General features: G+C 40.5%; 9 protein-coding genes and 1 long non-coding RNA gene across 19 annotated transcripts in view; 3 read left to right on the forward strand and 7 right to left on the reverse strand.

Annotated features, from left to right (window-relative positions):
* Positions 1 to 20,986: 20,986 nt before the first annotated feature.
* On the forward strand, positions 20,987 to 46,046 carry LOC119004797 (zinc finger protein 638-like). Its single transcript, XM_037072054.1, has 24 exons — positions 20,987 to 21,141; positions 26,335 to 28,069; positions 30,392 to 30,453; positions 31,821 to 31,850; positions 32,145 to 32,335; positions 33,538 to 33,716; positions 34,175 to 34,390; positions 35,074 to 35,172; positions 35,382 to 35,419; positions 35,534 to 35,580; positions 35,835 to 35,866; positions 37,747 to 37,866; positions 38,202 to 38,333; positions 38,558 to 38,599; positions 40,365 to 40,502; positions 40,675 to 40,839; positions 40,974 to 41,414; positions 41,556 to 41,774; positions 42,158 to 42,334; positions 42,433 to 42,664; positions 43,215 to 43,493; positions 44,786 to 44,902; positions 45,017 to 45,138; positions 45,903 to 46,046. Exons 2-24 carry the CDS (start codon positions 26,708 to 26,710, stop codon positions 46,044 to 46,046), a joined length of 4,584 nt encoding a protein of 1,527 aa, XP_036927949.1. The 5' UTR covers positions 20,987 to 21,141; positions 26,335 to 26,707.
* Positions 46,047 to 55,431: 9,385 nt separating this feature from the next.
* On the forward strand, positions 55,432 to 68,105 carry LOC119020748 (E3 ubiquitin-protein ligase TRIM7-like). 5 transcript variants are annotated; one of them, XM_037100543.1, is made up of 11 exons: positions 55,432 to 56,720; positions 59,592 to 59,778; positions 61,207 to 61,251; positions 61,342 to 61,437; positions 62,030 to 62,119; positions 63,952 to 64,095; positions 64,811 to 64,958; positions 65,286 to 65,330; positions 65,463 to 65,489; positions 65,579 to 65,754; positions 67,255 to 68,105. In XM_037100543.1, exons 1-11 carry the CDS (start codon positions 56,143 to 56,145, stop codon positions 67,618 to 67,620), a joined length of 1,902 nt encoding a protein of 633 aa, XP_036956438.1. In that variant the 5' UTR covers positions 55,432 to 56,142; the 3' UTR covers positions 67,621 to 68,105. The 5 variants fall into 5 exon arrangements, with proteins under 5 accessions (XP_036956438.1, XP_036956262.1, XP_036956524.1 ...); XM_037100367.1 differs by having other exon boundaries at positions 61,207 to 61,437; XM_037100629.1 differs by lacking the exon at positions 61,207 to 61,251.
* A 3,955-nt stretch (positions 68,106 to 72,060) lies between these two features.
* Positions 72,061 to 94,330, reverse strand: LOC119027834 (sterile alpha motif domain-containing protein 9-like). Of its 4 annotated transcripts, none has more exons than XM_037113329.1 (4): positions 94,208 to 94,330; positions 90,183 to 90,339; positions 81,521 to 81,575; positions 72,061 to 79,584 (listed from the first exon to the last, which is right to left on the reverse strand). In XM_037113329.1, exons 2-4 carry the CDS (start codon positions 90,281 to 90,283, stop codon positions 74,758 to 74,760), a joined length of 4,983 nt encoding a protein of 1,660 aa, XP_036969224.1. In that variant the 5' UTR covers positions 90,284 to 90,339; positions 94,208 to 94,330; the 3' UTR covers positions 72,061 to 74,757. The 4 variants fall into 4 exon arrangements, with proteins under 4 accessions (XP_036969224.1, XP_036969217.1, XP_036969208.1 ...); XM_037113322.1 differs by lacking the exon at positions 94,208 to 94,330 and adding an exon at positions 93,065 to 93,196; XM_037113313.1 differs by lacking the exons at positions 90,183 to 90,339; positions 94,208 to 94,330 and adding an exon at positions 81,806 to 82,223.
* A 1,411-nt stretch (positions 94,331 to 95,741) lies between these two features.
* On the reverse strand, positions 95,742 to 105,335 carry LOC119019531 (UPF0687 protein C20orf27 homolog). 2 transcript variants are annotated; one of them, XM_037098273.1, is made up of 6 exons: positions 105,208 to 105,335; positions 103,044 to 103,109; positions 101,116 to 101,252; positions 99,408 to 99,561; positions 98,961 to 99,083; positions 95,742 to 98,366 (listed from the first exon to the last, which is right to left on the reverse strand). In XM_037098273.1, the coding sequence occupies exons 2-6, from the start codon at positions 103,060 to 103,062 to the stop codon at positions 98,266 to 98,268; spliced, it is 534 nt and encodes a 177-aa protein (XP_036954168.1). In that variant the 5' UTR covers positions 103,063 to 103,109; positions 105,208 to 105,335; the 3' UTR covers positions 95,742 to 98,265. The 2 variants fall into 2 exon arrangements, with proteins under 2 accessions (XP_036954168.1, XP_036954241.1); XM_037098346.1 differs by lacking the exon at positions 105,208 to 105,335 and adding an exon at positions 103,229 to 103,509.
* Positions 105,336 to 113,573: 8,238 nt separating this feature from the next.
* On the reverse strand, positions 113,574 to 117,446 carry LOC119027352 (GTPase IMAP family member 9-like). Its single transcript, XM_037112489.1, has 2 exons — positions 117,336 to 117,446; positions 113,574 to 114,774 (listed from the first exon to the last, which is right to left on the reverse strand). The coding sequence occupies exons 1-2, from the start codon at positions 117,352 to 117,354 to the stop codon at positions 113,762 to 113,764; spliced, it is 1,032 nt and encodes a 343-aa protein (XP_036968384.1). The 5' UTR covers positions 117,355 to 117,446; the 3' UTR covers positions 113,574 to 113,761.
* A 3,974-nt stretch (positions 117,447 to 121,420) lies between these two features.
* LOC119027345 (dual specificity testis-specific protein kinase 2-like) lies at positions 121,421 to 141,989 on the reverse strand. The gene is made up of 12 exons (XM_037112476.1): positions 141,730 to 141,989; positions 140,959 to 141,233; positions 140,381 to 140,718; positions 132,632 to 132,753; positions 132,284 to 132,332; positions 131,247 to 131,393; positions 130,522 to 130,604; positions 130,215 to 130,302; positions 128,261 to 128,344; positions 127,161 to 127,247; positions 126,844 to 126,937; positions 121,421 to 124,206 (listed from the first exon to the last, which is right to left on the reverse strand). Exons 3-12 carry the CDS (start codon positions 140,576 to 140,578, stop codon positions 122,978 to 122,980), a joined length of 2,181 nt encoding a protein of 726 aa, XP_036968371.1. The 5' UTR covers positions 140,579 to 140,718; positions 140,959 to 141,233; positions 141,730 to 141,989; the 3' UTR covers positions 121,421 to 122,977.
* Positions 141,990 to 144,533: 2,544 nt separating this feature from the next.
* LOC119019784 lies at positions 144,534 to 145,062 on the reverse strand. Its single transcript, XR_005075159.1, has 3 exons — positions 144,951 to 145,062; positions 144,755 to 144,846; positions 144,534 to 144,659 (listed from the first exon to the last, which is right to left on the reverse strand). It is a non-coding gene; the product is annotated as an uncharacterized LOC119019784 (long non-coding RNA).
* A 2,400-nt stretch (positions 145,063 to 147,462) lies between these two features.
* Positions 147,463 to 158,664, forward strand: tmx2b (thioredoxin-related transmembrane protein 2b). Its single transcript, XM_037109030.1, has 8 exons — positions 147,463 to 147,651; positions 148,855 to 148,915; positions 149,366 to 149,479; positions 154,905 to 154,981; positions 155,085 to 155,191; positions 155,277 to 155,342; positions 155,481 to 155,610; positions 157,328 to 158,664. Exons 1-8 carry the CDS (start codon positions 147,463 to 147,465, stop codon positions 157,505 to 157,507), a joined length of 924 nt encoding a protein of 307 aa, XP_036964925.1. The 3' UTR covers positions 157,508 to 158,664.
* A 4,869-nt stretch (positions 158,665 to 163,533) lies between these two features.
* On the reverse strand, positions 163,534 to 199,691 carry zdhhc5a (zinc finger DHHC-type palmitoyltransferase 5a). Of its 2 annotated transcripts, none has more exons than XM_037088543.1 (13): positions 199,187 to 199,691; positions 191,785 to 192,821; positions 190,711 to 190,916; positions 186,515 to 186,636; positions 185,947 to 186,104; positions 178,392 to 178,564; positions 177,393 to 177,495; positions 177,003 to 177,094; positions 175,533 to 175,659; positions 174,265 to 174,373; positions 173,487 to 173,596; positions 170,337 to 171,475; positions 163,534 to 167,123 (listed from the first exon to the last, which is right to left on the reverse strand). In XM_037088543.1, exons 3-13 carry the CDS (start codon positions 190,872 to 190,874, stop codon positions 166,889 to 166,891), a joined length of 2,532 nt encoding a protein of 843 aa, XP_036944438.1. In that variant the 5' UTR covers positions 190,875 to 190,916; positions 191,785 to 192,821; positions 199,187 to 199,691; the 3' UTR covers positions 163,534 to 166,888. The 2 variants fall into 2 exon arrangements, with proteins under 2 accessions (XP_036944438.1, XP_036944350.1); XM_037088455.1 differs by having other exon boundaries at positions 191,193 to 192,821.
* A 3,030-nt stretch (positions 199,692 to 202,721) lies between these two features.
* Positions 202,722 to 214,986, reverse strand: part of slc43a1b (solute carrier family 43 member 1b) — a 27,818-nt gene continuing 15,553 nt past the window's right edge. The window contains exons 6-15 of the mRNA XM_037110624.1: positions 214,689 to 214,781; positions 214,272 to 214,405; positions 213,691 to 213,833; positions 210,994 to 211,140; positions 210,725 to 210,760; positions 210,078 to 210,210; positions 209,792 to 209,921; positions 209,586 to 209,659; positions 206,803 to 206,926; positions 202,722 to 206,704 (exon numbers count right to left, since the gene is read on the reverse strand). Of these exons, the coding sequence (XP_036966519.1) occupies positions 206,474 to 206,704; positions 206,803 to 206,926; positions 209,586 to 209,659; positions 209,792 to 209,921; positions 210,078 to 210,210; positions 210,725 to 210,760; positions 210,994 to 211,140; positions 213,691 to 213,833; positions 214,272 to 214,405; positions 214,689 to 214,781 (1,245 nt within the window). The 3' untranslated portion in view covers positions 202,722 to 206,473. The remainder of the gene's footprint in view (positions 206,705 to 206,802; positions 206,927 to 209,585; positions 209,660 to 209,791; positions 209,922 to 210,077; positions 210,211 to 210,724; positions 210,761 to 210,993; positions 211,141 to 213,690; positions 213,834 to 214,271; positions 214,406 to 214,688; positions 214,782 to 214,986) is intronic.

A 214,986-nucleotide genomic window follows, 5' to 3' on the forward strand; every position in this document is an offset into this window, starting at 1 on the left:
ACAGTCTATAAGTTTAACAGATCATTTGAAGTAGTTTGCCTTTTAATCCAGCAGGGGGCACTCTAAATCAGCTTGACCTATTGCACGCCCTATTAACCCTTGTTTGCTATGAAAATGGAGGACATTAGCGAGCAAAGTCGTCCACAAAAGCATCTGAGAAGTAGTGTATGGAAGTATTTAGGGTTCTACACCATGATGGAAAAGTAACTAACAAAGCTGTTTGTCGACTTTGTACAAAGCAGCTGTCTTACTCTACAAAAACAGCAAACGTGTACAACCTCGCCTGACTGCCAACTACTCGGCACACTCAGCTTCAGGAGGCCCCTTGCCAGCAGCTCATCGGCAAGATAGCAAGATTTATATGCAAGGACATGCAGCCCATTGGTATCATCATTTCAGGAGAAGGGTTTTGGGATCTCATGATGGAATTGGAGCTTAATGTTGTGTGGTGTTCATTTCACATTTGTTCAAACCTGATTTTTTTTTTAAAATGACAGCCCTAGAAGGAGGAGACTTTAATTTCTGTTTAGATGCTGTGCTAGATAGATCTTTTGATAGACCCTATCTACTCTCCAAATCAGCCAAAATCGCAATTTCTTTCATGAGAGACTTAAACTTAAATGATGTCTGGAGGCAGATGCATCCACAGGATAGAGACTATTCATTTTATTTACATCCTCACAATTCTCATACCTGTATAGATCATTTTTTGATTTCTAGTCAGATATTTCATAGAGTGATAGACATTGAATATCTTCCGAGACTGCTTAGTGATCACTCCCCTTTGCTGTCTGTATCCATTCCCGAAAAGGTAACTGAAATGTACAGATGGAGGCTTAACCCTACACTTGTAAAACAACCCAAATTCTGTACTTTCATCAGAGAACAGGTTTACCTTTTTACTTTAACAAATAGATCACCTGCTCCTAATATTTTCATTTTTTGGGACACATTAAAAGCCTTTCTGAGGGGCCAAATTATATCCTACACAAAAGGGTTAAAGAAGAAACACAGCACTGAGCTTAATACTCTGGAACTACAAATTCAAACACATGAGAAAATATACAAACATGCTCCAACTAAGGACTGGTAAATCTGAAATTAAAATACAACACCGTAAATACATATCAAGCAGAGAGGGCAAAAACTAGATCAAAACAACAATTCTATGGACTTGGGGCGAACTTGGGGGGGGGGGGGGGGGGCAAAATAAAAACCCACCAAAATTATAAATTATAAACCTACAGAAATTAATGAGGCCTTTAAAAAGTATTATATGGACCTTTATATGTCACAATGGCATGGAGAATTATCTAAAATTGAGTCTTGATTGGCACTGATACACACACGATTTCACTTTTTGCTGATGATATCATTTTATTTTTTTGACCAACCCTGAACACTCTCTTTCTTACCGTAAGGAATTACTGGGTACACACAGCTCATTTTCTGGATACAAGGTTAATCTTGACAAAAGTGAAATTTTGCCACTGTCTGTATTTGATTTCAGCCGAGTTAAGCATTAGTTTCCTTTTAAATGGTCTCCTTTGGGTTTTAAATATCTAGGTATGTTTGTTGACAGTAACTTTAAAAGTCTCTACAAACTCAATTTAGTTGATTTACTCCAGATTCCAATTCATGTTCCAATAGCATACTTTTCCTCTCTTAAAAAATGAATCAGACAGTTTATTTGGCATGGTAAAACGCCAAGACTCAGCATGGTAAATTAACTCTGGATTATGAAGATGGAGGTCTGAAACTCCCTAATTTCCAGATGTACTATTATGCAGATCAGTCCAGGTTCTTGGCACAGATGTTTGACACAGGCCCTCCTCCGTCATGGCTCAATATTGGGAATAAGACCCTGCAGTTAACTGAAATGATTTTTTGGTAATTTATCTTTGGCTACTGTTCATAGACGTTGATCGGGATGTAGTCTGTTCATTCCTGGATAATTCTAGTTGTTGGAGCTCTTCATGTGACATAGGCACAAGTCTTTCCTTTTTTGTCATTTGGTTCTTCTCATCCTCTTCCAACCATTCATCCAAACTGAGATCGCCAAATAAATCAAAATTGACAACAAACCGATCCATTTTGTAGCCTATTTTTCCGCCATTTCCTACTCCAGCCCTTACAGTTACAATGTTGCCATGGAGATGAATACAATGTTGCCACAGACTTGGCGGAGTAATATTTTGAGTAATGAGTCAGGCGTGCTGTCATGCTGATTTGAGCACATTCTAAATTTCTTTGTTGACCAGTCAGATTGCTTGTTCAGAACTACTTGTATAATCCACATTATAGTAGAGCAATATATACCTCACACCTTATATTTATTGTTACTTGTTAAAAGAAATGTCCCCTGAGATGTCATGAGCACATATTTCATGTACTATATTACTGTTATCACTTACATGCCTTCTGCTTAATGATCTAATGCTAATAGGGTAGTTTGTCAAGGTCTTAGCAGTGTCTATGAAATGTGCCATATAAACTCATGCATGTCCAAATGGACAACATATTACTGTGGCCACACCCAACCTGTCTCTTTGCAAAGATAATAACAAAAAAAAAGTTTTGGGTGGGGGGGGACACTTTTAAAGTATCCCACTTGTCCCACTCAGCTTGTATAATGCCCATGCTGTAATCTACAGAAGTATCATTGTCACCTACTAATAGATAGATAGATAGATAGATAGATAGATAGATAGATAGATAGATAGATAGATAGATAGATAGATAGATAGATAGATAGGTGACCTAAAAAACAAACACATCACCTCACACACACTGACACACAGTCATGGACACAGATGGAATTTCATGCTGCTCAGGGTTTTGCATTTTTTGCCTGGGCAGAAATGGAAGCATCATCACTCATATCAATCAGCACCTGTCAGTCTGATTTGCTTTGGACACACACAGGCCAGCTCACAGGCCGACATGGCTCATTTACATACATACAGGAATAATATCAATTTTTATCTATACACCTCTATTTGTAGAGTGTGTGTGTCTGTGTGTTAATTAACTGCTATATTTATCATCGTAGACTCTCCTCTGCTGTCTTTCTCAGCCTCCGATTAGCCACTATATAAAACACTTTTTCCATTACTTTGAAGTTAGACAGGTGGCAGGGTCTGCCACATAAAAATCAGTGTTCTGGGACCTCAGTGTTCTGGGAACAGCTTGTTTATTCACTAATGGAAAAAGTATGTACTATTACTGCATAAATATCATAAATTAATTTGAATTTCTTCTCCAAAACTACACAGTGCCCCTTTAAATTCTCCCAACTGCTTAGAAGCTCAATATTAAATCACTGTCGTAATGATATTTGTTTCCGACTGATGCACCAGCAGCATTAACCTATCCAAGATAATTTTAAGTTTCTATAAGTAAAGTTTCTGCTGTAGAAAAGCAGCCCAAAAAAGTTGGCCCATGACGTGTCAGAGCTACTTCGACAAATAATGCAACTGATTTTATGATATTGTTTGTCATTCAGATCCTCTTGAAGGGTTCCCTCCTCCCCTGCTGTCTTCCCCAGAAATACACATTACTCCTCTCTCTTCTCACGTGTTGCTCTATCCTCTTACATCATTCCAACTCGTCTTCCCTCTCACTGTCCCCCTGCGCTTCACCATTCCACCTCTGAATCAGCGGTCTGGTGTAACTGGACACTCTGGAGCTATGACTTGTGACCCAGTAATTCCTACCATCCTGTAAAAGAGGGCTAACCCTGGATGCTACAGCAGTGGCTGACTGAAATTAAATCTTATAAATAGCTAAATACAGTTTAAATTATATAGGAATTCCAATGGAGTACGGTCATTGTGGGAGACATGTTATACCATATTCCAGAGCAAATCCATATGATGCAGCATATACTGCAATAAGTCATGTTTGATTTGAAATGCTGCTGGTGTAGCTGGTTTGTAATTGGGGGCAATTCTTTTTTGAGGTCTGTATTCTGTCCATTACGTAGGGGCAATAAAGATTCCGTGCACTGGTTCAGTGTGTCTGTGTGATACAGGGGGAAGGGGCGAATGTTGTGTGTGCATGCGTGCGTCCGTGCACGTGTGCGTGCGTGGAATGCCAGAGAGGAAGAAGGGAAACAGAGGAAGCACTGTGAGAACACTTCCAGCTTGTCCTGTGTCGGCTGCACATGGAGCTGTGTCCAGAGCACAGAGTTCAAAGTTTACTTTCTTTGCAGTGGTTTTGTAGATGGTGGAGGCCGGCTGGGGGATTTCACATTTTTAAGTACTCCTCCACCCTTCATTCTTCTTTTCATTTTTGTCATTTCATCCTTCAGTCTCTGGATCTTTGAGGCAGGTGATCTGGGTTTTCAGTGTGGTCTGGAGATGCAGAAGACTAAGAAGAAGCGAGCTCAGAGGACCTGCAATAACCTCACAAAAGCAGCTCATCAGTGAGTAACAGGGTTTGGTGGGTCAAAAAAGGGGCAGAAGAGTCAGTTCACGTAGGAAAATAAAGTCAGTATCATGGACTAACCTCTTGCTTGTGTAAAATATTTGAGAACACACATTAAACTGTATGCACTTTTGTCCTGTTTTTCTCTTGCAAAGCAATTCAACAATGTGTTTGATTCTCCATATAGAGGATACATTTTTATTCACTTTTACACATTCGCATTATGGAAAAAGTTAACGAATGACTGAGAAATTGGACGTTGCATTTTTTTTAGCGTGTTAAAATGGTTATTTCTATAATGCTTTTTTAAAAAATTCCTTTTCACCTTCTAACCCACTACCACTTTTGGGTACGTTTGTTTGCATGCCACTTACCCCATCCTGTTCTGTCTCTGCTAGCTTAGCTGTAAGATGTGTTTGATCGGTGCATTACCCATGTTCCCCAAGGCTTTTTTTATCTAATAGGTTGACAAAATAAACTCACAAAACTCAAGGCACAATTGGCAAGTCTCTGGTTCTGTTACCTGGGGTCCACCCCTGCCTCAGCCTGTCAACCTTCCCCACCTGGCAGTCCAAAGCTCCTGTGCTCACACTGTAAAGCTCGGCACTCCCCTTGAACTCCAATTCTGAGGAGACTCTAGTCAGCTAATGGGACAGGTAACTGCAAGGCTAACTCAGCTCAACAAGCTGATTGATTTCAGTGCTGTATCATGACCTTTGTATCATGCATATCATACAGACTTGAGAGGTTGTCAAAGCTCTTGTGCTATTGGCCAACAGAGTAACTTGCATATTAAAGTTTACCAGTCAATCAAACAAACTTGACCGGGTGTGCAACAGGGCATGTGAGTGGAGCACGGAGTGTATGAAATACAGTTGGAGCGCCGAGCAGGTTTTAATCCAAAGGCCAGAGTGATGGTTCCGTTTCGCTCCAGTTCCATTCCGATACTGCTGGCAGTACAAGGCCATCCACTGGCTCAAACAGACAGAACACAGAAAGAGGACGAGGTGACAGCCCAAAACAATCTACTATTCTTTACAAACTGAAAAGGGTTTCAATCGACAGGCTCTCTCCAGCAACAAAGCCGCTGCACGTCAGTTTAGGCCACATCGGGCAGTGTGTCCCAGACTAATTCCGTGGAAACATCATTAATTGCTCTCTCTTTTAAATTTGAGCGAGCGTGGATTTTACCAGAGCTGAATGAAATTTTAGGTGAGCGGAGAGCGCTCTTTGAGCGGAGCTGTCTGGTATACCTTTGAGCGAAGGAGTGAACACCCATGTAAGCGGGAAGCGGAAATTGTCACCGCTCAGATCCGCTCACATGCTCTGGTGTGCAATTGTGGTGTCAAAATGCTTTGTGACCAGGGCCGTAATTTCTTTAAAGCGGGCACTATGGCCAAATATGAGCGGATGTGTGAATGTCTCTCTCAGTTGTCTATACAAGCCTGTGGAAGCAGTTTAATGCTGCTGAATTTTGTATTTCTTTGTGAAGGAGACGGACAGATTCTCCTGAACAGCCCAAGGGATGTGACTTTATGCATGCTCTCCAGTGCCTCGCCTCATGTCTCCCATGAGGGGTGAAATGAATAAATATAAAATGATAAAATGGAGGTTGATTGATAAATTATCAAGTGATTTGATTAATTTAGATTTGATTAAAAAAAAAGTGTGATATAAAAACTGAGCCATGTCTTATCATATGCTGTGTCTTACATTCATCATTCACAATACAACAATTGAATTTATCATTAAAGGCAGGCTGAAAGTAACACAAAATAAATAGTAAAAGTGATGAAAATGCTCACAAATCAATAATTAAAGTGATAGAAGTGTATCTGATGTGAACAGAAGAGTAATAAACAGTCAGCTTATTTGATAAAACTGATAAACATTTTATTGGAAATGGTTTTTAACTGATAATCAACCATTCATCATTCATAACACCCCGCTAACATTCATTGTTTACAGCAAGCAGGTTCCGTTTCGCTCCAGTTCCGTTCCGATACCTCTCTCCACGAGTCTAGGGCATGTACAAGTCCACAAGATTGGTGTGGTCGTGCCCACAGGTGAGGGTCTGCTCTTCGCAGTCCTCCTGTGTTCAGACACTCAGGAGCCCTGAGTCAGTCAGTATGTTTACATGCACAGTTTAGTCAGATTACAGCCATAGTTCGACTATGCTACTCAGTCAGACAACTGCAATTGTCCGATTATACATGCTGGTGAGAAAGCATGTCACACCCCGGTACGATAGGTGGCGCTGTATCCATTTCAACTAGTGGTAACAGAGCTACTTCCGGCTGACCTCTTTTACCTAACCCATCTGAGAAAGATGCCGTATGAAGACCGAGGAGAAGCCACGTCTTTGTACACTTCGTATATGGTGTACATGATAATTACACAAACTAGATGCACAATTGTGCTCTTTCTTATGGTTATTTCGGAGAAAAGATGCCACCGCCGTCCTTCTACTTCCGGTTCACGGCCCCGGGAAAAAAAACTCACACCTGCACAGAACATAAAATCCGATCCGATCCGATGGAACGTATACATGCAGGAGTAATGCGACTATCAATCGAATAATCTAGGTGTTTAATCAGACCATGAGAAATCCGATCCGGTCCGATTTTACTCAGACTAAGGTGTATACATGCATCTTAAAAATCCGATCATAGTCGGACTAACCCAGTAACTCGGTTTTCTTGAGTGTCTTGTAAATGCACTGAATGGGACATGATGAATTTAAGATCACGATCAGACCGCAAATGAGACATGGGTGTCTAGTGTTAATGAGATCCATCTTGCGTGTGGTTAGCTTGTAAATCAATCAGCCAGCAGCAGGACCGAGTTTCCACACCGACCTCTTCCACTGCCGTAGCTGTGTCTCTGGGTGAGGCAGAGCAGAGAAGTCACAGGGCTGCCCTTCAAAAAAACACAGAGCTTGATGAACAAGAGAAACATCCAAGTGGCAAAGAGATGCTGGTGGAGTGGAGCAGCTGGACAGCAGGCTGGCACCATTGTGAGGAGATTTGTGTATCACACAACAAAAATCTCTCGATGTAAACGGGTGTTGTGAATGATGAATGGTACCTTGTACTTTCCGCTCCGCTAACAGAAAGCAACAGTTGCTATTGTTAGTTTAAAAAATTGAGTCTGCTAACATAAGGTGATGACAGGCTTCAGTGGCGGTTCTAGACCAGTTTCAATAGGGGGCCAGGTTGGGGCCGGATATTTTGTTAGGGGGCACATACAACCCAGAAAAAAAGACAGATACCTCATTCAGACAAAACAGTGTTTACAATTTCAACAATCAAAATTGTTGCATGTATAATGTTAAAAGCATAGAATTTCCAGAAATGTAAATGTTGTCATCTTGAAATTTCACTGATAAAAAGAGCCACAGTGAGCCTTTAACTTAAATGAATGGAAATCAGCACTGTTGATAAAATATTTGCCATTACGGCAGTGATAGAAAAATTTTCACACGTATTTTTGCTATTGTTGATTTACACTCTTCAGTTTGTAGCAAAGTGCTGTGTATGGAAACCCTTGAGCAGTGGAACAAAAACATGACAGTTGTGTTGCATGAAGCAAAGAGAGTGTGTTTTCCACTGTATCATTTACATGTTTTTTCAGAGACGAATCATTTTTCATTTGGTGCAGACAGCTGTAATCCCATGAGCCTCTGCTTGTCAGCATGCTTTAACATTCTCTCTCTCTGTCTCTCTGTCTCTCTCTCTCTCTATCTGTCACAAACAAACACACACACACACAGATGCACACACTTCAATGCTGATTCTGAAGTAACATTTCAGCATTAAAATAACTAAAAACAACAAGACTTTGTTACATATTTACACATTAAGTTGTGTACTTACAAATGTACAAACCCAGAATTCAGTTCCTTTTGGTTGCCTGCCTATAACTTCCAAGTCAAAATTAGGAAAGAGGAGAATAAGTCTAAACAGACTTTAAAACATTACTTCATCAATGAACATTTATGCCAGAGTCAGATCAACTAAATTTTCCCCAACTATGGTGTGGTTTTAACACTGAAGATAAAAAGTTCTCCACCTCAGCCTCATTGTCTGGTTACTTTGTCAATTAAAACTGCAGTCGCAATAGTAATACACACTACACACTAAAGCTAAAAGCATCAGTCTTATATGTGTCGTTCCACTGGTCTGGGTTTTGTCAGCTTTAGCTGCACCATACCAAGCCTAGGTGTGAGTCTGTGGCTAAACTCATACATCTGTGCTGGAGACTAAAGAAAAGGCTCTGTCTCTGTTCGGCTCTGAGTAATAATGTAGCTTCTCCCTGACACATTTACACCTGCTTTTGTCATGAATGCAGTAATCTGTATCTGTATATGTTAACTGAACGATACTATCCAGTCCATAGGTATTTTTTTTTAAATGTCGTTCTGTTCTTAGTTGTGTCAGCTTTGTGATGTAACTTGAATGCACCAAGGGTCTAGGCAGGGCTGGTTAAGGGAGGCAATACCATGAATTCTTTGTATCCAAATCTCATTTTGGGAGGGAACACTTGATAGTTACAACTATTTGTATCATTGCCCAGGCTTTTTTAAGGAAGAGATGGCGTTACCACAGTAACCATTCAACTTATTGGGCTGATATTTGTCAGGAGACTTTGGTGGCACCTTTTCATTTCATTTACTCTTGCAGAGATCAGAGTACTGCGCGAGCCTGACACCCACCAAATGTGGTCTGGCTAATAATTAAAGCAATAATAATTACAATAATCAACAGTTTTTCTTCATTTATTTTATACATTCAGGGCATTTAGCAGATGCTTTTGTCCAAAGTGACACACAGTAATTCATACATGCATTCATACACTGATGGTGGTGCCTGCCATGCAAGGTGCCGACCGGGGAGGGGGAGGGGGGCATAATGATAATTTAATAGAGTTACAAATATGTAGCGCCCTCTCCCCCAACTCCCTCAAACACACCTTAAGTATCAGTCAGACTTGTGGGAAGCGCTGTACGTGATTCAACACCTTTTTTCCGGGCTCACTGTCATGAAACTGTCTAGTCTTGCACACTTCATACTTCATCGCTGCCATCATTTCTATTCTAGGATATAGCATGTGTGTTTGTGTGTGTGTGTGTCATCTTTTCTGCTATTTCTATTTGCAGACATGGAGATGGAGTTATTCATTTATGGTCGATACAGCTCTTTATATAGCCTCTTCCAGACATGAACCATTACACGATGGCATGTCGAACTTGTTTCTGTGGCACAGTGGCAACCTTTCTAGGGCAGGTAGGGATTTATTGCGGGAATGACTTGTGTCCAGTGACACATATGCAATTGATCTGTTCTTTACATTATTATTATCATTGTTATTATTATCATTATATTTATTATTGGACTATTGTATTGCAAATAAGATTTACACTTTCAGTATTTTATTTTTTATTTTAAAGAGCATATTATTGGATGGTATATATCTATTGTAAAGACATACGAGGCCTATGTATCTCTTAAACAATTGTAGAATCAGCAAAGAAATGCATTCAAATCAGACAAATTTTCTAAGTCACAAAATGATTCAATAACAGAAAATCAATAATAATTTTGAAACTTCTAATCGGCCCCTAACTCCCCCCAGCTTTTGGTTGCCAACCCAGGTAGGTCTAGGAGTTTCACATTTGGGCTGCATTTTAGGAGACAGTGAACCATTTTATCCCACCCATGGCTGAAACCCATAAAACATGTACATTTTCATAACAACTGAATTTTACGCAGATTCATTAGTTTTTGAACATGTGAAAGTCCTCAAAATAGGGATTTATTTCAGACGAAGAAAGACGGGATAATTCCTTGCCCTGTTCATGCTTGGACCCTCATAACAAATAGGCAACACCTACCTCGCATACATCTAAAAACTGCCCTGTGACTGTGCCGTGAGCTTGATCGCTCTGTGTGTGTGTGTGTGAGTGTGTGTGTGAGTGTTTGTGCATGTGTGTCTGTGTGTGTGCATTTATGTGTCAGAGACATACCTGTAACTCTGTTAAATGGGCTTGTTAACCAACAACAAACTCTAAAGTTGCTGAACCCTGCTAAAGGAGGGGGTATTTTGTGTCACCACAAAAATATTCATAGATTGCAGAAGAGTGTGGTGTTACCGGTCCAGAAGAGCAGAGAGGGATCAGCATGACCATACTGCAACAAATCATAGACAGCTTTATGAGGAGCACCCGCTCACGCCTGTCCTGCTCAGATGTTCTGGGATGACAGTCATGAGACAGAGAATATAGCAGGCGTCGCACCTGACACAGGGAGGGAGGGAGAGACAGAGTGCTCGAAGGTGACCCAGCATAGGATGGAAGGGCAGGAGACACACTGAAAAAGGTTATGGGCTAAAGAATTACTTCCACCTTTGGTTCCCATTTCCAGTTCCATTTAATAGATACATGTGTCATTGTGGTAACACTAACCTTAACACACATTTAAATACATTGACAAGCATAAACATCATATACACTGCTGCTGGTGATTTTGTTCTTACACGTGAAGGATTAGTCACTTCCTGTTTCAATGTGAACTCCCACCAATGTCCAACCTGCGTATGTCCTGACAAAAGAAAATAATCATCGGTGGCGCTATGGCAGGACATATGGGGAAGCTACGGGACAAAAAAAACCCTTTAACTTCAGTCAGGCAGATACATCACAACCCAACGTTGGCAAGTATGGTCTGGACCGAGGCCGGTGTTGGGAGGGAGGTGGCCGATGTTGGAGCTTGGAGGGCAGGAGGTGTGAGCCTGGTCGGCTGAAGTGCTGCTGCAGCTCTCAGCGTCGTCCAGCATGGGACCCTCGTTAAGATCCAGAGGGGTCTCATTAGAGGGGTCCAGTCAGTCATTTTTATTTTGACATCAAAAAAAAAAAAAGTCTAATGTCGCTGTCTATCAACTGTACCGGCCTGTCCACGCATTCATGCACTCTGTGCATGACTGAAGACTTCCACAAGGACAGGCAGATGTATTATAACGTAACATGCTAGCTTGATAGCCGTGAGTATTAACAATTGCCACGTTCAACACATGTGAGTGAGAAATGACGCATTGGTGACATACTGCTGTCCAGCAGTTAACGGCCTTTAGCATCATTTATTTATTCATTCATTAGCTATAGAAGATAAGAAAAGCTTGTGAGCTTGTTATGCTTATTCAATATGTGGAATGAATGAATGAAACAAGCTGCTTACACACATCTGCCCCCAGGCCAGTGACTACTTACTGTGAGGTTGTCAGTGCAGGGCGGCATGACTTGGCCGTATAGAGCAGGTCCATCATGGACATCAAAAGCCATACCACACCAGGCTTTTCACCCGATATGGTCAAGCAACACTTCATATAAACTGCTGGTACTGCAAACATGCACCAGCCTTTAAAGCTTCCAGGGAGATCTTTAAGTGATGTCAACACTTTGATATCACGATAACCTTCTCTGGATTACAGACAAACACCTTTGTTCCTCTTCTTGTCAGCACCTTCCACTGAACACCTAAACCCTTAAGAAAATGTTATCTTGAGTTTAACTCTAACACTGTCCAGCTTTCAAAACTAAACCAAACCATACAGAACTCCGATTCCAAGTATAGTAACCTCTTGACAAATTGAGGACAGATGTATGAGATAAGATTCCCATACCAACTTCTTAACTCCTCTTAATGTGTTGTTTGAACGACCCCATGGCTTTTGCCCTTCAGAGAAGTGGCAGCAGTAAAGTGGTACATAAATCTTCATGACACAAATACACTGTGTGCAGAACTATTAGGCAAGTTTTATTTTTGAGGATTATTTTTATCAATGAACAACTACAGTGCTCTGGGTTCATCCAAAACATGAATATTTAAGAAAGTAAAAGTGAGGTTTTGGCTTTCTGAGGAGAATATCTATATGTGCACAATTACTGGGCAACTATTAGTGTGCAGCATTATTAGGCAACTAGATTAAAAACACGCATTTCCCCCACACAGAATTATAATCTCCTCAAAACTTTCAAACATTTTTAAAAAATAAATAAATCAGTGACCAATATAGCCATCCTTGTTTTCAATAGCAGTGATAAGCCTTGATTGTGTCTTCTAAAACTGAAGTGTCTTCTAAAAACTGGCAGTCAGGTTGGGAGTTGATTTTGCATTGATCTTCAACCTGAAAAGATCCAACCAGCTCATCTTTAAGAAGACCAGCCCATACCAGTACCCCACCTCCACCTGGCTGGTGTCTGACTCAAAGTGGAGCTCTGTGCCCGTTACTGATCCAGCCAGGGGCCCATCCATCTGGTCCGTCAAGAGTCACTCTCATTTCAACAGTCCATAAAACCTTTGAAAAAATCTGTCTTCAGATATTTCTTGGCCCAGTCTAGATGCTTCAGCTTATGTGTCTTGTTCAGTGGTGGTCGGGTTTCAGCCTTCCTTACCTTGGTCATATCTCTGAACATCTTGTACTTCTGGGTATAGGTAGGTTGCAGTTATGGAATATGACAGAACTGAAAGATAATGGGTTCCTGGTAGATTCAAGCTTGATTCTTCTCAAATCTTTGGCATTTAATTTATGTCTTTTTTTCTCAGTGCTTTTCTTGCGACCCTGTTGACTATTTGCAACAAAACATTCTGTGTGGTTCTGTGATCACCCCTCAATATCTTAGCAATTTCAAGAGTGTGGAGTTAGAAAATATGCATAAAAATGATGATATGGTCAAAATACTCACTTGCCTAATAATTGTGCACACAGTGTAGACAACTGATGTTGGGTGTTTGACCCAGTGTGACCCTCAGAGGTGAATTAACATAATTTTGATGGTCATTGTTTTGGAATCTGGTGCTCATCTGTTTGAAGAAATTGTTCTGACAGACTCTTAAAATAGTTGTTCTAGGCTGTCACAGCACACCACCAGTCACCATAAAGTAAAGCCATGGAAGCTGCTACCTAGAGATCGACATCCACATTTAGAAAAAGGAAATGATTGGGAAGTACTGGTTCTTACGGGTTTAGTAAGAGCAATTTGGCTGCTAGTGAAGTTTAATCTGCTGATGTGTCTAATATACTTTCTTTGACATTGTTACATAATATATAGTGAGTCATTTTTTCACACCAACACACAGAACAGGCAAACACAAAGAGACATCAGGGAAACACAAAATCTCAGGAGATGACTCGACAATGACTGAACTAAAGACTGGACTTGGATACAAACTAAATAAATCAGGGGATAAGGTGCAGGTGGAGGGAGGAGGAGAAACAGAGTCGAGGGTAATGAATGTCTGATAGGCTGAAACGAAAAACTGGGAAGAGAGAAGAGCTAAAGAAGGCGATGTCGTGCAGGTGTGGACGGGAAGTAGACTGTTGCTGTGTCCCAATTCAGGGTCTGCACACTTCAAGTGCACATTTGTGCACACTTCAAAATGCTCTCCGAATGCACCCCACAAATGCGCCCTCCTTTTACCTGTTTTTGGAATGTGCACCGCCACTACCCTTCATGGTCTCACAAATCCCAAGATTCATCGTGCTCCTGAAGAGAAGATATAAATGAATAATGGCGAACTCAAGTGGCGCAGATCTCGCATTTAAATGTAAGTATTGGGTCTATACTCGGTTTTTACTCCTCTGAACATCGAACGCCAGATATGTTAAACTTCAAGGGACATTAAAACCTCAATGTCAGTTAAAATACGTTGGTAATCAGCTTGATGCCTTTGAAAGTAAAGCCTTAAAAGCCTTCACTTTCAAACTTTAGACATTCAGACTTATATCTTATTGTGACTGTGGAGGTATTATTGACTATTTTTACTTCATGTACATTAATGGACCAAAATGAACAGATTCAGCTCAGGCTGTGATCCCTGCTTTATTTCCAGACTGTAAACTATAAAGTCTACTTAAATGTTAGAATAAAGTTTATGATTATCCTTATGATGATTATATGTTTGCTGTATTAGAACTCTTTTGTCTGTTGACATAACACAAAACGTCTTTTACATTTCATTGTGTTTTAGGGATCAAACAGCGAGCTTCATCGCTGTCCGAGGTCAGAGCAACATTTGCTCTGATGTCAGAAATCTTTGCATCCCTGTGTTAATGTGATCTTGTGTTGACCTTTTCTCTTGCTTCTCTCTGTGTTCAGAGCAGTTCTGGAAACAATGGACCTGCAGGGGGGAAGGTTGAGCCCAGCAGGCCAGAAGCAAGTGGGTCCATTTAAAGAACCAGAACAAAGTAGCTGCAGGTTTGAATGATGATGTGGAAACTAAATGATATTTGTTTTACCCATGCAAGTTAATACATAATTTGCTGAAATTTGCTGACATGATTGATTGCCACTGCCTGAGGATTGCAGATATCCAGGTACAGCAAAGGGTCAGCGGGAGGCCCAGCACTGCTACTGGGTCCTGGTTTGTCCTCATATATGAGGTGTCAGGACAGAGGCCTTCCACTGCCCCCTCATCCTAACCGCCTCCATCCCTGAGGACACACCAGGGCCAAGTGACCAGGAGGAGGATGACGATGAGGAGGAGGAGGAGGAAAGCCAGGACCCAGAAGGAAGAGGAGGAGGGAGGATGGAGGAGTACATGAGGCTGCAGAGAGGATGGAGAGGCTCTTCTCTGCTCAGAGGACAATACTTACATTATATTGTTATTGTTATTTAGTTAATGTATGAGTTCTTTTAAATTATTTGTACACAATTGTTCATTTTATATAATTCATGAAATAAAATATTATTCTATTGTTACACGTTGTCTATTCTATTTAGTATTTACAACTTAAGTGCAATTTATAACAGCAAACAGCATCTAGTGCTACTTTTCAGGGACAACAAGGGATTGAATGTTTTCTTTTACTATTAATGTCTTAATATTTACAACTATTTACAAAATTACAGCATAGATAACTATTTACAGATTATTATTCACTATTAACAAAACCAATCATCATTAAAAACAATATTAAAACAGTTACAGATGATGTACAGTGACAGGCTGAGCAGGAGTCCCTGCAGTGCTGCTGGGCTGGTTGGTGTCAGTGGGACATCATCTGGGTCGGTACTCAGGGTGTTGGGGGGTCCAGTGTCCTCTGTCCACCACATCGTCCATCAACTGGGTCTGCAGTTCTGACTCGATCGACAGCTGCAATGTCACTAAGAATGTTTTAGGAAAGAGGCAAGAATTATAATTTCACAATATAATTATGATAATAAATTACAGCAAACAATCCTATATACCAAACATATATATATATATGTGTGTGTGTGTGTGTGTGGTGTATGTGGCGATCAACAGTTTATATGTCAGCATTAACGTAATGTATCGGTATGTTAATTACCCCAAACTGTTAGCTAGCTAATATTGATAATAATGATAACATTACTGTGGGTTCAATAACAGGTTTACCTCTACATGGTCCTCTCAGCCTGAGATAAACCAGATAAACCTCTTCTCCTCTTCCTCCACATGGCGGAGGATTAAAAAGGAAATCAGGAATTCCTGCAACTCAAACATATTTGACAGTCAAACTTTACTCTTCTTGCCAGTTTCATGGACCTGGGCTGCATAAATAGTGATGTACTACGTATATATGATACACATCTGGTGACGCAACCAGGAAATGCTCCGAAGGCTAGAGTGTCCCATTTAACAAAAGGTGACGAGGCCTGAAGGGCACACCGAAGCACACTCCTCCGGGGAGACCTCAAAGGGTGGGTCCTTGAAGTGTGCAGACCCTGAATTGAAGGCTGTGTAGGAAGGTAACAGGGCTGGGCTAATTAATCAGATACAAGACAGGTGTGGAGGGAAATCAGGCTTGATAGGAGCGCAAGAAACTGAAACAGAAAACAACAAACTGACCACTGGAAAAAGTGACAAAAACCTAGTAAACACACAAATTAACAAAATGACAGGACTAAGACAATATACACCTGACATGTTGATAATATTGGACATACAATTAAACTCCAGAGGTTTCAGGCCTTGTGATTTTTCGTTCTTAGCCACGTATAAAAGATCTTGCTGGAATTTTAATCAATTAGGGCTCCCACTCTCGCGTATTGTACTGTATAAATACTCACCTGAACTTGCCCAGACATTGTATTACTCATTTGCTACAACTCACATCTACAGGCCTCCACATGGTCAAATGAGTAGATTCAGCAACAGACTCATTCAACCCCGCTGCCTTAAAGAATGGAAATCATTCCTACCTGGTGCCATCAAACTGTATAATGCTTCACAACAACACCCACACAATTCACACAAATAATTTAGATTATGATGTTTATTATTTAAATCTATCTATCTATCTATCTATCTATCTATCTATCTATCTATCTATCTATCTATCTATCTATCTATGAAGACGACATTCATATGAGGGCTGGCAGTATGGCCAAATTGATATTTTGAAGTCTCAAAGGCTCATCATAAATGCTAGGAATGCAACAAAATAAAATAACTCAACAATTGACAGCCTCAACACAGCCTTTAAAACCAGGAAAAGACAACAGTCATCACACCTTTACAACATTACACAAATACTCTTTTAGATTGTCAGTCTCCAAACTGAGATTGCAGCAACTTCTTACAGGTTTTAACCACCTGTTCAGTTTTGAATTGACTTTAAAATCTCATCGGGGTCAGGCCCCAAGCTACATAGCAGAAATGTTGACCCCCCTCATATGAACCTGTTGGCAGTCTTGGATCCTTGTGTGGGCTTCTGGTTGTGCCAAATCTTAATGGTGACCATGAAGTTGTCATCAGGGTCCCTTAGCTTTTGACCACCCTACAGAGAAAGTGTTGTAGGGTATTTAACTTCTACTACTTTTTTTTTATTTGTGTATAGTTATATTGATTATTTCTTTTTGTTTTCATCCTTTGTCTTTTCATTTTGACTTTTGTCTTCTTGGCCTCACACATATAACTTCATGTACTGCCATTGTACATCCAGCCTTCTTTGCTCCTTTCACTCGATCCAACTTGTCCTCCTTTGCCTTCATGAGAGATACCTGAGTGGTATAAGGCAGAATGTTGATCCACTATCGAGGCTAACACTCGATCTAGATGATCTAATTAAGTTATTCATATGACTTAGTACAGGAATGTTGTCTGGGTGTAGAAACAAGTATCAAGTTGAGTTGGCTAATCCCATGAGGGCCAATACACAGCATGTGGTCTATCCTGAACATGACTAGATATGTCCAAGTATTCGCAATGTCAGTGGTTTAAGTCTGAAGCCCAAATTTACCAAGCATTGCAATGTCAGTCGAGGACATGACACTGGATTGCTGAGTGTGTGTGTGTGTGTGGGTGGGTGCGTGTGTGTGTGTACATGTGTGAGACATGTGTACAGAGAGAAACAGAGGCAAACCCTAACTGACATGAAGTTATTAACACAGCACAACAGTACATGGACAAAAGCTCTGTGTCTTGGTCTCTCTTACTTACATGTGTGTGGGGCACACGCGCACACACACACACACACACACACACACACACACACACATTGCAGTGGCTAGTTGCTAATAAAGTTCAACCTCTGACATTTAGGTTAAGAGGGGGCAGCAGTATTAAGTCATTACAGAAACAGATGACCACATTGGTCATTTGATTACATACATTCTGTTCTCTCCAGCTCCTCTTTCTGTCTTATGTAACATGTTCATCCTAATTTGGTATATTTAGTATTCAGTTATCATTTCTTAATGCTTAAATCTGGTCATACAACAAAGTGGCACAGCAAAATTCATGTGGATGTCTTGTGGGGATTATTTGCACGCCGTGTGACTGTTATGCATATGAAAATATCAAACGTATTATGCACGCTTACAAGAGATGAGAAGAACATTATGTGTTTATCTGTTTTCAAATGATGTCCATAGCAGATATGGTCTATTTTTTAGTTTGCCTCAGTCAGCCTTTCCTGCTCTTTCCATGTGTATGCCTTCTTGGCCATAAATACTGTAAGTCACATCATTTCTGCACCCCTCCACCTCATTTTGTCACCTTGTTTTCTCTTCAGCCTCACTGCCAGTTAATCAGTCTCCCCTTGCTGGCTTATCATAGTAATGACAAGCGACTAGCATTCACACCGACTCTTAGTATGTGTGTGTGTGTGTGTGTGTGTGTGTGTGTGTGTGTGTGTGTGTGTGTGTGTGTGCGCATAAGTAAGCACTGGGCGTGACATGCACTGCTGACATTCAATACTTTGGCATAATCTCTGGGATTTTTATTCAGCACCTAATGATTTTCGAATACTATTTATGCTAACATCCAAAGTTCTTGGCTGCATTAAAAAGAGACTTCAGGCATCTGTCACATTTAGGTGTGTTGACAAGCACTTGGTGCATCAACAGCCAACTGACAAACATGTCTATTAGAGGCAAGTCATTTTTAGACTTAAAACAGGAAATCCAGGTGTATTCTGCATAACCATCCACCACTATAACCATAACTAACTGAATGAATTGAGTTCGGAGAAACATTTAATATTTTTTGGAAAACATAAAAGGAAATTATTATTTTAACTTCTATTTAAATTGTTGTAGCCTCTTGACACGGCTTCATTAATCTAGCTAGCCCATCAAAGGCCGTATTCCTGTCTAAACAATATCAATACACAAAAGCCCTTTAATCTGAGAGACAAAGACTGGGGCCAAAAACACATTCACTGACAACATATTACTGTAATACTATAACCACATTTCATTCTCACTCAAGTCATTAAGGCTATCTTATGAGCAAACTACAGAGAATTAGCTCTATTACAATATGGACTTTTGTTGCTTTTTGTGTTTCTGTTGCACAGGTGTTGTGGCTAATAGAGAGCAAGAGTCACGCCCCTTCTGGTTTGCCCCATGGCACCTAAAATCAGATAAACTTTGCATAGTAGTAAACGGAAAGAGACAAATAATTTTTTGATCCTATTGATGTTTGTCAATCTAAAAGGTAATTATCTAAGTCGATGGTGGCCATGTTAGTGCTGGTGATGTATGACGCAGTTCACTGAGCGGTGAACACAAAACTAGATGATGTTTTACTTAAACTAGCACAAACTGACTTGACAAACATCATACGTGTGATTCAGGATACGAGTTTCAGCAGCACCAAAATCGTAAAGTGACCAATCGCATGTCACTTCAGAAGACTGGTATGCTACTGAAAGATGGTCGGATGAGTACAGCCACCTAATGAATATGCAAATATAATGCCAGAAGTACTGCCATAAAGCAGCAAATGGCAGTAACTGTGAGCCAACAAATACTTACTGCCAGGTTTACTTTATTAGGAGAATACAAAACACATTACTTTAAAAAAAAACAACAACTCTACATCGCCGAACATTAACCAGTGTCACATATTATGCATCATGTATACTTAACATACCCAACCCTAACCCTATATACTTTGAATGACCTGAATGAACCTATGTTTCATCAAAGTCACGCTATTCCACACTTGCATGTTGTTGAATATCACATGCCACTCTTGATTCAGCCAACACCACACCGTGATACAGCCACACCACTGTGAAGACAGGGGTATAATCCTGCAGACATCAACATACTTCTGCTAGTACAAAGTGTGTTTTTTATCCAGTGACCACCAACAATGGTGGTGATTTCAATGTTGACTGGCGATGCGGTTACAACATTAATGTGTCACAAAGCACAATTACATCTGGTTAATCATTTTGATAATTTATTCAGGCTGTGATGTTTTATTGGTAAGTTGCAGTCAGCGTGACCTTTCCTGAGCATTGTAACAGAATTCGATTTATACATTAATCTAAAACAACACGTGTATTTGTTGCTTTTTGTATTTTGTGTGCTCCTATTGCTGTGAAACAAATTGCCCCACTGGGGACAAATAAAGGTACTGATTGATTGATTGATTGATTGATTGATTGATTGATTGATTGACTGACTGACTGCATAATATGTCACACTGGTTTATGTTCAGTGACGTCCAGTTTTGTATGAAGGAATGTGTTTTTGTGTTCTCCTGATAAACTAAGCCTGTCAGTAAGTATTGGTTGGCTCAATGTTTCTTCTATCGATTTGCCAGATTGGCAACGCTGGCTAACAGAAATTCACGCATTCCTTTATTCAAGGCGACATATTAAGTTGGCACTGTTAATAATGACTTATTAAATATATAGTGTTTGTGGTAAAACCAGCCCAGTGGCATTACGTTTGTATATTCACCAGGGGTCTGAACTTTCCGTAGCATACTAGTCTCAAGCGACACATGCTGTCACGTCGGCGGATCGGTACATTCACCTGAACCAGGATTGACATACCATTGGCCACTCTTCGACCTCGGCGTTTCAATGAGGTCCTATGGGCCACCGCAATTGGTGTGACGTCATTTGGCCCGGAAACACTATGTTTCTGCACATATTAAGGAACCTTAAATATGTGACACAAACTGAGACTATAAGACCCTTACCCTTATTGGCGACATACTAATTTAATATCAAGAACATTAATCACTATTTGATGTATTTTGAAGTATAATTGTAATATTTTTATCAATAGTAAGACGATTTGTGGACATGACTGTTTTATTCTGAAACGTTTGGGGCGGAAGTGTATCTTGTTGCTGATAGCGGAACAGTGGTTTGTCCTGAGTTGAACGACAAAGGGCTGCAAAGGAATTGAGACCGGGTACAAAGGCGCTCCTCGTATCACTGTTAAAGGTAGATATTTAACTTATTATGGATTCGGAATTGGTAAAGGTGTCTATAAAATGTTACTTTCCTGTGATATGTTTTTGCTCGAAATAGCTGGCTAGATAGTGCAACCCAAAATGGCTGCTATTTGTGGGACTACGTACGATAGCCCTGCCTCTCCCGCTTCGATTTTTTCACAAGATGTGATTTGTAATAGTTTAAAAGCAAATATTTCTCCGACGTAGTAGCTATCTATAAGATTTGGCCTGGTATAGAAACACTGGGACGTCCCCAGAGCCGCCTCGTAGGCCATTGCGGATGCATTTCTACGCGCCATGCAGGGGCTGTCAAGCAGCAATAAACACAATACACCTTGGAGCTGTATGTGAAGATCGCTAAGGAAGTAAAGCTGCCTGAGTCGTTTCAAAATCCTTTTACAAATTTGATCAAATACACAGTGAAAAAGTGTTATACTCGCTGGGATTCCCGGCACAATTAAACATCATCCTCCAAGTCTTAGCTTCTTTATTGTTGTCTTTGTGTAGGTGTACTGATAGTGTCTCCATGTCTGTGGTTTAAGTTGATTCTCCACTTTGATATGTTGTATAGTGTGCATGTACTGTAATTACGTGTTGATATAATGGAAACATGTGCCAACCCTTCTACCATATGTGGCATCAGAAATCATATTTCCATTACTGCACCTGTCTGTCTGTCCGACTGACAAAATGCAGATGGATGCTTTTGATGTATTTGTTTGGCTAATTAAAAAGCACCGGGATGAGGCAACACAGTTTTCAGGTTTTCCACCAGTAAAGTTTGGAGATCGTAGCTGGTCCACCTTAACTCAACCCTGGGTGGAAGTGTTCAGAAGCTTTGTGACTCGCCCCCTTCACTTTAATCAGGTGGTGGCAAGCAAAACATGGGTGTTTTGAATCACAGCCATTCACTGACAAACAGCCTTAACTGTATACACACTGTACACTCGTTGACGTTGCACAAACAGTCCAGAGCTATTGCTTGTCAATGCTTGTATAATACATTTTGGTTTCAAGAACATCGCCAACATCAGTGCTTTCGCTGTATTAGCAGAAATCCTGGTTTTATAACAGAAAGGAGACCTCTCTTGGGTCCTTTCTCTTTTGGTTAATTTCCTGGCATATAATATCTCTCTACATTGGTGACATTTATGTGAAAGTATCTATAAAAGGCATTTTAACCAAACCACATTAACTCTTTTAAAGGACTGGTCATTTCGTTATTCCAAAAAGGTTAAAATCCTTGCATCATTTTTAATAACTTTCTCATTCAATTTTTTTGCATTGGAAATGGCTTGTCAAGCTGCATGTTTTCCTTAGTTAATTGCTGGGTTAATTAACTTGGACTGTTTTACCTATTAATGTCCTTAACCAATATCTGTTAAAAGGATTGACAGCAAAATCAGCCCTATCATGTCTGTAGTTATTTGGTTTTTTTAGCATACGATCTTGCCTTTTTCCCAAAAGCTTAAATGTGGTTGCTTGGTTTGGTCTGTTACAAGGCAGCAGAACATCACCAACTTGAATTTGGACTCTAACATACACTTATCGGACAAAATGTTAAAACCAATGACAGTTAAAGTAATAAATAGTTTCTTTATAATGCATTGTCCTGCTGGGAAACCTTTGGTCCTGGCATTCATGAGGATAGCACTTTGATGAGCCCTACCACTCAAACTCTAGCCACTTTCACACAGAGAAGCTGTATTATCGCCGCAGCGGCAGTTTGCTAATTCTCCACTGCTGGTCACTCACACAGAGCGAAGCATCTCCACTTTAAAGATGAAACACTGTGTAATTCACACAGAAAGCTGGCCCTGAGGCTCCTAAAGAGGCGTGAAGGTACACGTCATGATGATGTCTGTGCTTTTTTCAAAGTGTTTCCCTGGTGTCCTCTTGTCAGTCTAAACCTGTGGATAGTTTATAATCATATGGATGCTGTTATAGTGTGTTGTGATTGAGATCCTGACCCACTAAACATCCTGGAAAGTGTCAAAGTTATGTTTTTCACTCTAAATTATACAATAACATAATCGGCATTAGGGCTGGATATTCTTAAGAATCTCACGATTCGATTCAATTTCGATTCTTTAGGTTGCAGTTCGATTCAATATCAGTTTGATTCAATATTGATTTAAATGCTTTGATATTGATTCAGTAATAATTCATTAGAGGACCTGCTGATAATTTTTAAATTCAAAAAAGTAATCTTAAATTATGAGTCTTTTCTCTAGGAAGTTTTAGTTCGAAATGTAAACAAAGGCACACAATGTGTTAAGTAAAAAAATAGTGCAACCATAGTTATGCTGAGAAAGTGCCATTGTTTCTGGGACTGCATGGTACATTTTTGTCTGACATAAACATAGACATAACCGTGGTCCCTCCGCCCTCCGGCTGCACGTGAGGGAGTAAAACATTGACGCTGAACACCCCTCTCTCTCCCCGGAGGAGTGCTACCCGCGGGCGCACGGTGCAGTGGTCAGGGTGAGACTGGCTGCGCTGGGAGTTTACAGCCTCAGCAAGAGCAGTGTGTCAGACATCGGCTACCCGCCTCCGCATCTCCGACGGTGTTTCCATGGTGCATCACCCTCCGACCCTCGAGCGAGGTCACGAGTGAGGTCGTGAGCGAGGTGCTTTCAGCTGTTGGAGGCGGGGACTGAGAGGCATCCGGCAAAGGACAGCGATGGTCGGGGGCTGCTGCTTGCCTGAATCGATTGATGAATCGATATTTTTATCCACCTCTAATCGGCATCAGGAAACTGGACGCTGTCTGACTCCATTGCTCACGGGGCCGATGGCTGTTTTCTGGGGGAAAGTTCACTGAAGTCTCGGTCTGGAGGGCTGATCGTTGATTTTTTTTTTTTTTTGTTAAAACACAAACACTTGGTGGCAGACGCTGTTTTTTTCGAGCAGAAATGCAATGAAGTGATGGTTGGACAGGCGGGAAGACAGACACTTTTCCACAGTATATCTGTGGTAATTTTTTGCTCATATAAGTTGCCAAAGACAGTTACTACATTACTTTTGTTTGGTCATGTAACATTGCTTTATGTGACATTTCTCTTTATTTAGTTGAGTGAAGGACCTGTGTAGTTATCAGACTGTCTGATCAACACACTCTCGATATGCACAGTTGACCTATCAATTCACACTGGTTCAGTTCGTCAGTACTGCGCCTCTGATACTACCTCCAGAGGTGTATCAGAGCAAAATTTCACCGCACACCGCCGCTGAGATATTCTCACAGAGATGGAGGCGGTGAATTGGGGCAGGACCTCGACAGTGTAAATGGTGCTTCTGTTGCAAACCATGTACACTGCCTAATGGAAGTGGCCCAATGAGCAGAACAGTGGTTCCTGTGACAATGCAGACTGCCCAGGAATGGCCAGAGGAACATGACTAAAGGCTAAAGGCATAGATGTGGCAGCCATATTTCCATTATTTCAATCAGATTGAGGATCTGTAGTTTATGCTGGGACAAATCTTAACTATGGAAGCCCCACGGTGGGGAGGGAATTGGCTGTGGCCTGTTGAGGCATAGACATGGACTGTCTCTTGGTCAGTGTGTCCCAGCCACTTCCAGGGCTGTGTTCACTTTTCATCTTACGAAAACGAATCAAGTAAAACTATTTACAAGTCATTACATAACTGCAGTGGGAAACTGTGTTTTTAAACTAGGTTGAAAAGGATACGTGCATAGCATACTCAAAATAATCTTTGCTGCAACCTCAGTGGGGAGTGGGACAAGTCCACACAAATCATTGGCATGATGGCTCTCCTCAAATGTGTGCATAATTTTTAAATATTAAACATAATTTATCTAGTTTCAGTTTAGATACAACTAAATCTGCCCTGGAGGATATGGATGCCATAAAGGTATAAACCAGCTTCAAGACTACTGGAGACATTTGGAGAAGATGAGCATGTTGTTATAAATGCCAATGCAATCACTTAATTAGTTCAGGGTTTGTGTGTGTGTGTGTGTGTGTGTGTGTGTGTGTGTGTGTGTGTGTGTGTGTGTGTGTGTGTGTGTGTGTGTGACGGAGAGAGGGAACATTTTCCTTAAGAGTTCATATATTTACCTTTTATAAAATACAATGGCCTATTTCTTGCATATAGGAGTTTACAGGCAGTTGCATATTGCTGCTGATTTAAACTAAAGGACTGGTTGAAAAAAACAAACTGAGTGGCTAGTAGGTCCAGCACAACTCAGGTTTCCTAGCAGAACTTTGCATTTTGACAAGATGATCCATGTGATTTTCTTCACCTGTCTGGGTTTTTAATGGTGAGGTTGTTTGTTGTATGTTGTGTTGACTTAATATGTACTGCACAAATTTACTACTGGATTTTCATATGGGACATAGTGGCAGACCAGAAAGATATCCTGTCTTTTTTTGACATGATTTCACTTGGAAATTAATGCTGGAATAAAATATTTCTAAGGGCAGTTTGCTAGATTTTGTTAAAGGATAAACAACAATCCATTTAGCCTAAGTCGGGCTCAGGTAAAAGATATAGACAATATTTCAAAATGAGCTAAATGCTAACATTACATTAACTGTTATGATTGATGGCAGTCTATGACCAGAACTCTGCAAATAACAATATGGTTTTGCCTATCTACATTTGACAAGATGTGTGGTTTGCAATTTGTCATTGGTATGCTCTTATGCTACCTGCAAGGGAAACACTCCACATTGTGTATGCAGAATAGTTTATGCTGAATGGTAATGAGGCTTATACATAATTGTCCACTGTGTTGTAATGTCGATATGCTTTACAGGCTTGTAAGTGTTTCTTTAGAAGTGTTAACTATAATTTTTGGGTTTTTTTTGTCATGCCAGGAGTTTGTGTCTGGGTAGGGTTCTCATAGGTTAAATCTACATTTGCTTAATTTGAGGATTTTTTGTGTTTTTATTGAATCACTGTTGTTGCATAATGTTTGTTTTGCTTTCCTGCCCTAAGGAAAAAAACACGGTGGGCACACTTGCCTCCAGTTCTTGTAGCTGATGGCATTTCTTGATAATTTGACAAAATTTAAAGGAAAAGTGCACCAATAAAATGAAGAATGTGCCAACCTGTAATAAGAAATCGTGGGGAAAAGGACATCATCTGAAAGCTACTACTAAATTGGAAAGGCTTGTTCGTCTGTAATAGTATATCTCTGCTTTCCACCTCACAGCCTCGCTGTGCACACAGACAGTATTTCGCGCCCTGCTCCTATCCTTCAGTTGGAACCCAGTGCTACATTCTCCGTCACCAACGGCACCAGAGGGACCCATTTCATATTTGGACCTGTGGCTGGTGCTGCAACAGTGACAGCGCTCAGATTGGCTCAGATTGAGACCCAGGCGCAGATTGCCCTCCAGCAGCTTACTACTCTAGCAACTATTGTTGGCAACCAGTGTCACAACATCAACGGGTTTGCAGCAGCATTATCTCCTTACTTGGCCCTACTGAATCTTCTCAATAGACAACGGGGGTCAGCTGTTGGGTTTAACCGAGGCACCACCAGCAAAGGTTACAGAAACACACAAGTGTGTTTCTCTGCTGCAATGTACCACCACCACTCTCAACAACAGGGGCCACCTCATGGCCCCAGACCTCCTCATCATCAGCCGCCTCCAAACCAACATCAGAATCGCCCTGCACCTGATATGCTTTCGCAGGTGATGGGTTTCCAGTTTCCCCGTCCCACTCAGCTCCCCGATGAACTTGAGTCTGCCCTGGCCATACGTGGTGGTAGGGACATGGATCACCGCCTTGTTGACCACATGAACCGAGCAAACCAACATCAAAACCAAAGCTCAGATTCTGGGATTGGTCAACATGGAAGCTACAGCTCTAACCCAATGGCACTCACCACTGATAATCAGCCCAGCCAACAGCAAGGAGTAGACTGGTCTAGCTACCAACCTCCAACTAAACTGTTTGCCAGTCCTCCACCTAATACTAGCCACCAGCCCCAACGACACCAAGGGCCGCAACAACAGCCCCAGAGCAGCCACACTGGAACAGGCATGCAAAGCTGGACTCCCCCTGTAACTGAATTACCATCTTCGCAAGCCCGCCACCCCCACAGTGGTGGTGGGGATGGGCAGGGTTTGTACACACCGGAAAGTGCAGGAAGTATATTGGCTAGCTTTGGACTTTCAAATGAGGATTTAGAAGTCCTGAGTCACTACCCTGATGATCAGCTAACTCCAGATACTTTACCGTTCATACTCCGTGACATCCAAATCAATAAGTCAGGCAACCAGAAAAATGTGGCTTCCACTTCCACATCCTCGTTCTCACGCAACATTCATGATATGCCACTGCCTTCTTCCCGTTCTTCGCCTTTGGCACGTTCACGCTCTCCGGAAGTGCCCAGCCTTCTAACTGTTACACAGACAGCAGGTAAAGTCATTGACTATGGTCATGCCAGTCGGACAAAGGAAGAGAATACTACTAGAGAGACTTTCAAAAGAGAGCCGCTCTCCAGTGAAAGGACAGTTAAAATGTACCCATCTTCTTCGTCCACCTCATCAGCTCCAAAAGCTGATAAAGCTGAAAGGCGGCAGGTTCGCTTGGAACACACTGAATCAAGCAAGCATGGAGACCGGGACTATCGCAGGACAAGTAGCGACCATCGCAAGAGCAATCGGTCACCTGGCAGGGATTTTCCATCATCATCATCTAAATCTCGTAATCTAGACAGGGACTACAGACGTGATGGACCCAAACTTCGGCCCTCATCTGAAACCAGGAGTGAGGCTTCTTCAAGACGGTCTCTCTCCTCTTCATCTGGCTCTAAACCACACAGCAGCAGCAAGAAGTTACCTACCCCCACCATGATAAGTGATTTCTCAGCTGTGTCTCCAAAGGTGTATCCCCATACCTGCTCCTTGTGCAACATACAGTGTGATCAGGAAAAGGTGAGTGCCCACATGCTCCCGTACCAATGTCTGAAAGGAATACCTACACATGTTGAAATTTAGTCTTCATCCTTTCTTCTCCAGGCAGTTGTCAAGATGAGGGTGATTTTGATGTCATTCAAGCTGTGCACAAATACAAATTCCCATTAAGAAAGTCTAAAAACAACGTAGATAGCTTGATGCCAGCAAAACCCATTGTTTGAATAATGGCTGCTTACTGTTCAAGCATGCTCTAATAAAAAGCATTAAGCTAGGTATTAGCACCCCAGACTGATAGCTTTTTGTGGCCATAATCTTTGCTGAAGGCTATAGTCAGAGCTTACATGCCCAGTTTTATGCAGAAATGCCAATTGCTACCAAGAGAGCAGTTTCCAAAACACTTGCTTTCACATATTGTTCGTAGTGAGACGTCAGTGGAACATTGATTACATTGTTCATTTAAGGTGTGATGTATTTTGTATTTGGATGGCAGTTTCTAGGCCTAAAATCTTTGGAGATGGGGGGGTTTGACATGCAATCACCACAGCTGCACCTGACATCAGTAATTGATACAAATGGTGGACATGGCTTTGGAAAAGATGACTGTCTGGTGAAGTAAAGTAATACTTGAGTTTAAACTTAGAAGTTGCCCCAAAAGGCTGGAAGATTTTAAAAAAAAAAAAAAAAAACATCTTGTAGCAGTTGAAGCTAATTTTGACAGCATCCTACTATAAGAGACAGAACTTTGGAATTGCTTTGGAATTGCTTTGGAATTGCTTGTTCAAATACAGTTTGAATGCTAAAATTGTTTTCATGTTCCAAAGGTTCCCAGGAAATTAACATTGAAGAAACTAATTTGTACTACTCATAAACACCTTAGATGTAATGGATTCAAACAGTCCTAGTAGGTTTAAGGTTAAAAATTTCAACTACATCACTAATTTTTAAGCAGTCCTAGTCCTTCAGCTATTTTATCAAATAAACCTGTTGTTTTCTTCCTAACTATTCTATTGGTTTTTACTTACCCCTATATATAATATAAAGGTCAATATATAGTACAATCATGAGTATATTAAATTGGTATTGAGGGGTGTAAAATTCAAGACTTCAGGGTCATCTGTGGGGAGCTTAATTGAACAGTTTTGGTAAATATGAACACCAGATACAATAATGATCAGCTTACCTTGGACAAAGTACAATTTTAAAAATATTGTATAAACTGATCAGAGGAATTTTCAACGCTAGTGGAAACATTATCATAGTTTAACAGCAATTGCTGTTGAATGAACTCCTTTTGATCTTTGAGAATATCCAACGCTCCGGTCTCTAGTGTCAGAGTTGAGTTTCTCGTGCTTGAACGGTGTTGTGATTGAATATATGTAGGAATAACTTAGTTTTAAAATGGTTTGTATTTCACATCAGTGTCATTATATCAATATCAACTCACATTTGAGTGCAGTTGTCCTAATATCTCAGGTATGCCAAGTGTGGATTTTTTGAAGATCTGGTATATTCTGACAAAAGCATTTTGTCAATGGTCATTTCATTCGTCTAACATTTTCTCATTAAAAGGTTTACATTTGTCTCTTATAAAGGTTTCGCCAAATTCAAAAGTGTCATTAGTAAAATAAGGGTCATATGTCATGATGTAACAAAATATTAGATGGTCTTTGTCAAAATGACAATACTGTAAGGTTTTTAGATTTCCGTCTGCAAACCTGGCTTATCAGAATCATTGTTAACTTGTTGAACATAGGAGTTTTTCTTTTATTTGGAACTAATTGTCATATTGAATTCCATACAGCATAGACAACAAATCGATGGATGAGCAGATATTGGTGTAATAAATGATCAGTCTTCTTCGGGCCTATCTGGACAACATTTGGAACAAGAAGACTAAAAGCATTTCTTTTGTCTTTTTTTCTGCCAGTGGTGTAGAGTATTAATGATGAAGACTGATTGTCGCACTGAGTAACTGAAAGCAGAAATGCAGAACATTTTTAGCAACACAAATGATTCAGTGATCTAATGTTCAAAGTCAAGATCAAGTATAGTATTGTATTACTGTTAGCGGCAGTAACATAACTTGGAACAGAAATAAGAATCAAAGAACTGGGCCTCCACTTTCAGTTAAGGGTTTTTGAGCAATATTTAAAAAACACTAGGGAACAAACATTGACTTGAGCTTAAGTCTCTATACTTTCACTCTAGATAATGTGGTATCAGATTGCTTTTGCTGTTTATCTTATCATGTTTGAAATAAGGATGTAGTTTTTGTTTAGGATTGATTTCATTTGTCTCTGATTATGACATCTTTCTTTCCCATTTGTCGTTTTTCTTCAGGACTGGGTTGACCATATTAACACTGTTAACCACACTGCTGCCTGCAGAGACCTCCGCAACAAGTGAGACAATCTTTAATGTGCTGCTGAGATCTTGCATGTCCAGTATAGCAGAGTGTATCGTCATAGTCACTTCCCCCCTTTTAGATAGTAAAGGCAGCAATGTGCCAGCTTGTCTTTCTAAAAGGGAGGTGTAATATTCCTCCTTTTCCAAAAAACGCAACTTGGCCGCCACAAGGGTAGGTAAACATGTGACATGGCGTGAAGCACGAAGTTGGGCAGTGAACAGTGACAACGGATTTGTCTTCAAAATGAGAGCTTTATATTGCACCCCATTTGGAGTTTAGAACTGGGTTCTTAGTAGCGACTGTTTATAGCTTGCCGCTAAAACAACAAGCGGACAACAGAGTCAGCTATAGAGACCCAGGAGACGCCAGTATCTCCTGGATCTCAGCGGCTTTCCAGTTGCTGATCTTGACGTAAGTGGATGAAGTGACTGCTGTGATCAGCTGTTTTCTGGTTTTAAAATTCCCCGGCTGTGGGTTGCACAATAGTGCACGTCATCGACACCTCTGCCCATCTCACGCAATTGCCGGCACATTGACGTCTCGGATTTAGATAGCAATGGAGGCGGAAATACGTGTACCCTCCGAGGCCTCAAATTAGCGGACCAAAACAGACCCCCAATTTACCCCCTTTTGTCTAAATCCACGGACCTAGCCGCAAAAAGGATGGCCAATTGGCGGCTTACTACCCAGTATGAAGATGACTGCTGAGATATTTTGTGGGGGTTGTGAGGCTCAAGAAAAATTATGTAGTTTTACAGACACATCTTTCACAATGTTAGCTTGTTATCAGAAAGACCCCAGTGCATCGTGAGACTGCCACAAATAAATACATTTGTGGGAAACACTGAGGTAAATTGTTGATGCCAGAGCTGATGCTTGCTGTGTGATGAGGATGGTGTGGCAGGAGGGTGGATGGTCAGTGGGCACTATAGAATTACATTGTTGATTGGAAAAATCAAAGTGGAATTCAGATGATGATCTTCTGGGGACTTTGGCTTTGTGTTATTGGCTGTATTTGCTGGCCAGAATTTCACAGGCATCGATATATATATATATAGCCTATAATATACATTTCCCATGCACAAGTCTGAAGGCTATTTCTGCTGACCACACATGCTCGTTTTCTTTAATTTGATATTTTTTGATGAACAGAATCATGATACCCAATAGAAGTGGTGCACATAATGGGCAATGATCCAGACTGAAATATGCTTCTGCTTTGTTGTTCACATTGCTTTCTTAAATGTTTTAATCTGAGTTTTTCACTATTAATAGGAAATACTTAAGGAATTTCAAATACAATTTTAAGGGTTAGAAGATGTTGAACACCATGCTAACAGGTGTTTGTGTGTGTCTCTGAAGGTACCCTGATTGGAAACCGAATCTACCAAGGTCAGTTGGTTCTTATGTTTCTAATAACTGTTTTTAGTGTTGACCCACAGCCAGTGAGAGTCACTCTCATCAGTTTTCAAATAACTTGACCAGCCAATCCAACACAGATCTAACCGAGCAGTTTTGTGTTATCCATTTGAAAATAATTCTATATATTGTTTTTTAGATATCTTTCATAAAGTTAGACTCCATAGTCACATCTTCACTATCTCACTAATTAAACTCAGCATTGGTGTGATTGTGTTATGTAATTTCACTGGTTATATCTGTCAATGAATTTTATTTTTGAGCCAGTCGCAGTGGGCGATATGGCAGCCGGGCTCTGTGGGATCCCAGGGATGGCTCTCCATCGCATTCCATGTGCGGATCCCGTTCTTGTTCTCCTACCCCAAGTCCTCCTCACAGCAAAAATAGGGCGGGCCCCTATCTCCACAGGCCACACGGGAGGCCTTATTCACCCAACTATCGCCATCAACACTACACAGGTAAACTACATGCTTTCAAATTAAGGCACCATGTGTACAAAGTGCACTAGGGTGCAATAGGATTAGGGTTACTTTTAAAATGCTGACCCTCCAAGTTGGACAATATTATGTTCCTGCAGTAGAGGAGGCAATACACAAGGATGACTCTGGGGTCAGATTTAAGATATATATTGTGCACACACATCCAAAAACAATACGATAAAATAAACAATGCTACCCTACAATGTTTAATTGTTTTTAAGAGTACACTGCGCTTGATTATATAGGAAGTATCAATATTGCATTGGACTTGAGGCAGATGCTGTCCAGTAACTCGGGCATCTGCAGAACACGACATTAGTTCTTAACGGTACACAGTTGATATGTCTATGAATACATAAAAGTTTACAGGTAAGTACAAGTCATGGCATTCTTCTTGTAATACGCGTTGACTACTTCAAAGAATCTTTGGTTTGTACACATCTGGCATTTCACAGAATACTGCAATGGATGATGCTTTCTGAATAAATGCATCTGTGTGAGCATGTAGCCCGCAGACCATCTTTAAAGGCCTGTGACACGTCTCCTTCTTTCACCCCCTTGCTCATACCATGGCCATCTTGAAAAACTGGCCTTCATTTTGAGCTCAACAACACACCTTTAAAATTTAAAAATCTGTTCCAGACAGACACATACTCGAATACTGTATACTAAATCTGTGGTAATTCCAGCTACAGTGGATGTCTTTTAGACCACATTTTGTCATAATAACACACACATGGACTCGCAAGGTGAAAACATCACCAGCTGATACTGCAGTGTCTGGGCTCCAGACTAATCTCTTTTACAGTCACCCTGAAAAACTGTTTCATCTCCCTGATTCCACAAGGCAAGTCTGTTTTGGGTTCTGGCCGCAATGTGGCAGCCGGAACTGATTACGGCCATTGGAGCTGCACTTGTGATTCCAGCAAGTGCACCATGAGCTGCCTAGTCTGTTTTTGACAGTAGTGGACAAAACCCTGTAAAGCTGCACAGGCAGGAAGTCAGACACAGGAATTTAAGAAAGCAATTTTAAAAAATGGATATACTAGCAGTGTCTGTGAAAAGTGTTCCCATCACACTGGGACACTTGGTTTTATATTTTCAATCTAATTTTAATGTAATAAAAAAAAAAAAAAACTTATTTCTTGTTGCTTCTGTCCTCATCCCTCTGATTCACGCAGGGGGTTCCTCTCGCAGTGGTGTGAAACGTCCTCATGATAATTCTGCCAAGTTCCCCTCTGACTCCAGCAGACATCCATCCTTCTCCAAGGTGGGGTACAGCTCCAAACATGGACCACCACAGGCCTCCACCAAAACCTTTAAGAGCATGATGAGGCCTGGAACCAAGGCCACTAAGACGGCAAGTACCAAGGCCACTGACGCAGTGGTTGTTTTCCTCCATTGCTGTGTAAAGCCTGATAGACGAGACCACTTTGACCAAACAATTGTACAGCTTATTGTGTACAATTACATGAAGGGTAGATTAGTAGTAGACACAGATGTTTTGTGATGTGTGAGAGTCTGGAACTGTTTTCTTTATCCTGATGTAAGCAGGGCTATGTAGTAAGCAAGCTAACAACAGGAAATGTTAAATGCATTTCATCAACTGTGTTTATATAGTATCTCAGTGGCAGTTAAATGATTTTGATTTGATCTTGAATGTAGAATATCTTCAGATCCATTTCATCAAAATATATTAGGACATATTGGACAATTCCTCATATTGTTGAGTTTTCTTTTCAGAACAAAGTAGTAAAATCTTGCATTGCTTTGCCTTTGATTAACTTGAACAAAATTGTTCCGAAAACTTGTTTCTAGACTGCCAAGCCTCAACCAGCTAAGAAGAAGAAGAAGCTCGGGACTTTAGGCTCCCAGGACTCTTCTGTTGCAGATCGTCTGGTTTATCTGACAGGAATCCCAAAGGATGCCACAGAACAAGAAGTTACTGACTTGGTCGGGTCCTTTGGAAAGATCAACAATGTGATCCTCATGCCATGCTCTGAGGAAGAGAGTGAGAAGGGTGAAGGACAAAAGGTGCTATTGAAGTGCAACATAATGGTTATTGATGCATTTTGCAATAATAAACTTTTTAAATAGTGTGTTTTTTATTTTTTTTTATTTTTATGTTTTATATTAATTGGAGGATTGTTGATTAGGTGATTGCAGGAAAAATGTCAATTTTGCCTGTTAGGAGGCCAAATGAATACAAGTAAAGAATCCTCTGGTGGGTATGAAAGTGTCCAAAACATACAGCCTATAAACAGAAAGGAACAGCTGATCTAAAATGATCACAAGTTGCTTTGTACATTTATTAATTATCTGAAGAAAATTGGCTGACATTCAACAATAACGCCACAATCTGATTTTATGATATTGATTTGTTTTTTCTTGTTGCCGTTTGCTCAAATGATATTATAGGCAAGAAGAAAATCACGTTAAAATAATATCAAATTTGACCATTTTATAATTCTTTATTTTCTGCATTGTTGTAAAAAGATATGCTAAATCAACATTTACAATGTAAGTACATCTTTGAAGAAAGACTTACAAGTAATTGAGTTGGTCTCTCAAAACAGTCACTCCTGGGCCCTAAAATCATTAGTGGATATTTTGATCTTTGAAAATGGTTGTGTGATGCAAAATCCCATCATGGCTTTCGTCCTATATCATCACTTGATGTAGGACCACCTTACTTGAGCCTTCTTCCTCTGTTGCAGGCATCTGTCTGCATGGTGAAGGCAGAAGATGCTCAGGCTCTGGCTACCTCAACAGATCTCTCCATCAGAGACCAGCAAATCACTGCTTTAGTAGCCAAGGTACAGTGTCAAATGATATGCATGTAGTGTTGATGGTTTATCTTGTTTAAAGTTGATGCATTGAAAAACAAAACTTCCCACAAAAAAAAAAAGAATAGGTTTTTGTTTTGAGTGTAAAAATCAGTTGAGAAACCGTTTTGGACGATTTTTTGGACCGCATTTAAGTTATCTAATTTTTTAGTAAACACATTTGTTTTATTTTCCTTTAGAAATCGGAAACAGGCCCATCAAATGATGCCAACAGCAGGTCTGTCACAGTTATCTTAATTTTCTTTTTTACTGTTAAAATGCTGGAAACTCACTGTGCCAATTTCAAACATGCTCAGCCTGTACTCAACTATTAACAATTCTGTCTTCACAGCAAACCTGCTGCAGATGAGGACAAAGGTGCAGTTGAGGAAGACTCTGGTAGGGGAGCAAAAATAGCTCTTGCTGAGAGACTGCAATACCTACCAATGAAAAAGTCAATGCTCACATATCCAAATGTATCTTTTGGCAAAATAAATGCTCACTATAGAATTATATAACTATGTCTTAACTTTGTCAGTTATATTAAAAGCTGCCATTTCTGTAGTATGTCTGGCTGGTGTTGAAAATATACTGATTATGACTCTGTTTGCATTTTGGCCCCCATCTCCTCCTCTTCCATCTCCCCACTGCAGGAGGTGAGGCTGACCAGAAGACCTCTGATGAGGTAAATGATACATACCCAAACCTTGAGAAATATACAGTTGGTCCAAAGGAATTATACCTCTAGTCAAAATACTTGTTTTTTGCTTCTTTTCAAATAAAAATAATTTTGTTTCCAATACAAATGATATTGTCAGATTAACAGTTTCAGTGAAAAGTTGAATCTTTGAAAAGTGTCTGTGAATGTCAGAATATCTTAGCATGCACTTGAACTGACATGGACTGTACAAGTGTAAAACTTTAATATCATGTTATTCTAGCATGGTTATGGCATAGCAACAGTTTAACACAAAGCGTCTTGTGATGCCACAGAGTGCTCTTTCTCGGTCTTTGGAGTTGAATGGGACTGAAGTCAGATGACTGAAGAAGAAGGTTCATGACATGTCCTTGAAAGCTTTGAACAACACAAAGACTAATACATTCATGGCCATTTTTCAAAGATTCAACTTTTCACTTAAGTTGTTGAGTAGACATCATTTGTAAAGAAAATAGTACTACAGTGTTTCCTCTAGGATTTTTTTCAGCAGCGGGGGCAGGCTCTCTGTGGAGCCGTGGCGGCCTAAACAAATGACACTTGACTGCAGATTTTACTTTTACGCCAAGTTTAATCCCCCTTTTTTATTGAATGGCTGGCATGGAAAATGGCTTTTTAAAGGGTGAAGGGGGGCATAAATGTAGAGGAAACACTGTACTACATTTGGAACAAATGCAAAATAGAAGACTTTTGATGAATGTTTTGACTTTTTGACCCTACTGTATATTACAATATTGTGACAAGACTGGTGAATGTACTCATTAATTCTGCTTTATCGTGTCAGACTTATAATTCAGGGACATATTTCCAAATCGGAATTTTCTTTATTTGTCCCACAAACATTGAAATTTCTTCATCACAGCAGCAAAAGGACAGTGATAAAATTAAGAAATGTAATAGAATTGTCCAGTTATCTTTTGAGTTGGCATAGCGCACATGCTAGGTCTATTGGGAGCAGTGCTGGTTGTACAGTCTGACAGCAGCAGGAAGGAAGGACCTGTGATACCTCTCCTTCACACACTTGGGGTGTGTTAGCCTATCGCTGAAGGAGCTGCCCAGTGCTGTGATAGTGTCCTGCAGGGGGTGGGACTCCTCCACAAGCATCAGTGACAGCTTGTCCATCATCCTGCTCCATCCCACCACCTGCACTGGGTCAAGAGAGCTTCTCAAGATGGAGCTGGTTTCCTTTATAAGTTTATCCAGTCTCTTCCTACCTGCTGCTGAGATGCTGCTGCTCCAGCAGACTACTCCATAGAAAATGGCTGATGCCACCACAGAGTCATAGAAAGTTGTCAGGAGAGCCCCCTGCACTCCAAAGGACCTGAGCTTCCTCAGCAGATGGACTCTGCTCTGACCTCTCGTATACGTTGCTGCAGTGTGATCAGTCCAGTCCGGTTTATTGTTCAAGTGAGCTCCCAGGTACCTCTAAGATGTCACCATCTCAATGTCCGTTCCCAGGATGTCCACCTGTGTGCAGGGTTGTCTGTGCCTGTGGAAGTCCACCACCAGCTCTTTGGTCTTCCCAGCGATGAGTTGGAGGTGGTTCTGCTGGCACCGGTCCAGAAAGTCCTTAATGAGCTCTCTATAGGCTCTGTCGTCCCCGTCCCTGATGAGGCCGACAATAGCAGAGTCATCAGAAAACTTTTGTAGATGGCTGTGGAGGGGTTAGTGGGAGAAGTTTGCAGTGTATAGGGTGAACAGGAAAGGGGCCATGAGTGTTCACTGTGGGGCCCCTGTACTGCAGATGACTTATTATTAATATTTTTATTATTATTACTATTTGAAATTGGGCTCTATCACTGGTTATACTGGGTTTTTTTTTTACATCCCAATGTACTTCCTTCCTACAGAAAGGCGTTCTGTTGATCACAGGACTTCCTGAGAGCGGCTGGTCAGAGAGTGACATCATCAAGCTGGTTCACCCCTTTGGAACTCCCTCTGACATCATCCTGGCAACAAAAATTGGAAAGGTTGGTATGAACACATTTGCCATAACCTAATGGCACAATTATTTAATGAAGTTGAAGGGGGTAATCAAACAGCATTATAATGAAGTAGAGTAGTGCTGCAGGGATGAACTGGCCTAAAATGTGTTCAAAAACATTTTCCACATCATCATAATTTGAATGGTAATTCAGTGAATATTATAAAATGTCTGATGGGGAAAAAAATAATTCCTACTTATAGTTAATCATATCACAATCACAATGCCTATCAAATATATAATTTATATTTAATGTATAGTGCAGCCATAATTTTGAAACATATCGCACAAGATTAAGAAAACAACTTTTTTGTATGTTAGGCACTTGTGTCAGTTCCAGACATGGAGATTGCTCAAGAGATAGTGAAAGTCAACACCTTTATGCCTATGAAGATCAACAACTCTGAGCTGAAGATGATTCATCTCAAACAGTGCATCACTCTCACCACACCGGTAAGCCTATCATCATTTTCCTCTACCAGATATTGATCATCATTTCTCCTCTGTCATTGTCTGATTTCCTTTGTCAAGTATGTCACTTTTGTAAGGTTGATTCTTTCTTGTAATTGAAGTAGGGCAGAATTCAGTCACTATTTGCATGTGTTTCACTTTTTTGTTGAACAATGAATCATGAGCAATAATTGATAATTAATTCTAAAAAAAAACTTTTTACACAGGTGGCTCTGTACAATCTACTGATTGGATCAGTGGACCCATTAGTGAGTATTTCTACCATTATATGTGTCTGTTCTGGTCTATTTAAAGGGGATAGGACACATTAATAAGCACTGCTGTAAATGCACCAGGATTTGCTAAGAGGCTGTTTTTGATCTGTAGACAGTTGACAGTCGTTGAGTAATTGATCTGTCAAAATTGTGTTAATATGTGTAGTAATCCAAAAGGAGGTTTACACAAATGCTGCTCTGTCACCAAAATGAGTGGGTCTACACTCTATGCAGGTCAACCTGCAAAAAATTGCCTACTGACCCCATTCGCACTTTCCGCAGGCAAAGCAATGTCTGTGATTTATATCTTGTATCTTTGATCATCACAACTCTCACGAAATTACTCATTTGACTGTCATAATTTGAGCCACTCGGTCCAGTAACATTTGGAAAGCCTAGAAAAGCTGTACCGATTAAATAATTTCCATTCAAGATATTAGCCTCTAAACTTGGTTGGCAATCTAGTTATTAGCTATTAGTTGGTAAATCAAAGTTTTTAGGCTTCAGAACACCACCGAGCAGCTTTCAGAGGAATGAACGGGGCTCCGCCTCCAACACTGCGTCTAGTGATAAAATGTTCTTGGATAGATGCATCCCAAATTCCTTTATTTATGCACCACCACCAGATGTTGATAATGTGTCATTAGTTCAGGTGGTGTAATTTATCATTTTCATGCAGAGTTTATACATGCTTATTGATCTTAGTGCATTTAAGTGGTATTTTTGATCAGTGGGGTAAAAGTTCCTACTGCAGTAACCTACCTTGAATTAAGTTATATCACAGTTTCTGCATGACAACACATCCTGCAGCTGCTTCATAGAAGAAGCACTGTGTTACTGTGATTCAGTATGCTCAGTGTTTGTTCATTTTCTGTTTGTCACTTTGTCAACAATTGAAAGGAACCTTTGGCCAGGACACTAGAACATTCTAGATATAGTTAAGCAAGGAAAGTCCTGTAAAGTGAAGTGAGTGTTGTCAGATTAGTTTGACAATTTTTAACCCAATAATTTCTCAAAATCTGCATAGATTAACAAAAAAGAAAGTTGTAGGTAATAAACAATACAAATGATTTACTAGACAATGGCAATAGTGCTGTAGTTCATCACAGTTTTTTAATATGACAAAATAATGTAACAGCAATTCAAGTGCCAATTCATTCTGCCCTCTGTCACAATGAAGAAAAAAGAAACTCAGATAATGAAAGGATGGAGTTTATCTGACTTAGTTAACTTCAGCAGGGTTCTCTGTGGCCAAAGTGTCCACACATACACAAATGCACATATTGTGGCTTAGGGGTTGAGCCAGCATCTTGTCAATTGAAGGTTGCTAGTTCAGTTCCCATGATCTGCATGTCGAAGTGTCCTTGGGCAAGATACTACACCCCAAAGTGCTCCTGATGTGCTGGTCAGCACCTTGCATGGCAGCCACCGCCATCAGTGTATGAATGTATGTATGAATTATTGTAAGTCACTTAAGACAAAAGTACTGCTAAATGCCCTGAATGTAAATGACACATTGTGAAATGCAATCCCATGCTACCAAGTATCCAGTTTTGCAAAAACACTTCTGCTTGCCAAGTTGCCAGTGGTTGGTAATGAGGGTCTGTCATACCTTTTCTTACCTGAACAAATGAAAATGAGGCCATATCACAGTTGTGCCAGGCTGTTCACGTAACTAATGCATATCAATTATGAATGTATTTTTGATAATATTGTAGTTTTTAATTGGTAAATGGCAAACCTCCTTTGTATCCTGCAGGAGAGTCCTGTTCCAGTAGGTTGGAGCAGCCTGTTGGTGATCAGAAATGTTCCCAACACACCAGCTGGCTCCTCTGAGGTCCAGAAACTGGTGCGACGTTTTGGTACCGTCATCAAGACCCTAGAGCTCAGCAGTATGGTGAGGATGTTTGTCTGTGTAACTCCAAACATGCTATTCCATTGTGTGCTATGAGTCCCAGCTATATCCTGGGTTAGAAATCCATTCCCTTGAAATCTTCCTGATCCCACCTTTTCTTGTCAAGCATAGAAATCTCACGTGCTGATGACTGTTTGTGTCTTTCCCTGCTCAGGTAATTTGTGAGATGGCAACTGCAGCCATGGCCCTTTCTGTTTACAAACGCTTTCAGGCGTTCCCATGCATCATCCAGAACAATCCTCTGTTCTTTTCCCGCAAGCCTGACCCCAAAGCCAACACGCAGACCAAAGTCATCACTGCATACCTTGATTCATCTGAGGTTGGTAACTTTGATCATGAATGGTTGTCAAGAGTTAAGGGATATCCAGGGATATTTTTCACCTACTAGTGGCACGAGTTATTACAGCTTTAACTGCAGGTGCTTGATGTGACAGTCCTTGTCTCTCGTCATAGGATACACCAGCAAATGGCAAAGGCAGCCAAAAAGCAGCAGCTGCAGAAGAGGAGATGGCACATAAAGAGGACTCTGAATGTCCATTGGAGGGCATGGAAAAAGACAGTGATGGGAAGGATGAGAAAATGAAGAGCGAGAAGAGAATTGGTGAAGATGAGGATTTGAGAGACAATGGGAGCAAAGACACAGAGATCATTAAAGACGAGCTTACTAATACTGTTTCTGACTCCTTCACTGCACCAGACGCCAAACCAAAAGCAGACTTGGAGACAAAAGAAAAATCAGCTGTTGAAATTGTCATGGAGGCAGCAGAGGAAACAAAAAGTGTAGATGAATCCAAAGTAGGAGATGGTGACACTCAGGCTGGTGAAGACACAAAAACACCTAGCTCTGATGCCAAAGCAGTTCCTCAAGAGATGGCCATGCCACAGCTCCCCAAGGTAAAGTAACAAAAACATGCTAGTGTGTTTCTGTTGGTGAACACAGACTGTTCTCCTGTGTTGAAAGGGTCAAGAACCTCCAGCATATTAATTTTTTTTTTAACAAATTATGACATCTCTTTTTGGTCCATGTTTCAACAGGTGACGCAAGAGATGGTTAATGCACTGCTTGTGGAGTGCCGAACAAGGACAGCCAGCCATCCCAACAGCATGGCATTTCCCACCAATGGGAATCACAGTGAAACACAAATGGAGACAGACCAGCATGAAAAAGCAGCAGAGGAAACAAAAGAGCCAGCCAAGATCGTCACAGAGGAGGAGCAGTCAAAGAAGCAGGAGAGGGAGCGAAAAGAGAGGGAGGCAAAAAGAGAGAAGGAGACGAGGGAGAGAGAGAGGAAGGAGAGGGAGAGGAGGGAGAAGGAAAAGGAGGGGACAAGACGGGCGAGGGAGAGGGATGAACGCTTTAGGAGGGAGAGGAAGGAGGATGAAAGAAGGGAGTGGGAGAAGAGAGATGAGGAAAGAAGGGAGTGGGAGAGGAAGGAAAGAGTGAGAAGGGAGAGGAAGAGAGCATACGGTGACGGTGTGTCAGGAATGAGGTCATACAAACAGAGCTCCCGGAGGGATGAAGAGTATGACAACTCCCGAGAGACCAAAATGGTGAGAAGATGCCGTCATGTCATGGAATTTTCCACTCTCTCCTAGATATTTTTGAGTTAATTCTTTTTATCCTGTCTTCTAATCAGTTGGAGGAGGAGTTGGATGCGTTCCCATTCAACATGAGTGACTTTGTAACACTAGATGAAGTAGGAGATGTGACCGACCTTCCTCACTCTCCTTCTCCCACTGTTCCCATGCAAGACAATAAAAACGCAGAGGGAGGGGAGGACGATCCCACATCTGTCCCAAAGGATGCCCCAGAGGTTCATGTTAGCTTCTACATATCATATTGAAGAGTTTCTCTACATTGTTATCTGGCTGACTGAGACATCATGACCTTCTTTGTCTTTTCTGCCTCTAGGATGTTACCACAGAAATAAAAATGTTGGACACCACAGTGACCCTGATTGAGTCTGATCAGCTTGTGTCAGGGTCTGACCCTGTGACTGTGCTGACTGGTGGTTTGGTGTCATCAGATCTGACAGCTGGTGTTATCCCAACAACTGAAGCGTCACATGCACTTGCTTCACAGTCTGATTCTTCCCAAACCCAAACACAGGTGGCAGCATGTGAACCAGAAGCACTTAAGACAGGTACAACTATAATGATTTGTCCACTTTTATGAAGGAAAGAAACCCTATCTTTCTTAATACTGATGCCTTTTATGACCTACAATAGCAAACCAGCATCAATGAAAGACTCACTTTTTATTGCAAGGTACTGAGGATGAATTAAAGAGTCACACAGTCTGAGTAAAGAAGTTGCTCTGTAGTCTGGTGGTGCAGCAAACAACTGTCTTTTAATGTTGATGTTGGACCTGCTACCAGGATGCATTACATTACTCTGCAAAGTATATAACCAATTTTCCTAAGTAACCAAATCTGTGTGGGCTCACATGCAGACTTTGTGTATAGACACAGGAACATGCATACTGAAACAACCTCATCATTGTCATATCACAGATAATAATCTAGCATGACCACAAACCTAATATTGCCAGAACAAGATCTTCATGACAGGAAGCGTGGTGGTCATACCACTTCTTTCTACAGGAGTGGCCAGAATTAACTAAATATGAAAGTTTCTTACAGCTGCTTTAAGTTTAAATGTGTATTTTTTTCCCTGAAATCTGTCATTGTTTAGAGACCACACAGACAGCCACTTTGGACTCCATCTCAGAGGTTGGACCCTGTGTGACACCTGCCCCTGCAGCTTCAACTGCCCCAGCTGACTCCTGTTCAAACAGCCCTGCAGCAGAGGCAGCGACTGCAGAGAGTGAGGAAGATGAGAAAGAGAACAGTGCTCTCAATCAAACCAAGGCTAAGGGGGAGGAGATTGTGGTGGTCACTGATAGGACAGTGGAACACGAGAAGATGCAGGATGGAACGGACAAAGAGACGGGAGCTCCTGCTGCAGATCTGAGTATGACTGATTTGATTCGATTTTCAGCAGTACTTGAGTATATGTGATCGCATATCAGGCTTGTGACCACAACATCTTCATTTAAAGCCTTGAATTGGCTGGGGGCAATGTTTAAAATCAGCTGAACAGTATGGTTGCTATGGGAAGCTCCCAGCTTGAGATGTTCTTCTACTGTTAGCCAGCGATTGGTCTCCGTATCTGTATTTAAATGTCCAAGCAGGGTTAAGTTAGTCTTAAAACCAGGTCCATGCTTGTGATAAGAGCATCATAAAAGCAACCCTTTAGAGAGGGTGTTTGTGCTCTATTCGCCCAAATACAGTTATGCAAGTACAGAACTATGACTTTGGAGGCCAGGATGGGGTAGACATTGTCTTTCTTGATTTTGCCTCTTTATGATACCCCTTTTCCACTAGTAAAAAAAAAACCTGTTTGAACAAGGTGAGTTTGAGTTCTTTCTGTGACACTCAACATCTATTTCATTAAATGGAGTGTTAAGGATGAGTTCAGGGTCTCAAAGCCTGAGGACTGAAGCTGCTCTGTAGTCTGTGGTAGTATAGTGTCTTAGGGCTCTGTGATGGTCTGTAGATGGTACCGGTGATGTTTGGCTACCCATCCAAAAGTTTCCTGCTGTTCATTACAAATCCAGCAGGGGCTGGTATGATATGTCTTTAGGAAGGCTCTCCTCCTCCAGCTCCCCTCATGCATTCACATGTAGTGCTTACCGCTGTGTATTAAAAAGCCTGCTTATATTACAACAGTGTGATGAGAGTAGAGAACAATTAACTTCTGCAGTCTTGGACATGGATGTTCAGGGAGATAAGCGATGAAAGTCTTGTGCTTTATATCCCTGTAGAGTCCCTTAACCTGCTATGTTTTTGCCCCTTTCTCTGATAAACCAAAGTCTGAAGACATTTCGGCAGTTGACGATCATTATTCATGGGGATGCTGGTGGATGTGGCTTGGTGTGGATACATTTTTATTAAATCGTCAATAAACACTTCATTGTAGGTGGTAACGTGTTACTGGACAAAGTAACTGTAAAGATATTAGTGAAATCCTATTAGAAATGTGTTATTTTACTTGGTTATATTACTGTAACATGTAACTTCTGTAGCACCTTGCCACATCACTGAGAGGGATACAGGTGTTTAGTGATGAAGACACCTGGATCCCATTTGAAAAAGCATGTTTACTGAATTATCTGGATAAGCTTGTTGAGTAAAACCAGTACCAAACCAGCTCTTTAACATTAGTCCCTGTTTCAGATTTAAAAGAATTTCTGTCTCTCACAGGAAAGCTGGAGAGGTCTGAAACAAACACTGAAGAGAGTGAGAAGGAGAAATTGAAGACAGAAACTCAGACAAGAACAGACAACTCCCTCCCTCCCTTTGACCCTAGCAAACCAGTCGGTGAGACACTTGTCTTTATTTGTTCATCTTATCTGCATTGTGTTTTCACTCTTACATTAATTTCTGGAGATTTAAGTGGTCAACAGCTGCTAGCTTGCATGTCCGTGTCCACAGGTATGGAGTTCTTGCTCCCAAAGACAGGTTTCTTCTGTAAGGTGTGTAATAGGTTCTTCACTGGAGCCAAAGAGGCAGAAATCAACCACTGCAAAACCCTCAAACACTACGATAACCTACAGGTAAGCCTAACACACACACAGTAGTTTGTGTGGATATACCCTAAAGATGGAATTTATTGTAGTTCCTATATATCCCTGATGTTCCACTTCTTGTACTAAGGTCATTATCTCCAAATATTTGTTTGCTCCCAATGAAGCCATAATGTCTAATTCAGTTTCTTTGTTCATTTTCTTGCAGAAATTCTTGCAGACCACTAGGAATGCGAATGTGACTACCAAACCTGTCTCCAGCTGAATTTGGCCATGGAACTCATAACTGAAAGTCCACCCCTTTCCTTTTGTATTATATTGTCAGTTGTCACTAAGGGTCCACATTTTCACAGTAGTGTAGATTAGTCTCATGTCCTGTCTCAGTTTCAATGTGTATTGATTTTACATGTACAATTTGAAAAGAAACGAGTGGAAACTGCACACTGAATAAAATGTTTTAACTAAATTGTCTGATATCCCTCTTTCACTATTTGATAAGTCTGCCTGTTGCACAGTTTTTTTTTTGGCAGATTTTGAGAATAGGTGACAACAAAAACTGTTTCCTTCACAGTAGAACAAAAAATAGAATATTACACCACTACAATATTTGAGGAAGTCTATCAGTCACACTTGACCACCCTGTGCACCAGCTGTTGCTGTCTGGTTTGTAGAAGCAGGACATGTGGACCGCTTCGGCTTTTTTTTTTTCCCCCGTACATCTTTCAAATTGCCACTAAGATGATTATAGCTAGCCAAGTTCTTTTCAGTTACAAATGGATGAAATCTCTCCTCAGCTGTCAGCTGAACATCGACCTGAGCAACAGCTGTTCCCCACCAACTTCCCAGCACATCCCAATTCCAATGTCCACACTGCCCATTCCTGGAAGGCCCGCAATAGCTTGGTGCTGTCCCACTGTCAAATCATCAAGGGCATGTGATCTCTCTCAAACATTTTGAGCCCTTAGTAGAAACTTCACTTTTTAAGTCAGCAGTTCTGCAAACTGCCTGAGATATTTACCCACAGTTCAGAATGTTGTGATGTTAAACACTGGGACATAACTTAAACATAGAGAGAAAACAACGTTCCAGATGATGGCGCTCTTGATTATCTGACATTTCTTAAATCACTACCTAAGATCTCACTTTATCTCCTACATCTGATTTTCTACCAAGATCCCTCATCTTAGTTCATTCAACAACAAACAATAAGCTTTCAAAACAAAACTAATATAGGAGTTGTTTTGGGGGGAATTTTTTTCACTTTTTTTCACAGTCCTCAACTCGCAAGTAAACCTGATGTGTTATAAAGTCTTATATCTGATTCCTCTATACCACTCTGGGCCCTTGCAGCATCTCTCCTCCTCCAGCTCCCCTCATGCATTCACATGTAGTGCTTACCGCTGTGTATTAAAAAGCCTGCTTATATTACAACAGTGTGATGAGAGTAGAGAACAATTAAGCGATGAAAGTCTTGTGCTTTATATCCCTGTAGAGTCCCTTAACCTGCTATGTTTTTGCCCCTTTCTCTGATAAACCAAAGTCTGAAGACATTTAGGCAGTTGACGATCATTATTCATGGGGATGCTGGTGGATGTGGCTTGGTGTGGATACATTTTTATTAAATCGTCAATAAACACTTCATTGTAGGTGGTAACGTGTTACTGGACAAAGTAACTGTAAAGATATTAGTGAAATCCTATTAGAAATGTGTTATTTTACTTGGTTATATTACTGTAACATGTAACTTCTGTAGCACCTTGCCACATCACTGAGAGGGATACAGGTGTTTAGTGAGGAAGACACCTGGATCCCATTTGAAAAAGCATGTTTACTGAATTATCTGGATAAGCTTGTTGAGTGTGAGAAGGAGAAATGAAGGACAGAAACTCTGTGTTATAAAGTCTTATATCTGATTCCTCTATACCACACAGCATCTCTGACCAGGTGACTTCAGCACAGTGTTTTAGGGTTCAGTGTTTAACACCTTCATTGGGATCTGCTCTGTGTACCTGTGTACCACCTATCTGGTGTTCCACCTGAGCACTGTCATTTTGGGAAATACATGTTAATGAGAGGAGAAAGATCTTCATTGGCTGATTTTCTTCATTTCTTTCTGCTTAAACAAACTAAATAATCAAACTGTCTTTGTTTTCATGACTGAATAAATTGAGCTAAAAGGACAACACAGTTCATACTGTTTTACTTTGTTCATATGTGGTGGACCCTGCCATCTTTCTAGCTTCACACAGTGTTCTGGGATCTTATTTTCCTCTGAGAACAGGTTGTCAATTCAAATAAATGAGAAATAAATATTCCTGAGTTTGTATTATTACCTCATTAATATGTTATTATTAAAATTCACTGCAAGCTAGGAGCATTGCAGTAGGCTGCCATGTCAAGGGGGGTTTGGTGTCCTGCGCCAGGATACCTAATTTGTTTGTTTCTGGATTTCTGCACCTGTAATTAAGAATTTGTGAATGTGTAAGTGTTATGTTGTATTTGTGGAGAGAAAAATCTACAGTCTACAAGAACACAACTCATAGACTATGTGACCTCAAATTTACTCTCTGATACACATACACAATCACAGTACACATTACAAATTCCATTGTTACAGGTGCTCAAACCTTTTGCTTCTTTCACAGTGTTGAAATTGTTTTCTGTTGTGTCTGAGTATCTTCTAAAGCAATGGCTGCGATGGGAAAAGCATGTTCCAGTGCCATGTCTGTGTCAAAGGCTACTTGGCAGTCTGCCCCTCCCGTGGTTACCATCAGGGACACTAAAAGTTGACAACCAGACTGGGAACAGCATCAACATCACTGAAAGTTAATAGATAGAGCTGCCTGTGGAATGTGGATGTTGTTACAAAAATTGAATCTATCTCTGAACACCCCCTTGATGTATAACCACCATACTCTCTGACCTATCATTTAATGAACTAATGGTGGGTCAGCAGAAGAATCTCAGCAGATATTACTTTGCAGGTTAATGACACTTGAGTGTGCACAAATTGCAAGTAACTGTAAGACAATGATGAAGAGATGTTGCATTTCAGCAGTGCACACTCAGCACGATGCACTGCTTCAATTAAGGCGGCACGAAAAATTATTAATTCATTGGCAATTGAGCCAGTTACATGAGCTGATTCAGAATTAAACAAGAACAATTCATTAAATTATCAAAAACAAAACAAATTTTAACTGCTAACATTCAGTGATTTGGTGTGTTTTTTTAAGTTTTGTATCTTGCAAATGTATCAGCCGTATTGCCCATAATTTTATTTGCATTCATTCAACATTTAAAACATTCAATAAAAGAATGTATAACATGGAAAAAAATAAAAAATGTCTAGACAATAGATTTACAAGATTTTGTTTGGGTCGAAAATATTCAAATGTTATTGTAAACAGTGTGTGTAAACCCTCTTTTAGTTCTTGGAAACTAGGGAATCACACAAGATTTACAAATCAAAGACTCATAACTTCTGTTGTGATTATTAAATGATTTACAATATTTACAAATTATATACACATAAAGTTGCAAGGTGAACTGTGCGTGGTTTGATAAGCATGTCTAATAAAATGATTCTAGATTAGATTAGATACAACTGTATTGTTACTGCACAGACTGCAGGTAGACAGACAACTAAATACAGTTTAGTATCTAACCAGGAGTGCAAACAGCAGCAAATTGCAAAGACAGATATGTATATATTATGAAAAGCACTGGCCGTATACAGTGTGAAATTAATTTAGTACACTACAGTATGAGTAGTGAGACAAGATACACAGAATAAACAGCTGAGGGTTTGTTATCAACACAGTGTATCCGCTAGATCAGATATATGCTGCATTGTGTATGACATCATAATAGGTCAGATGTACAGTACTGACAGCAGTATAAATATGTATGTGAAAGCTTACAGGTATGTGGCCAGGAGTGTGGCAGTAGTCAGTACAGACGAACATCATTCTTCTAAAAGAGATTCTCCCATGTGGTGTTTTGGTGCTGGCCTGCTCGTCAAGCTGAATGTCGCATTCCATTGTCTTCTTGAACTAACATCTAAAAACTATCCTCCAACATAGTGCTGGGCGGTCTATCGGTTAACTCTGAATACCTGTGTATGTTTTCGTTATGATATGAATTTTTAATATACCCCTATTCTGGTGTATTTGATTAAACAGTGTTCGGAACGCTAGGCTACCTTATGCCGCGTGAGGCGACACTGTTTCAGACCGGACCCTTTTCAATGTTGCACTTCTAAACAGGCATGGTGTGACTGCGAGGAATGGTGAGGGTAAACAGTAGTGTTCTGGTGTCACGTTACGGTGAAGATGGCCAGAACAGACATTGCAGTTCATGATTTCATCCATGGATGTCAAGATGAGCAACTGGAAAGCCGCTGAGATGCGGGACATGCTAGCATCTCCTCAGTCTCTGTAGCTGTCAGCTTGTTGTTATGGTGGCAAGCTACTAACGGTCGCTACTTTCAAATTAAAAGCCCCCTGCTAGGAACCCAGTTCTAAACTCCAGTGGGGTGCAATGTGAAGCTCTTATTTTGAAGACAAATTCGACCTGCTTCCTGTTAGCTGTAACGCGAGCCGCTCCGCTGCTTCCTTTAATAGCGGGAGTTTAACATCAGTGTGTGTTTGATTGAGGAGGTGAGAATATGGGCCATGGGTCTATGATTAAGTACATCTGTCAAATGTTGCCACATTTCTTCCCATGCATATGTTGTACGTAACTGTTCACGCCCAACTTCCTGCTCCACGTCACATGTTTATGCCTACCCCAGTGGAGGCTTTTTGGGAAAGAAGGAATATTAAACCTCTCTTTTAGATAGACAGGGCGGCAGAGTGCAGCCTTTACCTCGCAGCAAATGTGACGCCTTTTCTATCTAAAAGGAGCTAGTAATTCCTCTCTCAACTAGCAGAAAATGCTGTGAACACCTGAATATGCATGAAAAAAAAAATACCGTCATATACCGTGAAACCGAATTATGAAATATACTGTGATATACATTTTCGGTCATACTACCCAGCACTACTCCAAAATGAAAAGTCAAAATCAGAATCCCAAGCCTGACTTCACGACATAGCAGTTGTAGTTACAATTTCCACTTGTGTTCAGTTGATTGCTGTCATAGAAGTCTTTGCCACCATGCAGTCGGAGCCATCTCTCCTCCTCAGCTCCTTATACCTTAGGCCAGGAATTTATCAAGCATCCCTCGTGCATATGTCTGATGAATGAGCATCAAGGTCATCAAATGTTCAGGGTTGACAACCATTTCCCTATTTGCTGATGTCTTTCCAACAAGTGTCACTGTAGTCACTATTCCTATTGTGTAATGCAGTGCACCTGGATGAAAACTTCTGCATTCATTATGTTCCCCACATAAATAATGGGGATTAAGATGTAATATGTCATCCATCTCTGTACTTCTTCCTGTTGACGGCCAGTGCAAACCTGGAGTCTGATCCCACTGTGGATATACTGGATCCACAGTAGATTTCGGTCCTTCTGCTCATTGCTGCAGACACACTGAGAGCAAGAGTGAAGATTAAGCCACTTTTCAACTCAAAAGGTTTGACAAACTAATTCTGTTTTTAACCAATAACCAATGTCTGAGAGAGAGAGAGAGAGAGAGAGAGAGAGAGAGAGAGAGAGAGAGAGAAAGAGAGAGAGAGACAGAGATTTTTGTCATACCTGCACAGCTGCACCTGTCGAACAGGTTGGATTGGATAAACTTGGTGAGGGGTGAGGAGGGTGGGGTTAACAGCACAGTGACATAAGAAAAGGAAGGAAAAGGAGACAACTGACAAGCCATCACAAGGACTGATAGCAGAGAAAAGACAAGGGAGAGAGAGAGTCTCATATAATATATGTTTATCACCGAGGAAGTCGCCTGTCTGACAATACTCCAGTCCTCCCAACAGGTAAGGCATGTTTACTTAGGGTTTAAACACACTGGAACTTTATTTCATTCAGTAGCTATCTAATTGTCTGTATCTAAATATTTGATAGTTTATGTTATACGTTTCTGGATAGTAACTTCTCCATTTTAATTCTCAGCAGTCTACTGAGCATTTACCACATCTACTTTGTTTTCTGTTATTTAACACTGCGTGGGGAAAGAGTCGATAGTGAGTACAGTTAAGGGCTGGTAGTTACAATCCAGATCCTTCAAAATCAGATGAAAGGTCCATGTACAATGTGTTCTTGTGAGTGCTCACAGATATGTGTCCAGTTAACAGCCCTCCTGAGTGTGAGGTTAGTGTTTCCTTGTTCATTTCATGTGATTGTGTGCAGTGTGTGAAAGAATGTGAAAAGCCATTCAATGTGGAGATATCTTTCAATGAAAGGGTGGAAATCACATGTGACACCCATTACAAGCCTATCTCTGGTTCCTCTAGAGGTTGAATGAACTTGCTTTGAACACAAGCATTTGATTAATGACTGTAATATGAATGTATTGACAGAGAATGGCAGATAACACAGGACTAAGCACCAGGCACTGTGTTTAAACGTTATCTTTAGTCCATTATTTTAGAGGCCAGTTGTAGTTTCACCATGCAGGTACTGTTGACAGGTGGTATAGAGCTGTGTTCTAAAACCCAAAACTACACCTTAGACATGCAAACAAAGAGAAAAAAAGTCCAAATATGTGTCTCAGTCCCTGATGTGATGATAAAGTTTAAACCTTTATGTTGAGTAAACCCTGCACTTGTGTCAACACATCCTCATACCTAAACAATTCAGTAGTTTGGTTTGTCAGTGACTCCCAAAACAACATCTATCACCGCCTCCAAGACATCGTGGCTGTTGCAGGCATACTGGACCTTTGTACTTTCATCAGGTTTAGACAATGACACTGTTGTGATTGAGATCCTGGCCCACCACTCATTGTGGAAAGTGAAGAATTAAATGTTGCTCTTAACGACATCACATAATTCCCATCAGTAAGTAGCAGACCCTGTCTGATTGTTTTCTGGAGGGAAGTTCACTCAAGGACTGACCGCTGCGATGACTTTTCCTCATAAAATGTTGTGATTTTATTCTGTATAAGTTGTCGGAGACAGTAACCACAACAACATAATAGTGGAAGGGGACAAAGGCATGGCGAGTTAAAGTTGGTTGCTTTAGATCACATCACACAATCTGCCTGGCTGCCTCTGCCGGGTACAGACGCAGTGTTTGTGTGTTCTCTGTAACCAGTGTTATGAATTATCCTGATTGCTCTTTTTTGAAGAATTGCAGGGGTTGTAGTGTATATTTATAAGTATTGCCCCAAAGCTCTGCACAGTAACTCAAATACGGCAACATCAGCGAATTGTAAAGAATGTGGAGTGATTTGTGGTCCAGAAAGTGTTTTGCCTGACTTAGTACTGAGATGCTCCATGACAGTTTGTTTCGAATATGATTTATGTGAGGTTTCCATGTTACACCCAGAAATGTATTTTCATATACCCTTGCAAAGTCAACACCATCTATCTGTATTATTGCTTGAGTGTTCAATTTCCAGTTCCCAAATAACATGAATTTGGTTTTGTTTAAATTCAAAGATAATTTCTTTCTATCAAACCTCTTTAATTTACACATTTCTAGTAGTAAACATTACACATCAGTGATACACCCCAGAAGCTCCTGGAAATTCTTCCCTGAGCGAAGCATGTTTGTGTCGTCTGCAAATAGCACCAATTTCAATATAGTACAGACGTTACGTATATCATTTATATATAGAATAAACAGTTTGGGACCCAGCACTGACCCCTGGGGGATGCCACAGGCAATGTCCAATCAGGATGAGCTATAGTCTCCCAACATCACAAATTGACTCCGGCCCTTTAAATAACTCTCAACCCAGTGCAAAGCTATCCCCCGATTCTGTACCTTTCCAGTTTATTGATTAATATTTCTTGATTGATTGTGTCAAAAGCTTTCTTAAGATCAATGAATATTCCAATTGCATATTGTTTATTTTCTATAGCGTTAATGATTACTTCTATCGATTCCATTAGTGCCAGTGATGTTGAACTGGTTTGTCTGAATCCATACTGACTGTCAGTGAGTAATTTATGTTTGACTATGATTTTGTCTAATTGATTATTGAATACTTTTTCTAGAATTTTTGAAAATAGTGGTAGTAATGACACGGGTCTGTAATTTGTGAATTGGTGTCTATCTCCAGATTTACACAGCGGTACAACTTTAGCTATTTTCATTTTAATTGGAAATTTGCCAGTTTGATGAAAGATGAAAGTTAGCGGTTGTGAAATCCCCACAATGACCTTTTTCACAATTTTCATATCAATGTTGTTGCCATCAGTAGATGTTTTATCTTTACATGTATTTACAATATCAATTTTTCTTTCTTTTCCGCTGATGTGACGAACATTGAGTTAGTGTTTCTATCAATAAGATTATCATTCCAATCCTGTGAAGACAGGGGATCGGGAATTTTTTCAGCCAGGTTTGGTCCAACACTCACAAAGAACTGGTTAAAGCTATTCACCATATCATCCATGTTTTCATTTGTGATATCATTAACTATGAAATACTGAGGGTAGCATTGTCTAGAGCCATTTTTGATAATGCTGTGTAGTATATCTTATATTCCTTTAATATTTTTTTATTTTTATTTAGTATCTCATGATAGTGTTCCTTTTTACTTTCCTTATAATGCTGATTAATTTATTTTTATATTTTTTGTATTTATTTTATTTACTTTATTCTTTCTTTTATAAATTCTCTTTATAGTGTATTTTTCTTTTTACAGGCATTTAACCCCTTAGTGATTCATGGTTGATCTGAGTATCTATGTTTCCTACTATATTGTTTAATAGGACAGTTTTTATTATATAATGATGTAAATATGCTTAAAAATGTGTTGTATGCCTTATCAATATCACTTTCCTTATACATAGCATCACACTTCAGTGCCTCCATAGTTTCATCTGTCCTCAGCCGTCTATATGTTGTCTTTTCATCTGTCTGATTTCCTTTAAATTCACCATCGTAAACTGTGAAGACTGGCAAGTGGTCACTGATGTCAATGATCAGTAATCCGCTGACCGTGTTGTCTTCAGTATCATTGGTGAAGATGTTGTTGATTGATGTGGAACAGTGAGGTGTGATTCTGCTGGGTCTGGTGATCATTCTAAAGAACCTGATACTGTTCACCTGCTCCACCTCAGCTCCACTGATGTAGACAGGGTTGTGTGTCTTTGCCTTCTTTTTCTAAAACCAACAATCAGCTCTAACACTTCCGTCTCATATCCTGAAATCTTTGTTTATTAAAGACTAAATATATATTAACTATCTAATTAAGGGAGGCACTGCAGTAATTAAATATGTTAAAGGACTAAGAATTTAAAAGAACGTTTAAAAGTGAACCAGCAAAACCTGACTTTTTTGACAACATTTTCTGTAATGCTACACAATTAGGGTTTTGTTTAGAGACTCCCTTTCGTGAAAAACAGATCCCTCAATCATGTATCTCATCTGCCAGACAGGCTCTCGGTAAATAATTGTAGTCTCCAAACCCAAACTAAGATAAGCCTGGTGACATCGCTGTGACATCAGCGAGGTTATTTTCTTGATGAAGCTCCTCCACAGATGCAGGTGACATCAATCAGCTGGTTTCTGTGCAGTTCTCAACATAATGAGCCAATCTATCTTCACTTGTAAGTTCAGGATTAAGAGCTAATTCAACTTTTTTCCTCGGACACTAGCATGAGGTTGAAGCACAGTAACAACTGAAACCAGCTGCCCTGTAGCTATGAAACACTGATGATGACACCACATGAGGGCCTAGTGCTCATCTGAGACAGATTTACAGAACACCCTCTTGCCAATCAGAATCACTTATTATCTGTGCTTGTGGTGGAGCACTGTTTTACTTTTGAATTGTATCATATTATCTGAAAGACATAGGGTGAGGCCCTCTAATGAATACATCTGGAGTACATCTGGTAGAGGAAAACTGCCGAATGGATTAATAAGTAGGCAGGTTTTGTTACTGAACACAAATGAACAGGGACAGACTTCAACACAGGAGCTCTCCCCAACAAGTGAATGCCCGTCCGTTCACTCTTGTACCTCGGTTTCTATCACTCTTTTTTTCCATACATCTCATACATCCACCGTTACTTTATAGCAACCGAGGAAACCAGTTCAGAACAAATGCACAAAGAAAGACAGTAACCTCCCTAAACTCACAAACCTCAAAGTCACTCTAGCTTTTAACACACATTACTTAAACAGAAGAAAATTGTGCATATTTTGGGGACTATTTCTAGCAGTGGATTGATTAATATTTTGTGCTCTGGTGAGTGTTTCTGGCAGCAGAACAGTGAATGCGGAAACAGAGATAAATGACTTCCGAGTTTTAAGCATATTGTTATTTAACCATAATAATAACCTTGGTTACAGACGCAAGATAAATATTCCAACCAAGCCTGAATTTCCTGATCTTGCGAAACTACTCACTTGTGTTGTTAGAGTGATTGCTTTGAAGTGGGTGAGTTTAGGTGCAGGAGGCACACACTACAGAATAGTACAGAATTTATCTACAAGCATCACGGCATCTTACCTGCACACTGAAAGGAGTAAAACGCTTCTAAGAATGTTGCTAAGTGTGTTCTGGGGGCCCCTACAACAGATAATGAGTGACAGTGCTGCAGCCTTGGTATCCAAATACATGCAGAATATGAGTAAATGCAAGGCCTTTCTATGTGTGTAAATCTGGCCCTACAGTAAAACCTCAACACACTCAAACTGTTTTGAGCTTTTTGCTACGATGCCTGCAAGCTGCAACAGAAAAAAAAAAAAAAGAAAGAAAAAAAAAAAAGCTTTTATGCAACAGGTTTAATACAGAATGATATTTTCCACAACCAAAACACAAACATTAGCAAATTGGACACTGGATCAGACATCCAGAGTATAGTAGTGCACTGCAGTGCTATATATTGTGTTATATATTCGGAACTGCATATTTCTTTCACTATCTCTCATACAGCATCATATTGGATTGTCATGGCGCTGGCAGCTGCCCTGCTGTCTGAGGACCAGTTTACCTGCTCCATCTGTCTGGAGATATTCAACAATCCAGTCTCAACACCATGTGGCCACAGCTTCTGCCAGGTCTGCATCTCCTCCTACTGGGACAGAGGAAGAGGAGGAGGAGGAGGAGGAGGAGAAGGAGGGGGTGCCAAAATCTATCAATGTCCCCTCTGTAAGGAGTCCTTCCGCAAGCGACCAGAGCTCCAAATCAACCGAAGCCTGAAGGAAATCACTGAACGATTCAAGATTATAGCCAACACTGAAATTCCAATCAATGTCAGAGGTGGAGTGGAGGATCCCAACTCACATCCCGGCCATCATCATCACCCAGCCCTTCCTCTGCCCCAGAGGCCGGGCGAGATGCCAGAGTGTGTATTTGCTGAGATGATGACTCGTTTTCATCAGCTGACTCCTGGGGAGCCTAACACAACCCTCCCTCTTCCCAGTAACCCTCAACCACAAAGTCCAAATCCAGTTGATGCTCACCTGTCTCTTCAGACACAGAACAATGAGTACCAGGACCCACCTCCACCCTACTCACCTCCTTGCAGGTACCAAACTACACTCATTAGACTACATTAAAACGGATTCAATTCAATTTTAGCAGTTACAGCCAGATTAAATGGCACAATCATGGCACAACACATCTGCTATAGCTTGCGTCCATTATAATAAGTTGCTAAATTGATACGCCTTACCATTTCAATCCACTAATCGGGCTTTTTGTGCAATGGGAATGGGCAAACTCTGCAGTTACACCAGGGTCAACTCACTCTGCAGTAGAACTATGTTTTTAATCACCTCGGCTCAGATCAGCTTTTCATCTGAATTTAAGATCTGGATGAACACGCTAAATTTCATCCCACAAAGTGATGGTGCCTTAACATCCGGTGGTGGTGTATAAATAAAGAAGGAATTTGGGATGCATCTGTCTATGTATGTTTTATAACTGGACACAGTGTTGGAGGTGGAGCCCCATTCATTCCTATGAAAGCTCAACTTCAGAGCTATGAAAACACCCGGATCACAGACGGGGCCTTCCATTTTAGCATCCAGCGAACTTGAATGAAGATAAATTGATTTAATTGTGCAGCTCTTCTAGACTTTCCAACTGTTACTGGACCAAATGACTGGAATTATGACAGTGGGGGACATATCATAGAGTGGAATGATGGGACATGTCACAGAGTGGAATAGTTTGTGGTCTCATGGACTGAAATGTTGGCACGTCTTACAAATGAGTGCTGGTATGTGTCATGGAATGGAATGTTGGGATGTGTCTTACAATGGAATGATGTGAGGTGTAATATATTCGAATGCTGATAAGTATCATGCAACAGAATGATGGAAAGTGTCAGGAAATGGAATGTTGGTGAGTGTACTTCAATAGAATGTTGGGCAGGGTCATGGAAAGGAAAGAGGGAGTATGGTAGAACAGGTTCCCCCGATCTCAAAGTGCTCACTGTTTTCTGCCGTTTTACCTACGCCGAGAGCTCCATGCACTGTCATGTCACATTTCACTGCCATGCTGCCTACATCTATCCCAATGCTAACATTAGCATTGTGTTGTTATGAGGTCCAAACTCTCCTTAAAAATCGGAACACCACCCTCTGGTCAGGAGACAAAGCACAGTATAGCACCACTAGAGCACACACACACTCCCACTGCAGGAGCAGGATATGAGGTATGTGCTGCAGGCAGTTAATTTGAGAAAGGCTGTGGGATATGTACCTTGATCGGTACACCATCATATCTCCCAACATCTCCCTGTCACAAACCATCATTCAAACAAACATCTTCAAACAAGTTACAATAGTAATGAGCACTATAGTTAGTAGTTATCACTAGTGCTGGGCAGTATGACCAGAAATGTATATCACGGTATTTTTCAAAATTCTAACGGTTTCACGGTATATGACGGTATTTTTTTTTTTTTTTCTTCATACATAATCAGGTGTTCACAGCATTTTCTACTAGTTGGGAGAGGAGTTACTAGCCCCTTTTATATAGAAAAGGCGTCACATTTGCTGCAATGTAAAGGAAGCAGGTCAAATTTATCTTCAAAATAAGAGCTTTATATTGCACCCCATTGGAGTTTAGAATGGGGTTCCTAGCAGGGGGCTTTTAATTTGAAAGTAGCGACCGTTAGTAGCTTACCATTATAACAACAAGCTGACAGCTACAGAGACAGAGGAGATGCTAGCATGTCCCGCATCACAGCGGCTTTCCAGTTGCTCATCTTGACATCCACGGATGAAGTCATGAGCTTCAATGTCTGTTCTGGCCATCTTCACCGTAACGTGACACCAGAGCACTACTGTTTACCCTCAACACGCCTTGCAGTCGCACCATGCCTGTTCAGAAGCGCAACATCGAAAAGTGTCCGGTCTGAAACAGCGTCGCGCAGCGTAGCATTCCGAACGCTGTCTAATCAAATACACCGGTATGAGGGTATATTAAAAATTCATATCATAATGAAAATATACACCAGTATTCAGTGTGAACTGGTATACTGCCCAGCACTAGTTAAAAGTAGTAACAGTAGTGATAACTAGTGCTTCAAGAAACTGGTGCTGCATCTCATCAGAGCCAGCCTGCCTCTCTCCTTCTAACCATATCAGTTTGCATACAGTGCTAAAAGATCGATTGAGGATGCAATCGCCATTGCAACTCACATAGTACTGCGACAGCTTGAACACCAGAAGAGCTACGAGAGGATGCTCTTCACAGACCTCAGCACAGCCTTCAGTACTATAATCCTAAAATTTTAGTCAGCAAGCTGCCCGACTTAGGCCTTTCCTCCCCCATTTGCACCAGGATGAAGAACTTCCTTACTCATCGCCCACAGTGTGTCAAATTTTATCCCCACATCTCCTCCTCCACCACACTGAACAATGGTGCACCTCAGGGCTGTGCGCCGAACTCACTTCTCTTCGCTACAGTACAGCCAAAACACACAAATCAAGATTCAGAGTCAGTTTCATTCCCAAACATCACCTGTATTCATACTAAACACAAAATAACACTGGGACTCTTTTGTCCCAAACATTCTGCTGTCTACTCACATGTTACACAACCATCATGTGCAACACTGATTCCTCACTTTTATATTTAGTTAGAATATCTATATTTCATATGTTATTCATTGTTTTTGTATTGCTTTTATTCTATATCCTGTGATGGTACACCAAATAGAGTTGCTGTATGTTGAGCCTGCAATGACAATGAAGGCACACTCATCCTATTTTCCTCCATTACTGCAACTGGCCACTGGGCAAAATTGGAAGCTAGGCTGAACAGCGCCACCATAACTTTCCAAGTGTCTTTGTAGTGATATCCTCATATTCAAGGCTGAAGCTATGATAGCTGCAAAACTGAGAGCAACTTCAGTGTCTATCATAACGGATTTTTACTGTTACAGCAGGTACACTGTGAGTGGTACGCCCAGTGACACTTCCCTTGGTCTGCCTCTGTGTCCCATCCACCTGAGAGGGCTGGAGTTCTTCTGTCGCACTGACAACACCTGCGTCTGCAGCGTCTGTTTGGAGAAAGCAGAGCACCGAGGACACAACGTCATCCCTGCTAAGAGAGAGTGGAACATCAAGAAGGTGTGTCTGTTAAAGATTTATAACCACATGAATCTCCTGTAAATATGTGATTTCAGGTCGGGGTAACAGCCACACAACAGATTGTGACTTTGTGAAATGTGGACTGATGAAGCTCTCTTTTTTAACAAATGTCCTGAAACAAGACAATGCTTATTCGCCATCTTATACTTACAACATTGTTTTGTGGCCATTGAGGGGTGCCACTACCTGATGTGAGTGGTGCAGTCACAAGTGCGTCCGCCGTCTTGCATAGCTAAATATGGGAACATGACTCGGACAAACCATGCACAGAACTGCAGTAAAAGAGGAAATTGAATATAGGTTTCTAATTGCATTTGTTAAAGTTTTTCTCATTTACTTCAGAAAATAGTGTCTAATATAGATAAATATGTATATTTCTATTTATACTACAGATTTATTGCACTATTTTTCCTTTTTTAATTTGATTCATGCATGTGTATGAGCTGTAAAATAACAACTGTTCACTGTGATCATTGATTTACCCTGTATATTTTGATTAATAATTAATATAACCCTGGAAAGTTAATAACTAGAGTTAAACAAATATTAATGTCAGTGCCTAGTTGCCTGTAGTAGAATAACAATTTTTGATTCAGCTTATGTCAAAGCAGCTTGCCAGAGCATAGATGTATATTTTCTTCAAATATTGGTTCAGTCCACAGTGACAGCAATATGAACATTAAAAATATACTATACTACCACAGGTAACCATGCATGCTGAAATATTCATTATTAGGAAGTGTTATCGTTATCTTAAACTTAACTAACATCTGCTTTTACTGCAGTCCTGTATGTGTTTTGTCTAAGTTGTGTTTCCCTACACAGCCATCCAAGATACTTTTGCATTCACCAGCAAGGCTCCAGGAAGAGCACCCTGCTTTGAAGCCAGTTTTTTGTAGTGTCCAATCCGTGTAATTACATCGTCATGTGATGCACTCAGCACATCAGACTTTTTCCCAAAAACTTATATTGTGAAAGAAGTCTGGATGTATTTTTTTGAGCATCACAACCTCTGTGGAATGACTTGTTTCACTGTCATAATTGGATTCAATAATATTTGGACAGTCTAGAAGAGCCGCATGATTAAACTATATTATCCTCATTCAAGTTTGCTGGGCACTGGACAAGATGTTAGCCGGCTTGGTCAGAAGTCTCTTGTGCATGCTCTGTGGCCTGCTCAACACGATATTTTCATACCCAGGATGTCAAGCTTATTTGGCTTCACAACACCACTTTCATAGGAATGAATGGGGCTCCAACTCCGATACTGTGTACATATGTAATATAGTGTCTTTTGTTCTGGAGGGTGCCACTCAGCCTTGCTTCCAACTATCCTGCACACATTCGATGGGCCACAACCAGGAAGTAAATGCTGAAGCCAGGAATTTCTTTTGCTGTATGTGACAGGCAAACAATTCTTATTGGTTTGAATGGGTGCCATCTTTCCATCAGGTATCTAGTTTTTCAAGGCTTTTAGTGGTGATCAGTTTCAGATATCATCAGGTTAAGCCTAAGAAAACGTGTGGTTTCTGTTGTCTCCAGTCCCAGTTAAATATTTCAGAGGTGGAGCTGAAGGATCTCATCTGTGAGAAGAAGAGGAAAGTGGAGGAAATACAAAACTCCTTACGAGAGATACAGGTGAGTTATAACTCTGTAACAAGTTAGATGTTAGTTTGTATTTAAAAAATCTTTAATTTATCTGTGAATACGAGAGGCCTCTGGCGGGTACAGATGCAGTCTGATCAGACTGATTAGAGCACTCTTGTCTTGTTAATATTGACTACCTGATTCCTACAGGAGGCTGATTACATGTGGTACTTGGTATGATCTCAAATTGTTATTAGAACAGTATTTACAGCAAGGCTGCTTTAAAGATAATAACAAGGTCCTTTTTTAGTTGTTTTTTTTTTTTAAACCTTTTGAAAGTGCTGAATGTGCATATTACCAGCCTTCAGACATGTCTTTAAGACCAAAGTACATGCAAAATTTTTTAACTAAAACCATTACTTTGTCCATTCTGGCATGTGCTGATTTAAGCTTCTTCTTCTTTTTTTTTTTTTTTTTTACTTGTTTGTTCTGCAAGATTTAGCCCTCTCTCAGTGGTTTGTCCCCGACTGATCCAGTAAATGTCCTCACACCTGCCATGGGCTCATCAAAGTAGCCCCCTTGACAAATTTGCAGTTGGTGCCGTCAGACAGCTCACATTGTTTGCCCTTTCTCTTTTATCCAGGCTGCTGCTGAAAGAGAGACAGAGGGAGCTGTTTGTGTTTTTTCCAAACTGATCTCAAGTGTTGAGCGCTGTCAAACTGAAGTCTTGGAGGTAAAAAACACTGATGCAGATTAAAAGCCGATGCTCTTTCTTTTTTTGTAGCGCAGCAAAACAGCTATTTAATTTACCTTGTTCATTCTATAGTATCAATATGCCCAGTCAAATTAATTTACTTTACTTTAAGTAATTTGTGATTTTTGCTTTTACAAGGTTCAAACACACTAATATACCAAATACGGAATGTACAAAATAGTATTTACCTAAATACCTATTTGCCGTGAATAAAGAACATGCATTTGTTTAAAGTCTTGTCCCCTTAAGAGAACCACAGAGACATCCTGTGTTTAGGCAGAAGGAAAACGGTCTCCTAACCTTTATGTTACAGGCTGTTAATTATGTAAAATAGTGATGAAATTCCCAAGAAAAAACAAAAGTAAAAACAGCACAATGACAAGTTGTAGTAGCGGAAGAGCTTGGAATTACAGTTAAGTACTGGGTAATTACAGAATAAAGCAGGATAAAGTGGGTTGTTGGGTAATTACATGGGAGTACAGTTTACCTAATTCTTCACTAGTTAAGTATTGAGCATTTAGCATTTGCACCCATTACTGCATCATAGGGCTGTCAAAATTGCTCGTTCGGACATTCGCTGTAAAACAAACACATAGATTCAAACCATTTGAATATCTTTACTTGCGCATTATGTCAATAACAGTATACAGAGCCCCAGACATGGCATGGTCAAAAAGTACTACTTCATGGCCAAGTAAGTAAGTATAACGTGAGCATGAAATACCAATTAGTGGCCGTGAAGTAGGTATGATGAGCGCACGAAACAATAATTAATAGTATTAATATCATTCATTCAGTAGTTCAGTCAGAGCAACAACAACCTGCACATCAATACAAACTAAATTCTGATCACTGAACGCTCACTCAACGCTGCGGCTCATATAGCCTATGTATTTCCTCAGCTGAGAGTCTGACACACATGATGCTACTTTCAAAGGAGATTGATATCACAATTTAATTCTGACCATGTCATATCCGGGGCTCCCTACAAAGAGCTTTGTGGCGGGCAGTGAAAAATAACAGTTGAGACGTGGCTGTTTAGTTGGAGATCAGACATCATGGCATGCTCATTTCGGTGCACATTTTCGAGATGTGCCCTCATGTTGCTAGTGGTGGAATGGTAAGCTAACTGTAGCTTACACAGCTTGCATACATATTTATCTCGAGGCTCCACATTTTTGCCGTCTACTGACCAAAATCCTAAGTATTTCCAAACGGGGCTTTTTAGGTTGCTTGGAGTCCAAACCACCCTCTCTGCTGCCGAGTTGGGCTCTGAACTTTCTGCCACGGTTTTTGTCGCGTCTCACTTTCAGCAGCAACTATGCAAATGCAACTCTTGTGACTTGTCCCTGACCCGTCATGCCGTGCATCCACATGCAAAGCAGCTGCTCATGTGTTTTTTTTCCACAGTCGAATATTAATTTTCATACTTGAGTCTTTTTTTTTGAGTGAGTACAACTTTTGACAGATCCTCAATCTTATGAGCTTAAATTATTGTTAACCAATAAAGGGTAGTTTAAAATTTAGATTGATACAGCGCTATCAAGTTTGATCTTGTGCTGTTGGCGGAGGTATTTGCTCTTCTGAGTGCTACCCATGTGTTTCAAAGAAACAGTGCTTTACAGGCTGTGGAAGGTAATTATGGGTTAATTATGGTGATGGTAAAAACACAAGGCCACTCAACTTTGTATTAGCATACCTGTTAACAGCCTGTATTTACGATGCATCAAGGGGTACAGATACTCAGTAACTATCGATGTTTTGTGTAAGATTTATTCCTGTATTTTTTCCATTGTTCCCATTGCTACCAGGTGATTGAGATGACTCAGCGAGCGGCTGAACATAGAGCTCAAAGCCTGCTGAGAGAGCTGGAGGAGGAGATATCTGTGCTAAACAGGAGAAGCACAGCACTGAGCCAGCTGGCTCTGTCTGAAGACTACATACACTTTCTCAGGGTAGGCTATGGATGAATGATGGGGTAAATATAATGTAACAGGAGCATACAAAAAATAAAGAAGTGATAAATATGCAGGTGCACACTATATTAGACTATTCTTGTTAGGAATAAGTCCAAGACAAGATCCTGCTCCTTAAAATTTGTGCCCAGTAAAAAGTGAAATGCTGAAATATTGGTATAGTGTTTATCAACCACACTTTTTCAAGTGCAGCAAATTACTCATTCTGTTCACCAGTAAATATTTTCACATTGGTCTGTGATGGTGTGACGTGTTCATGCCATGACACCTGGCATAACCATGAAGGAGTCTTTAAGAATGTTTATGCTTGCTGTCAATGAAGTGTCAATTGTCTGTTACGTCACTTATAAAAGTTGTTCAAAAAACTGTTTGACATGTCTGTCTTATGACAACTTGACATTAATTAAGACAACATAATTATCAAACCTAAAGAAACTGGCTAACGGCACTAGCTCCATGGCTAATTAGCTAATGGCAGCTAGCTACATTAGCAGGAGTTGCCGGTTAGCTTGCGTAAGCAAAACAGTTACCTCTCCATACATTGTCTTGGTTCTGTTCCCTGCTGTCCAAATTGTACCATTGTACCCTTACCCAATTCATAGACCAGCTACCTGGACAGTTTCCCTGACCAGCTGAAATTCCAGAACATGATCATATTCTATAGTGCATTATTGATATCCTTGTCCATGTCCAGACATTCCCCGCCCTGTCCACCCCTCCACAAACTAAGGACTGGTCAGGTGTCTCTGTGGTGTCCGAGCTGACATCAGGGGTGATCCTCAAGACTGTCAGTCACATGATGGAGCGTTTTCAGGAAGACATGCTGACACTGCCTGTAGTCTGTAAGTCCTGATTCACACCTGGCACCAAGCCAGAAGTCTGCAACTCCACCTTGACCTATGAGAGAGACAAAGTCAAGAGACAAAGATGGATATTTACATTTTGTGTAATAACAATCTCTTCGGCTAGGCACTCACAAACATATGCACCAACTGTAATATAGCAGTATCTCCACTCTTGTTACTGTAGCAAAGGACAAAAAATACCCTACGTGTTTATGTTCTGGAAGCTCTGATTTGTCTTGATTCAGAATTTTGATGGGTGTTCCCTGAGAAAGACCAAAGGCCAAAGTGTAGTCAAAAGTCATGTAAATGTGTCCTAATTTACAGGCCAGCAATCCTTACTGGACCAATCAGTGCCCAGACCTAACCCAAGTAAGATCCAGATCAGCTCACAGCACAAGATGTTGTTTATTGTGTTTTTATCAGTTTTTCTGATCCTGTTGAATTAAATGAATACTTTTTTTTATCTAATAAATAAAAAGTAAATATATTCTGTTGTTGCAGAGATCAGGAGGGTTCAAGAATATGCAGGTAAAGTTTAAAAAGAATCTGCCTTTATAATTGTTGGGATTTTCATCGGTTAATTGCTGGTGGAATCACTCTCTCTCTCAATCTGTCAGTCGACATCACTTTAGATCCCAGCACAGCCCACCCCCGTCTCATCATCTCAGCAGATGGGAAGCAGGTGCACTGTGGTGACCGCCATCAGCTGGTGCCAGATAACCCTGAGCGCTTTGATCGGGTGGTGTGTGTGCTGGCCCATCAGGGCCTCAGCTCAGGGCGCCATTACTGGGAGGTAAGAGGGAAACAGTTGCAGTGTCTCAGTGTAGGGGCTGCATCCTTCGAAGGACCCGGCCTTTGCGATCTTCGAAGGAGAGTCCCTCTGAGACTTTGTTAACTGCGTCAGCCGTTGTTAAATGGGACAGTCTTGCCTTTTCAGCATTTCCTGGTTGTGTCACCAGATGTTTTACCCTTATGTCACGATTTCTGCCGCCCAGGCCCACGACAGTGGCGATCGACGCCGCGTGATGTCTCCATTTTCTCTCTTTCATTCTTCTTTTTCGGGCGCGCAAAGAATCTTGAGTGAGGCCACGAAGGAAAGTAGCTATGCATCTTCCAAAAAGAGGGAAAAGAAGGAGCATCTGGAGGAGCAGTTCAGATTGGGACAGCCTTCGCGTGGCTAAGTGATGTAATTGGCCTTCAAATGCTCCAAAGGATGCAGACCCTGAATTGAGACACAGCAAATGTGAGCTGTGTGCAAGTCAACAACAATGTCTGCCATTAGAACAGAATAGTAGTAAAAGGTTGTAGAAGAAAGTGGCAATTAAAAAACATGATTCATGAGTGATATTCATCAGTGGAATACTCACACATTTGTATATCAGTACAGTTTTGGAAGTATTCAGGTTGTTTCAGCAAGTTTACAACAATTGCATTTTTATATTGATCGTATTGGTGCTCAGCAATCCCCAGCCACCACTGAGAGTAGCTATGCAAGTGTTAGAGTGATACAGCTATGATTCTTTGTGTTCAAGTACAGGCTTGTACGGATTTATGTCATGTGCAGGTTCAACATCTGCTATCAATATGATTTCAGGCTTAAAAAAACATCATACTAACATTTCCTACATTTTGCTATTTGTTTACACATTACTCATTTGTAACCAGCATGGGTTCATTAGTGCTTTCTACCTGATTTATCAGGAGAGGAGGCGCTGCAGCTGACCTGGGTAGTAGTTGTCAAAAGTGCACCATAATCTGTCAGACTGGGAACATACATATATGTAGTTAAAAATGATAAGAGAGTGAAACACAAACATATAGTATGTTTTCTACTGCTCCTTTAAAGGGACATTCCGGTGTAAGTTTAATCCAATCCAGTCAAAGCTAGCAGATGTTTGATGCCTCAAACTATGTGCTGGGACCCTATTTGTACTGTTGCTGATGTTTAGTGCTGTTCTGAGCATTATTTGTGGCTATGAGTGGCTTTTTGATGGCGGTCTCTTGGTTGGAGGCATAGACTGCAGTGTATCGTTATCGTGCGCTCTTCTCTGAGGTTGCTAAAACTACATAAGCTAGCGGTCGGAAAACTTGATCTCTCGCGGGGGGGGGGGGGGGGTCTTACTCAGTGTAACTGTGCATGGATTAAACTTATGCCGGAATATCTCTTTGATAAAATTATTATTGTTATTATTATTGTTGTTGTTGTTGTTATACATCAATTTATTGACATTACCTTAGGGTTACCCATAGGTGAAAGTCTGTATGTTTTGCAATAAACTGTACCTTTCTCCAGGTGAAGGTGGGAGGAAAGACTGACTGGGACCTGGGAGTGGCAAGCTGGTCTGTCAACCGGAAGGGCAAAATCACGGTAAGCCCTGCCCATGGCTACTGGTTCCTCAGCCTGCGGGATCGGACTGACTACGCCTTCCGAACAGAGCCCTCCACCAGCCTGACAGTGAATCTCAGACCATCCAGGATTGGTATCTATGTGGACTATGACAAGGGACTGGTGTCCTTCTACAACATGGAGGCCAGGGTGCTCATCCATACATTCACAGATACTTTTTCTGGAACCATCTATCCATTCTTTAGCCCTTGTACTAATAAATCAGGAAGGAATGAGGCTCCTCTAATCATCTGCCCTGTTGCAATGACATAATGACATGAGCTAGCAGTTTAAGAAAATCTTCACTAATAACTTCTGCATGCTTCTGTGTATGTCCATCCTTTCATTCCAGTAGAGTAGATAAAAGGCAGAGCATTTGTTGTCAAGGGTGTCAATGACTGTGACTCTCTTATGGGCTAATGTCAATGCATGCTCTGGATGAGCTGGTTCAAAGCATACAGTTTTAGATATATTTCTTGTGTTGAGTGTCACTATACCAAATCTGTCACATCACAAGTGTTGTGCCCTGATTGATTGTAGATTGATTGTAGGTCCATCCACTCCCAGCCAGTCTGCAGGTATATCCAGAATTTACTAAGACTTGCATAACCAGCTGTGTTTGTGATAGAGAAAGGTCTGTTGGTAGTGCTGATCAAATATGAATCAAGATTCTGTTTCTGCATTATCTGCATTATCTATGTCTAATTTCTGTAATATGTGTAATTTTTTAACTTGATCATACTATAAAAACAATTTAATCACCAATTGTATGTTTTATTGTCTGTTTTATTATTTTTTTGCTGTAGTTCAGTGGGTGGAGCAGGTCGACTAGTGATCGGAAGGTTGCTGGTTCAAATCCTGGCTCTGGGCAGGGCTGAGCTGCATGTCAAAGTGTCCTTGAGCGGGATACTGAACCCCACATTGCTCATCAGTGAGGGCCCTGCGATGAGCTGGCCACTTGTCCAGGGAGTAGAAATCTACTTATCAGCTGTGAGGGTGACATTAAAAGATACCCTGATATATCTTCCAGCTCACTGTCAAATTCAAAATTTTGTCATTATTTTAAGTCCAATATTCCTAAATGTTTCCTTCTAGCTGCTGTTTGTTCATCAATACTTGAGAAAAAAATCTGGAGAAGAAAGTCGAATATCCAGCACCTTAACCGTCTGAGTTGCACCCTGACTGTTACTGAATAAAGTATATATATCAAATAGGAACTTAAGCAGTCTCTCAATTCAAAAGGAGCACTAAAGCTGACTCAATACAGCAATTCAAAATGAATAGTAGAAGTATAAGGTTGTGAACCGTGACATAGAATTTGTCTTCAAAATAAGAGCTTTACATTGCACCCTATTTAGAACTGGGTTCTTAGCGGGGGGCTTTTAATTTGAAAGTAGCGACCATCCTCCTTAGCTTTCCGACACAACAACAAGCTAACACAACCAAACAGCTACAGAGACCGAGGAGACGCTGCATCTCCTGGATCTCTGCAGCTGTCCAGTTGTTCATCTTAATGTCCGTGGATGAAGTGATGGACTGACTGCTGTGATCAGCTGTTTCTTGGTTTTACAGTTTTTCTCGATTGTTTACACACATTTTCTGAAAGCATGCCTCATACTCTCAGAACTCTACACACAAATCAAAAATCACACACACAATGGGCAAAGCCCCTCAATTCTCCTGCAAAATGAAACTTTACATTCAAAACAATGTTATTTCTTCTCAAAATGGTATTTTGTTTTCAAATGGCACACACAAACCATCAAATGAATAGACATTTAGAAGAACCAGTTGAACACTGTCCTCAATGTAAAACACTATGATGAATGGACAACACTTCTTCTTCATTGATCATAATGACTTAGGCCTTTTTTTTGTTCAGTGTTACAGCTCATACATGACTGTGTTGTAAAATATTTGAGAATATTGTTTTTATACTCAGGACACACAAATACGCGGTAACAAATATATTTTATCCACCTTGTGTTGGTAATCTTTCAGTTCTGCAATACAAATAGTAAAATACTGTAAATACTGTGTAGGAATACAAAGTAGGAATACATTTCCCAAATACTTGAAACATACTTTATTTTTACAGTCAACAGAACAGTCCACAGGCAATACTGTACTACTGTACTCATTGAGTACTGTATTGATATGCAGTACTGCAAATTTCTAGTGAGAGTAGATTTCTTACCTATTCTCATTACTCTCACTCCTCTGGCTCTGCCTCTGTTTCCAATGTTGGCATCCATTGCTCCAAAGCAGAAGAGCTCACCTGTTGGCCTTTTATGCTAAAGCTCTGATTGCTAATTGTAAAACTGTGTGACAGGTGTTTGACCATGTGATGAGTCAGTGTGCATAGTAGGGCACTTGACTTTAGAATTTTGAATGACAGTGCGTTCCTTGTGAAAACAAGAGATTTTCTCCATGAAAACTGTGCCAAATGCAGAGAATTGTGCATAGTGTTTTGAAAAAAGTGTTTTAGAACTGCAATTTGAGTGTAAAGCAGGAATTGTGCTTGTAGTTTAGCAGAATTGGTTCAGGGGGTTGGTGCATGAGTTACATTTTTGTGTGTAAACAATCGAGAAAAACTGTAAAACTCCCCGGCTGTGGGTCGCACAACAGTGCAGGTGATTGACACCTCCGCCCACCTCATGCAGAGGCCGGCACATTTACGCCTCTTTTTTAGATAGCAGAATCTCAGAATTAATTGCGTTAATTTTCATAACGCGTTAATTTGCAGTGTAATTAATTTATCTAATTAATGCGTTAAACTGACAGCCCTACAAAATATACTACTGTATGAAGACATGATGAAGTCAAAATGTGTTTGATGTACTGTACGGTACAGTATTGAGGAAATGTGTTTGTCACCTAGTCATTTACATTACAAACACACTGTTTGGTAATATAATAAGTGTAGAAGGTGAAAAAAAAAATGGAGAAAAAAAAAAATTATATACATTGCTTGTCCTGTCTGCCCCAAATTCAAAACCAAAAGTGAAAGTGTCATCCAGAGGCATTTGCTGAATCATGCGGCAAATGCAGTGCATTTCAAGGGAATATTCATCAAGTATCTTTTTGAGATCATATGCTTTCACATGTAAATTTGAATGATACTTGTGTTTTTGCATGTCTAAGGGCATATTGTAGCCAGTGTTATACTGGGTTGCACTCTTCGAGGTCTGTGGATAAGTTTTAGCAGAGAAAGCAAGTTACTCTCAAAACTACTTATAGCAGTTAGTTGAGTTGTTTCACTTTTTGAAGTATACATAACTGTTTAAAGTAGGGAAAAATATATTTGTATGTACTGTATAGGATGTTAAGTAAGCATTTGTCTCCCAGGTACTGTATGATTTTTAAGACAAATTACTCTCCCTTTTTAGAAAAGATGCAATCTGCCCTGCAGAGATGGAGGCCATTTTCACTGTCCATTTTGTGGAACTACAATAATCCGGAAAGATACTATTATGCCCCATCTTATACAGTGCACAAATAAATGTGATATGGCTCAACTCACCTCGGCTCCACCTTCTCAACCGCACTCACCAGAGACCCACCCTACTGTTTTATTATCAATGAGTGTTTCATACACACTCCCACCTTCTGTGTCAGTCATCAAAATTGACCATTGCTACACACAAACAGCATCCCCGAAGACCCCAGATCTATCTCAGTCAACCCTAGCTCCAACCTCAGAGGACCCCACTGCTCTAGAGGAAGAAGTAACTGGGGATGTGCCACCAGCTCATGTGAGGTGGCCACACTGCCCAGTGGTTTTGTACAAGAGGAATTTGTTATTACATATCCAAAGAAGCATGGCCGAGTAAAAGACACAATCTCACTTACAAAGTATATCTGTTGACCAAAGTAACGGCCTCTATGCCGTCAGAAAAACTTCCAGAGGATTGAGTGTTCCAGTGCATGTGCAGCGCAAGACATGGGGACAGCAACGTGTGATGAGATGTGAGATGGAGGTTTGTTTTTCTACTTTGGAATATTTGGCGATGGAACACAATAAAATGTTTGTCACAAAAAAGTCCAAGTCAAGTTATTAATGTTGCTGGCGTGATGGTGTAAAGTTGCGTTTAACTGTATTCCAGAAATAAAATAGAATTAATAGAATACTGACAATCTGACAATAGGAAAGTCTAATTATTACAGTCATTTAATAGTTACATGTGAAAATGAACACTCCAGACCCAGGAACTTCCCGTTCTATTTCAGTCACACTTGTCTGTGGCCACTGTGTTGCTCATGATGCCCATCTCATCCCTGAAGATCCCTGGTAGGTGACGAAACGACCAGCAGGACTGATGTCTTTTAGCTAAGCTTCTCTACTATGCTTTTGAGCAAACATTTTATAATATCTGGGCAATACAGTCCTTACACTGTATTACCACCAATGATTTACAGTGTTGGCCTTATGATTTTTCAGTTCTAGCATGAATGATATGTGTAAGCAGCCCCCCACATACACACACACAAACATTGTATTCATGTTTGATAACTGTAATATTGATATTCACAATCATTATTAATTGTAAATCGATGAAACATTAATAAATTCATAAAAAAATCATACTTACCATATACTAATGTGATGGTAAGTATGACATTTGTTGTGACCGTTTTATTAATTCTATATTTAATTTGAGGATTCAGTTTATTCAATCTTAGTTATTCTTCAGTCCTGTTTGTGTGTGTGTGTGTGTGTGTGTGTGTGTGTGTGTGTGTGTGCGTGTGTGAAGCCCCCTACCACCACACAAACATAATATTCACATTTGTATTCATAATGAGACAATATGACATTAATGACATGGAAGCTAAATCCATGAAATGTAAATATTATAACTTAGTGATTATCATAGGCTTCTAACTAACTTGAGTAATGTCATGGCAAGACAATTAACTAATCAATTTTGCCGTTACGATAAACATATAAGTGTACAAAATACATAGAATTATGTTATGTGTAACCCATACAGTCTATGGTGTAAACGTACGTGTTTTTTAAGCTTTTATTTTGGTTTTATCTCGTTAATTAACTAACTTCCGCTTGAGACTTCCGGTATGGATTGGATACATGGCGGTGCCCTTGTCGGCCATCTTGACTGCAGATGAGTACTCTTGGGGTCTTTTTTTGGGGATATTAGAAAAATGAAGCAACTGGAGGGAGAAGGCGACGCGAGATCTTCCGCCCCTGAAATTAGAGCCTGCAGGCAAGTACCTTACATATGTGGCAGGCGGACATACCGTTGTTTCATTGTGTTGTTTAATAGTGGTGTCAGTGAGTCCCTGTTTTGTCATTTCCCAATGAACGTTAGGCACATTTGAGACACAGACAATAAGAGCACATGGGAAGACCCCCCTTTTTCAGAGGTGGGAACTCTGCCATGGCCGAGGGGTTTCAACTAGCTGTAACCTCGAAGCTCCTCAATGCACATGCGCTCAACCATTGAGGAACTGTGGATGTAGGTTAGCATCCAGCATGGACGAGTCCATTTCTGACCACCACCTGTGATGTGACTGTTTCTAACAGTGTTGTATGAATAACCAAAACCTGAAGCTGGAATAATGAGCAGACTAATTCTGCTGAGGAGACTCAGGTGGCCCTTTTTAGTGCAGTTGCGTAAACAATTTTGGAATTTTTTGGCTCTTATTCACATGGGCGTAGAATTGTGTATGGACCATATGGACGGATCCATACCAATCTTAAACACTGGCTGAAATGTCCACATCAGTTTTTTTTGGCTATGTCTCACTAATGTCAAAATCAAACCTACACCCTTGTCAAGAACCCATTCAGCATTTTAATGCAGGTTTGACAAAAAGAAATCATCTGTATTCAACAATACATAATATCATTTCAAATACATACCTCTAGAAATCTGATCTCTATACCAGAGAATTCCAGCTCTACGAATATTCAACAGTAAGAAAAAAGAAATCTAACAATATTCCAAAATAAATGTAATGCATTTTAAAAATTAAACATAATAAACAGAACATCATAATTTGAATGAGTACCATCCTCATGTAGTTCCTCACTGAGAAAAAAGGACAAATCCTCACATTTTTTCAGCAGAAGGGCTTGAGGCTGTGAAGAACAATGTTTGCCAATATAAAGTTGACTGTATCAGACACACATTCATTTCCATCCTGCATTTATCATTCAAACCCTGCAGGAGACCAGAAACAAGTCTGCTCATTGTATTTCCAGATAGCAATTTAGGTCCACTAACTCTTGACAGAGAATGAGATTGGAGTTGCTGGTTATACTATAATACAACAAAGGATGCTCAACAACCCATTCACTTTTTCAAATATATAAAGACTTGACAAAAAGATGGATTAACTTAATATCACAGCATTTCATTGCTGTAAGTCATTAATTAATGGAAAAAGATTTTTAAAAAAAAAAAATCCAACATTTTCTTTAAAATAAACATAAAACATACTGAATAAAAAGTGACTGAGCATAGACTTAAATGATATAGTCATTAAAAGACCTCAGATTCTCTCTTAGTAAAAGGCACTTGTCCATTATTGAGGTCTATGTGAGGAAATTTTTGATTTAAATACACAGATTTCAAATGAAACTTTGAAGTTCTCTTAGGAGAAAACCATGAACTGTATGCTATCATTATGTACAGTTTAAGCAAATGAAACAGCACACCTGAAATCTTAGGTTCGATTGCCTCAAGGCCTGCTGTTTTGTGTTCAGATCTACTGTTGGGAAAACCAAACACAGGCTTTACAAGAAACTCTTACAAGTACACATGTTGATTGTAGTATAGTAATAGTAATAACACATAATTAGCCAAACTTTGCGTCAAATTAGACAAAAACTGAAAATATGATTTTAACTCAACTCTAAACCAGATAGGCTATCCTCATCATGTATTACACAGTATTTGTCAAAAGCATGCAATTAGCAATCAATCACAAAGCCGTATCAGATCCAAAATGTATTAAATAGATGTTATATTATCCCTACAAAATGACATATTATTATTCCTAGTTTTGTCTAATTTGATACACAGCACTACATCTTCTTGGTGTGCTCCAAAATAAAGTGTGAGGGCAGGTAGCCAAGGAAACTAAAGGTGAACTCTCAGTGTTGAGAGCTTGTGTTGAATTGCTTGTGATCAATTTCAATGATGGACAACATGCCACTATTTTGCTACCAAAGCAAGACAAAGCACCCCATACACTGTCCTAATTGGTTTGGAGAACATAACACAGCTTTTTCTTTTATCAGAAAATAAATAAACATTTGGTCCAGAGGGTTGTGAAAGTGGGTGTTTCAATTGCAAGATCCAATATTTCTGTCCTATTTGCCCACCCTCTTTATTTAAGTGTTTGCATGTAAACTCCTGTTCAAATTTGCAATTTAATTGCATATTACTCATTTTCATACTTAATGTTGTAGGCCACAGGCCCTTCCATGGTGAATCCAAGGTAGAATGATACGTCCTCCCGGCTGTATCCACTTCGAATATCACCCAGGTAAACCGGACGCACTGGGATTTTTAGGTTGCCATGATAGTAAACATATATTTCACCATTTTGAGACTTTCCTTTAATCCTCAACAGCTTCTTCTGGATCTCTGGCTCATTCCAGGCTGCACCACTCTGCCACAGATGGTGCAGATTTTGTGGCTGACTTTGGCCACTGAAAGAGGCTTGCTGCCCTGAAACATTGATCAGGATTTGATCAAGCTTCATCTTGGAAACTACTCGGCTGAGTCCACTTGATTGCCCAAGTAAGAAATGAGCAACTGGAGCCCGTGCTGGAAACATGTGAGAGAAGCGTCGATGAAAAGATTTTTTGGCTGATGTGACATACATGCTGATATTTTTGTATGTTGCCGACCTTTCAAGCCTTTGGTCCTGAGCAGGCCACAAAAGCAACATGGAGAGGTAATACAGCTCTGTCAAATTTGAATGAGTGCCCTCTTCTTGCAGTGCCTCATTGAGAAGACGGACCAGCTCCTCATATTTTTTCAGGAGTTTGCAGGAGGGCTTGAGGCTGTGAAGAACAATGTTTGCCAAGATGAAGCTGACTGTATCTGACACGCATCGACGGGGTGAGTTGTCAGATATAAATTGCCATTTTTGGAGAATGTGCTCCATTTCACCCGGGGCTTTGTCATACAAGCACTGCAGAAGTCCGGCAAACGAGTCTGCTCGTTTCATTTCCAGATAGCACTTCTGGTCCATTAACTCCTGATGGAGACTGAGTTTGGGGTTGCTGGCTTTTTCAGATGCTTTTTCTTCCTCTGAAATCCTAAAGATTTCTATGTATTTTTTGAAGTACTCAGAAATCTTTCGTTTGTTTCTCTCATCAACTGTCTCCCTTTCTTGTGACCTAGGTTTTAGGTATGTGAAGTAGTTCTCAAAGAAGTTGAAGATTTTCTTAAGCCTTGGCTTCAAAGAGACCAAAAATCGCTCATTGTCTGCCATGACAGCAACAAACTGGTTAATGAATGAGTTGCTTGAATCATTTAAACTGCTCACTGGTCCACCTTTGAGGAATTGCAGCATTTTGTCCCTCTTGTGTCTGTCTCTGAAAACAGGTAGCTTTGTAATGACATCAATGAGGCTCATCATGACTTCTGTCTCACCAACATAGCCTGATGTGTTGTAGGACTTCTGCCTTTTTTTGTGGTGTATATCAAATACATCTAATGGATCATCCTTTCTGGCAAGCTCCTGTGAATCCCGGAATGCAGTTACAGCTCTGGACGCTAATTGTATGCATTTCTCAAGTGTTTCTGGAGTGATGTCCTCAGAATCTTCAATTTCCTTTTTGAGGTGGCTCTTGTACACTTGCCCGACTGTATCTGCAATGTAAGAATTAGACATTTTCTCCCGTGCATCCAAAGCCCATTTGAGGGCAGAGTCGAATTCTTTCTCTTTCAAGCAGTAATATCTGGCCAATGCTTGTGGCAGTGTTGCACTTTTGTCAAACCTCAATGTGGCCATTTCTAAGACTTCTTTGATTTTGTCAGGTCCTTCCTCTTCATGTATGGCTTCAATCAGTGGAGAAAACAATGTGTCTTTGTCATCCCCTTGTTGTTTTCGGTGACGTGTGATGAGCATGCTAAGAATGTTTTGGACCAGGAAATCCTTTCCCATGCATGATTTGTAGAGTCTGTCACAGTGCAAAATGTTTGCAGTTATCTCTGCCCGAGAAAGGTTGTGTTTCTGGGTAAGAACTTCAAGACACTTACTAGCAATCATTTGGTGTAAGAATCGTACTGTTTGATAGGTACCATGCTCTTCAACAGTGAAAGTGATCATCAATGTTGAATAGGGATTCATCTCATCGGCAAGAGTTTCTTGCTTCCGCAGAGCATTCCTTATCCCAACTAACTCTTCACACAGAGAAAGTGACATATAGGATCCATTGACATAGGTGTTCAGCAAAGCTAGGAAGGAGAAAAGCCTACCCTTTTGGGAAGTTGCATCAAGATCTTTGACAATGTTGCTCACAATATTTGAGATGTAGTCCTCACTGAAATTTTTTGTCATGATCATGAAGGCATAGAAGGTTTCTGGCTTTTCATGGTTATTCTTGAGTTGCTCAAATTTTTCAGAAAACAAACTCTGTTCTCTTTTTGACAACTTGTTGGTGATGGACACATTTGCAATGCAGCTATTTCTAGTGCTCTCATCAGGGAAACTGGTTCTCTCACAGTTGAGTATGATTGCCATGAGATGTCGCTTCCTATCACTGGCAGCATTAAGGATGCACTGCTTTAGGTCCTCTACATCATCCCAGTTGTCCACCAAAAGGAGAACAGGTATAAAGGCCGATTGCTCTTGTTTGCCATATGTCAGCAGGCTTTTGACTTGAGTTGCAATCTCACTATTTGTTGCCATGTTGTTTTTAACAACAGCACATCTGAATTTGCTTCTCAGGTTCCAAAGCACATGCATTGCCAGAGTTGTCCCCCCACATCCAGGGTGATGAAATAGATTAATGATAACACATGGAGTATTGTAGCTTTCAGTAGGAGTTATCAGGTCATATAGCTCGTTGTACTTGTCTCGTTTGATGAATGGCAGGCTGCCTTTCATCTCAGAAAGGTAAAAGTTCCACCATGAAACTTGTCCCCCCCTGTAAAAACCTGCTTCTGTTTTCTTCTTGAACTCCTGAAAGGAATCCTTTGTTTCAATTTCTGTGTTCTCACATTCATTTTCACACAAGATGTCCAAAACAGTCATCAACTCTTCATCCTTTGTTTCCAGCAGAATGGAGCTTGAGCCTGTGGATGGCAAGAACCTCCTGGAAGACTGCGTTTGAGGCTCTTTAAGCTTTTTAATGGTGCTCGATATTTCATTCAGATTCAGCTCATAGATGCATTTACTGGTGATGTCCTCCTTACATCGACACTCTATCAGCTGCCTCCATTTTCCAAATACGGTGCAGTCTTTGCATATGCAAACCATATTGTCGACCCCTTCCAGTGTGCGATAGATTGCGCAGAAAGTCTCCAAAATGGGGCTTGAGATGTCTGTTACTTCTGAGTGAAGAAGGAATATCACCAAGAGTCTGTCTTTGGAAAGCAAATCTGGGTTGCAAAGCAATGAAATCATGTTGTTGATCTCACCAGAGCGTTTTTTAAGCCATTCACTAGGTCCTAGTGGTTTGTCTGTCTCACTGTCTTCATTCACTCTCCCATTGCAGAAAACCCAACTTGTTTGTTTGAACAAGTTCAGCTTTTGCATGACTGCAGTTATACTGTCTTGAGTGGTGTACATGCATGGGTAGTGCAGATTAGCTATGTGTACTGTTTTGTAAAAGCTGCATGTTCCATTCACATCAGACTCTGGGTCAAAGTCAAGTACTGCAAACAACTTCATCTCTCTCAGAAAATCCAAGTGCTCCAGTTGGCTTGAGTGGCATTTGTCCGTAACTACAATGACTTGAAGGGAATTCTCAAATGCATCTTTTCCACGAGTTATCAGCTGTTTGAGCCTTTGGCCCTGGTTGCCTAGGGAGGGATATTTTTCATCCTTTTCCTCGGCCCTCTTTCGTGCTGAGGCCCAGAGCTTGACTTTATCATTTAAACTTTTGATCTTCTCTTGGACTACCCGAGGATTAGTATCCGCTAAAATATTTATTGACCTCGCACCCTCCCGGACAAAGAGACATTCAGTTTTGCTTTGTTGCTTTTCTTCTGCTGATCTAATACTCAGTAAAGTATAGATTATATTCTCTTGCATCTCTAAATAACTTGGAATAACATCAACTTCAATCACCCATTTGTCAGAAGTGGTTCCATCTTGGTGGTGAACTTGTATATAACTAGGAGGCCTGATGCACATTCTGGCAGCATTTATGTGCTTTTCTTCAAAATATTCACCCAGACATGACTCAAATGCCTCACCATATCTACTGAAAGAGGTAATTTTGTGCCCAACTACCTCACCATGTCCCTGTCCTGGCTGGTTCCTCACTCCAAAATGAATAGTGCCATTGGTTCGTGAATTCATGCAGCTGGCAGCAAAGCAACATACTTCTTTTGTGAATTCATATAGGATCTCTTTTTCACTGGCTTCATTTGCACTAGGCAGTAGCTGGTACTCATGGACAGGTTCCAAAAGATTACTTGGACCAGCTGCAGGAGGAAGAATGTCATTTTCTATGTAGAAAACGGAAGGGTTGCTTCTGTCAAAGGGCCGGATCTGGCACATTGGTCTCTTTAATTGTAGAAATGTTGCATTGTCAGTTATTTCGGTATGGAAGTGTGAGCCACTTGATGTCTTCTGATCTATTACAGACCAAATTTTGGTCCTTACTTCCTGCAATATTTGCAATGTGGAGCTTTGACTTTGAATTCCTGAATCAGATGACACTGTTTCAGTTTCTAAAGATTCATCCACATTTCCTGACACAAACTGCATCTCTGTACTTTTCCACCCTTCACCTTCTTTTGGTTCATAATAACTCCTTGATATTCTCACATTTGGTTCAGAAGTCTCTGTATGCCTTCTGAACTTCTCAACATGTCGTATGATTTGTATTGCTGGTGCTAGTGGAACACCCAGTTCCAACAAGTCTTGTTTTTCATAGCAGAGCAAGCAAGCTCCTGACAACTCTTGGTCATAGAGCTTCTGTGCAATTTTATGTGGTACCCGAAGTTTAAAGATCAGCCAGTCTTTCACATGTTCTTTGTCCCAGTCCTGGATCAGTGATGGGAGTGCAGGTTCATGTTCCACCTGTACATCGAGACATTAAAATAAGAGAAAAATAATACTGGATATTCTGACAGCAAGTTCTTAAACATAAACTACTATAGCACAAAAAGTAAGGAAATTTGTGTTTGGCAGATTATTTCTTTGGTATAACTCTGGTTCTTGGCAATAAATCTTGTACAATTGGAGAGCCTGTTTATTTCCCTTTTAAATGGTGCCACATTTGTAAGGAACATGTATTTGTGGGACGAGCAGCAGAATTGAGTATGTGGATTGCCCCAGTGAAAAATTTGCCAAATCTTCTCTGCCAATCAGCTTATTCTGCTATTGACTCTTGTTTGGTGGATTGGAAGATTGAATTCTGAAGAAACAAGACATATTGGCAATTTAACAATTTATCAATTTAACAAACAGGAGCCTAAGGAGCATGTGGGAGATCCATACACAGCCACAACAGTCTGGCACATTCACCTCATGCTGGTCACCTTTTGCTGGTCACCACTGCTATTGACTTGTCATCACTGGAGGCAATCTCAGTGCAGAGAGATATTGAGATGAGATTCTGCAGCCAGTGGCAATCCCATGTCTCTACAGTCTGGGACCTAACTCTATCCTCCAAGATGACAACGCTCATCCCCACAGGAGGGTGTTTCTCAGAATTTGGGAGTGGAGAGGATGGAATGGCCTGCCAGCAGACCTGACCCCATTGAACACTTGTGGGATCAGCTTAGGCATGCTGTTCATGCTAGAGTGACCAACACAACCACATTGGCTGACTTGCGACAAATGCTTGAATACCATCCCATGGCAGTATGTGACCAGGCTGGTGACCAGCATGAGGTGAAGGTGCCAGACTGTTGTGGCAGTGTATGGTTCTTCCACTACCTACTGAGGCTCCTGTTTGTTACTATTGAACTATTGAATTGTTAAATTGCCAATATGTCTCTTTCTCAGACTTTAATCATCCAATCCACTGAAAAAGAGTCAACAGCAGAATAAGCTGTTTGGCAGAGAAGATTTGGCAAATCTTTCATGGACGCAACCCACATACTCAATTCTGCTCCTCATCCCACAAATGCACGTACCTTACAAATGTGCAGTATTGGGCACATTACTTTTAAATAAAGTAAGTGGTTATAGTTACTAGTTACTTCTTCCAAAAAGTAACTGAGTTAGTCATGGAATTACTCCACAATAACAGTAACTAGTTACCAGGGAAATTAACTAATGCATTACTTTTAATTATTCCCCATTTTGAGCTCAGCATTCATTTTAGTGTACTCGGCATCTATGTAAAATGTATTTCTTGCATGGCGGACCGGCACCTGCTCTCCCCGGTATTTTACAAATGAGAGCTCTGAAGGAGTCTGAGTCACCTGTTGACAACAGCAGCATGTTCTCAACAACACACCTGCCTATCGCTGCATTCAATTCAGTCTGTGTCACAACTTTTTGGGAAGCTGATGCAGAAAAATCCAGGTGTAGCTGTTCGGACAGCTCGGTGTCCTTCTTTGTTAGCAGAGCTCACGTTAGCCACACCTGGCCTGCTGTCATCACCAACAGTGTCAACAACGGTGTCTACCTTAGAGAGCCAATCACCATCACTTATGTGGTTGTCCCGCCCCTCCCTCCTCCCTTTGCAGCCCTGGTGGCTGAGAGCCACAATGAGCAGCTTCAGTTTGTAACGGGCCACATTTAACAGTCGGTAACGGTAACAGCGTTGTAACGATGGAAATAGTTAGATTACCCGTTACTGACAGAAAGTAACGCTGTTAGTAACGCCGTTTATTGTAACACCATTATGCCCAACACTGCAAATGTAGCACCATTTAAAAGGGAAATAAACAGGATTTCCAACAGTATAAAATTACTGCCATGAAGCATTGTTGCAACAAAAAAATAATCTACCACACACACACAATTCCTTACTTTTCATGCTATGTTTATAGCCTCAACATACCATTTTTGCCTGTGGTCCACCAACAGAGAATTGTGCTGTAACTGATGTTACATTCCTGTGAAAACATTGAGAAAAACATTAATTATAGCAAAATGCCTTGTATAATTTCAACTGTTTATCATGCAAGATTGTTAACTGACTTTTACTTGGCCGAGAGCAAATACAGTGAAGGGCATTATGTTCACTTTGTGTCTACGTCAGACTAAGATTTTGTTCAACTAGTAACCAATCAATGTACATGCATGTATGTAGAATCTGTGCACACACAAGCGCACACAGTCTTGCCTCTCATCTGTGTCTTCAGAGACAAAATATGGCGGTGGGGTCCTCGACCTATCACTCAGACACAGAGGAGTCGGTGATGTAGGTCTTGTCTCATAGTTTGCATCCATTCTGTCCATTCTGTGCATAGGGCCCCCGCACCACTAGGGGCCCCCCTCAAGTTGCAAGTCCAGTCTCAATATCTGAGGAGTGACCCCACGGAAAAGGTCTGAAAAGTACCCGGCATCTGGCTTGCTGATCAGATTTGGTGTATTGTATTGCATCAGATGAAGCAGTCCTTTGAATTTTAGTAGTGTCTACTTGATTTGTATCAAGTATTTGTATTAATATGACAGGTATTTTTTGTTTTTTGGAATTAAGAAATATTGACAGTCAATTTGAAACCCAGAAATATACAGTTGCATATTTGCTTTCAGGATGGGATTTTTCCTAACAGGGGTTCCTGTTTTTCTGACCTTATACTTACCTCAAGTTGCCTTTGAGACATACATATCATGCTTGCCTGGGGAGAGAAGTTTATTTCAGCCTCATATAAAATCAACAATAATGATGATAATAATATCAAAGCAAACAGAGCTCTGGTATCGGAATAGTATCAGTAGATATCCAAATTCAGGTATCAGGATCGGATGTGAAAAAATGTGGATTACATACTAGATAGATAGATATAGCGCAGTACAACTGGCACCGCAAGACAGAGGAGTTCCCGCTATTTTGTTGTTCTGGTGCGTGACTTCCTGTCTGCTCTGTGCTAAATTCAGCTCACTTGACTGCCGGAGCTGGGACAGAGCAGATACACAGCGCAGCGGACCTGGTGGAAATTAACAAATAGACTACAGTGAAACCTATGAGATCCGCTGGCGTGGCGGGGCCATAACGCAGCGGACACGTATCTGGTGGTATTGCAAGGTTCCATTCCCCATTCCCTGCCCCTCTCACACACACTGGCTGCATCCAGAATTCCATACTAACATGCTGTTGAGCATGCTAAAACAGTATATGAGATTTATTAGTATGTCCGAAACCTTAGTATGAACCCAATTGTACGTGAGGTGCATACTATTTCTGGTAAACACTCGACACTACAGTATAAATGTCGGCATAAATGTCCCACAATGCAATGCAGCGGTGGCGACAACAACAACACAATGGACAGTGACGGACGGTGACCAGTGCGGCTCTGTAACATCTACAACTCTTCAGTTTAAGTGTAAGTATAAGGTTTGACTTATGATGACATATAAGTACAAGGTTTCACTTATGATGACCCACTGTTGTGGTTATAATGTTAACGAAGGAACTAACGTTAATTAAACGGCTACCGTTAGAAACGTTAGTAATGTTAACTTATTTATTTGATTGATTCCCCAGGGACAGATGAGCTGACCGAAAAATTCATCTGCTGGCGAGCAGCCAACGACAGCCTGTTTACAAGCAAAAGAAGTGCAGCTATAAAAGGTTTTGAGTAACTTGACCTTTATATGCATTAAAAGGACATAAATTGCAGTGTCATAAAAGGTCTTAAATTTGACTTGATATACCCTAAATGCACCCTGCTCTTTAATGTGTATTCTTGATTAAACACCATAAAACATCTGCATCTGAAAAACTCTGCTGTATTAATTGTGAACATAATTGTGTTTGCTTTAGAGCTTTCATTAAAGAAACTGGCCTACAATGGAGTGCTGAACCCTGCCTGCATAAAAAAGAAGTGGGAAAATTTAAAGTAAAAATATAAAGTAAGTTGGTCACAGTAGTGGTCACAGTGGTCACAACAGTAAGTTCTAGAAAAGCTTATTTTAATGGTTGATATTTTTGCTATTATGTTTTGTAGGACTTGAAATGTTCCCAGTCAGGGGTTAGTACTGAGAGTGGTGAGACTACAGCAGCATCATGGAAGTGGTATGATGCCATGGATGAAGCAACAGGCGGCAGGCCGTCCATTAGACCTCCTGTCGTTATTGCCTCAGGCAGCCCAGATGCTGCTGTAGCCTCACCACCCTCCAACACCGAGAGCAGGCAGGAGGAATACACGTCAATGAGGAAAAGAGTTAGAGCAGATGTCCTCCAGTACTTGAGGGAGGTTGAGGAGAGACAGGAAGAGCGAGAAAGAGAGGCACAAGAGAGACAAGTGAGACAGCTGAGAGAGGTGGAAGAAATAGAAGGAAGACGAGAGATGGAGAAAATTGAGAGAGAGGAAAGAAGAGAGAGGGAGAGAAATGAGAGGGAGGGAAGAAGAGAGGGGGAGAGAAATGAGAGAGAGGAAAGAAGAGAGAGGGAGAGAAATGAGAGGGAGGGAAGAAGAGAGGGGGAGAGAAATGAGAGAGAGGAAAGAAGAGAGAGGGAGAGAAATGAGAGGGAGGGAAAAAGAGAGGGGGAGAGAAATGAGAGAGAAGAAAGAAGAGAGAGGGAGAGCATTGAGAGAAAGTAAAGAAGGGAGAGGAGACGAAGGAGAGAGAGGAGCATTTTCTCAAATTAATGGAACTTTTGATTAGTAAATAGATAACAAATAATAATATATAATAATAATAGAATAGTTGAATCAGTTAAATAGTTCAAAAAAATATTTAAGGTAGCATTTAGATTATAGTTTTTGTTATATATTTGTGTATTTGTATTTGTGTATAACGTAGATATTTATTAAGGATGGTTTGAAATTCACCAATAATCTTGAACTTAATTACTTACACCTTCTTACCTTAGTGAATAACTGCTTGTAATTAATACATTTCCTTTTTCCTTTTAGGCTATTTAGGTACAATATTTGGCATGTAGTGGATCTTGTATTTGACCATATATTTATGTTCTCTCCTCTGTAGTAACGTACTTCTTTTGATTGAATGGTCTTTTAGGTTAAACTGCAAATTAAGAATACGGAGTATGTGTAAAGAGAAATATCTTCTACACAACAACAATTACAAGTAACCAGTAAAGTTTAATAAATATAATAGTAGTAGTAATAATAACAATATAATACAGTAGTAAAGTAGTAATTAATATAATAATAAATAAATTTAATATATATATATATATATATATATATATATATATATATATATATATATATACACATAATCTCTATGATTATCTATAATCTATAATCTCATAGCCGCTAAAGGTACCCCAATAAAATTCAAATTCTAGGACATTACATAATAGTAGAAGAAGAAGAAGATTTGATATCCACATTTTTTTTGGTGAAGTGCGTTTCATAAATGAAATTTAAAAGAAAATGGTCAAGAACATCCCAGCAAACCAATTAGGCCAGGTGCATTATTCAAAAATGCAATACACTTAAATAAATAAAATTCAGAAATAGTCTGAGTCTAAAATAGGCACTTAAGCAGAAACTAAATTCAAAATGAGCACTAAAGCTGACTCAATACAGCAATTCAAAATGAATAGTAGAAGTATGAGGCTGTCAATAGTGACACAGAATTAGTCTTCAAAATAAGAGCTTTACATTGCACCCCATTTAGAATTGGGTTCTTAGCGGGGGGCTTTTAATTTGAAAGTAGCAACCGTCCTTAGCTTCCTGACACAACAACAAGCTAACACAACCAAACAGTTACAGAGACCGAGGAGACGCTGCATTTCCTGGATCTCTGCGGCTGTCCAGTTGTTCATCTTAATGTCCGCAGATGATGGACTGACTGCTGTGATCAGCTGTTTCTTGGTTTTAAAACTCCCCGGCTGCGGCTCGCACAGCAGTGCAGGTCATTGAAATCTCCGCCCACCTCACGCAGAGGCCGGCACATTTCCGCCTCCTTTTTAGATAGCAGACGAGGTGGAAATAAGTTTACCCTCCGAGGCGGAAAATCGGCGGACCAAAACAGACCCCCAATTTGCCGCCCTCTGTCTAAAACCACGGATCACCTAAAGGACGGGCAAATTGGCGGCTTGGTGCTCTGTCTAAAAACGGCTCATGTCTGTTGTCACTAGTGATGGGAACGGCAGTTCTTTTTACTGAACTGAATCTCTAGAATCCGTTCAGTAAAATGATTCGTTCAAAAGATTCGTTCACTGAATCGTTCAGTGCTCTCCAACTCCTTGAACTGATAAGCAGCCAAACGATCCGTCATTCAGTTAATAATTCAGCCCTGAGGTTCACGTTCACTTACTGAGGGACGGTGTGCAATCATTCGCGGGAGACGCAGCGCTGCTCTGAGTGGTATACATGCACTAAAATTATTACACGGTGAAAGTGTCCTCTGTGCACAGTAAAATCACTTAAGATGATGCTACACAGATGTTAGCAACACAGCGCTAATTTTAGCAGTACCGTTATTGAATGTGTATCATCTCCTCTGCCCTGGCTGAGTGAGAGACACAGCACAGTGCGTGAACGAGGATCACGTCCTCAGCGTCAGTTCTCTGCCTGCAGTAGGTTCGCGAATCATTAATGAATCACAGCGCAGACGTGATTCAAGTCCTGGCGTCCGTCGCTCGCGAACGACCTGCTGAGGACGTAAATCATGTTCGCGCTGTCACTGAATCAGCGTGAACGTGAATCACGTTCGCAAACTTGAGTGATGGCAGCTGCTGAGAATCACGTTCGCAAACGTGAGTGACTTTTACTGTGCAGTAAAATCACTTAAGATGATGCTACACGGATGTTAGCAACACAGCACTAATTTTAGCAGTACCGTTGCTGAATGTGAATCATCTCCTCTGCCCTGGGTGAGTGACACTTCCTCACGTCCTCAGCGTCAGTTCTCTGCCTGCAGTAGGTTTGTGAATCATGAACGAATCACAGCGCAAATGAGAATCACGTCCTCACAGTTCTCTGAGTGAGTCGCGGCAGTTCCACTCTTGGCCGGCATGATCGCAGCTGAGCTCAACTGAACTGAGAAAGGAACGAATCAGTCCATGAAGTGATGCTGTTCACTTTGTTCACTGAAAAGATCCGTTTGTTCGAACAACACGTTCATGACCGACACAACACTAGTTGTCACCCTGCTTTGACTAGCGACGCAGGTGGGAAGTGATGAAGACGTCCGGACAAGTTCCTCGGTGCTGATGCTACCATAGACATAATATACATAGACACCTCATAGCGTGCTAGAACATAATCCCGCGTTGCCGCCATCTTACTTGGCTCCCCTCACTGTGGTCTAGCATCAGAGTCAATTGGAATCAACAGAGAGTGAGCAACTATGACCGTATTTTGTGCAGTTTATGGTTGCAATAACCATTTTTTTATATATATTTTTTGTGACAGCGCCCTGTATCATAACTAAATCTCTGCCATTTGTAACCGTGTGAAAATCCGGTAAAAATTTGGAAGGATTATTGTAGTTGGGGATACACCTTCCTCAGTAGAAATAAATGCAGGGGGGTCACATTGGAGACCTATCCAAGATGGCGGCTGCACTGATATGTTAGCTCCAATAGGCAGTGTCAGTCTATGAGGCGTCTACGTATATATTATGTCTATGGCTAGTTCTACCGTGACGTACCACTGCCAAGTAGCCTATGGGTCATTCACTGGGCCAAATTTAAATGCTCACGCACTGAATTGCCACTCAGAATCTCAGAATTAATAGCGTTAATTTTTATAATGCGTTAAACTGACAGCCCTAATATATAGTGGCCACTTTATGAGGTACACCTGAACAATCTAATGCAATCTAATACAGCTGCTCTGCTGTAAAGTCTACTTTTATGATGCCTTGATATTAATTGTTTGTTAATTGTCAGAGCTGTTAAATAATATGTTTTAGCACTGAGGTCATAGTTAGCGATATTGTTGTACTGGACTGCATTATATTAACATTATATCATATTATTATAGAGGACCAGTACGACAGCGCCTTTAACTGTGACCTCAGTAATCAACATATAACTGACAATGTCACCAAAACCTGAACATTATAAACCTCATAGAGTTTATGGCAGAATTATTGTATCAAATTGAATTAGATTGTAACGTGAAACAGTTAATATTACCTAATAAAGTGGCCACTGACTGTATATAACTTACAGTATATAACGTTACGTTACGGTACATATTAAGTTTGTGTATTTATACACACACACACAGTATACTGTATACTGTATATATTATATAAACTTAACCATTCAATTACACATAAACTTGCTTTTAACAGTTAAGGTTAAAATCTGTTGGAGTAACATTAATATTAGTTGCTCACCTTTCCCAGAAATTTGATGATTATCTGGCGACAAAGATGCTTGTGAGTTACAGAACGAGTTCACCTATGGTTCGCATTTATTATTTTGTGGCGATGTATTATTAGATGTATTAAAAGAGTATTATTGCAGATTGCCGGTAGAGGTAAGGTTGGCACGGCATCTCCAATCCAACTGGCAAGAGGCTCTCAGGAAGTGCGTCACTTCCGCACTGTTATTACTGTTAATAATACAACACCAGCAACAAATTCAGAGGTTGCACATGCCCGACGAAATGTAAATTTTGTCACACTGTCTCAGATTTTGGTCTCAGTCTGGAGCCCTGGGCTACAGACAAGATTTTTTGCTCCCTTTCAGAAGCCACATGTTAAATTTTTACTAACAAAGACAAACATTCACCATTTTCTCTGCATTTTTTCTCACACGTCACCCCTCCATCCTCTCCTTGAAGCTTCGGGCTGACTACACACACTTCTTAAAACTAATTTTCCTCTTTCCAAAAAGTAAACCTTCAGGTGTTCCACCTCCATAGAGTTACCAGGCATCACTGGACTGCCCACAGAGAAAATACAGCACATAAAAAACTTTTGCTCATATAAAACTATCTCCGAGCAGATAAGTGCACTAAACTCCAGCTAACCAGCCTTTCTTGGCCAAGTCAGTTATGACATGCATATAAATATAATAAACATTCCTGTCCAATCTTAGGCTGTTCAACCATTCCCTTTTTCATTGACCTCACCATCACATACAAATGTCTTGGGAAGGGGATGGCAAGCTAAAAGTTAATTATTTAATTGGCTTCAAATCAGGGTTTACATACAACAATTTCTTACTCAACAAGATATACTCCAGCATTTGGGCAATAGAAACCATGTTAGCCACTTTATCAAACACTAAGGTGAAGAGGTACACTTGCACAATAAACGGTGAAGCAAAATGTAGGAGACAATGACAAAACTTGGTGGTTCAGAAAGAGAGACAAACGGAGGACCCAAATCCAGGAGACAGCAAATCGGGGGACCGTGACAATATCTATACCAACCTATAACATTTTTTTTCTTTTTTCTGAAGTTCATGGATATAAGGGAAATACATATGTTTAAATGCATTCTCCTGTCACCTTGTTATTGTACTTGTCTGAACAGCAGAGGGCGCAGTCATGCTGCTCAAGAACAGACCCACCTTACTCCTCTGATTGACTTGCTTTGTTGATTTTGTTCTCAATACTTGGCTTAAACTGTCACATAGACAGGTTAGGGTTAGGGTGGTGTCTTACAGGTAGTTTTTGCTTTCAGCTGTGTTTGAGCTGTTGAAGCTGACTTCTTCACTCATTCTCCGGACCTGCATTTCATTGCAAGGGGGTCTGCTTCACCTAACAAGCCCAAAGACATTGCAGCTGGGACAGCCAGCGGGGAACCTACAGCTCCCAATCCACTGCATCACAATCTACTGCTGGCTCTTTTTACAGGCCAACCACAAGAAAAACACCATTACCTCTGACAAGCACTGAACATGCAGTTAAGGAATAATAATGTGTCAGACAGAGAGTTTTGTTGCCCTGTGTGCTCACCATAATTTTTTGGGCATATATTGTTAAACAGATGAACAGCGTGACCACGGATGTGATCTAAAATGGTTTAAAAGACATTTTCTTTCAGCTTGACTTTAACATTAATTCTCTTTTAATTAACCCCTTAATTCTTCAACACAATGCTGATTATGATTCCATCTGCACTGTTTTGTTGTTTCTGTGGTTGGCTGTTACAGATCTGTTGAGCTTAAATTGTAATAAGCAGTAATGAGTGGATAAAATTTAGAGAAATTCAGGGCTATCCAGTTTGATATTGGATTCAGTCTTTTGAATCAAAAGAGACAGTTGGGCCTTGGCAGAGGTAAATGACCAGCAAAAGTAAATAATTTACTAAATCGGCACTCAGTAGAGTTACTGAGTGCCGATTTAGTAAATTATTTTAGTAAATAATTTACTAAATTGGCACTCAGTAGAGTTACTGAGTGCCGATTTAGTAAATTATTTACTTTTGCTCCCTCATTTGTTTCCCTAGTTTAAAATTCAGATTGTTACCACCCTAATCCCCTGGCCTATTCAGGGGACAAATTTTTCCCTCATGTGGTTTCTCTCAGGCCTGATCTCATCCACAACGCTATACCTGGTTTAATGCAGGATAGCACAGAAGAGATACAATGACATTACTCCTAAACGCACCTTTTTTCATTGCTAAAATCTGGAGGCCCCTCTTTTGAGCTGTCACTCTTCACAGAGAGACAGCTTGAGGAACTGGCTTGCTTCTTCTTCTCTGCATCCATCTTTGCTCTGTCATTTAGGTGTGGACTGGCCTCGCTGACATGCTTTTCATATGCTCCTGCAATGCAGAGGGACAAGTCTGTCAGTGTTGATGACATGATGAGACAGACAACAATCTAATAGAAATGTGGGAAGAAAAACCATGAAGTACTTTCAGTCGGCATATGTAAACCAGTTCTTTAGGTTTGACCTCATTGTTTGGGAATTGTTTGTTGGGGAGTGGCATTACTTAGCAACAGCAGATCATGGAAGGATTAAGTAGGACGAACACAGCCATATCTTGTGTGTTGTGTTTTAACTTGTGATATCCTTGTTCACCAGATGAAATTTCTGTTCTGGAGGAAAAAAAGATTTATTCAAATTCAAAATCCTAATTGCTTGGACTGTATTTAACTGCATCATCTTAACAAGAACTGTGATTTTGTAGCTGACAATTCATTTTGTTTTACATTTACACCAGTGTCTTTTCAGAATCATAATGTCAGGGCCGGTGAGGCCGGGAAATATTGCGGACCCAGAAGCAGCTGAATTCTTGTGTCCAGTAGGTGGTGCTATGGATAAGACACAGTATTGATGCATGGAGGTATTCAGGGTGACATTGTATACCTGTGTGATGAATTTGGTGTACATCGGAACTTGTAGGGACTTGATGCATTGTGGCGAAGCATGAAAATGGATCGCACCATGACACCCACCATGTTTGACGTAGGCGAAAGCTTTTGATAACTTTTCATGTTCAAGGTTTGAGGATGATACTGAGTGAATTGGAAGTGTGTGCAGTTGAATCTGTAGGAGGAGCCTCAGGTGATGATACATATGCATACCGATTGTCATTCATGAATGTGCATGTAGGAGGCAGAGCTTGGACTTTTAATATTCCAGGAGGCACGATAGAGTCGCCTGGTAAAGTCTTTTGTCAGCTATCGTCAGGAGGGCACTGGCAATAATTATACCAAGTTTAGTGTTAATCCCACCTACCAAAAGGACATATAAAAACTTAAATTTAAAGAATACCACCAAGTGGTAATCAGCCAAAATTTTGCACAGAGCCTCAGGGGCTCATGGGGAAGTAGTAACCTGAGTTTGATGTCAGTTGGACACACCAAAGTGGAGATATGCAACACTTCCTGTTTGGAAATCTACAGGAAGTTGTAATTTAATAACTTGAGTATTGTTTGAAATATCACGATTCTTTTAATTATCTTTTGTCAGGAGGGTCTACAGATGCTGTCTGCAAAATTTCGTGCAAATCGGTGAAATCATCCGGGAGGAGTTTTAAAAAGTAGGTTTGCGACATTTTGCGAATTTGTGGGGGAAAAAAAGAAAAAAAACGGTAGGTGGAAATGGGCTTGACCTACATCAGGAGACTCAACACAATTCAGGGATAATTCGTGGATATAAGGATAATATAGGGATACAGCAATAAAGTATATGGGAGTTAACAGGCAAAATGCACTTTCCTCAATTATAGCGCCACCAAGTGGTGGAAATTCCCAATGACGATTTGATTTTTTGGCAGATGTGACCTATATTCCAAGTTTGGTGAGTTTTGGGGTATTTTCAGGCAAAAAACTCATCACTACAAAAACAGTAATATTAAAAAATATTAATTTTCTGCTTGATTGGACTCTCCCTCATTATGAAATGATATACAGAGGTGTAAGAAACATTCATTAACATCTCATCCATCCCGTCTTTTTTCAAGTGAACTACACAATTGTTCTTGAGTATTTACATTTTGTGCTGCCAATACTTCACAGTATAATGGTGTTTTAGACAAGTAAATCAGTTCTTAATGAATTCATCAAAAGGTATGAGGACTCTAAGTCAAGTTATTCAATAGTGATATTTTACTTCAATCCAATGGATTGACTAATAGCAGACATTGCTACCATTTGCATGAATAAATATTAATGATGTATAAAGACTAGTTCAATTGACATGTACTAATGAATGACCTGTTTGATTCCTTACTTGTAGTTGGTGTTAATCTGACCACCAGTGTGCTTTAGCAGTCTGTTGCAATTTGCCTCAAACAGCCAGTGTACCAACAGTATGCATATAGAAGCTAACTAACAGGTGTGTCTGTTCTTGACTGATCTCAAAACTCAGCAGCAGGTGAGGTTTTTTGCACCAGTTTATCTCCATTGTTTCCTTTGTACATTTGCGAATTGGTATCCAAACAATGACACATGGATACCCCATAACAGATGGTGCTGGTTTTGTTAACTTTATAAAACTGTTCAAAACATGTTTACAACATGTTAACTTGTTGCTACACGTAACAAACTCATGCGTGGAAACCAATGAACCTGCTCCCACACCAAGTCTGGAGAAATATGTTTTTAGCTTGTTTACTCGCTTTACTGTACTGAAGGCTCCTTTTTTATACATAACATTAAATAAGGGTCACATGTTAGATTAATTTATGGTCAATCAAGTAATTTTAGAGCATTTTCATATGAGCTCATATTGTTACGACACCCACACTGCTTTGTTTTTTTCTCTCACTAGCATTTCCTTTAGTTCACTTTAAAGTGCAACACACCTTAGTCTTTCTGCATTCCAGAGGACACAGCCACACTGCAGAGAGATCCATTTCGCCTTTAGGCTAATTTCCTTATGCATGTGTGTAGGAAACCACTCAACTCAACTCTCATAATCAGTAAAAGTTTTTCTTTTTTTTTTTAAATATTCAACAGGGTGAATGCAGTCAAACAGATGAGGTAACACATCAGATCCTCTCTGTAAAAGCAGTTCATCGATCGTGCTGGGTTTCTTACCTCTTGGTGTCCAGTTCCTTTGCAAAATATTAATATTTCCCAGGTTGTAACTCACAAATCATGCAATAAACCATCTCATTCCTTTATCTAAAATAGACAGGGTTTCATAAATCCAGTAATACCCAGTTTCAGATCTACTCTGAGGACACTAGCTGATCACTCCTATTTTTTATTGTGGGCTGGGTGATTTTTTTATAGGTGTGTCATACGTCAAAGGAAACAAAGCCAGAGAAAGAGCTGTAGGTTGAAGTACAAAAGTCAATCACTGCAGAGGAAGCACAATGCAAATTAGACAGTATTATTACAGTGAAAGACAAGTAACCTCACTGACTGCTGGTGTATTATTAATACTAGTGCATTGCCCATAGGAAGCGTGTATTCCTATAAAAAACTGGGAGGTTAAGTAACTTTTTCATGGATGGCCAAATGAGGTTGTGTTTGAAGGTGGGACATCAGGGATATAATTGGCTGTTTTTCACTACTTTTGATTGTACCATTATATTTCACTTTAAAAATTATTTACCTTGTCATTATTTTCAGCACATCCTCACATGTGACTGTACAGTTATTTTTTCTTTTCATTTTGACATACTATATTAACACTATGGACCTAAAATCACAAAATAACATAAAATCAGAGTAGGAAAAAGTTAGATTTTTTACTGTGAAAGTTATAATGCAAATATAAATTGTTGTTTGCTAAATTTGTGCATAAGTTTTTGAAATTTACATAGTTATATGTAACTATTTACATTTAAATGCAGGCAATGCCTCAGGCTCAGGGCTCCTCAGCTCATTCCTGCCAGTTCCACATTTAGCAGTCTCCTCCTTGTTTTGACTCACAACACAAAAAAAACCGATTACACTACACACTAAACACACTACACTAAACACTATATAACATACTAACTATACACTCCAAACACGCTATATGTCACAAATCTCTCTACTCTCAAAACTCGCCATCTCTGTCGCTGTTTGTATCACCGCCGGTGTCCCTCACACAACTTCCTGTTCCTCAACAACCTAACTTGCTGCTTGGAGACACTTTGGTGACAAAAGTTTTTACCATTTCTTCCTGCACCAGACACAAAGCAAACGCTACTGCAATGTTCGCGAATAAGCATGGCAGACATTATGTACCCTAAGTCCGGTTTTGGACGTGCCGGTGCGTTCAGTCCGTCGACTCAGGAGGTGGGCCGTGTGGGTTATAGACATATAAAGATATCTTTATGTCTATGGTGTGGGTGGTCTGGCAGCTAGCTGCACACGAACATCCAAAAATTCCGATTCCACTTTGTTTTCCTCGTGTATCTGGAACAGACTCTGTCCAGACTCGTTTAGTCTCATTAATCCACAACAGTCAGTTTAGATGCACAGAACGGGACCGAACCGCCGGCAAAATCTCGGTCCAGCTCGCGCCACTGCAGGTGTAAAACCTGCTTGTTTCTTAAGGTGTGTTGTGGGCTTGAGCACTGCAGTGATTGGCGCTGGTGCGCACGTGACGGTGGCTATGGTTGACAGTGCTAGTGAAAATCTCAGGTCAGTCTGATCCTGATCTGCAGAGATATTTGAGACACACATACATAGACACACAGACAGACAGACACACAGAGATTCATTGATTTTATAGAGAGATATTTATCTGTGAGGTTTGTAAGCCCTTTCTTGCATATGAGCAGGTTTTCATTATTCAAATTGCTGGTTGTTGTACAGATTTTCATATTTGGTTGCAAAAATTAAACAATTTTTCAGTGTCACACTGGTTTTTAGTTTCTGTTACTGGTGTGGCAGTCCTGCTGGAACAAGTTCTTACGTTAGCGAATGTCAGCTAACATAGCTCACATCAGGGTCTCTGTGAAAAAAAACAGACTTAAAGAGCAGCACTAAATTTAAAGCAGTATTTTATTTTAATTTTTTTTTTTTTACACATAAATCCGGTCCAAACATTCACAGGGAGGATCAGAGATGCATGAAACACATGTAGTATGAATTCAAATAAACAGGGAAGTGCATTGCCTTGTACAGCATATATGGGAGATAAAACAAATTATACAACAAGTAGTTCCGACCAAGCAATCTGATTGGTCAACAAGAAATTTAGACCGTGCTCAAATCAGCATGACAGTGACAGCACACCTGACTCATTACTCAAAATATTACTCCGCCAAGTCTGTGGCGACATTGTATTTATCTCCATGGTAACACTGTAACTGTCAGAGCTGGAAACGCCGAAAAATAAGCTTCAAAATGGATCGGTTTGTTGTTCATTTTGATTTATTTGTTTCAGCGTCTGTCCGAGGAGGACAGCAACAGGACCAGGGGCCGTATTCACAAAGACATTTATCTTAACGTTAGGAGTACTCCGCCTAAATCGGACTAATAGTTTTTATGTAGGAGTTGTTTTTAAGTAATTCACAAAGCCGCTGAGACCTACTTTTAGTCATAAAAACAGTGAACTCCTAAACTAGAAAGAATAGACATAGAATAGACATAATAGATGAGGAATTTCAAAATAAAAACCCACTTGATAGTCAAATATTTTCAATATTTCCCTCAAATTCGGATCCACATTAAGAGGAAACTGACGGTTTCCACAGACTCATTTGACTTCAGACTGATAGAACACAACTTCAGAGACTCACTCAGATAATTCCAGGAGGATCTGATTTGGATTTTCCAAATTAAAGCCCTCTAAAATGTGACTTTTGATATTTTCCTTTGAGTTCAGATTTACTTAAAAAGAAAACTGCCTGTTTCCACAGACTCATTTCACATCAGACTGATAGAACTCACCCTCGGAGTTGCACTGAGATAGTTTCAGCAAGTTCTGCTGTGATATTTCTGATATTATGGTAATATGAATTCAGTAAATAATCAATGAATTAATTCCTGAAATGCTCAATTAAGTAATTAACTAATCGTTTAAATAATTCATCAATCAATTAACAGACTGGCTGATTGATTGTATTTGTGTGAAATTGCAGACTGCCTTCATAAGTGTCTGCTTTTATTTTGAATTCTGTTCTGGCACTGCATTACCGTAATATCGACTATATACAGGCACTGCAAATTAACTGGTGGCTAGGTTGACTGGGGATTTCGAAGTGGAGGGTGGCTTGACTGCAGTGGATAACGTCAGTAAATTCGAGTTAAAACATCCGATCTCATAATATGAAAAAACAGGCCTTTTTTGTTTCTGATTTGTAGTTATTTTTTTTTTGTTATATGAAATAGAAAATGAAAATTGAATCATTTTTTTTAAATTTTCACTCATCCCCTTTTGACCATGAAAAAGAAAAACGCCTTGTTTTTCAATTTTGATTTTTGTATTTTAAAACGAAAATCACAAATAATACGCTGACCAGAGATAAGTTCGTCACACAACACCACATCAGAAGAACCCGACTATCACTTCAATGTAAACAACAAAGGGTTTGCATGGAGCTGATAATCTACCAAGAATACCCTGATTATCTTAGTTCAAGTCAGACAATTTACCAAAACCTTGTTAATCCTAAAATAAGGAGCTGTAACAAGTGTGGCTGTAGCTTCCTTTTACTGAAGTCACCAGTCAGTCATTTGGTTATACTTCATCAGATACTGTATCAATTATGCAAATAGAAAACAAAAACATCCCAATCTCTTTTTCTGTTTCAGCATAACCAGAACATTTACAGCAATTCATTCTGGAAATGATGTATCATTTGCCAATGTAAAGTGTCATAATACACATGGGGAATGTTTAAGGCAGATTTATATTTTTTCCAAAACAGACAATGACACATACTCCTTTGTTATAATAGGTTTTGCAGAGAAGTGATTCATAATAACATAGATAATAGTAATAATAATAGTAATTATTACCATTATGACAATTGATAATAACAACGTTTGTTGTCCAATCAAAGATGGGTTTTTTTTCAGTTCAGATTGTGTTCTGAAACAAACAAACAAACAAACAAACAGTAAAAAAAAAAAAAAAAAAAAAGCAGAATTCCAGTATCTTTAATCCCGGGCCCTATATTTACAGGATTTTGGTGTGTAAAATGAGTCATTCTTCCCAAAAGTATGACATTAGTCCAGTAGATTGTCTCAGCTGGCAGAGATGAACATAATCCTTTGAATGTTTTTGGGACTGATTCCAAAACTTTTGGTCAGTATGAATGATTTAGACACCAGAACATGTGAATATAGGGCCCAAGTTTAAAAATACCAGAATTTTGCACTAAGGATGTGCTGCACAATACATTTTGTTTTTGAGGGTGCCAACATATTGAAACATATTCTAATAGTATCCTGCTATGTGATATTTTGCATCGCAATGCAGTTTTTAATTGCTGGATGCAGTTAAAATACAACAGTGTGGTTGTATGGGAAATCCTCATGATGTCATCCTTTTATATTTATGGCTACAGGAAATCCAGGAATAATCTATCTCCTACAGTGAAGTGTGCTGCTTCCAAAAGCTGGTGAGCAGTTAATTGGCTCTTATTACCAACAGTGTCAATGCTGCCAAAGTAAAACTACAAGGGCAGCAGTAAATGTGTGTAATCCTGCACAAATCCTAATCAGTTTATCCAATTAAATACTAAGATTTTACTTATTCTATATTTCAAATTACTGCCCACATGCAGTCAATTTAAGAGAGGAGCTAAAACATGTGAGCAACCCCAGCTGGTTCTGTTTTTGATGCCTTTCAAGTTATCAGGGGAATGACTTGTTTTGACCAGAAACCCTCATTAAAGTATCATTACATTGTGTGTGTGTGTGTGTGTGTGTGTGTGTGTGTGTGTGTGTGTGTGTGTGTGTGTGTGTGTGTGTGTGTGTGTGTGTGTGTGTGTTTTAAGTGCTGGTTTACTATACTCAATCAACGAAGGCTTTGTGGCTATCTGAATTTAGCAGCAGTTGCCATTAGCAACTGCAAACTAGTGGTTTTGAAGCTGTCTTGTTAATGAGACTCACTGTCAAGCAGCTATTTTTTCATGGCTCTTGATATTTGACTCTTGTGGAAAAGCATCCACTGTTTTCACCTGTAACTTTCCAACTTACATTTCTGAGAATATAACATCTCCAGCAAACCATAGTATCACCAATACCAATCAAATGAAGCAGTTTTGGATGAGGGAAATACAATCTGGTGTTTTCATACTACCACTCTGACCAAGTCAATGAACAGCACTGTTGTGCAGATCTTTCTATCATATCCTCTTACGGTCGCTGCTGTGCTTTGTGTGGGCATCTTTCTGAGCACCCAGGCATCTCACCCCCTCAAGCAGCATGGGCGTCCCGTGATGTGGGTCTGGGCAGATGGAGAGAGGGGGACGAGTGTAAGGGGGATAGAGACAGACAGACAGGCAGATAAGTGTTCATATAATCAGTTTGCTGTTCACTCCTGGCATTACACTTGTCAGTTGTCAGGCTCAGGCCTTGTTCACACAGAACCATCCATTACGATGTGAATTTTGTGACCAAATGTGAGTCTGAGTTATCGTTCATCTGTATTGACAAATTAGAAAATAACAATAACAATAAAATAGCAACCATGATGTGCCCTGCGACTGACCCGTTCTCTCATGCCACTCATCAGCTGGTCTTACCTTCACTGAACAAGGATTTTAATTAAGCATTCCAGTCTTACAGTGATTTTCAGCATTGACAGAAGTAAAAAGTGTTTTGTGTGATCTCATCACATGATTGTCTCTAGTTGATTTTTCTGAGATCTCATTAGAACTGTTTTACTCTGAATTGTGGCTGGTGGTGAAACAGCTTCACAAAGATCTCAGAAAATAAAAATCACAAACATATCTTTGGATAAAACAGTATTGTGAGGTTAGTGTGGCAGTGGCATTCTGTGTGTGTGTGTGTGTGTGTGTGTGTGTGTGTTAGCACATACCAATGACCCTGGCCTGGAGTCTGATCTTGAGACTACTGTCCTTCCTACCTCTGGTTATCAGAGTGATCGCCTCCTGTAGCACCCCCTCCTGGTGAGTCCTGTACTCACACATTACTTTCACTCCTTAAGAGGGGGAGGGACAGGGTTGCATTAAGGAGTCTTATCAAGTCAGTCACGTTGTTTTGATGTTGAGGCAGAGGAGCAAGGGAAGCACACTATAATACACACAATGTCTACAATTCAAAGGGTGCAAGTGTGTATAGGTCCAAGTCCATATTGCTTGTTAAATGCAAGATATTAGTCCATTCTCAGAGCAAGTGCATTTGCTTTTTACACAATGTGGGACATGAAAATGACAACTGTGTCAGTCTGTTTCAATAATGAAGTAAGGGACTAATAGTTCTAGTTATGGAAATGCACTTGTTTGTTTGCACTGTTTGAACTTGCCTTCCATTGTGGAGTTAATACGATGGACCCGGAGGCTGGAGGACCTCCTGGTTGGAGAAGAGGAAGGAAGACAGGAGAGTTCTTTGCCCACTGTGGGGACATCAGGGACAGTGAAGACAATTTCATAGCAGTGGTGACTCTTCAGGAAACCAGCCTGAAGAGAGGAATCATAGAATAGAGACAAAAAGTAACGGATAGTCAGGAAAACAATGAGGTGTTGCTGTTGTTACATTTTCATGGTTGTCTAGTGAATAATAATAATAATAATAATAATAATAATAATAATAACCTTAATTATAAGTAACTTTACAACTTTATTAAATAATTAAAATAAAATAATGTATATTATATATACGATTCTCAAACTGGCTTCTTCTTCTTTTAGCATTTAAATATTTTTTTATGCCAATACTTTAGTACTTTTATCCAAATGATTTTTAATGCTTGTTACAGAGTATTTCAACACTGTCATGTTGCTATTTCTATTTTGGTAAAATATCTTAGGGCTCCTTCCATCAGTGCTGATACCAATGCAGAGAAGTGACACAGTGGCTAAAGGTGAAGGGCTAGGTCTATTTAATCTGTGTTTCCTGCAGATGCCTGGTTAGGCCAGCTATCCTGATGGTGTTGACTCTGTCTCCAGGGTAACCAAGGCCAATAGATATGATGCACTCGCCTTCAGACTCTTACAGAATGTCTCCTGGTAGATTGTATTAAATGTGACCTGAAGATCACACAATGATTTAGGATGAAGATGAGGTAGGTAAACATAGTTTCTTGTCTAGATTCAAATAACAAATAGAATCATTTTGTATGTATAGATGAGGTAATATGAGTGATCATATTGGACACTTCGTATGTCTCATGTGTCTGGCAAGGGTTAAATACTTCCAGTTCAGGAAGTGGCCTGGCACTACACAGCATTCTCACTTGTGAAGCTCATGCCCATTCTCTGCAATCAAGCTTCAATCAATGTTTCAGTGTTCGACACAGTGTCCTGAACATTTTTCAGTAATGAGATGACAAGTTCACACATATTACAAAATACTTTTGATGAGCTTTCCTTCATTCATTTTCTGTTTTCACATTGTGAATGAGAATAGTGCTGAGCAAAACTCTTTATACAAAAGCTAAAAAAAAAAAATGAGGGGGGAGAGCACTGACAACTTTGTCACCCTACAAACTGAAATTTGAAACTCATTCTAACTCGAGGAACTACAGACCACTGTGACCCATTTCACATGTCAATCCAGTCATTGTTATTAATACATAAATAACAATGAGTATGGATAGATAGATAGATAGATAGATAGATAGATAGATAGATAGATAGATAGATAGATAGATAGATAGATAGATAGATAGATAGATAGATAGATAGATAGATAGATAGATAGATAGATAGATAGATAGATAGATAGATAGATAGAATAGCAGCTTTTAATGTTTCAATATTGGCTGAGCTGTTTGTCCACCACTGTGGTCAACACCAGTACATTTACCATCTACAGGTCGGGGTGCCGTGAGATTTTCTGTGAATATTTACCATTCTTGCTGATCCCTGATCATTTCTTGTGATCCCTCTGGCCTGTCATTGGGTGAATAGTTGGTACAAACGTGTCTAATTAATTCATCCACAAGTGAGGACATACACTTGACATGCCATGAAATGGCCCCTTGGGTTCTTTATCCATCCACAAGCACACACCTTGACCAAGTAGCTGCCATCTTTTTCTAGGATAGCTTTGAGAGTAGAGCTGTTTGAATCATCGTCTCTCCGTGTTGGGGAGCCAGGGGGCTCATCATCGTCAGGGAAACGCACCCCACCTGCCTTGGAGGTGGAGCCTGGTAACAGACAAACACAGGTTTTAAATCATCAAGCAATCAAGGCAGTAACAATCATGGAAATAAAGTGAATTATGATGGTTAAATGTAAAAATGTGTGTGTATGACCAAAGCTGCAACAAAGCAAAATCAGAACAGAATGTGTGTTTTAATACAAGCTATGCAAAAGAGAGTCGGTAATTAGTAAAGTAGTCTGACCCTTTCCCTGCTGGAAAAACCAGCATAGACCAGCACCAAAAGAATAAAAAAAATTTTAAAAAGTATTCCAAAAGAATAGACCAGCACCAGCACACAACATATGATGGTCTTGCTGGTCACCAGCATATGTTTTGTTTTGGTGCTTGTCTATTCTGGCTTTTCCAGCAGGGCCAACACACTCAGGAGTGGTTAACAATCACAACTGATCCTGTGTGAAAACTTGTGCAGACATGCATGGCTGGAGGTGAACACACTAATAAACAATCACACTTTCTGATTTGTAATCACGTTAAGTGAAGTCTTTAAAGGCACTGTTACCTTGAGTAAACTGGTGGATTCTCTGGTCCTGCTGTTTCTGTGACACAGTTAGGTCCTATTCTGTTGTGGGATTTTGTTTTGTTGTGACCTTGCGTGGTGCTTTGCTCTCCTTAAAAGGACTCCAGCTCCCCCTAATAGCGTATATCTGTTGTGCAGTTTTTGATAACCGATAATTAGTTAACTGTGATTTTGCCAGAACAGACGCAGAAGCAGGGCATCTTGCCCAAAAAGTCCATGTGGCAAGAATGAACAGTTTAATGGGAGTACTGTCCTTTATTTTTCTTATGCTTAAACATTGTTAGACAAATATGGAATGACGTAAGTACACAACTACATATAGATACATATACAGTCCTTAGTTGTGTTTTTAAGAGTTTCATGTAGAAATATATTATACATTATATTATATTATCTTGAATTTATTCCCGAAGCAAGAAAAACTGAAGATCCAAACAAAGATTGGAAAGATCCGATGTGAGTCAGCAGAAAACTCTTGACAAACTGGCACTATGTCTTTTGCACAATACAACTGTAACATGTCTAATGCAACAAACATCTAAAATGGTTGCAACGGAGTGAGACATGTAATGTGGTGATGAAGGCAGATGAGTTGGAAATTAAAAACAGATTCCATGGTTTTGTTAGGAGACATGCATCTCTGAATTTTCACTGGTATCTGCTGAATTTCTAAACGTGAGCTGAGAATGTTTTGTAAGACAGCAGTAATATTGGGAGGGTTACAGTTACTAAGAGTTTTTGAGTTTTTACAGCAGGTGTTGCCCAGTGGTGAAAGTCCAATATAGAGGGAGTGCTACCTCATCAAATGCACAGTGCTCTGAGGCCAAAGTACAATGCGCCTGCTGACAAATTTGTGGTGTTATTCGTCAACACAAAGCCTCAAGTAATGACAAAGTTAAAACACAAATAATATCTGGGTCGTAAAACTAATTCATATCTCAAACAAATGATCACCGTCAGTATGTCTAAACTACAACAGAAGGGAGCTGTCAGAAAAAGTGTGAATATATTATGTGTTGATCTGCACTGTACTACTCTGGGTTTTGTCACTGACCCATTTTGGAAGCATTTTTCGTTTAGCACAGACTCCTGGACGTACACTGCCCCCTGGTGATGACACCTAGATATTACTGTATGAAGGCCAAACTAGAGCCTGTCAGCAGTAGCACACACATGCACACACACACACACACACACACACACACACACACACACACACACACACACACACACACACACATCAACTGCCAAACATACCTTTTCTTCCTGTTGCCATGGCAATGTGGTTAGGACCAAGTGAGTCTTGATGTCATCACTGTCCTCCTGAGGACAGACAATGACACAGAGGAAAACAGTCAGCACTGTGTTACATGTTCAGACTTGTTAGGTCTGACGATGTGTGCCTTGTTTTGCATAAATTGTTAAATAAAAACAGTCCTCACGTTTGAGACATTTCTTCTGTCCTGGGCTTTATAGGACATGAGGGTACAGAGCACACTGACAGTTTGAAACTGTACAGATCTCATGTTGTAGTGGCGCTCCGTTAGCTCTACTTTCTTTACTGCACCACTTCTAGAGTCAGTCGAAAAAACACTCTTTTTCCACGCGAGCAAGACATGACAACTTCCTGTGTCTTTTAAAATGTTTATAAAAAAGAAAAAACAACAAAGCAAATTACAAAGTCTGACGCACAGTCAAAAGCCTGTGTTGCTTCCAATATGCTCTGACTCTAAGAAGGAAACTTAAAGGTACATACAGTCAGTTACCATAGTTACCACTATATAGTGACATCACATCATAGAATTTAGAGCATAGAAACGTTTTTAACCTTTTACACATTAATACTTGTGTATTTTAAACTAACTACTACTCTAACTCCTCTAAGCCTTGCATTAATTATTATGAAACTGTCATCATTCGATTTTAACTGTTTTTTTTTAACTTAAATTACTATTGCTTAACTGGCCCTTATTGGCCCTTACACATTACACCTTTCTCTGTCCTACACTTGGCTGTCTAGGCTATTATATCCATAAAGCAAAAGACACAGAGGATCAGCTTTGCTAGAGAGGCCAGTTAGTAAATAGAATGTTGTCAATCTCCAGACAGACAGGATAAATCTTACTAAGGAAAGTAAAAAAGCAGCACTTGCCCGTCCATCACAAACACTCCCGATGAAAACACACAATTAACTAGAGCCGATAAATACTCAATTGCCGAAGACAGTACCTGCTACCACACTACTGTTGTTTGGTCTTGTAACTCTGCTTTGTGGGTTGACGTGTGGGAGTGTGGGACATATCCACATGTGTGTGTGTGTTATATACACACATATATAACCTTGGTTTGAAAATCCTATAGGGTTTTTCTGTTGCTGTTACTGAATGACGTTTTAGCAGGTGTCATTAGTAAATTGTGGTAAAGACTTAAAATAGAAAATATTAAACACTGTAATGTGCAGGAAAAAAAAGTTGCGTTCTAACACTTGAAAACCCCTTTTTGTCTCATACTGTGAGCATTTCACTCTTTCACCCTTCAGTGTATCCGCCCCGTGGCTAATGTCACATGGGAAGTGACTACACTGTAATAAGACAGACAAACTTCCTCTCATTTTGTAAATACCACGTGGGATGAAATGCCTTTGAGAGTCTGCATCTACACAGCTTGTCCTGGCTGAAAGCTGCAATCACACGTGTGCGACTAAATGAGTTGGCATCTACAAGGCATGTCTAACAGCTATGAGACTGGTGTGTCAGTGCAAACTGAATCACTGACGGGCAATGACCCTCTGCTTTTATTCGGCATAACAAGTCTCTTCATGATCAGATATTCAGGACTGTTTGTTTATGAATGCAGTTTTGCGAGATACCTGACAGAATCTCCAACAGGGACCCTGTCAGAAATACTCACATGCAAGATTTATACCGTATAGATGTCTGCGCTCTGTCAATACAGAGAAGAAAACAAAGACATGTTCCCCTGTTAACTGTGTTTTTTAAGACAATGATGACTACAACAGTTTAGATTGACTTCGGTTAAAGTAGGGGCCCGCAAACAGTTTATTCTTTTGAGTTAGGTGGGGATGACGCCTCAATTGTGATGTGAGCTGAGCGAGAGGCAACACCCCTGCCGTCCATGGATCAGCAGGCTGCCTGTCTCTCCACCGTGCGAACAGAGCCGGACCGACCACATTCACCTGTCTGCTGCACACATTACCTTCTGCCACGGCACTGAAGCCAGGAACTGTCACACCGGACAAACACAGACACACAGACGCCCATCTGTCCTGCCTCCCACATCTGTCCAGCCTCCCACATCTGTCCAGCCTCCCACATCTGTCCAGCCTCGCACAGCAGCCCTCCTGCCATGCATTATCCACCGGAGCCCATCAGCCGGTGAATCAGTCGCGCAGGCTACGTACCGCTCGTGTCGATGTGCTGGACGCTGTCAGGGTCTTTCTGCAGCGGACACCGGTGGCGACATGTCGTCCTTCACTCCTGCGCAGAAACACTTACATCCTTGGGAGGAGCTGCCAGGACGCTGTGACGCTGCACACACACACACACACACACACACACACACACACACACACACACACACACACACACACACGCCGTGGCTCCAACCAGCAGCTGTGTGTACTGTAACAAGTTAACTGTATGATGCATTAACAGGTTAACATGAGCACAGTCAGTAGTAGTGAACCCCCTAAAGCTATTGGAAATCAAAAGTTGATAGTTCGACAATCAAAAGTATTTTGTCCTTCCACCCTGTCCTCCCTACCTCATCTGTTAAAGGGGAATTCTGGGATTTTTAAGATAAAACAATGACTTGTCTTAATGGAACCATGATCTGTGAGAGGTGATTAAAGCTGTAGTGTGAAACTATTTTTTGGTTGTATTTGCTGAAATTGTCATTATGATCTGACAGTAGAATAAGATACAGGTCAGCTGTGTAAAAATCCACTGTCTGTGTCTCCACCCAGTGGCCCCAATTTGATTTGCAAGAATCCACCACTCCCGGTTCAGTACAACCAATCAGAGCTAAGGAGAGTGTCTGAGAAGTGTCAGTCAATCTCATGCATATGCTGCTATCAGCCCTCCTCCCTCACACAGCAGTGCCCCTAAAGGAGTTACTTTTCAAGTCCACTAATTAACTGTCGTACACTTTGCTTTAAATGTGGCAAGTAGAGGTGCATGTTACTCAGGAAATGTAGAGTATGATTAAGTGCCAACAATCATCCACAATGTGTGTCATTTAATCTATTTTTCTCATGTTTTTATCTATTTTATCTTTTTATCCTTCATAAAGAACAAACTTGTCTGGCCATAAAAGGACCTGGCAGCAAGTAAAAATTAAATACAAGAACGTTTTGCAGGCTGGTCAGTGACTTTTAAGTGAACAGTGAACAAATGAGGTGAATAGATGTCTGCTGACATGTTGAGTGTCTGTATGATTGTAGCAGTTTTTAAAAAAGCCCATAGAACTGGCACAGGGGGCGGCCCACCAAGCCAGGATATGACCCCAGCAGTGGAGCTGGCACTCCATTTAAATGAAGGGAGGCCAGTGACGGCACGGATCCAAGGAAGGACAGTAACAGACTCTGTCCCAGCCACAGAAACTGTTCGCTTCATACAAGGTACATAATGCAGTGCTACTGCACATGGAACACAATCAAATAAATATATTATACTGTCTGACTTTGGATTTCCTTGCAGTGGCTGGGAACATGCTTACACTTTTGAAGCCACGGGAAGATGATATCTTAATATAGTTCTTTCAATACATGTATGTATATGGCCTGTTTATTTAGTCCATAAAGGATATGAAGTCAGTGATGTGGTGCTAATAGAAAATATATGTGTAACAGGACCCAGATGCTCCACAGTCTCTAGGCAGCCTGGTAACATTGAGTATTAGCTAAAGTAAATCTACATTATGCACAAATCCTGCTGTGCTAATTGACATTTCTTGTACAGACTTCACAAACTGTCAGGACTATATGCAAAGCACCTGGAGAAACAGATAGAGCTGGCAGACGTTAAATTCAAACTCAAGCAGAGAAAAATCCAAGAAATGGAGCAGGATCTTGAGATTAAATGCCGGACACTCAGGAAACTGGACTTGGAAATCCAGAAACTAGAAAGAGAGGTGAGTATTTCAGTGCACACCGACACACTAACTGCAATAAAGTGTTTTAATTGTTGTTGCTTTTTCTCTCTATTCCAGGATCCAAGCAACCAAGACAAATGAGGACTGCCAAATGAAAAAAAAAAATACAATAAATTCAACTAGAAAGCATTGTGGTGTCCTCCCTTTTTTATGAATGTGAAGTAGAATTTAAAAGATAACCACCAATGCTAACAAAATACACACACACAGCAAAAAGGAACATTTAAGATCTTTTTCTAACTAAAGATAGGCTAAATCCAAAAATTAAGTGAAAAAACTTGCAATATATTGCTCCCTGACGAGTCTGCGATTAGTGTTGTCTGGGAAGACGGGAGCATTTTCCCAGACAACATCAACAGCCACTCGGGGGGGGGGGGGGCTCTCCTTTCTTAGGCCTGCAATGTTATGCAGTACTGGGCATGCAGCAATGACATCACAGGCCCTATATTACCCACACTACCACTTCAGTCAATATAAAAAGACTGTTGCAATTACAAACAGCCAACAAATTTAAATGAAATGAGAAATGACGATGTATATGTAATATTTTAATGCAGGATCATTACAGTTTTTTTCAATTGCTTAAGCACGATTTTGAATATAGGGCCCGGTTTTTCAAAACACGACACACAATTAGCACAACCATACACACAATTAGTAGAACACCTCACATCCTTTGCAAAATGAAACACTATTATAAAAACTATACAATACTTTATAAAAATGATATTTTGTTACCACATGAAAACACACACGTTTCATATGACTAAATTCTGTCTGAACCAGTTACACACTGCTGCACTTAACCTAAAACACTTTTAGCAATTCTACTCCTCAGTTATTTGAGTAATGTAAGTGAAGTACACAGAGAAAGTGCAAATATACAATACTAAAAATTATCAAATACAACACAAGACCAATGCTGAAGAGTGATTTATTTATCTAAATCAGTCAAAATTTCAACAAAAGATGTCCATGCTACAACAGTACTGTGCATAACATCAAAAAAAAAAAATACACACCCAATCAAAAGAAAATTAAAAAAAGTACTATAAAAAATATTGGGGGGGGGGGGGACTGACAAAAAAAGAAAAGAAAATCCAGCAGGGAAAATATTAGGGATTATCTCTTCGCCGAGCTGGATCAGGCCAGAGAATTTCGTTGTCATCATAAGCGACATCTTCATTAGCAAGACGACGAGGGAAGAACCGCCGTGAATTTCTCTGAGAGTTATTGCATTATTGGCCAGAACCATGTTTGTGATTGCTCTTTCTTGTTCTTGTGTGAAAATAGGCCCCCTCCCTCCTTGTCGCTCTCGAACCTGAATCCTATGTGGAAAGAAATACATAGGATCTCACAGGAACCAGTATGAACAATATGAAGATTTGTTTTTACCTGTTTTCTTGTCGAAATGTCCTGATCACAGATGCCACTGTATCTCTGCTAAGATTTGGCTGAACTCTCAGTCCAGCCTCCCTCAGCGTCAGTCTGTGGTTCACCACATGGTCAACTAATGTTGCCCGAACTTCATTTGATAAATTTGGTCCTCTCCTTCTCAGGGCATGTATTCCTGCTTCTGGTCTTCCTCTGCCTCGTCCTCGTCCTCTTCTCTACCTCCACCTTGACCTCTGGCATGGCCTCTGCCTTCACCTCCTTCTCCTTCTCTTTGAATTCCTCCTCTCATTCTTACTCTTCCTCATCTTACTCGTTCCATTGTGGTAGAAGACAGGTGAACTCGCCTTTTTGTAGTGCTTGAACCTGATTTGTGTGTCTACAATTAAGCAATCATGTGTTGGTGCACCTGAGTGTTGTGTTTAACCAATTAGATAATGAGTGTGGTCACTTGAAAGTCAGTGCTTTGGAATTTGCAAGGAAGTGTCATCATGATATGCATCTGTGTCTAATGTATACAAGTGTGTTTAGTGTTTTGCAAATTACTGTGTGCAGTCATTTGCAAAAAGTGTGAAGCCGACATTGTGCTTATAGTTGTGCTAATCTGGTCCGGAGTTTTGCTCCTTGAGTGTAAGGTTTTTATAGTTGTGTACGACTTTTGATTTTAGCGTTTATGCAATCCAAAAAAACTGTAAAATGATGCAACATACTTAGAAAGACCATGGACATGCTGTAAAACACTTAATTCCTGACTGGACTGATGGTGGAAATACAGGTGAATCTCTAGGACTAATCTTAGCCTGGCTGTTAGCCTGGACTGGAACAGGCTAGCTGCAGAGAATAGATCACCATAGTAACTTGGACAGGTTAAGTTCAACCTGCTTTCATGCAGCCGACTTGATGCTGAATTCAGCCAGGATAACCAACATATCCCGGCTTAATTCCTTATCTTGGTTTTGTGCAGTACCCCTCTGGTCTTGTGTTGTTGTTGTTGTTGTTATTTTGAATGTGCCATCTTGGTTATCTGGCACCTCTGTTACCGTGATTACAAGCCTGCTTGTGCACAGCAGGCTCCTCTGTGGGAGGGGCTTAGAAGGCAGGGCTGCAACACAGCAGAGAGGAAGAGGGAGGGGCCTGGAGCTGTATCATTCAAATATTCTGGCTAAGTCCACTTGTTTCTCAAAACTCCAGACTGCAGCTTTAACACTGAGCTTGTAAGAAGGTGCAGAATACCAGTACGCCTTTTCAGTACACACATCATTTTGATTGTGATGAATCATTTTAAAATGTTTGTCCTGCAGGTGCTTAATGGTTCTTCTGTTTATGTCTGTGTCAGAATTCTGACTATTGGATTTAGTGTCTAATAAGGTCATGTATTCCTGACAAATAAAAGTCGATTGTGTATTTCAACCCTTTTACACACCATGTGACAAAGCGCTGTTGAGCAATACCAGGATGAAGGCATAGTTATGGCACAGTGGTATATAGTGAAATTTTAGGGACTTTTTTCTCATCTGCAAAATTCTGACAAGAAAACTTCAACTGCCTGATTTGGTGCAGATGAGGGATTTGTAGGCTGGACACTGAGGCATAAAGTTGTAATCCAATTTTAGCCAGAGGGGGGCAGAAATGATTGGTTAATGATCTGGAGAGCCCCATTTCCAGTAACACATCTGCTTTAGCTGCCCACTAATCTTTACATTTTGGAGGACCCAGACAACCATCCAGAGTGGGCCTAGATATATGTTTTGTTGATAGTCTGTACCTTTTATCTCCAGAAACAAATTCTAAAATAATTGTGTAGCTTCTTAAATGATGCTGTGTAGCAGTGTGTCAATTCAGGATGAAGAGTAGGAACAATGCAGGGTTGAGAGAGAGGGGTGAGGCCACTCCAGGCCTCGTTCCAGGCAGTTTGTAAGAAAAAAGCTGCATTTTATTGATATTGTTGGGTTATCATTTCAAAATGTGAAATGAATAAGAGTGTTATCTACAACTACTCCAGTGTATGACTCCGGAGAGTTATAGTAGTTTAGTTTCCTATTTACTGATGCTGATTATGTAATTATGTAATTTAGCGTGAAAAACGTAACTTCGTCACTTTCCAGGATGTTTGGTGGGTCAGGATTTCAATCACTACACATTATAACAGCACCCATATGATTATAAACTGTTGTGGGTATAGACTGAAAGGGGGACGCCTGGGAAACACCAACGTCATCATCATGACATGTACCATTATGCCCCTTTAGGAGCTGCAGTGCCAGCTTTCTGTGTGAATTACACGGCGGTAATAGAGATGCTCCGGTCTGTGTGAATCACCATCAGTGGAGAAACGGCGAACCACCACTCGGGAGATAATGCAGAGACGATGTGTAAAAGGGGCTAATGTTTAATCAGTGTCCAAACTTTCCTCTGTCTACTGCAGTCTGAAAAACAGAACACATGGCCCGGGTCAATGAATAATAGAGACACACTGCACACTGAATATTAAAAGATGGCAGCTGGAAATACATCCATGGCTCCTCTTTCATTATCTCTATTATATGAAGCCGTATAAAAGACGTCAATATTCCAAATCAGTATATATTTGAAACTCTAAGCCCAGGGCTGGTCCTCCCATAATCCCCTGCCAGCTCCCTTCACACACTTTTCCCTGTTTCTTCTCTGTTACATCACCATCAAACTCAGCTTGTCAGAATGTCCTCGGAATTTGTCCTCAAAATCATCAAACGGTCACGTCAAAGACTGTGATAAAATACAAAGATGTGATCATGTCTGGGTGGCATTAATAAAATTAGATTAGATATTGTGACAATGTGGAACCTCACAGAACCCATTTTTTCATACTGATTTTCAGGGCACTCATCCAGTTTTATGCAGTTTTCATATTCTGGATAGTTAACTCATATATTTTAATGTAATCCGACAAGATAAAAGCCACACATGTTAACCATTTACTTGTCAATCGCATTTGCTTAAATGAGCAGGTAAGAGCCCATTTCTATATAATACAGACATGCCATTTTTGAAACATAAATATTTCCTTTGAGTGATAAAACTAAATGTTCGCTTAATGCATTCTCCACATACCTGTCCACATAACAGCCCTGTTTATCACAGTCACCTATAAATAATGCTAATGTGAGTTTGAGACCCGTGGATTAAAGGCCGTCAGAGATGTATTTTGAGGGATTTACAAACAGCTGTACTGTATGTATGGATGTATGGATGGATGGATTTACAAGTTTATTAGGTCAGTTTCTTTAACCAAGGCCCTGTTTTAAATCTAAACTTGGTGCCCAGGTACTGTGCAATGGCTGCTTATTGCTCCTCAGGGTGGGACATATGCAGAGAACCAGCACTATGATTTGTGACAGTGCTTAGACCAGAGTATTGGTGTGATGTGTTCAGTTTTCTGTGTCTGAGATAGAACTCAGAATAAGCTAAAGTTGCCTGAGAGATGCTTGTTGAAAATAGAAATGTTCCTGGACTTTAGACTGGACTGGCCTTTTATTGTGGTTTGCTTTTTGATGCGCCAATGCAAAGTTGTTTTGTGTTTTGTCCTAATGATTTTGCATTTTTTGTTGTTTTTATACACTGGTCATCAGCAAAACAGAATTTACATTGAGCAGTTTCAAGTTGGAATTAAAGAATCAAAGAACATCTCATGATAGGATACAATTTACAGCACACTACCCATGATAATGATAGTATCACAATATAAAGTCTGCAATAATCAACACATCTCAACACAACCATCCCAAGAGACGTCACAATATTTGTCCACTTGAAGAATACCAAATACTACACAGATGTTTTTTTACAGTTTTCTTTCCGATTGCTAAAACTCAATTTTGCAAACTAGTGTGGTTTTATTAAAATGCTTTACACAATTCACAAAACCACACACCCAAACTGCAAAATACCTCATATATCCTGCAAAGTGAAGCACTGCAACCAAAACTACATATAGCATTATCAAAATCAAACCGTTTCACCAGATGGCAAGCACTTCATTCATATTACAGATTCTTGTCTAATGAACTACACACTGTTGGGCATAATGAAAAGCACTCCTGTCTTTAGTATGCTTTGCTATAATACCAACATAGTTCAAACTGTAGAGAATTCTTCAGATTGTTCACATGCATAGAAATACTTGCAGATACACGCACATGCTGTTGAAACATTCATTTTTTTATTTTCTACCAAACAAGTCACTGCAACATATGCAAAGCCATTGACATTGGAGTGAACAAAAATATGCTCACAAAACTGTAAACTCAAAAATAAAATTGCAGAAAAGAAATGTGTTAATGGACAGAGAGTCCAGCCTCTCGCAGTGTCAGCCCATGGTTGATGACATGATCAACTAAGGTTGCTCTGTTTTCATTTGAAAGTTGTTGTCTTCTTTGGCCATGACCTCCTCTACCAGTTCTACCTCTCACTCTTCCTCCCCCTCTCATTCTCACCCTCCCTCCTCCTCTTCCTGTCACCTGTGGTCTTTTAGTGCTTACTTCCTGATTGAAGTAGTAACAATTACATTAACAATTGTTTGGCAGGTGACGCATATAGTGGCCAATGAGCTCATGTAGTGTTTTTTTAAATGGCAGCGTTTTGAAACAGCAAACATGTGACTTTATTTCAGATTGTTGTGTCTTATGCAGAGAACCGTGTTTAGTGCATTTAAAAAGTGCCATTTTTAATTGTAAAATGTGTGTAAAGCAGAAAATGTGTTTAAAGTTTTGGAGACTTGGGAAGAAGTTTTTCTCTCTGTGTGTCAGTTCAAATATCTGTGCTATGCATGTCATTTTAGTGTGTTAGTAACTGGAAAAAGCTTTAATTCACTGCATTGTGTGGTCAAATATGCAAATTTCGAAATGAACAGATATTTTATTAGTAAGGTCAATAACACAAATAGATTGATTGTTGTGGCGGCAACTATTCACGACAAATAAAAAATCATACAGTTCCTGGTGTAGCCAGTTTAATTTGCATATGAGAATTAGTCTGATACCAGGCTTTTCCTGGTAGAGAAACATCTCATATATTCTGCTTTTATAAGCAGCGAAGAAATAAGAAATATTATTTAATAATTTCATGTGTGCAGTTTAAGATTTAAGTGCACTTTTTTCCCCAAATTCTGTGGTCTGTGGCACCAAGTTTTAGATCACATTAAATTAGATTAGATTAGAAAGTACAGGACAAAGACTGAGACAAATATGCATTAGGATAAATTGTCATTTTAATATATGATATTTATTACAAAACTAGGTGAGTGGAAAGTGATTGTTCAGGTGGTGCTTGAGTTAAACAGTCTGATGGCTGTGGGGATGAATGATCTGCAGTAGCCCTCCTTCTTACACAGTGGGTTTGAACAGTGGCACACAAAGAAAGGTCAGAAAACCAAATCAGAGAATTGTACAGTCATCATCACTGTCAGCCTGTCGTGGTGTTTGCCTTCTCAATCTTTCTCTTTCCTCTTCTAGTTCTCTTTCACGCTGCTCCTCTAGACGTCTCCTCATATCTTCCATCATCATTTGTCTTTCCTCTTCCTCCCTCTTTCTTTCTGCTTCTCTGTCCTCACTCTCCCTTCTTCTTTCCAGCTCCCTCTCCCTCTCCCTCCTCATCCTTTCCCTCCTCATTTCCTCCTCTCTCAATCTCCCCTCTCTCTCTTTCTCAGCCTGGAGTTGCTCTGCATATTTCCTCAGCTGTTCTTGATGCTCTGTCTGAAGTTTCCTCTCCAGCTCCTCTTTTTCTCTCTGTATTTGTTCTTCTTTCTCTTTCAGGACGCGTTGTTTCTCCTCTTCGATTGCCCTCTCAGCCTCTTGGAACATCTCATTGGTGTAGTGGCTTCCTCCGTTCCTCTGGACTATATTTCTGATCTTTTGGAGCAGTTCACTGACCTGAGAGGGATCCTGTATCTTATTATTGAAGACATGGTACTGGCCATTACATCTGGACACAAGTCGCTGCAGGTCTGGGCTTTCATTCAAGAACGTCTCAATAGTGGTGTCATCCAGAAGGTCCCCACCAGTAAAGAGAACCATGCTGTATCTGTCTGCTGCCTGGCCAAAGATTTCTTGAATCCTTTGCACTGTTTCCTTTTCTTCATCAGTGTATCTGCCCAGCCTGATGACTACCAAGAATACATGGGGTCCAGGCACAGCATAAGTGATGCACTGGCATATATCTTTAGCAGTTTTGTCCATGCCAAATCTGGTGTCAAACAGGCCCGGGGTGTCGATCACAGCAACCTGCTGCCCATCCACTGTAGCTTTGCCCTTAGAGCAGTCCACAGTCATAGATGCTGCACTGAACTTGGATTCAAAGCACTGTCGTCCCAGGATGGTGTTTCCAGTGGCACTCTTCCCATTACCAGTCTTTCCCACCATCACCATCCTCAGCTCCACATTATTTCGTCCTGTATGGGAGAATAAATAACATTAGATAAGACTGGATTCTCTTAGTATTCAACAGCTGTGTGTATTACAGTCTGTGAGGAACTCTAGTCAACAATTTAGTTCCATAATTCAACATGGCGCTATAGTGAAATCTTTAACAAAACATCAACACAAGACAGAGGATGAGTCAGTAAGTGTAGAACTAATTTTGTCACAATGCATCACAGAATCAGGATAAAACATGGAGGCTTACTGAAATGCTCAAGGATAATGTCATTCTGATTAATAGGAGATGGGGTATGGGTGTTTATAATTAATCCTTAATGAGGAACATATATATATAACATAACCTGCAATGGACTCCAGCAGCAGAAACATTTAGTTCTTTACTCCAGAGCACCATCGCTGCTGTTTCCTCTGGAGAGTTTCCTCTGTACCATCCTGTTAACAACTACACATTTTATTTCTGCTGCCCTAAATTATTGCGACATCGACTTCATATCAAAGGCCCATCTTATTACTGCAAACACTTTCTACTGCTCCGAGACGTGCCAGCTAAGTACCTGATCTCACCTGATTTTAAGACCCTCGGTCTGAAACTAACAGCGACCCTTGTGCCGCGCTGTGTGCCACTTCAGCCGGCAAGACGATGTTCCCTGATGCTGGAGTTTGGCTGCAGGTTATGTTATTAATATGTTCCTCATTAAAGATGAAGTATTTCACCCAGCCACACCTCATCCCCTACTGATCAGAATGAAAGTTCTTATGACCTATCCTTTCTGAGAAGAGGACCACGGACCACATTAAGCACACAGTGACGCACCGCAGCTTTTGTCCTCCTCCAGTGAAACAGAGCATTTTGCTCATAAACAGTCAAACAGAGTTGTTTACACCAACTTTATTGATTATTAATCACTATCAAAGGCAAACTCCACATAGAAAGATAGGACTCAGTAGCTGTACTGGGTTGATTCCAGCAACTTTCTATCCATGGTGCCTCCAGCTGATCAATGAGAAGAGGGCAAAATCTTTGCACAAGGGTTACAAACGTTCCTTTGGTTTACAAATCCGCCCCCACAGATTTCCACATTCAGTTTTTCTGCTATAATAATGTAACTATCCCTGAGACATATGAATGCTAGTTTGAAGATATGGAATACAGTACAGATGTGATTTACAGAGGCTCTGACCAGGACTATGGCTCTGGTGGAGAAGATCATCAACATCAGCAGCAGCTGAAAACAGTGTGTGGAGCCAGAATATTTCCATCTATTACTCTGTAAACTGAGGATTCATTTGGACCAAATACGATTGTAGAAAGATAAATCAACACTGTTGTGGAGGCTTTGATTCAGTCTCTGTCCAGTTTGAATGGAATGTATATGAGAGAAACTTGAATTCGTACAAAATCTGGTTGTATTTTTCTGTTGAGAAAACGAAAATCTAGCTGGTTAGTCACAAAAATGATAAATAACTTGAGTTTCAAATAAGTCAGAGTAAGCTTGCTAGCTAGCTTCAGCTAATGTTTGTGTAGATATACAAAATCGTTGTGCCCATTTTTGTAGTGTCTGTGAGCATTTCTGCTCAACTTCATAAACTGGCCTCTCAGAAAAAGTGACACATCCTTGTGGTTCACTAACCACTAGTCCACTACAGCAACTGCTGTTAGAATTGGAACATCAACGTTAATTAATCTGAGCTTAGCAGACTAACTCAGATAAAAAATGGAAACATAAAACCAACAGTTGTACTACAGTTCAGTCACCAGCATAAAATGTTGACATTTAACCTTTCTGCAAATGACTGATATGTTTACCTTTGTGTCATATGTACCATACTGACATTTCCACAATATATGTCATAGCATAGCATGTTCACGTTATACATTTATGACCAGACTGTAATATCACAAGGTGATGGCGTTAAGCCAAGCAACAAGGCTGTCAAGCCAATGACGGTAGAGCAAGCGTGCACATCAACATTGGTAAGTGTGTGACCACCGGATATTTTCCAGGAGACAATCTGGACAATTTAGACCAAAATAGATATTTTAAGAAAAAACATGACATTTTCCAAACCTATATCAAATGTGTTCTGTTGCCTAACCCTAACCTGACTGGGCTCAGTGCGGTAACAGCATAAAATTTAAGGTTCAACATTATCATGAGTCTGCAGAAATGTACTGTGCCAACATTTATTCTAAAGATGAGGTTTACCTTGTGTGGCAGTAAGCATTAGGTTACATGTTGTTGGGTTCTTTCTTATCCATACTACTATATCCACTGACACTCTTCTAATGTTATCTTTACAACCTTCAAACTTTAACTTTAGCTTTCAAATAAAGGCTACCATATGCCTTCACTCCAGACTGACATAGTGGAAATAGTGCTGATTGAATGCCATAACAGAAATATGTTATGTTACTAGAAAATATTTTCAGCATTCACTATCATGCTGTGCCTGGCTTTATACAATTCATGAACAGTGTTAGCGGTGAGCTGAGAGGCTTTAGTGTTGCTGATACTATTTAAAACACATGAAAATGTAGCTAACTGCATGAGCACACAGTATCATGACTTACCGTAGTATTTGCTGGTCATGTTTGGATGACAGAGAGCAGATGCAGTTCACAGTTCAGAGCGTTTCTGCTGCTTGTCCTCTTCATCAGACATCTCCACTCAGCAGACCACACCTATAACTACTCAGACAGTGAAACTGAAACTAGACTGGTTCCGTTTAAGAGGGGTTTATTAGAGTCTAAATAGAAATGTGCTATGGGTAAATCAGAGTAAAACAAGGATTGCTATGAAATTGCTTTACCGTCATTTCAAAAGCACTGTACATCTTAAATGTCTACACAAATTCCAATAACAGAATGTATGACAGAAATGTATACATTGTTATGGAAGACACTATGGGGCATTAACATTTCAAGAAAGACAGAAAAAAAATATTTTTGAGGCAGAACTTGCCATAAAACTAGCCCACTGACATCTAAATGAGCTTTTTGTTTTGTTGTTGTTGTCTTTGTTGCTGAAACAAGTTTTTCCAATGGCATGAATACATTCATCAGTATTGGAGAAGAAAGCCTGAGTTTTGGATTCAGAGCTGCAGACTTTGAAACGATCACTGCCCCACTGCATCTTTTGACCATCCAAACCTGAGCAGCCAGAGTCGGAGTAAGAGTCATCTTATCCAGCTTGTTTTAGTCGTAAGACACTTTAATTTATCACAATTTAAAATGACTTCCTCCTCATTTCTTGGAAAGTGTCCTGTTAATAACTATATCATTTTGTGATTATTATAAGGAAAATAGCAATCCACTTCAAAGTACAGCTCCATTTAAATATACCCAAATATGAATGATTTTATTATTATAATGGACCACTTTATTTTTCATACATATGTTCAGCTGTGTACTGAACTCTTGTTCAGGCGACAGTTAATATTCAGGTCCCTCTGATCCCTCCACACTGCTGCTGCTGCTGCTGCTGCTGCTCACCCCTCCCTCCACCATTTCCAAGAAATGGCAGCAGTTCTTTATAACTGCTCCCTCCACAGGGTGAAAGTGAAACTACATATGTTGGAAATGTTCTGTGGTACTATAAATGGAACACACTGACCAAATTTACTGTTACATGCATTATTCACCTTATTGCATTATCTTACATATTATGAAACCTTTGAACATGTGTGAGGTATGATCTGACTGAGCTGAACTCATTTAAGTTATAATCTGACATGGGGTGAGCAGAGACCTCGGTTAATTAACGAGAACTGTGTGGGCCGAGAATAAATCATATATATATATATATATATATATATATATATATATATATATATATATATATATATATATATATATATATATATATATATATATATATATACTGTATATGTATATGTATGTGTGTGTATACCAAACCCAGGGACAGAACTTGTGTTCCTGGCTTACACAAGAGGGTTAGGATCAGTATGAACAACCTGACCAGAACATAGCTAGTGTCTCCTTCTCTATGGTGGAGTAGTTGAGCTGGTGGCAATTAAAGTTAAAGTTAGCCGCTTCGAAAGCACATCGAAGATCCATCACTTATATGTTCACATCTCTATAAGGGGAAAAAATAATTTCCACCACAATTTCATTGCAGCATTTTTCTCTAAAGAGAAATAAGATCTTAATGTGTGCATCTGTCCCTTCAGCTGGAGTACCTGCAGGGACAGAACAGCAAAACACACAGAAAGGGAATCATACTCATACCTGCCTGCTGAGAGACAACAGCTTTAACCACTGCTCCACCATACCACCCATGATGAGTAATAGTTTTTTATTTCATAATTACAGTGCATTTGATCCCCATGCAGGAGAAATAGTTTTATATCATAAGCTCAATTATATTTCGTTCCCAGTAAATAATATACATTTAGATGTATCATTAGTTTTCCATTCATTTTTATAACATCCACCTCTCAAGCGCTATTGCATGCACAAATGCATTGCTTTTGATTTGAAAGCAAATGAAAGAACACACATTTTAAGCCTTTTTTTCTTTTTTAAACATAGTTGTTTACAGGATGCATGCTGACAACATAATGAATCTATTTGTGGCTTTGTAATTTTAATGTAAATTTATCATATCTGACAAAGTAAACAGGTTACAGGCTGTAACTGAAGTTACATAGTTTTCTTGTGATCATTGTGCTCTTAACACAGGATCAGGATGTAAAAGGAGGAGGGGAGAATGCTTTTTGCTTGAGGTGTCAGAAAACCACATGTGGAGCAATTATCCACATGGGGGGTTACAGGAAGGTAGATAAGATGATGTTGATGATAAGATACAGTCCTATCTCTCTATAAAATCAAGGAATCTCTCTGTGTGTGTGTGTGTGTGTGTGTGTGTGTGTGTGTGTGTGTGTGTGTGTGTGTGTGTGTGTATGTGTGTCTGTCCCTCAAATATCTCTGCAGATCAGGATCAGACTGATCTCAGACTTTCAACATGGCTGCTGTGTGGATCAAGGGTGTGCGACGTCGGATTTGTTTGGACTACAATGATACTGTTAATAAATTATTTCATAAATGCTTTACAGATTCCGCAAGCATTGTCCACCGGAGCCACCACAGTCACATTCGCACCAGAGCCAATCACTGCAGTGCACAAGCCCACGACATACCTTAAGAAACAAGCAGATTTATACCTGCAGCGGCGCGAGCTGGACCAGGATTTTGTCTGTGGTTCGGTCCCGTTCTGTGCATCTAAACTGACTGACTAATGAGACTAAATGCGTCCGGACTGAGTCAGTTCCGGTCTGAGGAGATCCCGAGGACAACAAACTGGAATCGGAATCTGTGGATGTTTGTGTGTAGCTAGCTGCTAGACCACCCCCACACGGCCCACCTCCCGAGTCGACAGACACAACGGCAGGTTCAAAACCGGACTTTGGGTAAATAACATCCGCCATGCTTTTTCGCAAATATTGCTGACACGGTTGCTTTGTGTCTGGTGCAGGAAGAAATGGTAAAAACAGGCTTTTGTCACGAAAGTGTCTGCAAGCAGCAAGTTTGGTTGCTGAGGAACAGGAAGTTGTGTGAGGTACGCCGGCGGTGATACAGACAGCGACAGAGATGGCGAGTTTTGAGAGTTGAGAGATTTGTGACATATAGCGTGTTTGGAGTGTATAGTTAGTGTGTTATATAGTGTGTTATATAGTGTGTTATATAGTGTGTAGTGTGTTTAGTGTTTCATGTATAGTGTAGTCATTTTTTTATGTTGTCAGTCAAAACAAGGAGGAGACTGCTGAATGTGGAACAGGCAGGAATGAGCTGAGGAGCCCTGAGCCTGAGGCATTGCCTGCATTTAAATGTAAATAGTTACATAGAACTTTGTACATTTCAAAAACTTATGCACAAATTTAGCAAACAACAATTTATATTTGCATTATAACTAATGCAAACATAAACATATTTGTGGTTTTCACAGTAAAAAATCTAACTTTTTCCTACTCTGATTTTATGTTATTTTGTGATTTTAGGTCCATAGTGTACAGTGACTTTTTTTCATTTTGACATACAAAATGAAAAAATAACTGTACAGTCACATATGTGAGGTTGCTGAAAATAATGACACCAAACAAGGCAAAGTAAATAGTTTTTAAAAAAATAATGGTATAATCAAAAGTAGTCAATAACAGCCAATTATATCCCTGAAGTCCCACCTTCAAACACAACCGCATTTGGCTATCCATGAAAAAGCTACTTAACCTCTCACTTTTCTATAGGAATACATACTTCATATGGGCACTGCACTACTATAAAACAAATGAAGGTAACCCCCTCTGTTTTGTATATAAGTCAGTAACATTTGGAGAGCTGGACCTTCCTTCCACACTGCGCTAAAATTCTTCAGAGACTTAGCAACTCATAACCTCAAGACTTTTTTCCACTGAAGCAGTTATAAACTCTTTGCATTACATTCAAATTATTATACAGATTAATCAGTGTTTAAGGTGGTTGATATTGTTGGAATTTTACTTTGCTTTATCTGCAGAATTAATCATTTTTAATTGTAATGTTTATAACTTTAAACTTGCTCATTTTCAATAAAAAGTTACCTTTTCACTTTCAGCTATTTACCCAATTAAAAAAGAGGTAATAAAAAAAACCACACAGGGTTATGCACAACCATGTTTTTTATTATCAGATTATTGCACGCAGGTTTCTAGCTGTATCGAAGAACAGAACAAAAAAAGAAATGATGCAAGAACCATGGTTTAACATGAGAAATAACAGGATAAAATGTATCCTGTAAGGATCCATCACACTACCTTTCGCAGCACATACTGTACACACACAGTGTGTGGAATGATCTGTACAATAAATATTCTTACCTGCTTCATATGACACTTTTTAAGTTACAACAACAGTGTAATCAAAATGTATATGTAAATACACAAGATACATGTGAGGGGGGGTAGATGTCAAAGGGTGAGAGCTCTGTAGTTTGTCTGGCCAAAAGCACACACACATGAACCACCAGTAGCACAGATTTAAATAAAGCACCATCTAGTAAAAGCCTGGTGTCTTACTGCAAGGTGCTCCAAACTGAAGTGCAAAAATAAAGAATTTACATGACGAGCGGAAGAAGTTTCTTCTTTATGTCTGTCTCTCTCACTCACTCACTCTCACACACACACACACACACACACACACAAACACACACATACTCTAAGGGCAACTGCGATAATGTAATGAAAAATGTAGGACGCAAATCCTCTTTATAAATATTCCCAGGGTTTAGCTACTGTTTATCTGTTAAACAGAATCAAAAACAGTGTTTTATATGTACCTGCAGCCACACCAGACTGGTTGTAGTAAACCTCATTCACATCCATAGTTTTCAATCCATACCTGGCCTGGCCTTAGCAGTACAATGCAGTGCCAGGGCTGCCATGCAAAACAAGAGAGCTGAAATTGAAGCAGGAAGTCTGTCTGTAAACTGTGATGGATGGTTACAATGGACAGACTGGGTCATTGTTTCATTGTCTTTCCTTCCATATCACTTTGACTTTCCTCAGAGTTTCTTAACACATCAGACTACTTTTGAATCATGTCTCCGTGTTTGCACATTCCAGCAATTAATCTGTTGAGTACAATGTTATTTTTATTGATAGAAATGATGGCCATAACAATGATAATAAATTCCAAGTATACTTAGCTTATTTAGTCAGCCACACACTTTTTATACCGAGCCTCCAGTCATGAAGGCAGCGCAGATGAGTGCAGACTGAGTTCAGTTTGACTTGGTTGAGTATGGATGGAGCATGCATCAGTGTAAGTTTGAGACTAGCTGCTCTGTGTGGATAAGCACCATTCCAGCGGCAGTAATGTGAGGGTGACCCTGACTGTTCAGTGTTAAGTTCATAGCCCAGCTCAGCCTGCTTTGTCTAAAGCCTGTCTGTTTTAGCTGTATTCTGCCTGCCCTACGTTAGACCACCACGTTCTTCACCGTCACTCTGATTTGTTGTAATTAATCCTCCAGCCCCGCAGGTGGCTCTTTAACTATCTACTACAGTTTGCGGTTTGCTGATTTAATAACACATCTCAGATGCTGGGGTCAGTATTGGGCTCTCAATATTAGCAAAGCAACATGTAGCGTTGCTGTGTTTGTCTGCTAACATTTAGTGCTGGTGGATATCACAAGTTCAAAACCAAATCCCCACTGAGCTGGTTTATGTCTGGGCCTCTGGCAGGGAGCGGCCAGGCTCACACATCACTGAGGGCCCAGCCACAACTTGTCCATTTGTATTGCGGCACAGTAGAGCTTTGGTTGCTGTGGCGGCTGTTGATGAGGAAGCGCTGCCACTAGTTATGGGACCGTTGAGGTTCCGGTAGGGTCGCTGCCGTGGTAACGATGCCCTTCGGAGTGGGGCAGTCACAGTAGCTGAACCACGGAGGCACACTGAGGGGAAACTCAGACCTACCAGGCAACAGCCTGGACAGGAAATGACCTCATCCTGTTCAGAGGTGCCATTAAGATCAGAGGACAGGACCTGGGCTCCGTTGTAACCATTAGACCGCCCTCCCAGACCCCACTGGACCTGTTGGCCAATCACAAGCGCTGAGCCGTTGTTGTTGTTCAGTCGTGGCAGAGGAGGCAAGGAGGGCGGTCCGTTGGAGATGGGAAGTCGCCATCCATTGGTCCGTAAGGATGAGGAAGTAGAGGTGAGCAGGGGTCTTACAGGTGTGGAGTCCAAGACTCTGTCTGCAGCCTCTGGAGACTTGGTGCAGTCCATGGGCTCTGTTAGACACACACTGTCCTCCTCCTCCTCCTCCAACCGCTCCAGAGAAACCATCTCCAACTCGACAGGAAAACCTGAATCCTCCCTCATCCCATCCTTCTCATTCAACAAGTCTGTCTTCTCAGTTACCTCCAAATGCTTGTCATGTAACCTTTCATCCACCTTTTCTAACACACCTGTTTTATTCCCCAGGTCATCCTCCATATCTTCCCCTCTCTCTCCCTTAACTGCTGACACTCTGATGTCCTCATCCTTCTCCTCCTCTTTCCTCTCCATGTCTCTGGACAAGGCCAAAGTCCTGCTGAGCTCTGGGGTACAGGGAAGCGACTGACATCTCCTTGGCAGTGCTCGCGTCCCCGGCATCCCTCTAAGAAGGTGGGGGGAGGCACATGGATCGCGAAGCGCTGGAAGGGTGAAGGTCAGGGAGATGACGGACTTGCTTGGTGTGTCTAAGAGTTTACACCGCCCACCATTCAAGTCCTGTCTGAGAGAGAAGGGGTTGACCCGTGCAGGGGTCCCAAGGAGAGGAGGGGTCAGCATTGCTGGCGGTAACATGTCTGATTGGCTCCTCGCCAAGCCTTGCCGTTGCTGGCTGTGGTCACTAAGGTGACAGGGAGAGCTGCGGCGCCGGTACGGGCTTACATCTACCGTCACTGGCTCTGAACAAACGAAGGAGGGAGAAAATGAATAAGTATTGCTGGTATTGTACAACATTCATCATTCATTAAATGGTCTGACAGGTAAAGTGAATAGCATTAATCATGTTAGTACAATGTCATGTTCTGCTAGGAAAACTTGGGTCCATACTAGAGTTGTTCCAATTCCAATAGCAGTGTCGGAACTGCCTCCAATACTGCTGAAAATGCTGGCGAGTACTGGAGTCTAGGCACCGATCCAATACCACGTAATTTATTATTTGATAAATACTGTACTATTAAAGATTTAAATGCCTTTATTTTAGTACATAATTTACATAATTTTCATAAAACATTTTTTAAAGGAATCATTTAAGTTGTTGTTGGTTCTATTTAAATGCCTTTTTTATTTTACAATATTGTGGCAGCACCTATTATTCCTAAATTTATTTAGTTAAGTTGCTGTTGCACTAATGTTTTATACTGTTCTATTTAAAAATAAATTCCATTTTTTTCCCAATAACACACTGGTATCGGTATCAGTACTCGGCATTGGCTGATATCCACAGCACAAGTATCGGAATCTGTATCAGGAGGGAAAAAATGGTATCGGAACATCTCTTGTCCATGCATACACAAAAACCGGAGGAAACATTTCTTGAAGCATCACAACTCCTGTGATCAGATTTGATCCATTCAGCCTGATAACTTTTGGTAAGTTTGGAAGAGCTGTATGATTAAATCATTCACAATGGCCAGGGGCAAAACTTTCCACTACCTCCAACACTGTATCCACTTCTCTTTCATCCACAGAACCAATATTGAGCCACTGACAATGTAACTTTAACTTCAATCTCTTTCAAGCTCAGCACCGACTGAGCGATGTTCAAGCAGTGCTTGAACATCCATGTTCAGACTATATGTTTTTAAAAGAATTTAAATGATTGGATCGTTTAATTCATGGTTAAAAATACCATTGGTCAATCGATCCTAATTAAGACTATAAAAACCCTGGGATGATCACGTGCATTCAGCACCAGATAGCTATGAGTACTGCTTATGGATTTGTGCAATAACCTGGAGCCTCAGTGAAGGAGAAGCACAAATCCTGTGCTTTTACAGCTCCACGTACTCAGTGCACTCAGAGTTTTGGCCACAGGATCATTATTTCAGAGAGAGATAGGAGACAGGTCAGGCTTTTCAGTCCTCTTTGAGCTGTGTGCTTCTGAGAGTACTGAAAGTGATTAATATAATCGTAGAGATCAAGAGCACTATTTTTGCTGTAGCGCCAAATATCATTGGTGCTGTATGTGGCACGCATATAGGGATCAAAGCACCCTCTCCAGATCCATTCCCATTCCTCAAGCAAAAGCTGTATCACTCCGTTAGTGTCCAAATAATATCAAATGCAAACCGCCACCCTCTGAATGTTGTGGCCCATTGGCCAGGGAGAGCACATAACTCCTGATGGAGGGTAGAACCATGGGAAAGCATCCGGCTGAAGGAGCTGCTGGAGATGGGTGGCTGATGAGTAGATGATTTGTGATTCTAAAACCCACCACCCTGTTAAAATTCTATAAAACTCAATTTTATAAAATATGTTACATAGGTGACCAATTTTCACTCCATGGCTGACGACCCCTTCAGCAAACCCCCAGACCAGACAGGAGCGCTCTTACAACCACTGGCATGAGCGCACCTGCTCCTTGGTCATTTGCCAGCACATCTGGGTTAGAGCTGATGTGGATGGTGAGAATGTTGGGTGCATCTGGAGTTGACTTCTCTTTTTTTTCTTTTGACAGAAAATATAAGAGACATTTAAGAGAATGTTGCTGCATGAAGCCAACTGATCCCAAACATACATTAAAACTAAATCAGTCCTGACTTGAACCCCATCGAGAACATGTTGACTGTGCTAAAGAAACCATTCTGTGCCAGGAAGCCTAGAAATTTAGCTGAACTTCACCGATTCTGTCAAGAGGAGTGGTTAAACATTCAGCCAGAGGACGACCAGAAGCTTGTGGCTGGCTATCAGAAGCACCTTACAGAGGTGAAAATGGTCAAGGGACATTCAACCAAATATGAGAATAAGGTTTATTTTTTATCCAGTAGATTTGGTCACATTTTCAGATGACCTATAATAAAATAATTATTGAACCAAACTTCATGAATGTTTTTGTGACAACGTAGTTTATGTTCCACTCATTCATCACAGAAAACAGAGCTGTAGAATCATTGCCATGATATACATGCTTTTTACAAGCTCATGTGAACTTTTGACTACGACTATGCGACATCTGCAGAGTCATTTGACGCAGGAGTGAATGCCGATTGTACCAATTTATATTGAAGTCAAAAAAGCAGATGACAGTCAGTGTTACTGGGTTTTTTGATCTGTGTGGGGCAATATGATTTCAACTGTGTGGTACTGTTAATGAGGTTTGGAGAAAGCGTTTTTGTTTCAGTATATGCACACATTTCTAACAGACATGCCAAAAATCCACGGTTCAGCCCTCAAGTGGGCTTGCAGGGGAAAACCTGAGCGGGAAAACCCATCTCTGACAGTTGTGGCAGTCATGTGACTTAATCTCTCCATGTGATGTTGAAGGCAAAAAGTGTGAGCACATGTATTAATAACAATCATTAATTTGATCCTTTTACCAAGTGCAATGGGCTTCTCTCCCTCTTCTTCTATATCCATACTCTCCAATGTGAAGACAATGTCAGAGAATGATGGACGCTTCTCTGCACTCATCTGAAAACAAGAAAGATAAAAAAAAACCACATACACACAATTATCTCATCAATACATCAGTATAACTCAGAGAGGTCCAACAGTCCATGATAGGGTGAGACATGAGTGAAAACAAAACTGAAAATATTTGTCAGTTCACAATCTTAATTATAGCTTATGAGAAATGGTACTGTGTGTGTGTGTGTGTGTGTGTGTGTGTGTGTGTGTGTGTGTGTGTACTTACATTACAGCAGGTGACAGCGAGGCTAAAGAATGAACGCGGACAATCCCCAACCATGTTTTCAAATGCATCCACGTCAAGACCAAAATCCTGCACACACACACACACAGACACACACACACACACGGGGACACAACTATTTCAGTCTTTTCATTTCAATAATTCTGTCTTGGTGATGCATTTACAACCCAGATTCCAAAAAAGCTTGGGTCTCATACAAAACACAAACCATATCGAAAATGTAATCACCTAAAAAAATGTTTTTAATGACAACAGCGTTACTAAGTGTTCCTAAGGACATCTAGTCTCTTTTATACAATCAGGTGTTTGACCGAGTGTTGAACCTAGTGTTGAACCTTGCTTGTGAATGAGTGAGCCCCTCAAGGACCCTCCATTCATACCCAATCATGATACTGTTTACATGTGTAATGTTCCATGTGTTTTTAGAGCATTCCACAACTTTCACAGTCTGTTGTTGCTCCAGTCTAAAAAATCTTTGAAAGCCATCAAATTCAGAATAAGGGCCTGTGTCTGCATAGAGTTTTTTTGAGTGTTCAGAAAAGGACTAGCAGTATGCTTGCAAGAGTGGGGATAAAGGCTTGTGCTCTGAGAGAAAAAACACTGCACACTGCAGACTTTGGCTCCTCATTAGAAACAACGTAACAAAGACGATACCACTCCGAAAACAGAACCACTATGTGGACACAAGCCCCAAGAATATATTTACAAAAAACACTTACGTTTATAAAGTCAAACATAAAATCCCATGTCTTTGTACTCTTTTCAATTGAGTGCAGGGTAAAGGGTTCAGGGTTATACATTATATTATATTCATATATATTATAATAAAAATCATTGCATATTAAGTATAAATAATCATGGAGGCCATTAAGGAATGTTGCATGAAACAGTATTATTACCATTATAATGACACCTTACTGACAAATACGTGCACAGGCACAATCCTCTTCAGTGTCCAGTGTTGAGCTATTCAGGTCCTCCCACTGCAGACTGAAGACTGGTTTAATCTGAATCGACAAACTGAGGCCAGTTCCCATGTCTCTCTATTTCAAAGTTTTTATTTCACACAAACACAGTCCTACCTCTGTCCTGGGTAAGAAGTCAGGATCAGCTTCAATGCGGGCGATGATCTCACACAAAATAATGCCGTAAGCAAACACATCCACCTAAGCAGAGGAAAGGAGAGAGTGTTCATGTCAGCTCTGTCCTTGGTGTTAGCTCTGATAATGCTCACACAGGTTAGGGCTCAAACTAGATCTCACACAGTAGTACACTGCAATCTCATGTTTAGCAGAGGATTGGTACCAGTACAAACAGTTTTATAGTGAGTGCACAACCAAACTTTGCCAAAGCTCACTTAAACTTTGAGACAAAGGGTAAGAGACCAGTGTGTAGGAATTAGTGTCTCTAAAGTCGATGTTTTGTCTACTCTGGGCCACTGTAGAAACGTGGTGGACTCCTTGGAAGAGAACCTGCTCTGTCTGTAGTTATAGTGGGCTCATTCTAAGGTAAAGAAAGCACTAAGGTAAAAAAGCAAAACAATCCCTTACACTAATTAAAACATATTAATTAATGTTATTTTCCATTTCTGCTCCTATATTGTACACACTGGACCTTTACGTGACTTAAAAATACAATGCTTTTGTCAACTTTTGAAGAGAAGCATGCAAACCATCCTGCTTCTGTCCCCAGACGCTTGAACGCAACATCAACACTCTACCATGAAAAGATTATTTTTGTGACTGTAGACAGACTGTAGACTGTATAATTTGTTTTTTGAGTGTGTTGATAAGACAGTTACAAACAGATATGTCATTATACAATCTTGTTCTGCATAATGATGATTTTGTGTCCGTAACTTCTTCTTATTTCTTTGGATGATAATAATTGCATCACCTTTCAAACCATTTTCTTGCATCAACCAGCAATAATATATGATTTTAAACGTAATTTAGAATTTGTGGGTAGAAGTGTTAAATAACTGACCTACTGTCCATTGCTAACACACCATGTATGTCAGACTGTGATTGTTTGTTTGCTGAAAAAATACAACTTTTTTTGTCTTTGTTTACCTCATCACTGAATACTTACTTCAGCCATGTATTGACTAGAAATTGAAATTATGTCAATTTAGTTGGAAAAATCTTTCAACATCTCCCAAAATTCACTTGAATCAGTTGCTTAGAGGGGCTCTGTGGAATTTCAGTGTTGGAAGCTGGAAGCTGCTCATTAGCCTGTTAGCAGACTAACCCTTCTCAACTAATGTCAGCTACTGTTGCTCTCTCACAGGCTTGTTTAGGCAACCTAGAGAGACACGAAGGTCTCATTTTTTACTTCATGTTACAATCCACTCATATATGGTCCATAAAAAAGTGTCTCATACATATCAGTTTTTACAAAATCTTTCATGGAGCCCATTTCAATGTCATGATCATTTGGCAGTCAAGGTCAAGGTCAAGGTAAACTTTATAATCCTACATGTAGGTAATTCATGTGGTCACCATGGCACATTCCATTGCTATATACTGTACAACATTACGAGAGAAAACAAGGACAATACAGACACAACAGTAAGAACATTGGGGAAACATGTCTAATTGCTGTAAGCACAAAAAACTTGTTGTACCTTGTGGTCCTAATTTTTCTCTGCAGGATTCTACCTGTTACTTTTAAAAAACGTCAGGTGAAGAGAGTGATGTCAGGTGCAGTGGGCGGTCAGAGTCATTTAAGATTTGATCTGTCTTTTTTAAACTGAGGTCATTGTACATTTGAGCTACAGATACCTGATCAACTCCAATAATCCAACTGGCTATTATGACTATTCGTTGTGGTTTCTTTTTATCCTGAATATACATGTTTCCAAAGCACAAATAAGACCAAAGGATAAGACACTCTGCAAGAGTGAATCATTCTACAGTTTAGCTCTTTTTTTGCCTTAAAGCTGTAGGAGGAAGTGTGTTAGTCCTGCTGTCAAAAGTTACATAGTGTTGCTTTATGTACTGTTCTCCATTAGAGTAGCAGATGAAGCAGGTTTACCTTCTCATCATACAGCTCCCCTCTCAGAACTTCAGGAGCCATCCAGTAGGGGGAGCCCACAATGGCCAGAGGCTGCTTCACACCATCACTGCAAAGAAACCAGGTTTCCCTTGAAGTCAGAGACACTACACTCAGCTGAATTTGTGAGCTGTGAGCTACTGCTAAAATTCAACCTTGAATATTCTTTACATTCCTTTGACTCTGTAGGGTTAGAATGACACAGTCTCCTGCTGGATACAATTCTTTTGTGAGGGACTTGTTATAAGATAACAGAAGAGGAAGAGATGTTGGATTTTACCCCACTGACCTGTAATCAGGGATCTTCTCTGCCAGGCCAAAGTCTCCCACCACAGCAGTGAACATGCCATTATCACAGCGCACCAGACAGTTCTGCACAGGTAAACAGTCAGGTCAGATCTACAACTACTGGAAATGTATAAACACACCATAGTGCAAAGAAGTACTTTCTCACTGAGCTCTCTAGCCATGCAGATAGTTCAGGTTGTAATCTATAACCCCTCTGTACTACGAATCTGCTCTAAACTGTTGTTCAGTAGACAGTGCATGATTCAACTTTTTTTGTGGAGCCCCCTGCCTTGGTACTACCACTGGGCTACTGGACTGAATGAATGAGGGGCTTTGTAAATAGTTTCTTTTTTTTTTTGCATTCTTTTTTTTTACTCCATTGATGGTAATATGTTGTGGCTCCTATCTTGTGACAAACTGTGACAATTATGACACTTATTACAAGTCGCTTTGGACAAATACGTCTGCTAAATGCCCTAAATGTAATAAATACCAATCAGTCAGTGTCCATTAATAGAGCATGGTACCAAAAAAAGTGTGAGGAGGCTGACAACCCAGACCAGCAGAGTACTGTCTTTGTTTTTGTCTTTACTCTAGCACACACAGACTGACTTGTTTTTGACATTTTCAATTCAATGTTCTCATACAAGCAACAGTAATATGTTTTGACATTTTTCCGTTACATTTTCTAATAAAAAGCTGTGATTTCTCCCACATTTGCTGTACCTTGGAAGTGAGGTCTCTGTGAAAAATGCCCTTGCTGTGCAGGTACTGCAGCCCTCGGGCGATATCCAGAGACAGACAGATCCTGACACCCCACGACAGGTACAGATCACTGTCCAACAACTGCTCCAGGTTACCTCCATTTATATACTGAAGAGAGGGACGACAAAAGACAGTGAAGATGCTAACATTGGAAATGAGTATAGTGGTGCTGAACAAGCAGTATAGCGGCGCTGCGCCACCATTCCATTGTCTGGGGACAACCGTGACTTCTGTGAACTGAATGATAGAAAAGTGAAGTTAACAATGTTCTTCTCTTATAATATAATATGATATGCTCAACAGTGGTTTTGCCTTGGTTTGTTTATTAATCTGGCCCATGATGTATTTTTTGTTGTATTCTTCTTGTAATGTGGCCATGTATATGGATATTACTGTCCTGTGATCCAGTGGTAAAATTACATTTACTTAAGTATTGTACTTTTTAGGTACTTGTACTTTTCTTTTCATGCTGCTCTTTCCTTCTACTCTACTCTACTCCTGTGTTCTATTGGTTGGATAAAACAAACATTGTGAAGGTATCCCTTTGGACCCTGGCTATTTGTGAGGCATTTCTTACTATTTTTAGAATTTCTACAAACACAACATTCCATAGATTAATGGAGAAAAATAGCAGAAGATTGAGATTGAGACTATTTCAGATCTCACTGGCTTATTGGTTATAAAAGAGAGATGAAACCATTCAGAACAGTCCTCTAGTGGCAAGGACTGGTATGTTCAGCCATGCCTCTGTGGAAGCCATGGAAACCACTGCACGCCATGTAACCATCATAACCTGCCTTATACACCATCATTTAAAGCAGAAACACACAGATGCAGTTGAGATGTTATTTTGCTGTGTGGTGTTTCAGTTATTTATCCATTACTGGCAGTGTAACCACAGTTGTACAATGAGGCATTCCAGTGTTGTTTGTATTCAATCATATGTACTGTATGTATGACTAAAATGAATGAGGAAAACATATGCAGGAGGGTTCTACCTCAGTCAGAGCGTGGAGTTGACCTTCATGCACACAAACACCAAGAAACCTGGGGAGAGGTGAAGAAATATGATTTAAATAATATTGAATGGACATCCTAAGGCGTCTGAGAATAAACCTCCATCATTCCACTGAATGACAGATGGTGAATTACAAATGTACTTTGACTTCCTGCAGACTGAGTGCTCTGATATCACAGGGCACAGCACTGTCTGATCCTAATCCAGTTGGTGTTATTAATACAAAGACATCATATTGATCTACAATAACACAGCAAGGGTCAGGTATCACATACAGTAGGCCAGCCTCTACAGTGGAGTGTGTTTTTATATATACATTATTACCAACCTGAGTATGTTGGGGTGGCAAAGCCTGTTCATGAGCTGTACTTCTCTAAGCATGTTAGCTTTGTTGCTAGCCAGCGTGTTCATTTTCAGTGCCATCACCTGCCCTGTGATCCGATGCTGCACCTGGAAAACAACCAGAGAAGGTTTACAGTTAGAAAGCAAGTCACACAATGGGAGACTGAGGTGTGGTGTTTCACCGCCATCACAGAACAGTGAGAGGATACAGTTAGCTTCTACTGCTACCGGACACAGCAAAGATATAAACAGTTCAACCAAGCCTGTCTGAACACACATACAAGACAGCAAGAAAAGTGTTCACAGATCATCTGCTCTCCCTGACTCCAGAATCTACAGAAAAAATGTATCTTGCAAAAGTAGGGTTTATTTAACAGAGATGCTCAACTGACTGTATTTATATAGCCCTTTTCTCATTTTATTAACCACATAAAGCGCTTCACAACACATGTCATCATTCACAAACACACATTCATGCACTGGTGGCAGTGGCTACCATGCATACAAGGCTCCACCAACTCATCGGCAATAAGAGCATCTGCAATAACCATTCACCCACACTCACACACTGATGTAAGAGCCACCAGGAGCAAACCGGGGTGATGTCAGTGTCCTGCCCAGGGACACCTCAACAACTAGACTATGGATCAAGCCACCAACCTTGTGATTGGTAGATGGCCACTCTAGCCCCTAAGCCACAGGACAAAGACTTAAAAATATGATTTACTCCTCCTGAAACACCAGATCACAAATTGCAATAGTCACAGCTTCATGTATAGCAAGTGGATCCCACAAAGTTAGCTGTCCAAATTTACAGTAATTTGTACATCTGATCCAGGTACAAGCTAAACACGGCAGCCATATGATGGTAGTGTTTGGCAGGTTACTCCCAAATGTATCAATGTTGTAGGTTGAAAAACATCTAGAAACACTTAATTCCAGATGATAACACGTAACTGGACATAGTAACTGTAATGATTGCACTGCACACCCTGTCAGAAATGTGTTGAATGATGTTACTGAAATATAATACTTTAACACATTACCCCGAACACTAAACTCTTCATACATAAATATTGTACCTCTAATGGTGCAGTCTGTAAGATATAGTCTGAATTTTAGTTTAAAACATAAAGACAACATTAGCAAATGACTGTGAATAACAGTGTGGATGTTATGTCAAAGATGACTGTGTACTGATTTGCAGCGATGCCTGCTGAAGTTAGCAGGTTCCAGCTAGCCCTAACCTGTACAATCTTGGTAAAGTGCTGGAGTCCAAATACATGGAAACTGGTTAGCATGTTAGCACATCCGGTTCCCTTGTCTCAAAGTCTGCGAGTTTTTCTGTATTCATTTAAATCTGTGAAATAAGGTGTGTGATTACCACAGGCTGAACATTGTTACGCGTTTTGTTCAACAACATAAAATACATCATTAAATTACCCACAGTTTAACTGTAAAGATCTTTTGTGTGTTCAAAGCAGTTAGCGTATGTGGTTAACGCAAGCTTTAGAGATGTTCAGTTCAGTCTTAAAAACAGTTAACGGTTGCAAACAAGGTCTAACTGAGACTACAGAGGTTGTCGGGGACATTAAAAGTCACCACAGTGTACACAGAGTCTACTCACTGGTCCATCTTTAAAGGTGCACTTTAGGTACACACTAATCTAACTCTAACTTTACAACATGTAAACTGATTAGCTGTTTGCGGTTGGATGCTAACTTCTGGGTTAGCCTGCAGAAAGACCCTGCTGGACTCTATACCACTTTGTATCACAAGAGGTGATGGTCCGAGAGCCCTCGTAGTTTCAGCTGGAAGATTTAGCTTGGTTTCAAGTCCTCTCTGAGCATTTATGTCTAATTAATAAACAAAATAAACACACAATGTCAAGAAAATAAAATTATTACAATGAAATCTGTGAAGTTGTAGGTCAGCTGTTGTTGATTTCTTTTGATTATTTGCCAAGTCTGGAGAGACCATGCTGGTTTCCACATGTGAAAAGGGTTTACACATTTATACAATAGAAAATGACAGTGTCACAGTTCATGAACATTTGAAGCTGCAGGCACAGTGGGTTTATGGTGATGCCTGACTGGATGGCCCATTGACTGGTCATTTGTACCTGCAAGTGCATGCATCTGTGTGTGTGTGCGCGTGTTCATGTGTGTGTGTCTGTGTCTGTGTCTGTGTGTGTGTGTGTGTGTGTGTGTGTGTGTCTGTGTGTGTGTGTGTGTGTCTGTGTGTGTGTGTGTGTGTGTGTGTGTGTGTAATAATAGCGTAGCACTAATAGGCTTTCTGGATTTCCCATCACTCCACCTGATCTGCACAAATCCACTGTGCCATTACTGAGGCCTCACCCAGGAGTGTGCAGAAGGGAACATACACACACGAAGGAACATTAACAGGAAATGAATCTGCTGAGTTTAATATAAATGACTGCAATTCAAAATACCCAATTACTACCGTCACTATTATCAGTCTGCAGAGCCAGACAACCCACCGCTGTGGATGTATACATGCTATATTATAATTACGTGTCTAAATCATTATCATTTCTGCTGGTAAGACAAAGTTGACAATTTTTTTTAATTCAAAATATCACTATGAAGTAAATGTTGATTGCACAATGTAATGGATATAGAGCAGCGACACCATAGGTGTTTTTGGTTCCCTGGAAGCCTTGCTATCACCATGCTATTCTTTCTGCCACCAGGCGATAAACACATCATCACAGCAATAAAAAAATTAAATGTTCGAATGCATCAAGGATGTTACATGCAAGCCAATGTTATAGCACATAGTGAATATGCTTTGGCTTATAAAACAGCCTATCATATCCCTTGATAATGGAGCATGTGATACAAGTGATACACAATCAGCCAATCATTTATCGTGTGTAGTCCGGTTGCACCAACATGTGTGACTGTTAACAGAAGAGCGTGTCAGAGGCCTAACTATGGTTCTCACAAAGCCCCGCTGGCAAACACACTGACCCCTTCAGCCTCTGTCCCTGCTTCTGCTGCTTCCTCTGGAGCCACTGTTCGCTGTTGGAGGTTCTACAGGCTGAGTTAAGTACAGCGAGGGGCTGGCTCTGGCTGCTGCTGCTCCACCACCCAGCCTTTCTGCTCTGCCTACAAGCCTAGAGACACTGCAGCTGCAACAGCCAGAGTGGCAACTATAGCTTACAATCTGCAGCACCAGCTCCGCCTCTGGCCAAGTGTTTTACAAACCAACTGCGAGAAAAAAAGCACAACCCAGCAGGGTGAGAAAATGAGTGCTGATGGAGGGGAAATATGACTCATGATTAGTGGGTATGATCATTTTTGCATTACAGTTTTCATTTTTGCCCAAAAAAAATATAGAAAATTAAGACTTGATTGTGTGGACAACTCTGCAATGCTGTGAGTCACCCAGTTCTCTTTTAGCAAAAAAAATGCAGCTTTTTTGCAATTTGCATATTGCATTTTGGCATATTGCAAATTTGATTATAATTTGATTAATTGTGCATTCGTTGAATTAACTCGTGTTTTGTCCTGTGTTGTCGGTAACCACAACTCTGAGGAAAACAGAAAGTGATTTGGTTGTCTTTGCAACAGTGACACCAACAATTATACCACTTGTGTCCGTGTCTCTTGTCTGTTTCCACTTTAAGTCAAATTTAGCGTGTAGACATACTGTATATAGGATTTGATCAATTCATCAGTGTGCATATATACAGGAGGACTGAGCCACTGTGTGCTTCTGTAATACCACTATTTAGTTTGCAAGATTTGACTTCACCTCTATATGTATTTTATGTTATATTTTGCACTGAGTAGTCAGCCCAGTGATGATACATAAGAAAGTTGTAAAATCAAACTAACACGATAAAATTAAGTTATTTTTTCAAGAGTGTTTACAGCTGATTTCTCAATACAGTGTCATGTGTTGTTTTTATATATATATATACTTTACATGGATACGTAATTTTGGATTTTATTGCTTCCTCTGCAACCTCTTCCCAGTTACGGTGACTCTAACCCTTTGACCAAAACTGAATATTAAATATTGTACTCCACCACTACTTGAAAATGTGCTTGTGTAACTTTTCCTACTTTATGCATCATTTTCCAGGTGACATACTCACAGTTTATCCTCATCTCGTGGCTTTACTAGTTTAGGGGGATTAATTGGCCGTTGAAATGGTTAAAACCGTACCACTATGTGAAGGAGCACTTTTTAGTTTTGGTGAAGAAATGTTAATGAGAAGAGAACGATCTTCATTGACTGATTTTCTATCTGCCTAAACAATGCAATTAATTTAGTTTAGTTTAGTTTAGTTTAGTTTAGTTAACAACTTAGTAATCAAGCACAACATAGAATTTCAATTAAGTGAACCCAAAAATTGTACAGCAGGAGAGAAGTCATTTGGGCCATGGCAAAATGTGTCTTCTTCTGTTTCTCTTGTACACATGACGGTATCAACATTTTTATTTGTTTCTTCCCTTCTACATTTAAAATAAACATCTGAAATAACCCGTACCTACTGAACAGCAATGAGATGCTATTGACAGAGGCCTCCCTTCATGCTAAATAAGTTATCAAAGAAGAAACATTGGGGCAAAGTTTCCCACACTCTGATGAGAAGATACTAGAGGAGTCTTTTCTCAGGCCAACTCTCTCATCCACAATATAAAAAAAAAAAATTACATGAGAACAATCACAGTGAGTAGTTGGGCTAGTCAGTTAGTGCAGTTTATGTGCCCACCCACACACTTGAAACTGACATTTTGAAGCACTTATTTGGTAGAACACCTTTCATGTTTTAACTCATATGAATACTTTTATATTATCTGAAGTATTCATACAATTCAAATGAGGTCATATGAGGTACTGAATAAACTTTAAAACACTTGAGATGTTCTTCAAGCCTATACAGTCATATTGTACATTCTCTCTCTGTCACTCACCTGTCTAACACGCACACACTCACACTCACACACACACACACACACACACACACACGAACAGAGCCCCTCTCCTCCGTGCACACCGAGTTTCTCTACATGAAAACGAGATCATCCCTAGAAGTAAAAGCATGGAAGCTGGATATTTGGCGCAGAAGACGTCTGGCGAAATTCACAAGTTCACAAAAGGTAGGTAAATCGTGAACACCTGTACACAATCACAAGCTCTGTATTTCAATTATTTTTGTTTTTGGATGCAATGACACCAGTACTCATTACATGTGTTTGACAACTGCAGGGATCACTACAAAAGATTTGTGTTTATCGGCCAATACATTGATATGAGTAATCTACTTAATCTGGATAGAAGGATCAGTCCTTCAATCAACCAGTCACCTCATGCACACATTAGAAGGCAACACACACACACTTTCATTACATTTATAACAAACTTGCCACAAATGCAACAGACAAATGTACCAGCACAGTATATATGCTGTATATGTCTACAGTTTGTAAACATACCAGTGCAATAAGCACTAGTATGATGCATTAAAAAGCTACAGGCAGGACCATCAGCAGTCAGTTCTTTATGCCATGCTGTAAAGGCCTGTGCATTAGGCATCACTGTTGCTCAGAGCTATGGGTAACGTCATCCGCCGTCATTATAATTGTGTTACCGACTCAGCCATCTACTAACACTTGTGTTAGATTGATTCTTCCAAGCAGATATTCACGGTTATTATTGACGTGATCGTTCTTGGTGTGGATGGCCCTTCACTCTCATTTTCAGCATCTTACATTTCAGTAAGAACATGCCAGTAACTAATGTTACCACTCATTGGAAAGAAAATATAACAAAAAACATTCATTTACACTACCAGTAAATATTCAGTGAGAAATGGTGACATCACTGTGTACTAAGATTTTGCTTTCTGTTCATTTTGGAATGTTTTTTTTTCAATGTTTGCGTCTGGAAGAAACAGCATGCGCCTGAACTTAATTTTATTCTGCTTTGGACATACACACCTGTAGCCACATGACATTCTCATAATTTTTACAGTGACAATGTTTCAACCAGCACCGATGATGACATATCTACAGGCACCGATACACCAGGCCAACTGACCGCCAACTGTTTCCATACAGTTGGCACTAGTCAGATTGAGCATGGAGAATTTTCAGTGAAGCCTGTTAGTGAAGGAAATCACTCTGATTGCTGTGCTAGCAATGACTTTACCCATTCAGTTTGTACTCAGCTTAATTTTTGCCTCCACCTCTTCGCCAGTGACATTTGCAACTTATTATTGGACATAAGAAGTGGTTATATTTCTAAGAGTAATATCAAAAAATGCCGCTTTATTATACTAATAGTTTGTGTATGCCCAGTTCTGAGTCTTAAGATATCCCTGTTTGAATGACGAATATGCCATCTGGTGGTACAGAGAGTTGTTTCCTCTCAGAATGTATGAGCAAGTAGGCCGTTAGCTGCAGTCTTTACGGTGTATCAACGTGCAGCTTTTCGGCCGAGACACAGGCAGTGTGAGGTTATGCAACACTCAGCCTCTGTTGCCAAAAGTTCTTTGATGTTGGTTTGGTGAGTCTGGGCCATAAACCTGAAGCATCCATCAGGCACACCATGACATTTCCATGACGTTTCTACTCACAGCAACGGACGCTTGTACCTGCACACGTGCCTCCCTGCAGCACTGATATTTCTGTGCACAAAAGTGATTTCTGTCCACACAGTAGTCTCTACCTGCACTGTTGTGTTTCCATCTGATGTTCTAATCATCCAGTGATGATGTTCCTCTCTCTATGATGATGACAATGATGACAATTTAGCTTACCATTTTTGAATCTTTATTTTATTTTAGTATTTTACCCAGCAGTCTGTAAAACCTACAACAACACTATTCTAATATAATTACTCCTGTATTGTGTTAAAGAGTCCCACATTGATCCACCTGCTGTTCTGGAGGCTTTACACTGCCAGCCATAACCTGGGGGCCAAAAACACACTCTGGCTCAGCCTTACTTTAGGGACAATAAGACAAGTCAACAAGCAGCAGCAATTACACTCAAATACAAAGCTCTACATTACACTGTAGCTTTACTTGATGGGATCTAGCTGCTCTATTCCAGAGGAAGTGATGCAGGTGGGGGGCATGAACTAGTATAGATATAGATTACCACCTTCCTGCTCACTGCAGTGTTAGATAGAAAATATTATATATATTATATATCATTTATGTGTGTATATATTTCATTTCCATTGTTGGATATCTCCTGGGACATTACATGTCTGCTGTTAAAGGCTGGTCAATATTTTGTGCTGTTAAGATGCTGGTGGGTAAACATGCTGGAACTTTTTGCTGTATATTACGATGTATGAATAATTCCATCAGAGATGAGCAGCGGCTCGTGCAAACAACTGGTCAGTCAGATCAGTGCATGTAGTTGGTCTAACAAGCAATTTGAAGACAACCATGCACTCAGGTAAGGCCTAACCCTAACCCTAACCCCAGAGCTCCCTATTCCCACTGCATGTCAACTAGCTTTCGGCAGTTCCTGAAAAATTAAACTTTGCCCCAGAGAACTTAATAATTTTATTAAAAAAAAAGTTTTCATGTGGTTTTCAGCACCAGCATATGTCCAAGCTCTAGTTACAGCACTTCTGGGATGAACAGTGCTATACCTAGATTGTTGTTGTTGATATTTTGAGCAGTCATCATCAAAAAGGTTTATTTCAACCACTTGTATCATAACCAGTAGACAAGGTCACATACCTTGAAGACCTCAGAGAAGAAGCCTGAACCAATCTTCTCACAGAAGAAGTCATCGATGCGGGCCAGACTGGACACAGCACTCCTCAGGGCTCGGTACGAGGACGGCCGGATCCGGTTGGGTGCGTGGATACTGTGGAGTGGTGGCTCATCTAAGCCGTCCTCAGGATCACAGAAACAGCACTCAGCGTGGTAGTCCATGGTGCTAGTGGACCACCACGCTATAGAAGCTCTGTTCTCTCCCACAGGGGAACCAGACAGTCTGTTAGACTGCTATAGTCCTGAGGCACACGGTGATGGTGGATCCCACCGTCATGGTGTCAGAATGATCGGAGCCTCAACTGTGGGTTTTATGGAACATAAAACTGTTTAACACAAAACTCTGACTGAATCTGCTTTCCAGGTTCCACCTGCGTGAATGCTGCAGTCAACCTCAGATTACTACAGAAAACATAAAATCTATCTTAGCCTGCTACTTTACTGAGCTGCCCTTGACATGAGATAAGCATCCTCTCATTAACTCATGTGATCCATAGAGTGCAGTGCATTCATTTATCCATGGTTCCAGAGACTCCTCCCACCTGCTAGAGGTTGTTTCTTTGTGGTTCACCCTGAGCTCTGACGTCCCAGGACAGATGGATAGGTCTCACTGATGAAAAGTGAAGTCACATCAAATTTCCAAGCCGCTGCCTCAGGGGTTGTAATAATTCCTGCAGCCCTTGAACGTCGCCTCACCGTGCCGGTACGTGAGGAGGCTCGGTTCCCTCCGTCATCCCCTTAATGCGATGGATGCTGCAGCTGCACGGCACCAGAAGCGTGTAGGAGGGCCCAGCAGTCAGCTGCTATGTACAGGTCCCTGTGGAAATATTCAGAGACTGCTATGGAGAACATACAGCAAACAGTGTGCTCATATAGCTCATTTTATACCACACTGTGTGATATAACGTGACACACATGCGCTGATTCTGTCGCATTTGCCGACTGTGAGGCTCCTCTGTAGGCAGCCCGGGCCCGTCTGCAGGCTGGGGACACTACGGTAGCCGAGGGGCTAGTACCCGCAGGGTATCACCGCTCGCAAAGCAATAAGCCGTAACGTCCACTGGATAACATCGACCTGCACAGCTCAACCGGACCGCTGGGTTTACAGATAATGACAGGCCCCATTCAACCGTATTTTATTTATTTTTTCACAACTGCGTAATGTAAAAATGAATCGAACCGACGCTAAATAAAGCTGAAAATGTGGCGTTTGGATATTCCATATTTCTCCTGGCCAGTACAGAAACGTAGCAACTGTTAATAACGAGAGCTGTCAATGACAGGCGGCAGGAGAGGAGACGACGACGGCTTACCTTCCGACTCCCGTCAGTCCGGATGGAAATGTCGGTGCTGTCCGAGTGTTGGAGATGAACTGGAGCCAGAAATATCGCGGTGCAGCCCGGCGGTGTCTGCGGCTGATAATCCTGTCTGGATTCCTGCTTCACGAGCCGCTCGTTCAGACGGGTACCATAATGAACCAGCCCGGAGTGAAGCTAGCGACAGGGACACACACGACTTCCTGTCACAATGTCAAAATAAATGTTGTCGACGTCAAGATGATCATAGTCCAAATCTAAATTAACAGTGTTTCCTTTTTTTATTGTTGGTCTCCTTGTTCCTCTGTGCTCTCCACATCATTGAAAATGAGGGCTTGCTTTCAGTGATCCCCTCGAGATTTAGATAAAGGTTTAACAAATAAATAAAATACATAAATAAATACATACATAAATTCAACTGTGTATTAATTGTAATATTATTATTATTTTTTTAATTTTATCATTTTATTTGCCAAATCGGATTGGAAATTTCAACTTGCAGCATATATAATGTCATTAGTTACAACTGTGGGTGTATTGTAATACATGGCATTAAATGATTAATTTAGTGCAAAGTTCAATTAACATTTTCATTGGGGGGATCATTCAAATTTTATTTTCACAATTTTATGTAGGGTATGTAAAAAGTCTGGTTCATTGTGTAAAGCAAGAGAAAAAAAAATCATCTACAGCTGTGCCACAATACACTTTTTATTATGAACAAATTTGTTATGACGTACGCTAATGTCAGTGAATTCTATCGTGCTGGGAAAAAGCACTTCAGACAAATATGGTATTGTTTATTCGTTTCAGATGATTCGGAGAGGCTGTTTTAGCATCGTTTTCATTTATCGGACACAAAGACTCTTATTTCGAAGATAAAGTCAAACTTCCTGTGTGTTCTTCTCTCACTCTGTGAAGTTTCATAGTTGGCACACATACACTAGGACCTACTGGGCGGCTCTGATTGGTGCATATGAAGAAGGCAGAGTCAATCCCTGACAGCTGATCTGGAATCAGCTTTTTCCGTCAAACTGCGGCGTTGACAGACAAGAGACTTACAACTAAAAACGATCCGAGACCCGCTGCCGAGCCGGAAGTCGAGCATTGACAATGACATACATTTTGATCCAAAAATACATTAATAACACAAGAATTCTATGAGATCATTGTGATAATAAAGCGCTGTTATCATAGCAATAAATATGTTTTTTAAAAAGGCAAAAGAAAATAGAGAGAGAAATGGGTATTCTTCCTCCTCCTACTCCTCTTCCTCCTTCCGCTGTGTGCTACTGACATGGTTTTCCTGTTCACGTTGGAGGAAGTGATGAGGGAACTCTGCACGGGCCCACAGGACCGCACTGCATGCACTGCAGCAACAGAAAGTCAGGGAGGCATGGATGAAGCCAAGCTTCCCTTTGAACAATGGAACAATGCTTCAGCACAATCAGCATTAATCTCATGAAGAGAATATGTAGAATATGAAATATATTGAATACGTTTGATATAGTGCAGTGATATCAGGGGGGAAAATACCACAAAACCTAAATAATCCCATTAAACAATTTTATTTTTTCTGACGAAATGGTTAAGGATTAAACATGAGGTCACCGTTGTTTGATTCAGACTGTGAGGATGATGTCATACTTTGGTTTCATCTGGAGGAGCAATACATTCCCATTTTTATGACCTCAACTTGTATATATGCCATAAAGCTGATCATGGTGAGAGCATCATGTAGTTACACTTTTGTGAGCATAATAACTTAGAAGTGACAGATGACTTAAAATGAGAAAGATCAGGATTAATGATAAAAAGGCACTTTTTGGAAAACACAGACCAACAAGAAAAATAGTTCATATTTATGTCAACTGACATTTATATAAACACAAACATGGAGAAGGATATAATTCATTCAACAGTGCAGACAGAAAAAAATCCAAAATCAATCAATCTGAAACGAAAAAAGTATTTACAGATGCTGTTTGAAACAAAACGATTTTATTCCTTTTACTGATAACTGTGTGTGTGTTTTTTTTAATTTCCCTCTTAAACACTTAAACATTTCACTCTCATACTATAATATCAGATTTAAAGACTTGTAGTGTATTTTTCCATGCTCAAATTCATGGAAAACAAAAACATCAACAACAACCAACCTTCTTTGTCAAAGCCATGAATGTACAGGTGATGAGTCCATTCATCCAAAATCAGCACAACATCCTGATGAATCACACAGGATGATGTCGCTCCAATGCAAATAGCAGAGATTTCTCCACTACATACAACTAGGTGGGAAACTCCAGCTGAAGTAAATTTCTTTAGTCACATTTCATGAATAATTTTGTTGCAATTATATGTAAAGACAAAATCTGTGCGCCCTTTCCAAAGACCTTGTGTGGCAGCCTTCTGTACCAAGAGGAATACAACTACAAACAAACAAAAATGAACAACAGTGACGTAGGTGATAAAGCTCATAATTTTGTTTTTTTTTTAAGTCAAAGATATAAAGATTAGACAGGCCTAATTCGACTTACTACACTGATATCTGACTTATTGTGTCATAATGTTGACTATGATTAAGTGAGTCATTTTAAGAGGAGAGGCAATTGGAATTGAGGAATTGTGACTGTTTCATAATATTGACTTAATGTATCAAAATTCATATAACGATTGACATATTATATCGGGAAGTTTTCTCTCCTTTCCTTTCTTACGTTTCTGTTGCTTGTTTGTTTTTTTCTTGGCAAAAATGCCCATAGGTCCTCCAGATTAAATGACAAGATATGTTATTTGACAATGACGGTTTAAATTATTCAGTGTAATGGAAGGAAGCAGGAGCCCATGGAAGTCCTCCATAGATTTGTGGCGTCTTGTTTGTCCGGGATGGAGGATTCTTGGAAGCACCAGTGCTCCATGATAGAGGCCTGAATGGTAAAAACAGATGATTGTTTTTTTTTTTTCAGGTTTCTGGCACATAATGTGACATATGTGAGGAATGATGCAGAGCAGCTAGATTTACCTGAGGTTAGAACGAATGTGAGGTCCCCTTCATCAGAGGATTCATTTTTGGTTTTGTGCAGTACATTACCGGATCAGTTTGACTGCCAGAGGCTGAAACAGACATACGACATTTAACAATAACTTTGATTGTTGCTGTGAAAACTGCCCAAAGAAAAACTTTTCCACACTCTTCAATGGATGTAAACAACACTGACCCCACGCCACTGCCATTGTGCAGGGGTGACAGTCGAAGCTTTATGAGTCAATATCTGAAAACTTTAGCAATAATAACTGAAGCGCTCCACATGGCTACACCCTAGGTTACTGAGAGAGAATGTTGTTTGTTAACTTACTCCCAGCTGGCTCTCAGTGTTTTTTAAAAAAAACAAAACAAAACAACAACAAAAAAAAATGACAGCAACAACAACAACAAAAACCGAATGATGTGAATAAACCACAGAGCAACAAAAACACAGGTTTCATCTTTATTCGTCCATGTTGGGGATGCTCAGAGTTTTGTCTCTGGATAGTTGCTACTCACACTTTGTTTACTGTCACACTGTGATGTGTCATTCCTGCCTTCCTCTTGTAGGAGGCAACACTAGTTACACAACATCATCACAGACAGGAAATCATTTCCTTAACTACATGGCATCCAAAGTCAATATGTTTCACAATCACATGTTCAGAGGAATGAACTGCTGTAGTTTATCTTAGTAGACTATAAAACATTTGACATACTTTTACCTTCGAACCTACAGCTTGTAAAGTCACAGTGAACCATGAAAAAAAATGGGCACAAAACTTTTCCTTCCCTCCTTGACCTTTTTACTGAAGACATTTTGAGATGGCTGAATTCCCTTTAGCAGCTTTAGTTTCAGAGTCCTAGGACACTTGGATTAAAGCGACACAACTAATATCATTTACACCTGAACTGTTCCTATGCTATATCTAGTCTGCTTTGAAAAAGGCTGCAATTTAACACAAATCACTCAGTATTCGCTCTGATGAGATGAATTCAAGCTGAGGTTGATAAAGATGGTGGAAACCAGCAAGAGCTTGTGGTGGAAATTTCTGTCAATCAAAGAGTAAAGTCAGATCTGTCTTTTCGGTAAGTTTAATCCAACCATCTGCAGATGGACTCACCACACAGTCAAATTCATGAGCTGAGTGAATGAGCCCCGAATAAAGGAGTGTTCACAATTTTATACACAGATATCAACAAGGTCAGGGGAAGAGACAAGCACTCTCGGTGCCAGCAGTGATTAAGCTACACACACACGTACATACGACTATCCCAATCAGACAGGCTTCTCATCGACACAAGACGTAAAGTTAAAACTTCATGACGCATGACCTGGGACACTGTGCAAAGCATAAAATTATCAGACATAAAACATAAGACAAGAAGACGACTTTCTATCTGAGTTTTGGCTGGTTCGTGACTCTGTTACAATCATATAGGGCAGAGGTTAGGTGTTCATGCATTTGCATAAGATATCAGTCACATGAAGCAAGTTAGATAAATGGTTTTAGAAATCATATTCAACAAAATAGTTCAAAATTCATCAACCCATAATGAAAAGGAATTTTTCCATCACAAGCTAAATATGCCAAGTATCCCACCGAAAAAAAAAAAAAAATCCCACCTCTTCCTTCAGCACTATTCCTCTGGAACACATAAACATGCACTGCCTAATGACATTGACACATTGTGCTAACGTTAGTTGCTTAAGACAAGTGTTGCTGCTGTAGCAGCTCATTGTTGGGCTCAGGGGCTGTGTGCTTTGTGCTACTGAGTTAGGCAGCTACTGAACAGCAGACTCAGTGGCTGTGTGCTGTGAATGAAGCACACTGTTGTAATTGCAAACCCTATCTAACTACTTCATGTCTCACTCACTTGTAATAAAACACATTATCATATGTCATAACGCCTCTTCTATTAACTTTCCATTCCTTGCTTAAGGTGTTTATCTGTAAGTTGCAGAGGTTGTTGTGCAGATGCTTGTGGTGGTGGTCGTGCTAAAGATTTTCCTTTTTATTAAAGCTCCCAAGGACCCTGGGTAAATGCTGGACCTGGAAGTACTGGTAGACAAATAAGTGAATAATGAATACATCCTAGCTTGCCAGCCATTGATGTAAATTAATAAATGCCCTTCCGGTTGGACAGGAATTCCATTTATTATGCTGGAATGAACCAATCATCAGTGCTCTCCGCCCTGACCAATCAGCGCCAGTTATAACTCGTTCGTCCTGGTTGACCTCCGCTTCTCTCTCCGCCCCTTTAAATTTCTTTACAATTTTGCCGACTGCAAACTGCAGAGCTGAATCAAGCTACCAAGAGTTAACCGCAGTTACACAGGAAGTTACGTCTAATACCTTCATATTTAAAGCAGGCACACTACGTGTTAATATTTATTAGGAAACGGCCCCATCGGTATTAAGACCACATAAACGATGAAACGATAAAAATCAAAAATATTTTTCTCACTTAATATGTATAATATACAATGTACAACTATTATTTTTCAGTACAGTTAGAGTTCGCGCCCTGAACATGTTATCATGAATGATTTTATTTTAACATCTCTACCGGAAGCTGTATTTCCGGATACGTTCGCGTCAGCATCGAGCGCTCGCATCAAGCTAACGACTCCATCACCGGGTACCTCGATCTTTTCGGGGTTTAATTCGCGTTTAACTCGGGGCAAGAAAATTAAATAGAAAATGGCTCTACTAACGCCGCTATTCGCTTTCCTGTACCACCTCCCGCAGGTGTACAAGTGGCTGTTGAAGCCTTACTATGTAGCTTCTCTTTTCATGTCCATAGCCTTCCTAGCTGTTCGCAAGACGCCTGGCATCTGCGACCATCTGGCCACACAGCGAGAGGACGGCAACTCCTGCGACTTTGACTGGGTCCGTGGAAAATGCTAGAATGTCACATATTGCTTTTCAAAAATGTGTGTTAGCCAGCGATAGATGGCTAGCTGGTCAGTGGAGGAGCACAGTGTTGACTGGACAGGCTTACAGCAAGGGCCAGGTGACTTTAGCTTGTCTTAGCTGTAGAGAAGAGGATGACAGGACAAATTGTGGTCAAAAACTGGAAATTCAAACAGTTTTACTTATTGAAATCACAACTTAATGGATAACCTACTACAAATATTTGAGCTATGATGTTATATATAGCTAGGATGGAATCTGTAAATCAACAGAATTGAAATGCAGTAACATCTTTTAGTCCGTAGCATAACGCCAGTAAGTGTATTGGTTTAGCTCGCTAGCTCGCTAACGTCCTTTAACGTCAATAACTTCAATCTTGCAGGAGTCAAGGGGCAGCCTATGCATGAGAGTATACGGGCCAAGGTCTTTATTGAGGTCTTTATTATCCTGTATTGAGTCAGGGCCGTTTCTCCATTCTCCATGGGGGGCCTATGTAAAACTGTGGGGAGGAGGGCTCTCTCATTTGAATGTAGAATATTCTTCTCAGTGCAGCAGCTTGATGTGCATATGACAATTTAGCAGCACTTCCAAATACAATTTGCATTTTTCAGATATACTGTGTCACAAAGTCCTGCGTTATTGCCTTCAAGTCAAGTCTCCCAGCATACACACATTCCTCATTTAGCTTGGTCTTATTATGTATTACTGCTAATTTTCAGGGACAGGATTTAGGATTTGCTTGTAGTACTCATAATTCAGGACTGTCAGCTCTACAGAATTCATATGCAAGAAGATTTTATGGACATCTTCACTTGAACCATTCTTGGTTTAACATGCCTTTATACCTTCTGTCTATTTATGATATTATGATTTATGATTTCACAGGATTTCCACAGGTCTGGGTTAATTGGACTTCCACATGCATCATATTTAAAATGACCAGATAGTCTGACGTCATAGTGTCCCACAGTGATCTAAATGCTCTGAAAGTTGTTTCTCCACTCTGTCCATATCCCAGCAGCTTGACACTGACCAGCTATCTTAAATGTTGTCTGTCAGCAACCCGGATCAAAACATGTTGGTACAAGTCTTGATGGATGAAACCAGCGCGAACAGACGGGGAAACTTGGCTTAAGACACACTTAACACAGTTAAGAAGTTTCATGTTTGTGTTCACAGAGAGAGGTGGAGATCCTCATGTTCCTCAGTGCCATCGTCATGATGAAGAACAGACGAGCAAGTAAGTAAATGTCTTTTTTCCTGTTTTTCCCTGAGCAAAATATAAAGACTCCATTATATGTCTGATGTATCGATGATGATTATATATATATATCCCCAAACCATGACCCACAAAAAGTTAGTTAGGAAATGTAAGGTTAAAAGTAAGATTAAACCAATGTACAGCAACCAAAGTTGCTTCTTTGTCTGTACATGTCATTCAGTGTCACATCATCTATTATAACACCAGGCTTTTAAGTGGAAATTCATATTGTTCGTGTTTTGTAGAAATGTATTACATGTGCTGAATTTCCTTCCTTTACTTTATGCATTATAATAGTACATTTTCCTGAATATCAGTTATTGTCATTCCGTCTCCTCTCAAATGCTTCGTGGTTGCAGCTTGGAGACAGCACTGCTCAGAAAATAACAATTGACTCCTGCTAATTTAAATCTCATGTGTTCATGTCAGTAACTGTGGAGCAGCATGTGGGCAACATCATCCTGTTCAGCAAAGTGGCCAATGTCATTCTGTTCTTCAGACTGGACATCAGGATGGGACTGCTCTACCTGACACTCTGCATAGGTCAGTCCAGCTTTACTATCACTCACACACACACACACACACACACTCACACACACACACACACACACACACACACACACACACACACACACACACACACACACACCATCGAGTGACTCTTCAGTTTCTTGTCTTATGAATCCAAAAGTCAAAAATTGTGTCTTGTTCGTCAGATTCGTCTTAAATGCTTAAATGCTGTCAACAAATCCTTTTTATAGAGAGAAAGGATTAGGTCAAAACTTTATCATAGCCAGTATCACAAAACATGCCTCAAAGGACTGTACAAATAATAAAAACAGCAAATAAGAAATATCTCTCTATAAAAGCAAGGAATCTCTGTCTGTCTGTCTGTCTGTCTGTCTGTCTGTCTGTCTGTCTGTCTGTCTATGTGTGCCTCAAATATCTCTGCAGATCAGGATCAGACTGATCTGAGAGTTTCAACATGGCTGCTTCGTGGTTCAGGGGTGTGCAACGTAGGATTTGTTTGGACTACAATGATAACCGTTAATAAATGATTTCATAAATGCTTTACCAATTCCCCTAGCATTGTCAACCATAGCCACCATAGTCATGTGCGCACTAAAGCCAGTCACTGCACATCTTAGCCACGTGTGCACCAGAGCCAATCACTGCAGAGCTCACCCTCACGACGCACCTTAAGAAACAAGCGGATTTATACCTGCAGCGGCGCGAGCTGTACCGGGATTTTGCTGGCAGTTTTGTTCTGTGCATCTAAACTGAGTGATTAATGAGACTAAACGAGTCCGGACCGAGTCAGTTCGGGTCTGAGGAGATCCGGATACGCAAGGACAACAAACTGGAATCAGAATCTGTGGATGTTTGTGTGTAACTAGCTGCTAGCCCACTCCCACGGCCCACCGCCTGAGTCGACGTACATGCCGGCGCGTCCAAAACCAGATTTACTATAAATAATATCTGCCATGCTTTTTTGCGAACATTGCTGTCATGTTTGCTTTTTGTCTGGTGCAGGAAGAAATGGTAAAATCTGGCTTTTGTCACAAAAACGTTTGCAAACAAGAAAACATGTTCCTATTGGTGGAAAAAGGCACCACACCAACCAATCACAAAATTATATAGCAAACCACGTGATTTGGTTGCTGGGAAAAGGGGAAGTTGTGGGAGGGACGGCAGCGGAAGATTGACAGCAGCAATGACGGTGATACAGACAGCGACAGAGATAGCAAGTTTTGAGAGTTGAGATTAGTGTGTTATGTAGTGTTTGGTGTAGTGTGTTTAGTGCGTAGTGGAGTTGTTTTTTTTGTTTAATGAGTCAAAACAATGAGGAGACTGCTGTATGTTGAGCAGGCAGGAATGAGCTGAGGAGATTTAAATGTAAATATTTACATATAACTTTGTAAATTTAAAAGCAAACAACAATTTATATCTGCATTATAAGTAATAAAAATGGTTCGTTGAATATATTGTGGTTTTCACAGAAAAAAATCTAACTTTTTCATACTCGGATTTTATGTTTTTTGTGATTTTTAGGTCCATTGTGTTAATACAGTATGTCAAAATGAAAAAATAACTGTACAGTCACATATGTGAGGTTGTGCTGAAAATAATGACACCAAACAAGGCAAGGTAACTAGTTTTAAAGTGAAATGGTAAAATCAAAAGTAATCAAAAACAGCCAATTATATCCCTGAAGTCCCACCTTCAAACACAGCCTCATTTGGCCATCCATGAAAAAGCTACTTAATCTCACAGTTTTCTATAGGAATACATTCTTCACACAACGATGTTTTTTTAAAAAAACATTAAAAACAGAATATTTGACAAGGAGCACTAACAAAATATACAAAAACATACAAAAATAAGACAGCGCTAATAAGAGATCACATGTACTGTATGCAAAAAAATAAGTGTGTCCACATAGACTCAGTTAAAGTTGAGCATAAGTTTAATACTGAGGGTAGAATGAGTGAGGTTGAAGGCTGACAAAAGATGTGTTTTGTATCCTGGTAAAAAAGTATATGTACCCTAGAGCTTCATATATCTTCTTCCTTTGTCAGAGAGCTGCATTATTGTCAATGTGAGCTCTGAATCAAATTGAACACCACGATTTCGATGCAGTGGGTTTTATGCTGACCGACAGAGGACCAAGGGCTTGCTGAAAGTGGCTGATATTGTTTGGGGGGCTGAACTGTATGGTTTCTGTTATTGAGCTGTTGGAAATTTTGAGCCATCCAACAGTTGATATCTTTAAGACAGTCCAAGACAGCAGCTAGGCTTCTTGGGTCACCGGGCCTCAGTGGGAGGTATCTTTGTATGTTGTCAGCATAGCAATGGAAGGAAACATTATGGTGTTCGACAACCTGGCCGAGTGGGAGAGCATATGAATAGAAAATAAAACTGGACCTAAAACAAAACCTTGCGGTACACCACAGGTAATGGGCAGAAGAGTAGTTACCTGTGGTGACGGAGAAGGTTCTGCCTGAAAGGTAAAACCAACTAGTATCCTTGATGCCAACCCAGGTTTTCAGATGGTCTAATAAAATGGCATGATCAACAGTGTCAAAAGCTGTACTTAAATCTAAAATAATTAAAATTGCGCTCTCTCGCCTGTTGGCTTCTAAAAGAAGGTCGCTGGTTACCCTGAAGAAGGCAGTTTCTGTCCTGTGTAAAGCTCTAAACCAGACTGGATCAATATAGATCGGAGGAAGTGTTGGCTGATTTTTATCGACAGATTGTCACACTCTACAGCCAATGGTATCGTTAACAGCGTGTGCGCGCCTGACCAATAACAGTGCAGTGACCCACATAGGGCGGGATCTAAACACGGAGCGGCACTAAAGTTTAGCTGCTTAGCTAGCAAGGACTTGTCGCGCTGCTACGTTATTAGTAAGCTATTGAGTTTAGTCAACACGTGAGAACTCGTCTGACACGGAGAGTCTCCTGTTGTGTGCTACTTGTGTGAAATAACAACTATAGTCTGAACTTTGTCTGGAGTGTATCTGTGTAAACGGCTTCATTCAGCGTCTCTCCCTCCCCTCTGGCACCGTGAGTTACCATGGTTACAGGTTAACGCCCTGAAACTTTATAATGATGATCAGTGAGAAGTTACTGGTTAATTTGACTGTACAAAATCATGAATGTAGCCTGATTGTAGCTCAATGCTGAAATCTTGTATTATAACATATAGAACAAATGTAAAGCCTCAGAGCTTCTTTGATTATTAACTGTATGTTAGTGATGACAGAAAGCTGATAATTCACCATCAGACTGACAAGGCTGCAAAAGTTGCTGTTTGTATGATGTATTTTTCTGTTAAATAATAAGAGGCTCACTTTAAGCAATGTTATTATTAATAATAACAATGATAATTAATGATAATGATGATGAGAAGAAGAATTAGAAAAATAGTTAAACAGTAGTAAAAATGGTTGACTATTTGAAAGAGTAAAACTTGAGAGAAGCTTGGCAAAAAAAGACACAGTTTGATTTCATAGATTGAGAATTACATTGAAAAGACAAAAAAAAAGCTGTTCAGATCATGTTTCTGTAAAACACTGTTGGTCAAATATTTAAACTTGATGTCTGCATTAGAGAACACGGTGTCGGGTGAGGCTGTAAATCTTATCTTATTTTTTTAGCACGTGTCAAGTAACGTGCCCTATAATATGTTTCACAAATTACAAATTGGGAATATGAGTTGGCTACAGCTCAATGAAACATTTCAGTCCAAAGATGTCTTTTTGCTTTAATCCATGAATTTGTCAAAGATGTTGTAAGACATAAAAGCTGAGACATAAAAGTGGAGTAGAAACTACTTTAAAACGGAAGCTTGGAGATTGGCCTAAAATTGTGAAGAACCAAGGGGTCAAGGTTTGGTTTCTTTAAAATAGGTTGGACCACAGCATGTTTAAAAGAGTGTGGAAAAATGGCACTTTTTAGGGAGCTTTTAATAATCAATAAAATACCATATTTTTCGGACTATAAGTCGCACTTTTTTTCATGGTTTGGCTGGTCCTGCGACCTATACTCAGGTGCGACTTATATATTAAAATATATAGGTAATTTCACATGTTCATGCTGACAGCTGCGAGGGGGCGCCCTAGGCTAGTGTGCCATTATCTGCTACGCCTATTACTCCTGTACCACAGAAAAATTAAAATATAAAACATAAACCTATAAAGACAAGTGAGAAAGATTGAACAGAAAAAGAAAGATGCCCCCAAAAAGAAAATCATACTCAGCAGATTACAAGCTGCAAGTTGTAAAATATGCAGCTGAAAACGGTAATCGAGCAGCTGAAAGAAATTTTGGAGTGAGCGAGAAACTTGTGAGGGACTGGCGAAAAGCGGAGGATACTCTAACGACAATGAAGAAAACCAAAAAAGCTAATCGCGGGCTAAAAGCTAGATGGCCACAGCTAGAGGAACAAGTTCACAGATGGGTGCTTGAACAACGTGCCGCTGGGAGAGGCTTGTCAACAGTTCAGTTACGCCTCCACGCCCAGGTAGTTGCCAAGGAGATGAACATCAGTGACTTTGTGGGAGGTCCTTCTTGGTGTTACCGCTTCATGCAGCGCAACCGCCTCTCTATCAGTGCACGGACATCGATGTCCCAAAAACTGCCAGCAGACTTCCAAGCCAAGATCGACAGCTTCCGTGAGTTTATTGAAAAGCAAGTAACTGAGCACAACGTGACAGGTCTCTGATTTTATGAAATAAATGTCCCCGAAAAAATGCGACTTATAGTCCAGTGCGACTTATATATGTTTTTTTCTTCTTCATTATGCATTTTTTGGCTGGTGCGACTTATACTCCGGAGCGACTTATAGTCCGAAAAATACGGTACTTGGTCCAACAGTGTTGATAACCTCTTCAAGAAACTTGGTGTGGATAAAATCAAGGCTGTAAGCGGCTGGTTTCATGTGTGATATGAGTTTAATTAAAAGGGGAGTATAAATTTGTGTAAAATTTGATGTGGGGGGGGATGATGTTTTGTAGTAATAGTAATAGTAATAATAGTAGCAAAAGTCCTCACACCTTTGTCGAGAGGCATCAATAAAAGGAGAGGAGGAGGGGCTGGTTACTGATTCTAAGACTTGAAATCAAATTCAGGGGTTGGAGTGATTTGGAGAAGAAGGGTGTTCTCGCTTCTTCCACTGCTTTTGGTAATTTAGCATGGTAGCTTTACAGGTCTCAAAATATGTGTAAGCCTGTCTTTTTCCTTTTCCTTTCATTTCTCTTTTTAATGATTGACATTGATTTATTTAGCAAGGGCTGCAGTGCTCAGTAAACAAAACAAAAGTCCAACCAGCAGTACTGTCAGAAGAAGGCCGTCTTGTAGTGTCTCAGTAGATAAATGACTAATAAAATAGAATTATAGAAGTTGTGCCCATTGACATTCTCTCAATCATCTCTTCTCACTGCTGTTGGTCGTTTGTGTGTTTCAGTGTTTCTGATGACCTGTAAGCCTCCTCTCTACATGGGACCAGAGTACATCAAATACTTCAGTGACAAAACCATTGATGTGAGTAAAAGTGGTAGAATGTATCATTAAGAGATTGTCCATTAATCAGTGGATCATTACAATCATTATTAATCTTAACTAAAACCTCTGTGTGTGTGGGCAGGATGAGCTGGACAGAGACAGCCGCGTGACGTGGATCGTTGAATTTTTCGCCAACTGGTCTCCAGAGTGCCAGTCATTCGCTTCTGTGTATGCTGATCTGTCTCTCAAGTAAGACTCCATCCACCCACTCAGTAATAGCATCAAGTGAACTCAGTGGCACTAACTGCAGCTACTCTTGTGTTTTGTGTTGCAGGTATAACTGTGCCGGCCTCAAGTTTGGTAAAGTGGACATAGGACGTTATGGAGAGGTTTCCAAAAGGTTAGATGTTTTATTTCTTTTGCTTTTTTTTTATTCTATTGTATCAAAAAAACTGTCTTCAACTGATGGACTTTTATTTTGTCAGGAAGAACTCACTAGAAATGTGAACATATTGTCTCATATGGCTTTGTTCTGTAGGTACAAGGTGTCTGCGTCTCCACTGTCCAAACAGCTTCCCTCCCTCGTCTTGTTTCAGGGAGGGAAGGAGGTGATGCGGCGCCCCCAGGTGGACAAGAAGGGTAGAGCTGTGTCCTGGAGCTTCACTGAGGTATGACTGGACAGTGCATGCTATGCCTGTGACTTAGCAGAGAATACATTGTTCATGTTGTTGAAAGTATGTGCTGGTGTTAGTCAAACACCCACCGCCACAGAAACATCTTTGCTTCCACAGGGCAAAAACAAATCATGAAATAATACAAAACATTCTGCTCTCAATCATTTAATCCACTTCCTCAATAGATGTGCAGTTGTTGATGCTGCACTACATGTTTGTTACGAGGCACACTCCATCCCAAGGAGAGGAAGAGGGACAGCCACGCAATACATGAGATCAATCCTGTGTGAGGTGGACCTATCAATTCAACCTGCATTATTCTTGCAGTTCTAATACTTGGCTGATAAACCAGAGGATTGTAGTGTAAGGGCACAGTCATGCATATGTGAATGCAGGCAATGGATGTGGGCAGTGCAGATGGGAGGCACACAGGTTTCAGGGTGCTGGGTTATATTCTGTTAGTGTCAGCACACACGTCTTTGCTATTGGCTGAGGCTGTTACTTCAGAAGTCAGAGTTGGCCAATGTTGAATTTCACGCAAAGCAAAGTAGTTTAGCCAGAATGGCAGTGAGCGAGAAACTACTGATTTCTACTCAGCTGTGATGCACTGTGCTACTGATGCCACCTGCCCTGCTGAGGTCCCATTTTGACAGTCTGCAGTGCATGGTTAAATGGTGGATAATCTTGGTGTGAAGTGCAGCGCACTGCACAAAGAGGCGGTATTTACACTCTGAATTAGTCGTGGGTGTGTTTTGGGTGAAACATAAATCAAATCAATCCCAGTATCATCTCCCATTCCCTTCAAGTGCCAGGAGCACCAGGACCTGGTATATATTATCCAGTGGCACTTGTCTTTACTGAGGGAAAGGGATGTGATGCTCAGCTACTGGATCCTCTGCCCCATCATTTCACAATGACAAGATTGATCATCAACTCTGTTTGACTGCATATGAAAAAATAACCTAATATTAAAGTGAGGAAGAGGAGGAAGAAACGCTGTTGCTGCAATCTGTCTGTTTGTGTGCTGATCTGTAATGGGTGGGATGAGAGGGGAGAAATACGTGTTTAATGAGGAAGTTTTTAATGACATTATATGTAGTGATCCTCCATGTAGTGATCCTGTGTATCACACTTTCACACAAGGAGCAGCTGATGAACTTCACAGATTATTTAAAACCCCTGACTCGTTTCCTTTGGAGAGTTTAGAACTACAGCTTTTAATTTAGCTGATTAGATGTGACATGATAGCTGTTACAGTGACGTGACTGTGAATGGAAATGTTTTATAATAACTGAAAGAAGCCTCTAAAATCATAAAATCTGAGCGTATGACCGGTGTGAACGGCTTGTGTAGATGCATCTAATGTATCTGTTAGATAGCAGGAAACAGACTTGTTTTAACTTCTGACCAGCTTATAATAAAACCTTATTATTGTTTTCTGCATCATACCGTCTAGAGAGCAACATGTTCACATGGGAACGTATGTACACTGATAATGATATGTCTGTGATAGACCCAGTTATTTGCCAATATAATGGGTCGACAGATACATACGTGCTCTGTTTTCTGCTTCAGTGAATGGAAAGTTGGGCAAAGTACAAAACTGCCACTGAAAGCTGACTTCAAGAATTATAGTCCACAGCAAATAATGAAAAGATTGAGATTTTTGTCAAATTCAATTCAACTCGTGGTCTCTATCACTCCCCCCCAGGAGAACATCATCCGAGAGTTCAACCTGAACGAACTCTACCAGAAATCCAAGAAGCTCAACAAGACCAAAGGAGACAAGATCAGCCAATCACAGTTCCCACCGGTCATCGAGGAGGAGGAGCTAGAGCAGCAGGGAGCTGATGAACAGGGGCCTGAGTCTGAATCCAAGAAGGACAAATAATTTGGTTGGTATCACTCAGCTGGGACTTCTGGACAGAACTTGTGGCTCTTCTTTTCTCTTCCCTTCAAAGTGTTCATCTGTTCGCTGGTGAATCAGAACAAGCAGGACTGGTGTTCAGTGTGGATCATGCTGTCTCCTCCCCAACCTTGCCTGCACCTGTTGTTTCTTTCTGAGAATTTAAGAAGAGAATTTAAGTTTCCAGAGTAATTCTGCCTTTCTCCATCACCATTTAATACTAAACTAAACCTCCTTTAAATCCAGTAGTTTGACAGAGGTGCAGCTAAAGTGACTTCAGTCTGTTTTCCCTTCATTAGAGAACAAATAGAATGAGTGTACACTTTAAAGAGGGAGCTAACCTGGATACAGTAAACCAGCTTTTAAGGGGGGTCGATATGTTAAGACCTGGTCCAGTATATGAGTTTGGGGCCTGGAAATGTGCTGTGCAGACCTGCCACTTTCACCAGGTTATGAAAGTCAACACAGCACATTTCTTATGGTTACAGCTGTGAAGCCTGCTGATTGATTGAGGAGAGGCACTTGAGTTCTTACTAATGAACAGTAAGGGAGCAGTGAATGTGATACTAGGGTTTTTTTTTGTTTTTTTAAATAATTCTACGACTAACTGTATATTCATGTAAACTAAGTTATAGCTGAGTGGTTGGCTGCTCTGACATACACTTCATCTGCAGTGTTAAACAGTACATTCAGGTTTGTGGTTTTGGTTGGAAGTGAGGGACACATCAACACGTCCCCTGATGTTCCTCAAGTTTAATAATGGTTGGACAGTGTCCCTGTTCTTCCTTATGAATTAGTGCTATTGTGAACAGACCACCCTCAACTCTGACATTCAAGCTTCTCTGACCCAACATTCCATTGATTTCAATTAATTTTATTTTTACAGATTGTAACTCTTTTTTATTGTATTGTTTTATTCTTAGTCTTTGCCTCACCAACAGAGATGAACCTGGCTGTCCTTAGCTTTCTTCTTACATGGCACGTTGTCTAGATTCACGCAACACTTTCATTGCTAACTTGCAAGACCTTTTTTACTTGGAATCACAATCAGGTTTTATACTGATTAGGCTGCATTTTTTGACCACCTTAATTCTTCTGTTATTCTCTTGTTCTCTCTGAAACAAGCAGTGCATGAGTTTCAGCATCCTCTGGTACTGTATTCTACAGTTTGTCAACCTGTTCTAGCCAGACAGCCACCCCAAATGTTCAGTATTCTATGAATTTAAAGATGGTGGCTTTTTTTTTCTGTTCTACAAACTGTAGACTATAACTACTCAATTCTATACTAGCCTATATACTTTGCAGAATAGTGTCACCTTAATGTTCAAAGTAACAAGTAGCAGCGTGTAGTCATGAAAGATGGTGCAGACAGTTGAACAGTCGGCACGGCCCCCTCAGACTTCGTTATACAACAACCCAACTGCAAGAAGTGATGTCTGATTCTAAAATTAGGCGAGGGCGTGAACTACAGGCTGAAGTTGAGTGCAGTGTATACAGTATCTGCCCGGCTTTATATGATCTCACAGTTTCAGATAGTTATTCCAAATAGTTTTATATTTGCTCCAGCATTGCTAGTTCCAACAGCTGCTGTAACTTTGGAGCCAAGCAGTTTCCTAGAAAAGCAATTCTGCAACAGTTAGTTTTGTTTATCTTTTGGAAATTCTTAGAAATATAGAAAAGGTCTATTGAATGGTGATATATAACAACAACAACAACAACATGTTATATAGCTACCAAACATTAGCATGATGTCATTGTCATTGTGAGCATTTTAGCACCCTAACGTTTAGTTTAAAATCTCTGCTTCACCCAAACTATTAGTATTGCTTTAATCTTTTTTCTTTTTTTATCATCACAGATGATATCAAATAAATTATCAAGTTAGAAATCAATGTTGATCCTGTTTTCATGCTAAGTGATTCAATACCAGGTCTGAGCTTGGGGTTGAGAAACTGTATAACAGAGCTGAACACACTGTAGGTTTACTGGATGTGGTTTGAATTTGATGAAACAACAGTGAAGTGTTGTCAGACCTCCTCAATGCTGACACATAGTTCTATGAAGAGACCGTAGCATGATAGTGGTACAGGGGACTGTCATTAACTGGAGCTGTGAGAATTGTACTGTGTGATCAAGGAACCTTAAAGGGATAGTTAGTGTTTTTTGAAGTGGGGTCATATAAAGTGTATATCTATAGTCTGTTCCCTACTGTAATCACTGATCAGTGCAGCCTCAGTTTGGAGAAGTAGAGAGCCGCTCTGGCCCAGATACTCAGCTTTACTGCAGTGAACAGGGTCCAGAGAAAAAGTGAAATAAACCACCTAAAACAAGGCTCACCTTAAAAAACAGTTCAAGTGTACGTTGTATAGGGAAAAATCACACTGCTTTACAGTACTGCTTTTGGCACTACATTTTTGTCAACCGTAGAACCTCCGTATCCCTACACAGTTGCGCTAATGCGTAGGGATATGGAGGTTCTACGGTTGAGAAAATGTGGCTCCAAAAGAAAGGCCGGTCTGACGGCGATGTAAAGTGGTATGAACTTTCCTCGTACAACGTACACTTGAACTGTTATAGATTTTTTAGGTGAGCCTTGTTTTAGGTGGTTTATTTCGCTTTTTCTCTGGACCCTGTTCACTGCAGTACACAGCTGAGTATCTGGGCCGGAGCGGCTCTCTGCTTCTCCAAACTGAGGCTGCGCTGATCGGTGATTACGGTAAAGAACAGATGGACTGTAGATATGTACTTTATATGAACCCACTTCAAAAAACACAAACTATCGCTTTAACACCAGTTTTGCAGTTCCACTCAGTTTTTGATGTTATGTCAACCAATGGAATGATGTCACCTGTCTTGCACATCGTTTTTGAATACTGGACAACCTTTATTTGACACGTGTCATTAGCATGATAATGAACTGAGAGCATGTTTTCTGCTTCAAACTGAGGTCTGGTCCTAATGAGATAACATCACATTCCATGATTGTCTGAGGCACATTAGTTATTTATGTATTTCTAATATTTGTTTAATACATTGCTGTTACATTAGTAGTGATTGGACAGGCTGTGTTTCCTGGTGAGCTGCTTCTTCTGGTCTTTTTGGATCAGATAAAACGAGTTTTGAGGCATTGACATTTCCAGCACAGTTTTCTTGCTTTATTCTGATTGTTGATAACATTCTTCATCAGTATTTTGAGTTTTTTTCCTATTACAATACACTGGTAAACATATGCACACAAACTGTACAGACTTGCTTTTTGAACACACTGTGAATTGTTTCTTAATCATGATTTTATGACTAAAACTGTTTTTGTTGTTTATTGTACACTTCTTTTGAGACTGATTTGACTTTTTGTCATGTTGCATTTCATTTGAGCTGCACTCCAAGGCTTGTATGTATATTTGCTGTGCATGAATGGAAAAGTCTGCTTAAAACATTGCAGAGACGTCCAGTCTGTTTTTGTTATTAATGCAATAAAACATCATCCTTATGAAGCATCTCAATATCGCCCTCTTCTTCAGACACATGGTTGTGTCTCTGCTGAGCTGCTCATCAGTTTTCCTCTGGCACTTCCAGTGCATCTATCAAGGTTCATTTTATTGTCATTCTACAACACAACATGCGAACTGTAGTACTTATATGTTACACAAGAAAAATAAAGTATTCATGCTGGAGTGTTGATAATGAGTTCAGGAGTCTCACAGCCTGAAGAAAGACAGCAATGAAAGCAGCAACAAATAAATTCAAGCTGATGGGGAATTGGAGCGCTAAGGGCTACTGGCTTTTACACTCATGGAGAGCTTGAGCAGTGTCCAATTTTCTTGAAACAGTCCTACTGTGACACTTTTCTATTATCTAGCCTGGGTTTTTAGGGACTTTCTACTGGTGTCATGTCTAGGCATGTCAACCTCTGGTATTGTTTAAACTTCTCAACTTCTCACAGAAGTACACATGAATACTAATAATGTCCCTTTACAGACATTAACATGATTTTTGTCAAAAAGGATTCACCAAAACCTGATCACACCAGATTAAACTGAGTTTTTTTAGCACTGTGAACACTCAGTATTGCAGAACAGAATTCCATAAATACTGCCCCATCTTAAGTGAAAAGAACAAATACATAAGACACAGAATCAGAATCAGAAATCTTTTATGTCCCTCAGATGGGGAAATGTGTTTGTCCCAGCAGCGACAGAATATTACAAGAACAAAAAACAATAGCAAAAATAAACAATATGATTACAAAGGAAAGAAATAGAATATATGTATATACATATTTACATGATATAGTGCAAAATTAACAGCAATTTTTAAATACAAATAATAAACATGGGTGTTAAGGAAATTGACCAGCGCAAAATAAGAGGTGAGATTTGTACAGACTCATTGCACAGTGCAGAGTACAGGGTGAGGTCTATATGGAGCATCGCTGGTTGTAAAGTCTGACAGCAGCAGGAAGGAAGGACCTGTGATACCTCTCCTTCACACACTCAGGGTGTTTCAATCTGTTGCTGAAGGAGCTGCCCAGTGCTGAAATAGTGACCTGCAGGGGGTGGGACTCCTGCACCAGCAGCAACAACAGCTTGTCCATCATCCTACACTCTCCCACCACTTGCACTGAGTCAAGAGGGCATCCCAGGATGGAGCTGGCTTCCTTTATAAGTTTATCCAGTCTCTTCCTACCTGCTGCTGAGATGCTGCTGCTCCAGCAAACTACTCCATAGAAAATGGCTGATGCTACCACAGAGTCATAGAAAGTTGTCAGGAGAGCCCCCTGCACTCCAAAGGACCTGAGCTTCCTCAGCAGATGGACTCTGCTCTGACCTCTCGTATACGTTGCTGCAGTGTGATCAGTCTAGCCCAGCTTATTGTTGAGGTGAGCTCCCAGGTACCTCTAAGATGTCACCATCTCAATGTCCATTCCCAGGATGGTTGTCTGTGCCTGTGGAAATCCACCACCGGCTCTTTGGTCTTCCTGGCATTGAGCTACAGGTGGTTCTGCTGGCGCCGGTCCAGAAAGTCCTTAATGAGTTCTCTATAGGCTCTGTCGTCCCCGTCCCTGATGAGGCCGACATAGCAGAGTCATCAGAGAACTTTTGTAGATGGCAGTGAGGATTCCACCGATTTGTTTGAAATTCGTTATCAACCCCCAGCCCAGCACCACATACATATATCACATACACACTCACACTTGCTCGCTCTCTCACACACACACTAAGCTGTACAGTACATACTTTTTTCAAGCCAGGAAAAACTGCGCTTGCTAATATACCCCTACAGCCTACAGCCCTCTGTCTTCATCTACCATCATCATCATTCCTCCCGCTCAACCAAAGACGTGGGCTCAAATAACAGCAATTAAAAAACAAAGCTAAAATGACACACACTTTTGTGATGTCATTGATCAGAAACAGAATTCACATCATACAGGATTCACTTCCTGTTCAGTTCCTCCATAGTGCTTTGTTTATGTTGCCATGACTGCTTGTAGCGTCACATTATGTGACCCAGACTGGTTTAAGACAATATGGACACTTATGGAAACCTAAATGGGACACTGCAGACTTGCTGATACTGATGTTAAGTCCTGCTTGTCGGTTAATTACAAAGCCATGACACAGTTACAAAGTACTGTCACCAACAGCTGTTTAATGCATGTCGTCCGTCTTAGATCTTACTGGGATACACGATTCAGTGTTTTAGCTCAGAGAGAAAATATCAATACCAAATATAGGTTAGATTTAGCAGACACTGCTCACTTACTGCACAGCTGAATCAAAGTTTAATTGATGCAACAAACCACAGCGACAGCCGACAGCCTTTTCAATGTCAAATCTTTGGCAAGGAAGACTTAGAGCGCTTTTTTCCGAGTGTCCACAACATCATCATGACTTTAGCAACTTCTGTCATTTTCTCAGACCAGGAGCCTCAACTTCAGACGGTTCATCTGTTGTGACGATCATTTCCCTTGGCACACTTTTTGAGTTTGATTAAAAAATGCAAAGATGTATGTTTGTGTAAGCTTCTTTTAATTGCATTTCAACCACCTTTATTCATTCACTCATTCATTCATGAAGTTAATTTTACATTAATTTGGAGACCAGGGGGAATTGCATCTGTCCAGTCTATAGTTTGAATAGTAGCACAGGGTTTTATGGCTAACATGATGGCAAAAAGTTTCAGAATACAGTTAGATGTGTAGCAGGGGGCTCCAAACTCTGAGACCACATTCAAAAATCTTTTAAATAGTCATTTAAACTGGAAATAATAGAACAGTTTGAGGATTAAGAAGGTAAATGAAGGTGTCAGAAGTCAAATTGTTATTATTCTAATCAAAAAGGGGCTTTCTCAGCATTAAATCATGGCAAGAATAAAGGGTTTCTAAGGGGGCAGTGCATGGAACTCTCCTTACAGACAGTGGATCAGTTGTATCGAAAGTGTGATCACACCATCAGAAGATCAGTACATCAAACTTAGTTCACTGACAGATAGAGACAGAAGAGCTACTTGATCACAGATACAGATTTTACTAAATAAACAATACAAGAGTCCAATCAGTGGTCATCCTGTCAGAAGAAGGCCGTTTTGCAGAGTCTCAGGAGAGAAACAAAGACAAACAATTGAGGTGGGCTAAAAAATACCAAAGTTTCACAGTTGATGATGAAAAAAGTCCAATTTACTGATGTGATAGATTTAGTGACAGTAACAGGAGGGTGTATGTTAGGAGACAAACAGGAGAGAGAACGATACCACAGTGTTTTAAAAGCCTGGACTCTGCTGTGGACTATCATAGACGTTCCTCACAGTCACCTGACCTCAACCCCATTCAACATTTTTGGGGCACTGAAGACTGAGAAAGCCAAACATTCTGTGATACCACAAGAAGCTTTGTGGAATGCTGTCAGATCATGCTGGGACAACATGAGTCAGCAGGTTTTACACAAACTTGTGGAGTCCATGCAGCTCAAGTGCATGCTGTCATTAAAGCAAAAGGTGGACGGACTGAGACATTCTGACATTCATGGACAAACTGTAAACCTGTGATGTTCATTCATTTGTAATGAAAAGAAAATGACTGCATTCAAAACAAAGGCAAAGAGTATTGTGACTCGTGGTCTCAGACTTTTGGACCCCACTGTAAATACAGAATATTTTTCAAGGAAAAATAACTGTATAGTATAAATGGGCAGCCAAGAAATGCTAAAACACGGACATGTAATTGAATCAACTCAGTCTGATTACATACATTTTGATGGCCAGACAGAACCTTTATCTATTAATACTTTGTTCTCATCATGAATTTTTCTGACTTGACCTTTCAAATATTAGCCATAAACTGTTGTCTTTATTTATGAATATGATTTTTGTTCACATAAATGTTTTGAGTAATTTGATGACCTTTTTTTTTTTTTTTTAAATTGTGACTTTATTCTCATAAAATTACACTTTTTCTCTACATATTACAAAATCTCTTCACTGTGGCCCTGCATCGTACTCAAGCTTTTAGAGCTAAATACTAAAGTCATTACTGAAGATGCAATCTGATCATCTTGTAAATAAGTTGTCTGGTTTGAGAGATTCCAGGCCTGTTTTTTTCATTACAGATGTGATCTTGGGAAAAAGGACATTTAGACGATTGCAACTCAGATTGTGTCAGAGGAAACAGCTTCAATCAAAACCAGTCAGAAGGGCTCTTTTTATCATGATTCTGAAACTGACAACACAACCTCTCATCTGAGTCAATATTAAAAACTCTTCATTTAGCAATAGCTATATTTCCATAGAAATTCATACAAAACAATTTTAAATTAAATAGATGACATAAAAAACACTTGAATTTTTCAAGGCAATTGCTCAAGTAATTAGTTTTCTATAAAAATCTACCTTGTCTTAAGGACCCCATTAACAACAAAAGGCCAAAACATAATTTCCTTGTTCACTTTAGTTTCCTCACTCCCTGTTTGTTCAAACAGACAACATGGTCTACAGCCAAAAACAGTGGCCTATAGTGGCGAGTAGTAATAGTAGTGCATGCTGCAGTCCAGTATGAACGCCACTTTAAAAAAAAAAAAAAAAAAATCCACATTTAAAATCACATCATCCTGTACAAACATGGAATCATATTCACATCTAGGAATAAATCAACAGATGAATCACACAAACGGGGAATCAGCATTTTGTTTGGTTTTTTTTTCCAACGTCACATTTTTCATTCCTACATCAAAAGGCAAGTCAATTCACATAGCAACATCGATCGGCAAGTTCATGGGTAACGTCCCTTCCAGCCACTAGCAGATTGTCAAAAGTTCTTAATTCATCCTACTAACTGCTTGATTATTGACCACCTGTCAGGTCTTGTTGTGCATTTCCATGACTGACTGGAAGGCTGTGACCCAGACGACGGCCTCGAGGAAAGTGACGATAGGTAACAGGGATTCTGCCTGGGCTGCATCGCTGAACACCACCTGTGTTCTTGGTCCATTGCAATCACACCACACTGCATTTGGTAAATGCTGTGACTAAACTTTAGGTTTCACTGACAACTGGGGCCTTGACTTGTATCAAGAAAGGTCTCCGACTACACCTGATATGACTTGTGTATGACTGATCACACATTTAGTTCACAATAAACAGGTTGTCTATGTGAAGCCCTTCACTGTGAATGGATTCTACTTTTTGATCAGGTTCATTATTACTATCATCGTTATTATCATCACCACCATTATCAAAGAGTTTGTATTCAGTGTGAGCATCATTGGTTAAACGTTAAAATATAACATTTATGCCAATTTTTACCTAAACGCAGTATCAGTCAGAAAGTGCTGAAATGAGCCTTCATTAACCTGCGGTGGCCAACCCTCATGCAGAGCTCACTGGTGGCCCCAGTAGGGATTAAACTCCACACCTTGGCAGTGGTAATGCCTTGCACTACTATACTTGTATGTTCCTTAACACCCAGACCTGACCATGCTAGTAACTTGTGCTACCTACTGAGCTACTGTGAGGATAAAACTCATCAAAAAGAGCCAAATCCTAGTTCCTGTTTGGTCGCATCAGATCCAAAGACATAGTCTTTCATCGGCCAGTTCCACCAACTGCTGGCTTACGTCAGTCCAGATCTTACTGTCACTTCACCAGTAGTTATAAAGGTGGGTATCTGAAGGCAGGACAGTTGAGTACAGTTCAGTGCTGCAGCCAACGAGGAGTGAGATTGTGACATAATAGTTAAGCTCATCCTCAGATGTCCCTGTCTACAGTGTGTCAGTAGTGTCTTGTTTTGTGAAAAATCAAAATCTCTCAATGGCAGAAAGAGACAGCTGGATCTCCTCTTTGTCTCATGGTCGTCAAGCTGGAGGTGTCCACTCAGACAGAAATCTCATAGGTGGTGCCCCCGACACCCGTAACCTTCTTCACCCCGCCACCCTGAGGCCTGTGAGCGGGACTCTGCATCAATGCCGAGCTGGGATAGGCCACTCCGGGCCGGGCAGACACACTGACTGGGTGAGAGGGAGAGGAAGGGGCGGAGCAGGAGGAGCTGGAGGCGTAGGGCTGGCCGCCATTGGTCCGACACAGAGGTTTCATCTGGATGACCTCATCCCTGGTTTTGGAAGAACACAAAGAAACAGTGAGTGTGATGGTTCAGGACGGGACGTCCAGAGTCCATTATGACACCAGAGAACATTAATAACACACATGAAGCATTTCAGTGCAGAATGACCTGCTGTCTGATGCTTCTTGGTTTGCTCTGCAAGAACTAAAAGGCAAAAGAGCACAATTTTTTATATTTTACATCAAACCAACTGAACTGACCTGCATGTGTGAAAGTTATATGTTCGTTGTAAGAGTGATTCTGTTGGAACCAAAGTGACGGTTAATGTCTCTGAGAAGTCCAACTCTTATTCAGATGAAATTAATCATCATTATTATTATCATTATTATTACATTATTATCATTATTATCATCATTATCATCATTATTATTGTTATTATTATTATAACACATAAAAATAATGATGAACAAGCAACATCAACAAAGTTCGATTCAAGATCTTTTCAAACCACATAGGATGCAACCCGTTTCACCATCATATCCAAAGCATGAAAGTGTAATGGAAAGGTATGATACGCACTAGGATTTCATTATCATAATTCATCATTTCTTTTAACATTAAATCATGTTTTTTTTCTGTACTTCTCTGGAATATATATATCAGTGTATGAAGATATAAATAATGACACATTTTCTTAAGTGCTGTAGGTATAGTGTTTGCTTTTACACCCCAAATGATTCGTCTTAACGCAGCTGTTCAGTGTGCACCAGAGGTCCATTGACATTTGCCCAAACAAACCAAACTAAATTGACAAAAAAACGTTCATTTTAACTGAACAAATCAACTTAGGTGTGAAAGCACCATTTGCAGTTGGTGTAACTGTCAGTCTACATGGAATCATAGGCTGTATAGTAGTGTGTAAAAGTTTACATCTACTTCTGAAGAACATGTTTATCATGGCAATATTCACTTCCAACGATCCTACAGTTCTCAGTTTTCTGTGATGAATGAGTGGAACACAAACTACTTTGTCACAGAAACATTCATGAAGTTTGGTTCAGTAATGAATTTATTATAGCTCTTCTGAAAATGTGACCACATCTGCTGGATCAAAAATATATATACAACTCATATAACTTAAATGACTTATTCTGGTGATTACAGAACCTTGTGTGAATCAAATCTCTGTTCTCTGTAGCGTCTCCGGAGTGATTCTGACAACAGCTGCTGGTTTTTCTGGGCCCATATTAATGGGGACATGTTTGATACACCCATTAGACTCAGCCATAAACACTACAATGGAAAAGTCTATGGAGCTCAGCATTGATCTAAAAGAGCACATTATTTGTTTGAACAAGTAAAGAAGATCACCAGGAGTCAGTCATAGGTCCCAAGATCAACTGAACAAACAGCTGTTTGTAAGTATAACGTGCATGGCACAGTTGTGTCACTGCCACACTCAGAAATAAAACACTAACTTTCACCTGCTGCTGAGAGAAAACTGGTCAGGATGGTCAAGAGTCAACGAAAAGCCACCAAAAAGCAAGTCTGCCCTGAATTAGAAGCTGCTGGAAGGCAGGTGTCAATGTCCACAGTCAAGTGTGTTTTACATCAACACGAGCTAAGAGGCTGTCCTGTTAGAAAGGCGTCCTTGATCCAGAAGCAGCACCTTAAAGCTCGACTGAAGTTTGCTGCTGATCACATGGACAAAGAAAAAACCTTCTGGAGGAAAACTCTGAGGTCACATGAAAAAAACACAGAGTTGTTTGACCGCAATGAGCAGCAATATGTTTGGAGGAGAGAAGGTGAGGTCTGGTAGTATTATGCTGTGGGGCTGTTTTACTGTCAGTTGATCTGCTGCTCTAAAGAAAGTCAATAGTATAATGAAGAGGGACCATTATTCTTCAGGAAAATCTGCAATCATCAGAAGAGGATTGGGTCTGGGGTGCTTTTGGATGTTCTAGAAATGTAGTTCAACTTCACTGATTCTGTCAAGGGGAGTGGTTAAACATTCAGCCAGAGGATGAAATGATTTATTGAACCAAACCTCATGAATGTTTTTGTGACCAAGTAGTTTGTGTTCCACTTATTCATCACAGAAAACTGAGAACTGTCGAATCATTGGAACTGAAGACTGCCATGATATACCTGTTCTTTACAGGTGGATAATCATCACTGTATGTGCATACACTCCACAGCTGTATTTGTGAATGTAATGGTGATATTACAACAATTACAGACTGTGGCTTCTGTGATAGTAGAAATGTGCAACACAGAAATGTTGTATGACAGAAACATAACAATGGAATGTCACAAACCCAAACATGGCTGCAGCAGTTATAAATCCTGGTTGCTGGTGTAAAAGCTTGCATCTCAGTATAAAGGTTGAAACATTCATATTAGACTAATAGTCAATCAGAAATGTTTGCTCTGCTGGAGAAATCAATTAATTTTCCTGTTATAGTTGGTTAAGCTGTGAACGCCGACACAATGGTGACAAACACACTCAGGTAAAACCCAAGGCAGAGAAACCTATGCAACCCATGCAGCTGTGGCATAACTGTATGTCACAGAAACAAAGAGCAGGATGGAAAAGCAAGAGATGTTGGACAGGATAGAAAAACACATCAACATGTCAGAGGATGCCAGAGTCTGTTTGTCAACATGCAAAAGTTTGTCCATGCTGCAGTATAGTGAGCTAAACTGATCCTAAACTACAACACAAAAATTTCGGCTCTGTTATAGTTGTTCATTTTTTCCCACGTCCCACTTGGGTCCCATGGGGCACCACAGAAGTGGCGGGACCCTGCCTCCCTCTGCTGCGACTTTTCAAGACCCACGCCAAGCTTCCATGCCTTGCTTCCATGCCTTGCCTGCCACCTGCTGGCTGCTAAACCTGACAACTTTTCTGGTGAAAACCTTATTATTTTTGTCCTCCGTGTGGGCCACATTTCATGTAGCGTGTAGGGAGGCAGATCTGTCTAAGAGAAGGTGGTTATAATGCAGAGGACAAAAAGAAACAGGCAGACAGAGACACAGACACAGCAAACAGTGAGAAATGTCACAGACAAATGAAAGACAAGCAAAGGGAAAAGAAGGAGGAACTCACAGGAAATCTGGCAGGAGGAAGAGGAGAGTGGGGAAGAGGAGGAGGAGCAGGAGGAGCAGTCAATCAGGTAGTCAGGTTTTCAGGCGGGCAGGTGGTTTTTCAGGGTTAGCAGCAAACCAATTGTCCTGACAAAAGGCGAAAGTCATACTCACTTCGGCGCTTGTATTCCTCCTCCTCCCATCCCTCCACCTCCTCCTCCTCCTCCTCCTACCCCCGCTGCATTCGCTCCGGCTGATGCTGAGGCCTTTCGGACCAGCCGGTACTGCATTTCAGCAGCAGCAGCACTCGAGTAAGACAGGGACTTGCCCAGAGGTGGAGGGTGTGGGGATCGGGGAGGGTGGGTTGTGGAGGTGGAGGAGGAGCCCAGAGGGGTGTCAGTAGAGCGGGTGCGGTAAGGATAAGCATGGTGGGGGGGTGCATGAGGGACAGCAAAGCGAGGAGGGCGGGAGGAAGATGAAGATGAGGAGGAGTGGTGGTGATGATGGGAGTGGTGGTGGTGGTGATGGTGGTGGTGGTGATGATGTGGGGGAGGAGGAGCAGAGGAAGAGGGGGGAGCTGTGGCCTGATTGGCAGGTGGGGGGTGAGAGCCGGGGTGGGGCTCGCTCAGCAGGCGCTCCTTCTCTGGAGGAGGAGGTGGGGAGGAGGACGTAGAGGAGGAGGAGCGATGGAGGAAGGGGTGGTGGTGGTGGTGGGAGGAGCGGTGGTGGTGATGGGGAGACTGGGAGGACTGGGAGTGGATCTCAGCAACTCTTTGTTGTGAAGACAGAAAGGGGGAGCTGTAGCCGCCTGCTGCCGGCGTGCAGGGTCTTCCTGAGGGAACCTCAGGGGCTGCTGAGTCCGCCACTACCCCTTTGTCAAAATCGTCACCACCTGCCAATAAGCTGTCATATGACAGGCTACCGTTACGGGATGGGTGGTGAGGCGGCGTTGTCTGATTGGCTAAGCTCTTGAAGCTGGCTGAGGTGGTGGTAGCCTCAGAGATGTGGGCAGCCCCTGCCGAGGTGTGTGTGGAGCTGGAAGATCGTGACGCCACTCCTGATAGGACGGTGGGGTCAGAGAAGGAGGGGTATGAGCGTCCACCGAGGGAGTAGCCAGGGATACCTCCTCCTCCCACCTCTCTTCCTCCCTCCCTCCTCTCCCCACCTCCTCCCCCTCCCACTCTCTCAGATGAAGTGTCCCTCCGGTCCAGGCTGGGCTGGGAGCGAAAACCAGGCTGTTGGCTGGCCTGGAGGAGGGAGGAGGTAGAGGAGGAGGAGTCCCTGGCACTGCCAACACTTTCCCCTCGACTTAACTGGATGGGGCAGAGGGAGGAGAGAGGGGAGAGCAGGTAAAAGAGAGAGGGGGCAGAAAGAGGGAAAAGAAACAAGAAGCTGAGCAAATAAGAGTCAAGAGTGACATTGGAGTTTAACCATGAACCTGCTGATGGCACTGTTTCTTTGACAGACAGGAACTAGTCCCTGTACACATCAGCACTGAGACTGTCAGTCTTTGCTTCATAGCCAGTTCTTTGGGATATTCAATACACTTATTTTGAGAACATTTCCACAAAATGCATCATTAAGTAAGGCCGAAAACCTCAAACATGGGGTGATGAAGGCTGTACCTACTTCGGTCAACTCAAATATTTAATGACAATGTCAAGCTTTTCTTCTAGGACTTCCTAAGAGCACCTTGTGACACATTTTATATGTGCATCTTCCTTTGTTGGATGCACCCCAAAACCTGACAACTACTGACAAGTACCGACCCCATCGTACGACAGAAAATATTTTGTGTCACATTTCAAAATACCTTCAAATGTGGCATAGTTCAACCGTTTAATTAATTAAATTATACTTCAACTCCATCCTCTCTACTCTGTGGACCCACCATCAAACTGCCTGATGTCCAGGCCATCTATTCCTCACTCTGACAGCAGCTTCCAGTTAAGTATCCACTTATCATTATGGATTTCACATTTCTTTTTCCGACTGTGTTCACACTGAGGTATGCTCATGCAAATATCATTAATTTTGTAAGACGGCCAAACTATCGAACCATAATAAGCTATTTGATGCCACTGTAAACTAAAGCCCCTCATCAAACATTTGCCGTGAGGAGGACACACTTGAACAAAAGGTTGACCTCATTTTCAAAAAAGTAAATGAGCCAAGTCTTCCTTTCTCCATATTAGATGTTCAATCTGTTCAAACTTCTGCAGCAGTCATTTTAGTAATTTAGTAATTTTACAATGGTGTTGTGAAGGCTAAAAAGTCACTATAGCAAGCAAAAGAACACAAAATGCAATAATGTATGAATAACAGTTGTATGTATGCATTGCTAACCATAAAAGTACAAACCAACTGCACAATAATAAATATAAAAAAAATCTTCTCTACAAGTAGATGCCAAGGTCACCCAAGTAATTCATTCAAATGAAGACATAATATTGCCATTAAATTAGACAAAATGTTCAAACATGAATTTAACAAAAATAATTAATATAATTCATTTTGTTAGAGCTTTTATAGGCAGTAATGACAAAAATATTTTGTTACTGAGATGAAGTCTTGATACACACTTCCTCCTTATGTCTCCAAAAGACCACAACACAGAAAAAGAGAGACACAAGTTGACCTCCCCAGTCAGCCTCCATCGTCCTCCTGAGGCATCAGGAAATTGTTTTTCTATATACGAGCAGCTCAGGTAAGAAAAGTAATAAACATCCAAATTAGAGATTCAAGAGTAATTGAAGGCAAAACTGAAAACATGAAAAGGAAGGAGTCATCAAGTTAAGTAATAAAGAGATTGAAGTTGGAATTTCAAACTAAAGATACGTGAGGGAGAATCAAAACAACAGTCATACAGAGGATGTGGGCTGACAGGTGGGAGGATATGGACCAGACATGGGTAGAAATACTGAGTAGAACCAACCATCAGTAGTCATGTAGTCAGGTACAATCATTTGATTTAAACTAAACAAACTATACTCCTGCATTACTCATTCTGTTAGAGAAGTAATGCAAACACAGATGAATCCAGTCACTAAGTATTTTAGATGAATTCAAATTGTATTTCACCCACGTCCAGAGCCAACAGAAAAGGGCAGGAAACAAAGTCACAGTGAAGAGAAGAGGGGAAAAAAAGCTTTCAGAAAAATCACTTACTGATACTGATCAACAGAAAGCCACTGAGAAACCAAACCAAGATGGCCCACAGGAAATTAAAAGAAAAAAACATGAGTGTACAACTGTTGTTTTTCTTGTGCGTTATTGTCCTTGTATATCACCTGGCTGTAACTCCTGTGTGTTTGTGTGCATTACCTGATTTGCATAAGCATGTGTGAGCGCTGTGTGGTTCTTGCCGGGGCTGTAGGTAGGCCTGTATTTGTACATGGTGGGAGTGGGAGGGGCTTTGTTCAGTAGACTGCACTCTGCAGGAGGGTGGGAATAGACCAAAAAAAACATTGCTGTGAACTCATAGTAGTACCAGATAATGTTGAGACACCACACAACAAGTTGAGACAGCGTTCTCATGTAGATGGTTGGTTGAATGTTTCTGAGCTGTGGCAGGGAAACAGGCAATAGTGATGTGCCGGTCGCAAATGAATCAGTTTGAAGGAATGACTCTTTAACGCGAATGAACTGAACTGATTCCCCGTTTCACTTCTCTCTCGTTCGGTGGTTCGTTTATTTGTTCTCACAGACCAGTTGCTGTGTTTCATTTCATTTCCTTTGTAGCTCATCGTTCTCGTTTGTTCACTGATTCCTCTCTTGTCATTCTCATTCAGTCAGTCACTTTTTCTTGGCTAGCAAGAACTAGCTTTAACTGTTAACTGCTGTGTTGTCTAAAAGTATACATAATCATGAAGATGCAGCTATGTATTTGCCTTGAACTACAGTGCTATGTTGACCATTAGCATGATCGTTTGAGAATGAGGAGCTGAGAACTGTGCATGACATGATTCACCGCTAAACGACGTTGTACCAGAAGGGCGAACGAGCGAACAAACGACATGAACGATTCTTCCTGCCGAACTGACCGACGGGAACTGAATCTCAATATCAAACGATGAAATCCACCTCTAACAGACAGCATTACCCTCTGTGTTTCCTCTAGTGATTCCAGGGTAACGGAGCTCTGGTTTAGGAGGAGGAGGAGGCTCAGCGTCACATGACTGACTCTCCATCATCTCCAGACTGGACTTCGACTGGAAGAACAGAGAAGACAGAGAACACTCAGAGAAAGGAAATGAAAGTTGACTTAAATATAGCCATGCTGTTGAACTGGTCTTGTTGTCACTTCATATCTATCATATGTATAAAAAGCACAGACCAGTGACAGACGAGCCTGAAGAAATGAATGAAGAAATCAATACACTTCTCTGCTTCCACAGATGAAAGTTAAGAGTGTCCCAGTCAGGATTTCTTGAGCTTAACATTGTGTTTCTATACAATTAAAAATTAATTTAATTAATTAATTAAAATACTGAGAAAATAATTAGATTTGTTTCAACGGATTCAAAACAATAACCCTCAAACAAAATGAAAACTGTACAAATCAGTATTAAGAAACAATAACCAGTACACATTCTATTCTTAGTCAGTTGTTCCAGTCTAACTGATGTCTGTGTCCTGGGGTCATTATTCCACCACCTGGTCCATGCTGGTATCTGGTTACTTTCAACTGACAGAAGCATCTGCAACTCCAAACTCACAGTACTTTTTATCTCCAAAATGTACTTAGCCGAAGTACTTCAGTACATTAACTTACTGTAAACTTACTGTGTTGTCACATTAAACTGCAGTTCACAGTTTAACCTCATGTTCTCTCTGACCACAAAATGTGAGTTCTGCTGTGTGTTTATTTTGGCTGTAAGGTATTAGCTCTGTTAGCTGTAATATATGTATATTTCATTGTGTTTGATAACACCAGTTCAAGGATCCTTGCAAAAAGGTGTGTATATCGGATTTATTACAACCCAACAATGGTATTGGCCCTTAAAATCAAGTGTTGGTTATTCAGACATAATGTTGACTCTTGACATCAGGACTTCATGAATGAACAAATTATCTGAACTCTGCCTAGTGCTCTTATATCCTTCATTATGAAGTGAAGCCTGGGCTGAATGATGTAGTTGTCTCGTGTTTAATGATGTGGCCATATAGGATATCTGACTTTTGAAATTTAAATAACTTTCAAACCTCTTGTTGCCATCTGGACGTGCCTATATGCAAACTGTCCAGGTGCTAATTTGAATAAGTGGCATAGCATTCTTACATAACACATGTACCAACAAATTAAAGATATTCTTTTTTTTTTCCTTACTCATGTTAAAACCCAAACAGCACCCATCCTCTTGTCCTTACCCGGTGCAGGTCTCCCTGTATGCCGTTATCCAGGATCTTTGCAGCCAGCTGGGCCTCAGTAAGTTGAGGCCGCAGAAAAGGAGGCTGCACACACACACTCTGCACACACTTCTTTCTGCCCAGATATCTGCAAAGAGCAAGGATTACAGGTGAAAACATTTTTAGGGTTGTGCAATGCGGATGAAAGGTCCCATATCATAAAAAACATGTTTTCTCTGGTCTCTACATATATAAGCTGGTCCTCCCTGAGCCTGCCAACTCCCAGAATGAGGAAAACAAGCAATTCCTGCATGGTCTCTGCAGCCCACCCACTGGTAACATGGCGCTCCTACAGGCTGTTCAGAATCTGCTCCTTTTGTTACGTAACGAAAGGAGTCATTTTTTTGTTTGCTTGTTTGTTTAAAAGGGTTCCATAGCGCATGTTTACTCAGACAGGGAGAAGACGTATTTTTAATAAAGGTTTATTAGAGATACACATTCACAGGAAGAGCAACTCTCACTTTTCCTGTTTACAACGTCCTCCGTAACAACCAGCAAGATCTGACTTATTTCACTCATCTGGTTGGGGGTGAGTGAAAGACAAATCCAACGTATTTTGAACGCTATTTCTGTATTAAATGCACTGGCCTTAACAAAGGCACTGGCTAGTGAAATAAGTCAGCGACTGACACATTTAATCAAACAGCAGCCCGAACACGTATCATGTATGTTTTGCACAGAGAAAACCTGAACAAAGAGGCAGATCAGAGGACAGCTACGTCTTCTCTTCCTGTTTTCAACATCTGTTGTAGCTATGGTGACCACAGAAACATTCGGCTCACGGTCGCCAGTAACATGGACCCATGTTAAATCCAAAACACCGGCATCTTTTCATTCACAAATCTTCTGTCAGAAGCTCGTCTGCTGATAACATTAAGTAGAATTTGTATTTGGGTAGTAAAACCTGCATTTTAAAAATATCCAAGCACCCTGTATCATAGCTACATGTGTGACATTTTTAACAAATCAATACGTTTGATAATCGGTCCAAAATTCAGCTAATAATTCTACTTTGAGATTGAGGAGTAACTCTTTCCCTTGAAGGTTGATGCACCGCTGCCTCTGCTAGCACTGTTCCAAGATGGCGGCGTGTTAGGCACAGTCCACAGTCGATGCAGCGTTTATGTATATATGTCTATGGCTTCCCCTCCCTGAGAGTGACGTAGCAGGCAGGGCTCTCCAAGTAGGCGCTGACAGACGGAGCTCATTAGCATTTAAAGGCGCAGGCACAGAAACAAAGACTGCTCTGAATAGAGCTCTGTCGAGCGACTTTTAGACAGCTGAAATTCAGGACCACGGATGGGTTTGGGGCAATGCATATTGAATACAGAGCTGTTGGACCTCTGACAGCTGTGTGAAACTGATGAAAAACATAATATGGGACCTTGAACAACCTGTCACACCCAGTTAAATTAGAAGGAAATAATGCACCTTGGTGCTTGTGAGCTGCAGAGGACGTGAGAGACATTCTTCCAACAGCCATTGGTGAAAGGGTTAACACCTCCTCTGAACTTCCCTGTCACCTGAAGAAAGATAAACCAACATACTGAGTTACTTGGTAAATGAGCAGTAAGACACGAACAATTCAGGTCAGTTCAGTACAGTACAGTTAAAAAGATGAGGGGGATGTATAAATTACAAAAGGTTGTTAAATATATCACATATACCTTCCTGACTACCACTGCTGACATATTACGTGTACTCTAGTATATGTAAGATGTCTGACAGTACATTTTCAATTTTCATCGACAGGATTTCTGGGACTCAACAGTTATTTTACCAGGCACTGGTGCACATATTCTCAACTACTGAGGTTCCTACCTGTTCATTGGTAGTCCTGCCTCTGGCCACAAGCACTATGTGGAAACCAGTGAGGCCAGCAACAGGTATGAAGAACAGGCCTGCAACACACATTACAGCCAGCCTGAGAGTACACGGGTCAAGGAATATCTTGAGAGAACAGAGGAGATGAGATTCAACAGATTGATGAAGGCCCCCAGAGCAGTGGGTGTGCTGTGGCCAAGGTTTGCCATGGGATTTTGTTTCAACTAAAGACTATATTTGCAATACACAACAAGTAACTTTGTACGCATTTATTTCCTAATACAACCTACAAAAAAATCCTTTAAAAACCTCCCAGGAAACCAAAAATAAGCATGTGCAGAGTGATTAAATAAAACATTATAGAGGCTATTTTGTGCAGATATGAATACTGATTTTGGCTTGCCCTTTGGGCACAAAAAGTTTAAAAACTGTCATGGAGAATACTTCCACAGATTTCATGGCGATGTGCCCATTAGATTTTGATATTTCTTATGTATGAACGGACTGCCTGGCCTGCTGGTGGTGTAAGACATGCTACTGCCATAAATAAAAAATAAAAAAACTAAAAATAATACAATTCACCATGGAAATCTGACGCTATGGATCAATCATGACAGCCTGACATTAATATCTCTTCCAACACTATTAATACTCTCATATCTAAACCAATACTAATACTTGTAACAAGGTTACAACATTTTTAGCACAGAAGTCTCTCTCAGAAGCATCTGGAACATAAACCACGGACAAATAAATATCAGAATATTAAGGCAGTTATCAAATCCTTAGGCCAGCAAAGGGCAAGTTTCATGTCTTGTCTCAGAATGTTGAGTGTAACCCTTCCCACAACACACTGAAATAAATCCATGATACAGCCATAACAGTTTGTTCAAGCCAACTTCAGTAAGCATCAATATGGACAACACTGCACCTGAATGTTATTAGCAATCTAAAATAAACAGGACAAAATAAATGAAATAGGTCATAAAAGGATACGTGACAATGGCGTGCAGGCGGTCAATACTATGGCGATGGTAGAGGATGAAGAGCAGGCCAAAGCCAAACACAGCCATGATGTGAGCTGTCAGAGACAGGAGGAAGAGGAAGAAGTAACGGTAGTTCCTCCGGCCGATGCAGTTGTTCACCCATGGACAGTGGTGGTCGAAGTCCTTACAATATGAGGGTTAAATGACACTGTGATAAGAAAGCTGGTACATGTGTCTGCATTATGCATACAGATATCCGAAAATCTTCTCTCAATCTTTACATTACATAAAGTGGCTTAGTAACTAGGACAGCTGACAAGGAACTTATTTTGATTCAAGATTCAAGATTCAAGAAGCTTTATTTATCCTGAGGGAAATTGCTGTGCAACAGTTACAATACAATTGGAGAGAAGAAAATAGAGAAAGTAGAGATAATATAAATAAAATAAAATAGAGTAAGATAAAAATAAAATAGTGGCTAACTTAACATAAATCAAACAGTAACTCAATATAACATGTACCAAAATTGTAGTAAAAATGTAGGTATATACAATATACAACAATACGCAGTGCAAAATAGAAAAATGAAATAAGTTCAACCTAAATGAGCAATGAGGTGCGATTGGGTAAAGTGGTAACAGTGTTTAAAGTGATGAAAATTGTAGCAGCATAATTAATTAATTAAGGTACAGTACAACTAAATGAAGTGATAAAGTGAATTGGTTAAAAACTGATAAAGTGACATTGATCAGGGCACAGAGTCTCCACTGTCTCCCTAGCGACTGGAGGTAGATGAGCTGTAGAGTCTGATGGCCACAGGAAGAAAAGACTTTCTCAAGCATTCTGTATTACACTGGGGGGAGAATGAGTCTGTTGCTGAAGGTGCTTCTGCTCGTGGTTAGCACCTGGTGGAGAGGGTGAGCATTGTTGTCCAGGATACTGTACAGTTTACACAGCATCCTCCTCTCAGACACCTCCACCAAGAAGTCCAGCTGGACCCCCAGGACGGAGCCAGCCTTCCTGATGATCCTGCTGATCTTGTTGGTGTCTGCTGCCCTCAGCCTGCTGCCCCAGCACACAACAGCAAAGAGGATGGTACTAGCTACCACGGACTGGTAGAACATCTTCAGCATGATGTTACATACATTGAATGACCGGAGCCTCCTCAGGAAATAGAGTCGACTCTGGCCCTTCTCGTAAACAGTCTCAGTGTTCTTGGCCCAGTGCAGTTTGTTATCCAGGTATACTCCAAGGTATTTGTAATCCTGGAAAACATCCACAGTCACACCGTTGATGGATTAATGACCTCGGCAGGCGGCGCGTACGGACGCAGCGGCCCCTCTCTGTCCCAAAATGGAGTATTTTACGTGTTTTTCATGTTTGTCTTCCTCTGTGTGCACGAGGAATTGTACGTTTTCGTCGCGTTTGTCCGTCCCAAGGCGCACATATAGCCGCAGGACTCTTTTTGACATCGGAAATACTTTTTTCTGGAAGATAAACCCGACTCATGCTGAGGAGCTTCACAACCATGGCCTTCTCCGGCGGCCCGCTTCAACACCGACCCCCACTATTGCAGCCCACCCACAGAGGAAGCGCCGCAAGCGGTGCGAGAGGAGGCAGAAGCGAGGAAAGCGCGGAGGTATCCGGGCTAGGCTAACGGCTAACCCACACAAGCCGGCTATTCCATCTATCGTACTAGCCAACGTACGCTCCTTAGACAATAAACTGGATTACATACAGCTCATGAGATCGACCCAGCGGACTGTGAGAGAGTGCTGTGTTTTTGTGTTTACGGAAACATGGCTGAACGATAACACACCGGACTCCGCCATTCAGCTCGACCGGCTAACGTGCCACCGAGCAGACAGAGCCCTCATAGAAGGAGGTAAGACCCGCGGTGGCGGGGTCTGTGTGTATATCCGGGATGCTTGGTGTCGGGACGCTGTGGTGGTTTGCAGACACTGTTCAGCCCTTGTGGAGTTTATGATCATCAAATGCCGGCCTTTCTATCTACCGAGGGAGTTTTCTGCTATCCTGCTTGTTGCAGTCTACATCCCCCCCAGCTGTAACAACAATGACAGAGACAAGGCATTGAGTGAACTGTACAGCTCCATAAATGAACAGCAGACTGCCCACCCAGAGGGACTTCTCATCGTGGCTGGAGATTTCAATCATGCAAATCTCAAAACAGTGTTTCCTAATGTGTACCAACACATTGACTTTGCAACAAGGGGAAACAACACTCTGGACCAGGTTTACACTACATTGAGAGGAGCATACAAGGCAGCACCCCTCCCCCACCTCGGCGCTTCTGACCACATCACTGTTATGCTAATGCCAGCATACAGGCCTAGGGTCAAAGTCACCAGACCGGTTCAGAAACAGGTACGGGTGTGGCCAGAGGGGGCCTCCTCAGCACTCCAGGACTGCTTCTCCACCACAGACTGGGACATGTTTAAGCAGGCAGCCACTTACAACCACCACATCAACATACAGGAGTACTCAGACACTATTACTGCCTACATCAGCAAATGCATTGATGATGTCACGGACACCAAGACCGTCACAGTACGGGCCAATCAGAAACCATGGCTGACGGGGGAAGTACATCGGTTACTGAGAGCCCGGAATGCTGCTTTCAGAGCAGGTGATGAGGCTGGTCTCAGATCAGCAAGAGCCAACCTGTCCCGTGGCATCAGACTTGCAAAGAGGCAGTACAGCAACAGGATAACTCACCACTTCACCGACAGCAGAGACACAAGGAGCCTGTGGCAGGGGTTACAGACCATCACGGACTACAAGCCTCGACCACAGACCTGTGATAACAACATAACTCTGCTGAATGATCTGAACCACTTCTACGGACGGTTTGAAGCCGACAACAACACCTCTGCACAGAAAACAGCACCCCCTCCAGACGACCAGGTACTGTCCCTGTCCCCAGCCAGCGTGAGGAGATCCCTCTCCAGGATCAACGCACGGAAAGCTGCAGGACCAGACAACATCCCGGGTCGCATGCTGAAGGACTGTGCAGAGGAGCTCACAGATGTCTTCACAGACATCTTCAACATCTCCCTGAGCCAAGCTGTTGTCCCTACCTGCTTCAAGAACACCACCATCATCCCGGTTCCAAAGAAGGCCTCTCCATCCTGCTTCAATGACTACCGCCCCGTGGCACTGACCCCCATCATCATGAAGTGCTTCGAGCGGTTAGTCATGAAACACATCAAATCCAGCCTACCTCCCTCCCTGGACCCGTACCAGTTTGCATATCGGACCAACCGGTCCACTGACGATGCAATTTCCACCGCCCTCCACTCAGCTCTCACCCACCTGGACTCTAAAGACTCATATGTGAGGATGCTGTTCCTGGATTTCAGTTCAGCGTTCAACACGATCATCCCCCAGCAGCTGATACAGAAACTGGACTGTCTAGGACTGAACACCTCACTCTGCAACTGGTTGCTGGACTTCCTAACAAGAAGACCACAGGCAGTTCGGGTCGGCAGCAGCGTGTCCAGCACCATCACACTGAACACAGGGGCTCCCCAAGGATGCGTGCTCAGCCCCTTACTGTTCACCCTGCTGACCCATGACTGCACACCAACACACGACAGCAACCTCTTCGTCAAGTTTGCGGACGACACGACTGTGGTGGGGCTCATCAGAAACAACGATGAGTCAAACTACAGGGACGAGGTGAGCCAACTGGCCAAGTGGTGCAGAGACAACAACCTCTCTCTGAACGTGATGAAGACGAAGGAGATTGTTGTCGACTTCCGGAGAGCCCCCACCCAGCACCTTCCACTGACCATCAATGGTGCTGCTGTGGAGAGAGTGAGCAGCACCAAGTTCCTGGGTGTGCACCTCTCTGAGGACCTCTCTTGGAGCAGCAACACCGCATCACTGGCCAGGAAAGCTCAGCAGCGCCTCTACTTCCTCCGCAGACTGAGAAGAGCCAGAGCACCAGTCCCCATCATGCGCACCTTCTACCGCGGCACCACCGAGAGCATCCTGACCAGCTGCATCACTGTGTGGTACGGCAGCTGCACTGCATCCTGCAAGAAGACCCTGCAGCGCATAGTGAGAGCAGCTGAGAGGATCATCGGTACCCCCCTCCCCTCCCTCCAGGACATTTACAAAACACGCCTAGCCCGCAAAGCACTCAGCATTGCGGGCGACCCCACCCACCCCAACCACCATCTCTTCAGTCTCCTGCCATCTGGGAGGAGGGTGAGGAGCCTCCGGGCGAGAACCAGCAGACTGAGGGACAGCTTCATGCACCAGGCCACCAGGATGCTGAACTCTCTCCCAGAACTGACCCCCCTTCCCTCTCCGCCCGCTGCCCCCACAAACTCTGGACCTTGCTGACCCCCCCCGACCCCCCTCCTCCCCCCACGGACATTACTGTCCCCCCCCCCCACCCAAAAGGCACCAGCCACTTTACAAACTCAGTAAAAACTCAGTAAAAGAACACTTAGAAAAATATATATATATATATATAAAAATAAAAAAATTGCAAATTGCACTATGTACAAATGTTTCACATGTTTACATTCCGTGATGTCACCTGTATATATTTAAAATATATATTTAAATCTTTATTTAAATCTTTATTTTTTTCATTTTTACTTCTACTTTTTTTACACTCATTGTGGATAGAGAGTAACAGAATTTCAATTCTCTGTATGTCTTGCACATATTGCAGCATTGACAATAAAGCCAACTTTGAACTTTGAACTTTGAACTTTGAAATGGGCGTGGGGGCAGATTTCCTCCTGCGGAAATCCACCACCAGCTCCTTAGTCTTGGTGGAGTTGATGTGCACAACACTCAACGAAGGAGTCCACAAGGCACCTGTACTCCTCCTCCTTACCCTCACTGACACAGCCAACAATTGCAGAGTCATCCGCTAACTTCTGCAGGTGGCGGGAATCAGAGCGGAACTGAAATTCTGAGGTGTACAGGGTGAACAGAGAGGGGGAAAGAACAGTTCCCTGTGGAGCCCCAGTACTGCTGACACCGTCCTGCAGTCTGACATACTGTGGTCGACCGAGCTGTGACGCACCTACTTCGGAACTGGCACCAGGCAGTATGTTTTCCACAGCACAGCACAGATCAAATCTGTTGAAAAAGAGATTTAGCTCGTTGGCTCGTTCAATACCACCTCCTATTGTCTGGCTGCCAGATGGTTTGTAGCCAGCGATGCTCTTCATGCCACTCCACACGTCTTTCAAGTTGTTCTGCTGGAGTTTGTGCTCCAGCTTCCTCCTGTAGCTGTCTTTACCCTGTTGGATCCTCTCCTTAACCTCCCTCTGAACCCTCCTCATCTGCTCCCTGTCCCCATCTCTGAAAGCCCTCTTCTTTTCATTCAGCAGGACCTTGATGTCTCTGGTGACCCACAGCTTGTTATTGGGGAAACAGCGTACAGTCACTGTAGGAACAATGCGAATCACAGAGCAACTACCAGTCTGTTAGTTCAAAGCAGACCTGCAAAGCTTCATCAGTCTCCCATGACCATCTCCTCACAGTCCCGGTGGTCACAGGAAGCCGCTGGACTTGGGGCTTATACAAGGGTTGCAGGTGGATGAGGTTGTGGTCTGATCTTCCAAGAGGAGGAAGGACAGTGGAGCTATAAGCCTCCTTAACATTAGCATACAGCAGGTCCTGTGTCTTGTTTTCCCTGGTGGGACAGTCCACAAATTGCTTGAAAGTGGGCAGCGTCTCAGCCATAGTGATGTGATTGAAGTCCCCAAATATTGCAATGAATGCGTCTGGGTGCCGCATCTGAAGTCCTGCTACGACGGTGTGGATGACGTCACTTGCACGTGCCGCGTTTGAAGTCGGAAGAATGTAAACAACAAGGATGATCACGTGTGAGAATTTCCGCGGCAGATAATATGGCCGCAGACTCATGGCAAGTAGTTCAATGTCTGGGCTGCACACACGCTCCTTTACAGTAACATGACCAGGATGATGCCACTTGTTGTTAAAAAGAATAGTCCCCCACCTTTTGATTCAGGACTTAAGCTTCTACTGACCCACTGATATTTCCATACTGTTTTTGTTCTTTGAATGGTTCACTCTATGTGTGCAACAGCCTGAATTCACGTCTCCACAGGTTCATTTCAAGTAGTCAAATAAAGGCGTCTATATTCCAGCCCCCGAGTCCCAAATGAATTTTGGATTATTTGAATTATAACCGTAACTTCCAAATTATTCCTGTAACTGAACTAGAATACTAGAAGTACGCTAAACGCATTTGTTTTCCTTCTCATAAAAAGTTTTCTCGTCAAGGTGAAAATTTGCCTACGATATCAGTACCTATCAGACAGAGCAGCAGTCAGCATAATAGTCTGATGTTGAACCAATGTAATACAACATCATAACATGACCAAAAAAATTAATATGAAATTTCAAAAAATATGAAATATCAAAATACAAAAATACACTGGAGGGGATCATACCTCAGCATTCCAATACAGGTTGATTCTGATGGTGTGAGGGGTGTCTGAGAAGTCTACGGTCGAGTTTTTTAGTGGGCATTCTATGAAGTTACTCTCATAATTAATGTGCAGGTAACACAGGTACCATCACATTTACTCACTGACGGGTGCACATCACATCATATTTTTCCCACAAATCAGTATGACAAAGGAAAGATTGCTGTAGCATGTAACTTATGTCTTGAAAGGAGATATTGCAAGTCAGTCAGTGAGGGTTGGTATAGCGTGGATAGTAATTGCTCCCTCTTAAATGCGTAGTTTAGGCTTCAGTTATGTGATTCATCACATTATTTTTTTTTTATATTTGGCAAACCTGTTCCCTCTATCAATATAAAAAATCTCATTCAAAGATAAAAAACAGGATTCTTAATTTCAGGTATATTGAAATGAAAAAACAATAATTAGGGCCGTCAAAGTTAACATGATAAAGCATTAACAGGAGAGAGACAGGGAGTGACACGCCGCAAAGGGACCCGTGCCGGGAGTCGAACCTGAGTCCGCTGCAGGGCCTCAGCACATGGGACGCGTGCTACACTACACTATGTTGTGTTACTATAACTAAGGAATGTCAATTCAGGTCAGTATGCCCATCTGTTGTTGCTTGTTGGGCTTTGCTATGCTATACTTTCAGCATGCAGTACCTTTGAGGATATTCTGGTAAAATATTCTGCACAGTATTTGGAATGTTACAATAATAATAAATGATCAGAAATGGCTTCCCTTTCAGTAGCAAGGAAACTAAAGGTTTTGATATGAAGCTTGCACATGCAACTTTCACCCACCTCTCCTATCTCTCTCAAGTGATATGAAAGAAAATAAAGTCACTTGAGGCTATCCAACTTCCATTCACATTTTCTTGTTACAAATTGAGGGAAAGCTGTGCTTAATTTGTAGTTTTTTCAAACATACAGTGTGTAAAGTGGACTGGCTTACAGGGTTTTATGTAGGTCTACTTAAGTGTGCAGATACTTTAAAAACACAATTTATTCAAAGACTATAAACATGAATTATGTCCATATACGGTTTATGTTAATAGTGAATGAGTAAGTGGGTGCACACCTCTACACAGTTGTCACAGACGGAGCAGTGGGAGCACCGTGGCGGCCTGTAGAAACGGCAGGTTGAACACCACTTCATCCTGACCTGGATCCCTCTGATCTCTACAGTCTTGTAGAGAGGAGCACGGAAATCATCCTCCTTGTCCTCGTCCTCCTCGGCTGTGGAGATGGGAACAGAGGGACTGACATTAGAACACACAGAGACACAGTATGTCCATTTCCTTAAGACCCTAACTGCTACCTGCCTGTTGCTAACCTAAAGTTGTATATAATACATTACCCCTACTTGTATTTTGCCACCAAAGGGAGAGAAAGTCCCTAAAATGAGACTATGAAAGCAGAGCTTAGCAAATGAAGTCTGAGTTATTAACTCCTGCCCTTTCCCTCTCACTGATCCACCAGGAATCTTCAGCTGGCATCTACTTTATGGATCACTACAAATGTACACACTGAAAATGATACCAGGAGGCAAACTTGACTTTTCGCAACAACAGCATTATAAAAATCCAGCAGCCTATTTTGTGAACCGCATCACACCTGAGAAGTACATCAACCACCCCTGCACTTACCTCTCGGGAAGATGCCAGGGTCCATGAATGTGGCCATACAGAAGTTAGCCAAAACAAACAGGAAGATGATTCCATTGTAGATAGGCACAGCGACTGAGAAACGCTCTGAGAGCCACGGGCAGCTGTAACGTGAACAGAGACAACAGTACTTACACTCCAAGGTTCTGTCACTTTATATGGTTCAGCTGGAATGTCATTGACTTTCTGGGCCCAAGAAGACAAACCCACTTGTTGGTCCTACAATTTGAGAATAGCTATCACTAGATAGCTAAAATGAAAATAACACTGAAATTCTGAGAAACATGTGTGATTAATTTCTTTGAAAGGTACTGATTCATCTGTTAGGTCCAAAACTGAGAGATCCAGGATGCCATATGTGAATAAATGGGAGTTGGTGTTTTGATGGTTGATTTTACATGAGCCTGTATTGGTTGGTATAGAGCCCTTATCACAACATACTGTATGCTCAAACCTGCAAAAGTGTATGATTTCATACACAGACAGTGTAATTAGAGGACAGAGCTTCCTAGATTGCAAAGTGAAGTCAATGTGCAAGTTCTTTAAAGCTACATTCTTCTAATGGTCAGCAGGGGGAGACTCCATCACTATTACTCTATGTACTGTAAGCTTATAAGAAAATGACCCATCTTCTGACTTGATTTATGACTTCAGCACAATTTCCTCATGAGTGTATGGTTTCAATTACTGGTAACAAGCCTTTTCCAATACACATGATGTTCATTTTGTAAATAATGGTACCATAAAGAGTAAAATAGACAGTTAAGCAGGGGGTTGGCTTCCTTGTGATTGACCAGGTTCTCAGTCAGATGAACTCAGGACAGCAGTGTAGCAAACTGCATTCTCACGTTACTCAAACAGGATGAAATAGTGCATTTGTAGGGGCGCAATTAAACACATTTGCTGCTTTATTAAGTATATCCAGCCACAAAACAGTACATGTGGGATTTCTGCAGTTATATACTTATATAAATACACTTAATAAGCTTTTTATTATAAACACACACAAACCCAATTTATTTATTTATTTTAGTTTCCATTACCTGCCTCACAACTTTAACCCATGAGGGATTTAATACGATTTTAAGTTGCTGGACCATACAACACAAAGGCCAGTTGCTCCAGAACTTCGTAATTTTATTTCAAAACTATTAAAAAGGAAAAAAAGCAACAACTACCAGTCTATCCAGTTAGCATTTTTTTGCTAGTTTTTTGTTTGTATGTTTGCATCTTGTTAATGAGCAAGAACGTTACTAAAGTTACTAGTAATAGGAATTAGTAACTAGTAACAAGTAACTTAATACTATTCAGAGGTGCTTCAACATGGCAGCTTCCACAAAACAGCCAAACAAACCAGTTAGATGTTTTGCTTCTATGCATCTGCACATTTTATAAGATCGCTGGAACGGGAAGGGAAAGAACATTTGGTTGCATATGGTGGAAACTTCTGACTTTGCAGGCAGTATTCACTTGTAGTCGGTAATCAGGCTAACCTTCATCAACACAGCATGTTTCCCAAAACATCCAACATTTCACTTTTATCAAAACAGGAATTTTGATGGCTGATTCAAAAATCTTTTTTGAATAAATAAATGGCTCATCATGCTGATATGTGTTGCTTTTTGTTGTTTTGTTTAGTATTGTTATTATATGCAAACAAAAACATGTTGACATTTTTTTTTAATGAAAAATCAAGAAATTAAAATTAATTCAAATAGGGTTTTGTTAGGACTGGAGTTAAAATACTACTGGTTTATGGTCTCCAAACAGCTTTGCGGATTTGCATTCTTCTTCCCTCATTTTTCAAATAATAGTCACAAGAAAGAATATCAGAGAGGAGGGGAGAGTGACTGCTGGAATACAAACACTAACAGACTGGGGAAGAAAGAAACAGATGATAGGCTTTTGTCAGGGTGACAGATGTTGGCCTATTTTCTCCTCACTAATCTAAAGCACAGAGCTGACTGCCCAAAACACACACACACACACACACACACACGCACGCGCGCGCACACACACACACACACACACACACACACACACACACACTTTACCCTCAACACACTCTCACTCTCTGACACACACAATCAGAGCAGAATATACAAATATAAAAAAAATACTACACACACACACACAATTTACCCTCGACACACTCTCACTCTCTGACACACACAATCAGAGCAGAATATACAAATATAAAAATATACTACACACACACAAAATACACACCAGAGTGAGGTGCCAGCAAGATTACTGATGACAGTTTATAACACTAATGACGCCAAAGGCCACACTAAAGGTTTATAAATCAAAAAATGCTGTTTCCAAGTGAAAGTGAGCCATACTCAAACTCCCGAATTATAAAACTATCTCTTTTTGTCTGGACTGCAGAAAAGGTGTCCTGTTTCCTGCTGTAGGCTGCTGGTTTTATCAAACACTATAAACATCAACAAGACTACATGGATCCACAGCCACCAAATCTACAGTAAGAAAAAAACAGGATTCATTAATGGACACAGTGGACCTACAGACAGCATAGATAATGCTGGACATGACATCACAGGTTAATAAAAAAACGTTATCTTGAATGAAGTTTTTCACTTCATGAATCACTTCATGAAGAAATAGAAGAGCTCTTTACAATTATCTGTTAGAATTAACTGAACAGACTGAAGATGTCACTAAGGAAAACAACTTCCAAAACCATGAAAGAAACCATCTTGGCAGGCAAACTCAAAGCAGGAGAGTAACTGTACCCAACAGCCCTGAGATAAATATTCAATACTATATGAAAACTCATTCATTATAAGTCCTCCTTTAATCAAAACATGAAGATATGATTGTGGTATACTTTTTCGTCCACACTGCCTGGCCAAAAGAAAATTCACCACCTGGATTTAAGTAAACAAATAGGTAAGATTCTTCCATTGGATAATTACTGCAGTGCTTAGTATGTTTCAGCTGGCAACAAGTTATTCAACCCTAACTGATGCAGTGAGGAGATTCTCATTTCTTAAACAACCATGTCAGAAGACACATCCTGTTATCATGGAAAAGATGTTACTCTGTTTCAGAGGGGTCAAATCCTTGGCCTGCATCAAGCAAACAAAACAGCTAAGGAGATCACTGGACCTACTTAAACTGGGTTAAGAACTGGCTAACGCATTATTAAAACCTGGAAGGATGGTGGTGAACCATCATCTTCCAGGAAGAAATATAGTCGGAAAAAAAATCTTGATGATCGTGATCAGAGATCATTTAAATGTTTGGTGAAATCAAGTCCTAATAAATCAACAATATAACTCACAGCTGTGTTTAATAGTGAAAGTAAGAGTATTCTTAAAGGAACAATGTGCAGAGAACACAGGGGATTTGGACTGAACAGCTGTGTAGCCTTAAGAAAACCACTTATCAGTGAGGCCAATTGGAAAAAAAGGCTTCAATTTGCCAGGGAGCATAAATATTGGAACCAATGGAAAGGGGTCATGTGTTCTGATGAGTCCAGATTTAATGTTCTGCAGTGATGGGGACATCAGGGTAGGACGAGAGCTGGATCAAGCAATGCACCCATCATTCCTAGTGCCTCCTGTACAAGCCTGTGGGGGTTATAGTGTTATGATCTGGGGTTGATTCAGTTGGTCCGGTCTAGGTTCAGCAACATTATGTGCCTAAAAAATGAGGCCAGCTGATTACCTATGTATACTGAATGAGCAGGTTTTTCCATTAATGGATTTTTCCTTCCCTGATGCCCCCTGATGGCATGGGTATACTCCAAGATGACAGTGCCATGATTAATTTGGCTCAAACAGTGATAGAGTGGTTCAGGGAGCATGAGATACCATTTTCACACATGGATTGGCCACCACACAGTCCGGACCATAACCCCACTGAGAATCTTTGGGATGTGCTGGAGAAGGCTTTATGCAGCAGCCCGACTCATCCACGATCAATACAAGACCTTGGTGAAAAATTAATGCAACGCTGGAACGAAATAGATGTTGTGAGATTCCCTAAGCTTATCACAACGATACGCGTCGTGATCAAAGCTAAAGGTGGTCTGACAAAATCTTAGAGTGTGTAACTTTTTTGGCAGTGTATTTCTCAGATGAAATGTTCATGTCACCACAGCTTACAAACCAGCCAGTATGCCTGTGAAACAATTTACTGTGACCACTTACGTGAAGCAGAAAAAGAGCGTGGTGGAACCAACGAGGAAGAAAGTGGCCGCCGACACTGGGACATACCGGGAAGGCCGCAGGGGTCTGCTGGGTGGGATCACAGTGTGGGGGAGGGGTGAAGAGGATGGACCCCGCCCTCCACTCTTACTGCTGCCACCTGGCATCACTTTCTGTGTGTGGTGGTGCACTTTTCTGTTCAGCAAATTCTATACCAAGAAATATGTCAATTAGAGTTAAATGTTTCTTTAGATGTTAGTGGATTTGTAGATTGAGGGTAGAAATGATGAACTGACAAAAAAGAAAGAAGAAATGGAGGGATGGGGAGAGCTTTCATATGGAAAAGAGGAAAACACTCGGCATCACCACACAATGATGGGAGGAGGAGCAAATGCTTGTTGTCTTAGGTCAGTCCTCATCTACTGTGTGTGTGTGTGTGTGTGTCAGAGAGAGCCAGAGAGAGAGAGAGATTAAAAGAGGCTTACAAGTTGCTCTGGTGTAAAAGCCTTGTTTTGCTGTCAGCCAGAAAACCAGGTGGGAAGGGAGGATGAACAAATAAGCCCCAGATTATAAAGAGGAAGGGGTTTCCAGACAGTCACTTACAGAGCTGCAGATAAGATTTTACGTTCTACATAAAATGTTAATCACTTGTAAATACAAGCCAATGAAAACAACAGTTTTCACAGGTCTGTTTTCATGAGATTAAAATTTGTCTAAAAAAAAAAAAAAAGGAAAAGAAATCTACTTAGTGAATAGTGATGTGAATTGCTATGGTAAAAATCATGATAACAGATAGCACAGTTTGAAACTGAACAAAAAAGGATTTGATTTAGACCCTTCTGTCCAGTAAAATTCGGAAAGATAAAAAACCTCAGCTAAACTGTCTAACCTTGCACCTGCTGTGAATTGGTCCAGTTTGATTTAATTGGTCTATAAATAGGAGTTCAATGAGGTACAAAAGTTGGCAGAGGTAGGCCTGTTTAGACAGGATATGGACTAAAGAGATGGAACAACAGCAAAAAATGAAATGAGTCTGAAAGGAGGAGAAAATGGAAAGGAGAGATCTGATAAGCTGACTTGGCTTTATATTTTCTTTGATTTTCCTCTTCTTAATAAAAAATCAGCAGGCCAGGTCCTCAAATGTGAAATGGGCTTGATGTATCCAAGTCTGTATTAGCAAAAAGATGGATTTTCCATTTCCCCTAAAAGTTTTTAGCAGCCAGCAAGCAGCAGTCTGGGCAGCTGTAGAAATGTGAGAAAAAGTCTTGTATATAAAAAATGACAACTTTGCTCTCTGTTTGAGAACAAGATAACTTGCTTTCAGTCCAGGACTCGTATTAGAAAAAGCAGTCTGTAAGCGGGCCAGTGGAGTAGCCTGGTTTTCCTGTGTCGGGGCATCCCTAAACCCCGCTGGTGGCTGTTTTAAACCACCTCACCTCCCAACAGCACAAAGGATGTGATTGGAAGACAAAAAGCAAGAAGTGATGATGTGGTTCTTTCCAAAATATCTGAAGGCAAATCCAGTGGAACATCCATTAGTATCCTTTTAAGTGTAATTTTTGAGACAGCTTAAATGACAGTGTCGATCTGGAGCCCTGCAGGTTACATGTGTATGTATCATGATACAATGTCATCTCACCCAGCAATAGCAACACAGAACAACCCAGTTCCCCGACTGGTCTCCTTGTTCCACTGTGTCAGTGGACAACCGGGCCTGTTAGTTATGTAACCGCCAGCCTCCCAGTTACAGGCCGTTTTTTTATTGCCCTCTTCTCCGGGGACTTCAGGGCCTTCCCACTGCTTCCTTCCCCAGAAGAGAGCACTGAGGCTTGGCTAACACCCTCCCAGAACAATCCCTTTGAGAATACAGCCTTTCCAGAGCCCAAAAAAAGAACTGAACAAATATTAGAAACTGCTTTTGGGTGAAGATGTAGACTCCTCAGGCCATTTGTATCTTCAGGTTTTTCAGGTTTGAAGTACTCTCCTCGAAATCAGGATGAGAGAAATGTTCCCCATGCATCAGTAGCGTGGCAGTATTGAATTTGAACATCAAGAGGCTGTCCTGGGTCACAAAACAAGAGAATCCAGTCTGATGGTTGATCAGGATGCTGCACCTACAATGTAAGAGGAAGAAAGAGTTGGTTAAAGAACAGATACTTCACTTTTGTCTACATTGTCCACAACAAGTCCACACAATTTGGATGATAAAATGGTTTATGATGGCAACATTTTAAAAGTATGACACTGTTTTACACACGATTCTCTGTCTATCTCTCTCTCTCTTGTCCCCCCCCCCCCTTTATGGACTCAAGATTTCAACCTTTCAGTCAATAATAAGATGAGTGCACCTGTTCAGGCCAGGCATAATGGGTGGACCTGTCATCCAACACTTAATCTATTACTGCTGCTCCATTCATCAGCATTCATTGCTCTCACCCTCTTTTTTTTCGCCCTGTGGTGATGTTCATGGCTAGTGTTTCAGCCCTTTAAAAGTCAAGGAAAATAAAAGCTATCCCCTCTGATGGCAGGTTTATAGCCCAATTACTATAAGTTGTGTCCTACACATAGGTACATGAGCTAAGCTCTAAAAACTAGGTCTTAAGTGGGGTTGCAACTAATTCAAGACAATAATTGACAAATAAATGAAGAAATTTATCATTTTTTCTGGAAATGTTTATCCAGTAAGGGTTATGTTGTTGTCTTTTAATTAAGCTTGTTACAGGTAATATATTGATATTACGTTGTTATCGTGATATCAGACTTAAAGTAGCAATCAGAAGCGGCAATTGCATGTGTATTTTTGGACTTCACCCCAGAGATCTGGTGTTGCCTCTATGATGTCAGTCCATTGTCAGCTTTGCCACACTTCCATAACAATATCATATGAACACAATTGCATCTCTTTATTTATTTCACTGTCCGTTGTTATTGTTTTTTTCTTTGTTGAACAGTAACAAAACGGTGATGTTGCGTATGAACCACCTACTCTCCAACCAACCACTGCTGGCTGAACATGTCACTAACTTTGCACTGCTTGTGACGTTTTCTGGGCAAGTTGCCACCCACTGTACATCTTTGGTAGCAAATGGCAGGGCTTTCATCAGTGGGCCATAGGCTCAAAAGTCATTGTGTTACCTCATTTAGAGATTGTTTTTTTTTTTTACATGAAAAACTTCAAGATTCTTTAACATCTTAGAATATGATTATCGCTTTACTGTGATATGACATAAATGTTGTCTTTTGCTGGTTTTAAAGGTGGCATCACAGTAAAGTGATGTAATTTTCTAAAGTTGGCAGACTGTTCTAATGCTTGCCTTTATCCAGTTAGCCATTATATCCACATTACTGATAATAAATTATGAAAAATTATTAGTACCAATATCAATATTGAGGTTAGAGTTGCTCCGACTCCGATACCAGTATGAGAAATGCTGCCAATACTGCTGAAAATGCAGGTCTTGGCATCACCGAGTACATGAGTCTATGCACCCATCTGAAACCACTTAATTTAGAGATAGGCCCCTGGCTCTGCTTAACTTTACACACTGGAAATCAATTCTTATTCAGTGCTCTGAAAGCCAACACAGGAAGCCGGATGTGCTGCCCCTCACAACAACTGTTTGTGGAACAGCGACGTATATTTCACGTGAGTCCGATGGAGCTAGCAATACGTCAGCTTTTTGGCAACATGTTACTCTGGATAACCCTGCCATTAAAACAGAAACATGTTCAGTATGCAAGGATGTAATTTTAAAGGGTGACATGATTGTTGCCAATATCATCACCAGCAACCATTTAAAGCATTTCATGATGCATCACGCGAAAGAGCTCTCCCCAAATTTTATGAGACAGTGAGGGAATATGTTTCATGTGGGCTGAAAGACGTGCAGGCAGTCAATTTTACTATGGACATTTGGACCTCCGATATGTGCCTTGTGTCTTTGCTGAGTCTACCCACTGTTTTTCGGACTGTAAGAATAGATAATAAAAGAATGTTGTATACCATACAACAATGATAACAATCATATCACATCCATCCTGGGTTAATAGTATATAAAGCTGGTAAAAGACGAGCACGAGGATCGGTATCGGCTGTTAGCCAAAGCCCAGGTATCAGACTTGGTATCGAGAGGGAAAAAATGGTATCGGAATATCTCTAATTGAGGTATTTGGTAAAAAAATAATGTGATGTTTGATTTTGTTGCCCAATCCTACCATCTATGAAGTGCTGTTGAGGAAATTTAAAAAATATCGAGATGTTTACCATGATATAATTTTATGGCCACATTTCTCAGTCCTATTAAAAAGAGCCAATCATAAAACAAATGAGACAGCTTCTCTACATGCCACTAAAGTGCTATGGCCACACACAACACAGGTCTCTGCCACTAACTGGCTGCTAACAGCTAACTAGCTCTCCTCCTGCCAGTATCAATCACAGTGGAAGCACAAAAATCAAGGAGAATTCATCAAATAGACACAATCTGAGCAAATCAACAACACCAGGCAGAAATGATGCTCCACTTCTTAAATGCTCCCAGAGGGATATGAAGTCAGGTGGAGAACGGAACAAAAACAGTCTCACAGACGGTAGGTAATAGAGACGTGCCCAGTGGAATCAAGGGGTAACCGCTAACAACTGATAGAGCAATTAGCTTACAGCTAAACTATTCACAGAGCAGGCCTGAGAGTTTGTGTTCAGAGCAACATTAAATGTTTAACAGTGAATTGCAGTCAAATGTAAAAACACGAATAACTTTACAGTAAATAAATGTACTTAAGTACTTTAGCTGAGCACAGTTTCAAATTAAAAGTACTCTGAGTTACAGGCACTTTACATTAGGGATTGATGTCGTTAGGATTTTATCGATACTCTTTACAAAATGTCAAAAGATTCAACCTTCTTTTTATTACCACAAGGTAATAATAACGTTTCAACAGAACAGAAATTATGCAATTACAAATACTCCCGAATACATAACCAGGACAAGGACCAGATATAAAAATCTGGAGGATGCCGGAGCACGACGCAGCAAGTCAGCTGAATTTAGCACCAAGCAGACAGGAAGTCAAAGACAGAAATAACCATATAACATCCAGTTATTTTCAAAATAAAACACTCCGCGTTGACACCAGCACACAAATCTCAAAAAAACAGACAAATACAAGTTCTTCTAATGTCCTTCGGTGGGGAACACTTCCCGTTGTTGTTTTTAAAACACACACCTATAACTGCGGTCGCGAGTGATTATGTGATTATCGCGGAAAGTCCTTGGCCTCCACAGCACCTGTCTGCCGTAACGTTACTGTGGTATCAAAACCAACCATTGGGGTTTAGCAGACGGTGGATGGCGGAGCAAAGCCGGATCGGAGCCGTAATGCAGCGGATGGTATCCAGTGGAAATTTCGGGTAAGCAACATCACCAAACACTTGGAGCGCATGCATAGCATGAAGCTAAAGGAGTGCAGTGTGTCTGATTGCTGTAACAAAGCCAGTAAAGTTAGGAGCCCAGCTAGCGCTAAAGACTGCAGAACCGAAGCAGCGGCACCACGTTTCGTTTCTGCGAAGCCAAGTCATGGAATTTGTTGTTAAGTTTATAGTCATTACGGTTGGGTAGACTTCAAAAACCATGCATGTCAAAAATCGGTTTAAAATCATAAAAAGTAAAAAGGTACCGATAACAGTACCATTTGTCCAGAATCTTAACGGTACCCTGGTACTGACCCAATTAGGAGCTGGTACCAAAAAGTACCGGTCCACGGTATACATCCCTACTTTACATCAGTGTACATTTTATCAATCTTCTGAGAGATTAAATCAACCAGATACAAACAAGCAGTGGCCAGGTGGTGGCGTAGTGGCTTCAGGGCTCAAAGACCTCAGTACAAAGACACAAATCATTCCCCAAATTCTGTGTCACGTTTCATTTTCTTTTCTCATTTTACAGTTTACAGATACCTTTTTCATTTTTGTTTGAAGCAAAACAAACAAAAAATAAATATAATCTGTTTCAACATTTTAATGTTTTTTTAATTCTCCACTAATAACTAACTATAACTATAGACGACAATAAAGTCTGTCTCTCATGAACCGTTTTACCCAAGCACAGAGAGCTAGCTCAGCTAATAGCAAATGTTGCCTACAATGAAGCACATGCAAAAACAAAAGCTCTGTGTATGTAGTAACTGTTTGGCTTAGCTTGTCCTGTGCTGGTATCTTAAAATTTGGCAAACTCCTGTGAACTTTGCTGCTAGCTGAGGCAAAGCAGGCCCTCGTCCCTCTACCAGTGGTACCTGCAGGCAGGGGGAAGAGGACCAATACTGGCTGATACCTGTGTTTCTCATTCTCTCTAAGCTTTAACTTGATTAAAGGAATTCATAAGCTTGAGTGTAGGCTTGTTTCTACTGAGATATTACGGAGTTATAGTGATTTTGTTGTTGTAAATATTAATGTTGCTGCTATAGAAACAATACATTCATATTGAAAACATTCTATGTTCTGAATGTTTTTTGTAATGTCAAAGACTACCAATTAGAATAGAGAAAACAGATAAAAACAAACGAATAATAAGCAATCAATAAGAGTAGCAGTACCAATAAAATCTTAACAATATTCATCCCATACACTAATGTTATCGGAATATCGATAAATAATGATACTGAATATTTGAAACCGTTTTAATACTCATTTTCACAGTATCATTTATTATCATCATACTTTATTTATTACAGTGTTACAGCAACTGTGCTTTCATGCACTCTCTTCTCCCCAACAGCAAGTCTGCACATACACTGCTGTAGTGCCAATATTGGGCCGCCTCCTCTCACCCAGTGCTTTAAAGGTGGTTGCTCTTATAACACAGTACACCAACCTTGCTATGTTTATCCTTCAATCACAATTTAAAGTTTTTAAGCTTCAAAGTTGTGTCAATGTTACCCCAAATAGTGATTTCATTATCATGACAACACTACCCTGTACACATGCAGCCTGCTATGAAAACTAAGTGGCAGGCAGCCATGGAGGGCCCCATTATGACATGTCAACGCCAGCATCAAAGTACGCAACTCTGTCAAATGGAACACCAAGTGACACAATGCCCAAACTTAATGTACACCACTGTATGATAAGGAATACATCTGTTCTGATAGGCTGTAAAAAACTAGGATTGCATTTATGACAGCATTCAATAAATCCCAGGCTATCACACTCAGGGACTACACAATAAATATAAATAATAAAATAATAATGATTATTTTCTTATTCAACCAGTTTCATTATCCTCTTGATCCTCTCCACTGTGCATCTTTACAGGCAGAGTCTTTACCCTGCAGTAAATTTTAGAAAATCCCCAAACACAATGGCACCTTCTTATGTCCAGAGAAGCCAACAGCATTTCCAGCACTCACACACAGAAATCCTGGGTGTGTATGGCCCGCTGCAGTCACGGCAGCGCCTCGCAACAGCACGTATCCTTAATATATGCACCAAACCGGCACAAGGATGGCTTTTAGCCATAGATACCATCAACCTTGTATCCTGACCACAAGTCTCCAATTTTGGATTGCAATTTTAATCAAATTTGGAAGCGCTGAGCAAACTAACTATTTACAAATGGAAAGCTGACTAATATCTCAAATGCAGGCAGAACATGTTTTATAGATACAGATCAGCCAAGCAGGTGACAGGCAAGCCCTAAATGATTTAGCCACACAGCCCAGCAGGTTTGGTTTGACAGCTCAGTGGACACGATTCAGCCCGACAATGATAAACTGTCAAGGCGGACAAACGCCACGCAAAACTACAGTGCACATGAAGAAATGTAATGTGGTGATTGTGATGAGCACACATACATGTTTCACCACATTAACCAACCCCTGTCTTGATCCTTGTGGATCCACTCCGTAAATCGGCGTGCACGCATTATTGTGCCGTGGTTTCTGGGTTTTATTACCGTTAAGCAACACAGCTGTTGTTTCCAGCCAAATTCAGGAAATTGAATTTGGCACAACGTCCACTGCACACAACTGAAATACATCAGCCCACACTGGACTGTGGGAAGCCGGGGTGTGGACGCATAATGATGGCGATAACGTTACTAACGCTAAGTTGCAGACCTGGAGCAAGGAGCGAAGATATATCCACGATTTCAGCTCTATTCCGGCGCTACGCTGACGCTGTCTACCATTATAGCTGCGAATACACCGAATCCAAATGTATGAAATGAAAGTAGGGTGGAGACGAATAACGTTAATGAGTCACAACGGTACCACGATAATGGAAATGATCAAACGGGGTGGAGAGAAAACCAGCACCATACTAAACACATATTCCATGTCATACAGTCAGGCGATAAATGGTATGACCAGCATACTGTATGAGCCTCTTTACCATGTAACCTTAGCTAGCCTTTAGCTATTCATGTCTCCATGTCTCCATTGATTAACCTTGGCTAACGTTAGCAGCAGGCTAACACCTCACCTGTGAGCGGTCTCACAATGGTTCTGGGTCCAAAGATGGTGAATGGGATGTGCCAGTTTTGGTCTTGTTATTTCGTTTTGTGATTATAATCAACAGAGCCAGATCGTTACATCCATTTTCCTCCATACGAGTTATTCGGCGATGCAAGTAGGCTCAATCGTTGCGGTGCTGCTTTGGTGGGTAGCTATCCCCGCGCCGGGCTAATTTACACAGAACGTTAAATGGTTGGCTAGCTAGCCAGCCACCGTAACGCCTGACGCCAATTTACTACAAACACTTAGCTCAACTAACTGTAAGCTAGAGGTGGTAGCTTGTGTTTTTCAACTTCTTTAAAATAGATAGCATCTGTCTGCAGGCCGCTCTGCCAATGCAGAAGTAAAAACGAAGAAAAATAAGTGATTATAATCCCATAGCATATGTTCTCCTCATATATCCGTGATAATGGAGACCAAGAGATTCCCAGAGGCCGACATATTTGTCAGTACAACAAAACTCTGATGCCAGGGTCTAGCAGCAAAATCGTCGCAATAAAACAACACTGACTGGACAACAACAGTGTCAGTCAAGCTGTACGCGCATCGTATTGGTTCTCCAGCCGTGACCCAACCTACTTCACACTGAACGTCATGATGGCACTAAATCGTGATTAAATGTATTCCCTAGCACAGAACAACACTGTCCGGGCGCGCGGACTGAGATGCAATGGATAATAAAGCCATTGTAATATATTTATTGCCTCTAAGCGTAGTTGGCACATAAGCTGTCTCTGACATGAGGTTTTAATCCACTCATGTGACACACTGACACACTAACGTATGTTTGCGTGCACGTGCCTGTGTATGCGTGTGCAAGTGCACGAAACTGTAAGAGCTTCAGTGCCCACGTAATACACACACACACACAAGCACACAGGCTACTCAAAGTGGAGATTAAAATGGCAGCAGGGGATATGTGGATAAACTCACAAAACCAAGCTCCTCATCAACACACACACACGAACACGCACATATACATACACACACAAGCTCCAAAATAAAAACTAATCTGAAATCCTGCCACCAGGACATCATATATGGAATTGGATTGTGACTCACTGTAGGTCCGTGTGTGTGTGTGTGAGTGTGTGTGTGTGTGTGTGCGCGCGCGCGCGCGTATTGAAGCCCCTTAGCAGTTGACATGTGAGTTCATAAGGCTCTTAAACTAAAGGGGCAATCATGGCATAAAATACAAAAAAATGGATAATTTTGTGATGACCCATTTCCCATAAGGGGTCAAACAAAGAAAACTGTGCCTATGCAAAGATCTGGGTATTAAAAGGATGTCTCAAGTCTAATGATAATAATAATAATAATAATAATAATAATAATAATAATAATAATAATAATAATAATAACAATAATAATAATAATAACAATTATTATTATTATTATTGTTATTATTATTATTATTATTATAACACACACACACATTATTATTATTATTGTTGTTGTTGTTGTTGTTGTTGTTGTTGTTGTTGTTGTTAATATTATTGTTATTATTATTTTACCATATAAATTTGGTGGAGAAGCAGCAAGAGGAGCCTAACTACAGTATTGTCAGCCTACAGGAACATGGGGTAAAGATACAGTTTGTGCCAAAAGTGCTGCAGGGCCTCTGGCTGCATGCTTCGATCCTCTCCTTCATCATGGCCTCACTGCAATTCATTAATATCACTGTTGGGTTCACAAGGGAAGTTCTGAGCATTTCTCTGACCATCAGACCATGTTCTGTATTTCTATCAGGTGTAGATGGTTATTTCTCTCTGGGTGATCAGAAGCCAGATGTGGTCTTGGAGGGGCTGAACTGCTTTATGTCAGAGGCACCAAGTGTCATGATATCAGCTTTGTAACTGTAAGTCGATAAGCTAATACATATAACATTTTGTGTTAGTAAATGTTTGGCCAGTTAGTGTTTGTTTGCCAGTTTGTGAGGAACTCGTATTTTTATCACAACAGTAAAGAATCGTGCAAACCATAGTAATTTGGAAAAGCATTTTAAACTTGAGCTATAACCAGGGTAAGAGATTCTCATAGTGATGTGAAATAATTTTGTTGTTGTTTTTAAAGCAAGTACTTGCTAAGTGTCAGGGGCAAGAGCCACTGCTCAGCCTCTTACAGTAGGCTAGAGAGTCTGGATTCGAGCCAGACCTCCTGAAGAATAATCACTTGGAGTCACTTCTGATTCAGCTCAAGAGGAAAGCTCAGAAATTCATTTCAAACTTCAGGGATTAAAAAGTGGATATATCTTCACTCCATTTTCGATGTTTATGTTCTGTAATGTTGACTGCTGACTGGAGCTGGAGCCCTTACTTCATGAACAACATTAGAGAGGGGAGGGGAAAAGAGGAGAGCGAACCATAGTCTCTGGTGTGAGTCATGCTGAATTCACAGAAAGTTGTCTGAACTGAGCCACCCATGCCCTCTGTGTGTGCTGTTGCTTGCCATCATTAACTTATGTACACTTAAGTAAATTGGCTGTTTGGGCAGATAAACGCTGCATGGGTAATGCAAAAAAAAAAAATAATTAAACGATCCTGCCATCAAGCTCACTTCACTTTGATATACACGCCATGAATTAACCATCACTAATGATGTAAATCTATCTGATATGATTCTATCATTGAACCATGACAGAGTCCTGAAAATCCCTCTGATTGGCTGTTAAGCTAAATTAATTAATGCACAAGAAAATAAAAAAACAGAAAAACAAACTGAAAGCCCCTTGAGCCTGTAATATCCTTGATTTCACCCTTATGCAGAATTTCTCCTTGCACTTTCATCTCTGCCTCATTCCCTGTGCCATTTGCAACTTTTTATCATAGTATTCTGGATTACAAAGAAACTTCAATAACTTTTTAAAAACTTTACAAGAGCAATGTAAGGAAGTCAGTCAAAACTAGATCAGTAACTGTCAAGTTTGTCAAATATACATGACAAAAAAACATCCGGTTATGAATCTGTATTCCCTCAAGCTCAGGACACAATGTGGTTTTGCATTATGATGAATCTAGGGATCTATTTGGGGTTTCAAAGTAATGCACAAATGTAGCAAACAACAATTTATATTTGCATTATAATATAATAAATACAATTGGTTCGTTAAACATATTTGTGGTTTTCACAGTAAAAAAAAATCTAAGTTTTTCCTACTCTGATTATATGTTTTTTGTGGTTTTAGGTCCATTGTGTTAATACAATGTGTCAAAATTAAAAAAAGTAACTGTACAGTCACACATGTGAGGTTGTGCTGAAAATAATGACACCAAACAAGGCAAGGTAAATAGTTTTTATGGTGAAATATAATAATAAAATCAAAAGTAGTCAAAAACAGCCAGTTATATCCCTGAAGTCCCACCTTCAAACACAACCTCATTTGGCCATCCATGAAAAAGCTACTTAACCTCCCACTTTTCTATAGGAATACATACTTCCTACAGGCAATGCACTAGTTCCTTAAATTTTCAAAATGTGAAATATGGGAACAAGAGCAAACACAGTTTCATTTAAGGTTTTTAATTGTTTTTAAGTCATTAAATTTCTCTACACCAATTCAAATCACTATTTAAAGTCAAGTCAGACACCAAATAGCAGAAAATGTATCTTACTTTCTGAGAACAGTTATTTACAATGAACAGTTCTTTTAGATCATATTCAAAGATGTCAAACATCTGATACGTCCTAAATTTGAGACAGCTGATTCTGCTGTGACCAACAGACCTTAATTACCACAGATAAACAGTGAAATAATAACACCTAGAAGATGGGTGAAATAAAAGCAACACAAACTTTCTCTCCGAAGCCTATTATGTCCAATTTCCTGTATACTTTGTCAGAATACCCGTATTGGACTGCATTATATTAAAAGGTGTGTTGCTGTATATTCTGTCAACAGGTTGCTATCAGGTAAACAGGTGCATGTCAAAAACACCATTTCAAATAAGGGGTTTTATTTATTTGTGCGTTTCCTGCCTTTAAAATCCAGACGCTTAAACTTAAATCAGCACATTGTGCGTTTTAGGGGTCAACCCAAGGCACTTTCAAAGCATGCACATCATGTCACACAAACACACATTTCAACATTCTTACATATCATGATGTAGTCACTGGATAAATCTTATCATTGACCAATTGTCACATTTTTCATTTCGACCATACAGACTTTATGAGATGTCATGTTGTGCTCTCACAACAAAGCACAGCTGTCTCTTGTGGTGTGCTAGTTCTGTCCTAAAACTTGTCAACTCTTTCTACTACAAAAAGAAAAAAAATGCTTCACTAGTTACTATGATATTTCTACAACACACATAATTGTCTGTGTAAGTGTGTGTCTGTTTTATCATTACATTTTTGTCTGTCAAGTCTGTGCCTGCACAGAATCTAAGAAAAGCTTTCGGAGAGGAGAGTAGGAAGACTTGTCTTTGATGTCATCGCCTGGGTGAAATAAGGACTGACATCTGACCTTTCAAGTGTCTCAGTCAAAATGAACTTCTATTCATGTACATAGTCCTATATTATTGACCTCTTTCTTCTGATGTCATTTTCTGTACCACCAACTCTCTCCTCCTTCTCATGTTTGTCCTCCTAAGAAACATTGGGCTGAGAATAGATGTGATTGGCTGAGATATCTCTAGATTCTGAATTCACATCAAACCATTTTTTATTTTATTCAAGAGAGGCAAACAAAAACTGGAAACAATAACAATCTACACAGAACGTGGTGCACGTCTACATTATTAAATAATATACACTAATATTGAGCTCAGGAGAAAAACTAAAGAACCTTTTAAAATAGTTTTAAATAGAGTCCACTTAATTCACATTTATAGATATATATAGATATCCAATTATCAAAGAGAGACTTACATGAAGTCAGAGAGAGAAGCAAGCTTCAAAAATAATTGAGAAAACTTTAACATACATAATGCTTGTGGAGGGAGGTATATTTTTCAGGTGCTTTAGTCAGAGCACTTGAAAAGCAGCGGACTTTAAATAATTTCAGCTCATCTCTTTTCTGCTTGATATTAAGTAAAGATCTAATTAAACTTGATTTAACTTCCTGCTTTAATGGGAAAATTGGCTTCTGCACTTCCTGCCTCTCTAGTTCTTTGTTTTCTGAGCTGATCCGACCTGGTCCTGTGAATAAAAACTCCACAAGACAACAGTGCTTAAAGGTCCTATTTGTAAGAAAAGTTTATCTCTGAGTGTGATTCCCAAGTCTTCAAACACTGACGCTTTAGGATGACTAATCAGTGCTGTCGCCACCAAAACACATTGACCTGTGGGGAATGACACTCAAAAATCAATCAGCCTTTACATTACAGTCACAAATAACATTCAATAGTCTTTGCACAAACCTGGGACATACATCAAATAACAATTTTCCTGTAGGTTCATCACCATCAGTGCCACACTTTACATTGTCACACTGTATTCACCAGCCTGTCCTTGCCAGAAAAAATACTCCTATTTACATTTTTGTTGTGAAGTGCTGTTTTTTTCTAATGGTTGTAGTAATTATTACAGCAGAAGAAGAGGAAGTCAAGTGAAATTGTATAATGGAGAGGCCAGGCCACATAGGGAGGAGGGCAGGGGTGGACGGTTGGGTCAAACAAACACAGGACTTTCACCTATGAGACCGCTGTTCATGTCCAGTGAGACACAAAAAGTCAGTTATTTTAACTTACAAATGTAGTTAAGCCACATCATGTACATAACCTTGCTAAAGTTACATAAAATGAAGATATTTTAAGCCAAAACAAAATATTTCTAAACCTGCCCAAGTTGTTTTCTTGACTAAACCTAACCAAACTGCCAAAATACTATACGCCTGTTGCTGGGCTGATGTAATGTTGTTTTGGGAGTCACTGGCTTATGACCTATTCAGTTGTATAGGTCTCAGGATGTTTTCATATTGTCATTTAATGCAATGTTATTTCAGAAATTCAATTGTAGCTTCTGCTGCTGAAGTCTTTAGCCATGCAAACAAGCAAACTAAAAACTATAACCCTGTCAAATTAAGATTATTTTCGCTGATCTAAAAATCATAGTCAATTAGATTTATTTTTCAAAATTAGAGAAGGAATCACACCAAAGAAGTGTTAGAGCAACTTATGAACATGACCATAACTCACATATTTACAATGATCTGATGACGAGAGAATAACAAGTTCCCTAGTGTCTTCTGTTTATTTGTTTCAGTTGCTAAAATGGACATTCAAGTTTAAATTCAACACAGTGAGAATCTGGATATTAATTATTTCATTAAGTTGCATCTATTTACCCCACCTAAAAAAACAGATCATGCTAGTATATAATCATATGGATATTTTGTAGATATCATGTTAAGTTGTGTGCTTTACAGGTAGGTTGTAGTGGATTAATTATTGCATGGTCTTATTTTCATTTGTACTGTAAGTGGAGGTGGCATTTCTTTTTTTTCCACAAGTCACAGTTTTGCCTTAAATATTTCATTATCTTGGAATGACAGGGTTTGTTATGATCATCTCATGTTTTCAGTATAACAGATTATTAATATTTTTTACAGTTATCAACCTTGAAGGATTGATTCTCATTTGTTTCTGATTTAAAACAATTGTCAGGTGTCCTTATGGATTAAAATTGGCTTTCCCTGCTGCACGTCTAAATAGTATAGTAAGCATATTGTCACAGAATATGTAGGCCTGCATTTTAGCCTTTTAAATTTTAGGGACGTTTCAAGCCCATTCAGTGAACTAAAAAGATAAGTAACACTATGTGACATGGTTAGAAATACTGTTGTAGAGTGACTATGTGTTTAATTGTACAAAGTTTAACACAAGCAGAAACACTGGTGTGGTCCTTGAATTGTTAGCCTCTTTTTTCCCTTATTGCTAGGGTCAAGGGTTTGGGGACTAAAGCCTTTCCAAGCATACAGTTCCCTGGTCCACAACATGTACACATATTCTCACTTATGGGCAATTTAGGATGTTTGTGGAGAAAGCAAACCACTATAATCATATGATGTAATCTAATGCAAAAGTAAAAAACTATTTTTTAAAGGAGGAACCTGACTGTAGCCTTACAAATATAACGTCCTGTACCAATGCACACTCCATGTGTGACACCATTACTGGCTTCAATTTTTGTGTCTTGTTTGTTTTTAATAAAGATGTCACAGTTTTCAAACCAGAATGGGGTTGATAACATCCTCAATATATTCATGAACTGTTGAACTGTGATTCATGTGAATTGATAATTTCAAGCCTACCAATCAGTAAACAGTATTCCCGTTTGGTGTGTATCCATTGGCTGCAAGCCCACTGTCCTCGTTCTTAGGAGTTCCACCACCTGATTGGGTTAGAGGTGTATTGACTTTGTCTGATTGGCTGGCAGCCAGCCTATCACGCTCTGCCTTTGCAATGATCAGGTTTCTACGGTGATAGTACAGATAGCCTGGTAACAGGAAGCCAGCCAGGGAGAAGAGGAGAAGGCCCAAATTGATCTGTTGAGACAAGTCAGTGCATGTGACAAACCTATTATAAAACCACTTCTATACATACACCTATCTACTCTCTGATTGTGTGTGCATGTGCGCCCTACCCAATACGGATCTCCACTCAGGGGTCCCACCATCAGTATGAACAGTGGCTGTTGGAGCAAGGCGAAAGCAGCACTGATCATTGACTGCATGCCTGTCAGTGTCCCAAAGTGATTGGCTGGATACCTAGAGTGGGAGGAGAGATAGAAATATTTACACCCCTGATGTACGGTCATGCATCCACTATACACAGTGTATGCTAATGTTTTGAGCTATAAAGCTTTTTAAACCAAAGTTAGTTTGTGTATGTGTTTTTTTATTGTCTTTTAAAACACGCGTAAACCTGCTCGGAATAGGCAATTTGCCCCTTTCCCATTGCCAGGAGACAAGTTCGTTTTTTTTTTTGTTCTTGTGTGTCATAAAAACAGGGAACAGTAGAAAGCAGGACATCATACACTAGGGTCAGAATGTGTACAACCATGAGTCAAAATACTTCCATTTGTATTTATTTGGAATGTTATACTTTATCTTTTCAATTTAATTGATAATAAGAGAACACTTGAATCTTTTAAAAATGTCCAAGAATATCTTGGTTTGTACCCTTTTGTTGTGGCGACTATTAGATAGATAGATAGATAGTTTTTAAGATTGTTTAAAGCCATAAGCATTGAAATGAATCCGCTGACACCAAACATGTCATGCTAGCTTACTGGGAAAGGAGCTAAATATTGCTCCAAATTTGACCTGTTTTTGCCGCGAGGTCATCGACCTCAATGTGAAATGATGACTTGTAATAATAACTTTCAGTCACCACTTAATGAGGGATGAGATGAGGACGAGGAACCTGCTGCTGCTCAAACTGAGAAACTAGACTCATGACTGTCTGACTGCCTTCAATCTTTACAGCTGCTGACACTAGCTTTCACTGTTCTTAAACTGTGTTGGCTGTGAACTGTGCTCACCTTTCTTCTGAAAGAAATTTGTGAGGAGTTGCCCTCCCTCTACTTTCTTTCTCTCCCTTTCTGCCTTCTCATTTTGGTTAAGGCTCCCTGATTTTGCTTTCTTGGGGAAAGACATGTCTTGATAGGCAGCTGCCACTCCGCTCGTTAAGCTGTTTAAAGAGGCATGTTCGTGCACCTGCAGCTGCAAGGGTGGACTGAACCATTATGTATTGTGAGGGGTGAGAGGGGCCTCAGACAGCCTCCACTATTTTTTTTTTCATGCAGAGTAAAGTCTCTCGTCCGATTTATTCTGCTAATTTTATGTTCGTTATGACACTAATTACTTAGAAATAAAATACAACAAATTAAATACACAATTTTTATTTCAGGCCTTTCAAGGGCCCCTTCCCCCATTGGGGCCCTGGTAATCAGTCCTAATTTTCCATCCAGTTTGAGGCCCTTGACTCCAGCTGCATGAACTCCACAAGTGAGTGTAAAACCGGCCTACTCATGTTATCCCAGAATGACCTGACAAGTGTTCCACAAAGCATCTTGTGATTTTGCAGAAGGCTTTCGTAGTCTCTAAGCGCCCCCATAAATGTTAGACTGATATGAGATGTTAAAACATAACTTCGGTAAAAGTGATCACCCTCAAAATCTACTTGATTAAAAGTCTTAAAGTATCTGTTATTAAATGTAGTTGGTGAGTAAAACATGTCTCTCCTTTTCAGCTCATGCAGTAAAAGAGAAAGACATTTTTTGGCAACCCTGCCCACTTTATCCAATCAGGACAGGGAACTCCATTAAAAGTCAAGTAGTGACAGAGAGGACTGAGAGGATTGCTGACTTGAAAACAAACAGGAAGTTAGCTTAAATGACAACGATGCTTACATCAGCTTTAAGCAAATGATGCATGGAGATATATAGGCTATATAGTGTATAGTATGGGTCTATCGATTATCAGTCTGGCCAATTATAAGATACAATATTTAGCCTTTTTCGGATTATCGGAATCATTTAAAAATAGATTTCCAATTAAATGAACTCATCAATCAATAATGCAGTGTGCAATCTGCAAAGTAACTGGTAACTAAAGTTATCTATTAACTGTAGTAGAGTAAAAAGCACAATATTTGCTTCTGAAATTTAGTGGAGTGGAAGTACAGTATATAGTAGAAGAAAATGGAAATACTGAAGGAAAGTCCAAGTACGTAAGAGGATGGTAATTGATTAAATGTACATTCCATCACTTCAAAACAGTTTGTGTAGGTGTCTAGGTTATTAAAACAGTCTGGCTTGGTCTTTCTTTGTGCAACTCTGGGCAGTGCAGCTATAAACATGACACTGACATTAATGTCACCTGGGTATCACATTAGCATTCATTTAGTCAAGTTTCCAGACATTTGTCAGTCCAATGTTCACTCTCTGTTTAGCTCTAATTTGGTCTCCACCAAAAACATATGGCTCATGTTCACCAGCTTTCAAAGATGGTGCCGCATGACTCACTTTTGAGCTTTTTCCTCTTTTTATAGTTCTTTTTGTCTATTTTGCTATTGGTCTATTCTTGTAACATTCTGACGCTGCTGCAACAAATTTCCCCGTCTGCAGGACATTAAAGGATTTCTGATTCTGAAACTTTGTCTACCTGCTGTTTCTATTAGGCAGGCAGTGTACAGTCAGTTTATAATCACTTTTGCATATTAAACAGTTGCCTGTTTTTGGCCTGAAATATGGAAATATAGTTGATGAGAGTGAAAACCAAAGCAATGAGCTGAAAGATGCTAAACAGAGGAGAATTACAGAGTCAGGTGATAATTTGTGTGTTTTCTACTACAAGGCACATTTTCACATTACACATATTTATACATATTTACAGGTTTAAAGATGCTCCTAGTGTTACTCACACAGCAGCATAGAGACCCCCACAGCAGGAGTGGATAAATCCTCGCACTATGGTATGCAGTACAAAGGACACGACCTAGCAGACAAGGAAGGACAGCCAGACAGACTTAGTAATGGTCATCAAAGCATCACTGTGTGTTTATCTGTGTGTCTGTAAATTCAAAAACATTGGCACTGTAATAGCAGGCATTGCAAGTATTTATCTAACCTGTATGGGCAGGTTGTCAATCAAGGAAATGATTCCAAAGGTGACCAATAGAATGTTGGTGAAGATGAAAGCTCTCATGGCATTGGTCAGTTTCTGGATTATTCTGTCTCTCTTTGGGGGATCTGATTGGCTGAAGGGGACAAATGTCAAAAGAGGCGTACAGCTAACGAGCATGAGTGGATACAGGAGTATGAACATGTGCTATTAACAGGACTGCTATACAACATTCTATATGAAGCAAAACAGTCTCTTAACCTAAAGAGAAGCCACTGAACCTTCCTCATACCTTTTCTTAGCTTGTGCATTTGTATTTTCCTCCTCACACTCCTTCATTTTCCAGTCCATGATGTAACCAATCATGGGACAGGTCAGTAAACACAACAGCTGCATTGAACCGAAGATAGAGGAGTAGAAACCAACTGGTCCACAGAAATGCATGTAGCAAAAAAAAAAAAAAGTAGTCAGTGGGATAAGCCTGAAGCATGTACATACAGTATGTATTTTCAGAGCTATGGTCAGGATTTTGGAAATACTGAGGTCATGAAGCTTAGATGTGTAAGGGGTTAATTCTCAGTACGATAGTTCACGGTGTTTCAAACCTACTAGATTACTATTGGAAAACAATGGGTCTGAGAATACTGTTCACACCATTAACTGTAGATGATAAACTTCTCCCAGTTTCTCAGATTCCCATAGAAAATGCCAAAGATATGATCTCAGAGCCTCAGTTATGGTTCAACTCTTTTCTTTGTAGTACAACCACCAACATCCACTCAGCAGTGAGAGGCATGAGCTTGTGAAAGCGTGGAATGTAATCATTAATGGCATCCTCCTCAACCGATAGCTGTTTTTTTATGAGCCATATTTCTGTTTCTTGTTAGATGACGAATTCTAGTTTGTCTGTCCACTTTAAATACTGTACTATACACTTACCTTGTTCCTCTGCCTCCTTCTGCAGCTCTTCTGAAGCTGAAAGAAACAAGAGCCACAGGTCAGACATCACCACGGATGATTTGTCAAAAATACAAATGAAATGGTTGAATGTACACAACATTACTGTTAATCCCAGTTTTCGTCTAGACAACAGTAATTGTTTCACCTCTAATTTCCTTAATTGATGGCAAAGGAATCAAAACAGTGTTGGTGCCCAATACTCAAAACAAAGTAATACTTAAATTATTCATGTAGGTCATCAATCTTACGGTTTGGGTTGCCGTGGGTGACCAGGAACTCCAGCATCTTGTTCATGGCACCCATAAAGAAGATCAGCCTCAGCTGGGTCATTGCCATGGTGATGAGACTCCACAGGAGGATGGGAGAGCAGATAGAATGACATAGCGGCACCGAGCCTGAAGGCAGACAAACATGTATGTTTGTGGAGGCATTCTGAAGTTTAGGTAGAGAACTTCACAGAGAGTCACTCTGTTTGCAGGGACTATGACAATAGGTCATTGTTGCGTCATAGGAGTATAACCTGGATCCTGCTACATCACTTTATCAAAATATCTTTCTTCCCAATCAGAGTCATTGAAAATGTGCAAAGGAATCCACTGGAGTTGTTCATTGTCTGTTGCAAAAGCCTTGACCTCAATACACTCAAGCCAATCCCGGGACCAGACTGAAGTGGAGCTCTCAGGGCTACTGGATTTTACACTCTTGGAGATCTCAAGGAGTTTCCACCTATTTTCTTCAAACAATCCTACTGACACGTGTTGCTACTGGTGTATTATCTAGCCTGGGATTTTAGAGACTTTCTAATGGTTTCCCATTAGGAAATTCCCCCTATAAGCACATTTTGACATTTGATAAACTGACAAAATTACTTATCACAAAATTATCATTGTACTTTCATTCAATTAACTAATTGAAGCTCATTTATTTTAGGTCATTTATACATTGTGGGATTTGTCAAATAAGAAAAGTATAGCTTTAAAAAGAAATCAATATATAAAACATTAAAATAAAGTTTTAGACCAGAGATTCTTTAGGTTTCATTTATATCTTGTTAATGTTGTAAGATGGATGTTAAACAATATTTAAGAGGGCATGTTTTCTCTCTTCTGTTTAGGACCTCAGGTGACATGAGGTCCTGAAGTAACACAAACAAACAACAAACTTTGACATTTCAAGGTAAAAACAAAAACAAAAAACAGTTAGCTACAACATAAGGACAAAATTTACTAAGTGATTTTTGACAAAGTGGTCCCTGCACAAACAATCCTGCTGCTGCTCCTGATGGCAGATGAAGATTTTGGCAACCGACACAAAGTGAGTTTTTCATAGTGGACATCAATAAAGATGCTTGTGTATCACAACGTATATCATTATGTATGATAAATCCCCTCCTGCCTTCCACTGTGGAACCTATAAAAGGAGGAAGGATCATTTGGTTTACGGTGCCAGACTTGAAAGCTCTCAGTTATCACTGTGGTAAATGTGCAGACCAATCATTTCTTTTTTGGTTTTTAATGTTTAAAAAGGTACACTTGCTTTTCATAGCCTCTGATCAAATTTAAATATATTTCAAGGGTACATTTACATTATACATTTAAAAATTTGCCACCAGCAGTGTTTAAATTGACTATAGGGTGGGCCAAAAAAACAAATGAGACATTTGGTAAAACCAGCCTATTCTCTCAAGTTTGTCCTTTCATTTTGTTGAGGAATTTCTTCAAAGGACATACGACATAAATATTTCATAATCTACTTGTCCAATACATCCTCCATAGACTTCTGCATCAGTTATTATGATACTTTGTTGATCAAGCACCAGAAATATCACCATTACCCATTCCCCCAGTCTGCCTCCAGCAAATCAAAACACAAACTTCACAGAGGAGATTAACCACTGATTTTTCCATTGACATGTTGTTCTTTCCTGACTGCAGTCTTATTAGCTGAAATCAGTCAGAACTGCCTATCCATGTCCCATTGACAGCTGTCACCACAGTTTGGCACCAAAGTAAGTTTCTGTGATAATATAAAAGGCACTTTGGTTCTTGCATGGCCATGAGCATGTATGGGATTCGTTGGATTAGCAGGTACAACAGCATGTTCTACTTCCTGCCAATATCAGACATCTTCAGGCAGCCACTAAGGAAGAGTGGACCAACAATCAAGAGGCCACAGTCAACAACCTGACCAACTCCATGCAAATGTGTTGCACTGCATGAGGCAAACTGTGGTTACACCAGAAACAGTCACCCCTATCCTCAAATTCACAGAAATGACAGTGGAGACAGTTTAAGGTTGTGAAATGAACAGTCAGCTCTGGTGGACAGTCCTATAGTCCGTGTGCCAACTGCCTCCCTTTAAAACCAACAATCTGTGACACATTTTAGAGTGGCCTTTTAATGGTACCTGTCCAGTGCACACCTGTGCTCTTATCATGTTGTTAAATCAGCATCTTGATAGACCACACCTGTCAGGGGGACAGAATATCCTGGCAAAGGAGGAGCGCTCACTAACACAGATTTTAAATAAGATGTTTTTTCCTCAAAATACAAAGAAAGACTAATACATGTTTTATGTGCACAGACAAGTTTTCAATCTTTTACCTCACCTTCTGAACAACAGGAATAATGCAACAGTGTTTTTTTTCATTATTGTTGTGTGTAGCGGTCTCCTTATTTTCTTTCTTATCTGCATGATTTAGAGCTATACATCATGGTCTTTTCACTTATTTGGACAGGCCATCAAATTACAGACTCAGGCAGTCAATAATTGGATCCAAGCCTACTTCTTTGCACCAGTGCAAAACCATAAAACTTGGTGTCATATACTACTGTAATCTACATGCTGTTTCACAGACCTGTCCACTCTGACAGGAGGTGGAAACCTTGATATTCTTTGTTCCACCAAAACTATGTAAATACAACATAAGACAAAATGTCCCTGACCTTGGCTTGTGCTCTGGGAGTCTGTCTGCTCAGGTCCAGGCTGCCTGGCTCCCACTGTGTCTTCCATGGTGGTCATATGGGTGACATACCTGTCCCCAGTCATCTTGTCCTCAGTCACAACCCCACTCAGCTTCACTTTTTTACTGTAGAGAGAAGACAATAGATTGAACCCATGATAAGACATCCTAAATCACTCTAGCCCTCACCTCATGGTGATACAAAGAGGACAGAGACAAAAAGTGACATTATATCTATGTTACTTTGCTGAACACTAAGTCATAAATGTAAAACAGGGAAAGGGTTCTAGCAGAGGGTTAAATGTAGGGATCTCTAAATAAGAAGACAAGGTAAGATAGACATAATACTAAGTATAGAACAGCATTATGAAATAGAAAAGAGTGGACTCAAATACAATATACTTAGTCCATGTTGTACAATAAGGTAGTAATACACAGAAGATTGTCATACAATGTATATAGTAACATGGTGATTCATCATTATTATATTCCATGGATGTAAGATTGTGTGTGTGTGTGTGTGTATGAGTAACATTGTAACAACAGGATGCAGAGTGTACTGACAAGTATCTGATGTCTTCAGGTGCAGGGAAGGATTCAGCAGGCCAATTGAAGAAGCAGTTGAGGAAGACCACGCAGGCCATACCAGACCAAACCCACATGATGATACGGAACGACACACCAAGGTCATAAATCAACTGAAGAGGAGTGTTAAGAAAGAAAGAAGAGGGGAAGAGAAGAGATTGAGAACATGTTAAAAAAGTATTAGTCCTTCAGCTGCTTCTTTGACTGTTTATCAAGAGTACCTCCCAGTTTATAGCAATCCCATTTATTTTCTCCAGTTAGATTTTAGATTTGTGTGTGTGTGTGTGTGTGTGTGTGTGTGTGCGTGTGTGTGTGCGTGTGTGTGTGTGTGTGTGTGTGTGTGTGTGTGTGTGTGTGTGTGTGCGTGTGTGTGTGTGTGTGTGTTTGTGTGGTCACCTTGACACCAGGGAAGGTAACAGCTGAGGAGGCATACGAGCCAATCATGAGGGAGAGGATGGTTGACCGTACATTCCCAAACATGTTAGGCAGCTGGAGGACAGAGAGAGAGAGAGATTAAAAAGAAGAAAATCTTTTACAGTATCAAACACATAAATTACCCACGCAGCTGTGCTTATCAGTCAGCAGTGTGAAACGGGAGCCTTCATCAGTCAGTTAGTGAAAGACATTTGTAGGTCTGGCCCCACTTTGCTGTGGGTCAGTCAAAAACAAGGCCTCTGAGCTCCTGTAAACAATA

The sequence above is a fragment of the Acanthopagrus latus genome, chromosome 1 (assembly GCF_904848185.1).
Source record: "Acanthopagrus latus isolate v.2019 chromosome 1, fAcaLat1.1, whole genome shotgun sequence".
NCBI lineage: Eukaryota > Metazoa > Chordata > Actinopteri > Spariformes > Sparidae > Acanthopagrus > Acanthopagrus latus.

What these genes read in the sequence shown, in the direction of transcription:
- LOC119004797 (XM_037072054.1), top strand. Translation starts at nt 26,708, where the DNA reads ATGTACCACCACCACTCTCAACAACAGGGGCCACCTCATGGCCCCAGA. An exon ending in TCACTGCTTTAGTAGCCAAG is followed by an intron (nt 35,173 to 35,381) that starts GTACAGTGTCAA and finishes ATTTTCCTTTAG; the next exon opens with AAATCGGAAACAGGCCCATC. An exon ending in TGACCCTAGCAAACCAGTCG is followed by an intron (nt 44,903 to 45,016) that starts GTGAGACACTTG and finishes CCGTGTCCACAG; the next exon opens with GTATGGAGTTCTTGCTCCCA.
- LOC119020748 (XM_037100367.1), top strand. Translation starts at nt 56,143, where the DNA reads ATGGCGCTGGCAGCTGCCCTGCTGTCTGAGGACCAGTTTACCTGCTCC. An exon ending in AGTGCCCAGACCTAACCCAA is followed by an intron (nt 65,331 to 65,462) that starts GTAAGATCCAGA and finishes CTGTTGTTGCAG; the next exon opens with AGATCAGGAGGGTTCAAGAA. An exon ending in GAGGGTTCAAGAATATGCAG is followed by an intron (nt 65,490 to 65,578) that starts GTAAAGTTTAAA and finishes TCAATCTGTCAG; the next exon opens with TCGACATCACTTTAGATCCC.
- LOC119027834 (XM_037113313.1), bottom strand. Translation starts at nt 81,930, where the DNA reads ATGCACAGAATGGACAGAATGGATGCAAACTATGAGACAAGACCTACA. An exon ending in TCTGAAGACACAGATGAGAG is followed by an intron (nt 81,576 to 81,805) that starts GCAAGACTGTGT and finishes ATGTTTTCACAG; the next exon opens with GAATGTAACATCAGTTACAG. An exon ending in GTGGACCACAGGCAAAAATG is followed by an intron (nt 79,585 to 81,520) that starts GTATGTTGAGGC and finishes CTCGATGTACAG; the next exon opens with GTGGAACATGAACCTGCACT.
- LOC119019531 (XM_037098273.1), bottom strand. An exon ending in ATGGCAGCTACTTGGTCAAG is followed by an intron (nt 99,562 to 101,115) that starts GTGTGTGCTTGT and finishes TCCTCTCTTCAG; the next exon opens with GCTGGTTTCCTGAAGAGTCA. An exon ending in ACTCCAGGCCAGGGTCATTG is followed by an intron (nt 98,367 to 98,960) that starts GTATGTGCTAAC and finishes CCATCTGCCCAG; the next exon opens with ACCCACATCACGGGACGCCC.
- LOC119027345 (XM_037112476.1), bottom strand. Translation starts at nt 140,578, where the DNA reads ATGGACTACCACGCTGAGTGCTGTTTCTGTGATCCTGAGGACGGCTTA. An exon ending in ACAGAGACCTCACTTCCAAG is followed by an intron (nt 130,605 to 131,246) that starts GTACAGCAAATG and finishes TTACCTGTGCAG; the next exon opens with AACTGTCTGGTGCGCTGTGA. An exon ending in GAGAAGATCCCTGATTACAG is followed by an intron (nt 130,303 to 130,521) that starts GTCAGTGGGGTA and finishes GTTTCTTTGCAG; the next exon opens with TGATGGTGTGAAGCAGCCTC.
- tmx2b (XM_037109030.1), top strand. Translation starts at nt 147,463, where the DNA reads ATGGCTCTACTAACGCCGCTATTCGCTTTCCTGTACCACCTCCCGCAG. An exon ending in TCAGTGACAAAACCATTGAT is followed by an intron (nt 154,982 to 155,084) that starts GTGAGTAAAAGT and finishes GTGTGTGGGCAG; the next exon opens with GATGAGCTGGACAGAGACAG. An exon ending in TATGGAGAGGTTTCCAAAAG is followed by an intron (nt 155,343 to 155,480) that starts GTTAGATGTTTT and finishes TTTGTTCTGTAG; the next exon opens with GTACAAGGTGTCTGCGTCTC.
- zdhhc5a (XM_037088543.1), bottom strand. Translation starts at nt 190,874, where the DNA reads ATGCCAGGTGGCAGCAGTAAGAGTGGAGGGCGGGGTCCATCCTCTTCA. An exon ending in TACAGGGAGACCTGCACCGG is followed by an intron (nt 174,374 to 175,532) that starts GTAAGGACAAGA and finishes CTGTTCTTCCAG; the next exon opens with TCGAAGTCCAGTCTGGAGAT. An exon ending in GGAGGAATACAAGCGCCGAA is followed by an intron (nt 167,124 to 170,336) that starts GTGAGTATGACT and finishes TTCCAAAACCAG; the next exon opens with GGATGAGGTCATCCAGATGA.